The sequence below is a fragment of the Haliotis cracherodii genome, unplaced genomic scaffold (genome assembly GCF_022045235.1).
Source record: "Haliotis cracherodii isolate W230 unplaced genomic scaffold, xgHalCrac1.p SCAF_15, whole genome shotgun sequence".
Lineage (NCBI taxonomy): Eukaryota > Metazoa > Mollusca > Gastropoda > Lepetellida > Haliotidae > Haliotis > Haliotis cracherodii.
Window position 1 is genome coordinate 1,925,181 of NW_027266270.1, and position 233,175 is coordinate 2,158,355.

Genomic DNA, 233,175 nt, shown 5'->3' on the forward strand with positions numbered 1-233,175 from the left:
TATCAAATAGTGATGATACCAGGTGTTCTCGAAAAGGTGAGCGTATCCTGTCCCACCAGTGGCACTCGTCACAAAACACATACAAAGACAAATCAATTGTCGAAGCCTTTACGGACAAGACAAAATGGACGCCAGGTATGAACTTTGCCTATCGTGCCTACTGTATGATGTTGGTGCTTACGACAGTGTGTTATCTATCATCAGTAATGACGACCATGGCCCATGGTTACACAGCAAAACTTTATTTGGTCTATGAAAGTGTAGTGTGGCTGCCCTCTACCGATAACTTTGCAATCATGAACTGTATCCATATGCAGTTGTGCACTTGCAGCACGAGCGACCCGCCTTTGACCTATTTCTGGGGCAGGACTGTGTTTGTAAACAAGTTGGCAATGGCGGGCGATGTGGATAGTAACCCGGGACCGAGGCCTACCAAACAGAGTAGGCTAACAACTACGGGAGAAATTTCTGTGGAACAGGAAGAATCGAGTATGGTTGATAGTGATATGACAAAGGCCCTGGATAACTTAACAAGACAGATTACAGAACTAAACAAGAATGTGTCAGTGATGCAGGGAAATTTGACAGACCTTACACCGCAAGTTAACACACAAACTTTAAAAATGGACAGTCAGTTACATGAGTTAAAGGAAGAAAATGAAAAAATGGGAGCACGCATGGATGAGCAAGCAAAATGTATTTTGCGTTTACAAGAGACTGTTAGTAAGCAAGATGCCTACTCAAGAAAAAATAATTTATTATTTTTCGGTATTCCTAAAGAAAATGAAGAAAATGTGACCACATGTCAAGAGAACTTAAGGACTTTTATTAGTGAGGAATTGAAGATAGATTCAGAGGGAATTTATTTTGATTCTGTGCACAGACTTAAAACTAAACAGAATCCCCATCCAGTGATCGCTAAATTTCTTAGTAAGAGTGATAAAGACTCAGTATACAGAGCAGGGAGGCAAATGTTGAAGAATAACAAGAATTATCACATTTCAGAAGATTTCTCCAGACATGTGAGAGATCGACGCAGATTGCTTGTTCCATTCCTTGTAGCTGCTAGACAAGAGGGGAAAGAAGCTTTTCTTGCACAAGATAGGCTGATCATAGACAAAGTTGCGTTCGAATATGATAACAATGCTAGAGCACTAGCTAGGATTTCCTATGAGCCAAAGGATTCTGGAACTCATGCTGCTGCTATTTCCACCACTGTGGCAAGTATCCATGGCAATGGCAGCTAGGATGGAGGCCGTGACCGAATTAATACTCTCACTAGCGTTTTGGATACAGAGTCAACAAATTTCATAAAGGAATGGACGTTTCTAACTTGGAATGTGAGGGGTTTATACACCAAGCTGGGTGACAATGTCTGTCTTCAGTGATTTAGACTTTTTTTGTTTAACAGAGACCTGGGCAAAAAATGTAAATGACTTTGTTGACATTTTTCTTGGTTATCAGGGCGTTATAGTGGAGGAGTGGCAATATATTTATCCCAGCTACTTGCAGTATTATTCCATAGAATACATTCTAAGTGGGCTGACAGCGTCTGTCTCATTTCAGAGAAGCCGTTTTTTGATGGACATAAATATCTTGTATTATTAGGTGTGTACATACCCCCTGAGCAGTCGTCTAGTAATGATCACGGCATTGAACTTTTCGATTGTATGATATTTACATTAAAGTATGAATATACCAATATGGAAATGATACTGTGTGGTGACATGAATGCCAGGACTGGAATAGATACAGATATTATTGAAGATGACAGCATAGATTTCCTCCCACTGGATGAGAGTGTTTATACCCAGAACTGGCTTCGTCCTGCTAGAAGGTTGAATAAAGACACTATAATGAATAACTATGGAAAACAGCTATTAGATTTATGTAAAACCCAAGATATTATTATAGTTAATGGAAGATTTTCAGAAAGTTCGGGAGATTTTACATTTGTTGGCCCAACTGGATGTAGTACCCCAGACTATTTCTGTGTTAGTCATGGGCTTTTTTCATTTATTAGAAATTTTGAGGTATTGACTCGGACTGAGTCAGATCATCTACCATTGTTATTTTCTATCAGTGTTGAGTTTCCCCCAGCAGACATGTCGATTGTATCCTTTACCTCCCATGACAGGGACAATAAGGTCTGTACTGATCGTGTCAGGTGTAGATGGAAACCAGAGCTGGCTTCTAGTTATATACAGAATTTGACATCTGAACAAGTTTATATTAAACCAAATGATTTTTCTCAAAATATTTATGTTGATATTAATGCAGCAGTCAGTGATTTGGTAGCGGTATTGAGTTGTTGTGGTTCAGAAATGAAGAGTAAGGCATTTATTTGTAAATTATATAAGCAGCCAGAGTGGTTTGATTTAGATTGTGTAAATGCTAAAAAGGTTAAGTATAGATTGTTAAATGATTTAAGAAGAACATCTACCAAGGAGGACTTTCTTCAGTATCAGCAAGCTCAGAGAAGTTTTAAAGCTTTATGTAATAAGAAACAAAAGTTGTTCAAACAAAAGGTCAGTGATAATCTGACCGAAGCAGCTGGTAATCAAGATATTAAGACATTTTGGAAAATTACTAAGAAATACACCAATAAACAAGCAACTTTTAATAAGATAGAGCCAGATATGTGGGTAAGCCACTTTAGTGAATTGTTGAACCAGGAAGTTTATGCTGATAAGGAATTTTCTGAGACAGTTGTTGATGTTGTGTCAGCTCATGATGCTACAGATTGCCTTATGTGTACTAATAGGGATGATATATTGTCGGCAGATTTTACAGCATCTGAAGTAACTAGAGCTATAACAAATCTAAATTCAAACAAATCTCCAGGGGATGATGGTATCCCAAATGAGTTTTTTAAATGTGGTGTCAATACCTTAACCCCTTATTTAACTTTATTGTTTAATCAGATATTGAGAAACGGACAGTTTCCAGAAGCCTGGACATCTAGTATTATCATACCTTTGTTTAAAAAGGGCAGTGTAAGTGAGCCCAATAATTTTTGTGGCATCTCTCTTTTGAATTCCATGAGTAAAATTTTTGTATCAATACTTAATTCTAGGTTGGAGTATTTTGTTGAATCTCATCAAATTATCGGTGAATACCAGGGTGGTTTCAGACGTGAAGATTCCACCTGTGATAACATTTTTATTTTACAGTCTATGGCTCAGAAATTCATAACGTGCAAAAAGGGAAAATTTTATTGCGCATTCATAGATTTTCAGAAAGCCTTTGATAGAGTTAGTCATGATAAGTTATTATTTTTATTGTTACAAAATGGTATACATGGACAATTTTATAATGTTATCAAGAGTATGTATGATAATGTGAAATCTGCTGTTGTAGTTAATGGTGGTAGAAAATTATCAGAATATTTTTCTTGTACTGTTGGTGTTCGCCAGGGATGTACATTAAGTCCCCTGCTGTTCTCCATATTCATTAGAGAGCTTGTTGATTATATTAGCAAGTCTTTTGATGATGGTATATTTATATCCGAAGAAATGTATAATATTCTTGCTTTCCTTTTTGCTGATGATCTCATTCTTGTAGCAGACACCCCTCTTAGATTGCAAAAGCGATTAGATCAGCTTGCTGTTTTTTGTTTTAAGTGGGGAATGGAGTTAAATATGGATAAGTCAAAAATAATAGTTTTTAAGAATGGAGGTAAACTTTCTAGATATGAGAATTGGACATATAATGGTGTTAAAATGGAAACTGTAAGTTTTTATAAATATTTGGGGTTGATGGTAACACCAAAGCTTGTTTGGACTAAAGCATGTAAAGTATTATCAGAGCAAGCTAGTAAAGCATTAATCCCAGTAAGGTCTTTGATAGGGAAATTTGATATTCCAGTGGAAAATTCATTTCAAATTTTTGACAAGAAAATTATGCCAATTCTTACATATGGTAGTGAAATATGGGGTTTTATGGAGAGGGAGAGTATAGAAATTGTTCGTAGAAAGTTTTGTAAATTTATTTTGAATATTCCTTATAAGTTACCAAATGCAGTAGCCTATGGAGAATGTGGCAGACGTCCACTTAAAGTTGTATATTATGTCAAATGTATAAAATATTGGTTACGGCTTATCGCCATGTCCAGAAGTAGGTACCCATATCAGTGTTATCAAATGCTAAGAAGTTGTTGTGATAGGAAACAACCTAATTGGGCCACTCATGTTAGAAATTTATTATGTTTTTATGGTTTTGGAGTAGTATGGGTATCGCATGAAGTGGGAGATGAGCAGTTATTTCTAAACATATTTAAGCAAAGAGTGTTGGATTGTGCAACACAGGATTGGCATTCAGATGTGGAACAAAAGAAAGTGCTTGTTTTTTATTCCTCATTTAAATCTTTGTTAGAATGTGAAAAATATGTAGTTTGTATAAATGTAACTAAATTTAGAAGAGCGTTGTTAAAATTCAGAAGTGGTTTTAATTCATTTGGAATCCAGAATGTTAGAAAAGGTAAATGTGTTAAAGAGGATAAAGAAGCAATTTGTTTTTTTTGTAATGTTCTTGAGAATGAAAATCATATTATATTTCAATGTCCTAGGTATGAAGATAGCCGAAAGGTTTTTCTAGAGGAGTTGAGAAAAAAGAATAAATCATTTGTTACTATAAATATGTTGTGTACATCAGATCAAAGTGAGATTTTATATTATTTCTCCAGATTTCTATATATCATTTTCAGTATCAGAGGGGATGTCTAGTATTTTTACAGTTATCACTATTTGAAATGTTTCAGGGTTCACTGTACTAAGAAAAGAAAACAACTAACTGAAGCGTCTGGAAAATCTTAGTTTGTCAGATTTATATAACATTTTATATAATCCCACCACTGTCAGTATGCTAACTGTTTCTATATATATATTGAGGTTTATTAGCTAATAGAGCGCATCCAAAATATATTGTAACTATGGGTCATGTGGCCTTCTTTACTGAATAAAATTCTGTCTGTCTGTCAATTGTTCACCTGAAAAAAAAACGGGAACATATGGTCAAAATAAGGAATTAATATCGATATCTCCTACAATTATTACAGCGTTATAGTTACATGTACTTATTGGCAAGTTACATGTCGTACATTGTTCTCATGGTATTTACCATGTAATTTAATGACTTACATGATACGATGACTTAGAACACAATGCTATGCACAATTTAAACTGAATAAAAAATCATTAAAAAATCCAACGTTAACGTATGACTTCGGTAATGTCTCTTACAACTGACTCACAGTTACATGTTAACTCAATAGATGATAAGGATAATTATGAAGATAGATTTATAAGATTTAAAATGAAATACAGTGAATAAATATATTTGTTGTTAATTTGATGCATATTGTTACGTGACTTTTTTGTACTTCACATGTAAACATTCTTTGTTTATTAATTTTTAAATATGAGTGTATTTCACCTCTAATGGTGGCAGATAAGGATTAAACTTTTGGTTCAGAATGTTAAAAGAATATATCATATTAATTAGGGCTAATATCGTTTGAAACAGTATCATCTGTTATATATTTAAATAAAAGTGACAAGCCCTTTCCATATCAAAAAAATATCTCTACTAAAAGAAGATGACGATGTCATAGGCAGGGGTTCATGAATCACTATCAAACAGTGTGGTTTACCAGGGTGAGTCTAGAATTTTAACCTACAATCAGTGGCACAAATCACAGAGTCATGGATGACAACAAATTGCGGGCCCTGGGTGAGTTGGAGCACTGTGTCAGTTTAGAATGGGCAATAAGTATTGATATGATACAATTAGATTTTATCTTTAAATTCTTCTATGATTATGATAAGATCATGTATACTGATCTCCTATCAAGTGCCATTCTGAATTTTATTACATTTATTGTAGAAATACTTACTTAATTATTTATATTGACATTTACCAAAGACGAGTTTGCAAGAGACAGGAATTGCTTCAGTCGATGTAACATCGATGTAACAAAAAGCAAGGCGATATGTCCACCGTCGGCTACTGTATCTTAGCATGCATATGTAAGATACTGAACGCCGCTGAACAACAAAACCAGCCTTATAGGATCACTGTGCTAGGAACGCAATGGACAGGCGTTCAGTGCAGCCAAGAAGCCTCATGTGTCACATTTGTATCCGACGTCTCGATCTCCATCGACAACCACTACAGCAACGGCGACGGTGTGCTAGGTAGGTTTGCAAGCATTCGGACCTTCTGTCAACATTGCATTTGTTACATCAGAAGCGGCTTTGATGCTAAAACAGTAGTGCATTGTCCATTCCTGCTGTCCCAACTTCACGCTAAATGGGGCGGTCGGGTAGCCCAGTGGTTAAAGCGTTCGCTCGTCATGCCGAAGACCCGGGTTCGATTCCCGACATGGGTACAATTTTTTGAAGCCCATTTCTGGTGTCCCCCGCTGTGATATTGCTGGAATATTGCTAAAAGCGGCGTAAAACCATACTCACTCCCTCACGCTAAATGTCTGCTTTGTAAAAAAACCTGCGTTGATCTATTTCCCTGTTACCCCTTCGAGTGCATGAACATACATTGTACTGCATATTTTATCTTAGAAACCAGAATCAAAGAAATTGTTTGGGGGAAACAACTAGTAAACATAATTCATCACGTTATAAACACTCATACATTACACCGATGTGCCTGAGTATAAATAAATGAGCTGTAGGTGAGTGAAGGAATGTTGTTTTGGTCGAGGACAGCAATATTGCAGCCATGTCACAGCAATGCGTAAATAATCGGATATCTACCAGACAGCGAGCAACGTCCCACGCAGTCAGTGTACGATCCCCTATATAACCTGTTCAATGACGTGATAATCCCTATAAGAATGCGGTCAGTGACGTTATATCCCTTTATGAACCTGATAAGAGACGTTATTAGCCCTGTAATAACCTCGTCAGTGTCGTTATAGCCCCTACATAATCTAGTCAATGGAGTTATATCTCCTATAAGAACATGTTACTGACGTTATATCCCTTTATGAACCTACTCTGTGATGTTCAAACCCATACAAGAGCCTGATCAGTAAAGTTATATCCCCTATGAGAACCAGAACTATATGAACCTATATGGACTCATCAATGACTTGATATCCACTTTAAGAACGTGGTGAGTGATGTTATATCCCCTGTCAGAACCTGCTCAGTGATGTTATATTCCGTATATGACTTCACTCCCTTCAAGAATCTAGTCAGTGCCATTATGTGCCCTGTTCAACCTGTCAGTGACATAATATCTCCAATAACATCCCAGGAAATGACATAATGAGCCCTACCAACATCTGGTCAGTGACTTTATAAATCTTTAAAACAAAGTCACATGAATGTTCGTGTGAATTTGGTCGTGCGCATTCATGCTGTAATCCTCCAGTAGTCGGTGTATTGCAGATAAACCCTCCAATAGTTAACAACTAATGTTCACCCTCCAATAGTTATCAACTAATGTGCACCCTCCAATAGTTTAAACTCCATTAGCCGATCATGTCAGTCGAACCGTGTTTGTGAACTTTGATAGACAAAACGTAGAAACGCACCCTCCCAATTAGTTAAGGAACTACGCTCACCATTGGTTTGCATATGCCAGTCGACCTTCGCACGTTACCCTGCAACACATAACCACACTAGTTTGGCAGGCTTTTCTTCTGCAATGAACATGCCGCCGTGATATAACTGAAATTCTGTTTGTAATAAAGGCGCTAAATGCCAAATACACGAACCGTCCTGTATTTGTGTTAACACTATAAAACTACCATGATTTCTGTCCTCTGAGGTAAATGAAACGGAGACACATTAGAAATTAAATTTATTTCAGAAAGACAACGACAAAGTTGCCCCATCTGGTAATACGAGTTTCATGGATTTTTTTGCTGCACTCTCGGCTGTAGTTGTTTCTGTTACTGCGACTGTTGACGTTTCATCCAGAACCGCTGTAGGTGTCAACATTGTCTCAGCCGATTTAGCATCAGCAGAGGCGGTAGATACCAACGTTTTCGAAGGTGCGATAGCGGGACCAGAGGCGGCAGATGTCACAGTTGCAGAGGCTCCCGGTTTTCTCTGAATAACTCCGTCTACTCGGTCCTCCATCTGTGCAGATGTTCTCTGTAACAAAAAGTGTTGTGCGAGTTTACAATGCATATTGGACGATGTCAAATGATAAATCGTACTTTGTTCATACAGTAAAGATTGTAAGAAATATCACATTAAATAACATCGGTTATCATCTAGTTTAATGTCACAATGTTAGAAATGCATGTTTACAGCTAAACCGTTGGATACTCATTCATTTGTGCACCTAAATGTGTGAAATAGACTATAATCACGGGGTGGGGGTGGGGGGGAGGGGTATGACGTAAGTGACCGGTCACCTGACAGGTACAAAGCTGACCTAGATGACAGTCAATGTATTGGGGAGTCTCCATAAAATATAAAGGCAAATATTATCAAACCGAGCGGTTTTATGAGAATGGGACTGAAGTTAGGAATCATAAAGTTATAAATGAAACGACTGCTTCCCGGGAGAAAAATGTCAAATCTTTATTAAAGTTATCTTTATGTTAGGATGAGAGAAAGTACTTTAAACGTTATGGCATAAACCCTGGTTTGGCTATGTACATCTAATGAAATATGCATTATGGGAGTAGGTTTTAAATAATAGGTGAGGCGATGAAAAAAAATAAGAAATTTAACTCACCCATTTATCGCAACATTGATATTAGCAACCAATAATGAAGCATTATTTTAAACAGTAAAAATATGTGCTACAAAACTACATTTGCATCAATTTATAGTCTGTTTCAGATTTCCTTAATTTCTTTATTTTCCCCCATATTTGAAGATATACAACGCTCCTGCAAAAGTAGAATATTTTGGATAAAGCTTCCACCTGTAAATTTACAATTAGAAATTGCTCATTAGAAACATAAAAATGATAAAACCCTAGGCATACAGAGCATTTATGATTTAGATTAGGTATTTCAGTAAAACTTTAAAAATATGATATTGAGGGTAAAGGCGAAAATTCAATTTTTAGGATTTCCGACAGGACTTGAGATCAAAACGACACATCTAGAAACACCAGTGAATACAAATACCTTGTAGCTACGGATAGCCAGAGATCTGTGTCCAGTGCGTTCGGCTATCAATTGCTCGTCCAGGCCGGAATCGTACAGTCTAGTAGCTGCCGTTGCTCGAAGAGAATGATTAGTGAAATATCCTTCAATACCAGCTTGCTTGAAGAGTTTGGAAACTGTTGCACGTAACGGGTGCTTCCCGACGGGAATATCGGCATACATGACACCCTCCTTGACGTAGTGGAGTGGTCGCAGGTAAAATGCGTTGCATTTACCATTGTTGGGTCCGAAATATACAATGCAGTCAAAAATTATAAGAATTTGAAATCGGGATTCACACCACATAAATTAAGCAAAGATTCATATGTACTTTAAGCGCGATTGTTGCTGTTATTTAAGAGAAAAAATTGTTATTTTTTCACATGCAGATCAATTGCAAATCACATAATAAACAATTTGACTGCAACAAACTGTTTTAAATTCAATTCTATGCCTAAAAACTTACCTCAGAGACATGTATTTGCGGTATAGTCGGACTGGACATCGCTGTGGCAGTTCAACGTTCTCTGACACTCGAATGGTCTTCCTTGAACATTTTCGACTTTTTAAGCCGCCTTTGTTTGTCTTAGAAATGTCCTCAGTATATTTCAAATAGGTGACGCCACTTGAATCTTCTGTTATTTGAAATTGAGAATTGGGGCCCACACGTAGATTCCTGTGTTCGTCTCCAGCTCGAAGTGCACAGTTTAAGCCAATGAGATAGACCAAAGTGTCTAGCAACTTTTGAGGCGTATCCTCGCCATGCATACCCTTCTCCCACAGTATATCCTCTTGATCAACTGAAACAACATTTGCCTGTCTTTTCTCAATGCCAATACCCTGCTTAGCTAATGACTTCATGCGAGCATCCAAGACGTTTCTCATTCCCTTGAAATAAGGAGACTCGTAAACGTTAATCTCGACATCATGTCTTCGGAGATAGTATTGCAATGACGCAATCAGTTCATATAACGTATTTCCCCGATATTCTTCACCTTTTTGGTTTCGTACTTCTACCAAGAAACGCATGAGAGTTTTATTAAGATCTGTTTCACGATGCGAAAGGGCAATAATGTCGGGGTTTAACAAGACGTCATCACGTAACCCACGTGATTGTCTTTCCTTGACCCACGCTTGGAAGACGTTGAGGGCCCACCTACTCTTGTTTTCTGTGTTCTGAGAAAAAGCCGAATTACAAAGACTTTGAAGATCCTGTTCTGACACAGGATTGCTAAAACGGTTAGGAATAGGACCTGCGTTATTTCCGGAAATACTGTCTGCGTCATCAATGGTATGAGTAGTAATGGGAATTGGTATGGCCTGGGGAATACTTGCTTCTACTTGTTGAGAGAGTTCCACCAAATCTGTATCAGTTCCAGAGAACTCATCTGATTCCAAGATATCACTTTTACCAACATCAAAATCTGGTACAGCCACGTCAAATGTTTCAATATCAGTATTAATAAGTCTTTCGAAATCTGAGTTAAATTCTGCCTGGTACGAGCTCGTAAAACGATTTTGTGTAATGAAATGAATATCGGAATCGGAATCGAAATCTCCCATGTTAATCACGTACAAAGACTGAAAGCGAATTGAGAAATCGCACGTGCTTTTCCGCGCTCTTATAAGACGAGGGCTCCAATAGTTTTGCTCGAACTTTAGCGCGTTCATGCGCGCAGTTCCTATCGATTCGGCATAAACAAGAACGACCCTCCAATATATATGCACGTGCATATTGGGTGGACATTAGTTTAACATGTATTTTGAATGGGACTCTGTTTTAAGTTGGATATGGTCCTCAAAGACACGATTATTTTTGCACGTGAAGCAAGGTCTCGGCCTGACGGCCTCGAACTCGCCCCACGTGCAAAAATAATCGTGCCTTTTCGGACCATATCCTACACATAACATGGCATAAAAGATTACATAAGGATTGAAATTTGATAAAACATCTGACATTCGGGTAGTGTGTTCCACTGAAAACTTTTTTTTAGTTCTATTAGACATAAATATGTTCAATGACGTTAAGGTCCTACAACATCATGGTCACAAGGGCATATCGTTGTGAATTTATATCATGTTTGAAGAAAAGATCATCTTACAAATGGTTGGAAGAGAATACATCAGTATTGAATTTTCATCGAACAATAAAAACACTTTCGCATTTAATAGAGACGATGCGTAGACAAACTTGTATTTAACGATGGATTTAATTAAACATTATTGTAGTTCCGTGGAAACCGTGTGTACAAAACACGAGAAATGTTTACAATTCTCTTTTAATGCTCCCTAGGATGTAGTTCACCAAGCTCCATCCCCAACGCTAAAGTGTCAGCTCCATCTAGACAAGATGCAGACATTGCTAGCTACACCTGCAACATCAACTACGGCTTCTGTCGCAAAGTGGACAACACCAGGACCTGCCTCAAGTCAGGCGACTGGAGTACCCTCGACCCTTCAGCTGTGTGTCATCAGATTTACTGGGACAAACTGGTGAGACTCCAGTAATACTCCAGTAAATTACCACTGATTGAATATTGAATATCGATACTTAAGAAATGAATTGAATGTGTGAGTTCATTGCAGTATGAACCTCGCACTTTGCGACAACGTTCATACAACGTTTGGCCCTCACTCAATAAGGATTCACACTGCAATAGACTCACACAAAGTCAAAATCTATCCGTATTACTTTTTACATTGCTATTTTGTTACCTCGAAGATCTATACACAATTTTATTTAATATCAAGTGGGATTTCATGTTCACAATGACAGTCAAACAAGAACTGTATCGCGGAATAAAATAGTTCCTTAAAAAGAGAGGTAACGTGAGCGTATGTATGCTCAATTTCGTCTTCAGGAACAACTGTTTTAGTTTGTTCACAACAAATGTATTCAAATGATATCATCATTGAATGAGAAAGGTGTGCAAGTCAGTCACAATGACAGCGCGTTATAGTACATTTACATCAAATATGAAACATGACGGATGAGATTTCCGAAGTTGTTAATGAACCTGTGGCGGTTATATATGTTGGCTGATCAGTGAAAGGTAGTATTAGAGATATGTCAAATAGATAATTAGGTAAATGAATAGATTGTCGTGGACTGTCACTGCCAGCCTAGACACGGATCGAGTCGATACAACAACTTTGTTCACTGGGTTGGGTCGTCGCTAGGATATTCGTGGACGTTTTTCAATGTATACTAAAACCCTGAATATGAAAGTCAATTTCGCCGTCATGTGACTGACCTCTCGAGCTCGTCCAGTGGAAAAGTTGTTTATCATGTAAACTTCACCTGCAAAAAAAATGTTATGGGCGAAGTGTACGAAGTGTACGAAGTGCTAAGGGCGGAAGTCAAGGACGGGTACGACCTTGGTGTTGATGACGGGTATGACTTTAGCATTCTTTTACTGAGCCAACATGCGCTTGTTCTTTTCAGTCATCTGTCCCTGTAACTCAGAAGTTCCCTTGCACGGCACACCGAGGAACACACGTCACCGTGAAGGGTGTACCGACACGGAAAAGAAACAGGTAAGTAACAACATATAGACACGAGAGTAGCATATAGACACAATAACATATAAATGCGACAGTAACATATATATTCAACAGTAGCAAACAGACACAACAGTAACATTGACAGGACAGTACCATATTGGCGTAGTGGGGTTAACTGAACCCTACTACAGTGACCTACTTTATTGTCGTTCCGCCCTGTTGTGGACATTGGGAGACATGCCTCCACCACCTGCATGGTCAGCCAAGGGTCCGTTAAGGCACGGGGTAAAATGGTCTATCAACCCAGACTCCGAACTATCTCCATCAGCATTCATGTACCGGCCCTTGTTCTCATTGATCAACAGAACTCATAGGTGATACTCACATACGTGTAATCGCTCCACGCCAGTTCCAAATACAACTTCGAAATAAGACTGAAAAACGATCGGCTTCAGTCTCTGGTAAAGCCTGCTCTCCTCAGCTAGTGCTGAACGTATCTGTTTAAAGTGTCCGAGTCTGACCGTTCTTTGTCATTATGTAATTATACCTCAATTTGATTCGTTAAAAGTTTGATGTGACCATGAACTCATGTGTGTCGTACTTGGAAAGATACTAAAGCCTCCGGATACATTTAAGTATCTCTCTATTGGTTTTAGACTCACTCCAGATTCTACTCATCTGCTGATTCATTAACTAATCACCGAAAATGTGGCACCAATCCAATAATAAATATGAAATGTTGAGAAACAATCCGATGGTGAATGTGAAATGTCCTTTCTCTATTAATCCATTTCTAACTAGAGGCTCTCTGTCACAAACTTCATGTACAATGCAACTACATCAATGCAGCTATAAAAAGTTGAATTAGTTTAAATTTTGTTACAATTTTCCAATGTTTTTGAGAAGCATTTAACCTTATAACAATATTATCTCGAAAGTAACAAAAAGACTCAACCATAACATAAAGTCACGACAGTAAAATACAAACTTGACAGTGCCATATAGACTCAACAGTAATATATAGACTGAACAGTAATATATAGACTCAACCGTAACATACAAATTCAACAGTAATATATAGACTTAACGGTAACATACAGACTCAACAGAAACATATGGACTCAACGGTAACATACAGACTCAACAGTAATATATAGACTCGATAGTAATATATAGACTCAACAGTAACATACAGACTCAACAGTAATATATAGACTCAGCGGTAATATACAGAGTCAACAGTAACATATAGATTCAACGGTAACATACAGACTCAATAGTAACATACAGACTCAACAGTACTATATAGACTCAACGGTAACATACAGACTCAACAGTTATATATAGACTCAACAGTAACATACAGACTCAACAGTAACATATAGATTCAACGGTAACATACAGACTCAATTGTAATATTTAGACACAACAGTAATATATAGACTCAACGGTAACATACAGACTCAACAGTAATATATATACTCAACAGTAACATACAGACTCAACAGTAACATACAGACTCAATAGTAATATATAGACTCAACAGTAATATACAGACTCAACAGTAACATACAGACTCAACAGTAATATATATACACAACAGTAACATACAGACTCAACAGTAACATACAGACTCAACAGTAATATATAGACTGAACAGTAATACATAGACTCAACAGTAACATACAGACTCAACAGTAATATATTGACTCAACGGTAACATACAGACTGGACAGTTTTCTATAGACTCAACAGTAACATATAGTCACGAGGGTAACATACATACTCGACAGTACCATATAGACTCGACAGTAACACTCACTCACTCACTCACTCACTCACTCACTCTTCTAAATTGATGATTTATTATTTCCATATGTGGGTTGCAGTGTACACGGTGTCGAGTTCAGGTAGTGCCTGTAATTTGTGTTACCTGTTATTTCTATCATCTGTTAATATGTTTCCTGTTGTTTCTATACTACTGTTACTTGTTATTCCTGTTATCAGCAGTTCTGTTACGCCTAATTTACGTGACCTGTAGTTCTGTTACTTGTTATTTCTGTTACTCGTATGCCCGTTATATGTTGCTCTGTTACCTGTGCATGTGTTACCTGTATTTCTGTTACCTTTTATTACTTATATTTGAACTTCCGTGACTTTTATGTGTAGTTCTGTTACGTTATTTCCTTTATTCATGTTGCTGTTTTTTTCTGTTACCTACTATTTCTTTTACCTGTTGTTTCTCTTTCTCTCTGTTCCCTTATTTCTGGTTCTCTTACCTGAATGTCAGCATCACCTGTTGTTGTTCAAGGAGTTGTCAATGATTTCCCCCTTCAAACCGTATGTGTCTTTTGTTGGTAATGTGAGATATTACAGCCATTGTAATGACACGATGACCTTGGTATTGAATGACATTAGCTGACCTTGGGAGAGAATGTCAGAACATGACCTTTGGGTTAAATGTGACGAGAAGACCCTTTAGAGTTTATGTCACGAGATAACGTTTGGATTGAATGTCACAAGATGTCACTAAAAGTGAATATCTGTAACTTCTTTTGGGGGTAGATGCAGGAATTTTTAACTGTCAGTTGGCACCCGACTTTGGCCGTTTTATTTAATGTAACAAGATTTCGTTCTTTAAGTTATTATCTCCAGTTACCGATTTTTGTATGTGTCATTTAATATGTTTGCATATCAGGCTTGTATAACAAACTTTGACTTGATGTAACCATGTCACACCATATTGCATTACTTTAAGAATTGCTAGAAAGAAAATTATGTCAAGCTGAAAATAGAAATTAGTTCAATGTCAAACTTGAGCAGTTAATTTTGACCAGAACAGTCAACTAGACGACATATCTATCTAATTTCAGGTTAAACAGTAAAGACATGTTTCATGTTTCATCATGAATATTAATAAATGAAACAAATGAAAGTACAAAGGAAGTTCTTATTGTCTGAACAAAGTAAAGAAACTCAGCCACACTGAACTTATCATAACAAAATAATGCTTTGGGTTCATAGCCGACCCAAAACTTAACTTAAACTAGTGAGTGAGTATCGTTTCACGCCGCTCTAAGCACAATTCAAGCAATATCACGGCGGGGGACACCCGAAATCGGCTCCACACATTATTCCCATGTGGGGAAAATCGATATTGACATTTTGAAAAGTCGTGTTACAGGTTCGATGTCTATCTAAGACAAGGCCGAAGCGTCTCCCATGCCTTCATCAGTGTCAGGAGTGCTCAGCAAGTCGTGGTGACCAACGATAACGTCAGAGGCAAATGGGGCCCGTCGCGTGTGAAACAGAAAGGATTCTTTCCTTTCAAAGTTTACCAGCCATTTGAGATGGTATTCACTATTCAGTTGACCAGAGTTGTGGTATGTATATTTTTATTGAGAGAGTCATTGACTTTTGTTTTACGCCGCAGATTTATATTCTAGCTAAAACAAACCTGAAGGGCAGTAAATAATACAGTTTGGGTCAGGCGAACGAGGTGTTATGCAAGAGAGCTGGACCCTTTACGCTTGGGTTTCACCAATACAAACATATATTTAGTTGAGACGAAACCCTCAGTGCTTCAAGCTGTAACGTCGTTAATACTCTCATGTGGGTCAGGCAAATCTGTGGTTGATAAAGAGAAGGATTTGCTTCATACTGACCTTCAAGTTCCTAACAACATGCAAATCCTATCACACATAGTCGAAGGTAATATCCGCTGCCTTGTGGTTCGGTGATATGTCCCGTTTCACTTGACTTGAAACGTAAGTTCCTACAACTTACAAAAGCACACGAAGATCCGGTACAGAGAAGGTCTTCAGCAACCGATGCTTGCCGTAGGGGGCGACTTACGGGATCGGGTTGTCAGGCTCGTTGACTTGGTTGATGCATTTCATCGTATTCCACTTGCGTGGATTGATGCTCTTGATTTCAATCACTGGATTGTCTGGTCCAGACTCGATTTAGTACAGACCGCCGTCATATAGCTGGGATGTAGCTGAGAGAGGCGTCAAACAATAACCCCCCCCCCCAAAAAAAAAACCCCCAACAACAACAACAACAAGAAACACAAGAGCACAACAGCTGAAGCTGCTATGAAGACCTCTAATCTAACAGGTTCGAGTCATACAAGGTTTGTAGCGTACACTCCTGACATTGTCAGATAAAACATTTCATTTTTAAAATTTTTGTCGTGTTTCAAATCAATATCCCATGTCTGATATAGTTTGACATGAAATTAGGTTATAATAGTGTAAGGTGCAGTGTTTCAGTGGAAACGACCAGCGCCGACGGAAAATGACATGTATCACTTTAGGCTTTCCTCCCACATTCAGCTAATTTAATTGACATATGCATTCAAGATGACGTTAAACTCCACTCACTCACCTTTTGTATCATTTAGGTAACAGTGGATTCCAGGGTTGTGGCTGTGCACAGGTTCACGACAGGAGATCCGAGTATCGACCACATCCGCATTACAAAGAACGTCAGAGTCAGTTGCATCTCTATCAAATACCCTGATCGACATTGTCAGAGTTGTTAAAACGAGGAGATACTGATATTAGACTTGATCTGGCCCCAGTAGTATTTCATTTATATGCCGATACAGCGCAAGTTGTGTACTACTAAAAGAGGCAATTGAAATGTATTTTCGTCGATCACATCAGCTCAGTCAGTCTTCGGTAGGAATGACGCCACATAAGACCATCTATGATGATAGGAACGATGGATGACGTTATCTTCAATTGTTCAATTTTGATCATGTCTTTCACCATCACTCATTCCTGTAACAATTTTGTAGAAAAGTAATCTATGGCTGGGTAAATTTATGTAAAACTAAATTAGTACAGTGAAAACTGTATCGATGTTGTACTTTGACGCCGTGTCATCAAGGGTTGCCTGATTGAATGGCATGTGGCTCTTCAGTATCTCAGAGTCGAGGGGAATGTAGAAATGGTTACCAAATACATGTTTGTTAACCTAGTATTTACGCAGTTGTTTTCGCATTCTGGTTACTGCTGGTGTCAAAATAGATTTTCACATTCGTGGCACATATGAGAGCCGTCTCATTACTACTGATCATGATTGTGTTTTCTTTAGAATAGCACAACCTACGTTCTGGACAACAAACTAATTAGTCAAACTAACTTGTAAAGGCCAGGCGAGCAGTCCATTGAACTATTGCATCATTAGTAAGATTTGGAAACCGAACCGGCAATGACTGATTTTGATCAATAGTTCTTTGGTTGTTTGATGACTGGCAAATACCCTTAACCCCAAATGGTTCTCGCATTACGAATTTAATGTGCGCCTGTAATGAGACGAAGCAACGTTATTTAGGCACATTTTCTTATCTCTCATATAAATATTGACATTGAATTTTTAAAATATTAAAACTCCAGATGTTGATACTGATAAGATGAGCTTTATAGATAATAACCTTCTCCAACCTACTATGGAATGTGGAGGGAAATCTTACAATCAACTTAATAGATTATTTGCACAAATCCTCCATCATTATGTTGAGTTGTGCATCCACAATTACATCAAATATATAATACATTTTAGAAGATGAAAAGCCAGTTTACTTGGAAGCCACATCTGATAACAGAGAAAGACTTTGTTCGTGGGATTGGGGGATTCTGCTGCACCCTCTACACCTGGAAATAATAATAATGTAACAGATTGGATACAAAAGTCATTAGGTCAAGATCTGGGAAAGGCCGTCCACTTACCTTAGATGAGTGATCACATTTGAGACTGGCAGCCTACCATTGCCCAGACGTAACTTATGGTTGAATCATTGTGTTTTCAACAGCGTCTATGACAGTCTTTTGGCCTGACATTGGGATGCCTAATCCAATCGGTTTGGGGCGAAACTCCAAACTCTGCACAGATCTTTTCATAAGTTCTGCGATTACATGGATCATTGTATGAACTCCACACTTGATCTGTTGTGCACCGGTTTCGGCACGATTTCCTCGAATTCGGTTGTATATGTGTAATATATATTGGAATCTTCCGAGTGCACTTATCAGTGTGTTGGTTCCGGTGTCATTTGAAGACATTCAACAACCAGTAGAAGCACACCATACAGTTTACTTGGCACTGCCAAAACTATATTGAAGTAGAATTACAAGCATCTTTACACTTCTCACATTTGTTATCCCATTCTGGAATACATTTGGAAAGTCATCCAGGAAGTACTGATACCACAGTAGTGGTTATAGCGAATATTGTTGCATTGATATCGAGGGGTGTAAACTATACCAAGCTAATACTTTAATTGAAAATTAAAACTGAAAGCCATATTAGACATATATTTTAATATTTTTATAGAATTAGAATGTTTGTTACATCACCGGGAACGACAAAAGGTGTGTGCTTGTGTACAACTGCCTCGATCTGTTGATAACTTGACGAGACACCTCGAAGTCTTTGCGATGTTTGTGTGATCGAATGAGGCTATTCTGTGTTTTGACAACATTTCACAGAATACAATATACATCTGAAATCACTTTGGCGTTTCATTTTTGCAGAGTATAAGTTTTTTAAGTGCCTTCAAAGTTCGTTTTCGACCCCAGCTTGTCATTGTACCTGGAAACCTCACTGGCCAACGTTACGTCAACGCAATTCTTCATCCATTTCTCGTCTATCTTCTCTGGCAACATGGTCTCAACAAGCTCGTGGTCCAGCATGATAATCTAGAAACAGCTTTCACACACACTTTATTATGCAGAGCAGTGCCTTGTGTACCGCCATCCAAATCCTCGTACATAAACCCCATTGAACATGGGAATAGAGCGACAAAACCCCCATCCATATCCAATAGAAATCTCTGCATATACAGAGTCGATTGTACAATTCCGACTATATTATGAGCATGAATCACTATCAAAAAGTAATGATACCAGGTGTTTGCGAAAAGGTGAGCGTATCCTGTCCCACCGGTGGCACCCGTCACAAACACATGCAAAGGCGAAGATAACAGGTTAATGATGAACCCAAGTCTTGAAACTCTTCTGGGCGGAGTGAGAGTTTGAAATCATTGTCTTGTTTCTATTTTGGATAATTGGACGTGATATTAAGAGGGATGCATGATATAGGCTGCGAAATATGTTTATCAGTGAATGCTAAAATACATGAATGATTCTCTTGAGTAAACCTTGGAATTATGATGTTGCGCTTTTAATACCTATAAATGTCACAATTGCTTTTCAACATTCGTATCATATGGAACAATAACAAATAGGTAATTGGTGATAATAACAAAACCAAAGAAACGCGAAATAAAGAATATCTTGTGGGCATTCCGAGGTAAGAATAATTTCCTGCAACCTGTTAAAAACAAATGTTTGATGAACATATGTGCATGTTTGAATGCTCATATAATCGATAGGCGATGTGGTAGTTGTTTAGGTAAAGGTTTTTTACTTTTATATTTGTGATATTTTTTAACTTTGTAAAAGATTTGATGTAATTTCACGACATTAGCCACAGCATCGTCCACACAAAATTGTCCCCAAGAGCGCTTCACTCAGGATAAAAACCGACCATAAAGAAGGATCATAAACAATTTTATTTTAAATCGAAATTGTAGACTGGAAGGAGTTTTTCTTAATAATCGTTTATCCGAGCGAGACCTCTTCGTGAATGATTGAAACGGGTTTCGATCTTTTACATTCGTACATTGATGAGAGCATAAGTATGTTATTGATGCACTTAAATAAACTGGGGAAAAGATGAAGCGGGAAATTAAACCAGTAGGCAATGATTTGACTGGGAATGTGAGTTATTAAAATAAAAGCTTGGTGTGGTTGTCTAAATAACCTCAGGCCACATAAAAATGTAGAAACGCTATCATGCTAAATTGCAACCAGAAATAAATACAAATCAATTTGCAGACAGAAAAAGTAACTTGTGACAAAAATACAGACATTCTAGAAAAAAAGTATGTCATCTTTAAAGACATTTTGGACAGCCATGACAAACATTAATAAGAAAAGAAATAAAATTGAAATAGATATAAATAAACGGTTTGAATATTTTAAACCTGTATTTAGTGGTGCTGAATCAATTCAGGATTTTCAGTTGAATCAAATAGAAGATGAGTGCACTCTTGCCAAATATATGCTGGATCAACCAATTTCATCTGCTATTCATGATTAGCAAAACAATAAAAGTTCAGCAAACGATGAATTTATAACAGATTTCTTATAATCTTCTCTTGACATCTTACTTCTCTATTTCTAGACTCTTTTCAGTTCAATTCTCGAAACATTGTATTTTCAAAAGGAATGGAGACTTAGTGTAATTACTCCTATACACTGAGGTATACCATTCTCTAGCATATTCGTCATTTTTCCAGTTCAAGCATAAGTAAAAGAATGGCATTTTGATCAGAAGCTCTTGAGAAGATTGGCGAAGAACAAGCGGAATTTAGACGTGGGTACTCCATTACAGATAACATAATTATCTTACAGGCTATTATAAATAGTTAACAAAATTGGAAGATTACTATCTATAGAATCTTGTCTTAGATTATGAACAAATGCACCCAGAAACTATAAAAAAATGATCTTCCGCTTTGCTGATGATATTGTTATGTTCTCAAGTACAGACACAGACTTACAATCAGAATAGGAAGTTCAACGTTAATGTAGATACGATTAAGGTTATTGTCTTCAGTAAAAGTAATGAACTTGCAAAAAAAGGAAATATGGTATTTCAAAGGCAAAACATTAGAAACAGTTACTTCCTATAAATATTTAGGCGTCACATTTTCAAATAAGTTATCGTTGAAACAACATACTAATAAGGGATGAAGGCACTGTTCGGTCTCTTACATAACTTACAAAATGTAAGTGACCTTTCATATGAAATATTCTTTTTAAAAATGTTGATACAAAGATTTGTGCAATTCTTATATTCGGCTCTGAGGTAGGGGGCTATGTGAGCCTAAGTCGATTGAATCAGTTCTTCTTTATGCGTGTAAACGATTTCTAGGTGAGGGGCAATGTCCTTCAAAAGGAATGGTGTATGGAGCGTGTGGACGTTTACTGTTATAAGTTCCACAACATGTTCTACAGTTATTAAATACTGGCTGAAAATACTTAAAATGCCATGTCACCGATAACCACGAACATGTGACAATTGGGTGTTAAATGAAACTCATGGATCTAAGAACTGGGCTTATCATGTGAAGAACTTCCTCTTTAAATGTGTTGACGGTTATGTATGGGACAATCAGTGTGTAGCAAAATATGAAGAGGTATTTTTATATGTCACTATGACAAACTATCGTTGAAATGTACATCTAACAAATGGATGTGAACCTAAGAAAGTTTAGAACTTGACTACCACAACTTAGATTTAGTTCACATAAATTGGTGACTGAACTGGGGAGACACAATAAGAAAGAGATTGTGTACAATAAATCATTCAAATTCAGAGGTAATTATTAGTATGAACTAAATATAACACCAGGAGAAAAATATACCTTTAACTGTTCTATTTTGTTCCTCCAAAAGTCAATAAAATTTTTTCTCTGATGAAATCAGTTAATACAAATATTGTTCGTAACGAAATTTGTACGAAGATTTTGCATTCAGTGTTAACAAATAATCCATGAGTGTCAATGGTTGGCAATGTCTGGTGATGCCAGGGCGAACACGTGTGGCCTACCGAAACGGTGATCGTCCACCCTCCACTCCGACGACAACTTTGCTCATTACCTTTCGGTAGTTTCCTGAATACTAGTATTGCCTTTAGGCTATTTCTTCAAGATGCGTGTGGCACTCGTGAAGAGCAACCTCCTCGTGGTGAGTGCTGGGTAGCGCTAATAGCTCTTCCCCCGTGTGGAACCGTGGCAGAATGTTTCCACAGCACCCCATTGCTTGTCGTATGAGGCGACAAAATTGGGCAACCTGTTTGCCGTGGGTTGCGCCCCTGTGTCGGCGGAGGACGGGATTCTGGTGGTTGAGGGCATTGGAGCCAGGAACCGGTGTTCCCTTTGCCCAACACACCACTTTGACCCCTACTTCGCCTAGACGGGTGGTAGAATGGGCCCGATTCTATCAATCGGCTGGTCACGCCATGCCCTGTGCATGGAAAACATTCATGTTGAAATTCTTCTACATTATTTTATTGCTATACTTGAATGTTGTTAACCAATATGTTGCAAACCGAAATGTTGCTACCCAAAATGTTATGATATAAATTTTTGCCTAGAGTCCAATGCCAGAAGGCGGTGGCTCATGGGCCAATCTGGTGTTGTTGACCTCCAAATTCAATATGTATGCCAGCCTGGCATTTAATTTGGTATACAAATATTGCTATTTGTGTCATATTCGCTGGCGTATAACAACCCTGTATCCCTGGTGTTTGCATCCTGGAGATCCGATGCAATTTAACACTGTCCTTGTTGACGCTCCATGGTGGGTGGGGAGCAGGGTTGCTGAAATAATTCCTTTCAATATGGCTCACAATCATCCTGGTTCTAAACGAAGACAGGTAGATACAAGTACATCTGCTGAAGCTGATACACATGTTGATTCCTGGGCTCGATTCCTTGTGATCGAAGCTGCAGATCATGAACCAATCAAGTTAAACCCCTTCGCTATATCCAAAGCTGTCCATGGCTATTGTGGGGAGGTTAAAAACGTTACACGTTTACGCAGTGGATCTCTTTTGGTAGAATGTGTGAGAAAGCAGCAATCTATCAATTTGTTATCAATAACTCAGTTTGCTAATGTGAATGTTACTGTTTCTGCACACCGGACGCTGAACTCCTGCCGTGGCATTGTCCGTGACAGGACACGTTCACTGTCAGATATGTCAGAAGCTGAAATTGTTTCAGAACTTCAACATCAAGGTGTTCAGTCAGTCAAGCGTTTCACCCGAAAGGATGAAAAATCAAATATTGTTAACACAAATACCTATCTGTTCACCTTTGACCGTCCAACGATTCCGAACTCTATTAAAGCTGGTTATGTCAACATCAGAGTGGAGGTGTATGTCCCCAATCCACTCCGATGCTATAAGTGTCAAAAGTTTGGCCATGGTTCGAAAACTTGTACACGATCTATCGTTTGTAATCGTTGTGGTGGAAACCATGACAGTACCGACTGCAGTCTAGATTTAAAGTGCATCAACTGTGAAGGCCAACACATGGCCTCTTCCAAATCCTGCCCCGTGTATCAAACGGAAACACAAATTCTGAAACTAAAATGTGAACAAAACATATCTTTTACAGATGCTAGGAAGCTTGTCCATCAGTCAAGATCTCCTTCAACTATAAACTACTCTGCTGCTGTGGCAAAGCCTGTTAAAACCACTTCATCTGTTCAGTGTCAAACCAATTTGACATGGGTCACTTCTCTTCAGCCAGTTGAAACTGCGTCTATTGCACATATGTCTGACAGTCAATCTACAACATCCGAGAGTCAGACAAATTATTCCGTCAGTCCATTTGATATATCTTCGGCATCTCCGGTTGTGATTCAGGCTGTGGCCCCATCACCACCAAATCCGACAATACCATCTTCTGTAATGTCAGCTCCAAACAAACCTTCAACGGAAATGGCAAAAAAACAAAAGAAAAAACAAAGTAAAAAAATTACAACAAAGATTCCCACTGTCACTGAAACATCTGTAGATGTTCATAACTTTTTCGAGCCTCTTGAGATGGATGTTACCCCATCTTCACACCACAACAATAGTGGTGACTCATCTTCACATTCACGTGAGCGTTCTCCTATAGAACCACCATGAATCATTCTAGTCTAATTCAATGGAATTGCAGAGGGCTTAGGCACAACTTTAATGAACTACAGTTATTAACAACAGATTATATTCCATCAGCAATTTGTTTACAAGAGACGTTCTTAAAATATACAGATAGATTTGAATTAAGGCAGTATAGTTCCTATCATTCTTTTTCTCCTCCAGGAGATAAAGCTACTGGAGGTGCTTCTATGTTGGTGCGGCGGGGCGTTGTTCACAGTCCTGTTCCGCTTGACACGAATTTGCAAGCAGTTGCAGTTAGAATTACACTGCATATTGCCTTCACACTTTGCTCCTTATACATTCATCCATCTTCAAATCTTCAGCGTACTGATCTACAAAAACTATACGACCAGCTCCCAAAGCCCTGTGTCATCATGGGTGATCTAAATGGGCATAATCCTTTATGGGGAGGTTCAACCATTAATCAAAAGGGAAAAGTGATCGAGGATTTTGTTTCCGATAATGATCTTTGCATTTATAATGATGACTCCAACACTTACTTACACCCTGCTACTGGTACCTATTCATCTTTAGATCTGTCTTTGACGGATTCAGTTTTGTTAAATGAATTCTCATGGTCCGTCCATGATGACCTATGTGGGAGTGACCATTTCCCCACGGTGCTTAAGCCCATTAATCCCGCTGATGATCCACCTTCACCTCGATGGAATTTTGTGAAGGCTGATTGGCCTTTATTTCAATCTTTATGCAAAGATAAATTAAAACCTACGTCTTTTCATAATGTTACTGACCCGATTCAGTTGTTTTCAGATCAACTGAATGAAATTGCTAATGAATCAATACCTAAGTCCTCTGTCAACCCACGTGTTCGTAAACCATGGTTTGATGCTAATTGCAAACAAGCTAGGAAATGTCGTAAGAAGGCGGAGAAGTACTTCGGTAAACATCCCACTGTCCATAATTTAAATACTGTTAAAATTTCAAATGCCAAGGCAAGACGTCTATTTAAGCAAAATAAACGTCAATCCTGGCAGACTTATGTCTCCAAAATTAACTCTCGTACCCCTATCTCCAAGGTATGGAACATGATCAAAAAGATCAAAGGCAAGGGATCAAATTCTACAGTTAACCATCTGAAGGATGGCGATACTTTGTTAACTGATAAATCTGCTATTGCCAATAGCATTGGTGAAACTTTATCTCATCATTCTTCTTCATCTAATTACGCTCCTGAATTTCAAAAATATCAGCTCCAACAGGAAAAGAAAAAGGTAAATTTTATATCTGATAATGGTGAAGATTACAATGAGGTATTTTCACTACATGAGCTATATACTGCCTTAGGGCAAGCTCATGATACAGCAGCAGGCGCTGATAATATTCATTATCAGCTGCTGAAACACTTGCCCGAATCATGCCTTGAAACTATGTTAACTATATTCGATGGTATTTGGACATCTGGGATGTTTCCAGCTTCATGGCATAATGCCATTGTTATCCCCATTCCCAAACCTGGGCGGGATCATTCTGATCCATCAAATTACCGACCTATATCTCTCACTAGCTGCGTTTGTAAAACTATGGAACGCATGGTAAATAATCGATTAGTGTGGTACTTGGAAACGAATAATCTTCTTACCAATATACAATGTGGTTTCCGGAAGAACAGAAGTACTATCGATCACTTAGTGCGTTTAGAATCATTCGTTAAAAATGCCATTGTAAATAGACAACATGCTGTATCGATCTTTTTCGATTTAGAAAAAGCATACGATACAACATGGAAACATGGTATTTTAAAAGATCTTCATGATTTTGGATTACGAGGCCGTCTGCCTCATTTTATATCACAGTTTTTAACAGACAGGCAATTTCAAGTCCGCGTGGGTTCTACCCTGTCTGATCATTATAATCAGGATCAGGGTGTCCCACAAGGCAGTATTTTGTCTGTCACTTTATTTAGTATAAAAATTAACAGTTTGTCAAAAGTTTTAAATGATTCAGTTGATGGATCACTTTTTGTGGATGATTTTAATCTATCTTGCCGTGGTAAAAATATGCACACAATAGAAAGGCAATTACAATTATGTCTCAATAAAATTAACAAGTGGTGTCTAGAAAACGGGTTTAAATTTTCCAAATCAAAAACTAATTGTATACATTTCTGCAGAAAATATAAGCCACATAAGGACCCTGAACTATTTCTGAATGGCACTCCTATCAAAGTTGTTAAGGAGGCCAAGTTCTTGGGACTTATTTTTGATAACCACTTAACTTTCCTTCCACATATTAAATACCTTAAAGCTAAATGCCTGAAGGCACTCGACTTATTGAAAGTAGTTTCTAATTCAAAGTGGGGAGGGGATCAAACAACTCTCTTACACTTATACAGGTCACTAATTCGTTCAAAACTTGATTATGGCTCCATCGTCTATGGTGGAGCCTGCAAAAGTAATTTACAAAAACTCGATACCATCCATCATCAAGGCCTGAGGCTTTGCCTTGGAGCCTTCAGAACATCTCCCATTCACAGTCTTTATATAGAAGCAGATGAGCCTTCTCTTAAACAACGCCGACTAAAATTATCTTTACAATACATCACTAAATTATATTCTAATCAGTCCAATCCAGCTTTTGAATGCATCTTCAATCCTCTCTACGAGGATCTTTACAATAAGAAATCAACACTTACTCCACCACTCGGAATCAGATTAAAATCTGCAATATCAGCTTCGAATATTCAACTTCAAGATATAGCTCCTACTAAACTTTTCTCATCTCCTCCTTGGCAAATGGTAAAGCCAGAAGTAGACCTGACATTAACAAAACTAAAGAAATCAGATACTAACCAATTAATTTACCAACAAGAATACCTTCAACTAAGAAACACTTACGACACTTATAAATCTATATTTACAGATGGATCCAAGGATGGTGGCGCAGTTGCTAGTGCCACTGTCATTGGATCCAGAACAATCTCTTCACGTTTACCTGATAACAGTTCAATATTCACTGCAGAAGCAAACGCCATTTTTACAGCACTTAAATATATCAGTAATCAGGCTAAACATAAACAATTCATACTGTTTTCAGATTCTCTTTCATGCCTTCAGGCGATTAAAAATATGTCCTCCAAACATCCACTTTTAATCGAAATTCTCGAATTATTTAATGATCTTGCTACTGGCCAATATGACATCGTCTTTTGTTGGTTACCAAGCCATGTTGGTATCATTGGTAACACAATGGCCGATGCTGCTGCAAAAGCAGCCCTCAACAAATCTGTGACACCACTTCTGATCCCATACACTGATTTTAAACCCATGATTCGATCTTACATCCGAGATCTTATGCAACAGAAGTGGGACGCCCAAGTAGGTATCAATAAATTACATGAAATTAAACCAAATATCGGTTACACCTACTTGGGCTGTCAGTCCAGATTTGAAGAGGTCATTATGCGACGATGTCGTATTGGCCATTCAAGATATACACATGAGTATCTTTTAAAAGGTGAGGATCCTCCGTTTTGCATCCCTTGTGATGAAAGAATCACAGTCAAGCATGTCCTGCTTGATTGTATTGATTTTTCCATCACAAGGGATAAATATTTCAATGTTAAAACAATTAAGGACCTTTTTAATGATGTTAATTCTCGTTTACTGTTATGTTTTTTAAAAGAAATAGAGCTTTTTCATAAATTGTGATGTGCTAACTGTATTGTTTTAAAAATTGGTAGTGCAATTTAATAACTTAGATTGTTAGTGGCTATACCCTCGAGGGGGGTTGAAGTAGCGTAAAGTTATTGTCCCCCTAAGAGGGTATGTAAGTCCCATTTCATTCCAGGTATATTTCTGCATACCAGGCTTTTAAACGTAATATATTCGTTATTTAAATCTAAGGCTTAACTGGTTCACTGTCGCCAGTGACTGAAGGGATGATATAAATCCTGCCGGGGTCCATGCAGGAAGCAAAAGTACTGTAAGTCCCCATGGTCCCCAGTATGGTGATCTCCCTTCCGTTGCTGACGATTTCTAGCCCATTTTTATATTGTGATGTTCATTAATGCTTACTGTTTTTATTATTCACAACTAGTTTTAAATCAAGTCTGTGATATTCTAGTTATTCTACTGTCCTTCGTCGACAGGTTTTTATTTCGTATAATTATGTGTATTATTAATGTACTTCTCGTCACGATATGGCTGAAATACTGCCGATGTGACGTTAAATCTTAACTCACTCACTCAATTCAAGATGCGTGTTTTGATATGCAATATAAATGATTAAGGCCCGTATTTACACAGTACATCTCCTTTAAGATAAGCTTTCACTTATCATCATTCGTATCAAAAGCCACATTCAAGTGCCATTTTTGTTTTTGTTACATTTCGCTACTGACTGAAGTTGGTAGGAGGAAGGAACTGCAACAGTCGATGTCAGACAAGCAAAGTGATATGTCCCCTTTAGGTTATTTTCGGTTCATATGTGTGATACTGAGCGCCGCGGAATTAAAAAAACTAAAAAAGGTTGACACGAACTCATTACATTCTTATAGGATCAATGGACAGGCGTCCAGTGCAGCCAAGAAGCCTCTTGTGTCACATCCGACGTCTCCAGCAACATCAGCACCGGAGATTCGGGCCTTCTTTAAACTCTACATTTTTCAGAAGCAGCTTTTTTGCCTACAAGCAGTGCATGGTCCATGCCTTCTGTCCTAACTTTACGCTAAATGTTGGGCGGTGGGTTAGCCCAGTAGTTTACACGTTCGCCCATCACACCAAAGACCAGAGTTCGATTTTCAACATTGGTACAATGATATTGCTGGAATATTGCTAAAAGCGGCGTAAAACCACACTCACTCATGCTTTATGTCCGCATTATACAGTGGCGTAAAAACATTTCCCAGCCACCCCAAAGCGTGTATGAACATAGCACAATCGTTAAAGAAATGGTTTAGATGGAATCCAATGGTAAACATCAATCGTCATTCAGTTAATGGTTTAATCACAAATGCATTACATCTGTCCATTTGTGTATGTCCAAAACTCAAGTGAGATATAGGTGATTGAAGGAGTGTTGTCTTCGTCGTGGACACCAATATTGCAGCCATATCATGGCAGTCCGTTAGTAATAGAATATGTTCCAGACAAACCAGTCGTTGAAAGGAGCAACGTCCCAGGCTGCCAGAGCACGACGACATACTATCTAAAACGTTATATCCCCAATACATACCTAGCCTGTGATGTTATATCCCTTATTAGAACCTGTGTATACTAATAGGGATGAATGTGTATACTCTTAAAAAAGTAGGTGATCATGAAATATATAGAAATGTTAATATTAAGTATTAGAACCAGTGAGTGAATAAATATTTAACGTCACATCGGCAATATTTCAGCCATGTCGTGACGAAAAGTTATACAAAATATTACATTTATTTAGACTGTCATCGATGGGCAGTACAATGTCTAGAATATTACAGATTCGATTTAAAACTTGTTGAGAACATTTATAAGAATAAAGTACCAGTCAACAACACAATATAAAAATGGGCTGTACATCGCAAGTCACTAAAGGGAGATCACCATACGAGGGACCATGGGGACGTACGTTTGGGGGCGGTCGGGTATCCTATTGGTTAAAGCGTTCGGTCGTCACGTCGAAGACCCGGGTTCGATTCCCGGTATAGGTACAATGTGTGAAGCCCATTTCTGGTGTTCCCAGCCGTGATATTGCTGGAATATTGCTAAAAGCGGCGTTAAATGATACTCACCCACGCCCAGTAAGTTTACTTCCTGCGTGGACCCCGGCAAGATTTATATCATCCCTTCAGAACTACAGGCGATAGTTTACCCAGTTAAGCAATAACAGTACAGTACTAGTTTCAGTATAGATTCTCATACAAGACTGAGTAATGCACATACTACAGAACTATATATTACTGGTGACAGATCAACAGTAAAAAATCATACATGAGATTAAAATGAGCAGGTTAAATAATAACAAGAGAAGGTTAATATTGTTTTAACACGGTCGGCAGAAAACACAAGATGTGGAAGCGATTACAAGCCCATAAGTAGACGCTACATCAAAGATCTAATGCAAAGGAAGTGGAACACCCAAGTAGATATAAACAAACTTCATGCTATACAACCAACACTAGGTTATACCTACTTGGGCTGCAATTCAAGACATGACGAAGTTGTTTTGCGACGATGTCGTATTGGATACAGTCGATATACTCATGAATATCTTTTAAAAGGTGAAGATCCTCCATTCTGTGTCCCTTGTGATGAGAGAATCACAGTCATGGATATACTCATGGATACGCATGTTTTACTTGACTGTGTTGATTTTTCTCTCATAAGGGATAACTATTATCATTCAACATCTTTGAAGGAACTTTTATATAATATCAGTGCTTATTTACTTCTCGGATTTTTAAAAGAAATACTTTTATTTGATAAATTTTGAATTGTTTTAGAATAGTTGGATATTATTGTCAACTGACATGTTTGAAGGCGGTGCCACTCAGGGGGTTAAAGTAGTGTAAAATTATTGTCCCCCTGACAGTGGCACATGAGTCCATCTATATTGAAGTAATTAACATCAACTAGTGTTTTAATTCCTTGATTGTGTTTTGATTTTTTAATATTGGTTAATATTTCGTACAACCACTCGTGACCAAAGTGATGGTATAAATCCTGCTGGGAATCATGCAGGAAGCAAAAGCACTGTAAGTCTCCATGATCCCCAGTTATCATAGGTGGTCTAGCTATAGTTGCCAGCGGTCTATAGCCTGGTTGTACTTTCTTTTTGACAAATTGACTGAAAACTTCTTTATTTTAATATTGCTTAGGTTTGTTTTATGTCTACACTGCGATATTTACCTTACCGTTTTACTGTCCTTTGACGACAGGAATTGTATCATAATAAACTTGTTCTCATCGCGATATGGCTGCAATATTGCCGATGGAATGTAAAATTATAACTCACTCACTCACCATAAATTGTGTCTACTTTGTCAATAATATTGAAATCGCATTAAAATAACAAGATACATTGAAAAGCATCCCCTAATCACTGATCGTTGAGTAACAAACATTAATCCGTTGGAGAAGGAGATGTGCAAATAAATATATATCCACCGATACGCTTGAACACATTGATATATTCACTTTAGCGTATGTAGTTCTTACAATTTGTGATATCAAAAACTACTTTTGATATTTAAAATAACACAAATTCCATTTGTTATATAAAAAAATACATTTGTTGATATAACAATGCATTTGTTGATATGCACAAAAATTACGATATTAGTAAATATGTCATGATATGATACAATCAAATTTATGATATATATTCATTCTTTGGTATCAATAAATGAATCATTGATGTCATAATATATGGAATAACTAGTAAAACGGCGCATACATAAGGAGTACATAAGAGGCGTTTTAGATTCGAAACGTTCGGGCAGTTTAGGTATTTATTATCGATGTTATTGTTTGTTTTCTAAAAGCTTCACAACGAAATAAAAAGTGAAATTCGTCTGCAATACCTGGTGAGTTACATAATTTACATGAGCGATCTACTCTAGGAGTATTGCTCCATCTTCCAGTCTCAGTGGGTGGGTTATGGTTGATGTTCTTAATTTTAATAGTGGGTATGATACTGATTTTGGAAGCCAAAGATACTTTTCAAAACTAGGTATAAGCTTAAAATATTTGTAGTAAGGTCCTTTAGAGTGCCGCTATACTACGAAAAGTTTGATAAAATTGATCGTTCATTGTTCTCACAACACCTGCTACAGTGCAGTCCCTATTAAGATGTAGGGGTGAATGAAATACGGCAGTTAGACCACAGCAGTTCAATATATCTTCATGTTAATCTTATGGTAAGTATACTTGCAAAGAACTTTTCAAGAGAGCTTAAAATACTAATTGACCTGTAAGAGTCGGGGTCTTGTAAATCACTTTTTTCTTATATATTGGTTTCATAATGCCTGTTAACCATGGTTGGGGTAGAAATGACTGAACAAGTCAACATCTAGTGGTCCCAAAAATATCAAAGGTATCTATAAGATGATCGTTTTTCTATGAGATTTATAACTGCAGATTTATTATGTTTCAGTGATTAAAGAGCTCTGCTAAGTTCATCTGCTGTGATGAGTAATGTCATGTAACAGGTCTGTATCACTGTGATTTGATGCACTCTGTTCTTTAAGAAATGCCATCAGGCCCTTGGCTGTACGTGTTAATCTCAATTTTGGGGTTTAAAACATTCCAGAACACTCTATTGTTCCAACCGTCTATAATTTCCGAAGAAGAATTTAAGCCAAACCCATGTAGCTGAATATAATAAGCTTTTGCTGCCCGTTACTTACTCCATGAAATGAAGAAACGATTTTTTAAATTCAATGCCTTTGCCATTCACAATGTAGACTGAACCGCAAAAGAAACATCACCCCAAGTAACATTGCATGAAAAGTTGTCATTTAAATATCTGGGTACTTTTTGTCAAAGTTTCTAAAATTTAACATTACCTTGTCAGGAAAAATGAAATTTGATGATAAAAAAAGAAGAAGATCACAATACAACCGATCGCCCAAACGCATCACGGCAACGGCCATGGTAACCCGATGCACGCTAGTTCCGTGCAAATTGAAATGCACATGCGTTCCCCCATTTCTTCCCCTATAAAAATCCACCCAGATCGGATAACCTTCATTCCTTATTGTATTGCTACCACGTGCACATGCCAAGATTGACAAGAAATCAGCGACACCAAGCCCTTGGACGATTGCAAGCTGGACAAACCGCACGGCAAGTTGCCAATGCATTTGAAGTCCACGTAAGGACTATATACAGACTCCAGCAACGGTGTCAGACCACCAACACTACAGGTGACCGACCACGTAGTGGAAGACAAAGGGTCACCATCCGATCTCTGGAGCGTCAGATTGTGCGACAGCATCTTTAAGATCGCTTTGTTACTGCTGCTGAAACTGCTCGACAGCATCTTTAAGATCGCTTTGTTATTGCTGCTGAAGCTGCTCGACAGCAACACATTAGTGCGGACACCGTGCGTCGACGATTAACGAGCAGACACCTCCACTGTCACACGCCACACCGAGGACCCATTCTGACACCACGTCATCGCAGGACACACGAGACACTGACTTGTGGTGCCATTTTCTCAGAGACTATTGTTGTGTTACACTTTAAGAACATTTGACACTTTAATTTCAACCTTGATTATCAGTTTGGCCAAGTTTCATCTTTTTAATATGTCTCAAAGTATGTTTACAGTGTTTGGACAAATAAGGTCTCTCATATATCTTTCCATGGTGGCATTCAGTGGCTTTCGCGGTTCAGTATATAATGGTGTCGGGCACCTCCCCACATAGACATTTCCCCACAATTCCCTATCAATAGGGGGACAATTACCCACACCTATCTATATGTTAATAAATGAACATTAATTTATTGTATGGATTACATACACATCTAAGTATATGTTTTACGTTTTACATGCAAGGAGGATGGGATTCAAGGAGAATGCAAATGTTTCTCTGTTTCTAATAACTGGTGGAAGATACTGGAAGTGACTGAACGTGAAGAAAGCAAGAAGTAGCATGTTAATCAGTTAGTAAATTTAATTCAATATTCAGTAATTTTTGTATGACGTCTCGTTGAAATGAAGTGACATACAAAGGGCTATTGCTTTGGACCCCTGGATATGACACTGCATAAAATCTCAGAATCTCCATACCCATTGTAATAAATAAATTAGATTGGATTCATATCCTCATTTTCAATTATTTTTATCTCACAAGTAATTTTTTAACTAAACAATTCCAATAATTAAGACGAATTTATTCGTTCCTGGAGAAAGGTTTATTTCATTCATCAAGTTCAAGATAAATATTGAAATATTGTACTTCTTGATGAGACAAATTTTATTCATACATTATATGTACTTTTTACAAGTATTCAAATCATAAAACAATCCGGTATTCTTTCAATAATATATAACCTTATTTTATTATGTTTAAGGACAGTACAAAGGCTTTCTGCTGGGTGACTCAAGCTACCCATGTCGTTGGTTCCTCCTGACGCCTCTACTGAACCCCACCAACCGAGCAGAGGAACGTTACAATGGGTCATTGTGCAGGACAAGAGTGCTCATTGAGCAGACGTTTGGTGTCATGTTGTCGGTTTCAGTGCCTGCACAATGAGCTCAGGGCGACCCCGAGAAAGGCTGTGACCTCTGTTGTTGGGGTGGATGGGAAGGGGGGAGGGTGGGGGGTTATTATAAATCATGATGAAAATCTAAGGCCTCCATCATCAAATGTGAAAATTATGTGCCACTGCTTACAGGTCATAATTATGGAGCTGATGTGAGACGGCACGTTATTCCAACTTTTTTTAGTCGATAAGCATAGGAACATTTATTCACAAGGAACATGTATTCACTACAATTTAATCTATCTGGATTTGTGATTTTAAATGTATATCATCTTCATTAATGATTGTGTAGGTGGTATTGCTTAGTAGGTCAGATATGTAATGACAGTAAGACTTGAATACAGAATCAATTTGGTCATTCTATGTTTTATTCAGATACAGGCAGTGCACAAAGTGGAACAATATTTATTTTGTATAGTCTGGCCATTCTACAATGCAGATTTGTTTGTTGTTAAACTCCGCACTCAGCAATATTCTAGCTATATGACGGCAGTCTGTTAAATAATCGTGTCTGGACCAGACAATCCAGTGATTGATATCATGAGCATCGATCCACGCAAATGTGATCGATGACATGTATCAACCAAGTCAGCGAGCCTGACCATCCGATCCCGTTAGTCACCTTTTACGGCAAGTACAGTGCAGATGATTGGATAATATAGGGCACATCCTGCGATAGAAACTAATATTTTTAGTCCACTGGTCCTTAGTGAGTGAGTGAGTGAGTAGGGTTTAACGCCGCTTTTAGCAATATTCCAGCAATATCACGGCGGGGGACACCAGAAATAGGCTTCACACATTGTACCCATGTCGGGAATCGAACCCGGGTCTTCGGCGTGACGAGCGAACGCTTTAACCACTAGGCTACCCGACCGCCCCCCACTGGTCCTTACAATGATAACATGTAGCAAAAACCTGAAAAATGGTAAATGTCTACAAGTTCTTTGATACCTTGACAATTGGCCAGTTTAGAATGGCCAATCAGTATTGATATAATACAAATAGACTTTATCTCTAAATTTTTCTATGATTAAGATAAGCTGATTTATGTTGATCTCCTATCAAGTGCCATTCTGAATTTTATTACATTTTTTTTAGAAATACTTACTTGATTATTTATATTGATATTCACATTGACCAAAGACGAGTTGGCAAGGAACTGCTTCAGTCGATATAACATACAAAAGGCAGGCGATATGTCCCCGGTCGGCTACTGTATCTTAGCGTTCATATGTATGACACTGGGCGCCGCTGAACAACAACCCCAGCCTTATAGGATCACTGTGTTAGGAACGCAATGGACAGGCATCCAGTGCAGCCAAGAAGCCTCATGTGTCACATTTGTGTCCGACGTCTCCATCTCCATCGACAACCACTACAGCAACGGCGACGTGCAAGGTAGGTTTGCAAGCATTCGGACCTTCTGTCAACATTGCATTTGTTACATCAGAAGCAGGTTTGATGCTAAAACAGTAGTGTATTGTCAATTCCTACTGTCCCAACTTCACGCTAAATGTCTACTTTGTAAAAAAACAAACTGCGTTGAACTATTTCCCTCTTACCCCTTCGAGTGCATGAACATACATTGTACTGCATATTTTATCTTAGAAACCAGATTCAAAGAAATTGTTTAGTGGGAACCAACTGGTAAACATAAACCATCACGCTATAAACACTCATACATTACATCCATGGGCCTGAGTATATCCGATAATAAATGAGCTGTAGGTGAGTGAATGAATGTTGTTTTGGTCGAGGACAGCAATATTGCAGCCATGTCACAGCAAGGCGGAAATAATCGGATATCTACCAGACAGCGAGCAACGTCCCACGCAGTCAGTGTACGATCCCCCATATAACCTGTTCAATGACGTGATAATCCCTATAAGAATGTGGTCAGTGACGTAATATCGCTTTACGAACCTGATAAGAGACGTTATTAGCCCTGTAATAACCTCGTAAGTGTCGTTATAGCCCCTACATAATCTAGTCAATGGAGTTATATCTCCTATAAGAACCAGTTACTGACGTTATATCCCTTTATGAACCTACTCTGTGATGTTCAAACCCATACAAGAGCCTGATCAGTAAAATTATATCCCCTTTGAGAACCAGAACTATATGAACCTATATGGACTGATCAATGACTTGATATCCACTTTAAGAACGTGGTGAGTGATGTTATATCCCCTGTCAGAACCTGCTCAGTGATGTAATATCCCGTATGTGACCTGTTCAGTGACGTCACATCCCCTTCAAGAACCTAGTCAGTGCCATTATGTGCCCTGTTCAACCTGTCAGTGACATATTATATCCAATAACATCCCAGGAAATGACATAATGAGCCCTACCAACATCTGGTCAGTGACTTTATAAATCTATAACATGGCATAAAAGAGTACATAAGGATTGAAATTTGATAAAACATCTGACATTCGGGTAGTGTGTCCAACTGAAAAAAATTCTTTTAGTTCTATTAGACATAAATATGTTCAATGACGTCATAGGTCCTACGACATCATGGTCACAAGGGCATATCGTTGTGAATTTATATCATGTTTGAAGAAAAGATCATCATGGTACTTATGGTTGAACTCTGATCGAACAATAAAAACACTTTTGCATTTGCATTTGCAGACGATGCGTAGACAAACTTGTATTTAACGATGGAATTAATTAAACAGTATTGTAGTTCCGTGGAAACCGTGTGTACAAAACACGAGAAATGTTTACAATTCTCTTTTAATGTTCCCCAGGATGTAGTTCACCAAGCTCCATCCCCAACGCTAAAGTGTCAGCTCCATCTAGACAAGAAGGAGACATTGCAAGCTACACCTGCAACATCAACTACGGCTTCTGTCGCAAAGTGGACAACACCAGGACCTGCCTCAAGTCAGGCGACTGGAGTACCCTCGACCCTTCAGCTGTGTGTCATCAGATTTACTGGGACAAACTGGTGAGACTATAGTAGCACTCCAGTAAATTACCACTGATTAAATGTCCCACACCTAACACCTTTGCACAATGTAGTGTAGGAGTCCTTTACGCTTCAGTTTGACCAAAATAGCTATAAGTAGTTTACACGAAACCCTCAGTGCTTCTTGCATCGATACTTAAGAAATGAATTGAATGTGTGAGTTCATTGCAGTATGAACCTCGCACCTTGTGACAACGTTCATACAGTGTTTGGCCCTCACTCAATAATGATTCACACTGCAATAAACTCACACAAAGTGAAAATCTATCCGTATTATTTTTTACATTGCTATTTTGCACCTCGAAGGATGTAGTTCTAGATCTATACACAGTTTTATTTAATATCAAGTGGGATTTCGTGCTCACAATGACAGTCAAACAACAACTGTATCGCGTAATAAAATAGTTCCTAAAAAGGGGAGGTGACGTGAGCGTATGTATGCTCAATTTCCTGTTATAGTTTGATCCCAACAAATGTATTCAAATAATATCATCATTGAATGAGAAGGGTGTGCAAGTCAGTCACAATGACAGAGCGTCATAGTACATTTACATCAAATAGGAGACATGACGGATGAGATTTCCGAAGTTGTTAATGAACCTGTGGCGGTTATATACATGTATGTTGGCTGATCACTGAAAGGTAATATTAGAGATATGTCAAATAGATACTTAGGTAAATGGATAGATTGTCGTGGACTGTCACTGCCAGCTTAGACACGGATCGAGTCGATACAACGATAGTTTGGATGTGCATATCTTCACTTTGTTCACTGGGATGGGTCGTAGCTAGGATATTCGTGGACGGATACGCAGTCAAATTCTTTGACGTTTCTCAATGTATACTAAAACGCTGAATATGAAAGTCAATTTCGCCGTCATGTGACTGACCTCTCGTCAAGTGGAAAAGTCGTTTATCATGTAAACTTCACCTGAAAAAAAATGTTATGGGGATGAACACGCATGTACGAAGTGTTAAGGGTGGGAGTTGAGGACGGGTATGAACCCTTGGTGTTGATGACGGGTATGACCTTGGTGTTGATGACGGGTATGACTTTAGCATTGTTTTACTGAGCCACCATGCGCTTGTTTTTTTCAGTCATCTGTCCCTATAACTCAGAAGTTCCCTTGCACGGCACACCGAGGAACAAACATCACCGTGAAGGGTGTACCGGCATGGAAAAGAAACAGGTAAGTAACAACATATGGACACGGCAGTAACATGCAGACACGACAGTAGCATATAGACACTAAAGCCTCCGCATACATTTAAGTAGCACTCTCTTGGTATTAGACTCACTCCATGTTCTACCAATCTGCTCATTCATTGATTAATCGCCGAAAATGTGGAACCAATCCAATAATAAATATGAAATGTTCAGAAACAATCCGATGGTGAATGTAAAATGTCCTTTCTTGATTAATCCGTTTCTAACTAGAGGTTCTCTGTCACAAACTTTATGTATAATGCAACTACATCATTGCAGCTATAAAACAAGTTTAATTAGTTATAATTTTGCTACAATTTTCTCATGTTTTTGAGAAGCATTTTAACCCTATAACAACAGTATCTCGTAAGTAACAAAAAGACTCAACAATAACATAAAGTCACGACAGTAAAATACATACGTCACAGTGCCATATAGACTCAAAAGTAACAAATAGACCCAACAGTTATATATAGACTCAACAGTAACATACAGACTGAACAGTAATATATAGACTAAACGGTAACAAACAGACTGAACGGTAAGATATAGACTCAACAGTAATATATAGACTCAACGGTAACATACAGACTCAACAGTAATATATAGACTCAACGGTAACATACAAACTCAACAGTAATATATGGACTCAACAGTAACATACAGACTTAATGGTAACATACAGACTCAAAAGTAATATATAGACTCAACAGTAATATATAGACTCAACGGTAACATAAAGACTCAACAGTAATATACAGACTCAACGGTAACATACAGACTCAAAAGTAATATATAGACTCAACAGTAAGATATAGACTCAACAATAACATATAGACTCAACAGTAACATACAGACCCAACAGTTATATATAGACTCAACAGTGATATATAGACTCAACGGTAACATATAGACTGAACAGTAATATATAGAATCAACAGTAATATACAGACTCAACAGTTACATACACTCAACATTAATATAAAGACTCAATAGTAATATATAGACTCAACAATAACATATAGACTCAACGGTAACATACAGACTCAACAGTTACATACACTCAACAGTAATATATAGACTCAATAGTAATATATAGACTCAACAATAACATATAGACCCAACAGTAATGTATAGACTCAACAGTAATGTATAGACTCAACATTACAGTAACATATAGACCCAACAGTTATATATAGACGCAACAGTGATATATAGACTCAACGGTAACATACAGACTGAACAGTAATATATAGACTCGACAGTAATATACAGATTCAACAGTAATATATAGACTCAACGGTAAGATACAATCCAACAGTAATATATAGACTCAACGGTAACATACAGACTCACCAGTAATATATAGACTTAACAGTAATATATAGACTCAATTGTAACATACAGACTGAACAGTAATATATAGAATCAACAGTCACATATGGTCACGAGTTTAACATACATACTCGACAGTACCATATAGACTCCACAGTAACACTCACTCAGTCACTCACTCACTCAGTCACTCAGTCACTCACTCTTCTAAATTGATGATTTATTATTTCCGTATGCGTGTTGCAGTGTTCAGGGTGACGAGTTCAGGTAGTGCCTGTTATTTGTGTTACCTGTTATTTCTATCATCTGTTATTATGTTTCCTGTTGTTTCTGTTATTTGTGCTACTGTTATTTATTATTCCTGTTATCTGCAGTTCTGTTACGCTTAATTTGCGTTACCCGTCGTTGTGTTACTTGTTATTTCTGTTACCTGTAAGCCTGTTATATGTTGCTCTGTTACCTGTGCATGTGTTACCTGTATTTCTGTTACCTTTTATTACTTATATTTGAACTTCCGTTACTTTTATGTGTAGTTCTGTTACGTTATTACTTTTAGATGTATTTATGTTGCTAGTTATTTCTGTTACCTATTATTTGTTTTATCTGTTGCTTCTTGTTCTCTCTGTGCCCTTATTTCTGGTTCTCTTACCTGAATGTCAGCATCACCCGTTGTTGTTCAAGGAGTGTCAATAATTTTCCCCTTCAAATCGTATGTGTCTTTTGTAGGTAATGTGAAATATTACAGCCACTGAATGAAATGACCTGGAAGATGACCTTGGTATTGAATGACATTGGCTGATTTTGGGAGAGAATGTCACGACATGACCTTAGGGTTGAATGTGACGAGATGACCCCTTAGAGTTTATGTCACGAGATGACGTTTGGATTGAATGTCACAAGATGTCACTAAAAGTGAATATCTGTAACTTCTTTTGGGGGTAGATGCAGGAATCATTAACCGTCAGTTGGCACCGGACTTTGGCCGTTATATTTAATGTAACAAGATTTCGTTCTCTAAATTGTTCTGTTCAATTACCGATTTTTGTATGTGTCATTTTCTTTCTCTTTTAGGCTAAGTGTACAATTATTCATGCCAACGATTGTTCATTTGAATATGTTTGCATCTTTGACTTGATGTAACCATGTCACACCATATTGCATTACTTCAAGAATTGCTAGAAAGAATATTATCTCTCTTAAGCTGAAAATAGAAATTAGTTCAATGTCAAACTTGAACGGTTTCACTAAATTGTGACCAGAACAGTCAACTAGACGACATATCTACCTAATTTCAGTTTAAACAATAAAGACATGTGTCATGTTTATTCATTAATATTAATAAATGAAACAAATGAAAGAACAAAGGAAGTTCTTATTGTCTGAACAACGTAAAGAAACACAGCCGACCCAAAACTTAACTTAAACCAGTGAGTGAGTGAGTGAGTGAGTATTGTTTCACGCCGCTTTAAGCAAAATTCAAGCAATATCACGGGTGGGGACACCAGAAATCGGCTCCACACATTATTCCATTGTGGGGAAAATCGACATGGACATTTTGAAATGTCATGAAATGTCGTGTTACAGGTTCGAAGTCTATCTAAGACAAGGCCGATACGTCTCCCATGCCTTCATCAGTGTCAGGAGTGCTCAGCAAGAAGTGGTGACCAATGATAACGTCAGAGGCAAATGGGGCCAACCGCGTGTGCAACAGAAAGGATTCTTCCCTTTCAAAGTTTACCAGCCATTTGAGATGGTGTTCACTATTCAGTTGACCAGATTTGTGGTATGTATATTTTTATTGAGAGAGTGATTGACCTTTGTTTAACGCTGTAGATTTATATTCTAGCTAAAACAAACCTGAAGGTCAGTAAATAATACAGTGTTGGTCAGGCGAACGAGGTGTTATGCAAGAGTGCTGGACCCTTTACGCTTGAATTTCACCAATACGAACATATATTTAGTTGAGGCCAAACCCTCAGTGCTTCAAGCTGTAACGTCGTTAATACTCTCATGTGGGTCAGGCAAATCTGTAGTTGATAAAGTGAAGGATTTGCTTCGTACTGACATTCAAGTTCCTAACAACATGCAAATCCTATCACACATAGTCGAAGGTAATATCCGCTGCCTTGTGGTTCGGTGATATGTCCGTTTCACTTGACTTGAAACGTAAGTTCCTACAACTCACAAGAGCACACGAAGATCCGGTACAGAGAAGGTCTTCAGCAACCGATGCTTGCCGTAAGAGGCGACTTACGGGATCGGGTTGTCAGGCTCGTTGACTTGGTTGATGCATTTCATCGTATTCCAATTGCGTGGATTGATGCTCTTGATGTCAATCACTGGATTGTCTGGTCCAGACTCGATTATGTACAGACCGCCGTCATATAGCTTGGATGTTGCTGAGAGCGGCGTTAAACAATAAACAAAAATACACACACAAAAACCCCACAAGAGCACAACATCTCAAGCTGCTATGAAGACCTCTAATCTTACAGGTTCGAGTCATACAAGGTTTGTAGCTGACACTCCTGACATTGTCAGATAAAACATTTCAAATTTTATAAATTTGTCCAGTTACAAAGCAATATCCCAGGACTGATATAGTTTGACATGACATTAGGTTCAAATAGTATCAGGTGCAGCGTTTCATTAGCAACGACCAGCGCCGACGGTAAATGAGAGCCACCGAATCACAGTTTCAGACAAACTTTTGACAAGCACATGTTCAGCTCAGGAATACCCACACAGAAAACCTGTTGACCGTAACACATTAACGCCTTCATATTTGTGATTGTGTTTCTTGGTTTGCTAGCACCATATCCGTGCCGGTGGGGTCTCAAAAGTTGAAAACGTACAAGACATGCATTGCTTTAGGCTTTCCTCCAAGATTCAGCTAATTTAACTGACATATGCATTCAAGATGACGTTAAACTCAACTCACTCACTCACCTTTTGTATCATTTAGGTAACAGTGGATTCCAGGGTTGTGGCTGTGCACACGTTCACGACAGGAGATCCGAGTATCGACCACATCCGTATTAAACAGAACGTCAGAGTCAGTTGCATCTCTATCAAATACCCTGATCGACATTGTCAGAGTTGTTAAAAAGAGCAGATACTGATATTAAACTTGATCTGGCCCCAGTAGTATTTCATTTATATGCCGATAAAGCGCAAGTTGTGTACTACTTAAAATGGCAACTGAAATGTATTTTCGTCGATCACATCAGCTCAGCCAGTCTACGGTTGGAATGACGCCACATCTATGATGACAGGAACGATGGATGACGTTTTCTTCAATTGTCCGATTTTGATCATGTCTATTTCACTATCACTCATTCCTGAAACAATCTTGTAGAAAAGTAATCTATGGCTGGGTAAACTTGTGTAAACCTAAATTGGTACAATGAAGACTGTGGTAAGAAATGAATTTGCAACTATATGACTCCTACCATATATGAAATAATGTAAGCAATTTTATTGATTTCCAATATATCTTGTGATCTCAAAAGCTGTACAGTTATTGTTTTATATATATGTCATCTCTGAGTATGGTTGACAACAAGTACAGCTGAGTAGGTTTAAGATCAGTTAAACTGTTGTATTTGTAATGAGTTGTGTTTCTGCATGAAGTGAGTCAGTGAATGCAACAACCGTGTCCATGACACTTTTGGAGGGACATACACTCAAGCAATGCAGAACTTACCAACAAGAAAGGAAATGTATTCAGTACTGCGAGATGACATTATGTGCCAAGTTTGGTGAAGACATATGGTACGTTTTTTTAAGATCTGCTCCGGAAACGAGGACTACCGCCATTTTCAGTCTAAATCAAAGTCGTTACCATAGAAACTCGAAAGATATTTTAAAAAAAATCCCAAACTATTAAAAGGCACCAGTTCACCACTAGACCTATATATGTGCCAAGTTTGGTGAAAACATATGGTACGGTTTTCAAGATCTGCTCCGGAAACGAGGACTACCGCCATTTTCCGTCTAAATCATAGACGTTGCCATTGAAACTAAAAAAATATGTTTTTCAAAAATCCCAAACTATCAAAAGGCACCACTTTACCACTAGACCTATCTATATGCCAAATTTGATGAAGAAATATGGTATGGTTTTCAAGATCTGCTCCGGAAACGAGGACTACCGCCATTTTCCGTCTAAATCAAAGTCGTTGCCATGGAAAGTCGAAAAATATATTGTCAAAAAATCCTAAACTATCAAAAGGCACCAGTTCACCACTAGACCTACATGTATCTAAGTGTCAAGTTTGGTGAAGACATATGGTACGGTTTTTCAAGATCTGCTCCGGAAACGAAATGTGACGGACGGACGGAAGGATGGAAGGATGGAAGGACGGAAGGACGGACGGACGGACGGACGGCACCCATTCCTATATCCCCCTTCCACTTCGTGGCGGGGGATAATAATGTTCTGGCTCACCCCATTGTTCTGGCCAGAAAATGCCCCTCTACTTTGGTAATATGGGGGTTGTAGAATACCTTTGATTCTCTAGACCATGGTGGTGAAGGGTATTCCAACAACATAAAAATTTCCTACGTCGATGTAGCAGGCACATTAATGTTGATACTCCATTGGGTGTCACTTTTGTTCACTGTGTGTACTTTGGATTTGGCTTGCCAGCTCGGACCATGTCACCATTTCAAATTTCTACGAGATGTTACCGATGTTGTACTTTGACACCGTGTCATCAAGGGTTGCCTGATTGAATTTAGTATCTCAGAGTCGAGGGGAATGATGTTGCGCTTTTAATACTTATAAATGTCACAATTGCTTTTCAACATTCGTATCATATGGAGCAATGACAAATAAGTAATTGGTGATAATAACGAAACCAAAGAAACGCGAAATAAAGAATATCTTGTGGGCATTCCGAGGTAAGAATAATTTCCAGCAACCTGTTATATACAAATGTTTCAACATATGTGCATGTTTGAATGCTCATATAATCAATACGCGATGTGGAAGTTGTTTAGGTAAAGGGGTTTATACTTTTATAAGTAGTACAGGAGCAAGTGTAATTGATTATGTGATTAGCACAAGTGATATTCTTTAACTTTGTAATGTAATTTCACGACATTAGTCAGAGCATCGTCAACACAAAATGTCCACAAGAGCGCTTCACACAGAATCAAAACTAACCATAATCAATTTTATTTTAAATCGAAATTGTAGACTGGAAGACTGGAAGACTGGTCGTTTATCCGATACCTCTTCGTGAATGATTGAAACGGCTTTCGATCTTTTATATACGGACATTGATTAGGGCTGCAACGGTTCGGTTCGGTTCGGTGCACCGAGAACCGGTACTTGTCTCGATTCGATCTTCGATCTACAATGTCTAAATTTTGACGACTGTCACTTGAAAACGAAAATAGATTAGAGTGCACTGTTCAATAAAAAAAAGTTAAAGAAAATACACTTTTTGTTACTTATCTATGCATAGTATACATGATTCGTTGTATATTTTTAGACTAATGAATCGAATCGAATGGAAATAATCGAGCATCGAACCGAATCGAAGTATTGGTGAACCGTTGCATCCCTAACATTGATGAGAGCATAAGAATATAACTGATGCACTTAAATAGACTGGGGAAAAGATGGAGCGGAAATTAAACCAGGTAAATAAAGTAGGCAATGGTTTGCCTGGGAATGTGAGTCATTTTAAAGATGTATTTAGTGGTGCTGAATCAAGGCAAGATTTTCACTTTACTCAAATAGACGATGAGTGCACTCTTGCCAAATATATGCTGGATCAACCAATATCATCTGCTATTCATGATTAGAAAAACAATAAAATTCAGCAAACGATGAATTGATAACAGATTTCTTATAATCTTCTCTTGACATCTTACTTCCATATTTGTTGACTCATTTCAATTCAATTCTCGAAACATTGTATTTTCAAAAGGAATTGAGACTTGGTGTAATCACTCCTACACACAAAAAGGACCACTAAATGATGTAAATAACTACAGGCATACCACTCTAGCACATTCGGCATTTTTCTAGTTCAAGCATAATTAAAAATGGTATTTTGAACAGAATCTCTTGAGAAGATTGGCGAAGAACAAGCGGGATTTAGACGTGGGTACTCCATTACAGTAACATAATTATCTTACATGCTATTTCATGAGGAAAAAGAAGAAAAATTATTCTGTAAAATCAGATCAACAATGGTTTGACTCAGAATGTGATTTCAATCGATCAGAAACGCTGAAGCTACTGAAATGTTTTAGAAGATCAAAGAACAGTGAAACACTACATTTATACATTACTCAACGCAATAAATATAATGACCTTATAATGAGCAAAAAGAAACTATATAATGTATCTGTCAGAGACATTTTACTAGCCAATATAAATAACTCAAAAGAGTTTTGGACTGTGCTAAAGAAATGTACAACCAAAATCGTCAAAAAAGGACAATGTAAATATATCAGAATGATTTTCGTATTTCAAGAACTTATTTGAAGAATGTGACGCTTATTTGCCAGAACAGACTGAAAACACTGATACTGACTACAATGCTGATGATACGGCAGCCTGTATACTGGATTCTCCGATCACCCAAGAAGAGATACAAGAAGCAATCTATAAACTAAAAAACTCTAAATCTCCAGGAAAAGATAACCTTATCTCAGATTTTTTTCAAATCCTCCTCCGATATATAGTTGCCATACATGGTTGTTTAATGTCATTTTTTAATCATCTTATTTCCCTGAATCATGGAGTACAGGTATCATAGTCCCTTTGTATAAGTCAGGTGATAAATCTGATCCTAATAATTATAGAGGTATTTCCCTTTTAAGCACTTTAAGTAAACTTTATACATCAGTTCTTAATGCAAGATTAGTATTTTGGGCAAATTCGTATGACAGAATTAGAGAGTCGCAAGCGGGATTTCGAAAATGATATAGCACAATAGATAATATTTTCATTTTACAAACTATTATTCAACACTACCTTTCAAAAAAGCGTGGTAAGTCTTATGCGCTTTTTGTTGACTTTGAAAAAGCTTTCGACTTTGTTAACAGATCTAAATTATGGTTTATATTAAAATACAGGGGAGTTTCACCCAAGATGTTAAAAGCACTTGAATCTATCTGTAGTTGTTAAATCAAATAACATATTATCTGAAACTTTTGATTGTCCTTCAGGCCTCAGGCAAGGCTCCGTGTTGGGCCCCTTCTTATTTTCTATTTTTATAAATGAGCTTGCTGAACAAATAGAATCTTCATGTGCGCCAGGAGTGCAACTGCATCCTGATACAGTATTTTTGCTGTTATTTGCAGATGATATCGTCCTTTTTTCAATATGTATTATATGCATATAAATGATTAAGGCCCGTATTTACACAGTACATCTCCTTTAAGATAAGCTTTCACTTATCATCGTTCGTATCAAAAGCCACATTCAAGTGCCATTTTTGTTTTTGTTACATTTCGCTACTGACTGAAGGGAAGTTGGTAGGAGGAAGGAACTGCAGCAGTCAATGTCAGACAAGCAAAGTGATATGTCCCCTTTAGGTTATTTTCGGTTCATATGTGTGATACTGAGCGCCGCGGAATTAAAAAACCTAGAAAAGGTTGACACGAACTCATTACATTCTTATAGGATCACTGTGTTAGGCACGCAATGGACAGGCGTCCAGTGCAGCTAAGAAGCCTCTTGTGTCACATCCGACGTCTCCAGCAACATCAGCACCGGAGATTCGGGCCTTCTTTAAACTCTACATTTTTCAGAGGCAGGTTTTTTGCCTATAAGCAGTGCATGGTCCATGCCTTCTGTCCCAACTTTACGCTAAATGTTGGGCGGTGGGTTAGCCCAGTAGTTTACACGTTCGCCCATCACACCAAAGACCAGAGTTCGATTTTCAACATTGGTACAATGATATTGCTGGAATATATTCCATTTGTGTATGCCCAAAACTCAAGTGAGATATAGGTGATTGAAGGAGTGGACACCAATATTGCAGCCATATTACGGCAGTCCGAATATGTACCAGACAAACCAGTCGTTGAAAGGAGCAACGTCCCAGGCTTCCAGAGCAGGACGACATACTATCTAAAACGTTATATCCCCAATACATACCTAGCCTGTGATGTAATATCCCCTATTAGAACCTGGTTATGTGCCGTACACAACCTTTTCTACTTACTTCTAATTACTGGAAGACCTGGTATAAAAGACTTCATTTGGATTGAAATTTGATAAAACAATCTAGCTCACGAATAATTTAGCTAAGAGTGTATGAAAACGTTTATCCAGTTCTATCGGACATGTATATACTTTTAAAAAAGTAGGTGATCATGAAATAGAAATGTTAATATTAAGTATTAGAGCCAGTGCGTGAATAAATATTCAACGTCATATCGGCAATATTTTAGCCATGTCGTGACGAAAAGTTATACATTGATAATACATGTATTTAGACTAAATAAGAACCTGTCATCGATGAGCAGTACAATATCTAGAATATTACAGATTCGATTTAAAACTTGTTGAGAACATTTATAAGAATAAAGTACCAGTCAACAACACAATATAAAAATGGGCTGTACATCGCAAGCAACTAAAGGGAGATCACCATACGAGGGACCATGGGGACGTACGGGTAGCCTATTGGTTAAAGCGTTCGTTCGTCACGTCGAAGACCCGGGTTCGATTCCCGGTATAGGTACAATGTGTGAAGCCCATTTCTGGTGTTCCCAGTCGTGATATTGCTGGAATATTGCTAAAAGCGGCGTTAAATGATACTCACCCACTCACAGTAAGTTTGCTTCCTGCGTGGACCCTGACAAGATTTATATCATCCCTTCAGAACTACAGGCGATAGTTTACCCAGTTAAGCAATAACAGTACAGTACTAGTGACGTTTCAGTAAAGATTCTCATACAAGACTGAGTAATGCACATACTACAGAATTATATATTACTGGTGAAGGATAAACAGTAAAAAAATCATACATGAGATTAAAATGAGCAGGTTAAATAATAACAAGAGAAGGTTAATATTGTTATAACACAGTCGGCAGAAAACACAAGATGTGGAAGCGATTACAAGCCCATAAGTAGACGCTACATCAAAGATCTAATGCAAAGGAAGTGGAACACCCAAGTAGATATAAACAAACTTCATGCTGTACAACCAACACTAGGTTATACCTACTTGGGCTGCAATTCAAGACATGACGAAGTTGTTTTGCGACGATGTCGTATTGGATACAGTCGATATACTCATGAATATCTTTTAAAAGGTGAAGATCCTCCATTCTGTGTCCCTTGTTATGAGAGAATCACAGTCATGGATATACTCATGGATATCTTTTTAGTCCTTGGTCCCAGAAAGGAAAGGGACATATGCATTTTTGTACTGCCTAGTATACATTAGTCATATTATGATATGATAGCAAGGTTTTTACGGCAGCTTATTTATAGAAATGACCTCTGACATTTGAGGGTGTCTAAAAATAGTAACAAATATTAAACATTGGAAATCAAAGATGTTCTGTCCCTTTTAACCATTTAAAGCATAAATATGTATGTCTTATTGATACTTTAATATCATATAGCCATATGTATGCTCATCTGGGTTGTGAAATGATAATATGTAATTATTTTAGACCTTTTTCGTAAGTTGTACATGATTTTGTCCACCACAAGGTATCAAAATCCCAATAATAGAAAATAGAAACTGTTAGCAATCTTGATTGTCATTAAGGTTTTGTCTACTAATTCTCCATCCACAATTTCATTGAAACACAACTATGTCACACTTGAATTCATGGTGCCTACATCTTCATCAGATTTCTCTGCCATGGTCCACTGCCTTCACAGACAGGTGCTGCAACCAAAATATATTTATAAGTCCAGTGCAAACCTGTTCACATATAAGCAAATTTATTTCAAAGATACAACTTTAGACACACCCAGCAAAACATTTATCGTAATAAATAATCATCCATTGCATATTTTATTATCTGACCAGCAAATCTCTGAGAGGACTACACTCACATTTTCCCTACAAAGATTCCTTAGAGATTGTTTACACAATAAACCCCATCAGTCATAAAGAAAATTAAATATTAACATATTAAAGTAATTAATATCAACTAGTGTTTTAATTCCTTGATTGTGTTTTGATTTTTTAATATTGGTTAATATTTCGTACAACCACGCGTGACCAAAGCGCTGGCATAAATCCTGCTGGGAATCATGCAGGAAGCAAAAGCACCGTAAGTCTCCATGATCCCCAGTTATTATAGGTGGTCTAGCTATAGTTGCCAGCGGTCTATAGCCTGGTTTTACTTTCTATTTGACAAATTGACTGAAAACTTCTTTATTTTAATATTGCTTAGGTTTGTTTTATGTCTACACTGTGATATTTACCTTACCGTTTTACTGTCCTTTGACGACAGGAATTGTATCATAATAAACTTGTTCTCATCGCGATATGGCTGCAATATTGCCGATGGAATGTAAAATTATAACTCACTCACTCACCATAAATTGTGTCTACTTTGTCAATAATATTGAAATCGCATTAAAATAACAAGATACATCTGTAATCCTAAAGCTTATGTTCCACATGCCCATATGAGCCAGGAGGAAAACTTATTAAATATAGAAGAAGAAGCTTACGTGCATGTAGAGACATCGTCTGAATATCACATTATATGTAAATGTTACGATACTCTACCTATCTACACGAACTATTCAAAAATTGGCCTTAGGTCGTGGAGACCAAGGAAATAGATGTCTTCCTTTAGGAACACTTTATGTTGTCATTATTGCTTCATTTTATTGAAAAGAATTCCCCTAAAAATCACTGATCGTTGAGTAACAAACATTAATCCAGTGGAGAAGGAGATGTGCAAATAAATATATATCCACCGATACGCTTGAACCCATTGATATATTCACTTTAGCGTATGTAGTTCTTACAATTTGTGATATCAAAAACTACTTTTGATATTTAAAATAACACAAATTCCATTTGTTATATGAAAAAATACATTTGTTGATATAAAAATGCATTTGTTGATATGCACACAAATTACGATATTAGTAAATATTTCATGATATGATAAAATCAAATTTGTGATATAAATTTATTCTTTGGTGTCAATAAATGAATAATTGATGTCATAATATAACTAATAAAACGGCGCATACATTAGGAGTACATAAGTAGTACATAAGATGCGTTTTAGATTTGAAATGTTTGGGCAGTTTAGGTATTTACTATCGATATTATTCTTTTTTTTCCATGACCGCCTCCGTGGTCTAGTGGTAGAGCGTCCGCCCGGAGAGTGAGTGAGTATTGTTTCACGCAGCTTTTAGCAATATTCCAACAATATAATGGCGTGGGACACTAGATATGTGCGTCAGACAGTGTACCCATGTGGAGAATCGAACCCGTGTCTTCGACGTGACGAACAAACGCTGTAATCACTGTAGATTTCTATTTCGGTAAACATATCCCTATAAGCATATGGTGAGCATCACAATAGAAGTGTGTGTCAGGTTTCGTAATGCTTAAATATTTTTTCTGGCTGATTTGTATCTTCTATGAGCGCTGAAGGACATTTCAACAGAAAAATATATGAATATTAACCCATAAAGCGAAGCGTGTGGAGATAAATTTATATACCTTTGATCAGCTAAAATATTTCAACACCTTTCTTTTACACGAAAACATATTTAATACCTCTATTTCAGTTCAGTTGCTTCACAACTATGTATACCAACTTAAGCACTTCTTCACAACGTCACTCTATTGTTCCAACCATCTATTATTTCCGACGAACAATTTTAGCCAAACACATGTGGCTGAAACCCAATATCAACTTGACGTAAATACCGGTACGACCCCACACAAAGACTTTATTCTTTCATTATTTTGCTGCATGTAACTTACTCCATGAAATGCACAATCTTTTTTTTAAATTCAATGCCTTTGTCATTCATAATGTGTACTGAACCACAAAAGAAACGTCACCCCAAGTAAACATTGCATGAAAAGTTGTCATTTAAATATCTGGGTAATTGTTGTCAAAGTTTCTAAAATCTAACATTTCATCCTTTTCAGTAAAAATAAAATTTGATTATAAAAAAAGAAAGAAGATGACAATAAAACCGATCGCCCAAACGCATCACGGCAACGGCCAAGGTAACCCGATGCACGTGAGTTCCGTGCAAATTGAAATGCACATGCGTTCCCCCATTTCTTGCCCTATAAAAATTAACCCACATCGGAAATAACATTCAGAGAGAGAGTTTGGAGACGCCGTGGGGAACGTTATTCGGCTGCTTGTGTCGTTGAGAGAGACTCGTGGGGTGGTCCGAGCATCATGGTGTGGGGTGGAATTGGTCTTGCACATTGGCCCGGTTTAAATCCCATTGAGCACCCGTGGGACGAGATTCAAAGACGGCTGAATGACGTCCGACCAAAGCCGACAACTGCAGCTGAACTGCGTCAGGCGTTCCTCAGAGTGTGGGCTCATGTGCCTATGGCCTTCATCAACCGCTTCATCCATTCCATGTATCGACGTTGCACGGCTGTCATCAATGCACATGCCGGATACACGAGACACTGACTTGTGATGCCATTTTCTCAGAGACTAGTGTTGTGTTTCACTTTAAGAACATTTGACACTTTAATTTCATCTTCATGATCATGTTTTGCGAAGTTTCATCTTTTTGATATGTCTCAAAGTATGTTTACATTGTTTGTACAAATAATATAAGGTTTATCATAAATCTTTCCATGGTGGCATTTCTTTTGCGGTTCAGTATATAATGGTGTCGGACACCTCCCCGCATAGACATTTCCCCACAATTCCCTATCAACAGGGGGACAATTACCCACACCCATCTATATGTTAATGACTGATTGGTTGGTTTGTTGTATGGATTACTTACACATCTCACTAAGTATATGTTTTACGTTTTGCATGCTTCGAGGGTGGATTCAAAGGAGAATGCAAATGTTTCGCTGTTTCTAATAATTAGTGCAGGATACCGGAAAGGACTGAACATGGAGAAAGCATGAAATCAGTGATAGATGTGACAGATTTCACAGGGTAACATTCAAAAGACTACACAGTTTCGAAGGACTGAAAAAATGGAAATTCATTAAATTGGAAAAATGAGAGGAGAAATTAGTAGTAAATGTTTTCATACAAAATCCCTTTCCGTTTAATAAACAACAGTTGTTATTTTAGTACTTGTCTAGAGGAATCCCTTTTCCAAACAAAATGTCTATTACTCTGTTACAGTATGTAATGAAAAATGAAAACAAAACAATAAACGTGCAACAAAGCATTATCTTTGGGCATTTTAATTATTTTATTGTTGATATAAATGTATTAAGATTAAATAAAACATTGTGTATAAATTATATGTCATGTGGGCACGTCTTTTTTTGTACCTTACACTACAGTGCGAAATTCCCCCTCAGAAACTACAAAGTAAGTACGCAGAAGGTTTGTAGTTTCAAGTTTTATTCATTACCATATCAGCCTTGTCGTCTAAGGCGCCGCGATTCGCTGTGCAGATTTGCGTTCCTTAGGCACGCCGGAAACCTATGATTGTGGGTTCGAATCCCGGTTTGCCCAGATTATGTCTCTAGGTATGTCAGCACCATACCCGTACTCGTGAGTTTCACCGAAGTGGTTAACGTGTGAGACCTGCATCACTTCGGGCTTTCCTCCAACATTAATCTGACAGGCCGCGATGTAACTAGGAATATTGTTAAAAGCGGCGTTAAACCCAACTCACTCACTCATTACTCTATCAACTAAAATTTGCTCCCGTGTGTGAATGCGAGTAACACTTGTCTCCTCACTTCTCAGCTTCATAATGCTTTAGACGGGTAGAATATTTAAATCTGTTGTGCGTATATATTGAAGAACTTGCATAGGATTTAGAACACTTGTTATTCATCAGCCAACATCTCAGATTAGTCAAACAACTTTGAAGTGTCAATGCAATATCATATTCGTGGACACCACATGTGCACAGACAAGTTGTTCAGGACAATCAGTCTCGACTAAAAGCTAATTCAATTTTTCATCATTAACTTCCATACAATTATTTATGCATTATTATGTAGTTTAATTAACGTAATTTCTCATGTCAATGACTGATTTCAAACCACTTGTTTCGGTGTAACCCAGGCAGTGTCCCCTACCCTGGTGTATGATAAAACACTCGAATAGACATAGACATAGTTTTGTTTCCATAAATAACCACTCACAGTGGTGCATGGAGATTAATGCAAGACAGACATTTAGTTAACAGAGGACACTCGCATCAGTATGAGAGTAATCATTAATTGTTTTAAATATACGAGCAAAGGTTTCTTAAAACTGAGACTTTAGAGTACAAAATAGTTGTTGAAGTTAATGGTAATTAGGCTTAACATATTTGTACTTCTTTTAAGAAAGCGCTGACGATCAGTTTCAAAATGTGTACACTCAAACAAGTACTAGTAGTGAAACACAACACCGACAGTAGTACTGCAAAGTGGACAGATCCTATTAACAGGATAAATCTATCCATCGTCCCTTCTCAACAGGTAGAGAGTGATTGTCGGTTCTAAACTTAGTCAATGGTAACAAGTTTTTATTATTTTTATCAATATAGGGTTCATGGCAAAATTCTGGTTTGATACAAGAGTAAAATGTTCCTCTTGATGACATAGTTTCATCGTTGTGCCATACCTGTATTAACTTGTCTTTAAGCCTACTTTCTATAGTGGAACCATTGTCTGTTACCAACACTTCGATTTCACCATACAAAGCTTAAACCAATATCCTTAAAACACTTGGTCCATTTAGAATGGTAATTGTTTGTGATGTACATCTGATAAAGTATGTTATAGATAATTACGGTCAGCTTGTTATGCTGATGAAGGGGTTTTACCAGTATCACCATACAGCATGTCTAAAGAGGATAATATAAGACAAGACTATAAGACAATCTAGTCTGTATTCGTGGAAGAGGATAAGTGGTGTGTATGTGTGTGTGTAGGTGTATGTGTATAGGTGTGTATATATGTGTGTAGGTATGTTGTGTGGTATGTGTGTGTGTGTGTGGTGTGTGTCTGTGGTGTATGTGTAGGTGTGTGTGTAGGTGTGTTGTGTGGTATGTGTGTGTGTGTCTGTGGTGTGTGTGTAGGTGTAGGTGTGTGTGTGTGTGTGGTGTGTGTGTGTGTGTGTGGTGTGTGTGTGCAGGTGTGTGTGTGTATGACAGGTATCTGTTGGTGTGACAGCTATACAGGGGTATGTTAATTCACGTCATACGCGTGACAGACATTAGGCCGATTGAAGACAGGCTATTACGAGAGCACAACACCTGGGACGCAACATCGCTTACATAACCAGGCGTATTATTCACAAAAAATGTACATTCGTTGCATGTATTCAGAAGCTCTCAAGAGTAACGTTACTACATATACCATCGGTTCAGGCAGGTCAGTGGGAGACATTTGATATCCCCGCCAATACAGGCGTGTTGCTGCCACCCTGTGTCGCCAGTTGCTTACTGTGGGCGAATAACTAAGCCAGGTAACCGTCAGTAGAGAGGCTGACTTGTGTTGACTGCCACTGACATGTTTGAGTGACGCATATACATGATAGACTAATGGGTCACCAAGCAGAACGTGCTTATCCTTAAAGATGTAAACGAGACGGTAATGTTTAAGACTGCCAAGAGCAACAATGTAAGCATATCAAGGACATTGAGAGCGGAAGGTCCCCAGCAGCGTCATACCAAAAGACGTTAAAAGATGGTACTTGTTGTTAGCCTGTCTGGCGTTCGGCATTAAGGGGCTTAAACAAGGATTGGTCGGCTCGGAGTTTGTATACTGTGTCTGAGTGGGGTATTCATGTTAAACTGCGGCATGGCTAGCACTATAAATCGGCATCAGTCCGGACTAGTACAAGCAGCCACATACACACATACACGTACATGCACGTCGGTATATAAGTGCAATAATCTTGGGGCTCACTTCACCCCACCTATATACATACCTCTATCCAAAGTCTCTGACTCCACGGTAAATGATGCCTTTCTTCTACCTTTACTCCCAGACTCTACAGTAGATGGTGCTTATACATGTACCTACGCTCCCAGATTTTACCCGTATACTTACTCCCAGACTTGACAGTAGGTGGTGTTTTTAACCCTACCCATTCTCTCGGACTTACCGGACTGTGCTCAGTCATACCAGAAAAAATATCCCTAAAACTATTCACGATCCCTAACTGTGTTGAGTATTTCTTTTCAATCGGGAAGTCCGGCCAAAAAGTTAAGGTTAAGGTATTTATTTATTGCCGCTTTTATTACGAGAGTGTCGTAATGCAGCAAACATAAGTAGAATTCCACAAACCGTGTGACATGTTGTTGGTGTGCATGAAGTGCAGCTGTATCTACACAGTAACATCATAATCTGCTTACTTGAACGAGGGCATAGACATTGGGGACAATGGTCTAAGGATTGTATCATATTTTTTCAACCTTCCCCCATTGTATGTAACATGTGTTCATCCCACCCTTCCTCCTCCCCGAATGCAGCCAACTCATGCCATGATGCTGATTGATTCGAACACAGCCTGTTGTGATTCCAGGTCAGAGTAGTGTGGGTGAGTGAGTTGGGTTTATCGCCGCTTTAAACAATATTCCAGTTATAACGCGGCGTGTCAGCTTAATGTTGGAGGAAAGCCCGAAGTGATGCAGGTCTCAGACGTTTATCATTTCGGTGAAACCCACGAGCACCCTGCTGACAAATTTGCTGTCATTTGAGTTCTGGTAAGGGTAAGAGTAAGGTAAGGTAATTTGAATTTGTAATTGTAATTCTACTCCGCTGCTCTGTGTTTACGTACACGAGCCATGGTTATTGTCATTTGATATTCTAAATCCGGTTCATATTTACTTTATGGTCCAAAATGTGACGCGCATGTATGCATACACATAGGCATAATGCAGTAGTATTGCGAGGAAATAGCAATAACAATAATAAAGGCGGGGCTATCTGAACGATCACTGCATCGAGTTTTCGTGCAACATGTTGAGAAGATCAGCAACCCTACAGAGTCCTTCCTTTGGATGAAGTCGACTAGCCTGAAAAGTGAAACAGAAGGCTTCCCATTTACTGCTTAGGACCAGTTACTTCCCATTCGAAAGCGTCCATGTGTGATTTTGAATCAAAATGTCAATATCAAAGGTAGATAATGCAATGAATTTTATGAGATTGTCCAACACATTGTCAATGGATGCCCAGCTTTGGCACAGACACAGTATCTTAAACGTCATTATGGGGTGGCTCAATCAGTTTGTTACCGTCTTCGACATGCTTGTGGTTTTGACACAGAGGTCCATCCATGCTACGACCCAGAATAGGCTGAGGGCGTCATTTTTTGAAATAGGCCCAGACCTATCCAGGCCAACAAACCTGATCTTGTCATTTTTTTTTATATATCCAATGAAATCATTTGTATCATTGAATTCTCTGTCCCTTTTGACAGTAATGTGATTGACAAGATTCAGGAAAAATTGGCAAATATGCGGACCTTACTTTCGAAATGTCACGCTTGCATCCCAGTCACCAAGTTGTCCAATACCCATTGCTCTCGGTGCCTTAAGTTTCGTACCTCCCAATCTGCTGACTGACATTGGGAGAGTACCCGGGTTTTTCTACCAAGAATACAATAGACAATCTGGTTTGGGAGTCTTCACATTCTCCGAAAAGTTCATGATAATGGTAAAAATAATTGGGTTTTAGATGTGAGAAATCTTTTATTTGTCAGTGACTTTTCATATGTATGGATTTTCCAAGATGTGGGAGATCCACAGTATTTTTTATTAAGCAAAGACTAAAGGCTATATTTTGTCAACAGTGGCATCAAAGTATTTCTGAATCACTTTATCTTAGCAATTACAGCAAAGTAAAATCATTGTTACAAACTGAAAGATATTTAATTTGTTCAAATGATAAAAGTTTAATAAGAGTTTATTGTAAACTTAGAATTTCATTACACAATTTTAATATAAATGTATGTCACAGGTCCAAAGACGGTGATATTGCGAGCTCTATTTGTACAAACTGTTCATCCGGAGAAGTAGCAGATGAATACCATGTCTTACTTATATGTGAAACGTATCCCCATTTAAGGTAAAAATTTCTGCCCATGTTGCAAGGTATTTTTAAAGACCGTCAGTTAATGAAAAATCTGCTAAACTCTGAAAATCCTGATATGATCCATGCTGTTTCTGTCTTCTTAAAACATGTCTTTATGATGAGGAATGTGTAACTAGATTTAAAATCTAATCATGTACATCAAGTGACAGATGTTAATATCCAATCTGCATTGTACTATGGGCCTTGATGCCTAAATTACTGAATAAACTGTTTGTCTATCTGTCTGTCTGAAAAAGTTCTGGGTGGGTTTGACTAGGCAGCGCTTCCTGGGAGAAGTCCCATTCACTGTCTGGGCTGCGTGTAGACGAGCCTAAACAGGCTGACTGTGCCAGGATGACCCAACCCTGTTTTAAAAAAATAAATAAATCATTTTTTAAAATAATACTAGATAAAAAATCCATATTCGTTTCCGACATTATCATGTATTTATGAATCACTATCAAATAGTGATAATACCAGGTGTTCGCCCCATCACAAACACATGCAAAGGCATGTTAATTGTTCACCTGAAAAGAGCCCACATGAACGTAAGTCAAAAGTCAAAATAGGGAATTGCATCAGACATACTTTTTGTTGCTGAAGCATCAAATTTGGAAATGTCGTCAACATGTCAACCATAAAAATTCGTGATAGCTTTGCTCGGGTCTTGAATGTTGTAGCCTTGATGGGACAGCTTTTTAACACGTGCTATATGGCGCTCTTTAAAATCTTGTTCGCATGTTCGCGTGTACCTCAGAAGTTGTGGAAAGTAAACACCATATAAAGGGGAAGGTAAGTTATGGAACGCTGATGTCATCCCTGTTGTTAAGCCTTCTCATTGTCTCTTCTTTTTGTCACTTTTATGCATAGATCTAAACAGAATATGTGGTTTCATTGGTCTCTTTTAGTTCAGTTAGGGTGGGTAAATCAGTTGAATTTTGATTATGGACCCATATCACATACTCGTGACTATTATAATATCAGACAACCAATTTGAAAAAGAAATTTATAAGATTGGAAATAAAATACTTTTTGTTCATTGCGATTTAGCACCGCGCTGGTTGTCGTTCTAATAATGCTGAGTTGCAGAAAATATTCAAATCTAAGACATAGAACGACAGCTATGATCGTTAATGTTAAGTTGTTACAGTGCATATAGGCAGGAAGTTTATGATCAACACGTAAACATTGAATGGCCAATTTAGGCCCGAAGTGCTCGACAGGGCATGTTCACCTCATAGCTGTGGCGCGATTTCTTGTGTACCAGTTGCCCTGCATGCTCGCCCCTTTTGGCAAATAACGTTTTTATCTGTTTTCATATGAAATGACTAAGGGACACGTGAGATTGATCAAACTACCTGACTGTGTGAACAAATTGTGTCAGGGTCGGTTTAACATGTGGTACCTCGGCCCCCGTTTCTGTCGATGATACACGCGATACATGTATTATACAACCACTAAAAACATCAACATAACTTTTACAATGATGACAGCAGTACATTTTTGCATTTGGGTTGATCGCTTATGGATACGATGAGCTGTAAAATTTGATTTCGATTGCACAACGAAGCAATGTTTGTATGACATATAGCGCGTTAAAAATGATCGAAAAGAGGTTTGTTGAGTAGAATTACTGCCAATGAAATGTTTCAACGAACGATATTGGTGGAATCTACGTGTACTTACTCTTGGTTGGTATTACGTTAGTATAATCTTGTTAATTAGTAAGAAATGATAATGATGTCCGATACTGATCGATGTCAATTTGAGTACTGTAAGGGCTGTTTAACGATCTTTCACATTTTGTCCTTTGAAAATGTCCGATGTCAATTACCCCAAAGTGGTCTCCATCACTACTGAAAGAGCACGGACACTGAAACGTAACCAGGCTTTCATCACTATATATATATATATATATTCCAAACTGTCATTCGTATTGTTACATAATCTTTGGAATATGCTGCATATGAATTAATCTCCACCACCACTTATTGGCCAAATCAGAAATTCTGATTTAATTGCATAAAGAAGTAAATAAGCTGGAAAATTAACACGCTTAGTGCTTATGGGGATGACTTTTTCTTGCCCTCAAAATGTTATCATTGAGGAAGTGCAACATTTCACATACTGTTTTCGCAGTACACATCAGATCTTTTTTGACAAATTGTCCGGAGCCACCGAATATAGATAGTGGAGAGAGAGAGAGAGTTTATTGCAGTAAAGGGGCCACCGGCCCATTATACAATACATATTTCATTGATTTTTCAATTCAATTGAGCGCCATACAATATTATACATTGGTCAATCAAAGTGACAATTAATTAATTTTGAGTTGTTTACATCTTTTTTTCATTGACAGGAAAATATATTTCGCTAAGACATTTACAGTGTAGGCATTTTGTGATGACAGTAGTTGTTGGAATTTAAGAGGAGTTGGGTTTTGTACATAGTATTTCGGTAATAGACTTCTTATATCATTATAGAATGGGCATATCATACAAAAATGGTATTCAGTTTCGACACAAGGTACGATACACAATGGACAGAATCTTTCATTCGCACTTATACCAAGTGTACGTCCGTATTCAATCATAAGTTTATGGTTTGAACATCTAAATTTAATCAGAGCATTTCTATAAGGATGTACAATGACAAGTGATAGGTATTCTTCGAATTTAAAGACAGTCTTAACAGACTGGTACATTTTCAATTTAGAATATTTTGACAAATCCTCAAACCACATTTGGTAATCAATCTCTTTACAACGCTCTTCAAACTCTGACAAAAAGGAAGTGATACAATTAACATTTTGGTTTTTCCAAACAAATCCAAAACCGTACTTAAATAAAAGCATTTTAACATTATATGCCCAAGAACTCTTATCTAATTCAGCTAACCTATATTGAAAAGAATATGCCTGCTGTAAAATCACATTATCTTGTTGATAAATTAATCTCAGCCAATACTTAATTATTTTGATGTACATCTTAGCTTTTAATGAACAATATCCAACTTCACCTCTAGCAACAACATTTGGTGTGTTTCTACCAAGACAGAGTAATTGCTTAAAGTAAGTATCATAAACACGGGTTGCGTCTGGCGATGGATGAAAACCCCAAATTTCAGATCCATAAGTCAACACTGGAAACAATTTAACATAAAAAATATACAGCAATACTGGCAATGATAAATTTCTAAAATTGTTACATTGGGAGCGCATTGTATTCAAAACCTTGGACATTTGAAAAGACAGAGTTTTCTGTGTTTTATACCAGGAACCACTGCTAGAGAACTGAACACCTAAATATTTATAGGAAGGAACTATTTCTAATGGTCTACTGTCAAGATAAAACTTTTCATATTTCCTAAGTCTACCACCTTTTCTAAAAACAACTACTTTTGTTTTCTCAACATTAACACAGAGGCTCCATTTTTTACAATAAACAGATAGTTTGTCAAGTCTTTTTTGTAGACCCTTTACTGTACTATCGAAGAGTGCCATGTCATCTGCAAACAGTAACATAAAAATATTACAAATACCCAGTTCTATACATCTGTCCTCATCTACATTAAAAAAATCTATAATATCATTAATACACGCGATACATGTATTATACAACCACTAAAAACATCAACATAACTTTTACAATGATGACAGCAGTACATTTTTGCATTTGGGTTGATCGCTTATGGATACGATGAGCTGTAAAATTTGATTTCGATTGCACAACGAAGCAATGTTTGTATGACATATAGCGCGTTAAAAATGATCGAAAAGAGGTTTGTTGAGTAGAATTACTGCCAATGAAATGTTTCAACGAACGATATTGGTGGAATCTACGTGTACTTACTCTTGGTTGGTATTACGTTAGTATAATCTTGTTAATTAGTAAGAAATGATAATGATGTCCGATACTGATCGATGTCAATTTGAGTACTGTAAGGGCTGTTTAACGATCTTTCACATTTTGTCCTTTGAAAATGTCCGATGTCAATTACCCCAAAGTGGTCTCCATCACTACTGAAAGAGCACGGACACTGAAACGTAACCAGGCTTTCATCACTTTATATATATATATATATTCCAAACTGTCATTCGTATTGTTACATAATCTTTGGAATATGCTGCATATGAATTAATCTCCACCACCACTTATTGGCCAAATCAGAAATTCTGATTTAATTGCATAAAGAAGTAAATAAGCTGGAAAATTAACACGCTTAGTGCTTATGGGGATGACTTTTTCTTGCCCTCAAAATGTTATCATTGAGGAAGTGCAACATTTCACATACTGTTTTCGCAGTACACATCAGATCTTTTTTGACAAATTGTCCGGAGCCACCGAATATAGATAGTGGAGAGAGAGAGAGAGTTTATTGCAGTAAAGGGGCCACCGGCCCATTATACAATACATATTTCATTGATTTTTCAATTCAATTGAGCGCCATACAATATTATACATTGGTCAATCAAAGTGACAATTAATTAATTTTGAGTTGTTTACATCTTTTTTTCATTGACAGGAAAATATATTTCGCTAAGACATTTACAGTGTAGGCATTTTGTGATGACAGTAGTTGTTGGAATTTAAGAGGAGTTGGGTTTTGTACATAGTATTTCGGTAATAGACTTCTTATATCATTATAGAATGGGCATATCATACAAAAATGGTATTCAGTTTCGACACAAGGTACGATACACAATGGACAGAATCTTTCATTCGCACTTATACCAAGTGTACGTCCGTATTCAATCATAAGTTTATGGTTTGAACATCTAAATTTAATCAGAGCATTTCTATAAGGATGTACAATGACAAGTGATAGGTATTCTTCGAATTTAAAGACAGTCTTAACAGACTGGTACATTTTCAATTTAGAATATTTTGACAAATCCTCAAACCACATTTGGTAATCAATCTCTTTACAACGCTCTTCAAACTCTGACAAAAAGGAAGTGATACAATTAACATTTTGGTTTTTCCAAACAAATCCAAAACCGTACTTAAATAAAAGCATTTTAACATTATATGCCCAAGAACTCTTATCTAATTCAGCTAACCTATATTGAAAAGAATATGCCTGCTGTAAAATCACATTATCTTGTTGATAAATTAATCTCAGCCAATACTTAATTATTTTGATGTACATCTTAGCTTTTAATGAACAATATCCAACTTCACCTCTAGCAACAACATTTGGTGTGTTTCTACCAAGACAGAGTAATTGCTTAAAGTAAGTATCATAAACACGGGTTGCGTCTGGCGATGGATGAAAACCCCAAATTTCAGATCCATAAGTCAACACTGGAAACAATTTAACATAAAAAATATACAGCAATACTGGCAATGATAAATTTCTAAAATTGTTACATTGGGAGCGCATTGTATTCAAAACCTTGGACATTTGAAAAGACAGAGTTTTCTGTGTTTTATACCAGGAACCACTGCTAGAGAACTGAACACCTAAATATTTATAGGAAGGAACTATTTCTAATGGTCTACTGTCAAGATAAAACTTTTCATATTTCCTAAGTCTACCACCTTTTCTAAAAACAACTACTTTTGTTTTCTCAACATTAACACAGAGGCTCCATTTTTTACAATAAACAGATAGTTTGTCAAGTCTTTTTTGTAGACCCTTTACTGTACTATCGAAGAGTGCCATGTCATCTGCAAACAGTAACATAAAAATATTACAAATACCCAGTTCTATACATCTGTCCTCATCTACATTAAAAAAATCTATAATATCATTAATATACAATGAAAAAAGTAATGGAGATAGTTGGCATCCCTGTTTCACACCGTTTAAGCAGTTGAAAAAATCAGTAAAACCACCCTGCAGTGAAATACATGACTGAACATTGGAATACATATTTCTAATAAGGCGAAAAACACTTCCTTTTATGTTGTACAACCAAATCTTATATAACATACTTTTTCTATTAATTGAATCAAATGCAGCTTTAAGGTCAATAAAACAACAATATAATCGACCTTTATACAAAGCAAAGTATTTAGCAATCAATGTATCTAAAACAAAGATGTTGTCCAGTGTTTGAAATCCATGTCTAAAACCAGCTTGTTCAGGGATAAGAATATCATTAGTTTCAACAAATTTGGTCAGTCTTTCACATATAATTTTAGCAAATATTTTACCAGAAACTTCCAATAAAGTTATGGGGCGATAATTTTTAGGATTGTTAACATTTCCTTTTTTATGAATTGGAAGTATTGCCCCAAGTGACCACTGTTTTGGATAGATGCCAGTTCTCAATACTGCATTGTATAAAGTCAGTAATAGGTTAACGCAAGCAAATGGAGCATTTTTGAAAAAGTCAATTGGTATACCACTATATCCTGGAGCTTTGCCCTTTTTCATACCTGAAATAGCAGCAGTAATTTCATCATAACTAATATCTCTATCTAAATCATTCGTATTTACAGTTGTATCTATCAAATCATCGGTGATTGAGTCAATAAAGTCCATTATGCTTTCAATAAAGGATTGTTCATCGGGTGAAGTGCTTATACTATTAAAGTGGCTTTCAAAATGTCTTATCCACTCAGCAGGTGTAATATCTGGGTTAGTGAATTGTCGTTTTCCCTTTAAAATTGACCAGAATAGTTTGTTGTCCCTATTAAGAAGGCTCTCCTGAAGTTTTTCCTTTTTCATATTGAGAGCACGTGTACATTTCAGGTGACATAAATGTTTGTATGATTTCCATGCTTCGATATAGGTGAGGCGGTCGCGTGTACAGTTAGTTGCATGAAATGCACGAAGTTTACGGCGTGCGTCACACCTGGCTTGGTAGCATTCCGCATCCCACCAGTTATGTCCCTTGTTGACTATGGATACTGACGATTTCTTGAAGTCCTTTGAACATGACAGTAGCAAATCGTGAAATGTTTCAGCAACTTCCTCGACACGCCCACATGCTGCTATTGTTGTTATTTCTTGGATAGAATGTTCCGATATTAAATTCCAATTTTCAGTGTATTTTACCATTTTGTTCTCGTTCCAGACATATCTTGACTTTTTAGATAATGTATCGTTGGTCAACTTAGGTGATCTATATCCCTTGAACAAGACAGAGTATGTGATAGGAAAGTGTGTGGATTCAACTTCGTTACAAATATCGAAACTGGTAAACTGGTGAAATATGTTATTTGAGCACAAAACATAATCTACAACGCTTTGGCCCTCATTCACAACACAAGTTATTTTCCCAATGTCTTTATCTTGAAACAAACGACCATTGCAGATACGGAGTTCATTTTTCTTGCAAAAGTCTAACAATGACTTTCCCCTTTTGTTTACATTTTTGTCTTGAGATATTCTTGGGGCGGGTTCATCCATTATATAGTTTATATTTTCGTCAATTGGCAAATAGGTGGTATCATCATTTTCTAAATAGTCTGCAAAATTCCCAGTTCTGGCGTTAAAGTCACCATGTAGAATGAATTCACAATTAGGAAAAGAACTTCGAAACATATCAATATCCTCTTCTAGAATATCAAACAATTGTTCCTTTGAGTGTGGGCTGGTTGATCCTTCTGGAGAGTAATACACTGTGCCTATCACCACAGTAATGTTTAACTGAAGTTTTATCCACTGGACATTATCTGTTTTAGTACAGCCATGTAATTCACAGACGTTAGATGATATGTCTTGATTCACGAATGTAAGTATCCCGCCTGAGTTTCTGATAGCACCACTTGCTTTAGTTCTGGTTTTGCTGTATGTATTATATCCATTAATGTCTACTTTATCTTCTTTATTCAACCAGGATTCCACGAAACATGCTACATGATGTTTATTGATAAAATCTAAAGAAAGACTCTTTTGTAGTAATCTCTTGAAACCTTCACAGTTCCACACTGACAGTTTTAGGCTGATATCTGTGCATAATGGACGTTGGCCACACCCCTAATCATCATCATTCGTATCTGTTGCTTCCGTTGATTCCGTCACTGCTGCCGCGTTGTTTATACCACCTCTAGTGACTGGTGAGAATGTCTTTATGTGTATTAGGTTTTCATTTATGTGATCAAATCTGTACAGTTTGTTATCAATTTGAATCTTATCATATCTCAGTACTGCATACTTCATTTCATCTCTTGCTTTATCTAGAAACGTTTTCAACTTACGTCGGGTTTGTCGTACTTTTTCTGGAAAATCCTGAGAGATACCAAACTGCGATCCTTTCAGTTTGCTTGATCCTTTCAATATCGATTTTCTGTCAAGCGAATTTCTAATAGTCACGAGTACAGGTCTGGGTCCCAGTGATTTGGTAGGAAGTCGTCTGATGTCATCATATACAAAGTCAGTGGGTCTCAGTTCCATTTTGGTGATAACTTCTTTAAGTTTATTTTCGATTTCGCTTGTGGTTTCGCCAGTAGATTCTTCAATATTATAGAATATCAGATTATCTCTCTTGTTAAGTCCCTCCAGATATTCCACTTTATTTGATAGATTATTCACAGTGTCTTTCAGTTCTTTGTTTTCCTCCATCACCAATTGCATATCCCTTTCAACAGATTCAATTTTTCGATTAAGTTTATCAAAGTTCCCATTTATTTCCTGGCGCATTTCTTTCAGTTCTTTTAGGACTTCAGAAGCAGAAAACTCTCCCTCAATCGTCAGTTGGCGGGTTTTTGGCGGGCCTGGGTTGGACTCAACATCGTTGCTAAGTGTCAACGTCAACACAGACACAAACAAACAGAGACGCAGAAGTAACCTGGTGTTCTTCGGCACGCGCAGCACGTGCGGCCTCATAGCTGCTCGTCTAGCTCTTTTGAACATGAAGTTGATAAAGATTGAGTGAAAACAGCCGATTCTGGCTGTATAATCTGCATTTTCACAGCTCATCTTCTAGACGTTGTTGATATGAGGAACTTCTCAAAATGTTACCTTTGGTGGTAGATTGGTTGTGACGTTATTTCATTTTTTTCTCAGAGCGACATTTCTCTGCTGCTGCACTGCACACCGCTAGGTGGCGCCCCTGGATATAGATATGTAACTACGTTTTAGCCTCATGGATCAAGGAAAGTTCTTCCTTAAAATTTTCATGTGGGGTTGTGGTGTTTAAAGTTGGAATGTCAAGTGTTTTTGACAGAACTGAGTTTGGTTCTTTTCTGAGATTGCAAACATTCGAGCAAATCCTTTGAGTATTTGAGGTTATTAATTCCATTTGTCTCAAACACTTCCTGTGAATATCTTAATAAAACCATTCCTTGATTGTATCGAAGATTATGGTTAATCTTTGAGACAGAGATCTGTGGTACATTTGCTGGACCCAGCAATATGTCTCTCTTTGTACGGATTGTTATGGAGCTATGAAATCCAGTACAAAAGAGGAATTGATAAGTTTCAAAAGTTAACAGTAGTGAGCCGTGGTTTAGGTAGATTTCTTCTTCAGTTGACATATTGGCGTGTAAGTGACGTTATTTGATATGTCACTTGTGTCACGTTCTTTGATCAAACATTTGATGTAGTGATGCTTGCATGTAATGTTATTTGAAGCCTTGTTGGATGGAACAACCACAAACATTTCATGCAGAGGGGATTTGTTGTTTGGTTCCAGGAGGCAAAATGTGCCTATGGTCTTGTCCTTATGGCAGTGTTTTGGATCACGGAATGCATTCCCCTACCGGTGACCGCTCTTCTCCCTGTGGTTTTCTTCCCTTTATTCGGGGTCATGAAGGCATCTGACGTTGCCGGGAACTACATCAAGGTGTGTGTCACGTACAAATGCGACTGCAAATAGTTTCATAATCCTGAGACATCTCTACTAAAAGCAAAGTCCATTGAATGATTCAAAAGCATGAATTTATGAATCACTATCAAATAGTGATGGTACCAGGTGTTTATGACAGTCGATCAACACAGTGATTCTGTGTACAATAGGTCTCAAACACGCTCTTGTTTTTTGTGAAAGGCGACTTAATGGATCAGGTGGTAAATCTAAAGCTGCTCATGATATCAAACACGGACTCGATCTGGTCCATGATTATTGACAGGAAATATTGTTTGATTAATGAATGGTCAGCATGACACAACCTCTAACACAGCTAGAATAATAAAGTATGGTTGCAAATGTTGTTTCAGTGTTACCTAGCAACGGAAATATATACATGCTACATTAAGTTTAATTGCAGCCACATCAAAATGTTATCATTTGATATTCAAAATTGATTTAGACAGTGCCTCCAAGCCAACAATTAAATGATCATGGCTTGTTTGTTTTAGCAGTTACTATGCAATTTATTCTCAGATCACCGCATCAATTTCCAACCTGAAAATACAGGAACGTTATCTTTACAGCAAGCAACAATGTTTATAATTGGGGGTCTTACCCTGGCCATTGCCATCGAGAATTGTCAACTCCACAAGAGGATCGCATTGAAGACACTCACCTTATTTGGGGTTCAACCAAGATGGTATGTGAAACAATGTATTCAGTTTTTGGTAATTTGTTGCATTTGAAAATTCGTCAACACTTCATATTTGAAGTATAACCCAACCTGCAGAGGGACTAAAGAATATTTTCCGATATAACGAATTGTAGGTTTGAACAGGCTATGCCTTTGTTATAATATATATAAGCTATTGGCAAATGCTAGATATGTCAAACCTACAAGGCAACACCACTGAAATGGACATTCGACTTATGGATTAATGCTTGTTTGGTGATAATGACATCATAAATAATGGAGGACGCCATACAGTTTTGTTCCAGTCATTGCAGCGCTATGACGTCTTTGGGAATTGTTATAATACATGTGTTTATATTGGAAATGTATTGCATGTGATGTGTACCCTTATGGGTAAAATCATTGAGAGTGATTATGTACAAAGGAGATCAAAGATGCCTGTCGATGGACAGGAGTAATACTGTTTCCATTATTTCCTGTAACACCTTCATTCGTCCTCGAGGTTGATGCTTGGTTTCATGCTGCCGACGTGGTTTCTGTCTTAGTGGATCAGCAACATCGCCACCACCGCCATGATGATCCCGATCGTCAATGCTGTCCTGGACGAACTTCGGAAGATCAATTACAAGTCAAATGAAGAAATGTTGAAAGGAGAGATCGAGCTAAAGCCAGGTGAGAAGCAACAGAGATTAAACCTGCCGTTGAAGTGTAAAGTATTGCTTTTCTCTTGAAGTATTTCTGCACTTCACACTTGTTATACTCAATTTGTAGAGGTGGCGGGTGCTTCCGTTAGGACAGGCCATACGTACCTATGTCGCCAACACCTGGTGTCATCATTTATGTTTAAGTGATCCATTCACCGCTGGGTTGCCTTCTACGAATGTGATATAAGAATGTGTTTTGGCAGATCATCATAAGACTTTATATTCTCCAGCGGGGACGTTTTATATTTGATAATTAACTACCCAGAGTAATAATGCATCAGTTTTCGTCTGTTGTATTTCCAGCGTTAAAAAATGGTATTCTCCGGTTCGAAATAAAGTAGTCTGTACAGGTCCTGGTTCACAATCAACCAATCAAATACTTTGATTGAAAGGTGGTGTTCATAACAACCAACTTCCGCCCTACTCGAGTTGTCAATAATTACATCGTCATAAAAGCAATCCAATCAGTGTTACACAGGCACATGTTCGTCAACTGTTGATCACATTGTCAACATACTCAGACCTATTGACGCTGGGTGGCAGATGTTCATGTTTGACACCCTGCATACATAGGTGACCCTTCAGTAATGACGCTGAGTATATGTGAATTCTGAAGGCATCCTTATAATTATATTGACATTTCACAGATGAGGCAAGCAGCAGCAGCCAAAGGAGTGACGCTGACATGATTGGCACAGATGAAGAGAAAGATGACACGTAAGTTTCTTCTCTGAGAAGAAAAGAAAATCTAACACGAAAGGTCAACATGTTAGAGTTACCCACTTCTCCATGCTGCTCCAACGTTTAGTAAACAGACACACATGTGCCTTTCTTTACTTTCAACTCATTCAGGTTCCAGATCCTCAGTACTTGTTTCTTTGACTGTCGGACAGTGAACGTGCGACATCGTATCCTGATAGCAATGTTCGCTGCTCACATTACCAACTTACCTGGGCTTAGTCATTTATATTCATGAAATTATTGCCAATAGCCAACATCCCATGTTGGGCGACAGCTGCATTACGTTTTTACAGAACACTCAGCGAAACAATGTAACCGCGGCCTCTCCTCCAGGGTTTGACCCGTCCGATAGAAGCCGTGACACCATGGAGTTTACCCGTCTTTGTAAGGGCTTCTGTCTGTGCATTGCTTACTCAGCCAATATTGGCGGCATCGGCACACTGGCGGGTTCAGCACCAAACGTCATCATGCAGGTTCAAGCAGACATGTGAGTTGTTACGTGGATAGAATCTGAATCCTAAAGGGCTCTTAAGATGATGTATACCTATTGGTGGTAAAGCCTGGTGTTTCCAACGTGACGAGCTTATTAAAAGACCACCCCACCATCCATAGAGTTGATTTGATATCTTCTGGTGGCGGTGCGCGACTTGCAACAAAAAAGGTTTATTTGCGACAACAGATCTCGTGTCGTTTAAAAATCATAAATACAAGATTTACTGCACCAAATGAAATTTACAATGCGTAAAAACATCGACGATGAACACAAAAAATTACAATGAAATTGTAGATGTTCTTGATAATTTCTTTATGTGTGGTTAGGAAAATATAATAAACTATACAAACTGCTTTCAACATTTTGTTTTTTATTTAGAATCTTTAACACGTATGGACTTGAGTCGGGAGTGAACTTTGTAAATTGGATGGTATTCGCCCTGCCTGTGTCGTTGCTGTGTATCATGTTGGCGTGGATGTGGCTACAGACGCTGTTCATTGGGAAGTCGTGAGTCAAGCCCTAATTCTAATGTGTCTTTGTCTCTTATACCTGATTTCCTTTAGCCTTTATACATGATTAAAGACGGCAGTCGCAATGACTATATTATAGTATCTACCATTTCATGTGTCTCCTAGAGTTACATCCCTTGTATCTCTGGAGTTTCAGCGACCAAAATGAAATCCAATGCAGTTCCATATCATGCCTTGCCATATGTTTGCGAAGGATGTCATCGTTGAGACAGGATCACCTTTTCACGAACCTGGAGTTACATCCCTTGTCATACTGGAGTTACATCCCTTGTCACCCTGGAGTTACATCCCCTGTCTCCCTGGAGTTACATCCCCTGTCTCCCTGGTGTCACGTCCTTTGCCTCTAATTAGTTACAGCCTTTGTCTACCTTGAGTTATACCCCTCCCCTTCCTGGAGTTGCAGTCCTTGTCTACCTTGAGTTATACCCCTTCCCTCACCGGAGTTACATCCCTTGTCTACCTTGGGTTATACCCCTTCCCTCCCTGGAGTTACATCCCCTGTCTCCCTGGAGTTACATCCCCTGTCTCCCTGGTGTTACATCCCCTGTCTCCCTGGTGTTACATCCCCTGTCTCCCTGGTGTCACGTCCTTTGCGTCTCGTCTCTAATTAGTTACAGCTTTTGTCTACCTTGAGTTATACCCCTTCCCTCCCCAGAGTTGCAGTCCTTGTTTATCTTGAGTTATACCCCTTCCCTCCCTGAAGTTGCATCCCTTGTCTACCTTGAGTTATAGCCCTTCCCTCCCCAGAGTTACATCCCTTGTCTACCTTGAGTTATACCCCTTCACTCCCTGAAGTTACATCCCTTGTCTACCTTGTATTAAACCCCTTCCCTCCCTGGAGTTACATCCCTTGTCTACCTTGAGTTATACCCTTTCCCTCCCTGAAGTTACATCCCTTGTCTACCTTGTGTTATACCCCTTCCCTCCCTGGAGTTACATCCCTTGTCTACCTTGGGTTATACCCCTTCCCTTCCTGGAGTTGCAGTCCTTGTCTACCTTGAGTTATACCCCTTCCCTCCCCGGAGTTGCATCCCTTGTCTACCTTGGGTTATACCCCTTCCCTCCCTGGAGTTACATCCCTTGTCTACCTTGAGTTATACCCCTTCCCTCCCCGGAGTTACATCCCCTGTCTACCTTGAGTTATACCCCTTCACTCCCTGAAGTTACATCCCTTGTCTACCTTGAGTTATACCCCTTCCCTCCCTGGAGTTACATCCCTTTTCTACCTTGAGTTATACCCCTTCCCTCCCTGGAATTGCATCCCTTGTCTACCTTGAGTTATACCCCTTCCCTCCCTGGAATTGCATTCCTTGTCTACCTTGAGTTATACCCCTTCCCTTCCTGGAGTTGCATCCCTTGTCTACCTTGGGTTATACCCCTCCCTCCCTTGAGTAACATCGCTTGTCTACCTTGAGTTATACCCCTTCCCTCCCCGGAGTTACATCCCTTGTCTACCTTGGGTTATACCCCTTCCCTCCCTGGAGTTACATCCCCTGTCTCCCTGGTGTCACGTCCTTTGCCTCTAATTAGTTACAGCCTTTGTCTACCTTGAGTTATACCCCTTCCCTTCCTGGAGTTGCAGTCCTTGTCTACCTGGAGTTATACCCCTTCCCTCCCCGGAGTTACATCCCTTGTCTACCTTGGGTTATACCCCTTCCCTCCCTGGAGTTACATCCCTTGTCTACCTTGAGTTATTCCCCTTCCCTCCCTGGAATTGCATCCCTTGTCTACCTTGAGTTATACCCCTTCCCTTCCTGGAGTTGCAGTCCTTGTATACCTTGAGTTATAGCCCTTCCCTCCCTGGAGTTACGTCGCTTGTCTACCTTGAGTTATACCCCTTCCCTCCCTGGAGTTACATATCTTGTCTACCTGGAGTTATACCCCTTCCCTACCTGGAGTTACATCCCTTGTCTACCTTGAGTTATACCCCTTCCCTCCCTGGAGTTGCAGTCCTTGTCTACCTTGAGTTATACCCCTTCCCTCCCTGAAATTGCATCCCTTGTCTACCTTGGGTTATACCCCTTCCCTCCCCGGAGTTACATCCCTTGTCTACCTTGAGTTATACCCCTTCCCTCCCTGAAGCTACAGCCACTGCCACCAAGGTGTTACATTTATTGTCTGCCTAGAGATACATTTCTTGTCTTTCTAGATTTACTACCCTTGTTTCCCTAGAGTTACACCCCTTGTCTTCCTAGTGTACAAGCTCCTCACAGCGATAGCCCGTTTGCGGAGCTCTCTATCGCTGCCACCAGTCACAGCTCCCTAATGTGTCAGGCAGCCACCACCATGCTTGGTATTGAAATCGCACCCGACTGGCCATTATGTTTACAAACAAGTGATGACGCGGATTACTCTTACCCCAGCTAAATTATTTTCTTTGTTTGTAAGTTTGAATTTCTATTTCATTTCAACTATGATATAGTAGTAAGAATGTAAGGGGGAAGTTTGTTGATTTTCTGTTCGGCTGCGATCTGTTTAAAGAAACAAAAGGGTAAATTCACCTGGGAAATCTGGTCAGTCGTAACCCTTTAAAAAATGGCTATGACAGCATTTCAAAGACATAAACAAAAATGAAAACGTAACTACATTTGGGGTTAGAGGGCAGATTTCACGATACTTGTAATGGCCGCTTCCACACTCACGGCAACGATGTTACCGATAGTGTAACGAAGGTGTCACACGCTGGGTCGGAGCATGCCTGGGGCAACTTGCCTTTGTCTTCCAATGATGACTAACCTTGTCTTCCTAGAGTTACTGCCTTTGTCTTCCAATGATGACTAACCTTGTCTTCCTAGAGTTACTGCCTTTGTCTTCAAATGATGACTAACCTTGTCCTCCTAGAGTTACTGCCTTTGTCTTCCAATGATGACTAACCTTGTCCCCTAGAGTTAGTGCCTTTGTCTTCCAATGATGACTAACCTTGTCTTCCAAGAGTCACTGCCTTTGTCTTCCAATGATGACTAACCTTGTCTTCCTAGAGTTACTGCCTTTGTCTTCCAATGATGACTAACCTTGTCCCCTAGAGTTACTGCCTTTGTCTTCCAATGATGACTAACCTTGTCTTCCTAGAGTTACTGCCTTTGTCTTCCAATGATGACTAACCTTGTCCCCTAGAGTTAGTGCCTTTGTCTTCCAATGATGACTAACCTTGTCTTCCTAGAGTTACTGCCTTTGTCTTCCAATGATGACTAACCTTGTCCCCTAGAGTTACTGCCTTTGTCTTCCGATGACTAACCTTGTCTTCCTAGAGTTACTGCCTTTGTCTTCCAATGATGACTAACCTTGTCCCCTAGAGTTAGTGCCTTTGTCTTCCAATGATGACTAACCTTGTCTTCCTAGAGTTACTGCCTTTGTCTTCCTTGTGTTACTTCTCTTGTCTGAATAAAGTTTTTTATTGTCTTCCTTAAGTTACTTCCCTTGTTTTCCTAGAGTTACCTCCCATTTTCCTTCCTTGAGTCACTGCCTTTGCCTTCCTTGCATTGCTTCTCTTGTCGAAGTAAAATTCTTTATTGTCCTCCCTTCCCCTTACTTCCCTTGTTTTCCTTACTTTGCATCCTATGTCTCAGTAGAGTTCCTTTCCTTGTCTACCCAGAGTTACTTCTTTGTCTTCCTTGAGTTAGAACCTGACACATCTACTATACAAAATTCATTTCACAGAAACTGGGTTGTCTCTGGGAATTTTCTTATTGTTCCCAAACCACTCCCTAGCATCTCACGAGTATCAATCGAGTTTTACCAATATTATATTCTGGACTTGTCGGACACTGTTACAGATCTCTTCTGTGCTGCACAGCTAAGCCACGTGATGGGAACGAGGTAGTCGGGTGCCTGATCAGACGGGAGTATGAGAAACTAGGCCGCATGTCGTAAGTCACAGAGATACCTAATTAGGGTAAACCATGCTTTGAACTTATACTTGGGTTATATCAGGGATAACCTAATCTGGGAGGAAACCCTTCAGTGGCATAGCCCATGCAGACTTGTTAGCTTTGATGAAATGAGGGTGTATATGCTGCTGACACGGATTCGAAAACATGACGTAATTGGCTAGGGGATGCAGCTCTGCACGATGATTCAAAAACATGTTTTTAACCACAATCAGGAATTTGACATGTTTAAGTTTATATCAAATTGTTCTGAAAGGGCCTATCACTTAATATAATTATGTATGTTATTTCAGGGCGTTACAATTCAAATGTAATGTAGATCGTGCTTGATTAGCACTTCCGTAAATTCTGCGAACACGGGAATGATTCTGATATGCCAATGATCAGGGCCAATATGCAACACACACCATGGGATCTTGGCACAAATAAGGCTAGTATGAAAGGTTAATTACCCTTTTTGTCAAGCAGGCTCTGAGTACATGATGTAATCGCTTAGCGACCAATGATGCCATCCAGATCAAGGCGCTGTTTTTTTGCGAACGTATTCCACGATTCTATTTCCAGCTTTGCCGAAAAGGTTGTTCTCGTTCATTTTGTCATCCTGGTTCTTGCATATCTAACGATGTCGATACCCTACGTCGGTGGGTGGGGGCAGTTCTTCCCAAAGGGGTAAGCTTGGTTTTGTACATACAAAAGGTGGTTTCCAATACTGCCGAATACTTACAAAATACATTCGTGTTTCTGTCAGCAGAACCCTTCTGACTATCCTCTCCATGATACACACCCGTTTAGAATTTCGGAAAGTATGTTTTGAAAATGTGCAACAGCTACACTCTTAAAAGAAAAAACGCATAGGTAGTCCGAGTTCATTGAACCTGACTACACAAAAATCCGGTATACAAATTGGATATATGTTATTGGAAAATGTTGGTGGCCTGATATTCGACAAACGGTGCGTCAAAACACAGCCATTGTCGATTTGCAACACCTTAAAAGTCATTGTTTTCACACCTTGTTCAAAAATGTCATGGAGGAAAACAGTAGAGCAAAATGCACATGCAAGTTATGGCATTCGTAACTCGTGGTAAGGGCTATAAAAAGGCTAGCATAAGCCAATAATTTGTCAATTATCAACATTCAGCGCTGTCGATCGGAACACGGCCATAGGACGTATCCAAAGAGGGGAATCGCAATCTTCTTATGCACGCCACTTCAACGTTCACCACAGAGCAATTTGCCGCCTTTGTGACCGATACACAGTTCAATTCCACTGCAGACCGTCCGAGAACCGTCCGACCAAGAGTTACCACCCTTGCACAGGATCGCTACATTCGACTGTTGTACCTACGTCATCGCAATGCCACAGGTACGGAGACTGCAGGACGCATCCCTGGTTTGAGAAGGATACCTTACAGCCTTGGACATTGAGAAACTGGAGACGAGTGCAACGTGTTTAACGTCGTCGAAATGAACGTTTTTCCATACATTGTGTACCTGAATTCGACAATTTCAGTGGGGGCCATAGCCTACACCAGGAGCTCTGACTTGGTTGTGGTTCAGGGAATTTTGACAGCAAATCGCTACATGAATCAAATTCTTCAACCTCATCTTCTTTTAATCATTTCGCCGCGAATAGCTGCAAAATTGCTGATGCTGCGTTAAGCAATATTCACTCACTCACTTTTAATCATTGACTGCCAGAGGAAGCTGTTTCAACAGGACAACGCTCCACCGCACATAGCTCGTGTCACGGTAGACTACCTTCATAACGCCAACACCAACGTCTTGCCCTGGCCGTCGAGATCTCCAGATCTCAAACCAATCGAACACCTCTGGGATGAACTCGATCGACGTGTACGTCAACGTCAGAACACCCCACAGACACTCCCACAACTGGCCAACGCGTTACAAGCAGAATGGCATAGAATGGCGCAGATATCCGCAGGACAGAATTCGTACACTTATCCAGTCAGTGCCGAGGAGATGCAGAGCCGTGATTGCTGCCCGGGTGGTCACACGAGATACTGAGTTCAGCGCAACCTTGTGGTCTTATGTGACATGACAGTGAACAGTTTTCAATGCCTTTGTACAATGTCAACATATGACTATCGAGCTCCAAAATGACATACTTGTATCTATGATATTAAATTAAATATATCGAATTTTATTAGGTACAAGACATTTACTACCTGTGCGTTTCTTTTTCGAAGAGTGTCTATCATCTTTTGACTTGACACCTGAAGGCATGTCCATTCCTCTTTTATATAAAAATCCGAAGCTCCCTAAATCATCGTACAAAGAGAGATATATTGCTGGGTCCAGCAAATGTGTAACCGAATCCCTGTCTCAAAGATTAACCATAATCCTCCATACAATCAAAAAAGAACTTTCTTTGTATTCACAGAAAGTATCTGTTTTTGTTGTTGTTTTATTTAACACCACACGTAAACAATTTTCCAACTTTATGATGGCGGTCTGTAAATAATCGATTCTTGACCAGACATTCCAGTGGTTGATATCATGAGCATCAATCCACGCAATAAGGATACGACATGCATCTACCAGATCAGCAAACGTGACCACCCGATCCCATTCGTCGCCTCTAAGTCTGCATTTACAGCAAGCATTGGTGGCTGAAGACATATTCTACCCCGAATCTGCATGGGTACAGAAAGTATTTGAGACAAGTGGAAATAATGCATGTGGATTATCAGAAACACAAAGAAATTGCTTGAATTTATGAAATCTCAGGAAAAAACCAAGTTAAATTCTGCCAATATATTAACGCGTTTCCATATTAATAAGAATTGGCTGCAAAAAGCAGTGTCTATTGTACGATTCCGACTATATCATGAGCATGGGGTTATGAATCACTATCGAATAGTGATGATAGCAAGTGTTGGAGAAAAGGTGAGCATATCCTGCCCCACCGTTGGCACCCGTCACAAACACATGCAAAGGCAAGTGAATCGTTCACCTAAAAAACACAGGAACATATTGTCAAAATAGGGAATTGCATCGGGCATCATTTTTGTCATTGTGTCAAATTTGAAAATGTCGTCCACATGTCTACCATAAAACGTATTAATGGTCCACCGAGGCCTTCAATGCTGTGAATCGTATCACACTCTTTGAAATCTTGGTAGAAAGAGCATGCCCCATTGTACCTCAAGACACAAAGGGCTTGAGCTGCAGGAATATTGCTCAACATAAAGGGAAAGTTGGAGTCATCTCCCTTGCCATATAGTCTTGTGGAGAGTGTTTGTCACTCTGAATATTTATGTGTGGGTCTAAATATGAAACTGATGAGGCGGTCACACTGGTCTCTTTCCAGGTGGGTAAATAAGTGGAAGTGAATTGGCTTTGGTTATGATATCAGGATCATCGATATACATGAAGCTTAAGTTAAACCTCTTGACCAAATTACCTTGTTTTGACTTTGCCAACCAGAGCAGAAATTCTGATTCATAACATTTGATTGTTCCCCACGATATTCATGCATCTTTCCACCAGTACGTAACCTAAAATAATTAAAGTGGTTCGAATCCGATTTTCAGGATGAATGTCAAATGAAAAATAGGCAAAGTGAAAACCAGGGAATTTGGCCAAGAAGATAAACTCAGGCTCCAGTTGTGTCGATGATCTGATATCGTTCAGTAATTGCCTTCCACTGATATACTACAAATAAAGGAGACCAGTGACACCTCCTCGTCTGTGTTCTATGTCATATTTAGATCATTTTAGATCTATGCATTAAATGCAGAGTGACACCAAACACTCCACAAGACTGTATGACACAAGGGATTGCTAGAACTATCCAATTGTTAACGTTCTCTTCATGTCGAGCGATATTCCCGCTGTTCCTGCCAATGATGGAAACATTTCACAACTTTTGAGATATAATCTGGCATGCTCTTTCTATGATGATTTCAAAGAACGTCGTATGACTCTTGCTAAAGAGTTGTTTGATCAGTAATTATTCAAGGTTACAACATTCAGTGCCTCAGGAGAGTTACCAAAATGTTTTATGGTAGACATGTGGAGGACATTTCCAACTTTAACTCTGAGGCGTCAATGACAGAAATGATTACAGATGCAATTCTCTAGTTTGACTTGGACCACATGTTCCTGTGTTTTTTCATCTGAACCTTCGACTAGCTCTTGCATGTGCCATCTTTTCGTGAACACCTGGTGTCATCACCTTTGGATCGTGAGGTCTATGACATCGTCGGAATCCTACAATGGACTCTTATTTCTTATTTCGTATGGTTATGAGAAGGCTTTTGTCACTTTTATTCCCTGGAAACAGTGGCCTCTTTGATAAGAGAGTGTACTTTCTCTTTCAATTTATCATGTTGAATGGTATGTTAAGGGTTAATGTTTTTAAATTATTTTTTTAAATTTACATTTTCCCATGTATGAAATTATATTAATTCAAATAATCCTCATGTGATTAATTTCTATTGTCTCACATATTATCTGACAATATTTAGTCAGGCCTTGCTTGATTGTTGTCGATTCAGCGTCAATTATCGAGAGATCACTTGTTATGATATGTCTGGCCAGTGCTTAGCGGAAGAGGGTGTTTTGGCAATCCCATTTGTTGAATGTGCATTAAGCTGTACAGGTTACAGGTCTTGTTTGTAGTTTAATCATTTGGATGCAAGTTTGTTGGTATAGGAGAATAATAAACTTTACTCATGGGAAGGGCACTTGTCTCTGAAGCTAATGCCCAAACTGGGTAAAGCCATTTCCTTGTTGACAGGCCTTCAAAGGAATGAATGCGTCTTATCATCTGTCGATTCATTATCTCTTTTGTAGGTACGTTGGAAGTTCTGTGTCTGCCATCTTGGTGGCCGTCAGTCTTTTCGTCTTTCCGTCTAAACGTCCTTCTGTCTTCTGTTGGCGGAGATCAGGTACCACCTTTCTCAGTTTGGTGTATATATAGCTCATCTGTCATTCAGCATCAAATTCAAGTTAGTACATGTTATCTGAACTTTGCTTGAAAACAACATGTGTGATGCTGAACTTCCTCATACGTACCATCTATGTGAAATTTCAGGATATAACTTTTGTAAGAAAGAAGTAATTATAAGGCGCCAAATGTGATCAGTCATGATCAATGGTCAAGTTCAAAAGGATATTGGAAGGCATGTCAAACCGTTGGCTACGAATATATATATATATATATATATATATATATATATATATATATATATATTCATTATTGCAGATTAAGATATATATCATTGTTTCAAATTTGTCAATTCCGCCAAATTTTTTTTAGAAAAATTGGATTGATATGAGTTGTTGATTACACGTGTGCTACAGTGCTACAGTGTCTTTGCTATACGGTGATCGTAATACTTGTGACACCCTGTTCGTGTTTATGTATAATTTATCAACATTATGATTATGATTATGGTTATTATTAAAAAGGTGAAGCCTCACGATCCGTACCCTCACTATTGACCTGGAAAGCAGTGGAGAGGGGGATGCCCTGGGGTGTTCTGCTGCTTATAGGGGGAGGGTCTGCGCTCGCTGATGCATCTCAGGTAAACAGGTGGAAGGACACATTCAACCAATTGCCTGAGCGTATTCCACAGATTGATCCTTGTCATACGTGATGAGATAAAATGAAAAAACCCGTTGAGGATCCATTTTGATACATAAATGTCGTTATATATAAGTATCGTGAACTTGTTCAAGCCCAGATAGCACCAACTACCTCCCCCTTTGTTTTCGAGGATATTGCAGTGATATTTCTATGCTTGTGTGCAAAACAAAACGGGACAAAGTCAACAACATGTATAGAAACAATGGCTGTCTTAGCAACAAGTGATGTACCTTATGTCTTAGTGACAAGTTATGTGAATGCAATCTTTCAGAAATCAGGGCTGTCCCAGTGGATCGGCAACCAACTGACGGTGTTCAGTTCCCTTGACCCCAGCATCACGAGCTTGCTGTTGTCTTTGCTCGTCGCAGCGGTTACCGAGGTGACCACCAACATAGCCACCGTTACATTGTTCCTGCCAATCCTGGGAAACCTGGTCAGTTACTAGAATAGTTTATGATATTATCGTAACGCGGAGCGTGTATATTACAAGAATCCATGTAGCCCATATACATGAAGGAGAGCCTAAGAGAAATTCTTGAAGTTGTTTTAAGCATGAACATTAAAGCGACAAAACACTTTCCAAAATCATAAGACGTCTCTGGTGAAAGCTAATTCAATAGTACGATTCATATAATTACCAGTTGTTTTTTAATCACAAACACATACAATGGCAAGTCAGTTGTTCACCTGAAAAAAACAAAGAGCACATGGTACAACATCAAATAGCCACATAACTAACGAACAGTAAAGCCTAATGTAATATATCAGCATGACCTTATGATTTTAATACTTTTGTAAACTTACTAAATATGTCGTTTTTCTTCCCTACAGGCCCTTTCATTGAACGTGAACCCCTTGTGTCTCATGTTTCCCTGCGCTGTCGCAGCCTCCTTCGCCTTCATGTTGCCCGTGGCAACGCCGCCAAACGCCCTTGTGTTTGCCACTGGTTTTGTCAAAGTAACAGACATGGTAAGACAAAACAAGCCCATGTGATCAGTTTCCATATCCACTCAACCAACAATCGTGTCACCAACAATCGTGTCACATCAGGGATTTCACATTTTTAAGCGACCCGTGAACATCCGGGGAAGAATAGATCTTCAGCAACCCATGCTTGCCGTAAAAGGCGACTGTGCTTGTCGTAAGAGGCGATTAACGGTATCGGGTGGTCAGGCTCGCTGACTTGGTTGATGCATGTCATCGTGGATCGATGCTCATGATATTAATCACTGGATTGTCTGGTCAAGACTCAATTATTTACAGACTACTGTCTTATGGCTGGAATATTGCTAATTACAGCGTTAAACAACAAATATACAATAAATATTATCATTATTGTCAGTAGATATTTGAGTCTGGACTGATCAAGCGATTGTTTGGTGGCATTGCCTTTGCTGGATGCTGTCGTGTTCAATACCTCATCCAGGTCACAGATTGTAGGCACCCGATCAGAGTCGACACGAGCATCGTACTCTTTCTTTCCCAGAAACAATGTCAATTGAAGAATTTATATTATTTTCAATGTCGTCAAAATCAAATATGTATTTTATATGGATACTTCAAAGGGGCGTTGTATTTTCCGCCGCAAGGCAATGAACAACAGTATACGTACAGTTTTCCTGTTCTATTGAATGTGGACATCACCGTACGTGTAGTGATCTTGTTCTCGTACTCTAACGGCGATGAGAAATGTCTGCCACAAGGCTGCCTTGATATTGCAGACTTTTCCGAATTTAGGTTACTCTGACAGAAAGATGGCAATGCTGTCGAAATACCCACAAAATCTATAGATGAGAATGTAAACATGACGTTCATAACCAAAACTGTAACAGAAACTGATATCAATGAATGACACGACCTCATGTCTCGTTACAGGCTATAGCTGGTCTAGGTATGAACGTGGTGTGTGTGTTGGTGCTGGCCCTAGCAACCAACTCGTGGGGCGACGCCTACTTTGATCTGTTCACACTCCCGCAGGGGTTTCCTGTGAATTCTTCTGCAGATGCTCTCTGATTCCTCCTTAGTGATTTTCACCGAAACAGTTGTTAATGCGTGCCAGGTTAAGAATGCCTTGTTAAAAAAGACGAAGCTGACTTCACTTCGGGGATACATCTTCTGGACACTACACATCACCAGATAGAAGTTGGACAGTCAGGACCAAGTTACTCAAGCAGGGCCTGTACTGCCTTCACTTCGGGGATACATCTGCTGGACACTATACATCACTGGATAGAAGTTGGATAGTGAGGACCAAGTTACACAAGCAGGGCCTGTACTAACTTCAGTCAACGCCGTCATATAGCTGGAATATTGCTGAGTGCGGCGTTAAACAACAAATAAACAAACTTCACTCAACTGTTTCGGTCAGTAATTAGCTGACATGAATCGGACAGTGGAGCCGTTTCGTGACAGATGTAGGGCCAATCGTGCGCCTTGTGATACATGCATGAACAGTTGTAGGTTATGACATTCATATAATTTCATATATGGGCCACCCCAGAAATCTAATATGGACACTATTGAGGACTGAAACTCTAATGAACTCTAAAGTGAACATGACCCACAACCTGAATATTTAAAGAAAAATTGAACATTTTGAAATGTATTTACCCAACACTGCATCTGTTACGTAAATAATTTATCATAATAGACTATGTATGTTGATTTAGGTGAAAAATATAAAATATGCATTTCCTACTTTTTCGGCAAATCTTTAAGACATACTTCATGAAGGCCAATTATCTATATCAATAGTGAATACTCATGATGAATACAATGAAATCAACAAAATATTTTAGGAACCAAATCTGGATATACTGGTAATGCTTGGTTAGGAACAATTAAATGTGATCACAGTTGCCACCGCACTGCACCGCACCGTAGTTTAATAATACAATGTGGCACAATACAGTCACACCTTGCTCTGCACCCCAGGTCAACTACATGACTTAGAACCTTGTGGAAGTGTCGTCCACAAAGGCTCATATATACTACTAGTCACGTGCTGCTGATATTATCCATCCTCTCTCAATTGGTGTGGAAGGGTCTGTTTGGGTCTCAAGACTTTGTCCCCAACAGTGGCCAGCATGAAATGCAGCTCTTTGACAGGTTGTTACTTTGCAGCTCTTTATCGTGTTGGTACTATGCAGCTGATGAAGGAGACATTAAATCAATTACTCTACCTTTCTTAGTGAATAAGTCTTTGCGTGCCCCATCAACATACGGTACAGATACTGACCCAATCATTCATTAATACCAGAATGACAGGCATCATGTTCATCACATCCTGTTTGGTTTGTACATCACCAATGAGATTGAAAGCCTCTGTTGCTTCATCACACACATTCGATGTTTCCCACGCTGTTTGTTTCCATATCCCGCATGGTCTGGTCGCAGCCAGTAAAGCTAGAAGTGAACTGGCTTTATCTGGCCCATGAAATACAGCAAGTACATGAACAGCCAAAGATCTGAATTGTTTGCCAGTTCCAAAAGCTATCCAGGGGTGAGACACATCCCTTCTGTCAAACAATGCAACTACAGATGTAGTGTTAGTTAATACATGCCAAAATGTTCATTTTTCACAATATATGTATTTAGATTGTGGGACATGTTCAAACGAGACATACCAAAATGTCATTTTTTTTTTTTTTTTGAACGGACCCATCTCTAAAAATATTTGCAATGCCATTACCTACAACTTTGCCAATTGTCATGATTTTATCACAAAGTGCACAAATGTTCATGTATATGTTTTGCTTGTCAACTTCTCTATGTCATCATCTTGATTCTTGATAAATGAACATATTCTTCTTCTAAGACACATAGACATAGACACTAAGAAATGCATGTCAAACTATTTCTCTTAAATGACCATTGCCCAGTTACACTTGATCAGTTTAACCTTGATTTTGTAGACTTCCTGCTTCTACAATTTGGTGTGTATTCAACTTTAGAATACGTCCCCAGTTACCAATGTATGTCGTAGGACATATGTATATATGTATGTATGTACAGTACAGTATGTATGAGTAATCAAAATATTTTAAACTAACAAATGAAAAGACTTTAAATTAGACAAATCTTGTCATTTTCAGTGAAAGTACATGTGTAATGATTTTAAGTTTTGAAATGTGTTCTTTTATTGAAGTTTATGATCTTCCATAATAGATAATACTGTTTATATTATGATAGGGAATAATTTTATTTTGATATGTTTATCAGTATACTGTATTTTGACATTTATTCAGCATTTGATAAGGTTAATTTTCAATGCATAATGTTCAAATGTTTAGTTTTGAATTGTTAAAACAAAACCAGGAGGGAGGAGTGTAATAGATTCCGCTCCCTAATGTACATCGAACATTCTCATACAATGTATGCTCCCTCTAGTAACAGCATGGCGATCATTCCGTTGATCACCAAATGTACACACCAACCTTATGAACTATATAAACTGTTCTAAAGACTGACAGTGTTTGTTATGTGGAGTTACCACAAAAAGTTATATAGATGATCTAATATCGTTCAATAATGGTCAAATAGCTCATTTCCTTCCACTTTTTTTACCCACCTGAACAAGAGAGAAAAGAAGCCAGATTGTCAGTGTCAGTCCACATTACGAGACTTCTATTACAAGAGTGATGAATTCAACTTTCCCATTTTCAACTTTCCCTCTATGAACAGCAATATTCCAGCGTCTCCAGCCCCTGGCGTCACAGCATTTCACAACTTTTGAGGTAAAGACTCTTTCTACCAAGATTTCAAGAGCGTCATACGACCCCTGATCTCCAGTTGTTCAATCAAGGTTATAACATTCAAGGCCTCAGAAAATCTTTCAAAATGTTTAAGGTAGACATGTAGAGGACATTTTCAAATTTGACGCTTTAGTGACAAAAATGATGTCAGATACAATTCCCTAGTTTGACTTGTACCAAATGTTTCCGTGACTTTTTAAAGGTGTCTTGACTTGTGACGGGTACCATCGGTGGAACAGGATACCCTCGCCATTTCGTGAATATCTGATATCATCAAGATTTGATCGTGATAAAAACATGGCTATGATACAGTCGGAATCTAACAGTTGAACCTGCTTTTATCAGAGATAATACAAATGTTTTTGTTGCGTTTGTTGACATAAAATAGTTTAAAATAGTGGCATTTTATGATTGAATAAGAAATGTTACTTGGTGAATTCGACTTTTAATTACTTCAAAACTGATGGTCATTCATTAACACATTATCATGATATACTCTGCTTTTTCTAAGGATTACAAAGAGTGTTTTGTGTCGTTTATTTAAATGGTTTTGAATTTATTGACATCAATATTCCAGCTATATCATTGTAGCCTGTGATTTGATGCTGAGAATATTTGCTGCAGACTTTAGAGAGAGGGTATCTTCACATCAGCATGTCGTTGACAGCTTCAGTTACGTATGTTCTCAGGACCCGTTTCTTTTGGGCTGTTTCATTACAATTAGCGACCCGTGAAGATCCGGGGTAGAATAGGTCTTCAGCAACCCATGCTTGCCGTAAAAGGCGACTATGCTTGTCGTAAGAGGCGACTAACGGGATCGGGTAGTCAGGCTCGCTGACTTTGTTGATACATGTCATCAATCCCAATTGCACGGATCGATGCTCATGATGTCAATCACTGGATTGTCTGGTCCAGACTCGAGTATTTACAAACTGCCGTCATATAGCTGGGATATTGCTGAGTGCGGCGTTAAACAACAAACCAACCAACCATTACAATTAGCCCGAAGGCACTCTGCAGTCAGCCCTGGATACACTGCAATGTGAGAAAGAAGACGGTGGGTATCTTTATACATACATAAACCTAAAACTACCCTTAAGGGAGAATATTGTTTATTGGTCAGTGCTATAATAGAACAGTTATTACATCAACAGGGCAAGAAACGACACAGACTGGTCCGTTAAGAGTCCCGAGTCAAGTCTGGTGCTGCACCTGTTCAATTGTCTTTCCAAATATTTTATGAAAGTGTAAAATACAAAATCGCTTTCATCTGCGCACAGAGAAGGCGTGGAAATTGATGGCCAGTCTTTGTCATATGATGTCCGTCGACAGAACCATGTAATCATAGATACGGATGGCTCGAATATGTCAATAGTTGATTTCATGGATTAGGCTTAAGTTACATGTACCCAACAATTTGTTCCAAATTAAATTCTACCATGAATTTGAGATTTACCCGATTCTGATTGGTCAATCAGAGGCTATTAAATCACAATTGATCCCCTCTGATTGAAACAGCTGGTTTGACGGCCGAATCACCGCGGAAGCTAATATTCATAGAAGAGTACTATTTTCAGTCATTGTCGGTAGGCATATTTATATAAGTATATCTACAATTACAGGTTACAAAATACACAGATGCGGTTACTACAATATTCAAAAGATGTGTGGCAATACAGTTCATGCAGAAAACACGATATAAATCTACAAAGGGAATGAATTTACGTTTTGGAGACAACAGAGAGCTGCAATTTTGGCGCTTTTCTATACACGACTGTGACGTCATATCTTTTGCGTCACAATGAGCGATATGACGTCATAATGGTGACGCGCTATATAGAGCGAAAGCCTTGCAAAGCTTGCTTTGTTTTCTTTAGGGATGCCCACCTCATGTTAGCTTACCAAGTTGCCGTGCTTATATGCTTTAAATGCCTGTCATATGTTCGAGTGAAGTATTACGGTGTAAACAAGCTGCTTGAGTATACAGCGCCATATTTTGTTCAGTGATTCCGTTAATCAGATCGATAACGCACTCAAAACACTGACTCAACCCATGCCGCTTCACTCAGTATATTTGCTAACACCAAGGAGGTCGCGTTTTATTTTGTCATGGCAGAATGGAGATAAACATACTGTTATTTCAATGTAGCGCTAGTATACCTGTAGATTTACGCTGCGCTTTCGGTTCCAAATTCAATTTAGCGCGGTTAATCACCAGGTAACCTAGCTCTACATGGAAAACAGCGAATTTAACGTTTTTTTTGTTGTTGTTGTCGTCGATGCCCTACACTCTTCTATTCACTTCACGTAAAATATATAAACTCATCTCTTTCTTAAACTCGGATAATACATACGGATAACATATTATCAGTAATTACCAATTTGACTGAAATCGATCATGGCTCAGACCAGTCCTTTGGTGTCTTTCTTGTGGAGAGAAGCTTGAAAATATAGATTCAGAATCCAAGAACAATTTCCAAGACTCAGTCACACATGATTGGTTAATTGTGGTGTTAACCAAGCTTGGTGGTGACTTGAAGTGGGTTTTGATCACAATGATTTGTTTACCTGAGGTGTGATCAATCAGGATGACAAATAAGGTATATGTCATCATATCAGCCAGGAATAACAATATCAATAACTAGACATCGTCGGGTTTTCCGGAGACCTACTGACGCTAAAGGCCTTCTCGCGTAAATTATGCAAATATTTTTGGTTCTCCACCAACATTGTACTGACATAGGGTCATACAACCGATGTATGGTGCCCCACCCTTTAGATCATTTGATGGCAGGTGAAGCCCTTTGGCCCCCCTGATTAACAGAGTATTTTAGTCTCATCACTAAGATCGATTTGAGAAAAAAGGGCCATGGCACCCTATGCGAGTGCGTGCTTGCGCTCGCGTGTGTGGTACACCAGCACATTTCAGAGTGAAACAAATTTGCCAAAAGGAAGTTTGTAAACGAAAAGGGATCCTAGCCAGTCTCTCGTAGCCCATCGGGAGCCTGCAACTGTGGACGAATGGTGTTGCTATGAGTTGATGTGTACAAGTAGCTTCATAAACCACACTATTACTCCACAGCGTTACTCCACAGTGTTACTCCTCAGTATTAGTCCACAGTATTAGTCCACAGTATTAGTCCACAGTTTTAGAAAACAGCTTCAGAAGAATTCACAGGAAACCCCTGAGGGAGTGTGAACAGATCGAAGTAGGCGTCGGCCCAAGTGTTGGTTGCTAGGGCCAGCACCAAAACACACACCACGTTCATACCAAGACCAGCCACTGCCTGCAGAAACAAGAAACACATGTCAGTGTTGAGTTACAGTTTCCCAATTTGTAGATAGAACTTGATTACTTGCTGATAAAACGTTTTATATTGCTCCTCATAAGATAAAAACAACGCCAGAGAAATAACAATTTTAATTACCTGCAGAAAGGTTCCAGTTGGCGTAAAAGGCAAAATAGTGGTGCAAATTATATGAAATACTCGTTGTTAAATGGCAAAAGTTTAACATATCTTTTATTATGAAAGTGAAACATTTCAAACATTTCCATCCTAAATCGGTACCAATTACATACACAACACATCCTTCTGAAGTCCTAAGTGAATAACAAAATTTGGAAAAGTACACAATGAAAAACAAATATATAAATACTAATAGAATACTCATCTATTCTGAGTATGCAAACGAGGGTTGCGTTTGTTTCAAATGAGTAAATTCATTCCAATTTCGGAAAGAGAAACGAAGCAGTGAGAAAATGATGAGACAAGTCTTTCCATCCACTAAATACGCTCCTCACCTAAGAGACAATAGCGATACCCTCTTGTAATGTAAAATTTATGTGTCTATCTCCTCATTACGTCTGGTCCAATCATGTAATTCAACAATACTTCATGTAAAATGTGCCCATCATATTCAGTAAGTAGCCACATATTGTAACAATTAGACAAGCAGTAATAAATAGTACAGCATCCTATGAAGGCAATAGGTACTCCAATACGAGTAATTCACACTTGTGACGTAACTGCAATACTCTTTACTATGATGTTTCTAACATGTAAAAACCTAAACTCCATCTGGATGTTTGAAGACAGGCCTTCTCCGCCTTAAATAGTGAACAGACCATCACAGTGTTGAGATGTTTCTTTTAGTGGCATGTAGAAGCTAGTATGATGAACAAGGGAGTTAGTTCTATGACTATATAACTTCTTTTTTTTCAATGAATGCGACGTTTCCAAGAAGTCACTAACACCATTATCAAGCAACTGATGTGTCATAATCACTTGTCTTGATGACGGTGTTAGTATCTACACCGAAACGTCGCATTAATAATTAATAATGTGATAGGTCTCATTGGATACAATATGTAGACGTTCTTCAACGATATTATATGGCACAACATACACTTGACCAGTTCGGTCTCCATGTTAACAGGCATCCATTGACAAAACTGATGTCATGACGAAATATCTCTACTCACCATGTCTGACACCTTGATGTAACCGTTAGCAAACACGATGGCGTTCGGTGGTGTTGCCACTGGCAGCATGAAGGCAAATGAGGTTGCGATCACGCAAGGGAACATCAGGAACAAGGGATTCATGTCCAGAGACAGAGCCTAGGTGAAGAAACAGACACAAGGTGTATTCTCCAGTTGATAAGCTTGATATATGTGGATCTTGAACGTTGTTGTGTGTAACTATTGGAGAATTAACCCAAAATGAACATTCAGGAGGGCAGGGAATAGGAAGGTTTACATTTCTGGTTCATTTTACATTTCTGGTTCATTTAAACCCCAAACAAGAATTAAGCAAAATATTTAAAAAAATACATACAGTATATGATGTTTAATCAACTAACCAGATTCCCCATGATGGGTAACAACAATGCTGCCGTTGCGCTGTTGCTGGTCACCTCGGTAGCCGCTGCTACCAACAACGTCAGCACCAGGTTCATGAGGCTGGGGTCCATGGAGCTGAACACTGTCAGCTGGTTGCCGATCCACTGAGACAGCCCTGATTTCTGTAAAGACACAATGTGCACCACAAGTTACCGAGACAACCCTGACTGCTGTAAAGACACACCAGGATTGTATCGATATAACGTAGTGGTGAATAGGTCTGTTTCAATTTTCGGTGTGCGAAGGCGTATTTTGGCGCCTCTTTGCACGTGCTTACCTCACAGGCATCAGCGAGAGCATACCCTCCCCCGATGAGCAGCAGCACACCCCAGGGGAACCTGTTCTGCACGACGTTCCAGGTCAGCAGTGGGGTCACGGACTGTGAGGGCGCACCTGCACAGCAGCAATGTAACATGCAAGCAGTGTGCATCAAAGAAAGTAAACTAAAACATATCCCACTCATTGACTCCAGGCTTGTTGAATTTTAATTGTTTCCACATTTCGAAGGTAAGCTAGCATAAATAAACGTCATCGCATTCAACAGAGTTGTAGGTAACTGGGACAACTGAGCTGTAGGTAACTCGGGAAACAGAGCTGTAGGTAACAGGGACAACAGAGCTGTAGGTAACTGGAGCAACAGAGCCGTAGGTAACTGGGGAAACAGAGCTAAAGGTAACTGGGACAACTGAGCTGTAGGTAACTCGGGAAACACAGCTGTCGGTAACTGGGACAACAGAGCTGTAGGTAACTGGAGCAACAGAGCTGTAGGTAACTGGGGAAACAGAGCTATAAGTAACCGGGGAAACAGAGCCGTAGGTAACTTGGGAACAGAGCTATAAGTAACCGGGGAAACAGAGCCGTAGGTAACTTGGGAACAGAGCTGTAGGTAACTGGGGAACAGAGCTGAAGGTAACTGGGGAACAGAGCTGTAGGTAACTTGGGAACAGAGCTGTCGGTAACTTGGGAACAGAGTTGTAGGTAACTGGGACAACAGAGCTGTAGGTAACTGGGGAAACAGAGCTGAAGGTAACTGGGACAACATAGCTGAAGGTAACTGGGGAAACAGAGCTGTACTTTACTGGGGAACAGAGCTGTAGATAACTGGGGAACAGAGCTGTAGGTAACTGGGGAAACAGAGCCGTAGGTAACTTGGGAACAGAGCTGTAGGTAACTGGGGAACAGAGCTGAAGGTAACTGGGGAACAGAGCTGTAGGTAACTTGGGAACAGAGCTGAAGGTAACTTGGGAACATAGCTGTAGGTAACTGGGACAACATACATGTAGCTGTAGGTAACTGGGGAAATAGAGCTGAAGGTAACTGGGACAACAGAGCTGAAGGTAACTGGAGAAACAGAGCTGTACTTTACTGGGGAACAGAGCTGTAGATAACTGGGGAACTGATCTGTAGGTAACTGGGGAACAGATCTGTAGGTAACTGGGACAACAGAGCTGAAGGTAACTGGGACAACAGAGCTGAAGGTAACTGGGGAACTGAGCTGTAGATAACTGGGGAACAGATCTGTAGGTAACTGGGACAATGAAGGTGGGTGTTCATAGGGAATTCTTTTCTTTGTCTTGAGGAACCCAACATTACCTGATTTTCGCCAACAAAAAACTGACGGACGTGTGGACGGAAAGACGAACAGACTGACGCAGATCAAAATGGCAGCCAATGAGTCTCCAACATACCTGGGAACAAATGTAAATAGAATAAGTGAGTGAATGGATTTGACGTCGCGGTGTTCCAAGCATCAAGAATGGGGCGAGTCTGAGATTAGAACACACGGTAATTGGATCCTGGCACGGAGGGTGACAACCATGTTTCAGATTTCCATTGCTGTAGAGTTGTACATGGGGCGTCTGTTAGGATGGTACTGTACATGGGGCGTATGTTGGGATGGTACTGTACATGGGCGTATGTTAGGATGGTACTGTACATGGGGCGTCTGTTAGGATGGTACTGTACATGGGGCGTCTGTTAGGATGGTACTGTACATGGGCGTATGTTAGGATGGTACTGTACATGGGCGTATGTTAGGATGGTACTGTACATGGGGCGTCTGTTGGTATGGTACTCTACATGGGGCGTCTGTTGGTATGGTACTGTACATGGGGCGTCCGTTGGGATGGTACTGTACATGGGGCGTCTGTTGGGATGGTACTGTACATGGGGCGTCTGTTGGTATGGTACTGTACATGGGGCGTCCGTTGGGATGGTACTGTACATGGGCGTATGTTGGGATGGTACTGTACATGGGGCGTCTGTTGGTATGGTACTCTACATGGGGCGTCTGTTGGTATGGTACTGTACATGGGGCGTCCGTTGGGATGGTACTGTACATGGGGCGTCTGTTGGGATGGTACTGTATATGGGGCGTCTGTTGGGATGGTACTGTACATTGGACGTCGATTGGGATTGAACTGTACATGGGTCGTCTGTTGGGATGGTACTGTATATGGGGCGTCTATTGGTATGGTACTGTACATGGGGTGTCTGTTGGTATGGTATTGTACATGGGGCGTCTGTTGGGATTGAACTCTACATGGGGCGTATGTAAGGATGGTACTGTACATGGGGCATCTGTTCGGATGGTACTGAAAATTGTACATGGGGCGTTGGTAAGGATGGTACTGAGCGTTGTACATGGGGCGTTGGTAGGGATGGTACTGAGAGTTGTACATGGGGCGTCTGTTGGGATGGTACTGAGAGTTGTACATGGGGCGTTGGTAGGGATGGTACTGAGAGTTGTACATGGGGCGTTGGTAGGGGTGGTACTCAGAGTTGTACATCGGGCGTCTGTTGGGATGGTACTGAGAGTTGTACATGGGGCGTCTGTTGGGATGGTACTGAGAGTTGTACATAGGGCGTTGGTAGGGATGGTACTGAGAGTTGTACATGGGGCGTCTGTTGGGGTGGCACTGTTGGGATTGAACTGTACATGGGGCGTCTGTTGGGATTGAACTGTACATGGGGCGTCTGTTGGGATTGAACTGTACATGGGGCGTCTGTTGGGATTGTGGCGTCACGGAAATGAAAAAAACCCTGTTTTTTCGACCTCAGATCTTAAATAAATGCAGTTAATGTACAAAATATGTAAATATTCAAACAACTAAATTAGTACTAATTGGGCCGTGGCACAAATACAGCGTATCAAATGTTTTTATGCCTTTTTACATGTAAAAGTGTGTAAAAATGTGAAGAAAACAGACTATTGTGAAACAGGGCATAACCAGGTGTAAGTAGATCAAGAGTTGTTTTGTTATTTCGTATTTACAGCTACGTAACACTTTGTGTCGATTTTTAAATTGAGAAAAACAGTTTTTTTTCATTTTCGTGAGTACTTTTTTTTTTTAGTGTATAACCATGTCAGGACACGAATGGGTTGTTTATTGACGTATTCTCCCCGATATTATATTTTGTTCCGTATACTTCATACGTCACTTACCCCGCGGGGAGGAACTGGTCCCAACCCCCGACGTAGGGGATGTTCCGCGTCAGCCACGCCAACACCAGCGTGACGAAGTGGACGAGAACGCCGGCTTCAGCAAAACTGCGGATGATAATGAATTACTATTGAAGTAAGTACTCTAACAGTGAGTGAGTATGGTGTCACGCCGCTTTTAACAATATTCCAGCAATATCACTGCGGGGGACATCAGAAATGGGCTTCACACATCGTACCCATGTGGGGAATCGGACCCGGGTCTTCGGCGTGATGAGCGAACGCTTTAACCACTAGACTACCCGACCGTCCTTCCAGCAATATGATGTGTGTGCGTGTGTATGTATGAGTGTGTGTGCGTGTGTGTATGCGCGCCCGTGTGCGTGAGTGGGGTGAGTCAGTGTCTAGTTTAGGACCTTGCAACATGACGACGGAAACCTAGTCTGGGGTTGTGTCAGGGCATCTACGGCCCCGGTTGTGACTTCTGCTGACGGGTGGTCCCTTCATTATAGACTCACAGGTTCTTATGCTTCCACAGGCTGACCTTCCACCATTTCATCTGATTGAATGTGGGCGACATTTTCGTTAAACTTACGAAATTTTGCCCAGTTTTTGATATTCCTCTTTAATGACGGCTGTCACTCTCTTCTGGCCATCTCCCGTCTTTGACATACAGCACAACAGCGACCTGGAATGATGCAGAACTGAGATTGACATTCTTGTGGCAGCATCCAGCTACTTTGGTTTGCTGTTGTGAGCGTTGTCGTGATGTCGCCTCTCAACAGACCAAACCATAAACCATAATACATAAACATCGATTTTTAAACTAATACTAATGTGAAGCGGAAGGCATATTCTGTCTCGTCATATTTTTCATAGACAATCTGTGTGCGGCATCTGTGTACAGCAACAATCTATGAAAGGGAGGGCCAAGGGACCATTTTCTTACAGTGGGACAATGACACTAGGTAGGTAGGTAGGTAGGTAGGTAGGTAGGTATCTAGGTAGGTAGGTAGGTAGGTGGATGGGTGGGTGATTGGTTGTATGTTTGGGTGTATGTTTGGGTGAGTGAGTGAGTGAGTGAGTGAGTGAGCGGGCGAGTGAGTGAGTGAGCTTACACGATGTAAGCCTAGGTGTTTTGTCGTGAGGCGGTAGTCGGTAAAAGTCTTAAAATTTATTTATTATGGTCATAAGTTACAGAATTTAAAAACCCAGACAGGGGTAAGTAGCTATTGGAGATACGAGAAACAAAGTGAATTTTGTTTAAATGTCATTCAAGCATTTATGTTAGGCTCCTTTATTGACATGTGGCATGGTGACTTACTTCTTCCCAAGGAACAACGTCTGCAGCCACATCCACGCCAACGTTAAGCAGATCACCGACCCCGGCAGGGCGAATATCATCCATGTGAGGAAATTCACGCCCGAATCAAGACCGTACTTTTCGAAAATTCTACACAACAAAAATGATAAAACTCTACACAACAACAACAAGAAGAACAACGACGACGACGACGACGATGATGATGGTGATGATGATAATAATGTATAAACAATAAAAATATTAAAAGTCTAAACAATACAAAATAAAAGTCTAAACAATAAAAATAAAGAAAACGTCTAAACAATTCAAATCTTTTCAAGTCTTAAAGATAAAAATAAAAGTTTAGCCATTAGAAATAATGTCATAATCCAATAATCAATAAACGCAGTGGATACATTGTTCCATAAAAGAGTTATAAAGAAGTGAGAGAAGTTATTGAGATCCGACAGACCTGACCACATGTCTACAACAAAGACTGGGTTGTTATGCCACTCACATATCCGCCTGACCCTTCATGATGAGGTTAGGTCCAGACCCCGACAACGACCCAGTGCCGCCCACGTTGGCAGCGTAGGCGACACAGAGACAAAAGCCCTTGCAGAGTCTACTGAATTCGGGGGAGTCGTGGCTTCGGTCGGTGGGGTCGAAGGGCGTGGGAGGGGGCGTTGTTACATTCATTCCTGTGATGCTGGCTTTCCTGTAGTAAACAGTATTACATTCTGGTTGTGTCGAAGTGTTACATTCTGGTTGTGTCGAAGTGTTACATTCTGGTTGTGTCGAAGTGTTACATTCTGGTTACTTCGAAGTATAACATTCTGGTTGTGTCGAAGTATTACATTAAGGTTGTGTCGAAGTGTTACATTCTGGTTACTTCGAAGTATAACATTCTGGTTGTGTCGAAGTATTACATTCTGGATGTATCGAAGTGTTACATTCTGGTTGTGTCGGAGTGTTATATTCTGGTTGTGTCGAAGTGTTACATTCTGGTTGTGTCGAAGTGTTACATTCTGGTTGTGTCGAAGTGTTATATTCTGGTTGTGTCGGAGGGTTACATTCCGGTTGTGTAAAAGTGTTAGATTCTAGTTGTGTCGAAGTGTTACATTCTGGCTGTGTCGAAGTGTTACATTCCGGTTGTGTCGAAGTGTTACATTCTGGTTGTGTAAAAGTGTTACATTCTGGTTGTGTAAAAGTGTTACATTCTAGTTGTGTCGAAGTATTACATTCTGGCTGTTTCGAAATATTACATTCTGGTTATGTCGAAGTATTAAGGTTTGGGGGAACGTGATGACCCAGAGCTGGAGATGAATGGGGCAGATAACATAATGTATTGTATAAAAACATTTCAGAATCTGATGATCATCCTGGTGGTTCTGTTACACAACACACGCCAGTTCCATCAGTTCCATCAGTTCCATCACTGGACATTGCAGTGTTGTGCGGGAGTTCGTTATGTTGCGTGTCCCCCAGAACATCAAGTTTGTATTTGAACAAACAATTATCAACATTGAATACATGGTGAGATTGACAGTTGGAATCATGGCTTATTTGACATTTCTATCAACCGAATGGAATACATTTCTTGGAAGACGAATTCCGTATTTGGATGTGTTTATGGCCTCGAATGCTCTTGAATGAGAGTGTTGTCATTCGATGTTTTTTAATTCATTCAGCACAGTTACTGCCCTTTCATTTCGAAAAGACTTAAATAGACGTGGGGCGTAATTAAGCGGCCGTATTATCAGTTTGTGTGCACAACAACTGCACAAATTGCTGGACAGAGAAAACATACGTTTCTTCAGGATGTGTATCTGCTGAGACTTCGCCATTTATGTGAGTGTCGACTTTATCCCCGAGGTTGTCGACTTTGTCCCCGACGAAGCCACCGTTGGTCATCCCTGAACACAAGGAAGAACGTAAGTAGCTTGCCATAGTCAGCGACATTCCAGCTGATCACTGATCTGTGAATGGTCGAGTCTGAACCAGACAGACCAGTGGTGTATATTGAATATCAAACCACACCGTCAATATACGATGAAACACACTGAGCTGAGCTCAACAAGTCACTGACCACCCGATCTACTGAGTGGGCTCTTACCATGCGCTATATAACATACCGTGCACCTGTTCGGGCTCCCTGGGAGGTGAAGGAACGGCATTGATCATGAAACCCTTGGCAGCAACAACCCAAGAGCGAGCGTATTCAAATCAAAGAATTTACTTACTCTGTGTCATGGTTCTCACCTTGTTCCATCTCGATGGCATTCTCCACTTGACCCTCTCTTGATCGCTGATTGATTTGTCGGAGTTCGTCGATGACGGCGCTCACAATGGGGGTCATCATGGCGGTGGTGGCGGTGTTGCTGATCCACATTGACAGGAACCACGTCGGCAGCATGAAACCAAGCATCAACCTCGAGGACGAAAGATGAGTAGAAATGTATTTGAGATAATGGCTGAGTGAGTGAGGAGAGTATTATGTCGTTTTTAGGAATATTTCATCACAATCACGGCGGGGGACACCAGAACGTTGCATACCTGAATGATACGATGGGAACGTGAAACGTTTTGACCCAACTATGATGGACGCCACTTTTATTTGGGTAAGACAAGGATGCGTTTTGAGCCCTGTTTTGTTTATAATGAGCTATAGCTGCAAATGTATGCTGCTTGTGATCGTGGTATATATGTTCCCTAACATATTAAAGATCTAATGATACTCTTATTTGCCGATGACAGCTAGATGTTTTAAATAAATATTGCTCGAAATAGGGATTGTGAGGGAAAATCGAGGGAAAACATCTCAGTATGAATCATGGACACTGTGAGTGTGAGTGGGTGGGGTTTAACGCCGCTTTTAACAGTATTCCAGTTATATCACGGCGTGTCAGCTTAATGTGGGAGGAAAGCGCGAATTGATGCAGGTCTCAGACGTTTACCACTTCAGTGAAACCCACGAGCACGGGTATGGTGCTGACGAACCTAGAAACATAATTGGGGCGAACCGGGATTCGAACCCACAATCATAGGTTTCTGGCGCCTTAGACGACTGGGCCACCCGTGCCCCCGAATCATGGACACTGGAAAATGTGACTACAAAGACAGTAACTTACTACAAATATATTGGAATTATGTCTTCCTCACGTTCAGCCCCTATCTCACATTCACGAATCTGAACACGATTTAACGTTTTTCCTTAGATCGTGTTCGCAATTTCTTAAATCGTGTATGTGAGATGGGGGCCATATCGTCTAAAGCATGTGGAACTCTTGCCATACATGAACGCAAGGCAATGGCGCCAATTTTTCATTTGTTCAGTAAGAACTAATTTATAGACATCTCGACTGCTTGTCATATATTTGACAGTAAAATATTTATGTATGGTTCGGAAATATGGGTATGAAATACCGTGACAGAGTTGAAAAGATACAAGCATGCTATTTTAAACGTTTTCTTGGCGTGGGTTTAAATTTGCAGCAAACAAAGCTATTCTGGGTGAAACTGGACGTCATTGTATGTTTATAAACACACAAATAAGTGTAATTAAGTACTGGATTAAGCTTTTGAGAATGAATGCAAGCCGATACCCCTTCCAGTGTTATGTTATGCTTAAAGTATCAGAAGAGAATGGTAAAGTCAATAGGGCAAGTCGTATGTGAAACAAAAGTTATTTAATAGTGATTTTGCGTATGTGTGGTTATTCCAAGATGGTGGTGATAAGAACATGTTTTTGTTTTTATTTAGAAGACGCTTCAGATATATTTATTTACAAACATGGTACCGTAGTTTGTAGTCGTCTCATGTTTCAGTGCGTTCTACTGATATAAACTCTCTTTCCCAGCCCGAGAGAGTGAGTGAGTGAGTAGTGAATTATGTAACTGTACTCGCGGACAAACAATAAGTTACAGCAATGTGTATATTTCCAATATCTCTTCACAACTTTGTGACACACCTATAAGCGGTGGTTACAACCGAGGAAATACAACCGTTGGAAGGTGTCCAAATTGACGTCAGAGGCATCTGTTAAAGTGCTACAGTACAAGCATGCGCGACACCATGGTTGTTATTTTAACAAAGTTAGATAGCCAATGGGACACGTTCAATGTTTCCAAAAGATTTATAGAGATTTAGTCACTGCAAAAGTCAACATTATTATCAAAAGTTAAATATTTGTTAAATATACCTCATACAGAATGTGTATCTGAGGACTGTGCCTTAAAGCATTGAAAGTATTGTACTTAATATGTTAAGAGTGTGCCACTTGTAAATACAAACTGTGTCTCTTTGTCGTCACTGCTGGGTGCAAGCCTTAACCACCAGGCAATACCATCGCCCCAGTACAGCGTTCTTAGGTCCTGTATAACGCTCGGACGTCCTGTAAAACACTCAGACGTGACGTTAACGTCGAAGTGATAGATGTGTAGATAGGTGTGCTACTCACCACCTAGGCTGGGCGCCGACCAGGGTAAGCGTCTTGAGAGCGATCCTCTTGTGGAGTCTACAGTTCTCCACGGCAATGGCGATTGTAAGGCCGCCAAAACCAAACATGGTGGTCTCCTGACAGAAACAGCGAAAACATTTGAAGTGACCGAAGATCTTACTTCATTGAATAATAAGTTGTCAATACGCTTTCACAAGGGATTGGTAGTTTATTATAGGGGTGGGGATCGGGTGGGCCGGATGTCGACAGGATCGCTCTTCGGACGGCCTAAACTTTTGCCGACAGCCCCGATTTTATTTTTCTGCCCCATCCCTAAATACGTGGAACATTTTTCATGATCCGCCGTCTTATAATAAAAGACCAGTCCCTAAATGATGTTGAAATTTGTAAATGTTTTATTTGATTAAATTAGAATATTCCATGACACCTGCCGCAATGTTTAAGACACTGATGTTTGTCTTGCAGTTGGATATCGGTGTAATTTACAAAGATGATTATTTTGACCCTATTGAGAAAGTTCGGGAAACAGATTGGGACGGCCACATCCTCATTTAAGTCTGCTCTGACGATCAGCATCTGAACCTGGGGATGTGTTCCGCCAAGGGTTTGGTTGGTTGGTTTGTTGTGTTACGACGCACTCAGCAGTATTCCAGCTATATGGTGACGGTCTGTAAATAATCAAGTCTGGACCAGACAATCCAGTGATTGATATCATGAGCATCGATCGACGCAATTGGGATACGATGACATGCTTCAACCTAGTCAGCGAGCCTGACTACTATACCCGATCCTGTTAGTCGCCTCTTACGACAAGCATAGTCACTTTTTACAGCAAGCATGGGTTGCTGAAGACCTATTGTACTCCAAATCTTCAAGGGTATTTCGCCAAGGGATTTTGAAGAGGTCGACTGTTTTGAAATGAATCTTTTGTACATCACGTGACGCACACCTTGATATAGTTTCCGGCAACGTCAGTCGCCTTCATGACCCCGAACAAAGGGAAGACAACCATGGGCAGAAGAGCGGTCACCGCCAGGGGGAGGCTCTCCGTGATCCAAAACACTGCCATAAGGGCAAGGCCGTAGGCACATTTTGTTTCCTGAAACACAAGAATGGAAAACCACTCATCTACTGCACATACGTGTCATGACGCATTTTGTTTTGGAAATGCTAGAAGGTTAACAGTCTCATCCTACCAGGTACCCATTCACTGCTGGTTAAACAGATGCTACGGCACATATCGAACAAAGTCACTTGCCTGAGGAGTCACCACACGTGCTACATGTGTGTGGAGCAGAACCGAAGCCAGACACTCTCAGGACACTCACCCATCCAGCTGCTCTCCGCAACTCACGTTGATAAACTTCACCTGATTGTGACAAGTGTCCACACGGGACCACGTGCAACAGATTGCCCCAGGCTAGACTGTTATGACAACATCCCCTTCGATAATATTTATTGTTACAGCTGTTATACAGGTTTTTTTTCAAAACTTTATTTAAGTTTTAAGATTAGACTTTCTTGTTTTAATCTATAACGTTATCCGAAATGTTCCATTGTCATTCACGTTCGCCCCGCGACGACACCAAATAGGGATCATAATGACATTTTTCATTAATTACAAAAATCAACCGAAACAAACTTAATTCTCGAAACGTATATAACGCTGAAACTTATAATGAAGATTGCAAGTTTCAAATCGGCATCATATAGCACATTTCTCTGCACAGTCGCAATGTTTGAAGAAAGGTCGAATTACAAGTGTCCCAGGATCACAAGGCCTGGAGATCATCAAGGCACCAAGGCACGGATATCAAATTTGAACTTATGTTAAAAGCTGAAAACTATTTTTTGAATTCTTAAATTTGTAAGTTTTGAACTTCCAGCATGATCAGGTACATTAGAATGGCTTCAGGAAGCAAAACCTCGGTTTTTCAACATTTTCGATAGAAAATGTAACATTGATCGAGACCGTAACTGTAATTTGTTTGCCACATGTTTGATAATCAGCCTGGGAGGTCAAAAACTTGGGAGGTCAATTACCAAAATCTATATTCTATCATTCATTTTGTGTTAAGTTATAATTCCAAAACTTGCATAAACATAATTAAGTCATCATTCACGTGAACACTTCTGAATATTTGCCAACATTTGCTAAGTTTTGTTTACATCACACATTATCCAGATCCTTATAATTAGTTCTCATCTTGTTTTATCTTCATATGTATTTAAAATCGAAAATGGAACTCAATCCATATTTCACAATGTCACACCTTCTGGTATTTCAGGTTAATTACGTTAATCTATATTAAAATTGTTTTGGCATCGGTGATCATTTTATGGAAATGAAAAGAAGACAATGTGAGGAAAGGATATTCTTGTACATTGTGGACGTTACCACGGCAACTGGACTTAGTTTGCTGTATTGATAATGAAGTAATTTCTACCTACGTGTATAAGATAGCTACGCGATAGATAGCAAAGAACAATGAAGAGGCGTGGTTTCTTCACGATAAAACAGTGTTCTATCATGAAGTCATTTAACTGGCAACTCGATGACGAATAAAATTGAACGACGCTATTTTTGGTATGGTATGGTATGGTATTTGGGTTTTAGGGCGACTTTCACAATTACGCACATCCAATTTTTTTTGCATGAGCTACTAACTACATGTAGGCAATGGAAATGAGGTGATGAATTAAGGTGCTTCATGATATAATAGTTTATATGTTAAAACAGATAGTAATCACAATTCAATTTCTAAGAAGTGAGAAGTGAGCTGTAGGTTAGGACGGAGTGGAGAGTGGATGGTGAGCTGTAGGTCAGGACGGAGTGGAGGGTGGATGGTGAGCTGTAGGTCAGGACAGAGTGGGGGTGGATCGTGATCTGTATATGAGGACGGAGTACAGGGTGGATGGTGAGCTGTAGGTCAGGACGGAGTTGGGGTGGATGGTGAGCTGTAGGTAAGGACGGAGTGGGGGTGGATGGTGAGCTGTAGGCCAGGACGGAGTGGGGGGTGGATCGTGAGCTGGAGGTCAGGATAGAGTGGGGGTGGATCGTGAGCTGTAGGTCAGGACGGAGTGGGGGGTGGATTGTGAGCTGTAGGTCAGGACGGAGTGGAGAGTGGATGGTGAGCTGTAGGTCAGTACGGAGTGGGGGTGGATGGTGAGCTGTAGGTTAGGATAGAGTGGAGAGTGGATGGTGAGCTGTAGGTTAGGACGGAGTGGAGGGTGGATTGTGAGCTGTAGGTCAGGACGGATAGAGTGGGGGTGGATCGTGAGCTCACCTACCGTAGAGTCCGAGAGTATGGGTAGCAGTAAAAGCACCACCTACACAAGAGTCTGAGAGTATGTATATAGGTGAAAGCACCACCTACAGTAGAGTCTGAGAGTATGTTTAAATGTAAAAGCACCACGTACCGGTGTCCAAGAAGTGTATATAGGTAAAAGCACCACGTACCATAGAGTCCGAGAGTATGTGTAAAGTAAAAGCACCACCTACCGTGGAGTCCGAGAGTATGGGTAGAGGTAAAAGCACCACCTACCGTGGAGTCCGAGAGTATGGGTAGAGGTAAAAGCACCACCTACCATAGAGTCTGAGAGTATGGGTAGTGGTAAAAGCACCACCTACCGTAGAGTCTGTGAGTATGGGTAGAGGTAAAAGCACCACCTACCGTAGAGTCTGAGAGTATGGGTAGTGGTAGAAGCACCACCTACCGTAGAGTCTGAGAGTATGGGTAGAGGTAAAAGCACCACCTACCGTAGAGTCTGAGAGTATGGGTAGAGGTAAAAGCACCACCTACCGTAGAGTCTGAGAGTATGGGTAGAGTTAAAAGCACCACCTACCGTAGAGTCTGAGAGTATGGGTAGAGGTAAAAGCACCACCTACCGTAGAGTCTGAGAGTATGGGTAGAGTTAAAAGCACCACCTACCGTAGAGTCTGAGAGTATGGGTAGAGGTAAAAGCACCACCTACCGTAGAGTCTGAGAGTATGGGTAGAGTTAAAAGCACCACCTACCGTAGAGTCTGAGAGTATGGGTAGAGTTAAAAGCACCACCTACCGTAGAGTCTGAGAGTATGGGTAGAGGTAAAAGCACCAGGGGCAAAAAGACCACCAGCAGCGTCCTCTTTATTGCCCAGAAGTCACGTGATATGCTCCCTGCACGTGAAGCTGATGCAATGTCCGTCTCAACGGTATAATTATCTCTCGCCATTTCTAAAAATCAAACACAGCTGATTTGATGTTTCTGTTTAGTTGCATACTTCGTTCAGAGACGCTATCCAGCATAATTTATTCGAAAGAAAAGCATAAAGACGGCAAAACATTCAGTACTTGCACGAAAATTTCACATTAAACATGATTAAAAACCGACGGATATTTGTGAGACAAACGGTGACAGTCTACTTACCGGCCCCAGGTGAAATATATAACCAGGTATGAATCCCTGTATGAACAACACCCCTGACTTTCAGAGTGGGAATAAAAGTGATATACAGCTGTCATGTGACCTCCATATGTGTAGATCAATGTAGGACGCGCTTGTTGTCCCAGTGTCTTATCACCAAACTTCCTGCATCGGTGCTGACATGAGTAAATCAGCTTTAACTATTGGTTAAACTACACTCACAGCATCATACAGGTAAACACGTTGTTTATGTCTCTCATCCGAATTATTAACAAAAACTGACGTAATCATTGATTGGAAAACATATAATGTTTTTTTATTTGTTTACATTCATGCACGTAATGCACAGTTCCGTAAAATCAATTTATACATGGGTTTGTTTCCTTGATTTTTGTTGTGCCTCGCAATCAGCAATATCCCAGCTCTACCACGGCGCCCTGTAAATAGTCGTGTCTGGACCAGTCAATCCTGTGATTGATGTTATAAACAAATCTCCAAAGCCGTCGGGGGTACGATGACACGCCCTCACCGAGACTGACCATCCATAGTGGCGACCCGTGAAGTTCCGAGTTAGAAAAGGACTTCAACAACCCATGCTTGCAATAAGAGGCGACTAACGGGATCGGGTGGTCAGACTCGCTGACTTGGTTTGATGCATGTCGTATCCCAAATTCGTTGATGAATGTTCATGATGTCAATCACTGGACTGTCTGGTCCAGACTCGATTATTTACAGACGGCCGTCATATAGCTGGAATATTGTTGAGTGCAACACCAAACAAACATTAAGTGGCTTCGTAGGTTACTGGCACGCAGGGGGCGGTCGGGTAGCCTAGTGGTTAAAGCGTTCGCTCGTCACGCAGAAGACCCGGGTTCGATTCCCGACATGGGTACAATGTGTGAAGCCAATTTCTGGTGTCCCCCGCTGTGATATGGCTGGAATATTGCTAAACGCGGCGTAAAACCAAACTCACTCACTCACCACTGGCACGCAGGGCTACGTCTTCATTGCAACACAGCAGCGTGAAGACGGATGTACTATCCCAGCATGTATGTATGTACTCCAGGGGAATGTAACGACCACACAGAGCCACACATGGTGTTCCAGATAGAGGACCTGCTTGTCGCAGTCTTTACCTTGGTCACAGGAACCAGGCGGTTAAACATCAGAAGCAATCATAGGCATGATGAAGGTCACGTTCCAAAAGGCGATCTCTGCGCTATGGTTGCCGTAACTTTTCTAGTTTAACCTAGACTTACGACAGTCGTAGCGATGGGATCAGGGAACAGACTACCATCGTGCAGAAAAGCAATTGCTTACTCTTAAACAATCTAAACATTTTACACCTAAAAAGCACAATTGTTTTATATAAGTAAACCTTAATTTACCAGCCATGCAGTGAATTATTAATTCAAACTCTACACGGTTGAACACGATATTTATTGTCTAACTTGCACTTTAGGATTTTAGTGGTAGATAGCTTATTTTCATTATAATGACATGAAAATATAAATAACCATCATGTTCTACAAATTATAACATGTAAAAAACACAAAAAATAATAATATCGATTCGTTTTAATGTTCAATTTGTTCATAGATGTTTCTTGAATGATAGTCGTAAATGTGCTGGTGAAACACCTATGCATCGGGTTACCATGGCCGTTGCCGTGATGCGTTTGGGCGATCGGTTTTATTGTCATCTGCTTTGTTTTTTTATCATCAAATTTCATTTTTCCGGACAAGGTAATGTTAAATTTTAGAAACTTTGACAAAATTACCAAGATATAGCAATGACAACTTTTCATGGTATGTTACTTTGGGTGACGTTTCATTTGCGGTTCAGTTTATATACTATCACTACAATTTTTTTTATAAATAGATATTTGTTACAAATTTAATCTAACATAAATGGTCCCACCCTGGTAAAAGCGGTTGGCCAATAACGATGTTCTATGTAGGTGTGACAGTCCATTTGTTATAGACTTGTCTCGTCACGTCCAAATATACTATGCAAAAAAAAGTAGGGGACATTGTGTTTGAGGGAAACTACAGGAACATACACCACTGTCTGGCAATGAAAGTAGGTGATTTATGTGGCACGAACATTTCCGAAGAAATGAATCTGTCAAATACAATATTGTGGCAGTCAAGAAGCACGTGATCTCGGACAGCACGTGCAATAGTGGTATGCCAACATTCACCATTGTTACTAAGACACGGTTTTGAGCAGACGCATATTGTTTTCTTGGAACTAAAAGATCAAAGATATATAAACTTATTTACTCATTGGGGAAGCAACAGCATTGATGCAGCCTGACCTTTCCCCCCACTGAACACGTCTGGGGCGTTGGCAGACGTGTACGTCAACGTCAATATCCACCCACCACACTCAATGAACTCGGAACAACATGGGTCAAGCTGACATTGGTTGACTAGTCAGAAGCAAAATTTAAACGCTAGAATATATATAGAATGCACCCCATTTTTTAAATTACCTTCAGTGAGTTTCAAGCGGGTATACACATTTAGACCCTAAACACGTGTACAATCTAAATCATGCTAAGCCTTAAGCATGACTGTCAACTTTATGGGACAAGGAACGTGTTTAAGCTTTATCTAGGATCTCAAACAATCTTGTACGGTGTACTCGCAGTGGCACCGGACAGGTGTCATCATAATTCTCTTTGACACATAGTTGAATATTAACCACAATCATGTTCATTTAGAAATGTAAAACTTTGTAGTTAATACACTGCCGGGCTTAAGAAAGCATACTGTTGAAATCGGATTTGACTAAAACGTTACAAACGTGGCCTTGAAGATAACAACGTCAACAAGTTGCAGTGGCCTTCACGCCCCCGAGACATGTCCCCCATAGAACACCTCTGGAATGCCATTGATCGTCATGTTCGACATCGACCACATCCTCCAGTCAATCGACAAGAACTGATCCTGGCCCTTCAAAAAGAATGGCGACGTGTCCCACGTAACGTCATCACATGACTGATATTTTCTGTACGCCGGAGAGTTTTTGCTTGTCTTGTAGCAGGGGATGGTCAAACACGCTATTAATGACGTGTCATTGAAATTGAGCGATTTTAGATGTGCGTGTGCATTGTCAATTACTTTGAAAGCTTGTTTTGGCTCCCCATGGGCCACCTCAATATTCGGGCAACTGTCATGCCAATATCCCGGATGCTGTATGTCTGTCATTTTGTAGTTTCTAAAATAGAGTGATTTAAAAGTAAGGTAGGTTTCTTTTGACCGTCAGTTTATGTGGTCATTTGCTAAGACACAAACGTCAACTCATTTCGCGTAGTGTCAGTCATACTGGGCAGATGACATCACAACTCATAGCTCCTTCCACAGGTGTGGCGATGCTTTTATTCCATACCAATGTAAAAACTTAACCATTGAATGTTGAGGATACGAAGCTTTTACACACTTGTTTCAATACTTATGAACTATTTACTTGTCATAAATGTTCTTCAGGGGCGGTCGGGTAGCCTAGTGGTTAAAGCATTCGCCCGTCACGCCAAAGACCTGGGTTCGATTCCCAAATTGGTACAATGTGGTGTCCATTTCTGGTGTCCCCTGCCGTGATATTGCTGGAATGTTGCTAACAGCGGCGTAAAACTATACTCACTCACTCACTCACTCACTCACTAGTGTTCCTCAAATATTGGAATGACATATGTAGTACATAAAGAAGGTAATGCATTCAGTTATCTCGTCAAGTGTCAGTTGTTTCCTGATTGATGAGAATACACGTTGTTCTGATCATAAGCATCACCTAGTTCGTCAACGTAACATTGTTGATAACGTCGGCAGCAGTGACGTTGGTGGAGAATTCTATGGGCATGACACCGAGGTTGAAGTAGGCTTTGCCCCACGTGTTTGCACCCACGTTGAGGATAGCCACGCACAGTATATTCATCACCGCACCGGCCTGGATCTGTAGGAAGACAATATATGAGTGGGATAACATAGGTAAGGTGTTGACAAGGGGATAATGTTATCCCACTCATATATGCAATTGTTGTTACTGTTAATCCTCCACCTACTATATATATTCTGTACTAAATCCCTTATTCAGTCTTGCTTGACAACAGCATAAGGATCTATACCGAAACGTCGCTTTCTACAGTATCAAAGATGTTGTTATCCATAAAATTGTGTCTACCTTGTCATCCGTCAACTTCTAAGTAATGCCTATCAAACAATTTAGTGTCTATGCAATAACAGTGTTACATAATAATTAGACACTACACAAGTACAATGTTGTATTAGTGACTATGCAATAACAGTGTTATATAATAATGAGACACTACACAAATACTGGGTTGTATTAGTGGCTATGCAATAACAGTGTTTTAAAATAATGAGACACTGAACATGTACAGTGTTGTATTAGTGTCTATGCAATAACAGTGTTTTATAATAATGAGACACTACACAAGTACAATGTTGTATTAGTGGCTATGCAATAACAGTGTTTTATAATAATGAGACACTGCACAAGTACAGTGTTGTATTAGTGTCTATGCAATAACAGTGTTATATAATAATGAGACACTACACAAGTACAGTGTTGTATTCGTGGCTATGCAATAACAGTTTTATATAATAATGAGACACTGCACAAGTACAGTGTTGTATTCGTGGCTATGCAATAACAGCGTTATACAATGTATAATAATGAGACACTACACAAATACTGGGTTGCATTAGTGGCTATGCAATAACAGTGTTTTATAATAATGAGACACTGAACAAGTACAGTGTTGTATTAGTGTCTATGCAATAACAGTTTTATATAATAATGAGACACTACACAAGTACAGTGTTGTATAAGAGTCAGTTTAATTAGTAGACAACCCTGTAACTTTTGTATAAAATGCCAGCAAGGTTGGGGCCCTACCATGTCCTTGACCTCCAGATAGCCGTTGGAGAAGACGATGGCGTTTGGTGGTGTCGCCACAGGCAGCATGAACGCGAAGGACGTGCAGATGGCGCAGGTAAACATGAGGTAGAGAGGGTTGATGGACAAGTTCATGGCCTGGAATCAAAACAGCTGATTATATTATGTGATGTCGCTATAGGAAACACTGCGTGACCTAAACATGTTGTCCTTGCTTGTCTTGTGACTGATATGTACGTGTATTGTATTGTGCACCTGGGGGCCTCGGTGGTTGCTGGAGATCTCTGTGTTGCATAGATGCATGTGCATGTGCGTATGTGTGTGCGCGCGTGTGTGCGCGCGTGTGTATGTGTGTATGTCTGTGTGTGAGTGCGCGCGCACACGTGTCTGTGTGTATGTGCGTGTGTCTGTGTGTGATAGAGAGTGTGGATTTGTGTGTGTGCGTGCGCGTGCGTGTTTTTGTGTGTGAAATGTAGGGTGTTTGCTTGTTTGTGTGTGTGTGTGTGTGTGTGTGTGTGTGTGTGTGTGTGTGTTTGTGTTTGTGTTTGTGTGTGTGTGTGTGTAATAGCCGCCCTCTAAAGCCTGTGAAAGGCGCCCAGTGACAGTAGAACTATAAATATAGTTGACAAAAGATCTGATGTTTTACTGCGGTGCTTTGCGTTTTGTCCTCTTCTCGATGTGCAGTATTCTTATGTTTTATGTTCTAGGAGGCTCCTAACCGGGCTACCAATTCAAATTATAGATAAAACACAAAGAGTGGATTTAAAGTTTATTCAACCGAAAAAAAACCCCAAAACAGGGGCAAAATCCTTCTCCACCTATCTATAACCTACGTAAGTTTCCCCCTACCTACGTAAACCAATTCAACCTTCTTACTTAAACTTGTTCTTTTAACCACCCCTCTAACTTAACTCCCAAAAGTAAAATGTCTAAAAAACAGACCTATTCAATGCTACTCTATTTCCCCCCACCCATACCTCCTAATCTAATATCCCAACGAAAGCCCTATATGAAATAATAAATGATCCTGATTCAGGACGCGGGAGCCGACTGTATCTTACCAGATACTAGTGAGTGACGACTGACCATTCCCTACCCAAGGTAGGCTTATAAAGCCAACATGCGGACCATGTGACCAGGAAAACGGACACAGCCAATGAACACGCTCCTTACATCTCGGCTCTCCCAATCATGGCCTAGCCGAGCATGCAAGAAGTGTGGCATCGTCACGTCTTCCCAGCCACTACGCCCGCGTGGGCATAAGCTTCTACAACAAGGACGACAAAGATAGGTACTACGTCAGCCGTTCAATCCCCCCTTAAACCCACCCAGTACGTTCTTAAATATATATTTTTACCCAAAATAATCCCCAGTCGACCACATGTGTGTGTGGAATGTAGGGTGTTTGTGGGGGTGGGTGGTACTCACCAGCTGGGCCACGATAGGCACTAAAAGGGAGGCCGTGGCTGCGTTGCTGGTGATCTCGGTACACAGGGCGATGAGAAGGGTGAGCAGGAGGTTCATCAGCCATGGCTCCAGGGAGCTGAGAGCAGTCATCTCACCCCCGATCCACCGGGACAGGCCGGATTTCTGATTGACACAAAACACACCCCAGTGACGGAAAATGTCTTTCAGTTAAACATTGTGACCAACACTAATAAAACAATAGCAACAACGCATTGTTAGCGTGATTGCTTCTCTGACTGTTAAAGTGATTGTTCCAGACAGTGTTACATAGATTGTTATTATCATTGTTACAATGTTCCAGACATTGTTACAGACATTGATCCAGAAGGAGATCAATCCGTCAGAAGCGTGGCTTTTCATATACACATTTGCCAGGGCGAACACTGCCAGTGTGTGTGAATCCCACCCCTCCAAGCAGCTTGAGTGTCCACCCTGGTCCTACCTCACAGATATGTGTCTGTGCTAACACCCCTTCAAGCAGCTCGTGTGCCCACCCTGGTCCTATTCACAAATATGTGTCTGTGCTAACACCCCTACAAGCAGCTCGTGTGCCCACCCTGGTCCTATTCACAGATATGTGTCTGTGCTAACACCCCTTCAAGCAGCTCGTGTGCCCACCCTGGTCCTACCTCACAGATATCTGCCTGTGCTAACACCCCTTCAATCAGCTCGTGTGCCCACCCTGGTCCTACCTTACAGATACCTGCTAGTGCTAACACCCCTCCAAGCAGCTTGAGCGCCCACCATGGTCCTACCTCACAGATATCCGTCTGTGAGGATACCCCTCTAAGAGCCGTCAGCACCCCCTACCTCACGGATATCTGGCAGTGCGAACACCACTCCAAGCAGCTTGAGCGCCCACACTGGTCCTACCTCACAGATATCTATCTGTGAGGACACCCCTCTAAGAGACGTCAGCACCCCCTACCTCACAAGCATCTGCCAGTGCAAATCCCCCTCCAAGCAGCATCAGCACCCCCCAGGGGTACTTCCTCTGCACCGTCGGCCAGTTGAGCAGGGACGGGACTGTCTGCACGGTCTCTGTAGAAGGTAAAGGACACTCACGTTGTTTCAAGGATGGAGACATTTGTTGGCGGTCATCTATCCGGAACACCAAGTGTGTCTCTGTGTGGTCGTTACATTCCCCAGGACTACATCCGTCTACACGCTGTTGTGTTGTAATGAAGACGTAGCCCTGCGTGCCAGTCAAATACAAATTTTTGTGATTGCTGTTTAACGCCGCACTCGGCGATATTCCAGCTATATGACGGCGGTCTGTAAACAATCGAATCTGCACCAGACAGTCCAGTGATTGACATCATGAGCATCGATCCACGCAATGTGAGATGACATGCATCAACCAGGTTAGCGAGCCTGACCACCCGATCCCGTTTGTCGCCTCTTACGACAAGCATAGTTGTTCCCCCTAGTAGTGTGGTAGCAGTTGCTGACTGTTATAAATATTACACATGTCACCATCTGTTGAAAGGATTCAGGAATTATGTTTTAGAATATAATATATATACTCATTTTTTCATCTATGTTTGTGAGACCACCCGATCCCGTTACGACAAGCATGCATAGTCGCCTCTTACGGCAAGCATAGTCGCCTCTTGTGTTGCTGAAGACCTATTCTACCCCGGATCTTCACGGGTCCACACACATTTGGCCAATCATATGATGATTTCACCAGGGTCCATGGAACCAACGTCACGTGATGATATCAGCTGGGTACATGGAACCATTGCAAACCAGCCACGCAAAGATATCACATGAGTATATGGAAACATAAATTGTCCAGGCAAGAAAATCACCAGTCTCGATCATCCACCGAAACAGATTAAAATTTGGCGTAAAGGTCAAAATAGCTGTGAAAATCGTATGAATTAACCACTGAAAATCAGCGACGACAACAGGTGTTCGCGAAAAAGATAAGCAACGTGAAGATATCAGCTGTGTTCATTATATACTGAACCGCAAAAGAAACGTCACCATGGATAGATATATGAGAAACCTTATTTGTCCAAACATGTAAACATACTTTGAGACATGATAAAAAGATGAACGCGTGACGCAGTTGAGCTGCAGTTGTCGGACGTCATTCAGCCACTGCATGGCTCTGATGCCATTCTGCTGGAAGAAGCCTCTTGTTGTTCTCGCAGTGTGGGCACGGGCATTATCATATGGATATAAACAATTAAATTTTCGTTAAGTTCATTGAAATTCCTGCATTCTGATTAGCTGAATTGGCCATGTGTTATTGCTTTCATTTCCCAATGAATGTAAAACATTAAGCCACGCCCACCGAAGCGCACTACCATTATTACTGCGGAATGTCGGGGAATCCCAATATATACAGTGGAGGGAATTCCCTTTCTGCTCACGTGTATCGTCATGCACAAGACATTCATATTCATTGTCCAAACTACCGTTTGAAACCGAAGGCCGAGAATGAATGAAACAGCAAACGTGCAGGCTCGCTCGCCTGTTTTTTCCCTCTCGCCTCGGTTCAAATTTCATGTCTTCGGATTTCATTTCTAACTAGCATTTTTCCAACTGTGTTTTACCATAATCAGGGAAGTAATGTTTGAATCTCGCGGTAACAGCCGCCTTCTCTTCTTCATATTCAGGTCCAATGAACATTGTTTTGATCCTACTCTCCGTTGATTGGCTACTGACTGTGTATGCGTGTCAAGTTATGTGCTTAAATTAAATGATCACCTGATTCATGTCACGCCACTGTATGTATTCCTACACCTGAAATGTTTATCAATCTCGTCATTTTTGTCTGTTTTGATATATACAACTGTTTTTGGTTAAACTATTTAGATAAAACATGTTTTACGTTGTCGAATTTAATTATACGCTACGCGGATTCATACAGTTTGCACATCGGCTTTTCGATTCATACCTCAATGAACTGAAAATAATACACAGTCAATCCTTAAATACATAACAACTCGTTGACAGACCAAACTAAAACCAGTTGCAAAATCTGGTTGCGCATGAATATTGATATATGCCCAAATATGGGCATACGCATTGACAACATACGCCTGCAGTTGTGTTTCAAAAAACAAAACAGCACCGACGCTCAAGATCCTTTTGGAAGAATTTCGTCAACTTGTGGTAATTCAAGCGACATGTTGTTAGTACGCTGGACAGCTATACGAAAAAGTCACATTATATCGGACCAACCGTCGCACTGCCGGGTCCCGTCTGTGCAATCAAAATGGTTCCGTATCCTTGATCTATTAGCTGACTTTATATCATGTCCGTACCATTTTGGAAGAGGGAAATCAGAGTATTCGCCACAGACATTCATGTTTTCTGTACCACCCTTTACTGCAGACGTGAAAAACAACACGCTCAAGTTCAGCTTGCATGTCAGTGACAGCTTGAACAAAGGGCAAGGTCACCACCGCAATAAGAAAAGACAACCGTGATCTATTCACAGCGTGTTACGCTTGAGATAGGGAATGTTATTGATCACATTTGGGATATATTAGGCCACATAATCGGAAATCAGGCACATTTCTACTGAGTTTTCGAATGATTTGTATCGGAAATGTTAACTTTGAGTGATCTGATCGTGCAGTCGTGAACAAAAAATTCCCGAAACAGTGCCACAAAATACGCTTCGAAGGGGACACTGATGGCACAACCGGATCATCCCAAGTAGGTCTAGATTTCAGTCCAGATAGTTTAAACTGACTTCAGTTCACCACGCTTATCCTTTTACGTTAAATCAAATTGAAAGTTGCGAAAGCTCATTGGGACCCTCGCTCTATTGATCGGTAGTCGTTCATTGTAAATGGATACAGCTCGTTTATATAATATCTGTAGAAGCTCTATGCATAACTTATATAGAATGAAAACCGAATTTCATGCGTGTGACTATCTTGTTTGGTAAATATCTCTCGCTCTCATGAGATTGCTTCAGTTTTGTCATGTAGTTGCAAAATGAATGACGTCTCGCGTTTTTTTATGGATGAAAAAAGTAGTCCCGGTGTGACAGAGGTCACGGTTATCCAATCAAAACGAATAAAACAAGGTTAACCTGGTACGACACACGTGTGACTTACGGATTTAGTATCTTACCACTAGTATCTTCACCACGTGGGTAATAAAATCTATGAATTCATTGAGCCTGACCACAAAAACCCATTTAAGTGCCTCGTCAGACAATCAGAGACTATGTTGATTCTAATCAGGAAACCGTGCAGGGCCAATATAAGTACTAAGTTGGACACTGTGAAGGCAATAAAGCTCTCGTTACAGTTGAAGTGAGTTTCTTGTCCGTCATAAATGTGTCACGTTTACCACGCCTTCACGGCTGACATGAACCCTGAATCACTGATGTCGTGTCACAACCGACATCAGGCAGCGAGTACAGACAGTGGGAGCTAGAGACAGACAGTGGGGGCTCGAGACAGACAGTGGGAGCTCGAGACAGACAGTGGGAGCTAGAGACAGACAGTGGGGGCTCGAGACAGACAGTGGGAGCTCGAGACGGATAGTGCGAGTTCGAGACAGACAGTTGGAGCTCGGGACAGACAGTGGGAGCTCGACACGGACAGTGCGAGCTCGGGACAGACAGTGGGAGCCCGAGACAGACAGTGGGAGCTCGAGACAGACAAAGGGAGCTCGAGACAGACAGTGCGAGCTCGACACGGACAGTGCAAGCTCGACATGGACAGTGCGAGCTCGACACGGACAGTGGGAGCTCGACACGGATAGTGCGAGCTCGGGACAGACAGTGCGAGCTCGGGACAGACAGTGCGAGCTCGACACGGACAGTGGGAGCCCGAGACGGACAATGCGAGCTCGAAACGGACAGTGGGAGCTCGACACGGACAGTGCGAGCTCGGGAGAGACAGTGGGAGCCCGAGACAGACAGTGGGAGCTCGAGACAGACAGTGCACGCTCGAGACGGACAGTGCGAGCTCGGGACAGACAGTGGGAGCTCGACACGGACAGTGCGAGCTCGACATGGACAGTGCGAGCTCGACACGGACAGAGGGAGCTCGACACGGACAGTGCGAGCTCGGGACAGACAGTGCGAGCTCGGGACAGACAGTAGGAGCCCGAGACGGACAGTGCGAGCTCGACACGGACAGTGGGAGCCCGAGACGGACAGTGCGAGCTCGTGACAGACAGTGCGAGCTCGACACGGACAGTGGGAGCCCCAGACGGACAGTGCGAGCTCGACACGGACAGTGGGAGCCCGAGACGGATAGTGCGAGCCCGAGACGGACAGTTTGAGACAGAGACGGACAGTTGGAGCTCGGGACAGACAGTGATCTCGAGACGGACAGTGCGAGCTCGAGACAGACAGTTGGATAGAGAGAGTTCGAGACGGTAGGAGCTCGAAACAGACAGAGGGAGCACGGGACAGACAGTGCGAGATCGAGGCAAACGGAGAGAGCTCGAGGCATACAGTGAGAGCACGAGAGAGACAGTGGGAGCTCGAGACAGACAGTAAGAGCTCGTACAGAGAGAGAGAGAGAGAGTTCGAGACCATGAGAGTTTGAGACAGTTGGAGCTCGAGGCAGACGGAGAGAGCTCGAGACACACAGTTGGAGCTCAAGAAAGACACAGAGAGAGTTCGAGACAATGGGAGCTCAAGACAGACAGGGAGTGCACGAGACAGACAGTGGGAGCTCAAGAAAGACACAGAGAGAGTTCGAGACAGTGGGAGCTCGAGGCAGACGGAGAGAGCTCGAGACAGACAGTTGGAGCTCAAGAAAGACACAGAGAGAGTTCGAGACAGTGGGAGCTCAAGACAGACAGAGAGTTCGAGACCGTCGGAGCTTGGGCGAGACAAGAGAGTAGGAGAAGGTGAAGGGCAGAGAGAGCTCGAGACTATTCTGGCGTCTTTGCGGGTCCATCACAAGAGAGTGGGGGAAGCTTGTGATGCATTATTGACACTGATTTCGTACTTTTGTCCTGAGTATTTTCCTTTATGATTAAATTAGCAGTCGGAGAAGTAATTTGTGTTGACGTATTCATTTATATGAATTCACTTCATTATAAATGTGCGTTCATGGAAGTATAACACTTTCAAAAACTTGTAGGCACACAAATGTGGTATTATAATCTCTCCATTCTGTTTGGATTTAGTCTGATAATTATTAGTGTGTATTGTGCACCACCATGTATTTATATGCATGGAATTCATACGCATGAAGAGGAATACACAATTCGAATCCATCCTCAAACGACTTCAACTTAAAGAGTCTTACTTGACGATAGTTATACAGGAACGTGGGAGCAAGTGTTGCAAGTAATGCCAACCTACCCTGCTTCCTACGTAAGCCGAAAACCCGTGGCCTGTGAGCAGGGAAGAAGTACATGGAAACACAAACAAGGATGGCTGCTGCTGAATCTCCGACATACCTGTAACAGAAGAGTCTGATCTCACAACGCCAGAGTGAGTGAGTGAGTGAGGAGGGATGAGGGAGAAGGGAGTCAGTCAATCAGTGAGCAGTTACACTACTGACGATTACCTTAGATAGTTCTATTAACGAAAACCATAAGATTAAGTACCATCACGATGCCATTTTCACGGCGTTTACTGTTTTGGGTTCTAAACCGACAGAGCTGCCTGTGCTAGATAGTGTCCTTGGGTTAATCTTACGGGAAAGAGGCGCCCCATCCTTTCACAATTGGTGGTTTCCTTGACAACCAGAGAAGTACCAAGAGCAGAAAATGACCTATAACACCCTTCTCTGCAAATCTGGAAAAGAAATCAACAATCAGTAAACGACATCATGAACGACTTGAGTCCCCATCAACGTTGCTACATTACCGCCTAATACACGACATCGTGTACGACTCGATCCCTCAGCAACGTTGCTTAACCGCCGCCAAGTACATGGCATCGTGTTCGACTCAACTCCCCAGCAACGTTGCTAAATTTCATAAGGTCAAAGTTAAACCTACGGAATCGTTTTCATCTGTTTTCATTTTGTCTTATCTTGAACTTTGGAAGCCGGTGTCATGTTATAACATCTACGGTTGATCATTCATGCACTTTTCTTGAATCTTTATATTCTGGTATTTTTTCTCAAAGTGTTTTTTCAGTTTTCAATTTTAAAGTTTTCCGATCACTTAACATTAGGTAAGAACCTATCCGGACCCCCACACACGTCTGCAGAACAAAAGCTGAGAAGTTTGAAACTGCTGCGAGCCGTCTGTCTCAGAAAATCTCCAGATGATTATTTAATAGAAGTATGTATTGAAACACACACAAAACACCCTGAGATAAAACACAATCAAAATTCTATTCGTCCAATGTAAATGTTCCATTTATTTGATACATGACTCGGCGAAATCTGCCCGGTCATGTAACAGGTTCTGTTATTCTTATAGTAGAGAATAACATCAGTGATAGTCCTCCCCACGTGGGAGCCATGTGACCCAGCAGCGCGGTGGACACTGAGATGGGTCTGTTGGGTCAGTGATAGCCATCATCAAACTGTCAATATGTTTACACACCTACTGTCTGTGTGGAGATGGGTTGGCACTCATACCTTCATTGCTTTTTTCTTCGTTGAACAGATCTACTTGAAAGGTGTCGGTATATGATTCACGAATAGAGTTCTACAATTTGAGGATATATATAAGTTATTGACCAACGCCAGGTGCCGTGCCTTATTTTTGTTATGGGTTTCTTTGTTTCTTTGTTGTTTAATACCGCACTCAGAAATATTCCAGCTATTTGACGACGATTTGTAATTAATCGCGTCTGGACCAGACATTCCAGTGATTGACATCATGAGCATCAATCTATCAACCAAGTCAGCGAGCCTGACCACACGATCCCGTTAGTCGCCTAAGCACATTCCCCTTTTACGGCAAGCATGGGTTTCTGAAGACCTATTCTTCCCCGGATCTTCACGGGTTTGTTATGGGTTTGAGAAAATTACATAGGCGCATGGGGATGAGTAATCGCTGGAAAGACGTAAACAAAAGAAAGTTTATCTTTGTCTCACTTATATATAATGGTATGCGTACATACAAAATACAAAATTAGATTTAGAGAGATGTTTTTAAGATTCCTACCTGTAAATTATTACACTAAACACAGTTATGTTATTCGGCAACAATCTTAACATGGAGAAGCTCCCTGTCCGAGACTCGTTTACCTGCCCCAGAGCGCCTGCAGCCGCTAGGAGGCGACGGGCAGGGCAAAACCGTCTGTGAAACGTTGACCCAGTTTCCGTTTGGCGAGATATTAGCACTTTTGGACCGTGTGAATACTTGACGTGTCAGGCTACAGGATTAAACATATTACAATTAGGGAGATTTCTCTCATAGAGAAGTATGGTTCATGGTTGAAAATCACAAACACACTCATAACGTTTTGGGTTTTAATTTTAACAGTATCTGCATGTGTCTGTAGATCTACTTCGTTTAAAATTAAAATCACAACACTGTAACTATTACTTTGAAAAGATTAATAATAAAAAAATATTAATATCTTTACCACTGTAGATATATCAATGTCAGTAGCATCATGTATACCATTATGATCGTGTTAACGTAATACCCTTGAAAACAATAACAAATGTTTCAGGAAGTCATTATATAGTACAACATATTACTAGTTTTGTTGCTGGTGAAGATCCGGGGTAGAATAGGTAGAATAGCCAATGCTTGTCCCCCTTGAAAGAGGACTATGCTTGTCGTAGGAGGCGACCAACTGCATCAGGTGGTCAGGCTCGTTGACTTGGTTAATGCATGTCATCGTATCCCAATTCCGGGATCGATGCTCGCGATGCCAATGACTGGATTGTCTGGTCCAGACAGATTATTGGAGGGCATTTCCAAATTTGACACATCAGTGACAAATATGATGTACGATGCAATTCCCTATTTTGACGTGAACCATTTGTTCTCGTGTTTTTTTCAGGTGAACAATTGACTTGCCTTTGCGTGTGTTTGTGACGGGTGTCACCAGAGAGCAGGATACGCTACCATTTGGCGAACACCTGGTATCATTACTATTTGATTATGATTCATAAACACATGCTCATGATATCGTCGGATTCGTACAATCGATGTAGAGATTTCTATTGGATATGGAGAGGGTTTTTTGTAGCTTTTTTTACACACATCCGTCGTATTGGTGCGGCGTTGATCAACAAAGAAAGAAAGTAGTTTTGTTTTCATAACATGTTTGTTTTCTACTTTCATAGTATATAAATATTTCAACTGAAATGTGCCATATTCTCATTCCTGATTCTGAAGGTACCACATGCAAAATACAGTTTGTTTTATAAATTACTGGTTTACACGTGCGTTTTACTACAGGATAGGTACTTGCATCAACAGGTAGGTATGCTAAAGCATTTCATTGTGCCGTGTTGATCTTGTATTTTGTTTCTATATTCTTTTGCAAAATACTCACGAAACAGGTCCAAGCTCCTCGTACTGTCGTTTGAGTGTGCTCTGTACATCGCCCTCAGTCTCTGTGCTGCGACACCGCCATCTGAACCAGTTTCTGAAACACGCCATGGAAGAGAATGTAAGTGAATGTTATTTTACGCCACAGGTAGCAATATTCAAGCTGTGTTTTGTCAACTAAACGTTGGGATATAAAACGTATTAAAAGTTTTTTTCATATGCTATGGTGTTTTCGCCACTTTTTACTCATTTGCACTCATTTGATTCCCTTACGACGGCGAACGGGACTCCTTAATGTTTCTGTGTGAGTGAGCGAGAGAGAGAGTGAGTGAGTGAGTGAGTGTGAGAGTGCGTGAGTGAGTGATGAGAGTGAGTGAGTGAGTGAGTGAGTGTGAGAGTGCCTGAGTGAGTGTGAGAGTGAGTGAGTGAGTGTGAGAGTGCGTGAGTGAGTGTGAGAGTGCGTGAGTGAGTGTGAGAGTGAGTGAGTGAGTGAGTGAGTGTAACACCGCCTAATACAACATAAAAAAGATCATCTTCCGCAGAATTAATAACCATGGAGAGTTGTGAGCGTGCTGTAGTCATTTGCTTTCAACGTCAAAGTGAAGGCTGTAGAGCAAGGGAATGCGTGTTGCCTCGGGGCCCAGGGGTTAGCGCCGCCTTGAACAATAGTTCAGCAGCTTAAAATTAATGTGTCAGCTTAATGCGGGAGGAGAGTTCTAGTTGACACAGACGTTGATCATTTTGGTAAAACCCACAAACAGGGATGTGGTGCTGATAAACCCAAGACCATCATCGGGCGAACACTGGATTCGAACCCATGACCAGCAGACCTTGGCTATGCTACTGGACCAACCGAATGAGACGACGCAACCTGAAGATGAATGTACCCTGAAACGTTCCGGATTATGAAAGTTTGCTTTCAAGGGCATTGGAAAAGGGACATAAATTAATATACCTGTCGCCTTATTTCAGGTTCTTTGTTCAGTCATGTTTGACCTGACCTACCTTTTTCCCAGGAAGAAAAATGAAAGCCATAGCCATGCGCAAATGAGACAGAGGGCGGAGCCAGGAAGAGCGAAGATCATCCACGAAGTGAACGTCACCCCCGAATCCAAACCATATTCCTCAAACAAACTGAAAGTGTTAGATATGTCAGTGCATTTTATTAAGGTGTACGGCAAAAGAAAGTATACATTTACAAACGTTCCAAGGCTGAAAACTTGCGATCCAAAACACAACTAAGATAGCAAATACATAACCATCAAAGACCATTTAAGGATTGAAGTTGTATTTGTTGACTTTCATCGGCTGATGAAGACAGTGCCTCACGTGAGCAAATTCCATGAAGCGCTTCGCGCATCATGGTAAGTTTAGTTTCTTCATGCTTCATGACTAAACCGATCCAAAATATCACTTTTCTGCACTCCAGCACAATAATTTCCAACATTTCAGTTCAACATTTGAAACTAGGTACTTCAGAAGAAAGTACTGGAAGAATAATTGTTTTTGACTACCGACTTTTTAAGTTTTGGAGAAACATACGTAAAAAACTCAAACTGTTAAAGGCTACGAGTGACTGATATTGCAGAGTAAGTGGCGTAACGATAAGTGGGCTCACGTGCACGTGTATGGTGCTGACGAACCAAGAATTATGATTTGGGATTCGATCTCACGCCTAGCGGATCTGACGTCCAGCGGACCTGACGAGTAGCAAATCTGACGACAAACGGATCTGACGCCTAGCGGATCTGACGACTAGCGGACCTGACGCCCAGTGGTCTTGACGACTAACGGATCTGACGCCTAGCGGACCTGATGCGCAGCGGATCTAACGCCCAGCGGATCTGACGCCAAGCGGATCTGACGTCTGGCGGATCTGACGCCTAGCGGATCTGACGCAAAGCGGATCTGACGCCTAGGGGACCTAACGCCCAGCGTACCTGACGCGCAGCGGACCTGACGGCTAGCGGACCTGATGCGCAGCGGACCTGACGCCTAGCGGACCTGACGCCTAGCGGATCTGACGCTTAGGGGACCTGACGCGCAGCGGACCTGACGCCCAGCGGGCCTGACGGCTAGCGGACCTGACGCCTAGCGGACCTGATGCGCAGCGGACCTAACGCCTAGCAGACCTGACGCCCAGCGGACTTGACGCCCAGTGGACCTGACGCCTAACGGACCTGACGACTAACGGATCTGACGCCTACCGAATATAATGCTAGTGCGCGATATGTCTCCATTGAACATTTACAGCAATGTAAGGAAAATGCGTATGATTGTTTGCTTACATGTCAGCCTGTCCCTTCATGATGAGGTTCGGAGACGTTCCCGACAATGACCCTGTACCACCGATGTTGGCAGCGTAGGCGACACACAACGTCATCCCCTTACAGAGACGTCGGAACGATTGGGAGTCCTTCTCTCGTCCGTCGTTATATGTGCTGCAAAACAAGTCGGTGAAGGTTTCACTATAGCTACAGATCAGGGCGTGGGGAGACAAGTCGGTGAAGATTTCACTGTAGCTACAGATCAGGGCGTGGGGAGACAAGTCGGTGAAGGTTTCACTGTAGCTACAGATCAGGGCGTGGGGAGACAAGTCGGTAAAGGTTTCACTGTAGCTACAGATCAGGGCGTGGGGAGACAAGTCGGTGAAGATTTCACTGTAGCTACAGATCAGGGCGTGGGGAGACAAGTCGGTAAAGGTTTCACCGTAGCTACAGATCAGGGCGTGGGGAGACAAGTCGGTAAAGGTTTCACTGTAGCTACAGATCAGGGCGTGGGGAGACAAGTCGGTAAAGGTTTCACCGTAGCTACAGATCAGGGCGTGGGGAGACAAGGTGGCGGACATGGACTACTGGGCAGTGACACCCCCCCCCCCCCCCCCCCCCCTTGAACAGCCTATGAGTGTAACTCACCAACCCAAATTATTACAACCATACAACACTTCCGGTATAGCTGCCAGAAGTTTGTTGTCCTGTTAGTGAATAAATATGCCTTGCTAAAGATACATTTTTACTCTTGTTGGCGTCGCTACTCAGATGAGATAATCAGGTCTCAAGTTAGTGAGTGAGTATGGTTTTACGTTGCTTAGAGAAATATTCCACCAATACAACGAACCACTAGGTCGACCCTTGCGAGTGAGTGAGTGGGTAGGTGGTCGGATGACTGAATGAGTTAGTGAAGTAAGAGTTTTGGTGGAGAATGAATGTTGTTATACGCCGCTGACGGCAATATTCAATCTACCATGGTAGCGTGTGAGTAATCGGGTGCAGGGAAGCCGAATGATGTCGCACAATGTAACAGGAGGGGGTTCATGGGAATATTAATGATTAAAAAAAGTACCTTTTCTGTGGCTTCTGGCTTGCCCCCTGTTCTCCTTCCGACATGGCTGTGTCGGCTTGGCTGAAGGTCAAGGTCGTGCTTTCATCGTTGTCTGGATATAATACAATAAAACCAGGCAGTCATGACGCCGATTAACAATAAAACCAGGCAGTGATGACATCGATAAACAATAGAACCAGGCACTGATGACACCGATTAACAATAGAATCAGGCAGTGATGACTCCGATTAACAATAGAACCAGGCAGTGATGACATCGATAAACAATAGAACCAGGCACTGATGACACCGATAAACAATAGAACCAGGCACTGATGACACCGATTTACAATAAAACAAGGCAGTGATGACACTGAGTACCAATAAAAACAGTTCTCAGTAACCTTGTTCAAACATCATTGTTATCAGGCATGACGGCCGGTTACTGCAGTCTACGAACCTGGGGTGTCCGTGGACGCCCGGAGCTGGATGAGGACGGCGTCCAGGATAGGGATCATCATAGCCGTGGCCGAGGTGTTGTTCACCCACATGGACAGGAACCACGTGGGCAGCATGAAGCCCAGCATCAACCTACAAACACACGTGCACACGTTGAGGACAAGTAGTCCAGCATCAACCTATAAGCACACGTGCACACGTTGAGGACATGAAGTTCAGCATCAGCCTACAGACACGTGTGCACACGTGGAGGACATGAAGTCCAATATCAGCTTACAAATACACGTGCACACGTGAAGGACATATGAAGCCCTGCATCAACCTATAAGCACACGTGCACACGTGACGGACATGAAGCCCAGCATCAACCTATAAACACACGTGCACACGTGGAGGACATGAAGCCCGGTATATATCTGCAAACACACGTGCACACGTGAAGGACATGTAGCCCAGCATCAACCTGTAAACACACGTGCACACGTGGAGGACATGAAGTCCAGCATCAGGCTACAAACACACGTGCACACGTGGAGGACATGAAGCCCAGCTTCAACCTACAAACACACGTGCACACATAGAGGACGACATGTGAACACGTAGAGGACATTAAATCCAACCTGCACGTAAAGCCTACAACAACATATGCACACGTGGACACTCAGCAACATTACAAAGCTAACTGTTGTTGTCCGTTGCAGATCACACTTCAACTCGCGTCGAGAACTGTTAAATCCCGAGAAATGTCCGGCACATTGAAGTCGATGGATATTATATGAATTCGTCCAAGATCAACTCAATCACTCTATTTCGGATCATATTGCCTAGAAATACAAATAAGAAAACATCTGCATCGCTACCATTTTGGATTCGACCCCATGAGGAGTAGAGTTTTGAGGGCGATGCGCTTGTGCAGGTTCCACTCTTCCACTGCGATTGCGAACGAGAGGCATCCCAGTCCAAACAAGGAAGTGTCCTGAAAAGAGTAAGTGTCAGATCAAGTCCCAACACAGCTGTCATCGAATATCAGCACGTTAGGCAACAATAATGGGCGGATGGGTGGCTTAGTGTTGGAGTGTTCGCTCATTACTCTGTAGACCAGGGTGCCGTTGTACAAAACAACCTTTGGGCCACGATAATCGTATGCCTATGTTAAAGTATTGGAGTTACGGCCACCTTAGCGCTAAGATCGCTTTGTACAACGGCACCCTGGACCACTGCGATCACAGCGCGTACCAGTGTCGTAAGCATCATTCTTTAATATAACATACGTTGTTCGTAGATGGCTTTGCTCATGTATTCATGTTCCCCTAACTTTTAAATGCCTATCAAAGACATAAAACGTGTATACATGTAGCTGTGCATCACTTTCAGGTAGTTCTGCATTTTGAAATATATTTGGGAAATACATTATCACAAACACAATTTAAATGTGCATCACTTTCATGTAGTTCCTGCAGACTGTCTTGACCGGAAGTACACCCAACGTGGGAAATAGGACCAGCGGAAGTAGCGCCGTTACACTCAGAGGGAGGCTCTCCGTGATCCAGTACACCGCCATGATGGCAAGACCGTATGCACACCGTGACTCCTGGAATATATCACACATCTCTGTAACATATTTGGTTGTCAGAAGACATGTGAGTTGGACACAAGTTACAAGGTTGTCTCCAACATATACTCGTTTCATTGAATAATCATAACGTGATAGAAACATGTGAAAATGTGAAGAAAGAGTATGTGTAGGTAATTGAATCTTATGTTATGGTTTCTCATTTATTGATGAAATCACTCCGTATCTTGATTCGATGCAAAGAAAATCTGGTAACTGTTACAAATCTTTCAAGTGGGTAATTGCAAGAACAAGAAAGATCTGTTTCAGTATAACGACTCTCCGCTCAAACTAGATCTATTCCTATTACATTGCAGAGCATTTTTTAAAAGACAATGTTATTTTATAAATTATTCCTTGCTGTCCTGACTTCTATATTCTGTTTATAATGAACAGGATACTTGTGAACTTAACAATAATTTGTTCCACACAAAAGGGGGAAAACTATTGTACAATTACACATAGTAGGGAGACTCGTCAATAGGTCGCCTGCAATATGCGAATACACCGCATGTTCGCATGTTGGTGCAGTTGTCTATATTTTGTCAAGGTAAAACTGACATTTAATCATTTAAGGAAGTTGTTAAATGTTTGATTGCTTGGTGTACTGAACTACAGTATCAACATTGGTATTTGGTAAATTCAAGCACAGAAACAGAAGCTTCCTCTTGCCCAATACTTTGAGCTCTGCGTGTTTGTCTGTAAAAGGAGCTACTGACAAACATACCCGACTTTCAAACTGCAGGCCGAGCGGCAACAACACAAATGGGGTCAGGAGGATGATCAGTGTCTTCTTCGTGAGCCACAACTCCTTCAACACTCTCCGCAGCGACATCGTTGACGTTCAGATGGCGTTCCCCACCGGCCAGTGTGACGACTGGTCGAGTGAGTCTTGGTGTAGGCATGAATGGGAATATAAGAAAACGTGTGTTGGAGTGGGGGTGAGAGGTTTAGTCACGCATGCTTTCCAGTCTCTGTGTGAGCAGAGTATCAAGTACTAATTATAATCTCCAATCAATCAACCAGGACGCGTAAATTTGGAGCCTTTTAATTTGTCATGACCGTAATGCTGTAGCCACAGAATCTACAGACGTCCAGAATGGGATACATATCAGTCTGGCTGTTGCATGCGGACGATAAAAGTTTTCAGAGGAGTTCAGAAGATTAGATCAGTATTCGGATACTTTGAACACAGACTTTTCAGACTTGGAAACTTAAGGTAAATGTGAGAAAAGCTAAATTGTTATATTTGGTTTGGAATTATTCCAGAAACATGATTTTATGTTTGTTGATGATTTAATAGAAATATCGGATTATTATTCATAGTTCTCAAGAAAGCCTTCACAAACTGTTTTAAAAATTCACCTTCTTGATTTTTGTGGATTATGTTGATTAATTATACACGTGGAAAAACGTTAAGCACCACCTGAAAAAGTTAATCACTATCGCCCGACTGCGAATGAACATGCAATTGGTAAATTCATTTTGGAAACCACACATTGTGCACAGTTAGATGTGATGTGAATGTTTGCTAGCGGTTCTGACTAAAAAACACAGAGGGCGAAAGGTGGCGAATAATACTAAAGGACAGAGCAAGGTCTGCATTAAAAATGTGTGAAAAGGATTTAATGTAGAAGCATTTGGTGCGGTGCATAAATAAGATACATATTATTATGTAACCATAAATAGTAAGTGGGTGACGAACAGGGTAGGGTGCTGACAAACCTAGAAACATAATTAGGGCTAACCGGATTCGAACCCACAGTCATAAATTTCTGGCATGTCCAAGGGACGCAACTCTGCACAGCGAATTGCGGCGCCTCAGACGACTGAGTCAGCCGTGCCCCCTAGTCTTTAATAAGTTGTCTTTGTTGCCATAAAACATACATCACAGCTTGCCAAGAATTTGTGATTGTTGTTTGCTTGTACTTGTTATCAGTTATTGGCAGAAATAAATATCAGAAATGCAACAAATAGAATCTGGTGGTTATAGCACGTTAGAGGTACGGTAGCCTGGTAGGTACGTCTGGTAGCCTTAAAGCGTTCGCTCGTCACGTCGAAGACCCCGGTTCGATTCCTGACATGGGTGCAATGTGTGAAGACCATTTCTGGTGTCCCCCGCCGTGATATTGCTGGAATATTGCTAAAAGCGGCGTTAAACCATACTCACTCACTCCTTCATCAGGGTATATAAATGCCACGAAGCAGAGGCCATGTATATGTACCTGTAAGAACAACAACAGTAATAAGATAACAAAGCCGGAAACTAAACAAGGGAAGCCAACATATAATCGAGCAATGGAGAAATGAAAGCCAACACTTAACACTTATTTAGCGTTGATTGGTGATAGCGATGGACAACAGGAAATCAGGACTTAAATTATCACTAATTGGTAACAGGCAATGGAGAAGGTGCAAACGGGGGCCATGGGGTAATTAGGTAACTAGGTAATTACCGATATAAATGGAAATGGCAATGGACAAATAGAAGCTAGGAGGATAATTAGCACAGACAATAATCAAAGCAATACGTCCCAAGCACGGGGCAGATAGGTTCCCTGGTCATGTTTCATGGCTGGCCGCTGTCTCCTTTCATTCATTCATATTCGGAGATTGAACGTGCGCTTTCCGCATGTAATGAATTACATTTAGCGTATCTCGCACACGGCGCTGTTTCCTGATGTGAATGGCCTTTTGTAGTTTTCCGTCTCCAGTTGTTATTGGTAGACAGGACCCTGGCGGTTTCCCACATGATGTTATGGTCTTGGTTCTTGAGGATGTGCTCGGAAATAGTGGATTTCAGGTGTAGTTTGTTGACAGAGGTCTGATGTTCTTTTAGTCAAGTGTTGAGGGGTCTGAGGGTTTCTCCTATGTAATAGTGGCCACAGTTGCAGAAGATCTCGAATAGACATCCCCTGTGGATAGGGCTTGCGCTACTGGTGCCTGTGTCATTGGCTTGTAGATGGGTCTTCATGGACTTGCCGCTACTTAAGGTGACATCTATGTTGGCTTGTTCTTGATGAGGCGGGAAGTCTGAAGAGTATGGTGATTCTGATGGACGATTGGGCAGGGTTTAGCATTTATTCACCCGAGGAAGGAAACTGAAACGTTGTGTTCCTCATAATAAAGAAGTTGACCTCAATAAATCCTCTTCCTTATTTGTATGACTTCTGAATGTCATTCAAAGATCAAAGATATTGTTTTAATTGTTTACACGATATACGGCTTTTCCATTGGACGAGAGGTCGGTCACATGACCGCGAAGCTGATGGTCATAAGTGTATCCTCAAAATAAATTTTCGATGTGTTCATTGTAATTCCTGCATACTGATTAGCTGAATAGCCCAATGGATGCAAACAAATAGCCACACCCACCGAAGCGGACTACTTCAATTACTGCGGAATGCCGGAATCCCAATATTACAGTCGAGGGAATTCCCTTTTTGCTTATGTCTGGTCATGCACAGGACATTTAGCGAAATTCATGCATATTCATTATTCAAACTATCCTTTGAGGCCGGAGGCCGGGAAGGAAAGAAACAGCAAACGTGCAGGCTCGCTCGCCTGGGTTCCACAAATTTCATGTCTTCATGTTTTATTTCTAACTCGCATTATTTCAACTGTCTTCCCGTTCCCATGGAACTAATGTTAGAATCTGGAGGTAATTGGCCATTTCATTTGAAACAGCCGCCGTCTCCCGGACATATTTGTTCCCGTTCGTTAGTCTGACTGTTGCAGTCCTTCTCACCTCGACTTGCCTTGATTGACACATTGAACATTGTTTTGATAAAATCAAACAATCACCTGATTCATGTCACGCCACGGTATGTATTCCTACACCTGGAATGTTTTCACACGTACAAAATACTAAATAAAAGTGTGTATAGATCTGGGCCTACATCCTTTGAGATAAAAAATTATAAGAATTGACTTTCACTTTGTCTGCGTTCATTGGAGTATGAACCTTCATAGAGTGGGGGCCAAACATTGCAGTTCAGTCCTCACTCTATGAAGGTTCATACTCCAATGAATTCCCACAAAGTGATAGTTACTTATTTGTTGACATATGAAGCAGTCGCAAAATCAGGTATTGTGACGGGAAACGGCTGTAAAAATGTTATTAGCAATATTGAAGCTATATGACGGCGGTCTGTAAATAATTGAGTCTCGACCAGACAATCCAGTGATTGAAATCATGATCATCGATCCACTCAATTGGGGTCTATGATATGCATCAACCAAGTCAGCGAGCCTTACCACCCAATCCCGTTAGTCGCCTCTTACAACAAGCATAGTCACCTTTTAGCAAGTATGGGTTGCTGAAGACTATGAACCGCCTTTTGACCTACATGGCTTTGCTACAAAGTTATGGTTGAATATAGTTAAAAACACAACAAGGAGTCAATACAACAGAAAACTGTTTATTGTAAATATGTAAGTAATGTTATGAATAGCTATAACAATTATCACATCATGATAACAAGAAGGTAACTGAGCAGAACTTCTGCACAAATAACAAGTATCTTTTCTTAGAGCAAGTAACTTTTGTTGTAATGGACAATCACTGAGATAATTAAATTCACAACGTTTTAACACAAGTTGATAAATTACTTCTACATTATGGACAAAGGTGTAAAAATGTAACAGAAAGAGCTCTTAACAGCTCTATTACAGAACATGTATTTGAGCCAATAACATATTGTTTTGCAAATTCAGCCTCTTTCTCCTTCATCTGGTAAACTTGTCTGAAATTTGTCTCAACTGTTACTATGTCCTCTATCAGTTATCTGTTTCTTGTTAATCTGGTAACCAGTTAATTTCAGATCGAACAGTATTATCAATAAATAAGCTAAGTGGTACTACTACTACTATTTACTTTTAATACAAGATGTAGCAGTTGATACAAACACCTATAATGAGTTACTGTCTCTTCTACACTTCACACATGGCTGATTCTAACGACATATTTGGATAGGAATCTTGAACAACCTCTTTAAGATTCATTGTGCTCCAGAACTTTGTGCTACAGTACCACATCAATAACCCATGGGTGGGCAGCAGTTACACCATGATAGCCTTGGCAACAACACTGGCTTTCTTCTTCCTTGCTTGCACACAGCGGGAGTCCTCCATATCCTGACTGTTACTCACCTCAAACTCATTTGCCTGAAACGTAAAAAAAATAGTAAAAGCTGTTGTTGAAAGAAAGCAACTTGTTACAATTTCTGCAAATTTGAGGCGGTAGGGTATCCTTGTGGCTAAATTGTTGGTTTATCAGGCCAAAGACCTGGGTGATATTCCCATACTGTCCCCTGTTGTCGAATGGATTGAATTTTATGGCAGCAGTATGACATACCCACCCCACCCACAATAATGATACCACCTATGGTCATAAGGGCATGTAGATAAGGGCATGATCCCATTACAAGTCACTTCAGAACGACCTTTCCCGAATTTTGACCGACTAATGAAATGACTGACAAGAAATCAACATTAGCCAATCAGAAGGCAGGTTTCTCGAGCTTTAAGACACTAGTTCCAAACAGGCAACTACGCTTCGAAACATATTTTGATGTATTCTCGTTTAAAAAAATTATAAATGAAAAGAATATTCTGGAATGGCTTATAGATGGCCTAGATTGTATGGATATAATCATAAAACCAGTAACTGTCGTTCGGAATACGCCTTGTTAAATATTTCGTGGTTGCAGGCTTAGAAAACACATTTGGAGAGACACTTTCATGATCTGGTAAGCGACGCTCTGATTGGTTGGATGAAAGGTCGTTCTGACGTGACCCGTAATGGGATGTCCTCAGACCTTTGTTTAGGGATAGCGAGAACTAAGATCTGATTTTAATGAGATTGACAACAAACCTTGACAAAATCAGAGACTGAGACCACAATATGGTGGACTTCAATCATGAACTTCAACAGCAGCTTACTGAATAATAGCCTTCAAGAACAGCCTTCTGTGTAACAGACTCTAAAAAGAGCCTATTATTCAATGGACTTCAAGAACAGCCTATTGCATAATGAACTTCAACAACAGCCTTTTGTGTAACAGACCCCAACAACAGCCTATTATTCAATGGACTTCAACAACAGCCTATTGTATAATGAACTTCAACAACAGCTTTTTGTGTAACAGACCCCAACAACAGCCTATTATTCAATGGACTTCAACAACAGCTTATTGTATAATGAACTTCAACATCAACCTACTGTGTAAAAGACTCCAACAACAGCCTATTATTCAATGTACTTCAACATCAACCTACTGTGTAACAGACCCTAACAACAGCCTATTATTCAATGAACTTCAACAACAGCCTACTGTGTGAGAGACTTCAACAACAGCCTATTATTCAATGTACTTCAACAACAGCCTATTGTGTAACAGACCCCAACAACAGCCTATTATTCAATGTACTTTAACAACAGCCTATTGTATAATGAACTTCAACATCAACCTACTGTATAAAAGACTCCAACAACAGCCTATTATTCAATGTACTTCAACATCAACCTACTGAGTAACAGACCCTAACAACAGCCTATTATTCAATGTACTTCAACAACAGCCTATTGTATAATGAACTTCAACATCAACCTACTGTGTAAAAGGCTCCAACAACAGTCTATCGATTAATGGACTTCAACTTACATCATCTACTTTTGAGAAAGCTCTCTTCTTTCCCCTCTTTCTGTGAGACTCCACTTCCTTTGTAACTGTACATATCTCCGATTCCTTGCTCTGGAATAGTCATATGTATAAATAGCATTTCTGTGAACTGGCTGTAACTTAAAAATATCAGTGTGACAAGTGAGTGAAAAGGTGTTTGAAATTATGTTTTAAGAATATGCTTCTATCCCCATGATGATTTGGGGTCACAATAAGGGCCCTGTATCATATGCTTGTTGTAAGAGATGAATATTGAGGAATGCATTGTCACAATGTGTTACCTGGATGAGTGTGTATCATCATACCCTAAAGAACTGGATTATTTACAGGAATGTTGTTTAATGTGACAGTCAGCAATATTCAAACTTGGTCAAACACTGTAACCACAAAATCCTCCTTAGTGGCACTCCCAAGTGAGAAAAGAGAGCTATTCAAAATTTATTTTGACAAATTACCTTCAAACTCTCTTTTGACCGGAGTCTTCTGCCACAGAGACTGATTCCTTCAGTTTGTTCCACCAACATCTCAACCTGAAACAGTTGACATAACCAATTAGCTTCATGACAGCATCAGATACCAATGTTCATATCTAACTAGTTCACAGCTCACTTCCAACTAGAGAGTTGGAAAATAAGATAAAACAACTAGTCTGCCAAGTTTTTTTTACTACTGGCCGTGTCTGTCCCTGCACCATGTCTCAAGTTGAACTCCAAACATATAAACCACAGGATTATTCTACTGTAAGGCATGTACGGAAGAAAGTTCATCAATGTTCATATCAGTATTACCTAAATGAAATCAAGGCTTTAGCATTAAGAAGACTTTTGAATGAATTAGAACAAATGGATTTACTTGCATTTAGGCTCATCACATTTGTGTTTCAATTAATGGCAAACTGTAGTGAATAATAAAAACCTTTCTAACTAGATTTCATCCACGATTAACCAGGGCATCACATCTCAATTCTGTTAGATAAATATATTGGACCCATTAGTTACCACAGTTTTGTTTTGAGCCCGATATGAATAGCAAGCCTCTAGACACACGCTTGTAATCAAATATCTCTTTTGAATTCGGAGTGATAAGAGATAATGACATTCACCTCTGAAACAAAGTTACGCCAGGCAATGGGTCCAGAGTATTTATCACATAGAGTTGAGATATAATATAACAGTCCATTACATATTAAATATTAATAATAACATGTTTACCTCAACGAGTGACCTGACTAGATTAATATTTCATGTTAACCTTTTCAGGTTTCGAGATGAGATAAAAATGTTATTTGGAAAGAAAAGCCAAATGTTCTATGTATTATGTATTTTCTCACAATCTGAAAAGCATGAATGAGACAGAAAGTAATTATGGCATAAAATGTTATTCTACACTAGTGCCATATCAATTGGATATTTTGAGATGTGGTTTCTCATCACCTAATACGTAATAAATTTGACCTTTTAGAAAGACAAATGATATTGTGTATTTTATACAATTTCATTGTATTTACCAACCTCATTCTTTGAAAAGTTATTTTTGTCAACCACATTTACTTCAATTCGATGGGGTTCTTCAATCTGTAAGAAAACAGTTATCTTAATGTTTAAATATGACATGAAAATATATCTGCATAATGCATAGTAGGTGTAAATGCTTTCATTGGAACGTTTAATATTGCCTCTTGGTGAGCGGGACATGTCAATTTCTTAAAAATAGTTACCAAAAGAGAAAATGGACTCATACATGTTTTGAAAATTGTTTGCCATATCCTTTTGCCAAACATAGCTGCAAGATGTGCAATGCCCTTTAATCATTCATTTCCAACTATCTAATCAATACTAACGGTCTTCTTTTTGTCTAATTCTTGAGGTTCTCTTGTCTTATTTTTCTGGAAGTATTTTTTAATCCCTTCCGTCTTCACCAATGACTTGTCAACTAGTTTTCCCAGTCTGAAGAAATGAGAAAAGTATTATTATTCGAGCAAGGATTCAATTGTGTATCAATTCCTCTCAGTTTTCTTTTCTAGTTGTAATGAAGTTACATATATGAGTGTTTTGTCTTTTTCTAGAATTGAGTGGGTGAATTGAAATATTACCAACGCAAAACCCACTTGGCAAGCTAGTGTTCAAACTTAAGCATGAAAGTGCTCCTTGGCAAAACACTTCTGTTAAAAGGTAAAGATTTAGGGAGACCAGCTGGCTCCCTCATTGACACATTGTTACAGAAACTTAACAATCATGATTGTGTAAAAAAGTAGTATTAGCAAATAACTTGCTTCTTGCCCTTCCCCGGATTTTTGATGAATTTTTCTTTCTCTAGTCTGTTCATGAGACCTTGTGCCACTGTGACTTCAATTCCGAGCCGTCGAGCGAGATGAGGCGCAAGCACCCTGTTCATGTCCATGCAGGCCAGCAGAGCTCGACGCCACAGACAAGTTGCCTTCAAACACAAATACATTTGCATAAGTACATAAATATTCTCTTTCAAGGTGAAATAACAGTCTAACATAGATATTCCTGGTGGACCAATCAGAATGCAGGATTTCTAAAATGTCAAGGTAGGATTAGCTTTCTTTGTTTCAAACGTCAGGTAACTGGAATCATTTTGAAGTTCAAGCCAGGTGACAAAAGAAAGATTTCCTTTACTTGTCTTCAAAAGAATTTTACAACTGGATATTAGCAAAGAGCTAAAGACACTATTTGACAGAGAACATGTACAAGAGCTGAATTACAAGATTACTGAATGTCATGCTTTCTTGCAGTGCCAGAACTAAAAGTACATGAAACTGAAATTATTTTGGCATGATGTAGTGATGCTGTACAGTGATATACTGAATAACCGAACTTGCGAGAAAGAATGCATGATACCTGTACAGCTATTGAAGTCATGTCTGACAGCTGAGGGTCGGTACATGTTTTCACTGCCTGAAAACAAATAGAAAAGTACCCCCATCAAATAAGACAATCTGAAAGTCCAAAGTCACAATCTGAAAACCTTAAAAGAAAAGGATGTGTTTTGAATGATTGTACCGGTACAGAATAAAATTTCTGCTATTCAAACACCTCTGCATATTATTCTTTCCTGGAATATTAAAATTAACGTACATCATGTTTGATTAGCATTACTCCAGCTTTATCAAGTCAGCCTGCATACAGTCGAGTAAGGGCCAGACAAGTGGCTGTCAGGATACATTCAACCAAGTCATTGAATCTGACCAGCTGATCCAATATAATTGCTTCTGACGACAAACAACATGGTGCTTGAGGAACCAGGGCCTTCATGGAGTGGATGTAAGCACAAGTTTTATGACATCCTACCGTAGCACAGACGTCACAAATGTGTTCCTCTGGAGCGTCCTCCTCCTCAGTTATAATGAAACAGACGCCATGCTGCCAGAACTTGCACACAGCACACATGATCATCAGCCCGTCATCCTGCAGGAGACAAATGTTGGTACACTGTATTAAACCACCATTATAGGTACCCTTGTTCGGGGCTCGATGTTAACTATTATTTCCTTCAGCATGTATGTGCATGCGATTGATAAATACTAGTTTAGGACCCAATGACATTGAAGAGCCGTGTACCATGCACTGTAAATGTCAGCTTGTGACGGAGTGAGTGAGTGAGTGAGTATGGTTTTACGCCACTTTCGCCACATGTCGGGAATCGAACCCGGGTCTTCGGCGTGACGAGCCAACGCTTTAACCACTAGGCTACCCGACCGCCCAGCTTGTGACGGAGCTTGATGCACGTCCAACAGCGACAGAGAACATGTTCCTCGTGCATTGCTCAAGGGCGACTCACACAGTATATATACAGGCTACAAAGTGTTCCGGTATATTTTTCAAATATTTTTAACAACAAAATATTTTGTCAAAGTGTAAAGTAGGGATGAGTTTTTATGTAGGGGAATATCCTCGTAACTCTCCATTCCTTGAAAATAATGGGCCTCTGCTCTCGCTCCTTTGCATCTTTAAACATTAAGCCTATCCACATTGTATTCAGAGCTACCTCATTGCATCCGCATGGGCATCGGACTTTGTACTCGTCTGCGGCTACTTCACTTGAGAGGGACATCACTTCTGCTGAATTTGTGTCAATACCTTTGTAATAAGAGAGTCTGGTTACCACTTGTTTCAGTTTGATGTATTCTTGCTTTCCAGATCAATATATATGCAGTTACAATTATTAATAAACACAGTGGTTTTAGACAGAAAAGTTTTCAGAGAGGGTGATTGTAGTTTTTCACTGGTTCAGAAATATTTCAGCCATATCACATGTACAGCAGGAGACAAGAATAGGCAAAACCCACACTGTACCCATGCTTTATCCACTGGGGTACACCACATCCACATTACAAAAAGACAACAAATTAACTATACTGGATCCAGGTATTAAATAAAACACAATCTATTTAACATAAAAGTCCATCTTCTTGAAGTATACTGACCGGGGGATGGTTTAGCAGGACTAACTTCTGGGACTCTGACATCCTCGACTACTCCTTCACCCTTTTCTGCCATCTGCCTTTCCTCCTGTGACACTGCAGTTGTCTCCTTTGTTGTGTTTTGTTTTAGTGAACAAAAATTATATAGACCCCATTTCTGTATGTCTCCATCTTCCCGAGGCAAGTGAGTTAACTGACTATAAAAGTCCAGTTTCCACCCTTGCCAAACTAGGCTGGTATTATGGAGTTACATTTTGGCAGGACTATGCATAGTCCAATCAAAATCACGCACCGAAATCGAAATCCGGTTCGTAAAGTGTCATGCAGATTTCGGTCGACTGCAGGATTTGCAAAGCATGTGCACCACTAACTCGTTGTCAACAGATATTTTCTAAATCTTTTCATGTTTTTAATCAAGGTGCGCATGTGATTTGATGCACTTCGCGTTGTAAGACTCGTTTTATCACAATATAGATCTTCATTATCGATCAGACCGTCTTGACTGGGCACTACCGTTTTGTTTGAAGCAAATGCAAGTTATACGAGAGGTTGAATCTGATTGGTCAATAGGAGAGGCACAGAAAGGACATTACTCGTAATAGCCACTGGTGGCGCTACGATCGAGCCCAGGAATTCCAGCCTAGTTCGGCAAGGGTGGAAACTGGACTTTTAAAGTCAGTTAACTCTCTTGCCTCGGGAAGATGGTATGTCTCTTACTAGGGCTGTTATGATTCACTTGCGTATTCGGTGAATCAAACTGTATCCATTCATGAATTGAATTTGTTATTCGTGGTAGCTAGAATAAAATATTTATGAATATGCAATCATGTAAATTTACATACCCTGTACCTAAAAATATCCATAAGAACATAATATATGCAAGGATTTCTTTAAAGACAACACTCTCATAATATTTAATTGGACAGTATTGTGGTCACTGGTCGTTGTTCCATTTGAGCAGATACTAGTACCTGAATAAGTCGAGTATATAAATGTATATCATATTGAAAATTAAAAAAACCATGTCAAATAATTTATGTTGTTATTGTTTCACTGAATACAACAAATAATACATCAACTGCTGACTTGTTATTGTGTTCGTGAATTAATATTCATATTCGTTGCAGCCCTATAACTTACAGAATAAACGCCGTGATATAACTGGAATACTATTAAAAGCGGCGTTAAAACAAACTCACTCACTCACTCACAAAATAATTCTGACCAAGTTCCTAAACATTTCCATTAAATCTTAAGCTGTTATCAAAATATCTTTTCAAAGGTGTATAAGTAACAATTACAATACAAATATTGCTAAAAAGAATGAATACAGGTTCTTATTACCACTAAGAATCATGGGGGCATGGGTGGCCAAGTCGCCTAAGGCGCCGCGAATTGCTGTGCAGATTGCTTCCCTTGGGCACGCCTATGATCGTATTTCGAATTCGAGTTCGCCCCAATCATGTTTCTAGGTTTGTCAGCACCATACCCATGCTCATGGGTTTCACCTATGTGGTAAACGTCTGAGACCTCAATCACTTCGGGCTTTCCTCCCACATTAAGCTGACACGCTGTGATATAACTGCAATAATGTTAAAAGCGGTGTTAAACCCAACTCACTCACTAAGAATCACAAATCATATACGAAAAGTGAACCTACGCTGGCATCAACGACTTCGTTATCAAGGCCGTTGTTGGAGATCTCCTGAGACGCTTCATGAACCTCCTCCTCCTCAGCAGGGTCCTCCTTCATCTCAAACTGCTTGCCATCAGTCTTGATACGCATTTTTACACTGCCATAACACGTAATGCAGACACAGCTTTATGGTTTAAAGACAAATGATTTTCAATAATAAAAAATATGTTCAAAATGACAGTCCAAATGGGAGATCATGGGAAGAACAGGTCCCCAGTTTTCCCTGCTTGTTGATGATTGACTAATGAGGATCAGCTACAATGTAACAATTATGCTGCAACAGCAGCATGGATCCTTGATTCATGCGGTCAAAAGCTGGTTTGTTTGGCCAAAACTTGACTGTTCACAGACCACCATGGTACAGCTAATTTATACTCTGTGGTGTAAAACAACATGCAGTCACGCAAACAATTGTTTTTAAAGATCTTTATTACGTAAGGTTGGACAAGGGTTTTTAGCAGAAAAGATCATGCAGATAAACTGACAAGTAAAATGTATCGGTAGGAACAAAACCAAGATCTCTATCTCTTAACAATGTTCAATAATGTGGTTCCTGTTTGAAATGTTTATCAAGTTGAAAAACCATATACTGCAAAATAATGTTCTTATATCATTTAACATGCAATTGTTGTTTTGTATATATATATTAGTGGAGTTATTTGACCTCCATTTGTCCATTTACGTTACTCACGTGTGGAAAGGCTGCAAGGTTGTATTTCAAGTGTGATATGAAATAAAAGAAAACATCTTGATCATACAAGCTGTTTTTGTTGTTGTTTTGTTTTTGTTTTTTATTTCCCAAGACTGATATGTTACATTTAATATACAATGTACAACTTTTTAACAAACAAAACAGCTTCAAATGGACAATAGGCATTAGTTTAGGCTATATTGCAATAGACTGAATATGTTTTTTTGCTAACAGAAATAGGTGATTATGTAATTTCCTATTTTCTTAAACATAATGGAAAATGCAGTAAAATGAACATATCTTGAAGGTACTGGTTCAATTGTTGTTCCAGTTCTCTTCAGAAATCATGAATAACATCTCATTTTATATAAACATGGAATATACTTTCACTTGAAGATTTACAAAGAGAACAAATATCATTGTCAATAAGTTTTATTTAACACAAAAGATTTTCTTATACATAACCTTATGGAGAAATTTATACTGAACTTCTATTTATTTAGTGTCTCTTGTACATTTTCTATTTTCATTAAGTATATCCTTTCAAACCAAAGGGTTAGTTTTCTTTGCCATTTAAAGCATGCATGGGGTACATTGCCAGTGTTAATTAATGTTATAATCCAAAAACGTATACTAAACATCAAAGTTGTCCTTAAACTCCTGGAAATTCATTAAACCCTGTTTGTTACATAGGTCTTTAATTTGATTTATATTCATGTTCATTAATCTTTTTATCCCAAAATTGGAATTTTTGTGATTGTTAAGCTACAGAGGTTCAATAAATATTTTATCAACATCATACACATTAGATATTTCATGCTTACTGTAGAACTTTGCCCAAGCACTTAAAACATCTCTTCAAAATGGGTTATCGACATAATGCATATTCATACTGAGCTCCTTTCATTAAAAATTGGTGGAAATGGCAAATTGATAACCCGTAACAGAAATGATAATTTGAAAGAATAATTAAAACCACTGATATCTGTCATCTGTCATTAAGTGTTTTTAATAAACATTCTGGCTGATTCAGCAATGATGTAAAAATATGCACTATTGTTGACAATGCAAGTGTCTAAAGCAGCTTTGAGGCTTGATTCTGTTGCATCTAAAAATAAATCATTATCATAGCATACTGTCCAAGTTTATTTTCAGTATTATTGATATGTATCCCCCTCATAAGTTCAGATCATACATACAAGCTGGTAATGTGAATTTATAGAAAGCTGGTGTGACATATTATGAACGATCAACAAAGATATCTTTGCAATTTCAAATATACACAACCACATTACAATAACACCTGCTCCTTTTAATGTTCAAAATCGTATACTTACAGTAGAGACATCTCCAACTTTTATGTTAGTCGGCTCTTCATCGAATTTAAATCCGTCCGACTCAGCTGCCTTGAAACCAGGTGGCTCATAGTCCGCAGGAGTGACTGTAAAATTGTTATTTCATCTAATTATTGCTTATCAGGATATAATTAAAACAAACAATAAATGCTTTCATGCCGGCACATTTAACACTGTGTGCAATTCTTTTGTACCTTATGGATGTCAGTTTTTCAAATGATTTATGTCCGCAAAATAAGCATATTTTCAGCAGTGACAAAACAAGCACTAAACCCATATTGTTGTTTGTTCATAAGTGTTCAGTACAGATTTCAGTTTATTTTACTAATCTTCCTTTGAAGTTTCACTATCTTAGATTGACATCGATGAGCTCTGGGGATATGGGATACTGTCCTAACAATAAATGAAGTGTTTGTGAAACCTTTGGTTAACTTTCTTATTATTGATTGAGGAAAACAAAATCAGCCATCACCAGTAAATTTAACATGCACACTGTTGCTTGGCCATAATTAAACTGGTTTTAATGATCTTGTTGCATCCTAAATTAGTTGCATCCACTCTCGAGCTCTCACTTTTTATGTTTTCAGTTTGCTTCTGGCAAAACCTTGCACTATACCAACCTAAAGTAATCTTATAGAATCATGAAGGCACCTTATAGTCTCTGATAATAAGACCTTACCACTCTTACTTGGTGATTTTGCTGTTGGCAAAAGGCATAAGCTCTTTCAAGTTTTATAGGGCATTCTCCTTCAAGTCATTACTGATTTTGAAAAAATTATTATATTTAGGACAGTTTGAATAACATGTAGTCATCATCATATGAATCAATCTGAAATTCTGAACCTCTGTTACTGTTTGAGGCAAAATTGACTAAACCTATGCTGTCTACTGAGAAATGTTTTGCAAAGATTAAATGACTTCTGACTTGTAGCTGATGTCATACCTTCATCATAGTAGAGTAGTTTCATGGTCATCATGACATCGTCAGGCAGTGATTTCAGTGTTTGGGTCAGTACAACAATGGTGCGCAAAAGACGGATTGTTGCCTTTCTTGTCTCAGCTGCAGTGTATGCACTGGAAATTTTCTTGTTGTTCCTGAACAATAAAGTCATACTCAAAAAATTGTGATTTAATTTGTGATTAACATTACATGTAAATACAGCTTAGCCGCTTTCCCAATTTACTAGCTGAAACAAAATACTGGTAATGACTGACTGTGCATGCGACCACTAACTCAAAAGTGGGGACTGATAAAAATTGGGTTGGGACTGGTATTTTTCAATAGTTGTCAGTCCACTGGGACTGGCAGTTTAAAAAAGCTTGCAGGAACACTGTATTTTCAGTTGATCTTAGTATTTTTAACTTGGCTCCCCAGTTAGAACGTGTTTAACCACAAACTCATCAGGCTTGTGGCTAGAATCACAAAATGAAAACCATTTTGATATATCCACCTACAAAACTGTTTTAACTTGGTGTTCTTTTTACAGAATGAAAAATAATATTTGCTTCATAATTTTGTGAGGCATCTGATAGATATTATTATACGATTGTTTTATATCCCCATAGCATTGTGATTACTTGTTGACAACTCAGATCAACTCAAACTGCAGCAAACACACTGTATTATTATCAATCAAACAGTCTTTACTACAAAATTGCCATTTATATTTCAACTCAGTCTCAACGGCTCTCCCATAGTTACTTGTACCTCAATCTTACCAAGTTTAGAATACTTACACTATGAATTACAATGAATGACAGCTCACATATCCATGGACATTGCCATGTTAGGTCATGTGACTAGCTATACTACACTAGCTTCTTACATGCGATACAAATTCCATGCAACTTTCCACAAATAACACAAGCATGTGTGTCATACTGATTTTACGAAACGTCAGAATTCTTGTATTTTCCGAGCGACAGCAAAGGTAATACATGAATTCTGACACATGTTTCCCAAAATCAGTATGACACACATGCAAGTATAATTATTTCTTTACTATCCATCATTTCTTGATCCCCTTGAGCCTACTTTTACAAAATTGGCACTGAACACGACTGCCGTCTTAGAAAACTACAATTGTTGAATGATGCCAACAATCTTTAGCTATGATGTCATTTCTTGTGTGACATCAGTCCGACCTCACGTCATAATAATATTTGAATGACGTCAACACTGGCGTCTGGATGAAGTAAACAATACACTGGTGCACATGAAGTGACATATTAACTTGTGCACATATGCTTAACAGCTTTTTATAAACTTGGTTATTTCTTAACCCTGTGGTTAATAAAAAAGATAATACAACCTGTAGATATCAATGCCTCCATCAGCTGAGTAGGAAAATTTGAAGGTGTATGACTCTATAACAGTCTGAAAGCAAAGAAAGATCATGATATCAGGACATATCTTGCAAGATATGGAAGAAAATTTGAAATTAGAAAAACAACTGTATGTCTTCATTGTATATAAAAATCAAGAACCAAATACTTATGTGCATAACCAATTATCGGAAAGGCTATTGCCATGAATTTGGTCTTTCAAATTCAGCTAGATGAAAACACAATTTTTTCTTGATTCTTTAAACAGTACTACATTACATTAACATACAGGGCTTGATTCAGCTATATTAAACATGCAACTTACCTCTGAGTTATCTGGGTCCAAGTAGATCTAAACATACAAGCAAACCGTGAATCTGCTGCATATATGTACAATAAGCATGTTAGTGACATTCCCATAATAAATAGTTTGAAACAAATAACAATCAGACATGAACTTCAAACCACACTAAAGTAAATAGTCTAATCATTCATAGATTCAGTGACGTAAATAAACCATGAGCTTACTGCACATAATATATATAACAAGATAAGCTGAAATTCTTAACTTACCCCAATCACAAGCATTCTTAGCTGAAAAGGGGGAAAACGAATTGAATTAGAGGTACAAACATTTAACGATGATTAACACTTATGATATTAAATATCTAACAAATATTCAACTTCAGCAGGAAGACATTATATTCACATTAACACATATGTAAGGCAGTGAATGTTGTTTATTCCACAGGCAGCAATATGTACAGGTAAATAATTGCCAAAAGGCAAGCCAGTGGCTGATAGCATGAACAACAAGCGACACCATCAGGGCAGAGTAACACTCAATCAGCCAAGCCACAGAGCCTAACCACCTGATTCATTTTATTAACTCTTATGACAGGCATAAATTACAAGACTCAAATGACACCTTAACAATATGCATACAAGCTGACCTCTTACACTTGTATGTACTCACATATTTCTTGTCCAGAGCATCAAAGCAGCCCTTAACCCATTTGATGACTTGGCATGCTCCAGGACATGAACTATCATCTCTCAGTATCTTCAGGTTCAAATCTAGTACCAATATACAGCAACAAACAGATGTAATCACAACATACATATATGTCAGTGTATGTTTATTTCAAAATCAGAATATTTTGCACAAGAAGTTGAATTGTATTTGAAGTTATATAAAATAAAGTCAGGTGCAGCATATGCAAAGCCAATTTAAGGAACATCAGTTTCATGTTACTTAAGTTAATTATTAACTCATTGGAATTCAAATTCCTGTGATGTCAACTTGTGTTGTACTATCAATTAATGTACTATATAGCATGAGTGAGATGTCATTAAGCATTTTGTTTCATGACATTGAAGAATCAGAAGAAAGGAATATTCAACATTACAAGTGTTTTGAACCTGTTTTTATACCATAAGATCATAAGCCTTCATAAAATTCAAAGTCCAAAAGGTATCTTTTAGTAATAACAAGTAGTTTGTATGGATGACAACTTTCTTTATTTATACTGCTGCACTGTTTCAGACTTTCAGGGCAATGTTGCAATGTTTCATTGTCCAGTGCATGAGTTTGCTATCTCTTTTGAGATTTTTGAAAGCCATGAATAATCAACTACTTTATAGACAAAAGCTTTGTCTCTGAAAATACCTAATTTTGATAGAATCAAATAACTCCATTTAAATTGAAAAGAAGCTCCAGTGAGGAAAATCTTTACTTGCTTCATCAAGGGCTTTTGCACTACAGAAAGGTCTGGGCGGAAGGGAAAATAATATGGTTCAGGTACTGTGAGACTAACTACAACTACTATAAAGCATTAGAGTGGGAATACTGATTGCATGAAAAGAGAGTTGTTTGACTTCCAAGTAGGCATAACATAATTTTGAAGCCTCAGTTTCCTTCTGTTTCCATGATGGGAAAACCAATGTTATACTCATAAAACCCTACGTGTAACAGGAACTATCGGGTATGTTACACCCTGGCTTCCACACGGGGTACTTATTCTCATGAGAAATATTTTATATGAGTTTCCTTACATAAACAACTATCATGCCACATCAATGCATGTGCCTCATAATTAATAAATGTGACACAAGTATTGTACATTTTATTTCATATACAAGTATAATTGGCTAAAAGTAATTCCTTGGAATTATATAAAATACATGTCACTTCATACATTACCCTCTAAACACCTGTCTCCAAAAGCATGCTCTGGGAATATGGCCCTCAGGTAGGTCACATTTGAAATTGCCACAGCCAGTAACTTCTTGACAAACAAGGCAGACTGCTGCTCTGTGACTTGTTCATTGGGGAATATTGACGCCCACTAAAATAAACGATCCAACATGATCATGTGTGCAAGAAGTGAGAGAGTAAATATTGCATAATGCTGCAGTCAGCATTAATCAGCATCATCACAGCGGCTTGAAAATAATCGAGTTTGGACTAGGCAAATCAGTGACTGAACATGTTGAAGTTAAACAACGAGCAATAATCAGTGTTATCATGGTATATGTGTATTTAATATAATCAGCCAAGTCACCTAGCCTGCATAGAATACTTGAGACCTATTCATACCTAGAATACCCATGGGGCAAAAGATAAATAGCTGACATAAATTGAGATAATGTTTAAAAAAAGAACCATGTACTAAGTTTTGCAATAGCTAAAAAATATTAAAGACTGAGAAAAAGCTGTGCTCAAAACCTGGCTTTCTTGTTTGTTATCTTGCTTAAACGTAAATGGTACAATGCTTACAGTGCCTGTTTTCTCTTGAGGTCGAAGGAGTTGAGCTGTTGACATCACTCAATTTAATGTCTTTACAACCAAATCACCTCCAAAACTAACCGTTGTGACTAAATCTGAAAAGTAGATCAAATATTCAGTTTGATTTGAGTAATCACATGCAAGCCTCAACTTACAAAATCTTACACATGACATGTGTTAGACAGTTTTATATGTTTGTTTACTGTAACATGTTTATGGCAGTCATATGAGTTGTGTACCCTAGGCATGCCAGAAATCAATGATCATTGGTTTGAAATCCAGTTCGCCGATATTATGTTTCTTGGTTTGTCAGCACCATACCCATGCCCTTGGGTTTCATGAAAGTGGTAAATGTCTAAGACCTTTGATCTATCCTCCCACATCAAGCTGGGATATAAGGAAATACTGTTAAAATACACCTTTAAATCAACTCACAGATAGACTTCATCAGGAATACTAGCTACCGTAACTAAGGCTTAACACCAGTATAATATGACAGCTTTCTCATCTCTACAATAGATATCATAATCATATTTGGTCCAGGTAACCAAAGGTTGACAGTATGAGAAGACAAAAAAATAACTTGGTGTCTCAATATCCCATTATCCTAATGTTGGGCTCTTAGGCTGTATATAGATAAAATATTATATGCAGGTTTAGCGGCCATAAAATTTCTGTCCCGTGATGTGATTCGAACCACAGACCTTCTGATTCGATGTCGGACGCCTTGTCCACATGACCAAAGCGGTTAACCCCGTCAGCATGCTGACAAGGTTAGGATGTCATCTGTGGGATGACTCCACGCCCTGCAACGCAGGGTTCAGCTGTGATCATCTTTCCAGTGATTTTTCATGATTTTTATCAACTTTGGATAGCCCTTTGGAAATTCTTCTAGATTGAATAATATTTTGGATGTCAATCAGTCAATGTCTTACAAAATGAAGCAATCTGAAACACTGTTTTCCCTGGCATAATATATGCACGTCACTTTTTTTTAACATGACTAAATTACAGGATAAATATTACATGAAAAGTTGATTAATGACCTAGTTAAATCAGGATAATGTATTCTAAATCTTGTGACCAAAATATGTGCGTACATTTGCTAAGAATAACACAAAATCTGTAAAGAGAGTTTGTCCATAAGGCTTATCTTCTGACAGCGCATAGATTCATATGCTCATTTTTAGAAAAGAAATGGTTTAATTTGACGAATGTTTATGAAATCATATTTCAGATGTCTAGTAAACTTCTATTCATCGTTTCATATAAAAGAAAATGTCAAAAAGTACACAAATTACCGATTGAAATGGAGATAAATTGCCTCTCTTGTGTCGATTGAGTCTTTGGGCTTACTGAGAAGCAGACGACAAAACACCCACGTGGGCTTCGCGTGATGTAAACAAAGGGAGATAATCAACATTCAAATTCAAACTTCAAACATGGATAGATACTAATTAAGCTTAATTGACATTAAGAATTAAGGTCTATGGTGCATGAAAACGAATCAAACGTGTTTCTAAAATAACGTTTTCATAAGAAATCTCTGCCCCGGAAGTGCTTCAGTGCGTCAACTTTCTGCGCAGTTGGTTGCCATCAACAACGGTTGAAAACAGGTGAAGAAAAAGCGGTCTGTCATATTTCAGATCTACCCATACAGTGCACGTTTGTGTCAAGCTCAAAACATCGTAAGTATATTCTTGGCCATATGTGTGTGAAATTGTATAGGTTGAAGGGTTTAGTATATGAAGAGTGTCTTTTCGATGACAATGAAGGAATATTTTATGTAGATTTTCCAGTTTCGTCGCCATAACGTGATAATTTCAAATTTTATGTTCATTGGGAATAACGGGAAACGCACACACGTATGGAAAAATACACCACATAGCTTAAGACCGAAGAATTGTCCCTAAAACGACAAATACCATTCATGTCCAATTGTATAGAATATGCAGTTACACTGTACAGCCTAGTCCGAGATTGGCTGCCGATCATTCACACACTTTTCGAATATTTTGACGTGTTTGTCATTGGATAAACAATTTTCTCGAATTTTAACCACCGTTTCCATTTTTGTTGTCATTATTACATTGGAAAACAAAATATATACATTTAGTTTGGAATTATTTGTGCTCCTGTTCGTAATCTTCTCTTTATATTATCATATCAATGATGTGATCTTTGTCACCACATCAAGACGACACAACACAGAAAAATGTCTGTAACAGCAGCTTCACATTTTGCCAGGGTTACGGCAACCTATCCCTCACCCCACATAAATTATTATGAATACAACATATTTTGGCACACATGCATTTTAAATATAATCGGACACCAATCCGCCATGGTTGTTTGATGCTACTAATAAACATGATAAAGTATATTGTTTTCTACTTTGGTAATTAAACTTTCTATTTACCGACGAAAGCATTTCAGGCAGTTGAGTGTGGGGCAAGCCCCCCCCCCACAACCAACCCCTGTTGTTTTAGCGAGGCTGCAAAAAGGTCGTCTGAAAAGCATAGAAACTGTTATTAAGGGATAAGCTTGTGCACATTCCTTAGCCAAATGGCGGAAGGTGTCCGATATACTGCAATCTTGCACATATTTTTATTACTTCCAGCCAGGGGATATGATTTTTTTAAAAATGAGGCAGGAGTTACTAGTGAGCACAACACCTGGCTGGGAGCCGCGATGGGGTCCTACAGTCAAGACATGACCGTACATCACGGCCGAGAACACCTCCTTCATAAATCCTATTCAGACTGTGGTGGCTGATTATCCTTGTATTTTTCCGAGATTTAAAAAAAAACATTTCCCAGGGATTTGTGAAAGAAAAGGTGATATCGATGTACTCCCAGATAATTTCCCTATCTATACGCATACTTGTCCTAATTTTATTACCACAACTTGAAGTAATAACAGACCAGGCAGTAACCCGTTCACTTCATCTTTCAATACTAGACAGCTGACATGGTGTGCACATGCACTAGATTACTATAGTCTGTTTCAGCATGAGCTGTCTACAAGCTGTTTGTAGTACTTGCTGCGGGAAATATTTTTTTCAAAATCTCAGGAAAATATGACGGTATTCGGCCACCACAGTCTGAATAGGATTTATGAAGATGGTGTTCTCGGCAGTGATGTAGGGCCATGTCTTGACTATAGGACCCCATCGCGTCTCTCGGCTACACAATGACAATGTGATGCCTATCCTGTATGGTCAGGAAACTACAATGTCCAAATATGAATTAATTTGACCAAAGTCAGCCCTCATTGAATGTTGATAATGTTTTATGTGACGAAATTCAATGTTTGTGCTCATGATTATGATGAAATTATGATTCTACCTTTTTTAATATTTTATTGGTCTCAATGTGAAGGCTTCCATGTAATTTTGTAACAAATGACAACTGACATTGGTCAGTAAGACTACAACAATACTGCTTTGAAAGTTTATGTGGGAAGTTCAGCAATATTTTGGAAAATCCATTTTCTATGGTAAACAGTGTGATCTTTCTTATCCTTGCAATGGTTAACTGGACGGAAGAATATGCCAACAATTCCTGTTACAGTATTGGCAGTCTTCCGGGACATAAGGGGCAGTGGGGTAGCCAAGCTGTTAAAGCGTTTGCTCATTCAGGAACCTGCTGTTAAATATGTCATGACATGCATTTGATGTATTGAACCCAATGTTAACTATTTTTCTTTAGATTTATTAGGATAAGTGGAAGTGTAAACACAGCAAGACAGATTACACATATTTCAAACCCACATGTTATAGGACAACTGCTGAACGCTTTTATGAGACATCAAGAGAAAACGAACTGAACTACCTGTGACAAAGCATACATCATATGCGACAAGGGGCGGTCGGGTAGCCTAGTGGTTAAAGCGTTCGCTCGTCACGCCGAAGGCCCGGGCTCGATTCCCGACATGGGTACAATGTGTGAAGCCCATTTCTGGTGTCCCCCACCGTGATATTGCTGGAATATTGCTAAAAGCGGCGTAAAACCATACTCACTCACTCACTCATATGCGACAATTTCCACCGACTGACTTCTTTGAGAGGCATTTGGAGTTGGAGTACTAAGTAAGGATAGGATTGATGGATGAACAACTTATTACAATTAGGAGCTAAGTTTCAGTGTAGGTTCTAACACTATTCACTTGCTTGATAATTGTGTTAGAACCTACACTGAAATCTCGCTCCTAATTGTAATAAGGACGTTGTCCATCCTTAAATCTGATCATTACTTCCAACTGCTTTCCGTACTGATCCAGTTTCGGTCAGAACTGTCCGGTCAGTTACACACAAACTTAAGTCTTCAGAAAGACCACCAATGTGTTATTTGTGTGTTTTAGATGCCGACCAATCCAGATGAACCTTACTACTGCTCCCAGCAGATCAACATTCCTCCAGAGCTGCCCGACATCCTCAAACAGTTCACTAAGGCTGCCATCAGAACCCAGCCCAAGGATGTCCTGGCGTGGTCTGCAGCGTGAGTATCACAAGGCTCTCACCAGTTGCCAGCTATACAAATTGAGAAAGGAAGCAAATCATAATATTAGTGTGTCAAAACAGTATTGGTGTTTGGATCATAAGTGCTTATTTAATTGTAGCCATGGTAACACAAGTGTTAAACTATTGTTAAAGGACAGATCGTATCCAGAAATGAAAATAATTAGAATCCCTTGGACTTAAGAATATGGTGTTTTCAAACGTAAAATAAATTGAGTCCCCAAGGCTCATTTGGGAGTAAATGATCATTATTAAAAGTTAACATACTTCAAAGACTGTCCAAACGTCACCTTTTTAGAACTCAACTTTTTTTTATTAAGAAAGGTTAGTTGAAAGAAATTTACTTATCGAAACAAAGTAACATGTTTTTACCTCAATAATCTTTAAATTTTGCATAATTCAAATGAGGGAGAAAGACAAATTTATCTGTAAGTTCACCCTAACAGGTGGTTTGTCAGATCATGGATAGTACAACCTGACACTTCCTAAGTTACCTCCCTTGGTGAACAAAGGGCAGATGGCCACTTTCGAATTTTTACTAGAATAACTTCAGATATCTGTATTAATTTGCTTCAGTTGAATCACACGACTTGAAACATTCCACAAGTTCATTGTGGGGTGGAGGAAGCACTTGTAAACATAACTAATGTTTGGTGTTGCTGGTTACTGACATTTGAGGTGTTTTCTGTCGTAAAAGTTGCAACTTTGTTTCCACCACTAATGCTAGCAGACTGCAGCAACTGTAAGAAATAGTGTGCTTACCGACATGATTGCATGGAGCGTGATATGGAATTGCTGTGGGGTGGCTGCCATGGCGGAGGAAGAGCAACAACGGTTGTTTTATTTAACTGTAGAATGTTGCTAAATGCCCCACACTGAGCCCAGCAGGTGTACATGTGGTTGTGAAACTTTTCAAGGATTGCTCATTCCTTTGTCCAGAGAAGACATGATTCTTTACACTTGCATTACACTGAATACCTGCCTACATAGGGCACCAATGACCACCTTGGACAGTTTTGTGACTGTTGTGGCATGGTCACAGTGGTTTGTGATAAGTCTGTGGCATGAGAGATGGTTGACATCATCTTGCCATATTTCTTCTCTGATAATCATATTCAAATATTTGAGAGGTTTAAAGAAACTATTCCGACAAAAATTGATGTGAATGCACTATCTTACTTGACAGTTAATTCTAATAATGTTACCAAGAATACGTTTGATCATGTGGGAGGTAATTTGAACAGCGCCATGACGTCAGTCCATTTTCCTATAACTAAAAAGGTGTACTTTATAGCAGGTGCATGTGATCTTTAGCGAAGCATCTTTGAATGTTATTCAAAAGTTTGAAAGATGTTTTCATGTGGCACCTGTACAAAGACAATTATCACCAACTAGAATCTTTGTGAAGTTAATGTCACCTGAAATCGTGATATGTAGATATAGATTAGACCTTTCAAATGACTTGTAGTCGCAAAGACGTTTGACAAGCTGATAATTTCATGATATATGTAGGCTTCATCTATCACCACCGAGTCTCTGGGAACTTCTACTAGGCCTACAGATTTTAGCTCACCTGGTCCGAAGGACAAAGGTGAGCTTTTGCCATACTGTGGCGTCCGTCGTCCGTCCGTCAACATTCTTTTCAAACAACTTCTTCTTCTGAATCACTAATTGAAAATTAACAAAATTTGACTGGAAGCATCCCTAGGTGGTGAGGATTTACAATTGTACAAATGGGGGCTGAAGGGTGGGGCCAAATAGGGTTAATTTGGCTATATTGCTTTAAACGACTTCTTCTCTGGGAACTAAGAGATAGATATCTACCATATTTGGTTGGAAGCGTTCTCCAATGGTGGGGATTCAAATGGGAGAAATGGAAGGACTGAACCCCTTAACCAACCCCATCATACTGGGCAGCTTATCCAGTTTGTATCTTGTCTTTATTTCTTTCCTATAGTTGATATATTTCAAGACACTGAGTAGCCTCTGACAGGTAAAGATAAAATGTGCTAATATAAAAATTCTATTTATGTCACCTACTTTCAGGTATTTCCGGGCAATGTCTAAAGGTGAAACTCCCCCGATGAAGGAGAGACTGGAGATGCCCATCGCTTCTCAGAAAACCGATACAGGCCTCACCCCAGGATTGCTGCAGGTTCTCAATAGACAGGTGAGGCGGCGGTGGCACCCTACATCATGGTTGTTACAGCAGGACTTACCCCTGTGGGAACTCTCCGCACAACAGATCTCTCGGACCCCTCTACTTGTAGCAAAATAATGTTATGACAATACATCACTTAGAATGCAAGCCTCCACAAAGGCACAACAATATTACCTGTCAGTGGATGGGTGTGCTTTCCAATTACACCCTCAGCTCCCTGCAGGGGTGTGTACTGAATGAGGCTCATGTGTATATTTACAGGCAGCAGTGATATAGCTGGAATATTGCTGACTGGCGTAAAACAACATTCACTCACAATGCAACTCCCATTGTTGACAACTGTCATAATGAATGGTAGAAATTGGCACTAGTCCCGAAGTTCTTGCTATACTGCCCAGTAGTTAAGGTATAAGAAATTTGCCATATTTATTGATTTTGCTAAATGTTTTCATTATAAGGAATCCTTAACCTGAATTTGCTGAAGGAATACGATAATGCTCATCAATTATTTGCACCCCATTTGTTTTTTAAAATGTCCTGACAGAAAAATTTAAATGTCCGGTAAGCAATATTTTTAACCGGACATTTTAGATTCCCAATTAGACATGTCCAGCACATATGACCATTTCTCGACCCCTCATAAGGACTAGAGGACAAAAACATGTTAGTTTCTAGTGCTGTATAGTTGGGTGATTTTCAGAATTACTGAACATAGTTGTTGGATTTCATGAATGTGTACTTTATGGTCACCACAATGTTGGTTGTAGCCATCACTGCTTCACTGAACAGTACTGAGAGCAGCTACTTTGATAATTATGTTACAGCATATCGATGTGATGAAGGAACAGTTTTCTATGCAGATTTACTTGGTAGGACATCTAATGACAACTAACTAATGTTTTCCTCAGCTTGGTCCTAAGAAGATTGTTCCCCTGAATGTGATAGAGGAGAAGTGGCTTGACCTTGCCCTTCCCAAGGAACAGTTTGATGACTTTGTCAGAATTGGCAGCTTTGGTGGAGATGTAGAATGGAACAAGTTCTTTGCCCTGGCAGCGTCAGCTCTAGGAGAGGTAATTGTTCCATACACACATTTTCTTGTGACATATTTTGTGTGTGTACAAGAAAATTTTCTTTTCAATTCTAAATTACATGTAAGCTCTATGTACTTCAGTTTTCCCTTCCATATCTCCGTATATGGTAGTTTTTCTCCCACTTATCATGGTTACAGAATGATTGGTTATGAACTAATAAATAATTTAGAAAAGCAGGTTCAAGTATTGGGTTTCAGAACTGATGAGTAATGTAACATATGCAAGTTCTTGACTTATAGAACATGTAGAATGTCAATAAAACATTGTATTGATCATTTGCATATGTTGAGCTTGTCATGTTCAGATTATCTTCCTTTAGTCAGGTCTTTACTCTGATAACAGTTTTGTGAAAACACTTTCTTTAAGCAAACATCTCTGTTTCAAACCTTGCATATCATAACATCAGAGGACATTTCTCATAGGAACAAATATATTTTTAAACTTATCCTATCTCACACGATACTTATCTTTCTTCTTCCAACTTAAGCGAAAACGTGCTTTAACAAAGTTTCCAGCTTCTTAAAAACAACTCACCCGAACACATACCCACCACACCATGGTTACCCTCCAACAACTGGTCCATACACAACCTGATCATGTGTCTATCTCTGCCTCATCATTTTCTTTCGCATTGCATCAGTGTGTAGTCATGTTTGTCTACAGAGTCTACATTTTATCTACTGGCTTTGCGTAGCCCGTGTTTACCCGTCTAGTTGAAGATGCAAAAGAGAGAAAAACAGAGCTTGTCTGCCTTCACTGCCACCAAACCTTTCAACATCTGACCCACACCTATATTGTTGTGATTGTCGCGGGAGGTGCAGCACATCTTCTTGTCGTTCCGAGCCCCGGCCATCTTCCAGATTCTGCCTTTTGAACTTATCTCCAGAAATGTTGTTGTTGGGAATCTGACAGTACCTCAAAGTCACGTGATTCTGACGGGAAATTGAAACCTTTGACCCCAACCGGGTCGTCTTTTGTTTTCAAGAAACCCTCTTACAAGTCATCTGTCACCATCTGTTGCCATGCCCGGGGAACCCGTGCTGCCTGTCATCTCGGTTGTTGACAGTGGATGTGCTTGATGAGCCCGGTTCAACGTCTCCCTCAGTGCCACCGGTCCCTTTCGGATATTCAGAATATCCTGGCAACCGCTCCTTCCCTCGAGACGCAGCCATCAAATGTTCTTTCTACCACCTCCGAATGTTCGCTCTCCTTCTTTGCCAACATTGAGCAATGTTTCCTCGCTTACTGCTGCACAGTATGCTCATTTGAAGGATCGTTGTTCTCCTGACCACTTGTCTAAGGATCATCCCAGATTTGAGGACGCGATCCTGGGATCTGCGCTTTCCCACACTACGTCAGCTTTTCCATAAGACAGGCCGGGAATATCCTTCACCTTCCAGTGGTGGGATAAACGCATAGTGTGAGACAGGATAAGGTTAAAACTTTATTTTCCTAAAAATTGTGCAATTATAACTTATCCGGTCTCACATGTATATGCCAACCTCAGCATCTCTGCATCGCAGTTCCTCTTGCCTGTTAGGGCTAATGAAAGAGAATGATGTGGCAGAGATAGACACATGGGCAGGTCGTGTAAGGTCGCTGTGCATGGGATCACGTTTATGGCCCATTTGTTGGACGGTGATGCTGGGATGTGTTCGGGTGAATTGTTTTTTAGAAGCTGGAAACTTTGTTCAAGCATGTTTCCACAAAGGATTGAAGAAAAAGAAAAATGCATTGTGTGAGATAGGATACATATGTAAATATACAATTTATAGGAAAATTTCCAAATCAGACCCTTAATATTCAGAAGGTTTGAAAATAAGTTGTTGCATTTGAAACATATATTGTGCCTTCCCCTTACCAAAATTCTTACTTCTAATTCCATGTTTTGTGTTCACCCACAACAAAATCCATGTTTGTCACAGAACATCATCAGTGCCATGAAGACAGTGTGTGAGATCCTAACGGCGGACCCTGAGGGCGGCCCAGCTAGGATTCCCTTCCCTCTGTTCAAGGACCTGTACACCTACCTGGCCCAGATCGATGGGGAAATCTCCCAGCAACACATCAACGACGTTATCAACCATCTCCAGTATGAAGTGTAAGTCACCAGCTTTCGTATGTCTGATGATTGGCTCTTGAAATAAGTGTAAATGGTTAATGGTTATGAGATTGAAGTGATAATCTTTTTACCCACTGTCTGTGTTTCAGAAAGTTGATTGCTATCTGAATCAAAATAATATTTGTAATGGGAGATATTGAGAACCTCTCTAAGTGTCTTTTGACATCAAATATGTCAACAGATGTCAATATAGTATTTTTCTACTTTTATCAGGACGTGTTTACATACTGTAAGATTGGAATGTTTTATGAGCAGGAAAGTATTGTGAAAACTGCGAGTAACACACTTGCAATAGTTTCATGACATAAACCAGCAAGTCTGTTCTGTTGGATAATCACGCTACTCCAACCTTCCTTGTCAAGTACAACACATGCATCTATAGTTAAAAAATCACTAACTGACACTGTCTTACCATTTTATCGTGTCGTTCCTACTTATCAAATATGACACCAGCTTTGATGTTTGGTAATCATAACAGGATGTCGCAAAACTTTCCAGACACAGTTAATGCTATTGTTTTCCACTCGCAGTAAATTCATGGCGAAAAACTTTCCAGATTTACAGTATCTGTAGATTCTATTTATCATCCAAAATCATTCTTCCAACTTTTTCAGTTTATAAAGAAAAATAATCAGTGTTTTGGGTGTGCAATGTACAGCTAACCAGCTTTAGGGATTTGTCATTTGATTGTGAGGTCATGATAGCCAATTACCTTACAATGGTCTGCAAAGCATTGTGATGCAGTTTTATTGCAGCAATATTTTGAAGGCCAAATATCACTTGTTCTCACACATGCAATGTCTCCTGTTGAAGCCAGGTTTGGATAAGTGTAATCACAACTTAAAACAGTTTCAATCGAACGGAATGGGGATGCTGTGAGTGAATCTGGGAGAAGAATGTGTAAGAAATATGTTTCTTTATTTGCAGAGATAAGCAAGATGGTTATGTGATGCCCCGAAACTTCACCAGCCCAGACTGCCCCAAACTGTCGTGAGGATTGTCATCATCCTTGAGGCTCTGCCAGTTTGCCATCTTTCTCTCTACTTCTCTGCTCAGTATTTCTCACTGCTGTCTTGTCTTTATTTAGCTCAATCCAAGAAACAGCTCACTCTCCTACTTCCCACCTACCGAACTCCTTCCTCCATGCTCACACAATCAACTCACAGTAGGATATTTTTGTAAAGCTTCTGTGCAAGAGTCGCTGAGTCAGCCCACTTGTCTGTGATATCTCTATGTTGTAACTTTGAATCATATGGGCCTCGGTATTGTCAAGTAGGAATGTCAGTTATGAACTAAAAACATTAAATATTTGGTATGTGATGATCATTTTTGAAGTATTTGAATTAGGTTTGATTAGTGAATTTCTGGTATCTTCTCATTTCTATTCAACAGTGATTGTGATTTGATATCATTTCTATCTTACAAAGAACTTTAAATGAAGTATTATCTCTCTTCCATACTGTTCAGAGGCTCTTCCATTGCATATTTTTTCATTTTCATATTTCATGTTCAAGAACCGAAAAAAAATACATAACCCAAATATGGCCAAATTCTTGAAACTATCACCTCAACTCTTTGTATTTGACGAGTTTGTATCAAATTATTGTATTTATTAATGAAGAATTGTTTCTTTTCTTGTGTATTTTTGTCAGTTTATTTGTACAGCTGTAAGAATATTCTGTGTATAGTTGTGTCTCATGAAAGATGTATATGTCCACTGGAACCTGTTAATAAATATTCGTAAAGTTGCCTTGTGTCTCACAGTATGTACATTGTTAACATTGCCTGTAGCAGTTGGTTCTACACGACCGGACACCACCAATAGGCCCCTGACTGGCAGTTCGCTTCATACCTGGCACACTCACCCTGTTCAAGTATACACCCACTGCAGGTCCGAGGGCAGGTCCGGATTTATCTGCCACATCCTTGTTGGTATACTCGGGGGAACCACAGTTTGGCTTGCTTGCAAAAAACAACTTTTTTTGTTTATAGATATGCTTATTTCCAAAGGATGAGTCAAATTGTTCGGGTGGCCCAGTCGTCTAAGGTGCCGCAATTCGCTGTGCAGAGTTGCGTCCCTGGGCATGCCAGAAACCTATGATTGTGGGTTCGAATGCCCGTTCACCCCAATTATGTTTCTAGGTTTGTCAGCACCATACCCGTGCTCCTGGGTTTCAATTAAGTGGTAAACGTCTGAGACGTGCATCACTTCTGGCTTTCCTCCCGCTTTCCTCCCGCGGCAATATAACTGGAATACTGTTAAAAGCGGCGTTAAACCCAATTCACTCACTCCCTTGCTGGCAAAAGACAACTTTTGTTGTGGACATGCTGATGAGTCAAGTAGTTTGTTCTGTTGTTTGTCAAGATAAATGCTATGTAACAGTAAGGATCGTTTCAAACTTGGTCCTGAGGGTAGGTGTCGTCATCTGTTATAACATGCCTGCAATGGTGATGGTACTAAGATGTCTGTCAAACAGGAGACCCTGTCTCCATGCAAGTCCATTGTGACCAGCTTGGTTCTCTTTGGCAAATATGCAGAACAAGCACCAGAAAAAGTATTATATATTAATATAATAAGACAAATCTTTGAAACAATTATAATACACACAAACATGAAAGAATCTATGTAGAGTCCATATAATGGTTCGCAAGATCTCTAGCGATTCTATGTGTTTGTAGTGCAAAAACGCAGCTTGAAGATATATACTCACTACCAGTGCCACATCCCTGTGTATTTACTTGGGCGGTCAGGTAGCCTTTTAGGGCAGTCGCTTGTCATGCTGAAGACCCGGGTTTGATTCCCGACATGGGTACAATGTGTGAAGCCCATTTCTGGTGTCCCCAGCTATGATATTGCTAGAATATTGCTAAAAGCGGCGTAAAACCATACTCACTAAGATTTACTGACACAGGTAGGTTGTTACCATATATCTTGTAGCTGCTTTTTTGTGTTACAAGCCACTATAATTTGACGTTTACATGATATACGGCTTTTCCATTGGACGAGAGGTCGGTCACATGACCGCGAAATTGACGTTCATAAATAGAGAATACTACACTCGTTCTCGTTGGATACCATGTTTACGAAACGAGTGGACTTTCTATGGTATCTGACCGAGCGAAACCGAGGTCAGATACCATAGAAAGTTCACGAGTTTCGTAAACATGGTATCTAACGAGAATGAGTGTGGTATTTTATTTATAACCCACGTTAAATATATATTTAAGTGTTAATACATAACAACTTTCGTTCGTTGACAGACCAAACTGAAACCGGTTTCAAAATCTGGTTGCGCATGAATATTGATATATGCCCAAATATGGGCATTGTTGATATTTCTATGCATACGCATTAACAACAGAAATTCTTCAACTTATGGTAATTCAAGCGCCATGTTAGTACGAAGGACACCTATATGAAAATTTGAAAAGTCACATTCGTGCCGCGCTTTGAATATTGGACTGACGGTCGGTCAGTCGTACTGCCGGTGTCCGGTCTGTGCAATCAAAATGGTTCGGTTTCCTTGATCTATCAGCTGAATTTATATCATGTTCGTACCATTTTGGAAGAGGGAAATCAGAGTGTTCGCCAAAGACATTCATGTTAACTGTACCACCCTATACTGAAGACGTGAAAATCAACAAACTCATGTCAGTGACAGCTTCGAACGATCGAAGGGCAAGGTCACCACCGGAATAAGAAAAGACAACCATGATCTAGGCCTACTCACAGCGTTTTACGCTAGAGATACGGAATGTTATTGTTCACATTTGGGATGTTTGGGGCCACAAAATCAGAAGTCAGGCACACTTCCACGGACTTTTCGAATGGCTAGTATCAGAACTGTTCACTTTTAGTAATCTGGTCGTGCAGTTGTGTACGTTCATTCATGAACAACACCTCCCGTAACAGCGCCACAAAATACGCTTCAAAGGGGACACTGATGGCACAACCGGATCATCCCAAGTAAGTCTAAATATCTGTCCAGATAGTTTAAAGATACTTCATTTTACCACGCTTATCCTTTTACGTTAAATCAAATTGAAAGTTGCGAAAGTGGCTGGTCGGGTGTGTCACGCTCATGGGGACCCTCGCTCTATTGATGGGTAGTCGTACATTGTAAATGGATATAGCTCGATTATATAATGTCTGTAGATGCTATATGCATAACTTATATATAATGCAAACCGAATTTGATGCGTGTGACTATTTTGTTTGGTTTAATAGAGTGTTTGTAAATATCTCTCGTTCTCATTATTTTCCTCAGTTCTGCCCTGTAGTTGCAAAATGAATGACGTCTCGCGATTTTTTATGAATGAAAAAAGTAGTCCCGGTGTGACAGAGGTCACCGTTATCCAATCAAAACGAATAAAACAAGGGGTGCGTTGCAAAGCGCCAATCGCTTGCAAGCGATGTACAGCGATTCGCCTTACAACAGTGCGCTAACTTTCAGCCGCTTGCAAGCGAAACAATCGCTGGCTGAGGTCGCTTCGTTCTCAAACCAAAATGGCGGCTTACTTTGACAGCGGAACAAGAAATTCTTGAGTGGATCAACGAGGAAATCAGCAAAGGCAGCGAAGACCCCATGGAACTCTGGGTAGGAGAGTGCAGTACCACAAACTTTTCAAACACGTGATCATACCCTATGACGTAATTTGTAGTATTTTGTTGCCAGTCACACCGGCGAAACAATGCCCTGTGACGTCAGGGGTGATCATCGAGTGTGCATAAGCTCCTCCCAGTGATCTATCATCTCTACACGAAATGTCATTGAATACACCAAGCGCTGTGGAGAGTTTTGAATATTTGTTTACTGAATATAGCCTGCGGCGGCGCATTTTATAGCAAGCGTTAGTTTACGAAAGCACTTTTATTTTTTATATATTTTTTATTTCGTTTTTCTCGTAATTCAAGTGGCTAAAAGGGTTATAAATGGGAACTAATATACATATATTATTTTTTCGGTGCATTAATTTTCATTATTATGCACAAGAATGCAGTTTATTAGGGATATTATATTGGTGCTGAACACATCCAAATGTCGGTAGTGTTAGGGTAGGTTACCCCGAACTCTATCCTTAGCCTTTGGATCCCCTTTACGATAAATCACCCCTTTACGATCATTAAGGTCAGGAACCCGTTTAGTGGATATTAGATTACCTTAAGTCTATCCTTAACCCTTGGATTCCCTTTACGATCAATCACCCCTTTACGATCATTAGGGTTAGCTACTCGTTTAGTGGCTATTATAGATTATATAGCGGCTCCTAATATTCTTCCCAAAAAAAACGTCGAGTAAAAAGGATGAAATGGTTTTGTGTCGAATATTTTGGCTACCAGAAACTGTCTTGGAACATTCACACAAGCCACTTTCACCGGCTACATATTTTCAGTACTGATTCAAAAGCGAACTCACCGTTGTGTCGTCACTAGTCATGCTTATTCCTCCATCGTTCCTTACTATTATCCACATCATCCTTACAGTGTGCCCTACCACACTTTTCTGTCACAAAAATCACCCGACGAATTATTAAATACCATATCATTCATGCGCACTCGCGAGTTCGACGCCTGGAGCCGTTTTCAGTTCGCGGCATATCGGCTCATTCCTCACCACCCGGTATCTTGTAGACTACGGAATAGGACGAGTGTGCCAAATGGCATCGGGATCATTCGTAAGTGTCCGTATACTAAAGTCACGAGACACCATGCCTACCCGTAACCTTCGTAAGTGTCCGTCACCTATTCGACCCTTTTCGTTCAGTTCCGTAACGTCATAGGCATGACTAAGTAAATTTGTAGAGTGTGTACCAGTGTGGACGTAGCTCAGTCGGTTAGCTGTCAGGCTAACATTACAAAGGTCACGGGTACGAGTCCGACGGGTTCTCACTAAAACCTGGTTGCTTGTCTTGAGCCTACGGCAGAGATCGTCCTCACGAGAAGTTGTGGTACTGTATTCTACAGGTGCTCCTAGTATTTCTGTTTATACAGAACCTTTATTCTGCATTTCAGTAAACATTGAGAAACGTAAGAGAGCTTGACTGCATGATTGTTCACGAATTACCTCGCTACGACCCATCCGAATGAACAAACGAAAAAATTCACATCCAAACCATCGTCAGCTTCAAAGTTCATCAGTTTTGAGCATATACTCTTGAATATAACGACTGGCCAAGTCTGACAACACGGACATGGATGAGTTATTTCTGGGGTAAGCTCATGAAGTGTGTTGACACGTACTTGGTTGTCTTACTTTGAGATTTGATTGCAGGTTTATATTAGCTGCATGGGGTACAGTGGGGATATAATTACTTGTCAAGCAGGGACTTAGCGGCAACATCGGCTTGAGAGTTATCTGGAATCCAACGTGGCTGGGCAACCAACAACATACACACTGGCCCGTAGGAAGGTCTTCCTGTAGTTGTATGACTCAGGACATTCCCAATGCCCGAAGGCAGAATCTGAAAAAAAGATGAACTGTTTACTGTTTACTGTTTCTTGGTCAACGTTAAAGTTTGGGACTTACGATCGTCTTTGCGCTAATGTCACTTTGTGAAACTGGGCCTCAGCAGTAACCATTGAGCTGTTGTTTTGGATTATGTAAGAAACATGTTTGGACCCAGTGACCGTGGCTCTTTGAACTGCCACTATTCTTGTACCTAGCTGCGGTTACCGCATCTCCTTCCTGATTTACTAGAACCACACTAAAATGGCAGCTCTATTTGTTAATGTGTATGAAAGGTGGCTGTGAGGTACAAACTGATTTCTGTCCTCGGCAACCTCTATGAGTTCCTTTCGCAGAACACATATTCAGTTCTCTAACTTGAAGCGCGGAAAAGGAAAAAAACGTCAATAGCTGGGCCCATTTGAAGTTGTAAATTGTCCTACTGAGTACAGTTATCGTCCATAATAGTTTTACACTAAGACTTGGGCAGCTGATTGTCTTAACGACTTCCGGCTTGACTCGTCGTCTTTAACTTCTTTCAGTGGCATTTAGAAGTTGGTGTGATGAAGAAAGACAAGTTCTATGGATGAACAACTTCTTTATTACAATTAGTGCGACGTTTCGGTGTAGATCCTAACACTTTTATCAATGAAGTGATGATCACTCCCTGATGATCACTTGCTTGATAAAGGTGTTAGGATCTACACCGAAACGTGTAGCCGCTCAATTCAATTGTAGATTAGATGTTAGATGTTAGAATTTCCAAGTTATGATGTTAAGACAAAGACCGCTGGGATAAGGCTGGAGTATTATTGAACAACACCCGCTAAGTCTGGTCATAATAGATGGTTTCATGAATATTAGTCACTAACTGCCATTTTCCGGAACAACTCTTCAGCTGGTTATTCCAATGGCCGTCCAATGACTTCATCTCCTTCGAGTCGAAGTGTGTATGATCTTGCTCCATTACATTGTGTCCGGGACTTGGATCTACGCCAAGCCTAGAGCAGTAAGAAGGTACCCGCTGGCTGAGGACCTGAAACTCACCACTGCGATAGTAAATGTCTAAACTCATGATTAAAGATCTACTGGTCAAACCGCCTCCGTGGTCTAGTGGTAGAGCGTCCGCCCGGAGAGCGGAAGGTCCGGGTCTCGATCCCCGTCCGCGTCATAGCAAAAGACATTAAAAGATGGTACTTGTTGTTACCCTGTCTGGCGCTCGGCATTAAGGGGCTAAAACAAGGACTTGTCGGCTCGGAGTCAGTATACTGTGTCTGCGTGGGGTATTCATGTTAAACTGCGGCATGGTATATCAGTGAGCTAGCACTATAAATCGGCATCAGTCCGGACTAGGACAAGCAGCCACACAAACACACACACGTACATGCACGTCGCTATATAATGGCAATGATCTTGGACGCGACGTTATACCCCATTTCACCTCACCTCTACTAGTCAAATCTAACTCCTGGTTGAAAAAGAACAACCTGCAGTGCAACAGGCGACTGACAGTGCAGTGTCAGGATATGTAAGCTACGCGATACATCACAAAGAAGCTGACTTCCCTTAAACAACGTAATTAGCTCAACAATATATCTCTAAATTACGTTCTAATGATTCCAATCCAGCATATGACTGTGTTTTTAATCCCCTTTAAGGTAATCTCTACAAAACAAAATTTTCTCTTATTCCACCACTTGGAATAAGACTACAGACATATATTTCTGCTGCTAAAATAAATCTTGATAGTATAGCCCCCAATCAGCTTTTCTCTTCTCCACCATGGCAGTTAGTACATCCAAAGGTGGACCTAACATTAACTAAACTAAAGAAATCTGACACAAATCAACTAATTTATCAACAACAATATAACGTATTACGAAGCACATATGACACTTATAAATCTATATATACAGATGGATCCAAGGATGGTGACGTTGTTGCCAGCGCCACCGTCATTGGATCCAGGACAGTCTCATCCCGATTACCAGATAACTGTTTTATTTCCACAGCGGAAGCAAATGCTATTTATACTGCGCTTAAATATATCAACAGCCAAACTAAGCATAAACAGTTCATATTGTTTTCAGATTCTCTTTCTTGCCTTCAGGCTATCAAAAACTTCCACACATCCACTTTTAATTGAAATTGTTGAATTGTCTAATTATCTTGCCATTGGCCAATGCGACACCGTTTTCGTAGGTAACACAATGACCGATGCTGCTGCAAAAGCAGCACTCAACAAATCTGTGACACCACTTCTGATTCCATACAGTTGTTACAAGTCCGTTATCGTATCTTATATCCGAGATCTGATGCAAAAGAAGTGGGACCCCCAAGTAGGTATAAATAAGTTACATGACATTAAACCAAATATTGGTTATACCTTCTTGGGTTGTCAGTCCAGATTTGAGTAGGTCATTTTACGAGGATGTCGTATTGGCCATTCTCGGTACACACATTAGCAGTTGTTGAAAGGTGAGGATCCTCCATTTTGCATCCCTTGTGATGAAGAAATCACGGCCAAGCATGTCCTGCCTGACTGTGTTGATTTTTCTATAACAAGGGATACTTATTTCAAATCATCATCTATTAAGGATCTTTTTAATAGAATAAATTGCTTTTTTTAAAATATATTGAACTCATTGATAAATTTTGAAATGTGTTGATAGTTACGAGTTTTTATCATATTGGAAGTGTATAATTTGTAACCAAAATGGTTAGTGGCTGTATCCTCAAAGGGGTTTGAAGTAGCGTAAAATTATTGTCCCCCTGAGAGGATATGTAAGTACCTTTATTCATGCCACAGTTTTAAACGTAGTATTTTTGTTATTTTAATTGATGGCTAAAATCTGTATCATCGCCAGCAGCTAAAGGGATGGTATAAATCCTACTGGGGAACTGCGCAGGTGGCAGAAGTATCCTCACGGTCCCTAGTAAGGTGGCCTAACTTTGGTTGCTGGTGATCTATAGCCCATTTTTATATTGTATTGTTGAATAATAATGTAAATATATCCTAAACTAGTTTAAAAATCGAAACTGTGATACCCTAGTTATTATACTGTCCACCGTTGACAGCTTTTTATTCCATCTCGATAAAATTATTATAACTGTTTCATCACGATATGGCTGAAATGCTGCCGATGTGACGTGAAATTGTACTCAATCAATCAATCACAAAGAACAAACGTGGTTTATTTCACGATAAAACATTGTTCTATCATGACGTCATTTCGGGAGATTGGCTCGCGACTTGATGACATCATATATTGGACGATGTTATTTTTGAGAGGGAAGTTTCTGGTAAGTTGTTCTCCATAGATGTAGCTGGGCTACGCAGATAAAGGCATTATTAAAATTTGGGTAAATATTTGGGTAAGCTTGTACGTTGTATTAACACCCTTAAAGAGACTGTACATTGTGTTGAGACCCGTGAAGATCCGGGATAGAATAGATCTTCAGCAATCCATTCTTTTCAATAAAAGGCGACTATGCTTGTCGTAAGAGGCAACTAACGGGATCGGGTGGTCATGCTCGCTGACTGGGTTGATGCATGTCATCGTATCATTGCAGGGGTCGATGCTTATGATGTCAATCACTGGATTGTCGATTACTTACAGACCGCCGTCATATATCTGTTATATTGATGAGTGCGGCCTCAAACAACAAGAAACAAGTAAACAAACATGTTATTGGTATCTCATATAATAAATAAACGACTCGTGGTCGTTATTTACCTTACAAAAAAACACCACAGGGAGAATAAACCACCAAATAAAGATACCGCCCCCAACACCAATGTCTTTGGTGAAGTACCCGGATGTACTCCCTTACTACAAAACATATCGTTTTGCATGACGTGTAGCACGCTCTACTTTAATGTGTCAACAAATTGAGGGATATAATATTTTAAATGTACATTTTCATACATGTGTTTGTTTAGTTTGTTGTTTGTTGTTTTATGCAGCATATTCCAACTTTAGACAAACTAGTGATGGATACAATGAGCAACACCCGAAACCGCCGGGAAACGATGACACACAATCACTGAGCCTGACTACTCGGTCAATTAAATCACTTCTTACAAAATTAGGCTCCTCGCGATTCTTTCTGTAAAGGTTTATAGATTACAGATGGTTTAAGGATTATATATGGTTTATATAGACTACAGATGGTTTATAGACTACAGATGGTTTGTAGGCTACACATGGTTAAAAAAATACAGATGGTGAATAGACTATAGATAGTTTATAGACAACAGATGATTTAAAACCTACAGATGGTTAAAAGATTACATATGGTTTATAGACTACAGATGGTTAAAAGATTACATATGGTAATATAGACCACATACACCTAGAACATTAACATCATGTACTGTACCTGATGATTTACGAATAAGACCCTGGTAGGGCTGACTATTTCAAATGGTGGGTTGTGGCGTGGCGTGGCGTGGCGTGGCGTGGGGGTTGGTTTGGGCGGTGTTGTGGTGGGTATCTTAAGTGTTGGTCCATGCCTCGACTGTTGGTCCATGCCTCGACTGTTGGTCCATGCCTCGACTGTTGGTCCATGCCCCGACTGTTGGTCCATGCCTAGAGTGTTGGCCCATGTGTCGACTGTTGGTCCATGCCCCGACTGTTGGTCCATGCCTCAACTGTTGGTCCATGCCTAGAGTGTTGGTCCATGCCTTGAGTGTTGGTCCATGCCTCGTTGATCCATGCCTCAACTGTTGGTCCATGCGTCGACTGTTGGTCCATGCCCCGACTGTTGGTCCATGCCTAGAGTGTTGATCAATGTCTCAACTGTTGTTCCATGCCTAGAGTGTTGGTCCATGCCTAGAGTGTTGGTCCATGCCTCGACTGTTGGTCCATGCCTCGACTGTTGGTCCATGCCTAGAGTGTTGATCAATGTCTCAACTGTTGGTCCATGCCTCGAGTGTTGGTCCATGCCTAGAGTGTTGGTCCATGACTCGACTGTTGGTCCATGCCCCGACTGTTGGTCCATGCCTAGAGTGTTGATCAATGTCTCAACTGTTGGTCCATGCCTAGAGTGTTGGTCCATGCCTAGAGTGTTGGTCCATGCCTCGACTGTTGGTCCATGCCTCGACTGTTGGTCCATGCCTAGAGTGTTGATCAATGTCTCAACTGTTGGTCCATGCCTCGAGTGTTGGTCCATGCCTAGAGTGTTGGTCCATGACTCGACTGTTGGTCCATGCCTCGACTGTTGGTCCATGCCTCGACTGCTGGTCCATGCCCCTACTGTTGGTCCATGCGTCGACTGTTGGTCCATGCCGAGAGTGTTAGTCCATGAGTCGACTGTTGGTCCATGCCTAGAGTGTTGGTCCATTCCTCGACTGTTGGTCCATGCCCCGACTGTTGGTCCATGCCTCGACTGTTGGTCCATGCGTCGACTGTTGGTCCATGCCCCGACTGTTGGTCCATGAGTCGACTGTTGGTCCATGCCAAGAGTGTTGATCAATGCCTCAACTGTTGGTCCATGCCTCGAGTGTTGGTCCATTCCTCGACTGTTGGTCAATGCCTAGAGTGTTGGTCCATGCCTCGACTGTTGGTCCATGCCTAGAGTGTTGGTCCATGCCTCGACTGTTGGTCCATGCCCGGACTGTTGGTCCATGCCTCGACTGTTGGTCCATGCCTCGACTGTTGGTCCATGCCTCGACTGTTGGTCCATGCCCCGACTGTTGGCCCATGTGTCGACTGTTGGTCCATGCCTCGACTGTTGGTCCATACCTCGACTGTTGGTCCATGCCCCGACTGTTGGTCCATGTGTCGACTGTTGGTCCATGCCCCGACTGTTGGTCCATGTGTCGACTGTTGGTCCATGCCCTGACTGTTGGTCCATGTCCTGACTGTTGGTCAATGCCTAGAGTGTTGGTCCATACCTCGACTGTTGGTCCATGTGTCGACTGTTGGTCCATGTCCTGACTGTTGGTCCATGCCTCGACTGTTGGTCCATGCCTCGACTGTTGGTCCATGCCCCGACTGTTGGTCCATGTGTCGACTGTTGGTCCATGCCCTGACTGTTGGTCCATGCCCTGACTGTTGGTCCATGCCCTGACTGTTGGTCCATGCCCTGACTGTTGGTCAATGCCTAGAGTGTTGGTCCATGCCTCGACTGTTGGTCCATGCCCCGACTGTTGGTCCATGCCCCGACTGTTGGTCCATGCCTAGAGTGTTGATCAATGTCTCAACTGTTGGTCCATGCCTCGACTGTTGGTCCATGCCTCGACTGTTGGTCCATGCCTCGACTGTTGGTCCATGCCTCAACTGTTGGTCCATGCCCCGACTGTTGGTCCATGTGTCGACTGTTGGTCCCTGCCCTGACTGTTGGTCCATGCGTCGACTGTTGGTCCATGCCTCGACTGTTGGTCCATGCCCTGACTGTTGGTCCATGCCCCGACTGTTGGTCCATGCCCCGACTGTTCGTCCATGCCTCGACTGTTGGTCCATGCCTCGACTGTTGGTCCATGCCTCGACTGTTGGTCCATGCCCTGACTGTTGGTCCATGCCCCGACTGTTGGTCCATGCCCTGACTGTTGGTCCATGCCCTGACTGTTGGTCCATGCCCCGACTGTTGGTCCATGCCCTGACTGTTGATCCATGCGTATTCTAGGGATTTTGCCCAGCGCGGATTCAGGAGATGAAAAGGTCGCTCGCTTCTGGTGCTGGTCGTCTGAGCCGACTCAAGAGGATCGGGTGGTCAGGTGTCCGGGCTTCTTGTTTATCACCGGGGGCATGGCTCATACTCCTTCTGGTCTACACGCGATTGTTTACTCGCAGTCACGATTGTTAACTCGAAGTCGCGATATAGCTGCAAAATAGCTGATTGTGGTGTAAAATTACATTACATGGGGATTCACTCGTCGTTATTTGACATGCTTAAGGTGAGTGGAATAGTTGAGTAAATATTGATATTTTACGCACGCTCCCTTTGATAAACAATTTGTGAAGACCCCTTTTGAAGATAAGTGCCCCAGTCACAACCGCGTAGGTCCTTGGTTTAGTAGAGTGGTGGGACGTGTTGCTATGGAGATACAGCAGTTGGAGACCATGGTGCAGCATATTGATGGGTTGTGTTGCTATGGAGATACAGCAGTTGGAGACCATGGTGCAGCACATTGATGGGTTGTGTTGCTATGGAGATCCAGCAGTTGCAGTTGGAGACCATGGTGCAGCATATTGATAAGCTGTGTTGCTATGGAGATCCAGGAGCTTGAGACCATGGTGCAGCATACTAATAGGCTGTGTTGCTATGGAGATCCAGCAGTTGCAGTTGGAGACCATGGTGCAGCATATTGATAAGCTGTGTTGCTATGGAGATCCAGCAGCTTGAGACCATGATGAAGCATGCTGATAGGCTGTGTTGCTATGGAGATCCAGCAGTTGCAGTTGGAGATCATGGTGCAGCATATGGATGGACTGTGCTGCTATGGAGACCCAGCAGCTGGAGACCATGGTGCAACATACTGATAGGCTGTGTTGCTATGGAGATTCAGCAGTTGCAGTTGGAGACCATGGTGCAGCATTTGGATGGACTGTGTTGCTATGGGGATTCAATTTCCAAGGCTGTAAGGTATAGCACCAACGCAAGCGTCGCTGTCGAGGGATCTGTTGCAAAACAGGGACGATAACTGGTCTTCTTGGTCGGATTCCAGCCTCGCGAAGATGGTTCCTGACAGTCTGGCCCCATATCCTCCCCAAACCAGGGAAGCGCCCAGCAGTCTCCGTAGCTGTGACATTGTGATGACGTAGGTGGAACAGTCGAAAGTAGCGATCCTGTGCAGGGGTGGTAACACTTGGTCGGCCGGTTCTCGGACGGTCTACAGTAGAATTGTACAGAGTGTAACGGTCCCAAAGGCGGCAAATGGTGCTGTGGTGGACTTTGAAGTGGCGTGCAACAGAAGACTCCGACGTTCATACAATGTTTGGCCCCCATTCTATGAAGGTTCATACTCCAATGAACTCACACAAAGTGAAAGTCATTTTTTGGTATCACTGTTTTGTACCTAAAAGGATCTAGATCTATACGCAATATTTAGTACGTGCGACTTCATAATTACACTGACAGCCATACAGCAACCAGCTGTATCGCGGAATAAAATAGTTCCTCAAAACGAGAGGTGACATGCACCTATGTATGCTCCACGTACTCTACAGAAACAACTTTTGTAGTTGCTTTACAAAAAATGTATTCAAATAATATCCTCATTAGATGAGAAATGTCTGTTAAGAACTACCTCAGTAAGTCAGTCACAATGACAGCGCGTCGTAATACATTTACATCAAGTACAAGACGTCAAAATGGCCGACACGATAAACGTGACGGGAGGGATTTCCGAAGTTGTTAATGAACCTGTGGCGGTTACATGTTTTAGTCATCATTGAACAACTGGTCGATCATTGAAAGGTGATTAAAGATGTGTAAATTAGACACTAAGGTAAATTCATAGATTGCTGTAGACTGTCACTGACAGCTAAGACACGAATCGAGTCGATATACAAATGGTAACACGGCTCCGGTAGATATACAGACAGTAACACGGCTCCACTAGAAATACAGACAGTAACACGGCTCCTGTAGATATACAGATCGTAAAACGGCTCCAGTAGATATACAGATGGTAGCACGGTTCTAGTAGATATACAAATGGTTACACGGTCCCAGTAGATATACAGATGGTAGCACGGCTCTAGTAGATATACAGACAGTAACACGGCTCCAGTAGATATGCAGACAGTAACACAGTTCTAGTAGATATGCAAATGGTAACACGGCTCCACTAGATATGCAGACAGTAACATGGCCCGGTAGATATACAGACAGTAACACGGCTCCGGTAGATATACAGACAGTAACACGGCTCCGGTAGATATACAAATGGTAACACAGCTGTAGTAGATATACAGAAAGTAACATGGCTCCAGTAGATATACAGACAGTAACACGGCTCCGGTAGATATACAGATGGTAACACAGCTGTAGTAGATATACAGAAAGTAACACGGCTCCAGTAGATATACAGACAGTAACATGGCCCGGTAGATATACAGACAGTAACACAGCTCCAGTAGATATACAGACAGTAACACGGCTCCGGTAGATATACAGATGGTAACACAGCTGTAGTAGATATACAGAAAGTAACACGGCTCCAGTAGATATACAGACAGTAACACGGCTCCGGTAGATATACATATGGTAACACGGCTCCAGTAGATATAGAGATGGTCGCACGGCTCCAGTAGATATACAGACAGTAACACGGGTCCACTAGATATACAGACAGTAACACGGCTGTAGTAGATATACATATGGTCGCACGGCTCCAGTAGATATACAGACAGTAACACGGCTCCACTAGATATACAAATGGTAACACGGCTCCATAAATATACAGACAGTAATACGGCGCTAGTAGATATACAGATGGTAACACAGCTCCACTAGATATGCAGACAGTAACACGGCTCCAGTAGATATGCAGACAGTAACACGGCTCCACTAGATATACAGACAGTAACACGGCTCCAGTAGATATACAGACAGTAACACGGCTCTAATAGATATACAGATGGTCGCACGGCTCCAGTAGATATAGAGATGGTCGCAAGGCTCCAGTAGATATACAGACAGTAACACAGCTCCAGTAGATATGCAGACAGAAACACGGCTCCACTAGATATACAGACAGTAACACGTCTCCACTAGATATACAGATAGTAACACGGCCCTAGTATGTATGCAGACAGTAACACGGCTCTACTAGATATACAGACAGAAAAAAAGGGCTCCACTAGAAATACAGACAGTAACACGGCTCCACTAGATATACAGACAGTTACACGGCTCCACTAGATATACAGACAGTAACACGGCTCCACTAGATATACAGACAGTAACACCGTCCTAGTAGATATACACTACACGCTACATCAGCACTGCTGTCTGTGAGGATTACTTTGAAAATATTTACGATGTCAATGTGCAGCGGCCAAGATAAAAATCATAAACCACAACACGTGCACCGGCAGACAGCCCATTGTCTCCAGATCGATTCCCGGGGGGATCTCGGCCAATAGTTATGTATGATCGGATATAAGAAATCGATAATTAAGGTATGGAGTTGCTAGTTGTTGGAATCCCGGATTGTTTAGCGAGCCATGTCACGACAGATACTGTGAGATCGATTCAGTGTCCATCAACGAGCTGGCTGAGGCTTCATGCTTCTTGCATTCAAAACAACTCCCGACACCAAGTGTGCCCTCTCTGGCAGCCCGGCAAGGTAGGTCGCCTGCAGCAACAGGAGTGAAGCAGTATATGTGATTGTACCCTTTTATTAACATTTACTTACCTTTGGATAAAAGTACAGTGTTAAGTGAATGGTTACTGAATCATTTGAAATGTCAAGTATGTTACAAGTAATGGCATCTCGGGAGATTTGGGTCGATGTGTAGGTTGACGATTTTACACTTTACCGTTTGATCAGTTTAAAACATTGTTTTCTTGATCTTTTTAATTCGTTGTCAGTTCTGTTTGAATACAAAAGCTTGTTGAAAGGTTGTTTATTTTAGTGTTGTTTGTGTAGGCGATGTACCCACACAACTGAACATGTAGGTCAATAAAGGGGTCTTGCTACTATCACTGCAACACAGATATGTATACCAGTGTAGGCGCGTGTATATCAACTCAAACACGTATATCAATAGGGTCGTGTTATAGAGATATTGCAGTTGTATTTAACAGGGCATCCGTGCTACGCATTGAGGGTATGTTGTCTTTTGGGCTCCATGTTTTTGTTTCACGAACAAACAGTTATTCAAATGTTCACTGGCGCTGCGTTACTCGATAAGGATAGTATATATATATATGTATTGTTTAGTCTAACTGTTTGATCTAGTGAAATGGTCTCATCTCACACACGTGCTAATAGCCGGCATCTAGATACAGCTGCGTAACCTTTTGAACTCAAGCATTTTCTGATGATTATAGCCTACGTAAATACGTTTGTATATCGTATGTGTTTACATGTGACGCAGTGATAGCAAGATAATGCATCAGGTTACAGTCAAATTCGACCCGTGAAGATGAGCAACCCATGCTTGCCGTAAAAGGCGACTGTGCTTGTCGTAAAAGGCGACTAACGGGATCGGGTGGTCAGGCTCGCTGACTTGGTTGATGCATGTCATCGATCCCAATTGTGTTGATCGATGCTCATGATGTCAATCACTAAATTGCCTGATCGATTATTTACAGACCGCCGTCCTATAGCTGGAATACTGCTGAATGCAGCGTTAAACAACAAACAAATAAACAAACAAACGATATGTATACCGCCTGGGGTTTACATAAGGTCACCAGCTCTATTGTTTGTCAACTAAAATGGATCGGGTGATCAGGTTTATGATGTGTCATCACTCCCGACGACGTGGACTTCTGGTTTGGTAAATACACGACTATTTACAGACTTAATATAGCTGGAATATTGCTTACTGGGGTTAAACAATATCCACTTCACTTATGGACACGTCTTGTATAAATACCCTGGCGGCCACCCGAGTAAGCAACTGCCAGCTGATTATGCGGTGGGCGTGCACGCTAGAGTACAATGGGTCGACAGTTTGGGTCAAGGGGGTATTACATATGAGGCGTGTAAGCCTATTAGGGACGCGGGGATAGTTCACGAGCTGGGTGTGCAGGGCTAAGTGTTTCATTCAGTGAATTGATTGTTGTGTTGGCATTATGTGTTTGTTGTATTGACGACATTGTGTTAAGTGGCGAGGGTTTGATCTCGAAAAGGTAAGGAATAATTGTAACAAAATCCATATTTTTAAAATTTTCATTGGGTTATTTAACAAGAACATAGAATTTAGAGAGTTTAGAATTTATACTACTTGATCATCTGCGTTGGCAGAAGAGATCACAGATGATTTAGCATTTCGACGTTAAGATTGCAATGTACTTAATTAATACCACTGATGACAATGAGCACCTACCATTATGAGGAGCATGTTATACTTACACTGATATGTCCAGATCACATAATGGGGTGACGCAGTATGTAGTTCACGCGGGCGAAGCCGTCATGGGGACACGATGAATGAACGTGTACTCTTCTTCTTGCAGTAGACCCGTGAAGATCCAGGTTAGAATAGGTCTTCAGCAACCCATGCTAACAGGCGACTGTGCTTGTCGTAAGAGACGACTAACGGGATCGGGTGGTCAGGCTCGCTGACTTGGTTGATGCATGTCATCGTATCCCAGTTGCATAGATCGATGCTCATGATGTCAATCACTGGATTGTCTGGTCCAAATTCGATTATATACAGACCGCCGTCATATAACTGGAATATTACCGAGTGCGGCTTTAAACTAAAAAACCAAAAAAACCCAAAACAAACAACATTTTTTGCAGTATATCACATAAGTGGTCATCCAGGATAGCGTCTGCTTTTTCGATAACTGAAATCGGGTGTTCGCGTGTGAACACGTTAACCACACAGCGATCGCCACTGACCCTTGTGGGTCTTAGAGACGGATAACTTCAAACCAGACAAAACTGCAAAATCACAACTAACCCCAAAATGAGTATTCGTTTCAAAACTTTGGTCCAAGTGATGCGTTAAACGTTCACCTCAACGAAACATTCGGCCGTGGTTCTGAGAGATCAAGGATCAGGGAGCATCTAGGGTTGTAACCATGCGATTCTGTCATAGCTAAGGGACGCAACTCTGTGCTGGTTTAATAGGTTTATCCTTTGGTGCAGTAAATCTACTTGTGTTTATGATAGTTAAACATCTTTTGCTGTGTTGTACGCAAATATACCTTATTTCTAGTCTAAGTCGCCCTTAAGCTATACCACTACCTCAAACACCACCGCCGCCGCCGCCACCACCACCACCACCACAACAGCCACCACCACAACAACAACAACCACCGCCACCATCACCACCATCACCACCACAACAACCACCTACACCACCGCCACCACCAACGCCATCATCCCCACCACCAAAACAACCACCGCCACAACCACCGCCGTTATCACACCACCACCTCCACCACAACAACCACCATCGCCACCACCACCAACATCATCATCACTAACAACCACGCATCCACCGCCATCAACTTCCACAACCACCACCACTACCTCCACCGCATCACCGATATACCTCCACAACCTCCACCACGTTACTACCACCACTACCACCGCCGCCATCACCATCACCACCGCTATTACCGCCCCCACAACCACAATCACCCCCACCCCCACCACCAGTAGGTTTATCGATATTATAGCCATTGGTACGATTGCGCAAAGTGTATTGTAATGAATAATCACATACATGTATTTATTCCCACAAATCAGTACATTATACCCGTCGTTTATCATCAGCGATACACACAGCGACCCAGGTACACACAACAAAACAATCTACCTGCCACTAAATACCACAGCACGCTTACAGTCCCCTCATGCAACAAAATGTATAAAACCATAACGTTTTTTAAGGAATTGTATCTAAGTTTAGTATGCGCCGTATGTGAGGTGTCCTGCAAGGAGAGTACGTGACACGCATTCCGTTAACCCTTGGTGTGCTGGCAGTGCAATGTCCACGGAGCCCGTAGGTTGGTCCGGGATACCGTGACAGGGGCTGTACACCACGACGTCGCGCGGATCTATTGACTTCACATAAATCCTGCATTGTTCCTGTGTAGTGGACTGAAACAGGGACCTTCATGCAGTGTATTGTGTTTCTGGCATTGGGCCTCGAGGGAGATGTCTTGATTAGCACGGCGGTGACATGACCACAGGGTCAATATCATCGATAGGGTATAACACGCATACACGTATGTATGTATGACCGTGTGTCAATCGTATCTCACCATATCGGGGTATGTCAGGGTCAATATAAACTGTTGGTAAGTACGTATGCTATGTTATACATTTTTAAAGTAAAAATGAAATTAATACAATTATGCCTTGATTACTCATTATTGTAATTGTCAGGAAACATATCTCCACACAGTATTCCTTGCCGTGTTTCCACACCAAACCTTCAGCATTGTTTCAACGTTGCTCGGTACTAAAATACTCGACGTTGTCGATGCAACAACATGTTCCCAAACGACGCATTTTCAAACACGTACATACATTGCCGATGTTAATACATGTTCTCAGAAGACGTAGTTTCATAAACCTATATACATTGCCGATGTTAATACATGTTCTCTGAAGACGTAGTTTCATAAACCTATATACATTGCCGATGTTAATACATGTTCTGTGAAGATGTAGTTTCAAAAACCGATATACACTGCCAGTGTCGCTTAATGTTCACAAAGATGTATTTACATAAACCTATATACACTGGGGATATTAGTACATGTTCTCTGAAGATGTAGTTTCATGAACCTATATACAGTGGCGATGTTAATACATGTTCTCTGAAGACGTAGTTTCATGAACCTATATACAGTGGCGATGTTAATACATGTTCTCTGAAGACGTAGTTTCATGAACCTATATACAGTGGCGATGTTAATACATGTTCTCTGAAGACGTAGTTTCATGAACCTATATACACTGGCGATGTTAATACATGTTCTCTGGAGACGTAGTTTCATAAACCTATATACACTGGCGATGTTTATACATGTTCTCTGAAGACGTAGTTTCATGAACCTATATACACTGGCGATGTTAATACATGTTCTCTGAAGACGTAGTTTCATAAACCTATATACACTGGCGATGTTTATACATGTTCTCTGAAGACGTAGTTTCATAAACCTATATACAGTGGCGATGTTTATACATGTTCTCTGAAGACGTAGTTTCATGAACCTATATACACTGGCGATGTTAATACATGTTCTCTGAAGACGTAGTTTCATGAACCTATATACACTGGCGATGTTAATACATGTTCTCTGAAGACGTAGTTTCATGAACCTATATACAGTGGCGATGTTAATACATGTTCTCTGAAGACGTAGTTTCATGAACCTATATACAGTGGCGATGTTAATACATGTTCTCTGAAGACGTAGTTTCATAAACCTATATACACTGGCGATGTTAATACATGTTCTCTGAAGACGTAGTTTCATAAACCTATATACACTGGCGATGTTAATACATGTTCTCTGAAGACGTAGTTTCATAAACCTATATACACTGGCGATGTTAATACATGTTCTCTGAAGACGTAGTTTTATAAACCTATATACACTGGCGATGTTAATACATGTTCTCTGAAGACGTAGTTTCATAAACCTATATACAGTGGCGATGTTAATACATGTTCTCTGAAGACGTAGTTTCATAAACCTATATACAGTGGCGATGTTAATACATGTTCTGTGAAGATGTAGTTTCAAAAACCGATATACACTGCCAGTGTCGCTTAATGTTCACAAAGATGTATTTACATAAACCTATATACACTGGGGATATTAGTACATGTTCTCTGAAGATGTAGTTTCATGAACCTATATACAGTGGCGATGTTAATACATGTTCTCTGAAGACGTAGTTTCATGAACCTATATACAGTGGCGATGTTAATACATGTTCTCTGAAGACGTAGTTTCATGAACCTATATACAGTGGCGATGTTAATACATGTTCTCTGAAGACGTAGTTTCATGAACCTATATACACTGGCGATGTTAATACATGTTCTCTGGAGACGTAGTTTCATAAACCTATATACACTGGCGATGTTTATACATGTTCTCTGAAGACGTAGTTTCATGAACCTATATACACTGGCGATGTTAATACATGTTCTCTGAAGACGTAGTTTCATAAACCTATATACACTGGCGATGTTTATACATGTTCTCTGAAGACGTAGTTTCATAAACCTATATACAGTGGCGATGTTTATACATGTTCTCTGAAGACGTAGTTTCATGAACCTATATACACTGGCGATGTTAATACATGTTCTCTGAAGACGTAGTTTCATGAACCTATATACAGTGGCGATGTTAATACATGTTCTCTGAAGACGTAGTTTCATAAACCTATATACAGGGGCGATGTTAATACATGTTCTCTGAAGACGTAGTTTCATGAACCTATATACACTGGGGATATTAGTACATGTTCTCTGAAGATGTAGTTTCATGAACCTATATACAGTGGCGATGTTAATACATGTTCTCTGAAGATGTAGTTTCATGAACCTATATACAGTGGCGATGTTAATACATGTTCTCTGAAGACGTAGTTTCATGAACCTGTATATAGTGGCGATGTTAATACATGTTCTCTGAAGACGTAGTTTCATAAACCTATATACAGGGGCGATGTTAATACATGTTCTCTGAAGACGTAGTTTCATGAACCTATATATAGTGGCGATGTTAATACATGTTCTCTGAAGATGTAGTTTCATGAACCTATATACACTGGCGTAAAATACGGAGAAAAATGTAACAAGGTGTTACTGTAATTTCCTTCTTGAGATAAGTAACAAACCGTTGCTGTTTTTTTGACGGGAGGGCTGTTCAATGAATGACAGTTGTACCACAACAATTCACATTAAATGTAAATATATAATGGAGAAAAAGTAGTAAACCAATAGAATATATTGAAGTGTGATGTGATCCGCAGTTTAGTACTTATGTGGTCCACAAAGCTGATTCCGTAACAGCAGTGTCGTGATATATTCATGCTGCTTGTCTTGTGTAACTCGCATGCCATGTAAGTTCATGTTTGCAGTGTTTACAATGGTTACAAGTGGTTACAATGTAAGACATGGTCATTACCATGGCGACCGGAAACAAATATCTGTCCGAATACTTTGACGTTGCATGATCCTTTACATCGTCGGATTTCATGAAATGTAAAACAAATATGTCATATTTATTTATCTTTTTTTCTGCTTTCTCGCGTTTAATTAAATTGTCCATTTAATTAAAATCGGTATCACGAACTGTCAAATACCTGGAGGGGAAATTAGATATCTTTTGAACATTTCCCCGAACTTCTGGTGGTTTATACTTGTATCTACAGTTTTTGAAATCGTCGTGTCCATGTTTTGTTTCGATGAGTCTGAAAATATTTTGAGGTTTTGATGTACACGAATGAACAGTGTTTCCGCCTTCATTCCAGCCATATCACGGCGGTGGTCACTCTCTTCACACAATGTTCCATGTTGGGAATCGAACCCGGGACTTCTACATGACGAATCAACTGCTAGACTACCCCGCTTCTCTTCATATTCCTCTTACTGGTTACAGAAGTGAAACAAATATGTGACTAGTAAGAATGTATGAAAACAAAAAAAACCTCCAAACCATTTTTATTTTGTATGTTTGTTTTGTATAAACTGGCATACGTGTGTAACGTGATCTACATTAAAATAAATGTTTAAACAGTTTCAGATGGGTCGACTATACATCACCATGGATACAGTGAATACTTCAACTGATTAGACCACATCACCATAGACACAGTGAACACTTAAACTGATCAGACCACATCACCATGGATACAGTGAATACTTCAACTGATTAGACCACATCACCATAGACACAGTGAACACTTAAACTGATCAGACCACATCACCATAGACACAGTGAACACTTCAACTGATTAGACCACATCACCATAGACACAGTGAACACTTAAACTGATCAGACCATAGCACCATAGACACAGTGAACACTTAAACTGATCAGACCATATCACCATGGATACAGTGAACGCTCCAACCGATCAGGACACGAGACCTCTTTCAGTTGAGAGCAATGAGTCTGAGATTGACATTGAGTTCGGAGTCGACGTCAGGGATGACAAACTGCCGTCGACAGCGAATGTACAGGACGACGTCACAAACGACGACCTGCTTGAAGAGGAAGCCTTCATGACCTTGACCCAGGAGGAACAATCTGCATGGGAAGACATGATCCAGAAACTGAAACACGAACTCGAACAACATGGCCAGGACTTTTCGCAATGGTCTGACAAAATAACACGAAGAAGAATGTATGCATACGCCAGAATTAAAAAGCTGGAGAAGTATCATCAAACGAGACAAGGGTTTTATAGAAATATTGACGGATTTATAGAAACATTCCACGGGGATGTGTTGAAAAGTGATGACAAAAGAGACGCAGCAGTGGATAAAAGGGACACCCAGGTTCAGTCTGGTGGTGGAGGAGAGAGAGACGGTAAGGATGGAGCCGATGTCAGCCTCACGAAGGAACTAACTAAACCGGTTATTACAAAGGAACCCCCAGCAACAGTTGCAGCAACGCTCACGATCTAGATTCAATGGCGTCCAATGTGAATCTAACGAAGATGTGTTTGTTTCATGATGTTCAGCCACCCCACCCCCCCACCACCAGCAGGGTGTGGTCAATGACCTGTCGAGGGATTCGTTTTGATTCGTTCTTTTGTCCTGTTGGATAAATTGTTACACAAGCTTTCCATTGATATCAAGTTGACGTACCACGTGGAAAAGGTTACCTTTCCCGAACTTTGGAGTTAGTTTATGGACACAAACATGGAATGCAATGGGGACGAGTTGTGTATCCTACCTAACGTCAACAATGGTTTTGATTCAATTATAAATAAGATTTATTCATGTGTCCGTGTATTGAGAACAAAGTAAGTATCGACAACAAATGCACAAAGCAACCAAAAGCCTGCATCACTTCCGACATGCATACCAGAACAATGATATCTAGATATATGGAGGGGCGGTCGGGTAGCCTAGTGGTTAAAATGGCTAAAGGCGGCGTAAAACCAAACTCACTCTAGATATATGGATAGTTGAATTATGTTGGAAATCAAAGCTCAAGGCAATCTAATGCCACTACATTCCTTCTGTGTGATATATATAGGGGGCGGTCGGGTAGCCTGGTGGTTAAAGCGTTTGCTCGTCACGCTGAAGACCCGGGTTCGATTCCCGACATGGGTACAATGTGTAAAGCCCATTTCTGGTGTCCACCGCCGTGATATTGCTGGAATATTGCTAAAAGCGGCGTAAAATCAAACTCACTCACTCACTCTGTGTGATATATAATTTATCATCCAAAACTGACCCCCACTGGAGATATCACTTCGGTGAGATCTTGCGAGGCTTGCCGAAGAGTTTTTCTACTTTTTTCAACTCGTGTTGATATATTTTATTTATCATACTTCCAAATTTTTCAGTTTGTAGACAGTAATAATCAGTGTTTTTAAGTAAAAAAAGTACTGCTAACACCTTCAGTAGCAGCGCCATTAGTGATGTCATTGGATTGTGACATCATGTTAAAATGACGCGTCACAATGGTCTGCAAAGCATTGTGATGCAATTTCAATGTCGACATCGCTTGATTTCACTCAAGCGATATCTCCTGTGAGAGCCAGTTTTGGGTGATAAATAAATCTCACCCTCGTGTCTTTTGATATGAAATATATATGATATCAAATATATCAACACGAGTTAATAAAAGTAAAAAAATGTTCTTTCCACATTTATCAAGGAGTGTTGATATATTTGATATCAAAAGACACGAGGGTGGATTCTCTATATCTTAGTTCGATGAAATATCTCACTGCAGTAAATTCATTTGCCGACGCGCCTTAACACCCGTGAGGACTCTGGGTAATAATGTAGCTCCCCAGCAACCCATGCTTGTAGGAGGCGACTAAATTGGTCGGGTGGTCAGCCTTGGCGACATGATTGCCTGCATGTCATCGTGTACCAACTGCGTGGAACAATGCTCATGACGCCCATCGATGGATTATCTGGTCCAGACTCGATTATGTACAAACATCCGTGATAGAGCTAGGATGTTGCTGTGCGCCCCTTTAAACACAACACAAACAAACATGCTACTGTGCTAGTGAGTCAGGATCACTTCATGAGTGTCCATCGAACGTACTAGTTTGAAAGAGGACAAAGAAGATAACAGTACATTTAAGAACAAGACATGATCATGGAGAATTTTTGCCAGTTTTTGTCTACATCACGTGAAAAACTCCATCACTGTAGTTCACCTTGCGGCGACAGTAGACAACTACAGCATGTACAGTAGTCCCATGACGGTGTGGGATTCAGATGTTGAGTTATGTAGGTCATCCCACCTGGATTTCATACATGATTTCATACATGATAGGTGATATAATTCAGTTGGTGTTTCCACAACGTCAACTTCGGTAATTTATTAGAAACACTTTAGATTTTCAAGGAGAAAAGCGAGCGGAATATTATTTAGTTCCTTTGAGATCCTTCATGGTTAATTGTACTCACATCTGCTCATCTATTCTGCATAAAACCACACACCATACGACATGTCAATATTAGTCTTTATTGATTTTGTATATGTGGAGTTTCAAATTCACAATTGATTGCTTGCTTCTGTCATTTTTTCCAATAGATTAAACTGCAAGGGATTCTAAATTAAACTAAACTTACATCTGTCCAGACCAAGAACATTATTTTTTCTACGAAACGCATATGTAGCTGATAATACATTTCTGTGTCTATGGGGGCGGTCGGGTAGCCTAGTGGTTAAAGCGTTCGCTCGTCACACCGAAGACCCAGGTTCGGTTCCCGACATGGGTACAATGTGTGAAGCCCATTTCTGGTGTCCCCCGCCGTGATATTGCTGGAATATTGCTAAAAGCGGCGTAAAACCATACTCACTCACTCACTCACTCTGTGTCTATGCAAATGCATTCATAGAATTTGGTTTCAAGGAATAAACCTACTTTATAAGGTGACATTCTTGATTACGTTTGTATCCATGGTTGTGAGGCTGTGCTCTGTGTCGTTAGAAGAAAACAACCTTTTGCTGATAGATGAGGTCTACATAGAGCAAGAGCTCACAGTATGAACAAGAGAGTAGAGTTCCACTCATTCAGAAAAAGACTGCATGTTCTTGAATTTGAAATTTCAAAGCAATGCAAGTGGGCTCAAGTAATATTCTGAAACAAAAAGAAGTTTCCTTAGATGTCCCACAATCTTGCAAACTTCCGGAACCACCAACAGCTGTCATATACAACTGAGTGCGGCGTTAAACAACAAACAACAACATAATTGATGACATCTATGTACAAACTGAAACCACATTTGTTTCTTTATTCATATGAATAGGAATGTCTTCTCGGACGGGCAAAATCAAAACAATCGAATTTGGTCAAGACGTTTAACGTAAGCTTCGGGTATATCGATGATCTGATATCGTTCAATAATGGACTAATAGCCAATTGGTTGACACATATACAACTAGAAATGAATTAAACACCCCCTGCTTTAGCGAGTGTAACCGTCTTGTGCCTGAATGACGAATTCTACCCTTCTCCTCATTCCTCCAGTGAGTCTTTAGATACGATAAAGCGGTACCTGCTGCCACCCCAGACGCAAAATCTGCCACATTCTGTACTGGTGGATCCGTTGCCTGCAACCGACGTCCAAGAATGTCCAAAACATGTTCCAATGGATTCAAATGTGGACTCGTAGCGGGCCAAGGCAAAGTTCAAATGCAGCCACAGCACGAGAACGATGGGGTCTAGCGCTGTCGTCTATAAACACGTCGCGTATTAACAAATCTATTTGGATAGAAATGTCTCATAACAGTAGCTTTTTGCGTAGTACCACGTGGGTAATAAAGACTCGCGACCTTGCACTGAAGCCAAGCACTACAGTGCCGTGTTCACTTGTAGACCAGTTTACGGAATTTCCTGTGGTCTCACCAGGCAACAAAGGAAAGTGTTCGCTGATCTTAAACAGTGCAAACAGCGTGCCGGCTGTAGGAATTGCGAGGTGTGGTGGTGGATTGGGATGTACCTGATACCTGGAAACCACCAATAGTGAACCCGAATCTCACACCGGTGAATCAGATAAACCCAAGCCGAGTAAAGGGTCACACCGACTGCATGGAAGTTGAAATGGTAAACAGGGCCGTGGCAGTACCCGACAATATAGCAATTCGGAACAATCTGTGAATGACATCTTTTTGGGGAACATTGTAGGATTTCTTAACAGGATCTTTCGTTAAGCTGTTTCACATTGCTACTCTCGCCCAAACATGTGTTTGTGACTTTCTACCAGGCTACAGATATATACATGTAAATACTATAAAATATTCTGTAAAAGGGGGACCTTTTGATGCTGTAGGTCTATTAAACATTATTTTCTTTAATGACGTAAGGAACCAACACGTGTTATATTTACAAGTACTTTGGAAGAAGACGCGTGATAGGTCGTCATTGAGGTTTCAGAATACTTCGCGCCTTTAAAACACACGTGAAAATAACACACGTGTTTTCATGGAAAGCAAATTTAACTTTCACCACCAGAAGTTCATACAGAAAGAGACACATCAGCTGTTAACCTGCTCCCGACTGTAAACAAGGGAGGTCACTCTGACTACCATACGTTCACCTACAGTGAGATATCGAAAACACATGCACGAAACAACAGACCAGATCAGTTGAGAGAATGTCTGCATGACTTACTGGGTGTAGTCAAACATTCGTGAAACATACATCAGGTCTTACTGGGTGTAGTCAAACACTCGTGAAACATACATCAGGTCTTACTGTGTGAAGTCATACATTCGTGAAACATACATCAGGTGTTACTGTGTGCTGTCAAACATTCGTGAAACATAACAGGTCTTATTGGGTGTAGTCAAACACTGGTCAAACATATATCAGGTGTTGCTGTTTGAAGTCTAACACTGGTGAAACATAGATCAGGCTTTACTGTGTGTAGTCAAACACTGGTCAAACATACATCAGGTGTAGCTCTGTGTAGTCAAACACTCGTGAAACATTCATCAGGTGTAACTGGGTGTAGTCAAACACTCGTGAAACATACATCAGGTCTTACTGGGTGTAGTCAAACACTCGTAAAACATACATCAGGTGCTACTGTGTGTAGTCAAACATTCGTGAAACATACATCAGGTGTTACTGTGTGCAGTCAAACATTCGTGAAACATAACAGGTCTTATTGGGTGTAGTCAAACACTGGTCAAACATATATCAGGTGTTGCTGTGTGAAGTCTAACACTGGTGAAATATAGATCAGGCTTTACTGTGTGTAGTCAAACACTGGTCAAACATACATCAGGTGTAACTCTGTGTAGTCAAACACTCGTGAAACATACATCAGGTGTTACTGTGTGTAGTCAAATACTGGTGAAACATACATCAGATGTAACTGTGTGTAGTCAAACAGTCGTGAAACATACACTGGGTGTTACTGTGTGTAGTCAAACACTGGTGAAACGTACATCAAGTTTTACTGGGTGTAGTCAAACACCCGTGAAACATATATCAGGTGTAACTGTGTGCAGTCAAACACTCCTGAAACATACATCAGGTCTTACTCGGTGTAGTCAAACACTGGTGAAACGTACATCAGGTGCTACTGTGTGTAGTCAAACACTCCTGAAACATACATCAGGTGCTACTGTGTGTAGTCAAACACTGGTGAAACGTACATCAAGTCTTACTGGGTGTAGTCAAACACTCTTGAAACATATATCAGGTGCTACTGTGTGTAGTCAAACACCGGACAAACATACATCAGGTGTAACTCTGTGTAGTCAAACACTCGTGAAACATACATCAGGTGCTACTGTGTGTAGTCAAACACTCGTGAAACATACATCAGGTGCTACTGTATGTAGTCAAACCCTGGTTAAACATACATCAGGTCTTACTGGGTGTAGTCAAACACCCGTGAAACATATATCAGGTGTAACTGTGTGCAGTCAAACACTCCTGAAACATACATCAGGTGCTACTGTGTGTAGTCAAACACTGGTGAAACATACATCAGGTCTTACTGTGTTTAGTCAAACACTCGTGAAACATACATCAGGTGCTACTGTGTGTAGTCAAACACTGGTGAAACGTACATCAGGTTTTTCTGTGTGTAGTCAAACATTCGTGAAACATACATCAGGTGCTACTGTGTGTAGTCAAACACTGGTGAAACGTACATCAGGTGTAACTGTGTGTAGTCAAACACCCGTGAAAAATACGCCAGGTCTTACTGTGTGTAGTCAGACACTCGTGAATCATACACCAGGTCTTAAAGGGTGTAGTCAAACACTGGTTAAACATATAACAGGTCTTACTGTGTGTAGTCAAACACTGGTAAACATACGTCAGGTGTTACTGTCAAACACCCATGAAAAAGACATCAGGTGTTACTGTGTGTAGTCAATTATTCTATGAAAACTTGTGAAATAGGGAGAAACGCAATTGAGGTTATTCTTCTAAATTATGAATTAAAGATAATACATAATAAAACATTATATTTGTTGAATATCGATGATCTAAAAAAAACAATACAAGGTATTATACGCCGGGAAATATCCAACATAATTCCAGATTTCGAATGTAAATGAATAACGTCTTTAAAGTATCCAGACTGAACAACGTGTTCCCTTTGGTTGGCCAGAGTATTTTTCGTACATCACGTATGTTAATGTTGACCTTCAATCTTGGCTATGGTGTTAAACGGTACACACCTACCGGAGACCCAAGCACGCACGCACGCACGCACGCACGCACGCACACAAACCGCACACTAACACGAATGGACACACAGACATCGATACACAGACACACAGACATCGATACACACACACACATATTCACACACACTTATACTCAAACACACACACACATCGATACACAGACACAATCACACCTCACACACGCACACACTCATACACACTCTCTCTCTCTCACACACACGCTGATACACAGATACGCACACAATCACAGACAAACACCCATGTCGATACACAGACATATTTATATACACACATTCAAACGCACAGAGACATTGATGCAGAGACCCAATGCCACACACACTCACACACACTGAAACACACACACACACAATAAATATCACATACACATATCAATACACACACATAACACACACACACACACTAACAGACATGCACACACACACACTAACAGACATGTACACACAGACATCGATACTCACACATACTCATACTCCAACACACACACACACATCGATACACAGACACAATCACACACACGCACACAGTCACACACTCTAAAACACACAACACTCATACACACTCTGTCAAACACTCAAACACGCAGTCACAGACACACTCATACACACACACACTCACATTCGCACATACTCATACACACACTCACACCCGTACGTACACACACTCTCACACACACACACTCATACACACACACTCACACTCATCCCCCCCCCCCCCCCCCCCCCCCGAACTCACAAATAGTGTTATATGGATACGATGTACGTTCGCAAAGCTGTACTGTTTGCTATCCATCAAAATAAATCTATGCTTATGGTTCACACTCAACGTATAATATGAAATCGTATGAAATCTTTATCAGTGTATACATGTTACAGTTAAATAGAAACCAAACAGTTAAACCTTCTGCTCATATCCCGGTGGTCATCGTACTGAAGTTGTCTTATGGAATAGGGCCCGGTTTACCCGACACGTGACAAGCCATGAGTGATCACTTCCTGTTAAGGACGGCACGTTCAGCGCAGCTTCAACTAATGTGCCAGAGAAGACTCCATTCTGTCTCCCGGGTATTCGTTTTTAACCGTTTGAACATCGTCAGTGACTTTTTTAGCAAGAAGTTGCCACAGGTATTGAATTGTAGGGTTTTCTGTGTGAATGAATAGTGCAAGACAGAGACAGACAGGCAGGCAGGCAAGCGGGCAAACAGAGAGACTAACAGACAGTCATAGAGACATAGGCAGTATGTCACCTTGGTCTAGGGTAGGTAGCTATATGGCAGTGTGTCACCTGGGTCTAGGGTAGGTAGCTATAGGGCAGTATGTCACCTTGGTCTAGGGTAGGTAGCTATAGGGCAGTATGTCACCTGGGTCTAGGGTAGGTAGCTATAGGGCAGTTTGTCACCTGGGTCTAGGGTAAGGAGGTATAGGGCAGTATATCACCTGGTTCTAGGGAAGGGAGCCTTACGTCAGTGTGCCACCTGGGTGTAGGGCCAGTCTGTTTTGCATGTTGCCTGATCCTACAGTGGACAGGACATTAGCCTTTGTGACTTCACAGAAACCATTTGAAGAAGTACACCAGACTGTTGCCTCACAGCCTAGGCAATAATTAGTCAGGGGTCCGCCTGGAGGGGCAGACTAAAGGCTGCTGACGGGCGTCTGGTGAAATGTCAGTTGTAGTAAATAACAGAAAATAGCTGATTGAGTCATCTACAGTTAGTTAAGGACTTGAAAAAGGATTATTTTCATACAACGGTAAGTGTGAGGATGGCCAACCAGCTCGTCTGTGGAGCCTTTGAGTAGATCCAGAGTGTCTGTTTGTGGCAGAGTTACAGTGGCAGGCAGGGCTGTAATAATCACGTGGCAGACACAGCAAAGCATAAACCCTTAGCGTAAATGATGATTGAAGGAAACTCGAATTAATTGGTCTACGGAAAGATTTGTAGCCGGACCAGAGTTGAGATATTGGATTTTTATGGCTGTTCTGCCCAGACCTGAAATTGTTGTGGATGAAGGGGTATTAAGAAATTCACAATTAACAAGTCTCAATTAATGATCTCTCCTGATATACGGCTATTATGTCACTGCTGTAGGGGTTCACTTAGTAGGGAGAAATGTGAACGCCTTATTTTGCCTTATTTTGTATGTGTGCGTAACATCTGAAGTAGAAGAGACGTTTACTCTCTGATGACACCAATATATATTTATAAAGACAACAGCTTTGTTTACTGCTAAATTTAATCTGATAAAGATAACTTATGTGTCATTTCCTGTAATCTTAATAACTAACTAGAAAAGAAACTATCACATAGGTAATTTGAGTCACAAAGATGTATTGGCCTTCCCTCTGTCACAGTTCTGTCTGTTCGACAGGGTCAATACCCATGATGTCAATGCTGTCTGTGAACTGAATAACAAATCTTTTCCATCTAAGCAACGAATGCATCTATTCACTGAGAAATAGTGAATATTACTGACTTATATAACTCTGGCCAGAAGGTTAGTAAACAGCGAATTTACTTTCCTGCCTGGTAGATTGCACGAGGCAGCAATGGTGAGAAGGGTTTCAGCGCCAATTATGGAATTTATGTTATCATTTCCCAGTGCAAAATAAGATTTGTTTTTTTTACCTGTAAATTGCGTTTTACTGTGTAAATAAACTTAAAATCCACTTGAAAATCATTTTATGTTATCTTTTGCCTGTAAGCACCAGCACCGGTTCTGACACCGACACTGACAGTCACACCGACACCTATACTGACACCTGCACTGACACCAACACTGGCACCTGTACTGACACCAGCACTGACACCTACACTGACACCAACACTGGCACCTGTACTGACACCAGCACTGACACCTATACTGACACCTATACTGACACCTGCACTGACACCAACACTGGCACCTGTACTGACACCAGCACTGACACCTACACTGACACCAGCACCGACACCTATACTGACAATGGCACCGACACCTATACTGACACCTGCACTGACACCTGCACTGGCACCTGAACTGACACCTGCACTGACACCTGCACTGACACCTGCACTGACACCTGCACTGACACCAGCACTGACACCTGTACTGACACCTGCACTGACACCTGCACTGACACCAGCACCGACACCAGAACGGGACGAATGCACGATTATGGACAGATCAGTCAGATCGACTTATTATTAAAAGATTGTAAGATTGTTGTGAATGCTTTTGTTGAGACGCCAGGTATAGTAAAACACTACATATGAATAGAATAACCTGCTCAAAGACTCACAGTTAGAAAAGCAAGTGATCAATACATACTGACGGATTGTAACTCTATTGTACTTCATTCAAAGTGGTGTAAATGCTACGTTATTGAAGATAACATAATATTTGTGTTTTGTCTGATCAATGCACCAACCGAATATGATTGTCTTGTTGACGTGGCGTCACACGTGGACGACCGGCCCGTGGCAAGACATGAGTGTTGCCCTGCTACAGATAACGTCTCCAAGGAGATGATATTGTGTGTCGATGAACATTAACATGAACATTAATAATTTAAAAAAATGTATGATTATTCAACATTAAATGAAGCATAGTTACTTTGATTTATTTCTAAATTATACCTCCTTGACCTTGAGATCCACACAGGCAGGTGAACATCAAACACATAGAACGCCAGAGGAGAGCTAGGCTCGATTATCCGCCCAAACAGATTCCACTGATCGGAAAAGGCAAAATAGTAGTGAAAATTATTGGCATGGATCACCGAAAATTAGCTTTTGAGGTTGGTTGCGGAAAGGTTAAGCATGTGCTGTCTAACCTGTAGCACCAACATATCACCATGGAACACAGACATTGATATTGTCATTTGTGATGAAGTTGGTACACGCGAAAAATAATCGCATTATGACGTGTTTGGACATTCATGCAAGAAGAGTTATAACAAGTCTGCTTCCCATCCGAAGGCCATTTTGACCCCTACCTTAAGGGGAACGTATATGTGGGGTGGGGTGGGGTGAGGTAAAGGTGTTTTACTAAAAAATGAATGATTATGCTTTCGACTGTGCTAACAAATAGAAATTGCCTGCCACAAAAATTCATTGTTGCAAGTGGTTTTTTTAACGTTAGGCTCATAGTTTTGACTGAAAAAAGTGTCTGATTTTGCGATTGTATCTGAAAACATATGCAGTCTCCATACAAAAGCCAAATGGTCCATCCCTTACGTCACAGGATTATTATAATCATATAGTCCTCATATAGTCCTCATATAGAACTCAGAAATATACCAGCTCTATGACGGTGTCTTTCAATAATAGAGTCTGAATCAGACAACCCAGCGACTGACATCATAACCATTTATCTTCGCAACCGCCTGTTAATTTTAGTCACAAAGATGACTGATTGCATTGACAATTGGGATACATTGACATTAATCAAATCAAGTAAGCGAGCCTGACCACCCGGTCAGTTGTTTAAGATTCTAACTCGGATCTGTCAGGGTAACAAGTCTTTTAACGTCTTTGGTATGACATGACCACAGGATTGAATCACCAATATGCTGCAGGCGCTCCATCCATTGTGCCATGGCAGCGGGTTTTAAACAATTAACTCTGAGCCATCTACACGGCGGCAGAAACGTTGAATCTCAAGTCGTTAGTGACAAACACGTTCCACCATGGAAATCTGAATGTAACTGAAACTGTTCTTCAAAACTGAAGGCATGCCTGGTGGTGACATCAGGTCAGAATGCGTGTCTGATGCTGTGGACCTGCCGTCGGTTCGGAACAATTGGTAGAGACATTGAACTGTCTGGCTATGTCTAGTTGCGTATGGCCTTGCGGCCTGGACAAATGTTGTTTCCCAATGTCTGCCATTGCAAAGAGAATCAGTCGTGATTGTTGTTGCGTTCAGTCTGATCCTAATTGATCTTGTACCTTTATCCAGCGTCGGGAACAGTTCGCCCTGTGGTGTACATGCCCTCAGATACCTCACTAAATGTGTATGAAGCGTGGCTATGGATTTCAGTAATTCATCATGTTATTTTCTTCAAGACAGTGTGGTGACATCCTTGTTTTGCGCCCGTGTTGAATAACCCCCACCGTGGTCTTTTCCCCACAGTTCTACATTCCATTGTAGTGATATCCATTGATGTCCCCCTACATTGTTCATTATCCCCACACCGTGGTCCTATCCCAACATGTCTGCAAGCAAATCAGCTCTAATAATCGAGTCCTACAGCCGTGAAATGAAGCGGAAAAACTACTCAATATAACATTTTAATTATACTCTGATAATAAACTAAACTAAGTTTTTTGGTTACAATTGCCTGGGAGAAGAATTTTCAAATTAAAGATGTACTCGATGTCCTGCTCAACTGACATATTCATTCAGACAATAGGTACTGTGTAATGTACTGTGAGACGTTTTACAGGTGTTGTGAACAACCTGCTTCCCTCTGCTTGTATTGTGACCGTGATGCTGTTAGGCGATGGCACCCCGTGTTCATCTAGTGAGGATATCGTCATGTTTGTCTATTGTTGACTGACGACTTCTCACGGAAACGTGATTGGGGGAAATCAGTGGTTCAGATGATTGGCAGTGATAGACACCTCCCGCAGAGATGGCGCATACATGTCGAAATATCATCAGCTACTTGACAGTCTTTGTTTTGTGTTATTACACTGCGGATGGCAGTGAACAACAACTGTCCACATTACAGGCAGGTATGAGAAACCCTTCCAGACCTAGCCAGAAACAGACCAAGACTGCTGTCAGATTGAAAGTTGACCTCCACTTGATAAACATCCCAGTCTCCCAATAATAAATAATAAGGGTCTATTTCACACTTGATCTCATGTTGTGGCCGAATATACCTCAGATAAAAGAAAATTAAAGAGGTGCAGCTAAGCTTTGTACTTTTGATCACGTTAATCAGTGTCGTTGATGCAGGTTTTGTGTCTGCTCTGTAAATGCTTTTTTGATACCGCACTTTGTAAAGAAGTAACTCTTTCATGATGGTCTCTGAGGGAGTAAGGTTACACGAGTTCGACTTCATGTAACAAATTACGTCTGGATGAGTAAAAGTGATTTCTATTAGCAAGCATGTGACAAACGCATGAAGTGGAATAATTTGTGAAAGTGAGAACGTTTTAAATATAATTGCTAACGTTTTTGTAAATATTTTGAAACCTCGTCAAAACGTTTTGATTTCATGTTTATTGACATAGAATATAATAATACTAATCAATCTTCAATATTCTGATCGCTGCTTTGAACAGTATTTAATTTCCTATTTCATGTTTATTTTTGTCACAATAACCATGTTCAGTTAGGGTTCAGTGCTGAGAGGTTTTATCTACGTTTCATGTTGTAACATCATCAGCTGAAGTTGTTGGTGGTTCGATTAGACGCAGTGTAATTCCTATCTCTGTAGTTAGATATAATATATCGTGATATGCTTCTATGCTGAAAGAAAAAAGATCTGGGTGAAAGTCCTTCCGGGTGACCTTCCATACCAAAGACGTCAATGGTCACAAGAAAGGATGAAGGCCAAAGGATACCGTTGCCTCTCCTTCAGGAACCATTGGGACAGCATAATGTAAGAACAAAACTATACTCTGTGTCATTGAAAGAAATTAAACGACTCCAGCAACTTTTGCTGATGAGTGGGTTAGTGGGTTAGTGAGTTGGCTTCACACTTTGTATCCATGTAGGGAATCGAATCTGGGCCTTCGGTGTAATGAGCGGATACTTTGACCACTAGGCAAGCCCACCGCCTCTCTGATGGGTGGGTCGACAAACAGTAAGAGTTCACAATATAGACTAGAGGGTATAGTTGCTTTGAAATATTTGGCCAAATCAGAAACAGACTCCATGTTCTTGAATTTGAAATTTGTAAACATGGGAATTGATGCCTACAATTTAAGTTACACTCTCAGAGAAGAATCATTTCCCAAAATGTGCCACAAGTTTTCAAAGTTCAGGATTAACCAATAAATTCATTTTTCTTTCTGAACAGAATTTCATTCAGGTTGTTCAATTACAGGAAAATATTCCAGACGGTGTCCTTGGCAGTTCATGATGTAAATTCCACTTTTTGTGGATGCCAAGATTCATCATACTGCTGCCAACCCGTAGGTCATAGGTGACTTCTCTATTATTGTTTGTTAGTTTGTTGTTTAACGCCGCACTCAGCAATATTCCAGCTATATGACGGCAGTCTGTAAATAATCGAGTCTGGACCAGACAATGCAGTGATTGACAACATGAGCATCGCTCCACGCAATTGTGATTGATGACGTGCATCATCCAAGTCTGCAAGTCTGACCACCCGATCCTGTCTCTATTATTGACAATAACAACCTGAGTCAGTTATTCAAATATAGACCAAAATATCGTGAGCAGCCACCCACCAATTGGGATCACAACTTGAAAATCATTATAGTTGCTGTTGAAGCATATACCAATAAATGGACCTAAAGAGAGGAAGAACCTGTTGATTGTTGAGTAGGTTAAGTCAGTGCGTGACGCTGTCTTTGATAGAATGTACAAACGGAAAAAGAGGAGAAAGAAAGGGAACAAACCCATTCTGTCCCAGCCAGCTATCACTCAAGGTCTACCTGTCGTTCATGAAAAGTTTGCAGTTGTTCCTACTGACAAGGACGCATATAACATAACCATAATACACTGACTGTTTGATCTAAGAACTTGGTATAAGAGACATATCAAATTATGCCACATGTAAGGCCAGTACGGTAACTGAGGAAGAAATATGCCAAAACCATGCATCAGTACTGCCAAATTGTGACTTGACTCTAAAACCTAAAGACATGTCCATTCCCCTTTTGTACTGGATTCCAAAGCTCCATAAACATCCACACAAAGAGCGATATATTGGTGGGTCCAACAAATGTACCACCAAATTCACGTCTCAAAGATTGACCATAATGCTTAATACAATCAAGAAAGAACTTTTTTTATATCACAATAAAGTATTTGAGACAACTGTCAAATCATTTGATTTTTCAACTTTGTACACCTCTATCCCACATGACAAACATAAGGAACAACTTCCTTCCTTGATCCATGGGGCTTTTGTTACAAAACGCGGTGACCATAGATACAGTTGGATATCTAACTTCAGAGGTTCAGGTCAATCTGTCAAAAATGAAAGCAAATTTCATCTGAAGTTTATTGAGAAAACAATATGTAAAATGCTACACTTTCTGCACAATGCTGAAATCCGTATTGATCACATCTATGTATAATTTTTAGGTAAGACATTATGGTAAGAAGTAAACATGCATCAGAATCAGAATTTCTCTTTGGATTGGCAAATTCAAAAGATAATTTGGCCAAGAAGTTTAGCTTCAGGTATATCAATAATGTGATATCGTTCAATAACAATCAAATAGCCTATTCCCTTCTACTGATGTACCAACCTGAACTAGAAAGAAAGGAGCCCTGTGATACCGCTTCATCTGTTTCATACTCAATGCAACAAGGGATAACTTTCTAAAAGTCAACTTCCCTTCACGTCGATCAATATTACAGTGATTCGTGTTACAGTCGGAAACATAAAATGGGCCTTTGCTATGAGCAGGGATTTCTTATGATGATAGAAAGTGTTTTGTAGCTTCACGTGAAGGATACTTCTTGCCTAAATGTCTTATCCCCAAATCTCACATCGACCTTAAAAATGAGAAAATCCAGCATTTCACAAACTGTTTCCTCAATAAACTTCAGATGTAAACCACATGAATGAACCACAACATGTGCCTGCAAAAAGGGCAAGTGTGCCCAGCCACCAGACAATCAAGTCATCTTAGAACCCACAGAACCCCAGATGATATATGATGTAGATGTCTTATTCTCCCAGGAAGGACGAACAGGCATGCAGTTGTCATTGCAAAATGCTATACAAATAAAATATATAAAGCCAAGATTTAAAAAGTGTGTGACATCAAATTGTTATGCTGTACTGAGGCAAAAACAGTTTTAGTTCTGAATAGATCACAGTGGGTATACGTCACTTCTTTTAAGTCTGGGTGTTTATATGTCTGTTGTAGGAGACGGATGTCCGTGTGTCTATGTGCTGTCGAGTGTGTGCGTGGCTGGCGTGTGTTCCTGTGGATGAGGGTGAGATTACCCTCTTCTAGGATCAGTTATGGACTACAAACTAGAAGGGTTGTTTATCTAGTTGATATTTTGAAATTCGACTTTTTGTGCCGAGTGTTGTTACAGGCTGACCATCTTCTCACAGTTGAGGACAGTCTAATCTCCACATACATGTAAGTGATTCAATGATGATTGAGTTAATGGGAGTAGTTGTCCCAGCTTGACGTATCTGCAAATTAAATATATAACCACGAGATTCTAGGAAGGGGGTGCAACCCCGGGATTAAATATACAACATTACATCATTTGGTAAATCTGTACTGTCGTAAGGACATTTTCAGGTCTGAATGGATCACGATAAATAAAGTACAGTGCTATATGGCAAATGGTCCAGGTCATTTCAAAATTCTAATTTATCCTTGTCTGACTAATGTTTCAAACATGATTAGTGCTGAGGGATAAATAGTTTAGTCTAAATAGCAAACTTGTTCCGGGTTCAAGCCATCATATATTTTGCAGCAGTAAACAGCAGCTAATGGAATAAGTGATTAAGAATATGGATGTTAAATATACAGACATGGAATATACATTATTATTACTTTTATCACGTGACATAGGCCTCGTAGCAATGTGTCCTCCACACACTCACATTAGTCTTCAAGCTCTCTTCCGTCTATTTCCGTTTTGCTTGTACAGTAGGCGGAATCACAGTCGATGGAACCTGACTGGTGCTGTTCACTCAGCCTTGTGTTCTCAGGAGGGAGTCTGACTCAGTTGAAATTCGCATCCGATGTAATCAAGGGATGTCGACACCATGTGTAAATACTGTATAGATCTTGTGTAAGCGGTGTCGATGACTGCACATATGTGTTGGATGAAACCACATCCATCAGCTGGTCTGTACTGGGCTCTGTGTAGAGGAGAACAACCTTCACTTTTGTCTGTCACTTATCGCTGGTATATAAACATGGAAGTGTGCTGTTGGTCACATTAGAACATTTGTGAGATGAATGTGTTGTAAATCTATTTGTAAGTAATCCTTTTCACAATGGCTTAAGTGTCTTATCAATCGTATGTGTTGTGCATCATGTCTGCTGCCTGAAGTCTGTTTCGGTTGCCTGTGGTGCATGTTTATCAGGAGTCCGTGGTTGTTGGGTAGCTTTGATCACTCATCATGACTGACAACAATCACGGGATCACAAATTGCACAACTAGTTTTCAAGATACAAAAATATAACATTGTTATATTATGTATCAACATTATTTGTAGTTTGGAAATCGAAGATGGTTTACCTGTCAGCTTCAGTGTCGGGAAGTACTTGTGTCAATTTTCCTCAAACACATCGCTTGATCTCAAATAGCTGTGAATAACGAACTTGTCTTTTTGTTGTATGAAAAGTGAAACTCTGCTTGGACATGTTCTGCAGATCATAAACATCAGTTATATGAAGATAAAATCTCCCAATAATATATCAGATTTAAGTGATAAGATATTGGGGTAAAAAAACCGAAAAGAATACGTTTACACAGGAAGTGACACTGCAAAACAGGCTCCATATCATCTTTTGGATAATCACATCTCCATCTAAGGCTAGTACCCCAGGCTGTGTTCTAATTCAATTTAGAATTTAAATGGCACAGCAATTACGCTCAAAGTGTGATTGCTTTAATGACGTCTTTACCTCTGGTGATAATGTATTTGTTTTTGTTGTGTTAAGAGATGATAGCAAAAACATCACCCGTGACCTGATCAACCAACAGCAAACTCAATCCATGTCACTGTAACACATGAAGATGGCAGCGAAATAACTGAACCTGTTGTTGCACAAGATGTGTATTACAAATTATTGTCCATAAAACTGAACACATGGTATGTTGTTGCGATGCCAAAATGTTCTTATGAAAACATTATTAAAACATGACGAAACCTGAGCCTTACCAGAGTTAATCTATGAATTCCATAAAATCACGTGATACATGTCTTCTGGCATTGTGTCCTCCACATAACCACATGGCGATCACATGCGAACTTAGCAGGGTAACAACAAGGGGAATCTTTTAATGTCTTTATGATTGAACTACAACACTCTCTTGACAGACATACAATCCACTACAAAATGGAAGATGCTGTTAAAGAAATATCTCTGAGCATATCAATTTGTCAAGTTATTAAAATACGGATATAGACAATGAAGTGTACAATTTGTTGTGTACAGACATATTGGCATTTCACAAGAGCCATTGTGAAGAGGGGGCATGGGTGGCCCAGTCATCTAAGGCGACACGATTCGCGCGTGGAGAGTTGCGTCCGTTGGTTCACGCCAGAAACCTATGATTGTGGGTTCGAATGCCGGTTCCCCCTGATTATGTTTCTAGGCTTGTCAGCACCATACCTGTGCTTGTGGGTTTCACCGAAGTGGTAAACGTCTTAGACCTGCGTCCATTTGGGCTTTCCTCCCACATTAAGCTGACACGCCATGATATAACTGGAATACTGTTAAAAGCGACATTAAACCTAACTCACTCACTCACTCACTCCATTGTGCAGATAATAATTCGTGGACGCCTTCAGTCTGTTCCTCATGGATTGTTCATCCTGTAACTTGAAGACTTCGTGGAGGGTCGAGAACAGGTTGCACGGTGATGAACATGAGAATGTGTGAGCAACCGCTGATGACCCATAGAGAAACCAAGACTGCTGTCAGATTGAAAGTTGACATCTGCTTGATCAAAGTCCCGCTCTCCCAATAATAAGAAGCGCCTATTGCACACTTGATCTCATGCTGTGGACTCATATACATCACATAAAAGAATGAAAGAGGTGCAGCTAAGCTTTGTAATTTTAATATTGACGATGTACTCTGGTCGATCACGTTCATCAATGTCGTTGTCGCAGGTTTCGTGACTGTTCTTTAAACGCTGTTTTGATATCGCACTTTGTAAAGAAGCATTTCTTTCAAGAAGGTCACTCAGGATGCATGATTCTAACAGTTTGAGCTCTTGTAGCAAATTGCATAAGCGTAGCTCTTTCAAGATGGTCACCGAGGGAGTAATGTTACCCGAGTTCGACTTCTTGTAGCAATTACGTCTGGATGGGTGAGAATGGTTTCTATTATCAACCATGTGACACAGGCATGAATTGGAATTGAAGCGAGAATATTTAAAAGATAATTTGAAACGCTATGATTTTTATTGACATAAAAATCCTACTACCACTCAACTGACATGACCATTTTATAATTCCAATGTTTAATATTGTCACAATAAACGTGTACAATTTTGGGCTCAGTGATCAGAGTTTTTGTCCATGTTTCAATGTTTCACCATTATCAGCTGCAGTCGTTGTTGGTTCAGTAAGAGGCAGGGTAATTCCTAGATCTGTCGTGTGATTAAACATATTATTGAAAGAGCTCTGTTTACATGGCAGAAAAATTATATGTCCTGGCAAGTTATGTATGAGCGATGCGAAGTTTCTGCCTACATATCCATGCTATGTCTGGAGGTATTGCTAAACACATGTAGCTGCTGTGTGTAAGATTGCCTTCACAGCCTTCAAAATTTGTAACGAAGACAGGAATGGTATATTGACGAGAGAACATTTTCAACAATTAGCCACATGAACTGCATCTATACAGAGGTGCTAAAGACTTCCAAATGAGTTAGTATGTGTTTTAAACATTATTTTCGTTATTTCACAGTATGTCAACTTTATGTGTCGATACCAGGTGTGATACATGTCTTTGCTTTTTTTTGGTGACCTCCACCAGCATCGGTAAGTTGCTCATAAACCAAGGTTGGTTGGTTAGTTTGTTGTTTTACGTCGCATTCAGTGGCAGTCTGTAAATAATCGAGTCTGGACCAGACAATCCAGTAAAGGATACATTTCCTCTTAAGGATACATTTCCTTCAATGAAACCTTTATTTCAGGAGATTGAGGTTCCCCTGTGATATCCTCAACAAGTGATGACTGTCACTCACGTGTGTCACTGTTATGAAAGACTGCATATCAGGTGGTAGGAAAACCTAATTAGATAGTCTACCCTACACCTTTGAAACCCATACTAGTGTTTGAAGAACTGTTCAGTGGAGTCATTATTGCTTGTTTTGGTCAGTATTTGTTATTAATCAACAACATTGGCTTCAACTAGACTCCCAGAAGCTTTTCCACTGAGGACAATTATTGTGCTAGTTATCATTAAGGTTCTGATGAAGTATTTCATCATGGCTGGTTTACTTTTAGTAGGTCAGTTTGATCAAAGGTGTCTGTTAGGAATCGTTGGGGTTAAATCCCTTTGAGTTAGTCGTTGGTCACACGCTTAAAGGACAACTTAAGCATTTGCTGAACAAATACCATGAAATACTAGATTACAGTATGAGAGAGTATAGCACTAGGCGAACCTAGAAACATAATAAGGGCGAACTGGGATTCGAACCCACAATACACCCCTGCATGCCCATGGGACACAACCCTGCACATCGAATTGTGGCATCTAAAACGACTTGGCCATGAGAGCAGAGCAGAGCATGGTCAACAGTCAGCGTAACCTGGATATAACGCTCGCACCCAGGTGATCACATGAGAGGAGGTAATGTTTGTTGCCATCATCTAAACATACAGATCAGAGGAAAGTTCAGCATGAATTTGGAACAAATGGGACAATGCCATGTGACATCATGGTAATAGAGCCACCTTGAATTAAGACGTAATTTCACATGTGATCATAATATTTCAACGATGTTAAAATCGACTTGGTGGAATCCAAATCGGGATCAGTTTCCAGCTCCCTGTGCTCCTCATCTAAAATTGACGGCTATATTACGGCATCTTCCTACGATGGTGTAGAGTATTTAGGTATATTTACAGTAAGTACAAGTAGCTTAGGCTCTTGACTCAGAACTTCTCACTGTGTGCTGCTGGCGATGTTTGCCTGTTGCTCCTCACTGTCTCTGTCTGTCTGCCTGCCCTCTCTCCTAACCACCTCTGTATACAATGAGTAGCTGGGCTTTGCCCTTTACACCAGAATTTACCTCGTCGGGGCATAAATAAGATGTTTATTCTCACTGCGTCCTGGACTTCGGTCCAGTACCATCCATCTCTAGTCATTTATAATCTGGCCAAGTGATAACTGCACGTTTACACTACCTAGCTCCTGGGCAGTGAGATGTGATGGACTACAATGTTGTTCTTCAATGAGTGTTCACATAGCAACTCTATGTAGTTCAGAGTTATCCGGTTAATAGCCTGTCAGAAAAGATACTAAAATATTCTAATCGTAAGATTGAGTCTTGAGTGGACAGCTTTGTTACATTTCTCGCTAATTTACAGAGGACATTTTTCTCAAATGTGTCCCCAACATGTCCCCTAGCAACGTGTTTTCAACACACCAACGTGATACATGTCTTCTAGCAAGGTTAGTCTTCAACTCTCTTCCGTTCTGTTTCCGTTTTGCTGGTACAGTAGGCTTGATCAAAGTCTATGGAACCTGACTGATGCTATTCACTCAGCCATGTGTTTTCTGGAGGGAGTCTGACTAAGTTGAAAGCCGCATCCAATGTAATCAAGGGATGTCGACACCATGAGTAAATACTGTATAGATCTTGTGTGAGCAGTGTAGACGACTGCACTTACATGGTAAATGACAGCGCATCCATCAGCTGGTTTGTACTTGGTTCTCGGTACAGGAGAACAAACTTGACTTTTGTCTGTTGTCTTCTAAAGTAATTGCACTGTTATATTTGATGAATATAAAACTGGTAGTGATTTGTGAAATTTAACTGTTGATAACATTTGAAAATTTGTGAGAAGAATGGGTGTAAATCGTCATGTTTGCTGTCTGAAGTCTGTTTCATTTGCCTGCCGTGCATGCTTATCAGGAGTCTATGGTTGTTGGGCGGTGTTGATCACTCGTCACGACTTCAGGCTAGTAGGCCTGGTGGAGTCTATTTCACGAGTTCATAAATTGCAAGAAACTTCTAACTAGTTTCAACATACATAATATAACAATGTTACATTTTTGTATCAACATTATGGCGTAGTTTTGAAACCGAAGACGGTTTACCTGTCAGCTTCAGTGTCGGGAAATACTTGTGTCAAGTTTCCTCAAACACATCACTTGATCTCAAATAGCTGTGAATAACGAACTTATCTTTTTGTTGTATGAAAAGTGAAACTCTGCTTGGACGTGTTCTGCAAATCATAAACATCAGTTATATGAAGATAAAATCTACCAGAAATATATCAGATTTATGTGATGATACATTGTGGCAATAAAACTACAAGAGTTTATTTACACAGGAAGTGACACAGCAAAACAGGCTCCATATCATCTTCTGGATAATCACGTCTCCATCTAAGGCTGGTACCTAAGGCAGTGTTTAATTGCAAATAGTCTTATTCAATTCAGAATCCCACTGGCACAGGAATTACGCTAAAAGTATGCTTACTTTAATGGCGTTGTATCCTTTGTTGATAATGTTTTGTTTTTGCTGTGTTGAAAGATGATGGCAGCATCATTAAGAATTGAACGTCAGTTTGGATGGGTTCATTGAAGTGTGAACGATTTAAATGAACCTCCGAGGTTATCATTTATACATGATGTCACATAAGTTTGTAAAGAGGTGTATTTCGAGTCGAACGGGAGCATGAGGATGGAATTTATACTTACTGCTGTTGAAAATGACGTTCATGGAGCAGTTATGAAAAACAACCCGACGCATGAACACTCTCATGTCACTAGCAACTTGGGAATATCACCGATTTATGAATGAGTTGCTTGTGTTTGCATAATCGCAAACCAATTCGGACGATGCGGAATGGAATGGTGGGGGTCGAACCGAGTGCTTTGAAACTTGTGTGTTTTTGTGTTAATTTTCAACATCAGGGTGTGTTATATATTTGGAGTTTGAGATTTGTCGCGTGTGCTGTAATACTTTGCTTAGCTGGTGTTTCTTGTCACCTGAGATGGTCCTACTGTATGACCTGATGCCAGCTTCATTACTGTGCCCTGTCACTCCTCATGTGCCACTGCTTCTCGGCCTAGAATGCACGGAGAAGGTCGGCCAACTCAGAAACCGGAATAGTAGACTTCTAATTCCGTCTACGGATATTTTCTCGACTCTGATGACCAATCGATATAACAGGTTGGCAATTTTTTTTGTTTTTTTAAATATCACCAGAATCAAAGCATTTATTTATTTATAGGTCAGATGAAATGTTACAAGACCAGGTACAAATACTAAATTAATTATATTGCTGATAAATGCAGGTATTAAAAAGAAAAAAGAAAAACAAGTTGATCGGAAACACCGATCGAGAATTTGGGAAACCCTGGAAAGTAGTTCCGGCAAAAGTTCACACGATCAATTTCACAAAAAATTGTTCACATCACACTTTTTTTCCCGTTCATAGGTGTGTGAACTCCAAATATCAGATCACGTGACTACCCCTTCAGCCAATCAGCATGAAAGAAACAGTGCAAAACTTCAAAGTATGAAATTATTCACTCGTGACCTGATCAACCAACAGCAAACTACACCGATGTCACCGTAACACATGAAGATGGCAGCAATATAACTGAACCTGTTGTTTCACAAGTGAGTGAGTGAGTGAGAAACCTATGATTGTGGGTTCGAATCCCGGTTCGCCCCGATTATGTTTCTAGGTTTCTCAGCACCATACCCGTGCTTCTGGGTTTCACCTAAGTGATAAACGTAATATTTTAATGTTTTATGATGCAACTAGGAGATTGAACCACAACACTCAAACTCTCCACTACGAAATGGAAGCTACTTTTAAAGAAATAATTCTGAGCATATCAATTTGTCAAGTTATTGAAATATGGATATTACTAAAAATGATCTTTTAACCAGTAAATGCGTGCCTGGCGGTGGATGTTGTGATCCTGCAGTCGATTCGGAACAGTTGGTGGAGACAATGAAGAGTCTGTCTACGACTGGTTGTGTACAGACATACCAGCCTTTCACAAGAGTAGTCTCCCGTTTTTAGCCATTGCGAAGAGAATAATTCGTGGATGCCTTCAGTCTTTTCCTCATGGATTGTTCATCTTGTAACTTGAGTGAGTGAGTGAGTATATTCCAGCAATATCAAGGCGGGGGACACCAGAAATGGGCTTCACACATTGTGCCCATGTCGGGAATCGAACCCGGGGCTTCGGCGCGACAAGCGAATGCTTCGACCACTAGGCTACCCGACCGCCCCTCTTGTAACTTAAAATCTTCGTGGAGGGTCGGGAACATAAAGTGTGTCAAGTGTGACATATTCAGCTACGTAATTCAGTAACACATCTTGGACTTTCCTCCAAACAGGAAAGGTTTCCATCGTCAGAGTTGACATAGTGTATTACATGTTGAAAAGGTTTCCATCGTCAGAGTTGACATAGTGTATTATATGTTGAAAAGATTTCCATCGTCAGAGTTGACATAGTGTATTACACCCAGTTGTAATCTGACATGTGTAAAACCGTAGTGTCAGTGACAGGCAATACACATCCTTGATGCGTTAAGGTGGCGCGGATTTTGCTGACATTTTATAACATGAATACTTTCCTTTGAGAATATCTCCTACTTAGTCCCTCATGTTATGACCCTTGTTTTCAACGCTGTGTATTGGTTCAACAATGTTTCCCATGTCATCCCTGTCTCACACGTGTAGTCTGATCTAACATAAATGATTGCCTTGTGGGAACAGCCTTCGCTAGCCCAGTCACCCTTCCTTCTATCCGCCACAGTGTTGATTACCCCCACACCGTCGTCCTTATTCCACAGGTCTTTATTCCATTGTGGTGAAATCCCTTCTTTGTCTTCCCCACCGTGTAGAATACCGCGACGCCGTGGTCCTATCCCAAAATGTCTGCAGGCAAATCAGCTCTCATAATCGAGGTCTACAGCCGTGAAATGAGTTCTGCGCTGCTAAAATACGGAAGTAAAGATGTCGATAGTTAGGTTAATGAAGCTGACAAACTGCTCATAATAACATTTTAACCATACTCTGATAATAAACTAAACTGAGTTTTATCATTATGTTTCCCTGAGATAATTCAAGCTACAGATGTACAAGGTGCCCTGCTCAGCTGAAATATTCACTGAAACTATAGGCACTGTGTGTTGTATTAGGACACTTTATACAAGCTGTTGTGAACTATTTTTCTTCGACCTGTTTATCCAGTGATTGTTATGTTATTAGCTGATGGAATCATGTGTTCACCTTGATAACATTGTGGATATCGTCATGTTCGCTACATGTTGATTGACCACTAGGCTACCCCACCAACCCTATCACACTGCAGATGACAGTGAAAAAAACCCAATCACATTACAGACAGGTGTGAGAAAACCTCTGATGACCCGACGAGAAAAGGACCAAGACTGCTGTCAGATTGAAAGTTGACATCTGCTTGATCAAAGTCGCGGTCTCCCAATAAAAAGAAGCGCCTATTTCACACATGATCTCGTGCTGTGGCCTAATATACTCCGGATGAAAGACAAATGAAAGAGGTGCAGCTAAGCTTTGTAATTTCGGTGTAGACGATGTACGCTGGTCGATCACGTTCATCAATGTCGTTGTCGCAGGTTTTGTGACTGTTATTTAAACGCTGTTTTGATATCGCACTTTGTAAAGAAGCATTTCTTTCAAGAAGGTCACCCAGGATGCGTGATTCTAACAGTTTGAGCTCTTGTAGCAAATTGCATAAGCGTAGCTCTTTCAAGATGGTCATCGAGGGAGTAAGGTTACATGAGTTCGACTTCTTGTAGCAATTACGTCTGGATTGGTGAGAGCGATTTCTATACGCAAGCATGTGACACACGCATGAGGTGGAATAATTTATGAAAGCGGGAATGTTATAAGATTATTACTCACGTTTTCTTTAAATATTTTGAAATCTAATCATAAAGCTTTGATTTTTTTATTTACATAGAATATAATAGTACCAATCATTACATGGTCAATATTATGACAACTGAAGTGACCAGTTTTTAATTCCATTGTTTAATATTGTTACAATAAACGTGAACAATTCTGAGCTCAGTAATCAGAGTTTTTGTCCATGTTTCATGCTGTGCCATTATCAGCTGCAGTTGTTGTTGGTTCGGTAAGAGGCAGGGTAATTTCTAGGTCTGTAGTAAGATCAAACATATCATTATATTCTTTAATGCCAAGGGGGCACGGCTGGCCCAGTCGTCTAAGGCGCCGCGTCCCATGGGCACGCCAGAAACCTATGATCGTGTGTCTGAATCCGGGTTCGCCCCGATTATGTTTCTAGGTTTGTCAGCACCATACCCGTGCTCGTGGGTTTTACCGAAGTGGTAAACGTCTAAGACCTGCATCACTTCGGGCTTTCCTCCCACATTAAGATGACACGCCGTGATATTACTGGAATACTGTGAAAAGTGGCGTTAAACCGAACTCACTCACTCACTCACTCTTCAAGAGACAAACTCTGGGTGAAATATCCACAAGTACTCCTGGTGTCTATTCGTCGACGTCTCTTATGGAGAGAGCTCTAGTTCCATGGCGGGTCTATGATAGGCAATACACTTGATGTGTTAAGGTGACGTGGATTCTCCTAAGATACTTTCCTTTGAGTATATCTCCTTCTTTGTCCCTCATGTTATGACAGCCCAATGACCACAATTTCCAAAGGTCCACATGCCATTGTGTTGACATCCCTTCTTTGTGTCCCCAACAGTGTTGATTATCCCGACACCGTGGTCCTATCCTGACATGTCTCCAGGCAAATCAGCTCATACTCGAGGCCTACAGCCATGAAATGAGTTCTGCGCTGCTAAAATACGGAAGTGAGGATGTCGATAGTTAGGTTAATGAAGCGGACAAACTACTCATTATAGCAATTTAGTCATACTCTGGTAAACAAACTAAACTGAGTTTCATGTTTCTTTTTGCCTCGGAGAAGAATGTTCAAATTACAAATGTACCAGGTCTATTATGCAACTAAGATATTAGTCTGAACAGTAAGTATTTAGACTCTTTACCTGATGTTGTGAACTACCTGCTGCCTCCTGCTTGTCCTGCGATCGTGATGCTATTAGCCGATGGCATCCTGTGCTCACCGTGATATCAATGAGGGAATCATCATGTTTGCCTCATGTTGACTGACGACTTCTGACATAAAGGTGATGGGAGGAAATCAGTGGTTCAGATGGTTGGCAGTGATGGGCGCCTGCCGCAGAGATGGCGCTTACGTATGGGCATGAAGAGGAATACTTTGTGAAAGCAAGAACGTTTTAACTTTTTGGTAAATATTTACAAACCTTGTCAAAATGTTTTGACTTATGTTTATTGTCATAGAATATAGAAATACTAACCAATACATGTTCAGTACTATCTATTTCAATTTATGATATTGTCACAATAAACGTGTACAATTTTGGATCCAGTGAGTTTTTGACCATGTTTGATGTTATTATCAGCTGAAAAATGTTTGTTTGTTTAACGCCACATCCAGCATCATTCAAGCTAGATAACAATGGTCTGTAAATAATTGAATCTGGACCAGACAGTCCAGTGACTAACATCATGACCATCTATCTAGCAACTGGGATACGATGACATTCACCAACCGAGTCAGCGAGCCTGACAACCCGATCCCGTTAGTCGCCTCTTACGACAAGTATGGGTTGCTGAAGATCAAGTCTAACCCGAATCTTCATGGGTGAAATCCAAATGAGTACGTAAGGTAGTTAGGTAGTTGTGGACAGTATTTTAGATCTATCTATCACAGCGTGTCAACTTTATGCTGCAAAGCCAGATGTGACAAAGTTTGTTAACACTTTTGGTAATGTGCTTACAAACCAAGAGAATATGTGAGGGAATAATATCGTTATGTGGCAGTAAATGATTGAAGCATTATAAAATGGCGAACGCTATGGTGGCCATTTTCTATCAGTACTCAGTAGCAGCATGTCATGTACATTCATCTGTCTTTGTGTAAACAACAGACATGGCAAGTTTCATTGTTCAAGACGTTTGTCGATGGGACAGTTTCAAGTAGGCTTTATTACCCACATTGTGAAGAGACAGGGGGTGAAAAACGTAATCAAGGTACAACCATCACTGTGACGTCATCGTTCTCTTCAGGATAATTTTTCTTGAAATGATTGTTTTATTTCGAGCAGTGTGGTTCATTTTCATGGCTCGGATCATGTACTCTCTCGAACGCATTTAATAACTTTGTGAAATTCAGTTACTTCCAATGAGGCTGTTATGGTACCTGTGTTTGTTTCTATTACCGAGTAGGTGTTATGAAGAGAACATGGACACCTCCACAAGTGAGTGAGTGAGTGAGTTGGGTTTAACGCCGCTTTTAACAGTATTCCAGTTACATCACGGCGTGTCAGCGTGTCAGCTTAATGTGGCTCGGATCATGTACTCTCTCGAACGCATTTAATTACTTTGTGAAATTCAGATACTTCCAATGAGGCTGCTATGGTACCTGAGTTTGTTTCTATTACCGAGTAGGTGTTATGAAGAGAACATGAACACCTCCACAAGTGAGTGAGTGAGTGAGTTGGGTTTAACGCCGCTTTTAACAGTATTCCAGTTACATCACGGCGTGTCAGCTTAATGTGGGAGGAAAGCCCGAAGTGATGCAGGTCTCAGACGTTTACCACTTCGGTGAAACCCACGAGCACGGGTATGGTGCTGACAAACCTAGAAACATAATCGGGCCGAACCGGGATTAGAACCCACAATCATAGGTTTCTGGCGTGCCCACCTCCACAAGATTCTGACTAGGTCAGCAAAACCGAGCTTGAATATTATCAAAAGTTTGTAAACTGTTGGTAATATTTAGCTCAATGCTCCTGAACTAGTTTGCGTCAGGATGTGTCACCGTTGTAAAAGATTGTCGTGCATATCAGGAGGTAGGAAACCCTAATGAGATATCTCCCCTGCTCCTTTGAACCCCGTATCCGCGTTTGAAGAGCACTTAGTGGGGTCACTATTGATTGTTTTGGTCAGTGCTTGTTGACAATCTACCAGATGAGCTCTAGCCAGATTCCCGGAAGCCATTCCACTGAGGAAAGTAGGTCAGTTTGATTAAGGGCCCAGTGGCATGTCATGGTTGTTTCAGGTGGTCAGTCACTTCATCAGACAAACATGCTCAGGATTTACTACTTCATAACAGAGAAGGAGAAGGCTGTCACTTGTTGCATGCAGCTAGTTAGTGAGTCTGTGGTCACCCCGTTAAGGAACAACTCAGGCATTTAAAGGATAATTGATTTTTGATCAGTTGAACTTGAAATTCTAGACGATGTGTCTACCTACCAAACAAGACTTCCGAGGAATATTTATGTTGCAAGGAAAACATTGAAGTTATGGCAGGACAACATGAAAGCCACCTTTGATTAGATTTTCAGTCCTGGCTATAGGGTTTTGGTGTTGCTACACATACCCATCAACCTTGGAGGGCTAGATACCATAGTCTTTGTGCCATCAGTGATCTATTCATATATGTTTGGAGGTGCTGGTTTGTCTATTAAGTGAATCTGTTTCAACAGAAAATCAAGACTGTCTATTCTCTTGCGTTGACGGGGGGGGGGGGGGGGGGGCACGGGTGGCCCAGTCGTCTAAGGCGCCGCGATTCGCTGTGCAGAATTGCGTCCAATGGGCACGCCAGAAACCTATGATTGTGGGCTCGAATCCCAGTTCGCCCCGATTATGTTTCTATAGGTTTGTCAGCACCATACCCGTGCTCGTGGGTTTCACCGAAGTGGTAAACGTCTGAGACCTGCATCACTTCGGGCTATCCGCCCACATTAAGCTGAGACGCCGTGATATAACTGGAATACTGTTAAAAGCGGCGTTAAACCCAACTTACTCACTCACTCACTCTTGCGTTGACGTTGTACACATTTATGTGACTTAAAGAAAGTCAGTAAGACTGATTGCATTATTGCTTCTGTTTCTCCTGCATCAAAGGAGTGCAGTTCTGTGTTGAAAAAAGGGAGTTGTGAAGATCCCGATTTGGGTCAGAACATATACGGAAAATTTAGAGAATTATTAAACATCGCAAGACCTGAATTCCTTGGCAAAATTCTCTTGTTTTGATTTTGCCACTCCTAGCAGAAATTTCGATTAATTTTCATAAACAAACAGACCTCAAGGGGGGAGGGGGAATACAATTTGTCCCATGAGGATGCCTACATTCTTGCCTGAATGTCTTATTCCCACAGATGTTAGCAATGAGGACGTTTTGACAAATTGTCCTGATCCCTTCAGTGGTCACCACGTTCAGTGACCAATGTCCCATGGATCAAGGAACGAAAATTTCCCTTAAGTTTGTCGTTTCGGATAAAGGTTAGCAAAATTGAAAAATGAAATGTTTGATCAATTGAACTTGGTACATTTCTGAGATTGCAAGAGGTCCAGCCAATCCTTTGAGTATTTGAGATCTGACATGGTATCAGTTCCACATGAACATGAAAAAGGTCCTTCCTTGTATTAAGTATCATGGTTACTCTTTGAGACAGGGATTAGGTGGTACATTTGCTGGACCCAGACATATCTCTCTCGTTGCTTTTTAATCCAGTATAAAAGAGGATTGGACATATCTGGCTCAGTCAACATGCCGGCCTTCTGTGTGGCATTATTTGATGTGTCACTTATAACAAGCTATTTTCGAAGCCCCAGATTCCAAGTCTCGATTATCCGCATTATAAACAGATGACATTCAGTGTGAAGGCAAAACAGGTGAAAATTATATGATTGGATCCCTGAACACCAGTGACGATACCACGTGTTCAAGAAAAAGGTAAGCAAGCACTCAATGCATTGCTTCATTGAATGTTCATTGATAATGCTGACTTTTTAGACTTTCCCACGACAGGCCAGAAGTTATATAATGGATGACATGGGCAGATAACTCAGACTTTCCCATTTAGGAAAAGATATCAGAGGCGCCCTATTTTCCACATACTAGCATTTACTGTTTGTTTAGCATCTCTTCACATGTCAGGTTGCCGCTTTGGGTTTCAGGAGAGTCGGTGGATGAGCTGTCGTTTCCCTTGATTTCGTTTCATTTTCTGGTACATCACTTGATTGTCTAGCAAGGGGAGGCAACATACAGACACTTGCAGGCGTTGCCGGTAGTGCGGGCGTGCATTCCCTTTCCGTTGTTGTCGTCATATATTTTTAGTGGTCTGTTCATGTGGTTGTCTCAATTGTTTTGCCTTTGCGGCCGGTTGAGTCAGTTTTGGTGGTTGGCCCAGGCTGTTTGTTCTCTGGCGTTCACAAGCTACGAACTTTTTGAATGGCATTCTCGATTATGTGTAAATAAAAAAAACCGTATAACTTTATGAATACCAACTTCTGGTTTACTGCATATTGCGACGTTTCAATGTAGATTCTTACACCCTTGGGTGAGTGAGTGAGTTTTGGTTTTACGCCGCTTTTAGCAATATTCTAGCAATATCACGGCGGGGGACACCAGGAATTGGCTTCACACATTGTACCCATGTCGGGAATCGAACCCGGGTCTTAGTCGTGATGAGCGAACGCTTTAACCACCAGGCTACCCGACCGCCCCTAACACCGTTATCAAGCTGGGGTGACTACAACCAAGTGAAGAGCGGCATGAATACATGATAAGCTGTGATAAGCAGCAGATTAACAATAACAACAATAGGAATAGATTTGTGTGTTAATATCAACCGTAGGTGGTCTCTTCTTCCGTGGTGTAGTACATTGCTCATGTTGTAGATGGACATCAGCAGAAGAATGGGGTTGGAGAGTTATTGATGAACGAATGATTCCACAGCTAACCTATATGTCAGCAGATCCTAAGAATTACTCACCATAATCAAATGCAACTGTAAAACGAGCATGTGTGGTTCAACCAAATGCATCTGTGGGCGTCACGGATCGAGTGTTCTTCACTGTGTGTTTGAACTGCCAAAACAACCTGAGGCATTGGCGGAAAGTGAACTGTGATTAATACACGAGCATACCTGTATCTTTGCGTGTGTGTGTGCGTGCGTGCGTGCGTGTGGATGGACATTTCTTGCTGTTTGGAAGGAGTTAAATTACTATTATTGAAAGCTGAAAACATATTTTCTTCTGACTAGAACAAGATAGAATACAGAAAGGTATATCATTATGAAGCCTGTATCAGTAGCTTGTATTGGATATGTAACATAGTGGACATTGAACAATTATGAAAAGATTGAATATGTGTATTTCTTCAAATCAAAATGCTAGTAAATCGCCATAGTAAAGATAACTGAATTTTGAAATGTTCTCCCATTTAAATTTTTCTAGATTAAGGGGTTGATACATATGAATCAACTAAAAACATTTGTGGTGCAATTTGTGGTTGGTCTATCTTTATTCTAACCGGACAAGTAGTAACTGCAAGATAACCTACCTGGCGTCTGGGCAGTGAGACGTGATGGATTATAAACGTAAACTGTGCCATTTGTTTCCTAGCAACGAGTCCTCAACACAATCGCTTGATACATGTCTCCTAGCAACCGGTTCTCAACATAGTCACATGATACATACCTCCTAGCAATGTGCCCACAACACAACCACGTGATACATGTCTCCTAGCAACCGGTCCCCGACACAATCACATGATACATACCTCCCAGCAATGTGCCCACAACACAACCACCTTATATATATCACCTAGCAACCGGTTCTCAACACAATCACACTATACATACCTCCCGGCAACCGGTTCACAAAACAATTAAAAGATACATTTCTGCTAGCGACCATAGTTTGCAACTCTTCTATTCTGACGTAATTACTTGCTGGTGCAGTTGGCAGGATCACAGTCGACGGAACCTGACTTGTGCTGTTCACTCAGCCTTGTGTTCTCAGGAGGGAGTCTGAATCAGTTGAAAGCCGTACTCGATGTAATCAAGGGGTGTCCACACCATGTGTAAATACTGTATAGATCTTGTCTGAGCGGTGTCGATGACTGCACTTACATGGTAAATGACAGCGCATCCATCAGCTGGTCTGTACTGGGTTCTCGGTACAGGAGAACATGGAATAAAAGTCTGACGTTTGTCTGTTGCCTTCTCACTTTTTTGGACTGTTGTGTTGTAAAACTGGTGGTGATTCGTACATTTGGGAGATGATTGTGTGCACAATCTAATTGCGCCTTATCCACTTCACAATATAAGTCGCTCTTGGTATAAAATCTAACCAGGGACACTGAAATCCGCATGGCCATGAGAGATACTGCTACAACGAACGTATCTTACTGATATGTTTTAATCTGCCATTGTAAAAGAATTAAAACAAATTCAAATTGATAGAAAACAACTGTTCGGTTGAATTGAGGTAAACTTGTTCTATTTCACGTGACTTTTATTGACTCGGTGAAAAAGCGTGCGGCTTTTTACTCCAAGTCTGGGTATAAGAAATGTATTCTCCCTCTCAGACCTCCACATGCAGCCTGTCTTCTTCGTGGCGGGCTATAAGGGATTTATTCTCCCGCTCAGGAATATATTTTCCTCCCAGGCAGGATATCTAGTAATTTTTCAAGATAACGTGAACCAATCAGATCTCTTCATTCTGAAACGGGAGTATGATAATAGAGTTTATGATTTCTTTTGTTTGCCAGTAGTCCATGTCGTTAGATATTCTTTAGACATAACGTCTGACTGGCAACTAGAGTGTTGGACCCTTCAGACATCCGCGCAGCTTCACATTACAACTTTACAATACATAATACAGCAATGTTATTTTTTGTATCAACATTGTGCTGTAGAAGTGAATACGAAGATGGCTCAACTGAGCTTCATGTTCAGTAACTCGCTGTGTGAGAACACGTCGCTCGATCTGTTAACCACACACTTGTATTCCGGTTACACGAAAGTTGAAACTCTGTAGATTAATCCTTGGTTTTTGTTTCAATGTTATATCACATTTGGGCGATAATTCGTCGGGGCATGAGAAAATCCTTCTTTTCTGAGTGGTTCAGTCTAAATCTGTCCACGTGAAATATACGATAAGAGTATATTTACACAGGAAATGACACTAAAACAAGCTCCATGTCTTTTTCTGGATAATCACGTCTTCATCTAATACTGGTACCTCAGGCAGGGCTTAATTGGCAAACGTTATAATTAAATTCAGAAAAGCATTACAGAATCTAACTGGCAAAGCAATTACACTTAAAAAAGTTGATTGCTCGTACTGACGTCATTTCTCACCTTGATGACTTCATTGCCACTTTACAATGGCAAAAAAAACTGAAATTTCTCCTGGTGATAATATTTAGCCGTTCACCACAAAACTGATCTTATGTTTTGCTGTGTTGACAGATGATCAGTCCTGACCCGATCAGCCAACAACAAACTTCATCCATGTCACTGTAACACATATGGTGGCAGGAAATCATCTTAACATGTTGTTGCACAAGATACGAAACGTGAGCAAACTCAAACTGCATGCAAGAACACAACACCTACCAAATAAAATAGCAAAAAAACCAAAACAAACACTATCTATGTACATATTAATAAACATATTTGTGCCAAACTTGTAGTATAATAAGATACAGATAAGTACCACAGATCACTAAAGCACATACCATGTTCTTATCCAGGACATATCGTTTCATATGTATAGCACGTGGCACCTCTTAAGTGCTCTACATTCCTACGAGGGGTTATCAGAAAGTGGCACATCTAGAGCGTTGTTATTCGTATGTGTTACATATATCAGCATTGACCTGTGTTGGTTGATCCATCTGAGACAATGTATCTGCGATTTTATCCAGTGATTTCAAATGAACACAACTGAGAGTACATGTAGAAAAGTCATCAAATTATGTACCCCGGATGGTCAATTACTCCCGAATATTGATGGAGCGTGGTATGCTGTTTACGGATGGCTGTCCCATCGTATTCAACAGTTCTACCACGCGACACAAATATTTTGATGGCCAGATCAGTCAGATCGATTTTTATTACCCAAAAAGATTGTAGAACATATTTTTGTTCAGACGCCAGGCATAGCAAAACACCAAATATGAACATCCTCACATGTCTACATTCAATCGTTGTGACATGACTCCATTGTGTCCAGCGATGCTTACCCCACAACGTGGTCCTACCATCACATGTCCACACTAGATCGTTCTGACATGTTTTCTTTGTGTCCAAGGGGGCACGGGTGGCCCAGTCGTCTAAGGCGCTGCGATTCGCTGTGCAGAGTTGCGTCCCTTGGGCACGCCAGGAACCTATGATTGTGTGTTTGAATCCCGGTTCGCGCCGATTATGTTTCTAGGTTTGTCATCACCATACCCGTGCTCGTGTGTTTCACCGAAGTGGTAAACGTTTGAGACCTGCATCACTTCGGGCTTTCCTCAAAAAGTCAAGCAATGACTACCCCACAACGTGGTCCTACCATCACATGTCTACACTACATCGTTGTGACATGAATTCCTTGTGTACGGCGATGATTACCCAACAACGTGGTTGTATCCTCACATGTCCACATTCAATCGTTGTGACATGCCTTCCTTGTGTCCAACTATGACTACCCCACAACGTGGTCCTGTCTTCACATGTCTTCACTACATCGTTGTGACAACGTGGTCCTACCATCACATGTGTACACTACATCGTTGTGACATGCCTTCCTTGTGTACAACAATGATTACCCCACAACGTGGTTGTATCCTCCCATGTCCACATTCAAACGTTGTGACATTCCTTCCTTGTGTACAACAATGATTACCCCACAATGTGGTTGTATCCTCACATGTCCACATTCAAACGTTGTGACATGCCTTCCTTGTGTACAACAATGATTACCCCACAATGTGGTTGTATCCTCACATGTCCACATTCAAACGTTGTGACATGCCTTCCTTGTGTACGGCGATGATTACCCCACAACGTGGTCCTGTCTTCACATGTCTTCACTACATCGTTGTGACATGCCTTCTTTGTGTCCAGCGATGATTACCCCACAACGTGGTCCTGTCCTCACATGTCTTCACTTCATCGTTGTGACATGCCTTCTTTGTGTACGGCGATGATTACCCCACAACGCGGTCCTATCATCACATGTCCACATTCAAACGTTGTGACATGCCTTCCTTGTGTACAACAATGATTACCCCACAATGTGGTTGTATCCTCACATGTCCACATTCAATCGTTGTGACATGCCTTCTTTGTGTCCAGCGATGATTACCCCACAACGTGGTCCTGTCATCACATGTCTACATTCAATCGTTGTGACATGCCTTCCTTGTGTACGGCGATGATTACCCCACAACGTGGTCCTATCCTCACACGTCTGCAGGGAAATCAAGTCTCGAGGTCAACTCGAGGTCAACAACCGTGAAATGACTTCTGCGCTGGTAAACTACAAAAGTGAAGACCTTGAAAGTTGGGTTAATGAAGCGGACAAGCTACTCAATCTAACATTTTAACCATACTCTGATAAATAAACTAAACTGAGTCTCATAGTTATCTTTGCCTTGGAGAAGAATGTTAAAATTACAGATGTGCCGGGTCTTCCGATCAACTGAAATATTGTGTTTGAGCTGTACGTACTCTGTGTTTAATTGGGACACTTTGTACGAGGTGTTGTGAACTACCTGATTCAAACCCTCTGGGTGTCTGGGTGTGCCAAGCTCGTATTTAACTTTATAGGAATACAGTGAGTGGGGCAAAGACGGGTCTTAATGAATAGACTTCGAGCTGTACGTGAAGGTTCAAGGACATTTAGATGAACGCTCTTTTTACCATACCCACGATGGAGAATTTTATATCTCTGCTGTCCGGTAACTGAAGAAAAAATGTTTAATGCATTTGCCTTTTGATGTAAAGGTTTTATAAATGGCTCTGATAACGTTACAAAGTACAAATTGATGTTCCTAAAATAATCGGACATGCACGAGATCCGTGCGATATATGTTTCTGTGTCATTGGCCTTGAATACTGAATAAAATGTTTGGTTAACATCTTGTGCAATGATCGTGGTGCTTTTAGGCGACGGCATCCTTGTTGTGTGATCATCTTGATATCAGTGAGGATATGGTCATGTTTGCCTCATGCTGACTGACGACTTCTGACAGAAACGTGATTGGAGGAAATCAGTGGTTCAGATGATTGGCAGTGATAGACGCCTCCCGCAGTGATGGCGCTTACGTGTCGAAATATCATCAGCCACTTGACTGTCTTTGTATTGTGCTATCATACTGCAGATCACACTGAACTTCAACCAATCACATTACAGGCAGGTATGAGAAGCCCCTGAAGACACATCCAGAAACAGACCAAGACCGCTGTCAGATTAGAAGTTGACCTCTGCTTGATGAAAGTCCCGGTCTCCCAATAATGAGAAGGGCCTATTTCACACATGATCTCGTGCTGTGGCCTAATATACTCCGGATGAAAGACAAATGAAAGAGGTGCAGCTAAGCTTTGTTATTTCGGTGTAGACGATGTACGCTGGTCGATCACGTTCATCAATGTCGTTGTCGCCGGTTTTGTGACTGTTCTTTTAATGCTGTTTTGATATCGCACTTTGTAGAGAAGCATTTCTATCAAGAAGGTCACCCAGGATGCCTGATTCTAACAGTTTGAACTCTTGTAGCAAATTGCATAAGCGTTTTGATGGAAGAGTGTGGCTCTTATTAACGTGGTTATTACAGAACCATGAGGTGGAGTAATTTCCTGGCGCGCTCCCTTCTTGTTTATCGTGCTGATGGTGTGATTTTTGGAAGCAAATACCAAAATGACTTGCAGCAGTTTTAAGTTGGCAACATGAAAATTGTGAACTGTACCAAAATATTGCTGTATATATTCGCTATCTATAAATTTCAATTAATACCTCCTTCCGTCGCCGGATCTTATGTATATACATACACGTGGGACAATGACCTTGCCACACGTTACGTAATACCTCGCTCTACAAAACCCGACTGACATGGTCAGTCAGGGAGACAGCCAGAAGGTAAGTGACAGAGCGAGTCTCCACCCGGGAAGATTGGCCACTCGGCCCCGGTGTGCGTTCTGTCACGTTATTATCAACATGTACCTTTTCGACTTATTCCAAACCATCAACAATAAACATGGCTGCTGTCGTCTTAAACTTCACCCCTGAGTTTTGTCATCCGTCATCACCCTGAGCTACCATCTGAGGGCCGAAACTTGCGCCCTTGGACACTTGGAATCTCAACTGGACACGACCCGTTATCTGTTCTAAGCTGGCATATCAACACCACCGGTCCCGGCATGTGTCCAGCGATGATTACCCCACATGTCTACAGTCCATCCTTAAATTGTGATCTCAACTCTTTGTGTCCAGCAATGATTACCCCATACTATGGTCCTGTCCTCACATGTCTACACTCCATCGCTATGACATCTCTTCTTTGTAACCGGCGATGTCCCTTTTTTCACATATCTACACAATCCATCGATGTAACGCAACTCCTTTATTTCCAGCGAAGAGTACATGGAAAAGACAGCATCTATAGTGTAAGTGCACACACACGCACGCACGCATGCACGCACACACACACACACACACACACACACACATATGTATATTACATATATGTCCGAAGATATACATATGTATCATATTGATAATTGGTGTTATTAGATGGACAATTAACATGTCCTATTTACAAATGTTCACTTGCTTATAATATATACATTGTTTAGTATAAGCAGCTTCGGATGACTTCATCCCCTTATTTAACTTCACCACCAATATTTATCATGCTCTCTGCCCATACATTGTAGTCTAATTCATCTTCAAGTTGACATGATATGAAAATGTGTTTCACTATATCATTCGTAGCTGTTCCACAAATACATTCCTTTGATTCTATTGGCATTGAACCTAAGCGAACTAGTCTAGCTTAGGAAGTAAAATATTCTGGTCTATCGAGAGCAAGTTTCCATAACCTTTGTTCTCGTCCAGATCGTATTGTTAGATATCTATACAGAGATTATCTGCTCAGAAGCGCATTGTTTAGTAATTGTTTTTCGTGTTGGTGAATCTTTTCTTTCACCAGTTTTGACCATTATCGTTTCTTGCTGAAATGTGAACACATTACATAATCATTAACCTCGTCAGACAAATTGTATTTGGAGACAAGACGTAGCATGCTAAAGATTGGTGATTTCGTGTCCCACTTATTCTTATCAACTCGTGTTGCTTTATATCTAAACTGTCCAAGTCGGACTAGAAACATTTGTTTGAAAATAAACATTAGGTTTGAATTACATAGCTTACCAAGGAGCAAAACCTTTTGTTGATCGATGTATAATGGTACTGATATAACACCAATTGTGTCTCTCTCTATTTCTTAAACATACGCTTATTAAAACCCTGGATTTCTTACAGAAATAGCGTTGAGTGATTTTATGCATTTCATGCTCCTTTAAGGATAGTTTCCCCCACACATTATATCCATATAAGCCACAGAGTAATATCACTCGTTACCACATTCGCACGGCGGCTATAGGATTAAGTCCACCAGAGTACAGGCCAGAATCATGGTTTACATTTATCAACTTTCTCAGTTTTTCACATACTAACCTCGTCCTTTCTGCAGAAGTTTTAACAGAACTTATGTACACGCCCGCATAGACAATTGCCTTTTGAACAGGTAATTTTATCTTACCAATGTAAAGATGTTCAGGCGACACTGTTTTTTTTACTACATCCAAAAGTTAAGAGCACTTTTGAACACATTGTATTATAACTGCCACTTGTTACCATATTTTTCTGCAACGTTTAGAAGCATTTGAAGACCTGATCAAGGTCGTGTCATTTGCTAACAGTATTCCTGGGCATCGTCCCAATGGGAGACATAGTCCACAACCGGAATTGCTTGGTTCATGAAGTAAATCGTTTATGTAAAAAAGTAAAGATCCATGCTGATATGACACGACCCTGACCTACACCCTGTTTAACAGGGAAAACATCAGATGTGAAGCCAGCAATGCTAACACATGAGTACATAGAATTGTAAGATGGACGTAGAATTCTCCATAATTTACCATTGATACCAAATTTATATAATTTGTAGAAGAGACCGTCAAGCCAAACAGGATTGAAGGTTTTCTTGACATCGAGAAAGGCACAATAAACTGGTGAGTTTCTTTCGTTAAAGTATGAAATACATTCTAGAAGAGTGAGAGCCGCCGTTTCATGATCAGCACCAGCATTTTTCATAAATCCAAACTGTAGAGTTTGGGGAAAGGCTACATCGTCGCTTGCCCATTTTTCGATTCTGTTGAGGAGCATTCTTTCGAAAAGCTTACTTAGGACTGAAGTTAGTGTTATGCCCCTGTAGTTAGATGGATCACTTTTACTTTTTCCTCGTCCCTTATGTACTGGTAAGATTTCGCCAATATGATACATTTTGGGCATATATTCATGTTTTATAATAGCATTGAATAATTCCATAATATGCTTTAATAAAGATCTTCCCGCATTCTTAATATGTTCATTTGTGAGCCCATCAGGTCCTGGAGATTTATTGTTTTTTAGTCCTTTAACTGTTCTTAATACCTCTGTAATGGTGAATGTTCTCTTCAATGGATGGTAAGCAGTTACATTGTTATCAGCATCAGATGTTTCGTTGTTTGTGACTGAGCATATTACTTCATCAGCAAAAGAGCAGTCAAAATGACTTCCCATGGTGGGATTGACAAGTCTCTTAAGTATTTACCAAAGATTCCACAAATACCTTCCGCATTACATTTATAAAGCTTTTCTTCCAATTCAGCTAATATCCACCATATGTTTTTTAGGACAGTCATTTGTTTACACTAGATTGTTGTGACATATCTCCTATGTGTCCAGCGATGATTATTCTACAACGTGGTCCTGTCCCCACATGTCTACACTACATCGTTGTGACATGCCTTCTTTGTGTCCAGCGATGATTACCCCACAACGTGGTCCTGTCATCACATGTCTACATTCAATCGTTGTGACATGCCTTCCTTGTGTACGGCGATGATTACCCCACAACGTGGTCCTATCCTCACACGTCTGCAGGGAAATCAAGTCATACTCGAGGTCAACAACCGTGAAATGACTTCTGCGCTGGTAAACTACAAAAGTGAAGACGTCGATAGTTGGGTTAATGAAGCGGACAAGCTACTCAATTTAACATTTTAACCATACTCTGATAAATAAACTAAACTGAGTCTCATAGTTATCTTTGCCTTGGAGAAGAATGTTAAAATTACAGATGTGCCGGGACTTTCTGATTAACTGAAATATTGTGTTTGAGCTGTACGTACTCTGTGTTTAATTGGGACACTTTGTACGAGGTGTTGTGAACTACCTGATTCAAACCCTCTGCGTATCTGGGTGTGCCAAGCTCGTATTTAACTTTATAGGAATACAGTGAGTGGGGCAAAGACAGGTCTTAATAAAAAGACTTCGAGCTGTACGTGAAGGTTCAAGGACATTTAGATGAACGCTCTTTTACCATACCAACGATGGAGAATTTTATATCTCTGCTGTCCGGTAACTGAAGAAGAACTGTTTAATGCATTTGCCTTTTGATGTAAAGGTTTTATAAATGGCTCTAATAACGTTACAAAGTACAAATTGATGTTCCCAAAATAATAGGACATGCACGAAATTCATGCGGTATATGTTTTTGTGTTATTGGCCTTAGGCCTTGAAAACTGAATTAAATGTATGGTTGACGTTAACTCAACTGCAATCATCGCGGTGTTATAAGGCGCTGGCATCCTTGGTGTGTGTTCATCTTGATATCAGTGAGAATGTTGGCTTCATCTTGACTGATGATTTTTGACAGAAACGTGATTGGAGGAAATCAGTGGTTCAGGAGATTGGCAGTGATAGACGCCTCCCGCAGTGATGGCGCATACATGTCGAAATATCATCAGCGACTTGACAGTCTTTGTATTGTGTTATCATACTGCGGATCACACTGAACTTCAACCAATCACATTACAGGCAGGTATGAAAAAACCCTGAAGACCAAGACCGCTGTCAGATTGAACGTTGACCTCTGCTTGATCAAAGTCCCGGTCTCCCAATAATGAGAAGAACCTATTTCACACATGATCTCGTGCTGTGGCCTTATATACTCCGGATGAAAGACAAATGAAAGAGGTGCAGCTAAGCTTTGTTATTTTGGTTAAGACGATGTACGCTGGATGAATGTCGTTGTTGCAGTTTTTGTGACTGTTCTTTAAACGCTGTTTTGATATCGCACTTTGTAAAAAAGCATATCTTTCACGAAGATCACCCAGGATGCCTGATTCAAACAGTTTGAACTCTTGTAGCATAAGCGTGATGGGTGAGTGTGGCTCTTATTAACGTGGTTATCACAGAACCATGAGGTGGAGTAATTTCCTGTTGCGCTCGCTTCTTGTGTATCGTGCTGTGGTTGTGTTCTTTGGAAGTAAATATCACACCAAGTTGTAGCAGTTTTAAGTTGGCTACATGGAAATTTCAGTTGTTCCAAAATATTTCTGTATTTATATTCGTTTCTTTCTGACAAATATTTTGGGACGTTATTAAATGTTACAATCATTGTATGCAAACTTTGTACAGTGATAAGACGACAGCATGTAAAAAGTAGATAAATAGGTGTCTGGTCTCTTGAGCAACGTTCCAGTAGCAGTAGATGGCTGGTTATCTACCAAGTCGCGGAGTCACTGCAATTAAAACTGATAGGATCCGGTATCTCTTCTAACATGGAACCTCCGCTGCACTGGCCCTGAGACCTGTTCAAACAGGCGTCTTGCGCAAGGCGATCATATCAACATATCAACAAACAACATATCAACTAACAACATATATTCAGTATATCAACAAACAACATATCAACAAACAACATATCAACTAACAACATATATTCAGTATATCAACAAACAACATATCAACAAACAACATATCAACTAACAACATATATTCAGTATATCAACAAACAACATATCAACTAACAACATATATTCAGTATATCAACAAACAACATATCTACAAACAACATATCAACTAACAACATATATTCAGTATATCAACAAACAACATATCAACAAACAACATATCAACTAACAACAGATATTCAGTATATCAACAAACATCATATCGACGAACACACATCTCAATACACAATATCTCAACAAACAACATATCAACAAACACGATTTTTACAAAGAACACATCAATAAACAGCATCTTTACAAACAACATATCAACCAACACCACCAAACAAACAACATATCAACAATAACATCGCAACAGCTATCTTAACAAACAACATCTCAATAAACAACATATCAACAAACAACCTATCAACAAACAACATATCCATGAACAACATTTCATCACGTCATGTCATCGTATCCCAATTGCATGGGTCGATGCTCATGATATCAATCATTTGAAAGTCTGGTTCAGGCTCCATTATTTACAGACCGCCGTCATATAGCTGGAATATTGCGGAGTTCAGCGGTAAACAACAAACAAACAAACAAAACGTCTTATTACACAGCACCCCAACACACATCTCAACAAAGAATATATCAATATACAACACATTAACAAACAACATCTAAACAAAGAATATATCAATATACAACACATCAACAAACAACATCTCAACAAACAATGTATCAATATACAACACAACAACAAACGACATCTCAACAAACAACATATCAACAAACAGCACACCAACAAACAGCATCAGAAAGCAACACCTGGAGCACGTTTATCTTTGTAGATGTTACTTAAATTTTAAAGCATATATGGCGCCATTTTGGTTTATTGAAAATTAGGAACACGTAGTTGCAGAAACGAAACATACCAGTCATGCCCATGACATGTTAATGTAATATATAACAGCATTAAGATGCACTTCAAAATACTCTTCATGTAACTAATTACTGACTGTTTCAGCTAAGTAACGGCCATTTTAAACCCTTCATGTAGCAACCCTAGCTAGCTAGGCTCCTGTACGTCGTTAGCACCCAAGGCCACGAGTGCTATTTAGATCAGTTTTATGACCCATTCATAGTGCTCCAAATATGGATTGATCCGAATGAACAATCGAATTGACGTTACTTGTTATGAGCATATGTTTGGTGGCTCAAATGTCATTGCTGTTGGAGATTTCTTTCTAGTACGCCCAGTGCTTTATAGATTTGTTGTTAATAATACAATCGTATGGCGACTATTCCAACCAACATTTTTCAAGGAAAATATGATCTGATGAAGAATATGTTTTATTCTTGAACAGAGCTCGTGTTGGTTTGTTGATATTAAATGATCTAATTTAACTGACTTATATCACGACGCAAACTTGCTCATTTGCCAGAATACCAGTACCCTCTGCACATCCACTTATCGATCAGAAAAAGAGTTAAAACCTACAAATTGAAAAATGTCAATATAACCTTCAGTTTGTGAATGTAGCGAGGCATAATTTTTCTAGTGATGACATATTGTCCCTCCGAATCTGTTCTTGAAATGAGCCCAGATGACGATAGGTCACCTGGTGGTTTGGGGAGGCCATTGAAAATCTCAAAACGTGCACGTGTTATTTTGATGAACACTGTACATACGAATCAAGGACATGGAGTAATGGGGATTGTTAACTCGTTAGACTTGTCCATGTACGTACGTATGACCAAATGCATAATTAAGTGCAAAGATCAATTATTATTTTATTTGATTATATGCATCTGCCATTATTGAAGGCTGTTTCCATGCATTTTCCACGTTTTTGTTTGTGCCAGGAAGTGTTGCCATTTCATACGATTTATTTTCTTTAAGCTACAGCTAGCTACCTTATGCAAATGGAGTTCACAATAAACAGAGTTTGTTTTGCAAACCCGCCTTGTCTCATTGTGGTAAATATATTAATGCAGCTTCATGCCTCTAACTCCTTGTTCTCCCCTTCAATTTGCCACGCATCCAATGTTAATTCCTTACCTCAGTGACGTCACTATTATGCATATGTGCGTCATCACGACGTGGGGGAATTGTAATTATTGAAGTGCAGCTCGCTACCGGCAGGAACACTACACGTGACGTCATTACTAGTTGAGTGAGTGAGTGAGTGAGTGAGTGAGTGAGTGAGAATCGATCCACGCAATTGAGATCAATGACATGCATCAACCAAGTCAGCGAGTCAGACCACCCGATCCCGTTAGTCGCCCCTTACGACAAGCATAGTCGCCTCTTGCGGCAAGCATGTGTTGCTGAGTGAGTGAGGTATTGAGTGATTGAGTGAGTGATTGAGTGAGTGAATGAGTGAGTGAGTTTACGCAACGTTTGGTAAAAATCCTACATCACCTCAACTGTTTTTACAAATTGTTGGTATACCCAGCGTAGGCATTTTAACCACAACGCTACGTCATAACACATGTGCAGGTTGCTGGGAAAAAGGCTGATACTGCAATCTCCACGTCTGAACATGTGTTTCTTGATAAGACTTTTCCTCTGAAGTTGTCTCAAGAAGGAGATGGAAGCGTTACATGAAATACAAGTCGTGAGCCAACTGAGCGGATTAGTTGAAATGTGAAACGGATATTGATAGCAGCGTATGTAAATGTTGCTTAGTTACCAGCAGATGATGTGGACAAGTCAATGAATGATTTGATCTTATTAAGGACATAAATTGTAAACTCGCAATGGCACGAAAGTTTTTCGAGTCTCATTGACTGTCTATGAGTCACCTGACTCAATGACGTCATGGGGAATGCAAGTCTTCAGCAACTGAGAGTATTGCCGTATATCATCTGGACAGATCTCAAGTGGGTTCTCTTTCATTTCTAATCAAACGTTGAGGATATTCCCATTCACCCGTGTACCTGGAGGGAACTAGCAATCTCTTGGAGAACGAGTTTCCTCAGCGTCTCAAGGGAATCCAGTGTTCTACGGGATGTGGGTAGCCTGGTGGTTGAAACATTTGCTCGTCACGCGAAAGATCTGTTACACAATGTTGGAAATGACCTTGTGTTGGTAACGGCCAACGCCAGTAGACTAACTCCACAAATGTCTTAATAGCGGGTATCTATGAGGCTGTTAGTCATAACAAAAACTTGAAAAGTCTTATCACTCGGTACTGTCGGTAAGGCAGGATACACTGATCCTTCTCGCGACCTTCTGGTGTCAGGACTGGCTTTCAGCGATCCATTCATGTCATGTTCACCGCTATTTTGGCTCTTACACCTGTGAAACCTGTTTCGGCGGATAATCGAGACTGGTTATTCCCTGGTAACATATCTAATACTTCTGGCATCTGTAATCTTTATAACCTATTGTCTGAGATTTGCTTCATCAAATGTGGAGGTGTGGCTGTAGGGGCGGGGGGACATGCAAGACTACTGTCATGTTTGATACAGACAAAGCAACCAACACACCCACACAAACACACACCAACACACACCCACACACACCAACACACACACACACACACACACACACACACACACACACACACACACACACACACACACACACACACACACACACACACGCACACACACACAGACACACACGCACACACAGAACGCAGGTACGGACACTCACAGACACGCACGCACACACATAACGCAAGCACATGCACATACACACACGCACAGACACAACACACAGAGGAACATGCTCTTGTCACTGTTTTACCCAACACAGCATAACCTTTAGAAGATGCGGATCACTTGTACGTCAATCAGCGGGACTGCATTGAGAACACATCATTGTTAAAAAGTGCATTCTTGTCCTTCCTTGGGTGGGAAACAAAGGGTCACAAGATGACACAGGAGATAAGCTTCAAGATATGTTTGTTTGTTTGTTTGTTTTTTAACGTCGCACTCGCCAACATTCCAACTATATGACGGTTCGCTGCAAATAATCGAGTCTGGACCAGACGATCCACGATTCACTCAATTTGGATACGATGACATGCATCAACCAAGTCAACGAGTCTGACCACCCGATCCCGTTAGTCACCTGTTACGGCAAGCGTTGGTTGAGGAAGACTTATTCAACCCCGGATCTACAAGCTGAAATGTTTTCGTTTTATCTTCTATCATGCGATTTAACAAATTCGTATGTTGAAGGTCAACAGGGCTGGAAACAAACACATGTAATAAAAACACGGATAACGCGATGATTAAAATCACGCCGAGTTGCAACTGTGTCAACATGTAATCTTTAAAAGACAAATCGATCGTCACATGGTTCTGATACTTGGAAACATCAAGGGCTGAATTTGTGATATTTAATCCAAGGTTACAACAATATAAATATAATGGTGCAGGATATTATCAAACTAGAATGACATGGAAGGTTTGAAGTTAAATCTGTGCCTTCGTGTGATGTTGCCTACAGTCGCTTGTAATAACATATCGCCGCTACAATTAGACAGTGGAGGTTCCACCCCGTGTCATCTCAGCACGTCCATACAAACAAAACTCCAAGTACAGTCACACGTATTCATGACTGATGTGTCAGACTCCCGAGATCTGTTTTCTTTATGTGCCTTGCTCACCATGAAATTGTCAAATCAAATCAGTGTTTTTCTGATAGTGTTGTTATTCATAGCATGTAGTCATTTACTTTGCAATTTCACGGTATCATGGACACTGCCAGGAGTTCTGAGCTGAACTAGGTGATGATGACACCGGTCTGTCAGTAGCCCTGCCGTTCCCGATAACTAATGGAAACTCCCTACAGCGCATGCAACGCCAGCAACGCTACTATGGTCATCTCAGTTGCACCCTGTCACAGGACGGCGCTATACGATGCTGATATTGACGGCACATTCAACACAAATGGCAGATTTTCTTTCCGATAAGACGAGGCCAATCTTTAAAGCAAAGGAAGTATTGCCTCAACTGAAATTAAACTTTTTTTGGGTAAATGTCTGGAAACGTTTGGATAGGAAGCAGTGTGGATAGAAGGGAATCTTGTCAAATAAAGCCTCTTGAAGAATTGAAATTAGCATCATGTATTTGGTAGGGCAAGCCAGGCTAGGCACTCACTTTGTTGAAAGGCCCTGAAGTGACGCAACAGGTCTTGGTATCAGGTCATGCATCTGATCAAACACGTTCTCGTCATCACGTGACCAGAGTGTTTTCACTGCACGACACTGTAATGAACGTCTTTCTGAAGCACACTACCACACGTTGTAATTGTTTTTTTGTGCACTTGTCCTCAGCATTATCCGAACCCTGGGAAGGTGTAATTGAAGCTGATTAACGACGATGAGGGCTCAAACAATTGCTGAAGTTTTTGTTTTCAGGTAATGGTGGCATGCGTGGCCAGGAAGCCGCCTCTGTTACTGTCCTCATCTCCTCGCAGGAATTGAAGGATGCAGGAATTGCAGGATGCAGTACTTGAAGGAAGCGGGATGCAGGACTTGCAGGATGCAGTACTTGAAGGATGCAGGACGTGAAGGATGCAGTACTTGAAGGATGCAGGACGTGAAGGATGCAGTACTTGAAGGATGCTGGACTTGCAGGATGCAGTACTTGAAGGATGCAGGATTTGCAGGATGCAGGTCTTGAAGGATGCAGGACTTGCAAGATGCAGGACTTGCAGGATGCAGTACTTGAAGGATGCAGGACTTGCAGGATGCAGGACGTGAAGGATGCAGGTCTTGAAGGATGCAGGACTTGCAGAATGCAGGACTTGAAGGATGCAGGACTTAGAGGATGTAGGATGTGACAGGCACAGGACTGTAGGATGCAGGATGCAGGACTTGCAGGATGTAGGCCTTGAAGGATGCATGATTTAAAGGATAGAGTACTTGCAGGATGTAGGACTTGCAGAATGCAGGACTTGCAGGATGAAGGACTTGCAGGATGCAGTACTTGAAGGATGCAGGACTTGCAGGATGCAGGACTTGATGGACGCAAGACTTGGAAGATACGGGATGCAGAAATTGCAGAATGCAGTCATTGAAGGATGCAGGACTTGCATGATGTAGGACTTGATGGACACAGGACTTGAAAGATAGGGGGTGCACGACTTGCAGGATGCAGAACTTGAAGGATGCAGGATTGTTGTATGCAGGACTTGGAGGATGCAGAACTTGCAGAATGCAGGACTTGTAGGATGCAGTACTTGAAGGATGCAGGAATTGCAGGATGCAGGACTCGCAGGATGCAGGGTTTGAAGGATGCAGGACTGGCAGGATGTAGAGCTTGCAGGATTCAAGACTTGTAGAATGTAGGCCTTGCATTATGCAGGACTTGGAGGATGTTAGTCTTGAAGGATGCAGGACCTGTAGGAAGCAGGACCTGCAGGATTTAAGACTTGCAGGACTTAGGACTTGTAGAATGTAGGACTTGTAGAATGTAGGACTTGCAGGATGCAGGACTTGCAGGATGTAGGAGTTGAAGGATGCAGGACTTGTAGCATGTAGGTCTTGTAGGATTTAGGAGTTGAAGGATGCAGGACTTGCAAGATGTTGGCCTTGAAGGATGCAGGACTTGCAGGATGTAGGACTTGCAGGATGCAGGACTTGCAAGATGAAGGGCTTGAAAGATGCAGGAATGTTAGGATGCAGGACTTGCAAGGATGTAGGACTTGCAGGATGCAGGACTTGCAGGATGTAGGACTTGCAGGATGCAGGACTTGCAAGATGAAGGGCTTGAAAAATGCAGGAATGTTAGGATGCAGGACTTGCAGGATGTAGGACTTGCAGGATGCAGGACTTGCAGGATGTAGATATTGAAGGGTGCAGGACTTGTGGGACGTATGTCTTGTAGGACTTAGGACTCGAAGAATGTAAGACTGATAGTGTGCAGGACTTACAGGATTTCAGTAATCTGTATTGTGTTGTATGCACGTAGTCTATATCTTGTTTTGGACTGTAGTCTGATACTCATTTAAAACTGTTGTGCAAAAGAAAGGAAGTGACGACACAGAGGACGGAAGTACCGTCACAGAAATGATTGAACTTTGCAATATTTTCACGAACAACAGCATGTCCTGATTTCTGAGATTGAAAGACGTTGATATGTTCTCAGGACATTTATTTGTGAAATACCAATCATTAGACGTGGACACAACTGATCTCAGAGTGTCTTCTTACACAGAATTAGAATTAGTCATATTAAAGTCGGTGTTGTAGCTACCCAGTTGTATACATGTAAACCATAGTCACGGTTGTAGCTACCCAGTTGTATATATGTAAACCATAGTCACGGTTGTAGCTACCCAGTTGTATATATATATATATATATAAACCATAGTCACGGTTGTAGCTACCCAGTTGTATATATGTAAGCCATTGTCACGGTTGTAGCTACCCAGCTATACATATGTAAACCATAGTCACGGTTGTAGCTACGCAGTTGTAGATATGTAAGCCATTGTCACGGTTGTAGCTACCCAGCTGTACATATGTAAACCATAGTCACGGTTGTAGCTACCCAGTTGTATATATGTAAGCCATTGTCACAGTAGTAGCGACCCAGTTGTATATATGTAAGCCATTGTCACGGTTGTAGCTACGCAGTTGTAGATATGTAAGCCATTGTCACAGTAATAGCGACCCAGCTATACATATGTAAGCCATTGTCACGGTTGTAGCTACCCAGTTGTAGATATGTAAGCCATTGTCACAGTAGTAGCGACCCAGTTGTATATATGTAAACCATAGTCACGGTTGTAGCTACCCAGTTGTAGATATGCAAGCCATTGTCACAGTAGTAGCGACCCAGTTGTATATATGTAAACCATTGTCACGGTTGTAGCTACCCAGTTGTATATATGTAAACCATTGTCACGGTTGTAGCTACCCAGTTGTATATATGTAAGACATAGTCACGGTTGTAGCTACCAGTTAAAGCTAAAGTGACTATAGAAAATAGAAGATTGTACAGACAACGAAGTGAGAGTTGTGACACTACTTGGTGACATTTCGCATCTCATAGAGGAGTTGACATTAGACACATGAGCTCAATTCATAAGCATAGTCAGCAAAGAAAAATGTTATGGCAGCTGACGTCTATTCTCTATCTGCAGATATTATCTGTAATCACAAACGTTGTTATCGTGCATGTAAATACTGATTGAATAATTACCATTTTTGTATTCTCCAATACTGATGGAGACAATACAGACTATCTATTCGTTCATAGAAGTACGTAACAGTACCCGGTGCAGCCACACAGGTGCACATATGAACGGTACAGTTGTAGCTACACCTGATACCACAGTTCTCCAAAACTACAACGTGCTCCGCTCACGCTACATTACCAATAACTGTTAAGATTGTGTTTGTGTGCTCCGCTTACGCAACATTACCAATAACTGTTTAGGTTGTGTTTGTGTGTTCCGCTCATGCTACATTACCAATAACTGTTTAGGTTGTGTTTGTGTGTTCCGCTCATGCTACATTACCAAGAACTGTTAAGATTGTGTTTGTGTGTTCCGCTCATGCTACATTACCAATAACTGTTTAGGTTGTGTTTGTGTGTTCCGCTCATGCCACATTATCAATAACTGTTAAGATTGTGTTTGTGTGTTCCGCTTATGCTACATTACCAAGAACTGTTAAGATTGTGTTTGTGTGCTCCGCTCATGCTACATTACCAATAACTGTTAAGATTGTGTTTGTGTGCTCCGCTCATGCCACATTATCAATAACTGTTAAGATTGTGTTTTTGTGTTCCACTCATGCTACACTACGAATAACTGTTTAGATTGTGTTTGTGTGCTCCGCTTATGCTACATAACCAAGAACTGTTTAGTTTGTGTTTGTGTGCTCCGCTTATGCTACATTACCAAGAACTGTTTAGGTTGTGTTTGTGTGCTCCGCTTATGCTACATAACCAAGAACTGTTTAGTTTGTGTTTGTGTGCTCCGCTTATGCTACATTACCAAGAACTGTTTAGGTTGTGTTTGTGTGCTCCGCTTATGCTACACTACCAAGAACTGTTAAGATTGTGTTTGTGTGTTCCGCTCATGCTACACTACCAATAACTGTTAAGATTGTGTTTGTGTGCTCCGCTCATGCCACATTACCAAGAACTGTTTAGGTTGTGTTTGTGTACTCCGCTTATGCAACATTACCAATAACTGTTAAGGTTGTGTTTGTGTGTGCTCCACTCATGCTACATTTTCAATAACTGTTTATGTTGTGTTTGTGTGCTCCGCTAATGCTACGTTACCAATAACTGTTAAGATTGTGTTTGTGTGCTCCGCTTATGCAACATTACCAATAACTGTTAAGATTGTGTTTGTGTGTTCCGCTAATGCTACATTACCAATAACTGTAAAGATTGTGTTTGTGTGTTCCGCTAATGCAACATTACCATTAACTGTTAAGATTGTGTTTGTGTGCTCCGCTTATGCAACATTACAAGGAACTGTTAAGATTGTGTTTGTGTGTTTCGCTCATGCTACATTACAAGGAACTGTTAAGATTGTGTTTGTGTGCTCCGCTGATCCTACATTACCAATAACTGTTAAGATTGTGTTTGTGTGCTCCGCTTATGCTACATTACCAATAACTGTTTAGATTGTGTTTGTGTGCTCCGCTTATGCTACATTACCAATAACTGTTTAGATTGTGTTTGTGTGTTCCGCTTATGCTACAATACCAAAAACTGTTAAGATTGTGTTTGTGTGCTCCGCTTATGCAACATTACCAATAACTGTTAAGATTGTGTTTGTGTGTTCTGCTCATGCTACACTACCAATAACTGTTTAGATTGTGTTTGTGTGCTCCGCTTACGCAACATTACCAGGAACTGTTAAGATTGTGTTTGTGTGCTCCGCTTATGCTACATTACCGATAACTGTTAAGATTGTGTTTGTGTGCTCCGCTTATGCAACATTACCAATAACTGTTTAGATTGTGTTTGTGTGCTCCGCTTATGCAACATTACCAAGAACTGTTAAGATTGTGTTTGTGTGTTCCGCTCATGCTCCATTACCAAGAACTGTTAAGATTGTGTATGTGTGCTCCGCTTATGCTACACTACCAATAACTGTTAAGATTGTGTTTGTGTGCTCCGCTTATGCTACACTACCAATAACTGTTAAGATTGTGTTTGTGTGTTCTGCTCATGCTACATTACCAAAAACTGTTTCGGTTGTGTTTGTGTGTTCTGCTCATGCTTCACTACCAATAACTGTTTAGATTGTGTTTGTGTGTTCCGCTTATGCTACAATACCAAAAACTGTTAAGATTGTGTTTGTGTGCTCCGCTTATGCAACATTACCAATAACTGTTAAGATTGTGTTTGTGTGTTCCGCTCATGCTTCACTACCAATAACTGTTAAGATTGTGTTTGTGTGTTCTGCTCATGCTACACTACCAATAACTGTTAAGATTGTGTTTGTGTGCTCCGCTTACGCAACATTACCAGGAACTGTTAAGATTGTGTTTGTATGCTCCGCTTATGCTACATTACCAATAACTGTTAAGATTGTGTTTGTGTGCTCCGCTTATGCTACATTACCAATAACTGTTAAGATTGTGTTTGTGTGCTCCGCTTATGCTACATTACCAATAACTGTTAAGATTGTGTTTGTGTGTTCCGCTCATGCTACATTACCAATAACTGTTTAGATTGTGTTTGTGTGTTCTGCTCATGCTACATTACCAATAACTGTTAAGATTGTGTTTGTGAGTTCCGCTCATGCCACATTATCAATAACTGTTAAGATTGTGTTTGTGTGTTCCGCTCATGCTCCATTACCAATAACTGTTAAGATTGTGTTTGTGAGTTCCGCTCATGCCACATTATCAATAACTGTTTAGATTGTGTTTGTGTGTTCCGCTCATGCTACATTACCAAGAACTGTTAAGATTGTGTTTGTGTGTTCTGCTCATGCTACATTACCAAGAACTGTTTAGATTGTGTTTGTGTGTTCCGCTCATGCTCCATTACCAAGAACTGTTAAGATTGTGTTTGTGTGTTCTGCTCATGCTACATTACCAAGAACTGTTAAGATTGTGTT

The 233,175-nt window shown here is 40.3% G+C and overlaps 7 protein-coding genes and 1 pseudogene across 7 annotated transcripts; 4 read left to right on the forward strand and 4 right to left on the reverse strand.

The window, feature by feature from the left end:
* Window positions 1-7,829: 7,829 nt before the first annotated feature.
* LOC139462612 (uncharacterized protein KIAA1958-like) lies at window positions 7,830-10,801 on the reverse strand. The gene is made up of 4 exons (XM_071244446.1): window positions 9,598-10,801; window positions 9,113-9,378; window positions 8,040-8,120; window positions 7,830-7,967 (listed from the first exon to the last, which is right to left on the reverse strand). The coding sequence occupies exons 1-4, from the start codon at window positions 10,799-10,801 to the stop codon at window positions 7,830-7,832; spliced, it is 1,689 nt and encodes a 562-aa protein (XP_071100547.1).
* A 25,033-nt stretch (window positions 10,802-35,834) lies between these two features.
* On the forward strand, window positions 35,835-82,993 carry LOC139462613 (solute carrier family 13 member 2-like; annotated as a pseudogene).
* Window positions 82,994-88,688: 5,695 nt separating this feature from the next.
* LOC139462614 (solute carrier family 13 member 2-like) lies at window positions 88,689-103,860 on the reverse strand. Its single transcript, XM_071244448.1, has 14 exons — window positions 103,708-103,860; window positions 100,596-100,745; window positions 99,647-99,762; window positions 97,450-97,619; window positions 96,998-97,103; window positions 95,705-95,905; window positions 95,209-95,337; window positions 94,480-94,572; window positions 93,888-93,992; window positions 92,036-92,130; window positions 90,720-90,835; window positions 90,403-90,564; window positions 90,023-90,160; window positions 88,689-88,826 (listed from the first exon to the last, which is right to left on the reverse strand). The coding sequence occupies exons 1-14, from the start codon at window positions 103,858-103,860 to the stop codon at window positions 88,689-88,691; spliced, it is 1,872 nt and encodes a 623-aa protein (XP_071100549.1).
* A 3,987-nt stretch (window positions 103,861-107,847) lies between these two features.
* Window positions 107,848-126,079, reverse strand: LOC139462615 (Na(+)/citrate cotransporter-like). Its single transcript, XM_071244449.1, has 14 exons — window positions 125,972-126,079; window positions 125,074-125,223; window positions 124,493-124,608; window positions 123,634-123,764; window positions 123,196-123,286; window positions 122,142-122,294; window positions 120,859-120,987; window positions 119,858-119,938; window positions 117,083-117,181; window positions 116,744-116,841; window positions 111,371-111,483; window positions 110,404-110,565; window positions 108,976-109,113; window positions 107,848-108,009 (listed from the first exon to the last, which is right to left on the reverse strand). Exons 1-14 carry the CDS (start codon window positions 126,077-126,079, stop codon window positions 107,848-107,850), a joined length of 1,731 nt encoding a protein of 576 aa, XP_071100550.1.
* A 4,226-nt stretch (window positions 126,080-130,305) lies between these two features.
* LOC139461702 (HORMA domain-containing protein 1-like) lies at window positions 130,306-145,265 on the reverse strand. The gene is made up of 20 exons (XM_071243162.1): window positions 145,221-145,265; window positions 144,645-144,789; window positions 143,418-143,518; window positions 143,015-143,035; window positions 142,767-142,793; window positions 142,429-142,493; window positions 141,060-141,211; window positions 140,099-140,202; window positions 138,762-138,772; window positions 138,035-138,167; window positions 136,378-136,495; window positions 135,939-136,030; window positions 135,242-135,358; window positions 134,792-134,848; window positions 134,200-134,363; window positions 133,768-133,873; window positions 133,439-133,501; window positions 132,383-132,457; window positions 131,910-131,999; window positions 130,306-130,410 (listed from the first exon to the last, which is right to left on the reverse strand). The coding sequence occupies exons 1-20, from the start codon at window positions 145,263-145,265 to the stop codon at window positions 130,306-130,308; spliced, it is 1,791 nt and encodes a 596-aa protein (XP_071099263.1).
* A 1,557-nt stretch (window positions 145,266-146,822) lies between these two features.
* LOC139461703 (ropporin-1-like protein) lies at window positions 146,823-156,849 on the forward strand. The gene is made up of 6 exons (XM_071243163.1): window positions 146,823-146,917; window positions 149,592-149,728; window positions 151,795-151,918; window positions 152,818-152,979; window positions 154,926-155,101; window positions 156,050-156,849. Exons 2-6 carry the CDS (start codon window positions 149,592-149,594, stop codon window positions 156,114-156,116), a joined length of 666 nt encoding a protein of 221 aa, XP_071099264.1. The 5' UTR covers window positions 146,823-146,917; the 3' UTR covers window positions 156,117-156,849.
* Window positions 156,850-168,898: 12,049 nt separating this feature from the next.
* LOC139462616 (uncharacterized) lies at window positions 168,899-175,313 on the forward strand. Its single transcript, XM_071244450.1, has 3 exons — window positions 168,899-169,153; window positions 174,420-174,864; window positions 175,306-175,313. Exons 1-3 carry the CDS (start codon window positions 168,899-168,901, stop codon window positions 175,311-175,313), a joined length of 708 nt encoding a protein of 235 aa, XP_071100551.1.
* Window positions 175,314-179,294: 3,981 nt separating this feature from the next.
* Window positions 179,295-179,873, forward strand: LOC139461704 (uncharacterized). The gene has a single exon (XM_071243164.1). The coding sequence runs from the start codon at window positions 179,295-179,297 to the stop codon at window positions 179,871-179,873; it is 579 nt and encodes a 192-aa protein (XP_071099265.1).
* Window positions 179,874-233,175: the final 53,302 nt, after the last annotated feature.

Excerpts from the sequence above, each read along its gene's own strand:
- LOC139462615 (XM_071244449.1), bottom strand. The coding sequence starts at position 126,079 with ATGTCGCTGCGGAGAGTGTTGAAGGAGTTGTGGCTCACGAAGAAGACA. Across the intron at positions 117,182-119,857 it reads GAGGAGCTTGGACCTGTTTC|ATTTGCAGAGAAGGGTGTTA; the intron begins GTGAGTATTTTG and ends TTTCTTTTCCAG. Across the intron at positions 108,010-108,975 it reads ATCTGGAGGTCAAGGACATG|ATCCAGGCCGGTGCGGTGAT; the intron begins GTAGGGCCCCAA and ends GTCTTCCTACAG.
- LOC139462614 (XM_071244448.1), bottom strand. The coding sequence starts at position 103,860 with ATGGCGAGAGATAATTATACCGTTGAGACGGACATTGCATCAGCTTCA. Across the intron at positions 95,906-96,997 it reads GATACACATCCTGAAGAAAC|GAAAGCCAGCATCACAGGAA; the intron begins GTATGTTTTCTC and ends TGTTTACTACAG. Across the intron at positions 90,836-92,035 it reads TTTTTGTTGGCGAAAATCAG|GTGCGCCCTCACAGTCCGTG; the intron begins GTAATGTTGGGT and ends GCTGCTGTGCAG.
- LOC139461703 (XM_071243163.1), top strand. The coding sequence starts at position 149,592 with ATGCCGACCAATCCAGATGAACCTTACTACTGCTCCCAGCAGATCAAC. Across the intron at positions 151,919-152,817 it reads TGCAGGTTCTCAATAGACAG|CTTGGTCCTAAGAAGATTGT; the intron begins GTGAGGCGGCGG and ends TGTTTTCCTCAG. Across the intron at positions 155,102-156,049 it reads AACCATCTCCAGTATGAAGT|AGATAAGCAAGATGGTTATG; the intron begins GTAAGTCACCAG and ends CTTTATTTGCAG.
- LOC139461704 (XM_071243164.1), top strand. The coding sequence starts at position 179,295 with ATGGATACAGTGAACGCTCCAACCGATCAGGACACGAGACCTCTTTCA.
- LOC139462612 (XM_071244446.1), bottom strand. The coding sequence starts at position 10,801 with ATGAACGCGCTAAAGTTCGAGCAAAACTATTGGAGCCCTCGTCTTATA. Across the intron at positions 9,379-9,597 it reads CCGCAAATACATGTCTCTGA|GACCCAACAATGGTAAATGC; the intron begins GGTAAGTTTTTA and ends TTGTATATTTCG. Across the intron at positions 7,968-8,039 it reads CTGCAACTGTGACATCTGCC|ACAATGTTGACACCTACAGC; the intron begins GCCTCTGGTCCC and ends AAATCGGCTGAG.
- LOC139462616 (XM_071244450.1), top strand. The coding sequence starts at position 168,899 with ATGGAGATCCAGCAGCTTGAGACCATGATGAAGCATGCTGATAGGCTG. Across the intron at positions 169,154-174,419 it reads GGGATTCAATTTCCAAGGCT|TCTAAGTCGCCCTTAAGCTA; the intron begins GTAAGGTATAGC and ends CCTTATTTCTAG.
- LOC139461702 (XM_071243162.1), bottom strand. The coding sequence starts at position 145,265 with ATGTCAACAGCTCAACTCCTTCGACCTCAAGAGAAAACAGGCACT. Across the intron at positions 140,203-141,059 it reads ACTACTCTACTATGATGAAG|TCACTCCTGCGGACTATGAG; the intron begins GTATGACATCAG and ends ACAATTTTACAG. Across the intron at positions 136,496-138,034 it reads ACGAAGTCGTTGATGCCAGC|AACACAACAAAGGAGACAAC; the intron begins GTAGGTTCACTT and ends TCACTAAAACAA.